Below are 288,358 nucleotides of genomic sequence, written 5' to 3' on the forward strand. Positions count from 1 at the left end.
CATCCGTGTTATAAGAGATATTAGTATTTTAACCGATAAGAGTTTAGAAAACTAATGTATTCTGTTTTGTTTTTAGATTGCATCTTGAGCACGGAGCAGTATTAAAATGAGAAAGAGATGAGACTTGAAGACAGGTGTTCTTTTTAGAAGAATAAAATAAATGTCATCCTACTACTCTGCAGGTATTGAAATTGAATTAATGACAGAAAGAAAAAAGAATAGTATTAGTAATAGAAATAGTAGGTTTCCTCAAACATGGCACTAATTGTTTCTTTAACATTGCTTTTATTAGATTCAGTTTTAAAATCAGCAGTGTGGTGTGTTATGAACAAAAAACATGAGGGAAAATAAGTAATTATGTCTATTTGCAAAAAACAGTTGCAAATTTCGAACAGCAAAGCATTTATAAATGCATTCTGGTTACCAGACTATGTTACAAACGCTGCTTCTTGTATCAGTAGCTTTGCCTGTAGATAGAAGTCTGGCACTTATGCTCTTACCAAAAAAAGTATTATTTACACATATGAACAGTCAATGTCAATACAAGAGTTAATGCATTAAACTAAAATAGCAAAAGTAGCTATGGGTTTTGTTTTGTTGGGGTGGGTATACCAGCATTTTGGTTTAGTTATTCTACAGTCTTTATCATTCTCAGCCTTCAGTCTCACATTAACCGTTTCTTTAGAGAGAGAGAAAACATAACTGAAACTGTCAAAGAGAGTTAAACTATGGGCTAATGAGTAGGGAAAACAAGAAAAAAATCCACCATTTAGAATATACAAGCCGCTTATCCAACTGCTGTTTTTATAGTTGTATGCAAAACATAGAAGTGAAACTACGTTTTCTAAGTGAAAATAAATATGCATCTTTTAGAGAAAACATACTTCGGCACATCTTAAAATACCAATAGTCTTTGTTAAAAATTACAGAGCCAAATGCAGTTTGTGCAGAATTTATGGCACAATTTGTATGTTATGACGAGTGTTTATTGTAAGTTATGCACTAAACAGAACTTTGCCATATTGTACCATGCAAAAGATGCCATATTTTCCACTTAGAAAATCAACAAAAAATGCGACCACGGGTGTCCAAGCTTTTGCATACATTTTTTGAAGTAATAACAAATAACATGAAGAACTCCTTGAGACACCTGTGATTTTTCAATGTAGTAGTACAGCACGTCAGTGAACTGCAGCAAAGCGTCACAAAATTCTAAATTCTAGAAGGGTAATTGTACTGACTTTCCATCATTTTTTGACTGATAAAACCCAACGCTTACAGCCTTACAGCCTTCTGAGCAAAATTGGAAATAAAGTGCTTTTTATACAGTACTATTAAAAATTACAATACAATCAATTCTTTGAATTAGAGACCTTCATAAATCACATTCATAAACTGTTAAAATAAAAATTATATGACAAAAAAAGTAGAAATATGGACCCAGAACAAAACCTGTTACTTTAAAATACAAATGACATATAATAATAAATATTAAAAGAAAGCCCTTACGCCTAAATAAATGCATTATTTTGGGAATAAACAAAAACATTTATTCTGTAAACTATCCAGTTATGTTTAAAGAGCATATCTTGGATGATTCTGTACATTTTAAACAGTTCGTTCAGCAAACAAAATAATTTACTGAGCATGACATTACGTGTATGTTGGTTTATTTGTTTCTATTTGGGGTGTCATTTATTTTTTTAACATCTGTCTGAGAAATTTCACATAAAATACGCCTTTGGAGTCATCCAAAACTAAAATATCTGATGATAAAATATGTCCTGCTTGTACTATCTTCACATTACACTTAAGTATTTTTTTGGTATGCATTATGACATGTCATGGATATGTTACTACTGGAAGCATAAAAACATGAAAGTTTAAATGAAACAATCTTGTCATATTCTTGCATAACGTTAATAATTATTCAGCCTTTCTATTCTCTTGCTAGTCTGGAAATGGAGAAAGGTTTGTGATGCTGATGATCTGAGCCTTGTGGCCAACCATTCTGTCTGTTAAACTATATTGCCAGAGTGGACAATAGGGAAAAACACAGCAGTAGAAACAACAAACAGGCTTTTCAGAAAACACATAAATATTGAAATTGCAGTAACAGGAGTAATCAGTAGAATACAAGAGCCTATGTCACCTTCTCTGTACAAAAGTCATAAATGCTGACGTTTCACAGAAAAGTTCCTGGATTTTTTAAGAGCACAGGAGTGTGCAGTTTGTCCTCTTGGTCACCACAAAGACCTCTAGACCTGGAACTCAAACATGTCAGCTTGCTTCTTTGCTAGTTTGGCCACTTCATCGCGAATGGCCTTGACTAGGGCAGAGGTGGAGAGGCTGCTGAGGGGGGTGTTGGGAATTATCACGTCCCCTGGATCCGTCAAGCTCTGCTGGGAAGTTGCAATGGACGCAGATGGAGGCTGCTCTGGTGCCCCCTGAGGAGACATGCCCTGGCTGTGCTTCCACAGGAGGGGACTGCCTTGTGGGTAACGTGGGTGCGGAAAGGCTTCTGCATAGCCAGGCAAGGGCACCTGTAAGAGGAAAAACTGGAATTAGTATTAGATACGTTTCATTAAATGACACAGGAGATGGCTATCTATTTTGCTAAATGCAGAATTTGCAGAATCTCACTCTTTGTAGCTGTATGCAAAATTTCTTAAGTGAATTAGTCAAAAAAAGAGAAATTATACACAAGCACACAAGGACAAAACACGCTCAATAAAAGAAAATAAAAGGAAGGATCAATACAGAAATGAACATCTGATTCAAACAGACAGTTTGAACCCTACTTGAATGGGTTAATTCTGTTACAGACCATGAGAAGTGAATTCACAAACAATGGTCAAACCATGATCGAAGAAAAAGAAAAGTGTTCATTTGAAGAAATGTGCTCAACTACCCCAGTATATTGTTGCATCCACTCAACGCCAGCGATAAATTCAGTTCAGCAAATGGTTTCTAAATGACACTGGTTCTGCAAAAAGACACTGTGTGAAGGCATTTTGGTTGAAACAGGCAGACACATAACAGGGATAAGAAGAACATTCCAAACTGACAAGGAGTCTTGTGCAAAATGGCAAGTCACATGGCAGGTAGTAACAGACCCAAGGGGATGTCTCCCACCCCAACCCACACCTCGTAAGTAGAGGACGACATGGAGAAATGCAGAGGGATGGGTGACTGGCCAATCATGATCCACAGAGCTGAAGTCCAGTTTTAATGACTCTAATATGCTAAATGAATTGATCTTACCAAATGTGTTAAAATTTAAGGAGGAACTGGAAGTCACAGGCTTTAATAATAGAACTGTGTTGGCTGTAGTGCTTTCCCACCTGGGATCATTCTTAAAAAGTCTGAAATTCTTGGTTATGTAACTATATGTTGCTTATTTACTGTAAAATGCTTTCTTAGCAATGGCTAAATAGAGTAATTTCAGTCTGGAACATAAGTGTGACTGCTGTGTGAAATATTCTTAAAGAAAACATAAAAATGTTTTTGATGTCACAAGGACCAGCTCGACAATGGGGAGCACTACAGTCACACAAGTGTGGAGTACGTTAAAAATCTTAAAACAGAGCACACCGTTAAAAGCTAACTCAAAGGCATCTTTCTGTGCTACTGTACAGTTTTGCTGGACCCTAAGGACTTGAGCCAGGTTGTGAAGCAGGATTGGGGGTCCTTGATGTGAGGCCATAAAGTGTGAGAGAGGGGCTTACAGAATCAGCCCACTGAGAGGGCACGTCCTCTGGCTCTGGTGGGTAAGACATCCAGGAGGGGCTGTGATAGGATGAAGGTGGTGTTGAGATAAAATAGCCGGTGTATCCGGGCCTGCTGGCTGGAATGGCATACACAGCAGTGATAGGGTTTCCTATGGAGATATGTAAGAAGTGCAATTCAGTGATACATTTACATTTTACAGGTAATAAACACCTGTCATAATATAAACAGACATAATATAATACACCACTGACTATACACTGGGTACAGAGAATTATAGTATAATGTTCATGTGTATGTATAAAATTAATTAATATTTTACAAACACTTTTTAAAACACGGTTCTTTAGGGAACCAAAAGAAGGTTTTATGGTATTGCTCATAGAGTCCTATGTAGCTGCCTTTTTTTGGGTGTGTGGTTGAGCAGAGTAGCTTAAAATATGTGAGGCAGGAGCAAGTTCATGCTAGAATTATATAAATTTAGCCATACTGCCATTTCTAAAACTCATTCATATGTATTACATTTTTGACATCACAAATACAAGTGGAAGACAAAGATAGTGAGTGGTTTCATAACCAACGCAAAGAAGTGAAGGGCCTGGTACTGAGTTTCCTATAAAACAGTAATGGAAGCCAATGCCAATCTACAAATATATACACTGCCTGGCCAAAGAAAAGTCACAGATGGATTTACCTAAGCAAGTAGGTAAGAGCCTCCCATTGGATAATTACTGCATGGGTGATGTTTCAGCTTATTCAGTTATTTAAACCTAACTGATGCAGTGAGTGGCTTCACAACCATGTTGAAAGATAAGATGTTAATCTGTTTCAGAAGGGTCAAATTATTGCCATGCACCATGCAGAGAAAACATCTACGGAAACCGCTGAAACTACTAAAATTGGGTTAAGAACTGTCCAGTGCATTATTAAAAAGTGGAAGGACAGTGGGGAAACATCTTCAAGGAAGAAATGTGGTCTGAAAAAAATCTTGAATGTTTGTGATCAGCGATCACTTAAATGTTTGGTAAAATCAAATTGCAGAAAAACAACAGTACAATTCAGGGGTATTTTTATGAGTAAAAGTAAGAACATTTCCACACACACAATGTGAAGAGAACTCAAGGAACTGGGACAAAACTAGCCTTAAGAAAACCACTTTATCAGTGAGGCTTACTGGCAAAAAATGGCTTCAATTTGCTAGGGAGTATAAATATCAGTGCTCTGGAGCAATGGAAGAAGGTCATGTGGTCTGATCACTGTACTGATCATGCCTAGTGCCTACCGTACAAGCCTGTGGGGGCAGTGCTATGATCTGTGGTTGCTGCACTTGGTCAGGTCTATGCTCAGCAATGTTATGTGCCCAAAGAATGAGGTCAGCTGACTGCCTGAATATACTGAACGACCAGGATATTCCATGAGTGGATTTTTTTCTTCCCTGATAGCACAGGCATATTCCAAGATGACAATGCCAGGATTCATTGGGCTCAAATTGTGAAAGAGTGGTTCAGGGAGCATGACACATCATTTTCACACATGGATTGGCCACCACAGAGTCCAGACCTGAACCCCATTGAGAATCTTTGTGATGTGCTTGAGAAGACTTTGCGCAGTGGTCCAAATCATCATCAATATAAGATTAATGCAACTCAGGACAGAAATAAATGTTGTGACATTGCAGAAGCTTGTGGAAATGATGCCACAACAAATGCATGCCATAATCAACGCTAAAGGTGGTCCAACAAAATATTAGAGTGTGTGACGTTTTTTTGGCAGTGTATTTCAAAAAGTGTCAATTAATATAGAACTGAATGCTTAAAAAAGTAAAAGAACCAAATGGCTTTGTTAAAGTAGTGTTGTAAATCCTCTCATATATGGATGACCAAACTTAGTCTTGAGGGGACAGATCCATTTTGGGCCAGGGACCAATAAGATAAAACATTATACAATTAAAGAGGATGTATCAAGTTAAATGCATATAAATATAAAGTTATTAATTGAATGGATAAAAGTAAAATGTAAAATGTAAATACAGTATAAAATAAAACAACCTAACAAATGATATATAATGTTTTCACTTTGGGTAAATGGAGCTTGATTAAACCCAAATTAAACATCATCATCAGTTGCCCACAAGCCACAATTTTAGCATCTCTGCTCTCAAAATAATGTATTTATTTATTTATTTATTTATTTAAACTTACACAATAATTCTGATGGAATGGCATAAATTGTTACACTTTCTGCTTCTTGTGATACTGTTTGGGTCTGAGCTCTAGGATTGTTACTCCATTATGAGAACAGCAGCAACATCTTTGGTGACGATGCAAGAGAATCACAGTTGTTTCCTGCAGAATTATAGAACAGCAGCATTCATTCCATATCTAACAGTACACACCTGAGTGGTTGGGTATAGGCTCTGTGGAAACAGGTGGGAGTGGTGTTCTGTTGAGGGGTGCATAAGGGGTGCTGCCATGCTGACTCTGCACGTCTGGTACAGATGATTCAGAGCTCTGAGCCTTTGGGCCAAGATCGGAGGAGGACCTAGAGAAATTGAAAACGTCATCAGGAATGCACCTTCTCAGGCTCACCACAAGATGGCCAACTTGAAGCATTTAATCTCAGGCTGAAGATAACTCATGTCATCTGGCTATTGCTCTCACCTTCTCAGTGAGGTTCCAGGTGGTGGTCCTGTTCTGGGGGGGATGGGCGGAGGGGAGCCTATTGCCATCTCTGGCAGCTGAGTGAATCTGAAGGTCTGCACAGTGAAATATTCATCAGAAGCAGGATAACTAATGGAGCAGGACGTATATAGACAAACATATCTGAAGTGTGTGCTGGGAAAAAAAGTCTGAAGATACACAGTATGGCATATGTATTGTGATAATTTATTCTGGCGGGGGAGGTGTGGTAATGTATTGGTATCACATACCTCATTTTACACATTGCTGTCACATTAAACAATTCATTATATGATTTAGTTTATTAGAACTGTAAAACTAGTTGTAAAATTTCATTTCTTAGTCAAAGTGTCATTCTATATCTTTGCTGTTGTAACCAATTTTGTGTCTAATTCTTGCCATTTAAATGGTTATATTTTACCATAAGATTCAATTAGAACATTTTAGAACAAAGTTAAGAACATTTTTCTTCAGCTGAAAAGATGAAAAACATTTTTTCAGCACCATTATATTCGGGGTCATACAATTGAGGCTACAAGAGAATACTTGTAAAAGTATTTCCTAGACTTTCCATATTTACAAAGCACACACAGCCTCAACCACAGAATCCATGGTTGCCAGCTGTCATTTGTATGCTGTGGTGTGCTGGTGAAAAATGAGATTAGATGTGCCAAACAAGCTGGTGAGGTAAGCGGGATCAGTGGTCCATGTGGAGCTTGATTCCGTAGTTAAGTTGATCGAGAGAAGGACACTGTGCAAGCTACTCTTAATCATGGATAATGATGGTTACCCACTGTACAACATCATGGAAAATAGGAGCATGTTCAGTGGCAGGTTACTGTCACAGAAGTGCACTTTTTTTGGTCCTTGCATCAGTCGTATGTTCCTAGCTTTGGTCTGTGAAGCAATTGTAGTCTATGTATATTTATGCATATAAATAAGTACTGCATTTATTTGTACTTTAATTAGTAGAATACACCTACTTTCAAGTCTGTTAAACAGTTCTATGCTGCATCCATTGCTATGGTGAGTACTGTTACTTTGTTGATGCTTGTACTGTCCTTGTAATGTGAAATTGAAATCTTTTATTATGTATGTCCATGTATCTGCAAAGGGCGGCATGGTGGCGCAGCATGTTGTGTCGCAGTCACACAGCTCCAGGGACCTGGAGGTTGTGGGTTCGATTCCCGCTCCTCACTGTCTGTGAGGAGTTGGTGTGTTCTCCCCGTGTCCGCGTGGGTTTCCTCCGGGTGCTCCCGTTTCCTCCCACAGTCCAAAAACACACGTTAGTAGGTGGACTGGCAACTCAAAAGTGTCCGTAGGTGTGAGTGAATGTGTGTGTGTGTCTGTATGTGTGTGTCTGTGTTGCCCTGTGGAGGAGTGGCGCCCCCTCCAGGGTGTATTCCTGCCTTGCGCCCAATGATTCCAGGTAGGCTCTGGACCACCGCGACCCTGAACTGGATAAGCGGTTACAGATAATGAATGAATGAATGAATGTATCTGTAAAATAAGATGCTGCAGACTCACCGGTTTTCTCAGACTACACTGATAGACGTCTTGACCATACGCTGGTACCCACTGCAGGCCTCCTCTGCTCTGGTTCATGGTGCCCGGAGCACTGGTCACCACCTCTGTGTAGGGGATGGGGGGTCCTGGGCTGTATGGGCCCAGATGCTGGTGCTGATGGTGAGGGTGGTGGTAGTGGCGCCTCCTGCTGGAAGTGGAGTGGCCAGCAGAGGCCAAGCTAAAGGCCTCTTCTAAAAGCAGGTGCATCTGCTGACGGACTTCATCTATAGAGGGCTGTGAGCTCAAAGTGGATGTCTCAGAGTGACCTTTGGCCTGCCGTCCATACACATAGTGACGGCGAGCAGCCAGTCTATCCACATCAGTCTCTTCAATGATCTCTGGTTCAGTCTAAAAAACAAACACAGAGTAAGGAATGAAATCACAGCTGCATCTCATGTTCGAAACATATGGAGAAGACCTGATGACAACTATTTTAACCCTTAGAAGTCTGCAGAACATTAATTTCTGTGATTAATATTTTTTAAAAATATGGAGAAAACGGCCATGTCCATCATGAAACCAGTTACACATACACAATTTTCATTCTGGTATGTGATTAGGTCAGTGTTGTGTCCTTTCTAGAATGAATGCAAAAGTAAGATGAGATTAGTGTACTGTTTACCCGACAGGACTGGAGGTGAGCATTGGTGAAACAATTGTTTTTTGTCCTCTAAACTTATTTAGGTATGCAGTAAACTATATTTAAGTCAATGTATTCTGATTAGCCTGACGTAGGTTAATAAAATAACCAAAATATGACAAGAATCTGCAAATTAACACAATCTGTTTGTTTCAGCTGAGCAGGACAATAATTAAAAAATCGAATAAATTTTCATACTTATAGCCGATTTACAATTACGTAATAGAGTTGATCACTGCCAGCTTAAGTGAGCATTCTCAGTCTCTCCACTATATAAACCATTAAAGCCAGCCAGTAATTGATCCTATTAAAGAAGTTCAGGGACAAACGTCAGTGTGAACATGACTGGACTAAAAATGTGTGCACTCTAAAGAAGTCAGGCACCTTGCCAAAGCAGAAGCAAGGTTATTTTAACTGTATTAATGGAGACAATACCATATTCAATATACAGTACTTGCATTACTTTATCTAGAGCACAGGGTTATGCTGCCAAATGCACTGAGAATTATTCCTGGAAATGGACGTGTGTGTATTTACTTATAAATCTCCATTTCCAGGAAAGTTGGGACACTGCCATAAAATCCCTAAAAAATAATTTGTGAAATCACTTGAATTTTATGTACCGTATTTTCCGCACTATAAGGCGCACCGGATTATAAGGCGCACCTTCATTGAATGACCTATTTTAAAACTTTGTCCATATATAAGGCGCACCGGATTATAAGGCGCATACAATAGACGCTACAGTAGAGGCCGGGGGTTACGTTATGCATCAATTAGATGGAGCTGCGCTAAAGGGAATGTCAACAAAACAGTCAGATAGGTCAGTTCAACTTTATTAATAGATTACAACCCAGCGTAGTTTAAGGTAAAGCATGTAGTGCAATGTTAATTTACCCCACATAGTGGGGGGAGGGGAACTTCTCCTCGATTCAATAATAATAACAATCACAATATAGTAACACTCGAAATAGTGCAAAGCGATAACAATATATCAATAACTCAACGTTGCTCAAACGTTAAAATCACACAACACACAAAATAAACACGTAAAGCTCACTTTACTAAGTTATTCCTCTATTCCCGTGTTCTTCTGCGTGACTGATCGCCTTGAGTTTAAACTCTGCGTCATATGCGTGTCTCTTAATAGGAGCCATTTTGGGGTCTTTACATAAAAAACAAATGGAAATGAAATATATATACAGGTATATATCCAGCATGCACCGCGCGCGGAAGAAAATGAAGTAGGCGGCTGCTTACCGTAGTTGCGAGACCTGGCTCAATATTGGTCCATATATAAGGCGCACCGGATTATAAGGCGCACTGTTGGCTTTTGAGATAATTTGAGTTATTTAGGTGCGCCTTATAGTGCGGAAAATACGGTAACTGTTAAAAGTACAAAGAAAACATTTTTAGTGTTTTCACTGACAGATTTAATTGTATTTTGTAAAGGCCTGCAACACACCAAAAAAAAAGCTGGTTTAGAGGCCAAACCGGACTTAAAATATATACAACTTAAAGTGTTCTGTATGGTTCGACAATGTGCAGTTTAACTGGTAACAGGCGAAGTCATCAACAACTATTGTTTTGCATACTGAGTATAAAAGTACACTCAGCAGAAGCTTGGTCAGTCTTTACACACAAGCAAGGGTCATGGTTCAACACTTTGTGCCGAATATGTATTTATAAATGCAAATGACTGATTTCTCCGTAACAGTATATTGGAGTAAAGGCATCCTGAGCAGAGAATGAAGTCACACATTCTGTGTGTGTGTGTGTGTGTGTGTGAGAGAGAGAGAGAGAGTGAGTGAGTGTGTTGTTCTCTGATCTGTTTTCATAGCCTCGCGGACTGCACAAGCACATTAACTCCATCGTGTGGAAACACTGGTCATACTCACATTTGGTTTTGTCCTACTCATGATACAAGTGAGTGACTACACACACAGCACTGTACATGCAAGATGGCAGAGTACAGTATTAAACTTTCAGGTGAAAGTGACTGTCAAAATATCACTCCAAAATATGTTTATTTACCAGTTTCTGATTCACATTTTGAGTTCCACCTTAAGAGGTTGGACACATTCCACTGGCCGATAAATGTTCTGTCCCAAACTTCACCCACCTTAAATATCTAGTCTACTAATGTGAAGCTTATGAAAAAGCAGAAATAACGCTGTGGGACACTAGCCATTGTTCAAATATTTTAAAACAAAGCCAATCAATGCATTAGAACATGTCCCAACTTTCTGGAAATGGGGAACACATTTATAATTGAAGGACCATGCCCAAACTCCTTCCCTCAGCCCTATATATATATATAATGTGTGTGTGTCAGACAAACTTGCTCCAACCTCCAACCTTTCTCCACTCCTTTTTCTTGCATTTTCATCTATCCAAAGAGGGTTTGGCTTTATACACATTTCAGAAGCCACCCTGAACTCCTGCCCAAAAATATATGAGTTCACCTCCCCGCTTCAGCTTTTAAGGGTGTGTACTCGTGTGTAATGTGCCATGTGCCTGGGAACAACAGTGTGTAATGTGCCATGTGCCTGGGATCAACAGTGTGTAATGTGCCATGTGCCTGGGATTGAGGATATGAGCTCACTAGGGCTTATAAATTAGGTCCCCCATAAAGCAGAGGCCAGCCATGAGGATCTGCAGTAATCTCACCAGTATCCATGAATTTTCACATGTATCAACAGAGCCATATCCATGTTCTTAACCGTAGTTTACTGAGAGAACTATGGCTTCTTGCAATGGTCAGCCAGCTTTTCCTTGTTATTCCATAGATAATAAAAAAAAATAAGCAAGTATGGCAGTATGTTTGTTTCCGCTCATAAAGAACACTTTTGTAGGACACTTGTATTCCACTAGCTGTTGAAATCAGTTTTTTTTCCAAATCCATTGAGTATAGAGTCATAAAATGCTTCATGCTTTTCTTTCACACATCAGTAATCCAGGAGGGTCTACAAGTGTGTGCTGTTTCCATAGTGACGGTCGAATTCAAACCTCCTTCTCAAAATCCAACCCTTCAGGTCTCTTCACACAAAAATATTAATTAGTTTTCAGTTATCTCTTATGGTATCCTTTGGTCCAGCCATGACATACTGTCAAAAGCCTCAAACAATGATTGTAAGCCAACTGTGTTGCTTCTCTCTGTGAAGACTCTGCTATAATGTCTTTACTTACACTCTGCTAATGGAACAAGCTTTTAGCACTGAATAGGCAAGTTGGAATTAAATCAAATGGTAATTATTCTATAACTGTTGTTAGAAATTTGCCATTCATTTATCCCATTCATATATACATCCCTCGATCTACTACTTCATTTGAAAGTCACATTTACACTTCATACTTTCATACTGTGAACCCTTTATACTGTATGATACATGGTCAGATATGAACTTATATGGAATTATATAAAGTATGTACATTGTGAACAAAAGACGTTTCCGAACAAAACTACATATTTAAACATGTGCTGTAAACATACCTACTTATTCATTCATTGTCGGTAACCACTCATCCAGTTCAGAGTCAGGGTTGCCTACTTATTATTATATATTTTTTTGATTACTTAAAAATCAAAAGCTGTTGTTGGTATTTTGGAGTGGACTGGGGTTGTATATATTTGCCTGATTTTGTCTTGCCCAGCACCCAGCACTGGCTGACACCACAGATATTCCCAATGGTTGGAGCACACAGTGTTAGCAAACACATAAAAACACAGATTTACGTAGTAAATTTGGTATTAAAGAATGATGTTACACAAACATAGTGTGTAAACAGAACAAAAACAAATGAAATGCTTTGTTTTAAGCCTAATATTTTCTTGCTTTGACAACTAAAGTTGGCACTGTCTTGCAACTACCACACAAATTGATTGTCATGTTAAGAGACACGAGTTCTGAATACTCACGTCGTAGCCACTGTTGCGTATACCCTTCCTGGGTCTTTCCCTCATGACCAACAAGTCCATCTCAGTGCCTCCAGGGCTCGGACTGTTGAGGGACTGCCTGCTGCGATATGGTGGATATCTCGTCTGAGACTCCCTGTAGATCCAGCACAGGAATACACACACACACACACACACACACACACAATTGCTAGGCTGGAAGGAGCACCATGGGACATAATTACCAGTCACATTACACATTTATAGCTTGTACTTGTGCGATATCTTGAGTGACCTGTCCAGGAGTAATAATATAAATGTATTCAAAAACACAAAACACACACTGCACATCGTGATTGTGTTCTACAGGGTGTAAAATACAGGCCAGCAACATGAGCTGATAAAAAATACTTTATTAAGAAGAAAATGATGACTGTGCAGCATAAGCAGACTTCATCAGTGGCCCGTGTCTGTGCAGTCAGCTAGGCAATGGGCAGATTACACAGCAGCACAGCTTTCTGCTGTCAATGTGGAAAAAAATAATCAAAAGCACTTCTCATCAAAAACACAAGGAGATGGTTCTCAGAAATTCTTGAAGAGTGTTGAATTAGAGCTGTGCAATTCTTGAAGTTGTCATGTAGCACAAGATTGTTGATATATTAAACTCCAGTAATTCTTAATCTTTATTGCTTCAAAGAAAAAATTGCTGTTATTGATCACAAGCTACACTTGCAAAAAGCCAGTCATTTGACCGCTGTGTGCACCTACTACAAATACTGTGCTGTACTGAATCATTTAGGCACTTAAAAAGAGAATAAAACCCATCTGTTCTCTATAGCTGATAATATTTTTTCTGTTTCATATATCATTAATTATAAGCGCAGTTAATTGTAATTTTTAACTACAGACTTTTCTCTCATGTGTTGCATGGTGGCTGAACAGGTAGTGTCACTTTCATGTAGCTCCAGGGTCTTAAGGTTGTGGTTTCAAACCATGCTCTGTGTGCCAATCTGTGAGGAGTTTCCTCCAGGTGCTCCGATTCCCTCTCAGAGTCCAAAAACAGCAGATTGGGAGGTGGATTGGCTACTATGCCTACTGACAGATTGGCGACTCAAAAGTGTCCATATGTGTGAATGAATGAGTGAGTGTGTGCTGCCTGGTTATAGACTGGTGCCTCATCCAGGGTGTGTTACTGCCTGGGTAGGCTCCAGGCCCACTGCAACCCTGAACTTAATACCCGTGAACTAGTCTTTCAAAGGGTGACATACACTCACACATACACTCTCCCATTCACTCACACACGCACACCTATGGACACTCTGGTGTAGCCAGACCACCTACCAACGTGTGTTTTTAGACCGTGGGAGGAAACTGGAGCACCTGAAGAAAACCCACACAGAAAGGGGAAATACACACTGAACTCCTCATAGACAGTCACCTAAAACAGGGCTCAAATCCACAGCCCCAGGACCCTAAAGCTGTGTGACAGAGATGCAAGCTGTTTACAATTACAATACAAAAAGGTAACTAAAGGTGCAGAAATGTACTTTTGAGGAGTACCACTACAGTGACAGTTTTTCTAACAGTGTATATGTTAAGCCTGTTGTGGGCAACAGGGAAATGTCCCAGACAACCCAATCCTGCTTGCTTTTTCATCATCTGGTTAAATGAATGGGAGTAAATTCTTAAACTGAACAGGCAAACAAAGCTGAGGCTTCATATAAGCAAGTGATTCAAAACAGGGTCCAAATTAGGCAAATCCTCTTATCAGGCGTCAGGGCTGAAGCAGAACACTAGAACCCCCTCACTGTGGAGCAAGGAGCCAATTACTGACGATTACACACACAGCCGATGAGTTAATCCACAGCTCAGAAAAATAAAATCAAATGATTAAACCCAGACAAAAGGCCAGCGTTCCACTTATTTTAACATTGCCAAAGCAAGGACAGCCAATGTCTTGGGTCAGCTAATGGCTATCAGTACAGTCAGCGACAGATATCTGATCTAACTGCAAATGTGATGGCATCTATTTTACCCAGCTTTGCCTACTTTCAGGCTTTTTCTGAGGAGAGTAATGGGCAGACGTAAGCTTAATGTCCTGAGCTGATGCTTCCGTCAGATATTTCCTAAAGGCACAGCGTAAATACAGTGCTGACTGTCTGAGCTGAAAAGAGTTAGGTTTTAGTTTTAAAAAATGCACAAATGACCGCACATACTTCAAAACAAACTGACCTCCTGCGAGATTTGACATAAGTGGAACTCCGCTCTTCTTCGTGTTCTGGAGCTCTGACCGGTGAGTGTGTCACAGGACTGTGAGGGTGGATGGCTCTCTCCTGACCATGCCTGTATCTCTGATTAACAGCCTTAGAGCTGCCACTGCCCTCCCCTGATGGAAAGTCATAATAACCCTTCCTCTTAGCCTTCAGCCTCAGCTTATTCCTGTAGTGCTCTATGTCTGACTTCTGCTTCAGAGCCAAGTTCACCTGAGAGAGACAGAGAGAGAGAGAGATAGACAGACAGAGAGAGAAAGAGAGACAGACAGAGAAAGAGAGTGCGAGAGAACTGTGGATTTCCCATTGGTCAACTAATTATACACACACAATAAAATATATTAGTATAAATATATGCTTTTACAACTTTTATGTACTAATTTAACTGAAAATTAACTGGGGCCAGAGGATGTAAGCATTTCATAGATTCCTCTCAATTCATGAGAAGCAGATTCAGGAATAACAGCACAAAACACTGAAGCCTTAAAAATCAAAAATATAATTCCCCCTTCCCCAAAGAATATTGTATAGACCATTTGCCTTTGTACAGTTGTAGCAGAATAAAACATATTTGTAAAATATCATAGAGTGTCAGCATTTGGGAAGCATGAGTTCATTAACTACAGTCATGCAATCTGATATTAAGTGACCTTACATAAAGATAATGATGTTTTATTTTGTGAATACTACTCAGCACTATGGCGTGTATAAGCGTAGGTACCTCTCCATTTAGGACAGTTGAGTCCTGGCTGCGGTCAGAAGATGGTGGTTGTGAGTAGGTGGGTGGAGCTGCCATTGGATTTATGGAGATGAGCTGCAGAGAACCTGAGGAGGAGTCATAAGGATCTGCCAAACCAAATGCACAAACACACACACTGAATTAACTACTGTTGTTTCAGCGACTATCTCAGCAGTTAAGCTGATGTTTTCTGAAGCACAGCTATGTTGTCTCAGTGCGTACAGTTGCACGGAAAATTATTTAACCCCTATGCAAATTAGGTATAGTTGCAAAATTTTGAAACTAGGGCTGCTGCAAACATAATGCATAGCCACCTTCTAGGTTCCAAGTAAACCAAGTAAATTATGAATACTTCTACTGTCCAAATTTGTACATTCATCATGAAATTTTGAAAAAATATAACACACAGCTGTTGTATTAACAGCAAATCTGGAGGTGAGGTTTGTTCCTGACAGCAACTATATCCATCGCTGTCTAAAAAGTCTTGAGGAAATAAATAAATAAATAAAAACCCTGATATTAGATCAAAAAGAAATAGCACCTAGGGATATTCTGTTTCTGAATGTGTTGGTTTAACCATTTCCAAATCTAACATTATGCTAGTGTAGTATTATCTGAGTGTATCATCAGTGGTGATATTAGACCTGTTATTTTTTATTTATTTATTTTACAGGAGCAATCCCGTAAAATCTGTAATTGTCCCATATATGGAGATCATAAGTCATGTTCCATACTGAACTGATAAGAGACATGATGTGTTTCGTATTTTTGAGGTTAGTCTATTAAAAAGTATGATTTGCTTGAGACAGAAACCATTGCAGCCAGCATGTGTTCAGTAAAATGACATAAAATATATTAAAAGTAATGTAACACAGGGCAGCAAGGTGGCGCAGCAGCTAGTGTTGCAGTCACACAACTCCACGGACCTGGAGTCTGTGAGGAGTTTGGTGTGTTCTCTCCGTGTCTGTGTCACACATTGGTGGATTGGCGACTCAAAAGTGTCTGTAGGTATGAGTGTGTGAGTGAATGGGTGTGTGTGTCACCCTGTGAAAGACTGGCACTCCCCTCCAGGGTGTGTTCCTGCCTTGCACCCAGTGATTCCGGGTAGACACCCTGACCCTGAATAAGCGGCTACAGACAATGAATGAATGAACGAATAATGTAACACAATAGAGTGTTTTGTTTGTTTACCCACTATGTATGCACACTATCAAGGGGATTTCTGGAAGCAAACTTTGTTCACTTGTTTACACAAGCTCACAACACATCTACTAATTTTTAGATTTTTTTTTCTGTATTCATGTTTCTGTCACTCTTTTTGCTGTTTACATGTAGTCACACTACTGTCATTCATATGCTGTTCAGTATTATTGTCCAGGGTTCGAGCCATGCTCCGGGTGACTGTCTGTGAGGGGTTTGGTGTGTTCTCCCTGTGTCTGTGTGGGTTTCCTCAAGGTGTTTTTGTTTACTCTAAAAACACATTGGTAGGTGGATTGGCTACTCAGAGGTGTGAGTGTGTGGTGCCCCAAGGGTGTGTCCTTACCTTGCAGCCAGTGATGTTTATTGAGCAGATAAACTATTTTAAAAAATAAGACATTAGTGCCTAAGACTTTTGAACAGTACTCTATATCTAGTAATGAAATTGCTTCCTTTGCAAAACTATGGCTGTGCACTTTTAAGGTCAAATGTAGCCGGCCTCAACAGGATGCGAGCATATGGCAGCAGCATACTGCCGTGATGATGTGTTGTACAAGCTCTCTGCAATAATAAAGCAGCATGAGTGAGAACTCTGCAAGAGAGCTAATTATGTGTGAGGGAGGCATCTGTGTTTGTTAGTGAGTGTGTGTTAGTGAGTGTGTATGTGTATTGGTGTGTATTTTATTGTTTGTTTGTGTTCCTTTGCACCTTTGTAATATGTTTGTCTGTTTACATCTGGGGCAACACGGTGGCGCAGCAGGTAGTGTCGCAGTCACGAAGCTCTAAAGACCTGGAGGTTGTGGGTTCAAGACCCATTCCATGTGACTGTCTGTGAGGAGTTTGGTGTGTTCTCCCCGTGTCTGCGTGGGTTTGCTCTAGATGCTACTGTTTCCTCCCGCGGTCCCAAAACACACACTGGTAGGTGGACTGGCAACTCATAAGTGTGTATGTGTCGCCCTGTGAAGGACTGGCGCCCCCTAAAGTGTGTGTTCCTGCCTTGATTCCGGATAGGATAGGCTCTGGACGACCGTGTGTATATGGTATTGTTTTCTATACCAATCCCTTAGCATTAGAGTGTCCCAACTGTAAGCAGTAGTCATATGTCCCCCTGTAACATTCCATGCAATTCCATTCAACACACACTGGAAAGAAGTATGGAAGTGGGAGTCATACATGCACAGCGTACTTTTAAGGTATTTTGCCATCATGGATCTTTTTTTTTTCATGTAAACCTCATGGATCAGAAAATGTGGGTCAAAACTTCAAATATCTCTTTATTGTGCCACCAACAGGTATGGTGTCCTCACTTGCCTAATTAGTAGGGCAATTCTAAATCTTACGCTCCAAATATGTTGCCTGGATGCATTACTTTATTTGCTCTACTTTCAAATTTAAGGAATAAAAAGGACAAAATATTGGACAAAAAAGAACAAAATGTCATGTGTTTGGATGTCTAACTTAAAAAAAAATAAACCAAAGCCCCTAGAAAGTGCAGACAGAGGGCGACAGTGAGGGCCTAGTGTGTGAAGTCTGCCTCTCACCACTCCTCTTCCTGCTCTCCTCCTTTGTGAGTTTTTGCTGCGCTGTCACTTTCTGCGGCACTGAGCCTCTGCCTGGAACGGCCTTCACTGATTCGCTGCTGATGACGGAACCGTCCTCACTCGGCAACCTGCTGCGAGTAACCATAGCAACAAGGAACAGCAGTTAGTCGGGGTCCATGTGCGAGGCGGTGAGGATGGTTATGTCACACACCCATTCACTCACTCTCTCACTCACTCTTTGTCTATTCTTCCTCTTGCACCTGCCCTGCTGTTTCTGCTGCAGTGTGTGTCCACTGCACTTGCCCCAGAGTCAATTTTGGCAGTATAAAAGCTTTATTATGTGTACAAGCACTAGTGAATGTAGTACAATATTGCCAATGTGCACAACATATCTGTCAATAAGATAAAAATTAAATAGATTACACTTTAAAAACAAACAAAAAAACAGTAAAACCCTTAGAAAAAAACTGTCTATGCGTTCTGCACAGGCCAAACTATAATCATATATTTGCTATGATATTTATATTAATAGCTAATTCTTTTTGCATTTATTGTTCTCATTTGCATATTTATGGGTATTTCTCTAGAGAAGGCCGCATCCTCATTTAAATTAATGCTACATGGAGATGAGTCTCACTTCAGTGGACCGAACAAACTACTTTCAAATAATGCACTGAAATGAACTTTAAAACACTAAGATTGTTTCTCAAAGCAATTGAAAATGTTTGATGCATGTGAAAGTAATAAGACTCATTTATTCTAAGCCGTTAGAACCTTTCGATGTGTGAAATGCAGATAAGGATTCCTTTAAGCCAATTCAAAGTGATTATGCTCTATATTACATTTGCTTACAGTCTCAGCCATGCTCAAGGACTGTAGAAGAAAGAAAGGCAGAGTAGATTGTGTTTCGTACCTAATGTATATTAGACAAGATAAAAACTATAGAAAATGTGCATTTTCACTTGTATTGGAAATGCAAATTTATAACACATGAAAATGACTTACGTTTGTAGAATTGAAGGAAGGTTACATAAGACTGGATGAATGTGTGTGCTCTAACAAGAGACTCAAATTGTTGTGAGTTACAGTTACTAATTGTTACAGTTTAAAAAGCAGTTTTACTATGATATGATATATGATATATGTTATACTGTGTATTAATGAAGTGACTATATCCAGCAACCCAAGAATCTACAGGCAAAACAAGCCTGTGGGTGTCGGTGTGGGAGGGTGGGTGGGTGAGTGTGTGTGTACTGGCTTCTGTATAGTGTGTATGCATTAACTGGCATTGTGTGCCATGTAACATTTCTCCTATTTTCCCTAAAAGCAGTGTGTTTCAGTGTGGGTGGACAGGTTATTCCACAATGCCCTACAGTGACATGAACAGTTAATGATTTTCTTCAGAATAAGGTGCACTGCAGAGAAAACTGAATGACATTGATTTACATGGCACCAATTTAGACAAAGCCTTGTTATTGTCTTTATGCCTCTCCTCCCTTCTGGGATATTATGCAACAGATAGCACGTAAAGACACATAAAACCTATTACAGAATTACCATATTCACTTGCTGAGTCCCAAACACTTGTAGAATCCAAGAGATATGAATAATAAAGCTGCAATATTAGGACCCAATACCTACTTCAAGTTATTGCCAAAAAAGGCAGGAGTAAGTTGATAACCCGTTACTGTCAGAACACAATCATGTGTCACAGGCAAACTTTACAGGGGAAGAATAATACATTCCTGACCTTCAATGTAAGTTAAGTATTTGTACCAATTCTATAGGTCCGCTCTCATGAATCGTTGACATGTGAATGACAGGTGGAAATTTTGAAAATCTGTTCAAAATCTAACAAATGGGAAAGATTAATATTCTGTAATTGAAGAAGTACCTCATGGATTTTGCTTACCTGTTGTTTTCTTTGTTACAACACTGAAACATAACCTTGCAGACAACCTCTGCTCAACAAGAACAACTCTCAGTAAATAACACAGTAGAGAGGCACAGACAAGATTAAAGTTTGAGATCAGAAAAAGATTTGGAGAAAGACCAAAAAGGAAGTTAGGCACGGAGATTACTCAAAACCCAAAAAAATATTTGTTTAAAATATACCATCAGTGAATTAGCAATGATTAAATAATGTATATACTTTATAAATGTAAACCTGAACATGCATTCATTGTATTCCACAAAAAGCAATTCAGCTGTGCCCATCATTTAGCCCATCACTGAATGTACACACACACACACACACACACACACACACACACACACACACACGCACATACGCACACACGCACACACGCACACACACAGTAGCATACTAGTGGACAACCAACATGGACAAAAAGCAAATATCTTTTAAAATAAAGTATGCTTGAATTGTCCAAACCTTTTCCTGATTTCATTGGTCAGAGTCTTTTTGGAGCTAGTCCCATCAGGGTGGATGATCTTGTCCAGTGAATGGGTGGTGTCTCTGATAGGTAGCATAATTTTCTCTTGAGAGACCGGCAGTGTCTCCTCATCGCCGCCCTGCTGGCCCAAGTGTTGCTTGGCATAATCAAATCCCTGAACAGGCTACAAACAAAAACACACCAAGACTTCAGTAAATCTATAATGTTGGGTCAATACCTTGGAACTTTACATGAAAAACAAACTTTGTTAACTTCCAAGGTAACTTCATGTAACAAGGTTTGATGTTAAGTATATTTAGACCATTCAGTTTGCTCTGTTTATTGTGATGTTTTAACACCATATAAATGACCAGTGATATTTTCAAATTATGTCAAAAGAATTAAAAACCTAAAAAGGGGAGATACAAAGTTTTCTTCCCAGAATGATGGTCCCCTATGTTCATGGCTATCAGAATATAAGAAAGCAATACAAACCTTAATGCACTTTATTTGTTATTTTTTGGTCATCATGACTGCACCTACTGCTCATTAATTGTATTTAACGTTTTATTCTCTAAACTGGAGATAATAACATGGATTTAATTCTATCTCTCTGCTTCACTTCTTTCCTTTGTCAAATATTCACCACATCAACTGGACTGTTCAATATTCCACAGATGCAGCCAATTTACATTCACAAACAAATGCTCGCAGTGGGGAACATGCTTCTATCAGCAGCACCTCTTTGAAGATGTCTAAAGACATAATTTTCACAAGTTCTCAAACCAAATGTGACACACATTCACTCTCTCAGCGTTTATATGATTCATGGGTGTCATACGCTGTCACTGACACTGCGCTGCTCAGCCGCATTTACACAGCGGAGAAAAATCAATATGCAATATTTCTCAGTGCTATAAAATACATCACACACCTACACACATGGAAATATTGCACAACGGGAGTCTGTAGCTGCACACACCCTGTCTGAGCCAATCAGAAACCCTCTGTTTAACATAGATATGGCCAGCACAGAATGCTGTCAGCCTGCATGATCTAAATCCTTGTAAAATTAAAAACACACCCGCAACCCAAGAGCCTGTGATGTTAACACACTGATAGGGTTTTACCTTCACTCTAAATGACAGCACTCAAACCAGATCATTATATCTGAACACAGTGGATTGTATTACACAACTCAGAATGTTTTTATGTTAAAGTGTTACTGAACTTCAGTTTCTTCAATTTCATACATTTAACATGCTGGATTTGTAACACCAGCCTTGTATCTACAATATATTCATTCTCCATTTTAGCAGCACAATTTAGCAGAATTTGTAGTTCGACAATTACAGACTGTAGTCCACATGTTTCTCTGCATGCTTTCTTTTCCTCATTTAACACTGCTCTTTAAGGTTTTTATTTTTTTGGATCAGGCAAACACTAATATTTGGATAAATGCAAATACCATTAAAACAACAACTAGATACTTTATGTATCATAAAATATTCCTTTTAAACATCCCTTACCATTCCATTAATGTTTAGTGTTATCACTAGAAAACTATTTGCATACATTTTTACATGGTACTTTATCTTTCGTAGTTTACACAAAGCAGTTATTTAGCAGTTTTCACAAAACATAGATAAATAAACACCTTGGAAAAGTTGTTAGAATTTTCTATTTAAATGGTTTGTGTTCTAAAATTATTCCCTTAATCTGCATTTATATAAAGGTATTTATAAACTGACCTTTGAGCAAGAAAATAATGCATGAATAACCGTATGCACCACTGCAATTAAAATGTCACATTCATAGCCATGTGCAATGACAGACCCAATGGGGCCTTAAGGTACATAATTATATATGTAGAATATTTATGATTTATAAGCCAGCTGTTCAGGAATAAAAAAGACACAGCTTAGCTTTTTTTGTAGGAATAGAGTTTTTGATCAGACTTATTTTCCATGGGACCCCTCTGGTCAGGTTTCCCTTTGCTTAAATCTTTCACAGATGCTGCAATTCCCACCAGGAACGCACAGACAAAATCTGTTTATAAGAGTGCCTCACTGTATAACCTGGTCATTTTTGTCTTTGCTACATTCATCCTGTACAGTGCTCTGCACATTAGCTATCTATATTCTGCATCAGAAAAGACTCAAGAGCTTAGTTGACTTTGAGTCTGTACAGGTAGGTCATTTATTTTTGTCAAAAACATGTTCTACAATTAAATTCAACCTCAAGTCACTGGCTCTCACAGGGAGTCTACATCAAACAAAATATATCACAGCTAATTCACCTAATTTATTCTCATTTAATAACTGTCATATTAAATCTTTACAGTGACACTTGATACAGAATTCGCACATTATCTCACAGTATAGAGCTCTAGCTCTCAATAAGGCAGGGACTGAATCGCAGAAGCAAAGTAATTTACTGAAATTCAGGAGGGGAATGTGGGTTGTAAGCTGCAGTGAATGATAAAATAGGTCAGAGGAGCGAGCGGAGAGGGAAAAGGAAACATGTCATTGCATCAGATAAAGAGGAGAGTATTTGTTCATGTTGAATGATGTGTAAGAAAAAAAAACAAGTACAGTTTGACATTACCAAAAGAAACGTGTGTGGCTTATGTATCGGTACTTCACTTTTACTTCTTACAATGCATAAAAGTCTCCATGGTGGTCTCCATGGTACTGCTAGCCTACTTTCAGTCAAATCTACAGAGAAAATCTGACCTTGTTCCCAATACATACTGCACTTATTTAGTCATATAAGCCTGTGAACACAACTCTCTCTCTCTCTCTCTCTCTCTCTCTCTCTCATAAAAACATCCTACATTTAAATAATCATAGTTCAACATTTTTAATAAATAATCCTGGTGTTTCTGTTATGTTGAAATATGATGTGTAAAAGACCTCTGTTCTAATTGGCTGTCTAATATTGGGCCACATTCAGCAAACAATCCAAGCTAAACGACTCCTTGAAGATTAACAGAAATCAATTAAGATTTCTCCCCGTGTAGCCTCAAATTCACGTTTCCCAAGAGTATTTTCCCAAGTAATATAATATATTATAAAGGTATAACTTCACTTATGTCATGCACATGTGATTTTACTTGCTCAAATATATACTGAATTGCCATATCAACAAGGCTACTGCCTGAAAACAGGACTACACATATTTCTGCAGTCGCTAAGACCCAAAAACTGGTACTTTCAGCACAATTTTGGAAGTCATGTGTTCTATCTATTGACCTGATACACTAAACCATAAGCACATTTTCTGCCTTGTACTCATTTACAGCCTCATTAGAGCCTGAGCTCTATAAAGGGGCCACAGGTTACATGTCTTGGTTTGCACAACATTCATTGATTCATTGCCTGTAACCGCTTATCCAGGGTCTGGAGCCTACCTGGAATCACTGGGCACAAGGCAGGAACATACACTGGAGGGGGCACCAGTCTTTCACAGGGTGACACACACTCACACATTCACTCACACCTGCGGATACTTTTGAGTCACCAATCCACCTACCAATGTGTGCTTTTGGATTGTGGGAGGAAACCAACGTGGACACGGGGAGAACACAACAAACTCTTCACAGTCAGTCACCCGGAGCAGGTCTTGAACCCGCTACCTCTAGGTCCCTGGAGCTGTGTGACTGGGACACTACCTGCTGTGTCACCGTGCTGCCCTGTTTGCACAACACTGGAGGCTAATACTGGACAGAGAGGAATAGGACAATAACAACCATCACATATGAGATCTGGGCCACTTTGGTAAATCATGTGGTCAACCATTAGATGAGTAATTAGGAGGGTGGGGAGATGGTCTCAACTAATCTGAGCTTCTATAGCAAACATGATCTGGACATTTCATAAGGTTAATGGATAAGAACAGCTGTCATTGTGTCCCTACAACACTGGCCACATCATCAATTTCAACACACTGTGCAACGTATGCATTCCTCAACAGTCCAGGTTTGTTGTCATCTGGGATATTGTACGTTTCCATCAGGATGCTAAGGTACAAAACTGGTTTAATGAACCAGTTGTGTTTCACCTATCACCATACTCTCCATACCTTGATCTTACTGAGGAGTTCTTTCGGCATAGAAGTGGAAGGTCTGTGATCACCAACCCCACCAAAGCATACTACTACTCCAGGTGATGGAGAAAGCTTACAGTGGGTGGCCTAGATTAGGGAGCATGCCAGGGGTGGAAACAGCACTCCAGATTGTACTTTCCCCAATGTGTGAAACATTGTTTCAGAAACTGGGTCTTAGCGACTGCAAAAAACCTATTATATGTGTGTTTTGGGTGTTCAGAAAGGTGTTCCATCATGATCTTCAACCAAAATAAAGTATCATATCACAAGTTTATTTAAAAACACTAAAGCTACCCAAACCTCAAAACAACTGATGAACTGAATAAAAAGCTGCATAGTTACCTGATGATAATAGCCCACGTCTCTCCGGTAGCAAGTCTAAATGGAAGAAAACAGCATGAAGAGTCATTATACATCACTCACTCATTCACTCACTGACTCTCACTCTCTCTGACTCACTCTCTCACACACATACACACACACATTATGTACACACATGCACACAAAGCAAGAGCATGAGCGGTAGACAGGTTTCAGTCAGAAATATAGAAATGTGCACCTTCCACAAATCTCACCTTGACCCGTGGATTCAAGTTTCCAATGGCATCTGTCTTGAAATCACTCTTATTTTTACGGCACAGAACAGCAGTGATGATGATGATGATGATGGTCACAACACCGATGGGAGCCAGAACAGCAGCGATGATCCAGAGGTTGTTGGAGGGGTACTTCACGACAGCTGCACAAGAAAAGTGACTGGAATTTACTCCAAAGAAATCTGGCAGCCTTGACATTTATAAGAAATCTTATAATCCGCTGTTGTTAATATTACCACAGTTCTTCTGAAATTAAGAATATCAACTGGTTTGGGTTTGTCACCCTTTGCCACAGTAACCATCTCTTTCTTCTGGGAAGGTTCTTTACTATGATTTCATTCAGCCACATAAACACAAGCGAAGTCAATTGTTGTGAATAATTCTGGATCACAAACACCACTCCAGCTCATCCCAAAAATATTGGATGGAACTTAATCACTCCAGAGAATACAATCCCACTGCTTCACAGCACGAAGCTGGAGGGTCTTTATATACCTAGCTCTAGCTCATGCTTGGTATTGGATAATGTCATCTGAGGTTCCTGTTTATTTCTTCCTTTTGGCAGTGCTTCTCTATGGTGATTGTACAACCTACACAGTACCAACAGGTTCACCTTAAAATGGCTCCAATCACACAATCAGAGGAGCTGTAAACAAACTCTTTTACTTGATTCAATGAGCATCACAATATATGTAATTAAATAAAATGTAACAAGGCATATACACCATATATGAAATGTGGCATACAGCAACAATACAGGAATATACATACACCTGATTCAGTTCTCCAAAAACGCTTAGAGGCAATTTGTAACACAATTATCTACAACTTGTCCTAGTGACCACCTGCTGGGAATCATTTGTGTACATTTCCATATATTTAATTTCATGAATTTTAAGATGTGCCTAATATTTTATTGAATGCAGAAATGTTTTCTCTACAGTGTTTACTCTAGTTACATGTCCAGATTTGTGTACTCAGATAAGCGTCTTGTTCCACCTGGAGCTGCAGGTATGTGTTAATGTTCAAGAGTGATAATTTTAGTCTTCTGCTTTCTGTTCAAAGTGTTCCTGTGTGTTCATAAGAGATTTATCTGTGCTCATCTCTTTCTGGCTGAGGCTCAGCATGAGTCCTCTCCTCCTGTGGAGAGCTGAAGGGGTGTCTATAGGCCCCAGACTTTCAGAGAACAAGAGTGTGAGTGTGTGTGTGTGTGTGTGTGTGTGTGTGTGTGTGTGCATGTTACTCCATTAAGCCCCTTTCTAGTTAAATGTAGGGTGAGGAATTAGTGGAGAGATGCCATTTATCATGCATCCTTACTGTGGATGAGCCACTGGGTTGGCAGCTTTCTGTGTGTCAGTGAAAAAGGTAGTTTCTTTTGATACTGATCTCACGCAGTGTTCCTCAAGCCTGATTTGTAGTTTTTTCCCCAATAAACCTGATTTACTTCCTAAATTCCCTGTGGTGAATTCCAAATCAGTGGAAATTATATATTATATGGTTGTGTGCATAAGTTTATGAACCCCTTGAAAATAGAAATGTATTAACTTAAGTGTGCAGTTGGTACATCTTTGCGGGTAACTGCTCTCCAAATTGCAGAGTAGGAATTGATTTCCCACCTACTATTTGGCAAACCAGAGCAACAAGAAATTTTACATATATTTCCAAAAAAGGCCAATGTAGTATTTTGAGTCTTGTCCAAGGATACTAAACGGTACAGAAGAGGCTTTGACCCCATGTCTCTGGAATGTAATAAAAATCTGTAGTTTCTCTAGCTTGCCATCTATAATAAATTGATCACCTGCACAAATATATAACATACTTATATTTATACTTTTATATATTGTAACATACGTTCAGCCTGTAGCTGGATGAAATAGCCCAGTGTGAGAGCCATGGTCTGAGAGTCCAGTGTGTTGAGAATCTTAGCAGCAGATGAGCCACGGAGTGGTATTCCATTTAGTTGGACGTAGTAGGTAAGTTCTGCTGGGTTTCTTGGTCCAGTCACTCGTCTCATAGCAACCATCTGAGCTCAGAAAAACAGAGGCCTTTTATCTAGATGTTGGAACATTTCAATGAGAATTTGAAATCATTCAGTCAGAAGTAAGTGAATTAGCTCTGAAACTTTCACAAAATCACTATTTTAATCAGGTAATTTTGTTAGAACGATTAGTTTTGGATTGTGAACTCCACTCTAACCTTTCTGAATTGGAAGGTAGTGGAAGGAGTTCCATCACTCCAGAGCATGCAGATCCACTAATTCAGAGCCTGGTGCTGGGAGGTTTATATTCCTTTAGTCCACATTTGGCACTGAACATGGAGTCTTTGTATTTAAACTTTTTTGTCACAGTGTATAGGAGGGTAAGTATATTTAAGAAAGATGATATTTGACAGATCCATGAGTATAAAGTTATTTTGGTAATTACCTGCACAGTGTAGCTGCCCACTGTTGTCGCGCGTCTAAAGCGGACACCCTGCTGATGAGCCGCCACAAAGAGCTCGGCCAAGTGCTGCTCCATCAGACTGGCAAAGCTCTGGTACTGACCCTCCAGAGAGGAGTTCTCCACATCCTGAATCACTGCACACATCCAGCAATGAGGAAAACACAGGGTCTTGAGTTATTCATCTTTTAAACTGTAGTTAATTCTTTCTAACTATAGTGACCTTTATGAGGAAATAACAACCATACTGACAGACCTAAGACTAAAACAACAGAAACACGCACACCCAAAAAAAAAAAAAAAAAAAATACATCATTGTACTGTTGAGATATTTTCTTAGTCTCATTTTGTTGTGAAAATTATAAGAATGAAATGTTGATGCTGGTAAAATAGTGACGAATCTGAAAATTGTATTTTCATTACATCACAAAACAGATTTATGTCCAATCCATGAACTAATTTTCTGTGAGGAAGATTTAAACCCTTAACAACTGAACACTGTAAATAAAATCACTCAGATTAGCTCGGCTTACACCTTTACAGGTTAATTTAGATTTTTTTTATCTCCTTAAATGGGAAGTAGGAATGCTATGTCTAAGTGATATTCTATGTCATGTAAAAAAAATTATGTCTGTCCTTGATTCTCTCCACTCATTTTATGTATTCTCTAAGAATACAGTTTTTACAGATAGAAAACAGGGAGTGGGCCAAGTCTTCTCTGTGACAGTCATCTGGCCATTCCAAATCAATATGGTGATTACCTGTGATTATCCAGAAATCTTTGGTTGCTGCAGAGGTGTTAAGATTGTGGTACTCCAAAGCTAAAAGAGAAGCAATAGAAGAAAAAAGAGGGGAGAGAGAGAGAGAGAGAGAGAGAGAGAAAGAGAGAGAGAGAGTAGATAAGAGGGCTTGCTTCTCATACCATTGCTTTGATCTGGTGTCCAGAGGCTCTTTGTAATATCTTAGCCTATGTGTAGTGGCCAGAAAATCCATACGTGTGGACTGATGTCTCGCAGCATTTTCCTAATGAAACCGAGGCTTAATTATATATTGCCAGTCTGATTAAAAGCTGTATGAGCCACATTCTCTCAGGGTACTGAGTAGCAGAGAGTGTGAAATAACCATTGAGCTCTGGTCTATTTCTCCTGTGAGAGAAATATCTGTGCAGCATTTCAGCAGAATATACACACCTGCAAAATCCTTGTGCATTGCAATAGATTGCTATATAACATATAAACATTTTGGATGAGGAAATTCTCTTGAGTTTCTCTAGAAATGTGTTATCATAAAAAAAAAGAATCAATGTTTTCAATAAAAACGGTATAAAATCAATTTTAGACATTAATGACAGAGCTGTACATTTATCTAAAATGTATACTAAATCTACTTAACTACACCATAACTGATTTATATCAAAATTAACATTAAAAACTAACATTTTCCCCTTCTTCCCTCTCTCTCTCACTCACTCTGTCTGTCTCTCTCTCTCAAACACACACACTCAAACACACACACACACACACACACAAAGCAAAATTGCCCTTTGTTAATTATTTACCCTCATTTACTCTGATAATTGTCTCTGATGTTTAAGCTTTGCCACTTCCAAAGAAGACAGGGAAGGCTCTGCCTGCAGTGAACACCCAAAAGTACAAATATCATTGTTCAAGGCAAACAGAACGAGCTTTCATCCCCCACCCGACCTGCCCAATGTCAACCCTGCCTAATTTTCCAATGTTTACATTTTGGAATATATTATTTAATAAGGTTATTGTAGACAGTCATCTTCAAATGTTGTGGATCGGCTGCATTGATAACTAGTTATGAAATCAGTTCACTTGTTGCTTATGTAAAATTAAGCAAAAGAGAACAAGAGGGAGTGAACAGTTGCATATCCTCACTTATTCCTCATAACACACAACTTTGTGAATTATATTGCTGTTATACCAACAGGTGTATTCTTTCCTTGCCCTCAATGATTCCGGGTAGGCTCCAGACCCACCGCGCCCCTGAACTGGATAAGCAGTTCAGATAATGAATGAAGAAAATGTAAAGCAACTAAGTCCTGAATATTATATGAAATGTTTATTATTACTTTTATCTTAAAAACAGTAGCCTATTATTTGTTGAGCTTGGTTTGTTATATCTGATTAGACTTTCTTTCTTGAAGACAAAGAATAGCAATAATAATGTACAATATACTACAATAAAATGCAGTGGTACCTCTATAATATATGCAGTATTAATTCAGAGTATATTATACCTTAATGCAGGTACTACACGGGGGACATATAGGATCCTGTAGTGCTGCAATGTAGTACAGCAGGAAATGATGGGATGTTGAGTATTACAGAATGTTTTAAACCAGTTTCTTCTAGTATTGATCTTTAATGGTAATAGAAAGGGTTCGGTCTCAGGTATGTGTCCCCTGTGTTGCTGTGAGTCATGAGAACTTGTTAGATAACAGTGTGTGACAGTCAAGTCCTGCTCTCATAGCCCTCATCCAGCAGACCTAGCCATGTCCATTCATATAACTGCTTAACTTTCTTATCTCAAATATCATTTCACATATATATACAGAGAGAGAGAGAGAGAGAGAGAGAGAGAGAGAGAGAGAGAAACACAGCCAAAAAAGTAAGGAGCAAAAGATTTATAAGGAGAGCTCATGCATGTTGTACAGCAAACAGAGGAGGCTGCATCATTAACATGAACAATAGAGAGGTCATGTAATCTCTAACAATGCAACAGTTCTTTTGTTCCATATTTCTCATGAGAAATCAAAATATTTTAGCTTTGTCCTACAAAGAAATGTCAAAACAGGTCTACTATTAAAATAATTCAACATGGGGCAAGCAACCCGAGTGCAGCACTGTACACTGCCCTGGGTGATGCCTCATTTCTTAGTCAAGAGTGTCCTGTAGAAAAATAAAAGTGTCTTTAGAAATATTGGCCAATGCAAATACATCACTAATAATAAAAAAAAACCCCTTCTGCAAAAAACATATAAAGGATTAAATATTTTTTCAACTACTTTCAGCCTTAACTTTAAATTCAAGAAATATTTCAATCCAGACTTCTTTACTGAATGAGCAACAACAGAGGACAGCCAATCAAAACAGAGGTCATTTGTATACATCTGTTTTAAAGGTATAGTAACTAAATAGTGTACAGTAACAAAATAGCATTTTTGAAAGAAGAAGTGAAAAAAATACAGCACTTACGCTCTGCAGTGATGAGGGGTGGGTAAAACAGGAAGTAGCCCACCAGCTCGGCTGTCAGTCGGCTCAGCAGGTTACTGGCCATGGTGCCGTTTAGAGCCACACTCCCATTCCACGCAACATATATTAGAGACACAGCAGGAGAACCAGCAGACTGAGAGACACTGAGAATCTGAGAGAGAGAGAGAGAGAGAGAGAGAGAGAGAGAGTAGCAAAAGATAGAGGAGGGAAAATAATTAATAAAGTTTACTGTAAAAACAGAAAATGTTAAGTATAAAAAATTCAGCAGTATTCTGTAAATTACCAAGCATCTAGTCTCCATTACTGCCCTGCTCAAAGCAGTTAGGCTAAATTACAAAACGGCAATAACTTGACATCATAAATATGCTAATGGTACATTTTATTAATCCTTAATAAGAACACAAATATTCTGTGGGAGATTCAGATATTCTTTGGAACACCAAAGCACACTGATGAGGAAAATAAATCTAATTATGCACCAGTAACTAGGGTAATTCATTTCTTCCTGAACACTGAATATTTAAGAGCCTTCAAAAGCAATTAGGCAACAAGATGAACAAATAAATCAACACCTTGTAAACAAACCTCATATCTGTATAACTGCAACTTTGAAGAATATGAAAGAAAAATCTTACTTCACATTTAATATTCAAGTAATATTTTCCAAGTTATTTTTAAAAATATAATGAAATATGATAAGTTCCAGTTCAGTTTTAGTAAGAGTGTGCAGTATGTAGAGCTAACACACTTGATTATTATTGGTACTGATTTGTACTGATTCAGTACATTAATATTTATTGTCTGTTAACAATGGCGGAAATACACCCTGGAGGGGGCGCCAGTCCTTTGCTGGGTGATTCACATTCACACATTCACTCACACCTATGGACACTTTTGAGTAGTCAATCCACCTGCCAATGTGTGTTTTTAGACTGTGAGTGGAAACCGGTGCACCCGGAGGAAACCCACGCAGACACATGGAGAACACATCAAACTACTCACAGACAGTCACCCGGAGCAGGACTTGAACCCACAACCTCCAGGTTCCTGGAGCTGTGTCACTGTGACACTACCTGCTGTGCCACCGTGCTGGCCCTAAATTAATATTGATTGATAATAATATAATAGTTGTTGAATCTTACAGTAAATCAATTAACATGTCCTCATTTTTGTCTTTTTTGTTGTCTTTTTTTTTTCATTAATTGCAAACACCAAATTTTATTTGCTTCCCTTCCTTCTGTGCAACAGTTTCATAAAGATTGGGCTTATAGAAAAAAAAATAAAATAAAAATTACTTGTACAAAATAACAACGTAAAAAAATATTGTATGCTACTAGATACTGATGCCATTCAACCATAAAAGTATTAATAAGGTCATGGGGTCTACTCCATCATCAGATGTTGAATGATTAATTTCAAATATCAAACACCACACTAACTCATTCCAGTAGTACAGCTTGAAGGCTTTATACCCTGCTAACCTGACACTAAACCTGGTGACTGCAGCTGTTTGCAAACTACTGAATATGTTTGTAGTATATATACAGATATATACTAAATCTGTCAGGGCCCGTCTACATGTGGGCTGGGATGGGCTTTTCCTACCCAGAGGAATCATCTGCCGACCCAGAGGAATCTACCGATCCAATGTAAATAAACAAACGTAACAAAACCAAAAAAAAACTTTAGTCACCATAATCCGTCTGTCTGCCTCCACCCCCATGATAAATATACTGAAATACTCATCCCCCTGATCTCAATTCCTTTAAATGTTCACACAAAATGACATTCTAGTAACACAACTGGCTTCTGTGCATTTTTCTATAATGCAAATTACCAAATATTGAGTTTGCTAAGCAATTAACTAAGTAATTAAAATCACAAAGGATTTAGTAGAATGTTGTGCTTGGACCTGTACAGCGAGTCCACTGTAGGAGTTCAGCACTTTGACCTCAGCCTCAGCAAATGCATTCTCCAGTCTCTGCTCCATCATCTGGGCAAAACTGCAGGACCTCAGATCATCTACAGGCCCTACAAATCTCAACACTACACATGCAAGTGCACACACACATACACACATACACAAATTATTTAGAGTGTTACAAAGTCACAAAGTATACAACCCATCAGCACACATAACCCACACACAGAAAAAATAGCACATTTAACAACTCTTCCAATTAATTCAATTAATTTCAATGCCATTTAATTTAAGTACATTTAGTGGTGTGAATATTTTGAGTACAATATTTTCTAAGCATACAGATTTTCAGATTTAATATATCTTGCATCAAACATAGAATTGATGATAGTAATAATGAAACAATATATACAAAAAAAGTTGTATATACTGTACAATGAGAAATATGATAGTAGTCAGTGGAGTGTGGGGGTGTCTAGTCTAATTGCATTGTTAGTGGACAGTCCCCCTTGTGTTTCCCAGCTGAGCGACTCACTTAATGGCACTAAATATAGTTGGCAGCAAGTACTAACTATATAAGACATGTAGTGTCTCTGACCTGTCTTTAACATCAGTGAAATGGCTGGGCTTGGTTTCCAGGGGGCTGCTGGGAGGGGTACTGCCTGCACCAGTGGCACAAACTGCCGGATATCTGCCATCATTCTCTCAATCCCGTAAGCAATCAGAGCCTCAACCACCACAGACGGCATGTAGACCAAATCCCCATGAGCCACGTAATATCCCACTGTCACATTGGGCACTGTGGTCAGACTTCCAATCTGTAGGAATAAAGATTGTCAGTGAGAAAGCTGAAACTCTATGACACTATATGAACAAAAGCACTGGGATGATCCTAATCCTTTAATTCAGGGGTTTTACTCAGTTCCATTGCTACAGGTGTATAAAATTGAGCACTTAACTTTGGAATCTTCCATGACAAATATTTATAAAAGAACAGGTCATTCTAAAGAGCTCAATGTATTCGAGTGTGGCATTGCCACCATTGAACAAATCATTTTATGAAATGTCTTTTATTTCAGATATTGAACAATCAACTGTGAGTGGTATTTTTGAACAATGGAAGCATTTAGGAACCACAGTAACTCAAACACAAAATAGACTATAAAGTTACAGTGCAGGGTGCTTAGGCACATACTGTGTAAAATTAGTTCCATCTTATGGCTTTAACATCAGCACAAAAACTCTCAACTGGGAGCTTCATGGCATGGGTTTCCATAGCTGAGTCGCTGAATGCAACTGTTACATCACCAAACACAATGCCAATCGTTAGATGGAGTGCCGTAGATCAAGCCCCCACTGGACCCTAGAGCAGTGGAAAAGTGTTCTGCGGAGTGACAGGTTATGGTTCTCCATCTGGCATTCTAATGTATGAGTCGTTGTTTTGGGGAATGCCAGGAAAATGTTACCTGCCTGACAACACTGTACCAACTTTAAAGTTTGGAGGAGAAGGGATAATGCTATTGAGGTAATTTTTCAGGTGTTGGCCTAGTCCCCTTAGCCCTTGTGAAGGGAAATCTTAATGCTTCAGTATACCAGGGCATTTTGGACAACTGTATTCTTCCAAATTGTTGGGAACAGTTTGTGGAAGGAGCTTATTTCTTCCAGCATGATTTCTTTGTGCTCCAGTGCACAAAGCAAGTGTTACTGAAGAGGAATGTCCAGATGTAAATTTTCATCAAACTTATTAGGCCCTTGTTTTGTTCTGGTAAATGTTATGTTATATATTTCCATTAATGTGTTTAATTAGATAGGACTACAGATTGTTCACAGGCACCATGCATTATTGTGAAAGCATATTATTAGTGGATTTAACAAATGAGGACCCACCAACATACACTGAATAGTGCTATATGGTAACTATCATTTTAACCTGTTATTAATCAGTTACGGCCCTTGGGGGATAGTCCATGATAATTGTTTCTTTGCTTATCCACACACTGTCTGCAACAATCTAACATATCTACATGCAAAACAGATAACAATACATTTTAAAATGTATATGGAGTGTATTACTGAAATAGATATTTTGGAACAAGGAAAGAGGGCATATTCTTTGTTAGGTGGAAATGGGACAGATTGTAAAAATTACACATGCAACAGCACCATACTTTCTTGCTCTGAGACAAATGAGAGTGAGAATAAATGTGTAAAAGACAAAAAAGGCGATAGACATGTGAACTGTTAAAAGAGACACGAGACTTGACAGTATTCTCACAGATACAGAAGGCATTCCCTGTGTGTATAAAAGCAAAGCCAGACACCTCTTTTTTTATCACTTGGAGTGAATGACAATATGACAGATGGCCTCATGGCTCACCACACATCAAGGCAGTGTGTGTGTGTGTGTGTGTGTGTGTGTGCATTTGCTAGTGTTGTAGGGTTTCCTTTATAACTGAGTTTTGTTGCGTGATGAAAGCTGGCTTTCTGCCTGTCTCCACTGTGTTTTTGTGGGCACCCCACGCTCTGTCCATATGAAGGTGTTACTGAGGAACTATTTTTCTTTCAGCCTTATAAATCACACTCATGTCTCAATTCAGAAGATTATTAAAGAATCCATCAGTGGCATTTCATTTTACTCTGCTAGTCACCGCATATAGTCTTTATGCCACACAGAAATGGAATCAGCTGCCATACACATCCCATTGTTATTATTTTTATTATTATTATTAATATATTTTCAGGTGTTTACACAGGCTGTGTGGACTTGAACAATCAATCCACTATATCTACTACATTTTCAGCACTTCAGCCTTAGTAAATGTTTTCCTGATTTAATTTAATTTAATTTAATTTAATTTCCTTTTAATGGATTTTTTTTTTTCATCCTTTTGATGATGAGAGAATGAGACTCTTACAAGACCAGTTAGACCACAAACATTCACCATCAGGTTTCTGTGTCGTGTTCTGTTTTTTTTTTTTTCATGTGAGACCTGATGGAAATTTTGACATAAATGAAGGGTAGTTTAAATCTACTGTGCAATGTAAAGCATGGTAATAACCATTCTGCATGTTGCTAAGCAAAGAAGAACTGTTATGCTATATTTTGCGCTTTCTGCAGACAGAACAGATTGGATGTATTCTTCAAGAGTTCATCTATCACTATAACAAAGACATTAAAAATGTAAATAAAGAAATAATTCTAAATGGCCTAAACACATCCTGTTTCTTTTCTGCTCCAAAACTGAGGCTGAGTAAGGTTTGATGTTGCTGTGCTGACCCTCAAGATGCTGCTTTCTGAACCCCTATATAGGGGCTTAAGCACTAAGCCTTGTTTTAAGGTTGCCAAATATCAGAAAACATGGGGTAAATGGTATATAAGAAGAGGATTATGTACAAACTGACCTGTGCCTGGACACCGCTGTCATTCAAAGCTTTTCTCAGAGCAATTGTTAGACCTCTGGGAAGATTCTGCTTCAGAATGCTGTCCAGTCTGCTCCTTCGTAAGTGGATGGACAAAACTGCCAGGAGAGATTTACCACAAGAAGAATCTTAATCCGAGCAAATATTTTACTAGATAGGCACTCCTTACTATGGCTCAAAACAGTGCCACTTTGTACGTAACAACAGATTTTTAACGACATAAAAGATGCCCTGTTCTACAACATGAGAGAGTATTTACTTGTCCCATACTTGTTACTTCTTATATCATATAGTCATATGAATAATATTCATATTGATTAGACTTAAGATTTAAAATAACAAAGATAAATGATAACATCCTGAGCTCACATCATACCTGTTTTAATCCACATTCTTTCAGTGATGTTGCAGCTGTGTGTAGGACTGTGAGTTGTAGTGATGGTAGTGCCTCGGGGAGTACTAGTCCTGGTGGGCTGGGTGGTGGTGGTAGTGGTTGTAGTAGTACTTGTAGGGACTACAACCCTCACTGGCTTAGCGGTAGTTGTGGGTGTGGTGGTTGTAGTAGTAGTAGTAGTAGTAGTAGTGGTTGTGGCCATGTGTCTGGTGCTGGTTAATTGAGTTGTGTTGCTTGGTTGTGTGGTTGTAGTCTGTGGAATTGGAGCAGTGGTTGAGGTGGTTTTCATGGCAACAGTGGTGGTGGTGACAGTGGTGAGTTGAGGGACACTGCTGGCCATGACCTCCTGGATTGTTTTCTCTATACGTGTGGAAGTGTTCAGAGGTTTGTCAGGATATGAAGGATTTTTCATTTGGGATTTTGTCCTAGTCGAGTCATTTCCTTTGGATAGAAGGCCTTTCTCTCTGGATGTACCCACGGGGGATACCAGCTCAGAAATCCACTCATCCAGCGCTGTCTCCCCTGTAACAACATAACCATATCCACTGTATGGAGTGCTAAGGGACCTGTGCTCATAAAGTAGATTGCGATATCAACAGCCACAGTAATGATATTAATGACAACGCAAGAAGTGATAATGCTGACAGTAGTGGTGCTGATGATATTGAAAATAATAAAAAGTTCTTCACTGCAATACCAATAAAGTTTTAATGAACACTCTAAAAACACGTGTTCACATTTCAAATGTAAAACCCATTTTGTTATATCTGCATCTGAACAACAAATTCAGTTAGATATCGAATGCGTATTCATGCACAACATCGGATGGATACATGAGTACACAATATGTCCAAATGTCTCTAGACACCCTTTAGAATAACTACACTCAGGTATTTCAAAATGCATTTATAGTGGACAAAGTTAATCTCTATAACAGCATTAAATAAATTGGGTCACTGGAGCAGCTGCACATAAGCTTAAGATGAGCTTGATCTTGTAAACATTTACCTAGAGAGGTATTAAACCCACAAGCACTTGGTTGTGGAGTAGTGAAACTGTGTTCTCTGAAGTAACTGAGCAACATCCAATACATCTGGGATGTGATAATATATGCCCGTTATATGTCCTCACCAATGCACTAATGGTACATTACAATCAGCAATCCTCCCAGCAGTGTTCACCAACGTGTGGCCATTCTGGGTTTATTATCAACAAGGGCATTCATTCTCAAGAAAAACAGCTGATATAATTTATATTCCTTTTACATTCAGTGATGCATTTGAAGAATCCCTCTTTTATAATTAAATCATATGAGATTTAGTCAAAGACTTGTAACATTTGAAGTCAGCATTGCTATTCCCCAAGGAACTGCTAAATGATTTCATAGAGAGATTGTGGCAGTTTTATTCCACCCATCCACTACAAAAACTATTTACTTGAGAATCAGAGGGTTCCTTAAGAAGATAACTTGCAATGCAGTTGAGAGCAGTGGCAATTTAGTCTGATAAAATCCTCCTGTCTGAATGATGTTAACTGTCTCTGAGCTAACTTCTGAAGTAATGGGATGTAAACTGCAAAAAAATAATTGTTAGTAAATGAAATAATTTAAACTATTTAAATTTTCTAATATATTTTTCATTATGAGATTGTTCTAAGATTATTATATGATTATTCTAATAATTTCTAGATATTTTACTTGCTTTAGGTTTATCTAGAGAAGAGAATGTCTTATTCTGGTAGACAATTTGATTGTCCACCATTGGAATTAGACACTCTCAAGAAAACAAGAAACGTGTTGAATAATATTTTACTAGTCTCACTTATTCTCAAGTTAAATAACATTAGATATATTGTCCAGATGTAAGATATTTTCACCTAATAATGTAATTTTTTTATGCAGTACTCTCTCTCGTTGGAGTCTTACTGGTGTAAAGCGTGACGGAGCTGTATCTTCTGAGAATGTTGGAGATGAGATGTGGTATCTTCAAAAAATAATGTTAAAATGTAAATACCCAAAATAAAAAAAAAAAAATCTGAATTCTCTTTTGCCTCACCATGATTTCCCCTTCTGATAATTTTGTTTTGGCTATTGCCAAATAAATAGCTTTTGATGAATACTGCAGGTGTAGCTGAGATTCCCATGTAAGTGTACTGCCATTTGACCCACAGTTGACATCATTCTGAGATTTGAGAGAAGAGATTTGTATACACCTATCAATGTTTTTCTGCCCAGAAAATCTTCCAATGTTCAGAGTCTACAACATCCATTTTGGCAATTTGTATCATGTCTAGAGACAAAGGCAAAGGAGAAGACATGCAGTAAAAACCTCTTGCTGATTGATGGAGAACCAAGAACATCAACATGAAGAAAGTCAGTCTCCAGGGGTGACCGCATCTGTGATGTAGAAATGTCTGAGAGCTGTTTTCCTTGATGGATGAAGACACAGCTGACTAAAATCAAAGGATTCTGAGATTGCATCAGCTGAACATGGGTGTGTGTGTGTGACGTGCATTTCGGGAATTGACTTAATCATAATTTTGCATTAGCTAAGTCTTTTTGCCCAAAATAATTAAATGTCAAGGCCTTATAACTAAATGACTAGATGAGGTGTGTACAGTTGAGCTGGATACAATGGCAGATATTGAAGAATCAGGATCAAAATAGACTGATGTGGGAATATTTTAAATCAAATATTAAAGTTTAAAAAAATCACAAAGGCAATATTTCAAATGTTGAAACTGAAGAATGTTAGTTAATTTGACTATGATTCAATGTTAAATTTTAAATTTGATGCCAGCAACATGTTCCAAAACAGTTGGAATGAGGCAATAAAAAACTGGTATTTGTTACTCACATTATTACACATTTGTGTAATGCTACAGAAAAAAGTTTAATTGTCAACAGGAAAGTGACAGTATTGTGTTAAAAAGGTCTCAGAAAGACTGAGATTTTCTGAAATATAGATGGGGAGGTTTTCCCCACTCTGTGAAACACTGAGCAGGTAAAAAGTGTAGCAGTTCAAGAATAACATTTCTCGGTTATTTCCATCCAGTACATAATATCATTAAAAGATTCAGAGAATCAGGGGGAATCTCTATATGCACGGGACAAAGCCCAAAACCAGAATTTTGGTGCTAAATATCTGACATAAATATTTGAATCTGTATTTTGAATATTTGAATTATATCAAGAACTAATCTGATCAGTGTGTATGACGTAAAAGCATCGCTAAATCTGAATGATTCTGTGAAAGACTTAACATCTAATAAGCCACACTTCATCCCGCCCAAATCAAATCCACACAAGAAAGCTGCAAAAAAAGAAACTTAACAAAGACAAAAGCCTATTTCATTCTCTCTGTTGCAATTCCAAGCATATTCTACATAAGATACACAGGGTACAGTTAGAAGACAATTATGAAAATGAGTGGACAGTGGCTTCAAAGACCAACACAAGTTCACTGTTCTTTGCACATTATCTGGAGAGCTGGTTACCAAGCTGTCAGTGTTAGATGGTGAAGAGATTTGGGCTTATATTTATTTGATTATTTTGAAGTGGACAGTACCAGTCAATACAATTTTGCTACTAGAGCTCCATAAGACACTACTAGAAGCTTAAAGAGATGAGGGAAAATGCTTGGGGAGTGCTAAAGCTGTTAACTGTGACAAAATCTTTTCAGGCTTCATAAATACTAAGGAGGAGATGTTTTGCATCTGAGAGCGCTCACTTGCTCTGGTCAGTCAGCTGAGATAGATAAAAGGATTACAGTACTGTAAATTTCAACTCAGTTCTGTCATGTTTGTCTCTAAACAGGAGTAAAAGCAACCTTCCCAAAACTGTGTGCATGTATATACATCTTATAATGTTTATATATATATAAATATTAAACATGTAAATAACATTAGCTGTACAGGATTAAAGACTATTAAACACAAACATAAACACAAAAGGTATTCAAAGAATTATCTGGTTTAAAAAAAAGAGCCCCCCAAGAGCTTAACCTATTTTTGACTTTAGCCAGAATGTTTCTTTCATCTCAAAAGTTACTATTCTGAAGCTACAATGTATTTGCAGGCAACAACAAGGTTAGACAACATCTTCTAATAAGACTTATGGACCTGCTTTTTAAGGTAAGATTGTGTACATGACTAGTATGGCTGGCTTTTCATGGATGGATAATGAAGTAGTTGAAGCAGTGTTGTTGTGGAATATGTGGGCCAGTGCTGCAGTGGACAGAGCTGCTGACTCTCAGTAAACCTGTAGTTTTGTAGCTCTACTTGTCAATGCCTGGGGAAATATACTACCACTGTGTAACTGCATTTGGCTTTGACTTGATATATGCTATGGGACATGAGCTGCAGATGCAGATGGAAGAAACTGGTAAAAGACTTGTGCACAAATATAATTCTGGTGGTTCTACAGCAAAACAAATCATTTGTGTCACTGAACAATGTACATAAATGTTTATGACAAGTGTCCTAACAGCTGTGTAGTTGAGAATGATGGGCTAGGTGCAGGTGTTTATGGCCGTGGCCTGTTGTATTTTGACAAAATGTTAAATGGTATGGTTGTAGACTGCAGTGCTTTCAGTATTACTTTTAAAATACATTGTTCATTTGAACTGAATATACAAATTCAATGAACTAGCTGCTGGTTTTGTTTTAAGGTATCTAACCAAACTGAAGTATACACATTAGGGAATCAATATGAAATAAGATATACTTTAGTTCTACATTTATTCAACGTTACATTTTCAGTAGGAAATATATTCAAAACACATGTTCTACCAGTGAAGCTATTTCAAATTATTAGATTTCACTGACTGTGATCTGTTTTTTCACTTCATTGTCATGACAATATGATATTTATGTTATGCCAACATGGCATTAAAGCTGACTTATGCTACTTTTGTGATAAATTGGAATAGGCGTTGGAATAATATGGAGAGAGATTATACAAAATAATTTACAAATATGTAAATGTTAATCCACAAATTAAACAAAAGTCTCTCTCACGGTCTGCAGTTTGTGCAAATACAGTTACATTCATGAATACGTGTGCTTGGGTTTCATAGATATATAATAATTTTGTACGAAAATAAATACATCTGTTCAAATTTACACTGCATATATTTGTAATGTCACTCTCTTGAGTTTAAAAAGTATTTATAAATTGTAGACTCTGCATTTGTGGCTCAAGTCACTCGGGTGTTTTCCATGTATTTCATTTCCTCTCGCTGGTTTTTGAATTTTGAGACTTTCGCATTTCACCCGATCCAAAAACAAATGCAGCCTGATCCACAAATGTGGCCACAGGCGAACAAGTCACCGCTAGGTGGTACTGTTGTTTTAGGACGTGGGGGCAACTTAAATGGAGACACATTTGTGCAGGAGTGGGTTATCATTGTGGAACACTTTTGAAGGTGCCATAAATTTAATGACGTTAAAGTCCTGCAGAGCGTCCCCAATTTCGCTGCAAATTATGGTTGTCAAAAAAAAATTAAATCTTGCTGTGGTATTTTTGAGGTGAGACTTTTAAAACGGGGCGGCAGCAGGAAGTGTCGCCGTCACTGTCTGTCATTTACTGCGGCAGCCAATGGAGTCACAGTCCCGCCTACAGAGCGTTGTTTTCCTGCGGCCCTGAGAGCAACAGGTGGGTCCTGACTGGGGGAAACAGCAGTGCCACCTAGCGGTAGTTTGTTCGCCTGCTGGTCACATTTGTGGATCAGGCTGCATTTGTATTTGGATCGTATGAAATGTGAAAGAAAAGTCTTAAAACCCAAAAACCCGCAAGAGGAAAATAACAAATACACGTCACGAAAAACGCAGATTCAACAATTTACAAATACATTTTAAATTTGAGACTTCGACTTATTGCAATGTAAATTTAAACAAATGTATTTATTTTCACATAAAAAATATAAGATATATATGAAACCCTAAAACATTTATGAATGTAACTGTATTTGTACAAAGTGCAGACCGTGAGACACAGATTGGGATGTATTTATTTGTGAATAGTGAAACATATTTGTGATTGTGTTTCATTTGTGGATTATTTATGCACCTGTAAAGTTGTTTTGAGACTAATCTCTGTCCAAAGAATAAAGTCTTACTAAAGTTAATGTAGTTCTATGTTTAAAAAAGAGCTGTTGTGGGTGTCATGTAGTTTTACGAACACTGTCCTATAGTATCAATGTTGGTGCTCTCAGGGGTGAACATCATAAAGACTATGGTGATGGAACCACTGATGATAATGGAAATAAAGATGATGATGATGACTTAGCTTAAAATAGTTGTCCTGTGCATATGGAATAACAAACCTGAGACAGAAGACTGGTTGTTAAGATTCAACACTACAGAAGAAGATGGTACTTTAAAGGATGGTTCTGCTCTCTGAATGGGGTCATCTGGAGGTGACAGGTTGGTTTCATTGTCAGTCCTTACGGGGGTCTCCAGAGTGGATTCTAAATGAAGAGGGCTCTGTGGTTGTGCAGCAGTGGCCTGAATGGTCAGTATTGAGGAGAATGCTGGCTCCTCTCTGATTCCCTTTGACAGATGTGTAGAATCTGACTGGATGACAGAGACAGGATCCTCATCAATCATAAGCAAACCAGCCAGTTGGTGAGGAGAAGTGGCTAGGGAGGCTTGGTCCTGAAAAGACACAGATGATCCAGATGCTTCATAGTTTGAGGCATCTGAAAAACAGGAGAAACATTATCTTAATTGTGGGATTATTTAGTCTTCACAATTCAGACTTGCAGTTCATGTTCTTCCCTGTTTCGAAGAATCTGTACTTTGCAAGTGTGATGCATGATGATATATGTATTATATCAGTATTGCTTTAAAAATATGATCAGCATCACCAGATGATTTTGCAGATATTTCAAAATGATCATTTGACACATATTTTATGCCAGAAAAAGACTGGTTAAGAGGAAACATTGACAGATGAATGTGTAGATAATAAAAATGACTGTGATTCTTACCATCGTGCCAGGGTGGTAAAGCACAAAGGCAGTGCTGAAGCCCTTATTTCTGTATTACTGTAATATAGAATAGTTACATTGCTATTGGTCTACTAGTATTTGTTTGTGCTTAATTTACTCTAAAGAGATATATAATTGAACTTATTATGCAAATAAGTGATATGTTTGTCAATAACGTTAATCCAAGGTACCTTATCTTCTTGTATTTTATATATGTGTATAGCAGCAATGGTAGATATGTGCGTGTATAATTTCGGATATCGACATCAGCCCTGTAACATTAAAATTACTGTCCTCTACGATATGGCTCATTCTAATGCCAATGCCAATGTTCGTCTATGGAAATTGCATAGCTGTGTGCTTGATTAGCCTGGGTGTCCAAATACTTTTGGCCATAGTTCTACTAAGTCAAAGTCACCTTCAAAGAGGGACAGGAATGCATAGTATCACATTTCTGAATCGGAGAATGTGAGATTGAATGCAGGATGTCTGGGTAGGAGCTGGCATCTGTCCATACTGCCTCCCATCTTACCAGCCTGCTCACGCCTCTACAACATCCTCAACAATATCTACAAACCTCTATGATTCATTTATAAGGATCTGCAAACCTGACTTATAATGCACAAGCTGCCATAGTTAAGGTTAAGCAAACTAATCATAGTTCAGCACAAATGCAAGGCAAAATGACTAAATAATTACATCTATACATGGATCAGGGGGACAAACTAACTAAGCACCATGACCCCACATTAAGAAACACATTACATGGCCCTCTTAATGCACAGTCCAGCATTAAAATGGGCATTGTCATGGTTGAAGGGAGGTGAGGAGATGAACATACACACAAGGAATACTTTAATAATACAAATAACAAAACCAAAACAAAACAAACCAAACCACAATCTGAAAATAAACACACATAGATCACAGACACACAAACAGGAACAAAAAAGGAACAGCCGTGAACCGGTGTAGACAATCAAACAGAACCAAAGAAATGTAGGTTTTTTTAGCATAAACCATGGCTTCGTCTGTGGCCGTGTCGAGGTTCTGTAACTCAAGAAAGAGTTCAGAGCCTCACACACAGTGTTATCGCCCAGTGGAGATGGACTAAGTCATTTACAAAGTTTCATATAAATTAATAATAGGAAATAAAACAGGAATATGCACCATTGTTTTGTGTTTCTGGGGCTGTGTTTGTCTCTGCGTTAGTTACGTTACTCCGCTGTTCACAAGCTCAGCAGGACGTCTTGGAATTCTATACAAGATTTATACACGTATTATATCTCTCAGAGAGAGGTGTGTGTGTCTTTGTGGTGGTGAGACATTTTGTGGGGTTAGTGTGTTTATAAAACTCCATATAGCTGCACACAGCCACATTAAACTTCATGTGTTTTACTCTAACCAGTTACATTGAATAAATGAGTAGAAACGGAAACAAACAAACAAAAAAAATCTATATACCCATGACTGATTGCAATTTGATAAAATCCATTCATTATCTGTAACCGCTTATCCAGTTCAGGGTCGCGGTGGGTCCAGAGCCTACCTGGAATCATTGGGCGCAAGGCGGGAATACACCCTGGAGGGGGCGCCAGTTCTTCACTGGGCAACACAGACAAACACACATTTACTCACACACTCACACCTACGGACACTTTTGAGTCGCCAATCCACCTACCAACATGTGTTTTTGGACTGTGGGAGGAAAACTGAGCACCTGGAGGAAACCCACGCAGACACGGGGAGATCACACCAACTCCTCACAGACAGTTGCCCGGAGCGGGAATCGAACCCACAACCTCCAGGTCCCTGGAGCAGCGTAACTGCGCCACTGTGCCGCTTTGATAAAATAAGTAATAGAAATTCACTTTTTATCTATAGCTTGATTGATTTTAAAACTTTCTTTCTGTTTGTGCTCAGGCAAGTTTGGAATCACATGAAAACTGAAAAAGATTTAGCATTTCAGATTTCACATATGGCAATTTATGAGTTGATTAATAACTTAATGTATAAACAAAAAAAATATTAAAAACATTTGTAGCACTCAGTTTAATATAAGAATTATGGAGGTGTTGATAGAAATCTCTGCTCATTAGGAATGGCTGTATGCACATTTTTCATACCGTCATACATCTCAAAATATTAACACAGTATTACTGTGGGGAGTGGGTAGGGCTGGGCAATGCACTGTCGGGCTGCATGAGCCTCAAATATGTAAGTATGCATATTTTTTGGCACTGTGCAGTTCAGCAACTGACTTGTTTTTCTGACAAACTTTTTCTGAGAGCAAATTTCAATGACTGTTGGAGGAACAGAAAAGTTTGAGAATAAATGAAATTACAGGCTCTTCAATGTTTAGAAACATAGCTGACCAGCTAACAAACACTTGTGACTTAGCACATCACAGCAGGTGATTTTTAATTGAGTCTCAAACCGCACATATTTAGAGGATAAAGCCTCATACATCGGAGCACAAGTATCGACTGGAGTGTCTTCTATTTTTTGTCTGTTTTCAGTTTTTCTCCTCTCTCTTTAAAACAAAATTCAGCACTAAACTCACAACTGCGGTGGGTTATTGGGTTATGCACCACCCACCCCAATCTTCATCATCAGTCAGTGTGCTAACATATATATAATCTCATGTAGCTCTCTTAAATGCACATTAATTAACTCTTTGGCTTTGTATGCAAAGACTTCAGAACATGCACACCACACCATTGTCATAAATACCACTCTCATTTAGAGATACCATCCATGTTTTTAAATACCATGGTATATGGTATTACCATTATACCACACAACTGTTTTGCCTTGGTGTAGGGGTGTCTTAATTCTTGTTGGGAAAGAGGGCTAGAGCTATATATCTTAAAATGGACCTTTAAAATAAAGAGCCACTGAATAAGCAGCTGAATTTAGCTTCATATCACAGAAAGTTAGGAGATGCCCTAAATAAAAAAAAAATGTTAAGGTCCAGAAACTTGTCTCTGAATCACTGCAGACTGAGAAGGGTTGTTCCATTTCGTAATGTACGATTTTATCCACTACACCAAAGAACTCCAAGTGGCAAGATAATACTTGGTAATGAGGGCTGGGGTAAAAATAAGAAATCCACCCATTTCTTGTTATATTGGTCATATTCTGCCACTGCCTGTGCTGTGTGTCTGTTTATTTCTGCCATATGCTTCTGTGTCATATGCTTAAAAGCCCTGTGTCTTAGTCTTGGTCTTCTTTGTGTTGTTCTCATGTTCACATTGTGTTTTCTTATTCGCACCTACATCCTGTCTCTTCGTCTTCACCACATTACAATATCAATGTTATGCCCATAATAAAACTTACACCATGTCAGATTTGCCCCATTTAATTGTAAATCAGTCAAAAAAAGCAACGAAAAGCCTAAAATGCATAGACCAAATTACTGGTACTGGACCACAGAGCCTACTTTTCTAACACATATGAACCCCATCCATCTGGCTGTGTGATCTCACAGGCTAAGTGTTTGCATTTGCATTTATGCTGTTATAACTTAAAAGTTTATTTGCCTCAGGCTGAAGGCTCTCAACAAGCACTGGTGCAGGACAGGCCATTTCCAAATTCACTTAATTTGAGGACCCATAAATCCAGTCCAGCAGTCAATATCAATCCAGAATTTAGTTAATAGGGCTCTGGCCTGACTCTCCAGTCTGAAGGGTCTATTTATATGAGGAGAGCAATCACAGATTACAGTGTAACTCCGTCTCATTTTCTGCCAAATTGAAAGAACAGCCAAAAAGCTGATATTGACTCAGATGCTAAAACCCATCACTGTCTATTACAGGCTACAGCCCCGCCATTTAAGAACACAAATTCTAAAGTCTAGCTGGCTATAAAGGATTCAGCAAATCTTCCATCTGACATGGTTTAGAATTAGTTCTGCTCATGTTCTACAATCCAGTGTAAATTATAGATCATATAAATGATGAATTAATTGTTTTTATATGTAGATTATACAATCATACAGAAGATAAGATGTAAAATATGCCAATTTTTTAGGCCAATCCTATGCCAATCCATTAGAGCTTCACATAAGACCCACCAAACTCTCTTACAACCTGCAGCCACCAAAATTCCTGTTGAATTATACACCTCAACACTAAGGCTGCTGTGGGCGTTTATGATCCAATCAGCAACCAGCTATCCTTAACAACCATGGTTACTCATTGAGCCCAGCCCATGAGTACCCAAAGCAGCCACTGTATCACTAGCTCTTCCATGTATACCGACCCTGTGACAAACTTTACAAGCTGATAGAATATGCATCAGGATATTGTTGGAAAGATGTCATAAGTTGCTCAGCAAAAACTTAATAAGACTTGCCTACATCGCCCACAACTCTTGCCAGGAAATCTCCCATTTCTCTAGATTGTCCCATTGAAGCTACTGGCCTTGTTTTGCCTGTGATGCTGCTGTTGCACACCATGCCTCCTCTTCCTGCTCGTGAATAAAACTAGTCATCTTTTGCCTTCTCTCTGGTGATGTGGCCTTACTAAAAGCTTTCCACGGATCACCTGACCCAAGGCCTGCTCTTCTGCATTGTACTTAGCCAATCACATCCCTTAGTTCTAATGAGCTCCTGGCTAAAGTCAAGTATGGTCATGCAACCTTTACCCGCCTACAGCATACTTAGAGGCCCTAATTACTACCTAGATTGCTACTGTAAAAGCTATTGGTGAAATCATACATCCAGACATTATACCCATTTCTAATCGCTTCCATATATAACAAATTCCCCTGTACTAAAGCAAAACTGAATATCCTCAAAGTATGCTTTAACCAGCCTAGTAACCCATCTGGCACCTGCAAGAATTCAAGAGCTTTTCACATAAGTTAATGTGGCACTGAGCCAAATGCATTAGCTAAATCTAGGAAAACCTAGAAAATAAATCCCTACCCTCTTTTTTAGCTGTCTGAATCTGATGCCAGATCATGCTGCTATGTTCCAAACATCCTGCAAAACCAGACACCCCTGCCTTTTGTACTGATGTATCAATTAATTTATTTTCTTTCAAATAAGCAGCAAGTTTCCATGTTTTTACACTAAAGAAAAACTTACCCTTCACATTAAGAACACTTATGTGCCGAAACTGTTCTATACTAACAGCATCTTTCTCATTAGGGATAAGAATACTGCTTGCTAGATAATAAATCCTTCCTTCTATTTTAGCAATGCTAATGAAGCAATAGGACGGCACGGTGGTGCAGTAGGTAGTGTTACACTCTCACAGATCTAGGGACCTGGGGGTTGTGGATTAAAGTCCTGCTCCAGGTGACTTTCTGTGAGGAGTTTGGTGTGTTCTCCCTGTGTCTGCGGGTGTTGCCTCTGGGTACTCCAGTTTCCTCCCACGGCCCAAATACACACATTGGTGGGTGGACTGATAATGAATGAATGAATGAATGAATGAATGAATGAATGAATGAAGCCATAAAACACAAAAACAAGCGTGTTACAGTGAAATAATTGCATTTCATGATGCACAACTTCAAGTAATGTATTTTTTTACACAACAGTTAGGAAAATCAATAAAGTAAAAAATAAATGAAGCAGTAAAATGACAATTAATATGTTTTAAAGTTGGCAACTTTTCTGCCAAATTACAATTACTCAGCAAGTAGCTTGTGGCAATGTTACAATAATAAACTCAATAGGGCTGGCCCTGAATATTCGTTCATTGGGAATTCAGATATATATATATATATGTGTGTGTGTGTGTGTGTGTGTGTGTGTGTGTGTGTGTGTGGCTATCGACCCTCCACTCCACATGTATTCAGCCTTGTCAACATCATTTGGTGCTGCAATTAGACCTTCCTCTATTAAACAGCCTAGCATGCTAAAACAACACCCTTAAAATGAAGTGAGGCGACGCCACAATTCATTTTGTCAGCTTTATACCTGAAATTAGAACACGTCCACTCAAACTGGTTAAACTGTGTATACTTTGTGACCTTAGTTAGCAGGTTATCGAGCATAGGTAGCGAGCGAAGAGCCCCAGCGCAGCCTGGAGAATGGGATATTAAAGCAGGGATCGGAAATGGATTTGGTTAATGACAACAATATACATCACCCCATTCCCTGAATATTCACAGAATATCCCAGCCAAAGCTCAGAAGCCCTGAAAATGGTATTCGGGACAGCCCTAGAACTCAACTCATTCTCACTGCACAAACTGGATCAGATTCAGCTCTCTGAACACTACACTACAATACTACAAACCCTGCTGTGTAAACTACACAGAGTACTAACCTGCTAAATAAACTACTTCAGATGAACTTGCTTTTGCTCAAAAGAGACCTCATCTGACCAGGTGTGCTCGGTTGGTCTGCAACTATCTCAAATTTTCGTATGTAATATATGTACTGTAGTTCATGATTTGAGTAGGGTAGCGGTCTCAAACAGCCAAACAGTGCATATTACTTCTAATATAACTCCCAACCACCACCGCATGACTCCATTTTAAATATTTTGAGTTTGGTTGTAAAAGCCATAGTTCTATTTACATGTAATATTAATACATTTGGAATGAGGAGTGATTTGAAACATGTCCTAAAGTTGCAGCTGAAACTTATTACAAACGTTTTTACCATTGGTTTGTATTCCCAGCCTGGTTTTGCTGTTTAGCCATTTATTTATGCTCATTCTTTTTAAGTAGGTTTTTTTTTTTCAAATTAATGATAATGCATTCATTAGTTATTCAGGTAAAAATTACTGATAATATCTCTTCTCTCTCTCTCTCGAATAAATTTATTCAATCATTTTTTCGAATCATTTATTTAATGCCAGTCACTGGTCTCAATCTCCATTTAGGTACAAATGTTATTTTTATAACCATAAAATCAATTAATTTGTTCATGTTATTTTTTTTCTGTATTCATATTAGTGTATACACTCAAATAAACTGAATTTACTGAAGCATGTGCTGAAGATTATTTAATGCTGAAAAATGGCTTAAGGAGAAGTGCAGCATAGACAGACAGATAAATAAATAGACAGATAGACAGATAGGTAGATTCATTCATTAGCTGAATATCCATACACATTCTGAAATACCTTTAGAAATTTGTTATTAAACATTGGCCTCGAAAGAAGTTAATTCAAGATTTACACAAAGAATCAGGCATGGTAAGTAGCAAAATTTCCAACTAAACATCTGTCCACTGTGGCACTCATTATTACACACCACTTCTATACATAAAGCTCATTATGCGCATCCACAGAGGAAAAACAAATGCAAGCTAAATGAACACACTGTCTGACAACTTGACTAATCACAGCTCCCTCAAAGATGAAAGCACATCATTAAACCTCTCTTAAACCCTCTTCTTTAATTAACCCCTGTTCATTCCAAAGACTTCAGTTAATTTGCACATACAGTGAATATAAGGATTTCAATGGCATTGTTGCTGAGAATTTCTCTAAGGCCACAGAAAGTAATAACTATACTGCCAGAAATAAAAAGATTAATAGTAAGAATAGTAATTAATAAATCTACTACTTCTAGCTGTATTCATTGTGCAGACAGACTTTCTGGAGTGATCAAGCTTAATACATTACCTTTGGGAGTACTTGGAGTACCTTTGGGAGTACATGGTGAATCTGATCCAGAACATCGCCCAACCTGTACCTGTACCTGAACCTGACCTCAATAATGCTCTCATGAACAAATGCATTCAAATCTTCATAGAAATTATCCAACAAATAGTAAAACCTGTCTAAAAGAACAGAAGCTAGTAACATTGAAAAAGGAGACACACCACCTATTAAAACCCTTAATTTCAGAAGAAATGTATTGTAATATACTCGCCGCTAATTACTTATCTTGTTTCATTCAGTGTTTGACACCGCATTATTACTTTTATAATAGCATATCTATCTTTAAAGTCAGTGTAGGTGGTTTTGTAGAAACCAATAGTTAAAAAAAAAAAAAAGAAAAATCATTTTGCTCCAGCGTTAATTGTGATTCTCAAGGAATAGTGTCTAGAATCCTGTTGTGTAGCATCCTTATAAAAAGACAAAGTTTCTTAAAAATTAAGGAAACAAATGCCAACAAACAAATAATATATTGCTCTATTTATATGAGCCAGCCTATGTGCCTGTGTAAAAATGTTCTGAAATGTTTTTAAAACTATTAAGCAAAACCAGAATGTTTTAGGTTATTCTTTAAAGGCAGAGACAAACACATGAACAAGCCCAGGTGATCTTTCAGTTAAAACGCTGTCTGCTGTGACACAAAGTAAAAAAGTATAGTAGGAAATATAAAGGTGTATCTCTAGTTGCTGAAAGTATGTGTTTTGTGTCTTCTGCATCAAAGGATGAGGAAGGTTACAGATGTTAGGAAGACAGGAGATAGAGAGAGCGTAGTGTGTTAAACAGTACACTCAGCCTCTGGTCATAGCTTTACAACAAAGACTTACTAGAAACACTGAAGGTCACTGTGTCCCTTTGTCCCATTCTTTGCTTAGTGGGGACTGACACACTTTTCCATTTCCCTAGTGTATGTATCTATTTGTGTGTGTGTGTGTGTGTGTGTGTGTGAGAGAGAGAGAGAGAGAGAGAGAGAGAGAGAGAGAAGAGAGAGCGAGACAGTTTTTATATGTTCACACAGCAATAGATATATTTCACCTGCATGTCCAAGCACCTGGTGATGGAGCACAGTTCAATAGCCTGGGAATTAGTTAGAGTGCTGTTTGTGATCCAGACCTATTCATTTAACATCATCGCTTGACCTGAACTTTTCATCACTGAATATCATCAAACCTTCACAAAAATGATCCAAATGCCTCACAAGAACAGAAACTATTACTATTACTTAACTAAAAAAGGGGAAAACAGTGTTTATTAATACCAACCATTAAGAAAGTTGAATGCTCAAGTGTGTACAAACTGGCCATATTAAGATCATTTCCCTTCCTTATATATGTATAATATTGCAACAGTAAGAAGCTTAAAACGGTACAATGCATGTGCTTTCACACTTCATTTATAGAAGGGGCTTCTAATAATGGCCAAAATAACAGGCAGTGGTTAAAAGACAGGCAGAGAACCTGTTGTCAAGAGAAAATACAAAAAGATAAAAAAAAACTTAACCTTAATCTTAACCATTTGGATTCTACTAGAACTAGTCAGAGATTTCAAAAGAGTTTGAATAGCACCTACACTGCATCCTGTTCCAATTACAAGCGTCTTTTTTCATGTGAAAGTTTGATAACGTGCTAAAATTAACAAGAAAATGTAGCTTTGAAATGGATAATGTTTTGTCATGGATTTTCAATGGATTTTCATGTTTTGTCAGATCCATTTCAGAAGGCATTTGACTGACTTGTACCACACTGTAAGCAAAACTTCACAAAATACAACACCAAAATGTTTATAAAGCTGTATAATATTCCCCCTGGTTCACAATTAAAATTACTGTTTTTTATTTTGGTTTTAGTGCCAAAAATAATTATATTAATATAAGTATACGTAATATAAGTAATATTTCACATGACAAATTTCCAACTTCTCTTCATCTTTTGTTAATCATTTATTGTGCATCACTCATGTGCATTGGCTGAGATAAATGACCGTAGGTGGAATGGAGGGTAGATTTGTAAATGTGATTTTTACACATGTAATCACAAAAACAGTGAAGTGAAAACTCTTTCTATGGGTTGCTTTTAATATATGGCCTAAGGAGTAAACAGTGTGCTCTACTACTGCTTTAATACTATAAACAACACCTACATTTTACAAAGTGAGGAAAATTGGGTTTTCCTTGCCTTCCAGGAGATTTTTTGTTAAGGGAGGAAAACTGTTGGCTTGAAAACAAAATTGATGAACAAAGTGAAGTTTAACTCCCCTGCATCATCACTCATTAAGTGCGTACAATAGTGCACACCAGAGCACATTCCCTTACACACACTCTCTCTCTCTCTCTCATGCTCCACATCTCCAGGCCTAAACTCCAGGTCCTGAGAGAAGAGGCCAGAGAACCAGTCTGTGGCCGATCAATAGTTTACTCAGAATGCTGAAGAGGTGAAATAAGAGGCTACCTCAGCTATTTATTAAAAGCGAACCAGTATGGTTCACTGGTGTGTGCCTATATGCCTGAATCTAGTCCCTTGGCTATATATTGTGTTGTGTATGTGTGTGTGTGTGTGTGTGTGTGCTCCCGCAGAGCCTCAGGACTCTGCTCTTTGACTTCAATAATTGAGCCCTCTGAAAGAACCCTGCTGAGAGTGAATCAGCCAGAGTAGCTGACCACGGCCTTCTAAATATGTCTGATATATCAATTTAATAAGGACGAGCTCATCACTCTAGCCCCTCTGAGGCTGACCTACTGAGTGTGACATGTTATTGGCTTAGCTACCACAATAAGATACTGCAGAATGAACAGCAAAAGGCCTTATTGCACTTTTAAACTTTTTTTTTCCCCCTCTCTTCTCTCTCTTTCCTACTAAATCAATGTGTGTATGTGTGTGTATATGACTTAATTTATTTTTATTACCCAACAATCTTGTTATGTTTATCATTAGGGTTAATCTTGATTTAATATTTTTGCTTAATTGTTTACATATATGTTTGCAGGTTAAAGAATTGGGGGGGGCGAGTAGACGGAAAAGAAGGGAGGGGGGAACAGCAATATATGCTATTGTAATAAATAAATACTGCAGACTCTAATAGATGAAGTTATGATGCAGTGAAGGACCCCAAACAGTCCCTAATAGTTTTAAACATCTTTCTACAATATTAATCATTTTTCTACAATATTAATCATTTTCCATGACTAATTATACCCTACAGTAATATAACAAGTAATTAATTACTGTTTGGGCTTTTAAAAGTATGGTCTAACAAAGGTGTACAACCATAGGTGCAATGACTTCCAAAAAATCATAAGGATATCATGTACATGTGCTAAGTTTATCATGCTAATTATCTTCTACATTAGTCACCAAATATATATATATATATATATATATATATATATATATATATATATATATATATATATATATATGTAGGTTGTTTTACACTTGTTTGGTTTGGACCCATGTACTTAGCTTCAAACTTTTAGGACTTTATAATACATTTACCCCAATCAACTGTAACATTATGACCTTGATTCTACACTCACTGTCCATTCTCTCAACTCAAATGACCATACAGTGGCACTTTGAAGTTCTACAGTTACAAAACTTTATGTCAGGACACCCACAAGACAACCAAAGAGGAGGTATGACTTGGGTGGTTCATTATTCTCTGAGCTGCAGTAACTCAGCGCTGGAGTTTTTTACTATGGTGCATCATGAACAGGAAATGCAGGGAAGAGCAACCATGGACCGTTAAGCAGCTAAAGTTTAATATTAAGCATGAATGCAATAAGTAAATAAATAGGTAAATAAATCCATTTGCAAATATTTAGCAGTTAGTATCCACAGTTCCCAAATGATTTTCATTTTCATTGTGATCTTCTCATTTAAATAAACCTTCAAGAGAATGTATAAATCACAGGTTCTTGTTTTTATTGCATTTTACATAATGTCACAATGTCTGGAAATTGGGTTATTGTTGCTATGCCAACACCAGAGACAAAGATATTTGGTAATTTATTTTAGAAGCCAGAGAGAGGGCTTATATATTTATCTGGAAAATCATGTCTTTTATGTAATTCATAATCAGTTACACTATTTGTTTTAGTTTATTTACTACCAGCTGATTAAACTGTATTAATAAAGTGCACTCATTTTGTGAATATCAGTATTTTATTTCATATAATGCATTACCAGAATATGTAATCATCCACCACAACAAAGTCATAAAAACAGCTACTACACAAATTTTAATCAGATTCTGAAGGGGCTTTCACCTAATTAGGGTGGTTAAATCTGTCAGTAAAATATCACTGAGCAACAAAGTTCAGGAACAAACTATGTCCTGATATGATAAAAAACAAAGCATCAAAACATCTGAAACTGATTATTGTGAATAGCAATTTCATTATTCTTTACATTCATTGGTATTGTATGCAACTATTATCATAAAGTAGGCTTTTTGCCTGGCTGATTAGAACTCTGATTTCTTGGCTTTTTATTTGCTCCAAACTGATAAAACACACAACTAATCAAATAAACAATGATAAATCACAGATACCCTCTAAAAGCGAGATCAGAGATTACACGTGTTTTCGATTTTCTTTTATTTTCAGTTATAAACCTCAACCCAGCTGGTTACAACTAACAAGCATCCCTGTCACTTCTGAAGGTCACCTGTGGTCAAAACTGTGATTCTGCATACATCCTTTTAGAGTGCAGTGAGTGGAATGTGAGAGGAGAGTATGCACTATTTTTTTATGCATTAAAAAAAATTACAAGCCAAATTTCACAGAGAATATATGTGTAATCTTTTATGATGCCATTGTGCACATGTTTAAATTATTTTCAGCTTTTTGATAGGTCTATACTAACTGATCAACTGCTCAACCGTGTGTGACTGTATGCCTCACACGAATAAAAGCCTTGTACATCTAATAGGATTATAGCAGTATGATAACATTGCAGTTCTACTGTTAATAACTTTCTCAGTTTAGTTAAGTCAGGGGTGCACATAAAGTCTCATGCACAGAATGAACTGGAATTTGAACAACTGTGTCATTAGTCCACACAATGCAGCTTACTAAAATCTACAAACCTATCTTGAGGGATTTCTCATTACTGAAAATCCTGGAAAGTACTAGCTTACGAAATCCAATGACACTAATGCGTTTCCAGGTGAAAACTCAGCCCCAGGGTATTTTGGGACTGACTGCAGAATTCTAAGGAAACTTTATCCTGAATGCTTTCATCCTTAGGGCTATACAGTAATATACCCAGAGAATAGCCTCACTGAACAACACAGAAAGGAAGAAATCTCAGCTGCATTTAAATTTGCATCACAGGTCTTGTACAGATATTACTTGACAACTCTATCTGTGTGTATATATATATATATATATATATATATATATATATATATATATATATACACAGGAATTAAAAAAACACTCATTCTATGTATTTTTTTCTCAACTTAAAGTAGTTAGTTTTTCATCCTATGCTGTAACAGCTTTCAAGAAAGCATTACAAAATATGTTGGAAAACTGCTGTGAGGTTTTGATTGAATTAAGCCTATTTACTCCAAGACAGAAAGTTTCACAGCTCCACATCCATTGCTGGGGATTTTAAACTCATATAGCCCAAGCTTGGCACTGGGCATGATGAAATTACGCACATGGTTAGCTGCTCCAGTGCATCCTATTCTGTCAGTGCTTTTCTATGGAGGTTATACAAACTGTGTGCAGAGGTAAATGACTATGTCAGCAGTAGTTGCATCTGAAAGTTGCTGAGCTTCACAGAGTGGGGTAAACGAAGTTTTGTATATAAATTGCCTCTTACGTAGCTGATACTGTAGCTTATGTGTGATTATAGGCATATTACAGACATGTTATTTCATTCACTCACTTTCACCAATTTTAAAATATATCACATTAATACATTTTACAACAATACAACGTTGTTGTCATTTTTCCTTGTTGAAATGATGGAAAGCATACATGACAATCTGTACTTCAGCCTTATCTGCTTTGTATTTTGAAATATGTGTCAGAGGATTGGTTGTTCATTCTGAATTCACAGAATGAACACATATCCTTTTGAAAAGGAAGCCACTTTGTCTTGAGTGGGTGATGATGTAGGAGCTGCTCGGCCCACTCACATCAAAATATAGATGCAGCACATGAAGCTGAAATACAAAGCTGTATATAGTAAATTGCCCACTGAAATTTCTGTATGGACAACAGAAACTGTGCTTGGACACTGTATAAAAACTTTATATTCTTATATACAGAGATACAGGGGTTGGACAATGAAACTGAAACACCTGGTTTTAGACCACAATAATTTATTAGTATGGTGTAGGGCCTCCTTTTGCGTCTTGGGAATGACATATACAAGTCCTGCACAGTGTTCAGAGGGATTTGAAGCCATTCTTCTTGCAGGATAGTGGCCAGGTCACTACGTGATGCTGGAGGAGGAAAATGTTTCCTGACTCGCTCCTCCAAAACACCCCAAAGTGGCTCAAAAATATTTAGATCTGGTGACTGTGCAGGCCATGGGAGATGTTCAACTTCATTTTCATGTTCATCAAACCAATCTTTCACCAGTCTTGCTGTGTGTATTGGTGCATTGTCGTCCTGATACACAGCACCGCCTTCAGGACACAATGTTTGAACCATTGGATGCACATGGTTCGGTAGTCCTTGGCAGTGACGCGCCCATCTAGCACAAGTATTGGGCCAAGGGAATGCCATGATATGGCAGCCCAAACCATCACTTATCCACCCCCATGCTACACTCTGGCATGCAACAGTCTTGGTGGTACGCTTCTTTGGGGCTTCTCCACACCGTAACTTTCCCGGATGTGGGGAAAACAGTAAAGGTGGACTCATCAGAGAACAATAAATGTTTCACATTGTCCACAGCCCAAGATTTGCGCTTCTTGAATCATTGAAACTGACGTTTGCCATTGTCATGAGTGACGAAAGGTGGAAACAGGAGAGTTTAGGTGCACATTTAATTCTGCCGTGATTTGGGCAGCCGTGGTTTTATGTTTTTTGGATACAATCCAGGTCGGCACCCAAACATCCCTTTCAGACAGCTTCCTCTTGCGTCCACAGTTAATCCTATTGGATGTGTTTCGTCCTTCTTGGTGATATGCTGACATTACCCTGGATACTGTGGCTCTTGATACATCACAAAGACTTGCTGTCTTTGTCACAGATGCACCAGCAAAACGTGCACCAACAATTTGTCCTCTTTTGAACTCATAATGTTGTGTGCATTGCAATATTTTACCCTCTGCTAACTGAACCTTCACACTCTGCTCTTACTGGTGCAATGTGCAATTAATGAAGACTGGCCACCACGCTGGTCCAATTTAGCCATGAAACCTCCCACACTAAAATGACAGGTGTTTCAGTTTCATTGTCCAACCCCTGTATATTCTGTGGTCCTCTATTTACACCTAAATTGTTTTCTGTCCCTTGATACCAAGTCATTCACTGCGCTGAATGAAAAAAAGGACTGTTGGAAAAGTTTTAAACTATAGAATGTAAAACTGAAAAACAATACACTATTACACCTGTGGAAAATGTTGTATTGGGAAGAAATAATAATCACTAGACAACCACTTTTAAGAGTACATACTTACAAACTCAATTCATCACAGCAGGAATTAATAATCAGACGTCCTGAATGCTGATAGGAAAGAACTATGAAATCTGAACACCCGAATTAGACAAAAATAGATCCTCCTGAAAAACACCTTGGGATTTTTTTTAACATAGTATTTTTCAGTGACTGATTTAGTGGTGGGTGGCACGGTAACGCAGCTGGTAGTGTTGCAGTCAAACAGCTCCATGGACCTGGAGGTTGTGGGTTTGATTCCCACTCCGGGTGACTGTCTGTGAAGAGTTGGTGTGTTCTCTCTGTGTCTGCAAGGGTTTCCTCCGGGTGCTCCGGTTTCCTCGCACAGTCCAAAAACACATGTTGGTAGGTGGATTGGCGACTCAAATGTGTCTGTAGGTGTGAGTGAGTGTGTGTGTGAGTGTGTTGCCCGGTGAAGGACTGGACCCACCACGACCTCTGAACCCACCACGTCCCTGACCTGGATAAGCAGTTACAGATAATGAATGAATGAATGATTCAGTGGCGTACCATGACTTTATTTTGAAAAGTGTTGTATATTGAAGTCATTGAAAAATTTCCTTTTTCTTTGACGTGACGCATTTCAGACATACAATATTTTATAACAGTGATAATAAATGTATAGAACCGCAATAACAGACAATAAAACAGACACTCACAAAGATAAATTTCTGAAGATCCCTTAACACCGGACCTCACTGCATGCACCAATAGCTACTGCTTTAGATGTAAGATGAATATTTTGGGGTTCCCTGCACACAACAAACTGGCTGCAATATACTTTATGTTAACACTGTTCTGCAGTGATGGATTTTGAGAAAGACTCCATGTCTGTCTCCTCCTCCCTCTTAAAATCACATTAGTCTGAATGGAGACAGGCTCTGCTGCAGGCTGCAAATGTCATATTATAAACGAGAAATAGAGATAGGGACCAGCTTCACTGTCCAAACCCATTTATTAAAATAATGGGCCATACTAAAATATGACATTTACTCTGGCAAAGGAAGAAATGAGGAACCATCTGCTCTCTCACACTCTTTCTCTCTTCCTCCCACTTTCCATCCCCTATTCACCCTCCTTCTTCTCTCTCGCTCTCTCTCATCCTTCTTCTTTACAAACTGTATAAAGTAAATTTAAAGGAGCAATCTGTAGTATATTTAATATACGCAATCATAAATGCCCAGGGTGTGTGATCATAGATTAAGGAAACAGACAAGCAGAGGCACTGGTGTCTCTTTGAGAAATGTCTGTATATTCTCTTTGTGAAGTGCCCATTCCCGAGCGGAGATTTGGCCTGTCCAATCACATTACAGTAAAAAACTATACAAAGAAAGTGAATAACAACATGACTGAAAAGTGTAAATACAATTGCTTGCAAATCAATGTGTTTCTTTGTGGTGTGTTTGTTTTAAACAACATGAGTAAAATTGTGTTTGAAAACCTCACATATTTGCCTATTTAAGGTGGAACAGAGACTACAAGCTGGCTAATAACACAGTATAGACATGTTACTAGGGTAGGTAGATGTTTTAGTGATATTATATACATCAGATATTATGATATTCTGGCGATATTTTTCTACAGGTAAAGATAGCTGTATATAACTGACCTATACTGATTGGGAGTTATAATTTTCTAAAGCTTTACCATTATAATTGTGCCCAATCCTGTATGGCAAAACATGAATTCATTCATTCATTTTCTGTAACCTCTTCATCCTGTTCAGGGTCACAGTGGGTCTGGAGTTTACATGAATTCATTCCCACACTCACAAACACACACTCACACCTGAGGACACTTTTGAATAGCCAATCTGCCGCCAGCATGGGGCACTGGATTGGGAGAAAACCAGAGAACTCGGAAGAAACCCACACAGACACAGGGAGTACATACCAAACTGCTCTGAGATAGAAACCTGGAGCTGTGTGACAGTGAAACTACCAGTTATGCCAGTGTGCCACCCCAATGCTGCCAAACAGATGTTTCAGATGTAGATGTCAAAAAATGTGTTTCTTGTAAGGTGTAATATATTTGGGTTCAAGGCCCATACAATAGCATAATATACATTATCATTTTGAGGTTCAGATTTTCTGTTGATGTTTATAAAGAATACGGATCCAGCACAAGCAAAGAGGTTTTCCCTTTTTTCTCAGGCTGTGATCAGAGGTCAGCACTGCTTTTATCTGGGTAGTCACAGAAGCGTTCAAATCTTTGAAGATCCGCTCCCTTTGTGCTTTGTACACTCTCTCGCTTCTCATCCATCTATCTGAGGGAGTCACCACACTTTAGAACATCTCCTTTATTCTCCTTTATTCCAGAGCGATCGAACATGGCTGCTAAAGGCTCAGAGAATATAGTGCTTAATAATCACCACCATAATCAAACACTTCCATAACACTTAGTCTGATTCTCCCTCACCTATTCTTTAAACGTGAACATGCAAACCTAAAGTAGACTGCATACTGTCTGATAAACCAGCTGGATCTGACATGATAGATGATGCCATGATTATGGTTAAGAACAGGTTACAGTTTTGCAGCTTAGTGCCTCCAGCTAAAGTAGAATGCTAAAGGTAGAGTTGTCTATATATATTTAAAAAAATACCAAAAAACAAACAAAAACAACATTTACATCCAATAAAATGCACTATTTTGTTAAATCATTGTTGAAACCATCTCATCCAACACTTCAGAAACCATGGTTAATTATGAGGATAATGTGCACTCTTCACTTTAAAAAACATAACCTTTATAGTGATGGCTTAAGAGTTCCTGCACTCCAGAGCTAGCAGATCCGTATCAGCTAAATTACCATGGCAGCAGAGTCTGAGAAACAAGCTGTGTGCAGATTTTAAAAGTCTATGGAGACTTCTAGCAGGTAGGAGGAGCACACAGCAGAAATGTGCACTGTGGAACACATCAATCTACTGCTGTAAAAGTCCAAAATTTCTGCCCTGAAGTACAGCTTAGAGACAGAGACGCTTTCTCATACCATAAACTTTTTTTAAAGCTCCCTGCTTTGACATTTGTCTCATCTCTTATTGACTGCAATAAATCAAGAGCAAAGTGACTCTAAAGATACTGAGAACAGGCCCAAAGACAGGGCTAATTTAACAGAAGGACATGACTGAAGGGGCAGCACTACATACAACCAAGGTGATACTGGCTTATTAAAAAAATAAAAAATCATGACACAACTAGGAACAGTTGTGTTTATTCAAGCATTGACCATACTGCAGTGCAGTAGATAGTTATGTAACTTAACTGGATCTTGGCCTATGACTTGAATATGAATATTGTATGTGTTAAGATCATTTTGACTTCACAAAGCTTTATATATATACTGCAGATATTGATTTTGCTAAAATAAATAACTAAACACGTGTTTCAATACCTACACTGCCATCCTAATAAAATATCCTTCCACAATCACAGCTCTTTGAACTAATAAGCATCTTTAGAAAAAATTAATCACCTGAGTATAGATGCGTTGCTTGGCACCGTTACACAATGGTTGCCCACAGTTTAAGCTATGTGCTAAAATTAGCACATTAATTTGGGGGTCTGTGAGTTCCACAAACTGTGAAATAAAACAACACGCCAGCTTTTTCTGATCTGTCTATGTCTGCCAAAATAAAATAAAATGAATAAAATCTTTCTGATTTTGTGATGTGCCTTAAGTAATAATAATAATAATAATAAATAGAATTTTAAAAGTGCTTTTCAGTAACCCAAAGACACTGTTTATAATCAGATGAACACAAAGACAATCACATTCACAATCAAACAAAACAAGAGGAACAAACAACGCTACATAAGACACAATACTACAAAACAGGAACAAGGATAAAAACAACAAAGGGCTAGTCAAGAGAGATCAAATGCAGTCACAAACAGGTGTGTTTTAAGATTGGATTTGAATAGCGATAGAGATGTTGACTGTTGAATTTCTGGAGGGAGGGAGCTCCAGAGGCGTGGGGCATATCTGGAGAAGGCTTGGTCTCCAAGACTACGCAGCTTAGAAGAGGTAATGGTGAGGAAGATCTGAGAATTTGATTAGGTGTGTATGGTTGAAGAAGGTCCAATAAGTAAGAGGGAGCTTGATTATTGAGAGCTTTGTAGGTGAGGAGGAGGATTTTGAACTGAATCCAATATTTAACAGGAAGCCAGTGGAGGTTGTGGAGAACTGGGGTGATGTGGTTGTGGGACCGGGTGTGGGTGAGGAGACGGGCAGCAGAGTTCTGGACCATTTGAAGTTTATGTAGTAGTGAGGGGGCGGCACGGTGGCGCAGCAGGTAGTGTCGCAGTCACACAGCTCCAGGGGCCTGGAGGTTGTGGGTTCGATTCCCGCTCCGGGTGACTGTCTGTGAGGAGTTGGTGTGTTCTCCCCGTGTCCGCGTGGGTTTCCTCCGGGTGCTCCGGTTTACTCCCACAGTCCAAAAACACACGTTGCAGGTGGATTGGCGACTCGAAAGTGTCCGTAGGTGTGTGTGTGTGTGTGTTGCCCTGTGAAGGACTGGCGTCCCCTCCAGGGTGTATTCCCGCCTTGCGCCCAATGATTCCAGGTAGGCTCTGGACCCCCCGCGACCCTAAAAAATTGGATAAGCGGTTACAGAGGATGGATGGATGGATGGTAGTAGTGAGGAGCTAATGCCAGAAAGAAGAGAGTTACAATAGTCAAGACGGCTGGAGATTAATGCATGGATGAGGCATTCAGCAACAGACTGAGAAAGATTTTAGAAACGTTGAGAAGGTGGAAGAATGAGGTTTTTATGATGGAACTAACATGGGAATGAAACGTGAGTGAAGAGTCAAGGGTGACACCAAGATTTCGGACCACAGTGGAGGGGGACAGGGTGACATCATCAATTGAGAGTGTGAGGGAGCCAGTTTTATTGAGGGTAGATTTGGCGCCAATGAGGATTAGGTCAGTTTTATTACTATTAAGCATCATTGAATTTTGTGTCATCCAGTGCCTGATTTTTAAGAGACATAGTTCAAATTTGGAGAGTGGTGGGTCGTTGAAAGAATTGGTCCGGAGGTAAATCTGTGTGTCATCAGCATAACAGTGAAAATCAAGATTGAAATAACAGATAATACGGCCAAGGGGAAGTATATAGACAATAAATAGTCGTGAGCTAAGCACAGAGCCTTGTGGGACCCTTTGTGAGATGGATGAAATGGTTGTACTATGTCCAGAAAGTGTGACAAATTGTTTTCGATCTGTTAGGTAATATATAAACCAGTCAAGGGCAGAACCAGTGACACCCATCTCATGCTGTCTTGAAAGGACGATGGCACGATTTACTGTGTCGAAGGCAGAACTTCAATCAAGGAGGACCAGAATACGTATCTGCAGCCACCAGCAGATCATTGATAACTTTGACCAAGGCAGTTTCGGTACTATGGTGAGGGCGAAAACCAGACTGAAATGAGTCGAGTAGGTTATTGAATTCGAGGTATGTTGTCAGCTGAGTGGCTACGACACGCTCAAGGATTTTAGAAAAAAAAAACAGAAGATTTGAAATCGGACGGAAATTATTTAGATTTGCTGGGTCAAGACCAGGTTTTAGATAGCCGACACTTTAGGGTTCTTCTTGCCCAAAGTCATTTTCACAGTTTGCTCAGGTCTGAATCAGTTAGGAAGTTCGTAAATGTGGAGCATTTTCCCATTGTTGGTTTTTCACGCTGAAAAAAATTCAAAACTCACCATAATGCATCACAGCAAACCACATGAGATCCATCTCACTGCCTATTGGTCAAACCTGACTGGGCAGGAGCAAGAAAGCAAACACAGGAAGATGGTCTTGTGTGCAGGACTACTGCATGTTTGTGTTGTGTTTCTCAGATTAAGATCCAAACTTTAACCAGTTCCCTGTTTATCTGCTCTGCTTTGTCCAATACACAAAGAACGTCCAGCTACGGGAGCTGCTTACTTTAGAGCTGCTGCATACACCTTACAGTTGGGTCAGAATGAGATCGGTTCACATTCTCAACAGAAACTAACCACACAAGCGTTCATTTGGGATCAGACCGAGGTCAGGTCTTCTTATAGGTCTCAGTTCTGTTGTTTTGGTCCCCATCAGAGTGTGATTATTTCTTCACACCTGCCCAAATGAACCACACCAAGAGTTCAATTTAAGCAGACTGAAAAGTGCAGCTGTGAAAATACTCCAAGTCTCTTCAGTCACACTGCCACTGCTGGACCCTTCTGAGTCTCTCACATCACAGCACTGGACACGCATTTATGTGACATGCAAAGACCAGGTTAAACAGATAGAAAAAGACAATGAGCATTGAACTGAAATAAAATTACTGTTTGAATAAGCTGAAATTCAGGGGGTGGACAATGAAACTGAAACACCTGCAATAATTTAATAATTTATTAGTATGGTGTAGGGCCTCCTTTTGCGGCCAATAAAGCGTCAATTCATCTTGGGAATGATATATACAAGTCCTGCACAGTGGTCAGAGGGATTTGAAGCCATTCTTCTTGCAGGATAGTGGCCACGTCACTACGTGATGCTGGTGGAGGAAAACGTTTCCTGACTCGCTAATCCAAAACACCCCAAAATGGCTCAATAATATTTAGATCTGGTGACTGTGCAGGCCATGGGAGATGTTCAACTTCACTTTCATGTTCATCAAACCAATCTTTCACCAGTCTTGCTGTGTGTATTGGTGCATTGTCGTCCTGATACATGGCACCGCCTTCAGGACACAATGTTTGAACCATTGGATGCACATGGTCTTACTGGTGCAATGTGCAATTAATGAAGATTGGCCACCAGGCTGCTCCAAATTAGCCATGAATCCTCCCACACTAAAATGACAGGTGTTTCAGTTTCACCGTCTAACCCCTGTATGTCCACTTTAATTAGATGCAAACATAAGGAAAATTTCTAATTTGACACTCAGGCAAAGTGTATTATTTTGGATTCTTCTGTATTCTTCTTCTGGATATTTTCTGAGAAGAGTGAGGCACATTGTAAGCCTACGCGAATCTAGATAAAACTATCTTCTATATGCCTTAATAATAGATGTAAATGTTGTGATAATGACACTAGATCACTTAGTAAATGGTTGTTATATGTGACCAGTGTAAGTATGTTATTATTCTGAATCTATGTAATTTGCTGATAGTCTGAACGAGATTTACTGATGGAAGTTAAGCGAAGGCATGAAGATAATTTGGGGAAGTGTAAGCGTTTACCAAGTCCTGTATATCCGAGCTGGCATTTTGTTCAGAATAAGACCTGCAGTTTCCACCACCCACTCTCTGCATGCTTTGCCACTGTTCTGTAGAGATGTTAAGAAAAGCAGTGGGAGGGTAATCCTGGGCAGATGGTAGAGGATGCTAATTAAGGTCCATGCTAACACTAGCAGCTTTTTTAGCCATTATGTTTATTACTTATGTGAAAGAGACAAAGAATGGACAGTGCACCATGGCAATACCTGACCCCGAACTCAACTATAACATACAAATAAAAGACATGGCTTTAACTGAGGAGACTTTTGTACCTTTAAATATACAGAAAAGGTTGCACTGAAAAAGATATGATCACTTCACAGTAATGTTATCTAGACCTGCTACTGCCAGCTATAATTAGAACTAAGCAAAACATCAGATTCAAATTTATTTCAGTAGATGTATATAACAATGGTCATCTATCCAGCTCATCATACATTTAGAATGTTTCACTTTTTCTGAGGTTTGGCAAGGTGTTAAAAAAAATACACTCAAACAATAAAATCACTGATTTTTGTGAACACATGGATACCTGGTTCCCTGCCAACCTTCATTCGAAAAGAGAACAGTCAGCTGTGCTTTCAGGGACCAGTGGCACTGAATGTCATCAGCAGGGCAGACTACTGCACTGCTGAGCCAGTACACTGGACTAGGACAAGACAAAGGCTTTTGTCAAAAAAGGACAGGAAAGTAATATAGGCAAATAACAACAACAAACACTTCATTTAAAAATAAGCAAAAAATAAACATGGATTTCAATTGTTCATGTTTCATTAGCAATTCTGTTCATTTAACATACTCCATATAATTCTTTCACAACTCCACTAAATGCTCCCTTCAACTCTTTTCCTTAAGAGAAACCCTTCAGTGAATTTAGCCCAACCAAAATGTAAAGCAGTCTTCTCCACAAAAAAGCCACTACACTTAAAACCCCTGGTGTGCATTTGTTCAAGGCAATAACTAACATGTACCATTTTAATTACTGAGCTGGTTTAGGATCAATTAATTTCCTGCAGCCCTTTGTAAAGATGTCTAGAACTAGTGACACAGAGGGCAAAAAGACTTTTAAAGATTTTGGCTGGCTATAATGAAGAAGCATGTTGCAGTGGCTAACTAGCTACAAATCAACCCGGTGTACACAGGATTTGTAACCACTTATCCAGTTCAGGGTCGTGGTGGGTCCAGAGCCTACCTGGAAACATTGGGCGAAAGGCGGGAATACACCCTGGAGGGGGCGCCAGTCCTTCACAGGGCAACACAGACACACACACATTCACTCACACACACACACCTACGGACACTTTTGAGTCGACAATTCACCTACCAACGTGTGTTTTTGGACTGTGGGAGGAAACCGGAGCACCCGGAGGAAACCCATGCGGACACGAGGAGAACACACCAACTCTTCACAGACAGTCACCCGGAGCGGGAATCAAACCCACAACCTACAGGTCCCTGGAGCTGTGTGACTACAACACTACCTGCTGCGCCACCGTGCCACCCATTTCAACAAATTAATAACACAATTTAAGAGCCATTACATGACATGTAAGAACTTTGAAAAGAAAGCAGTTATTCACTGAGTTTTGTCTAGAATCAGCCTATTTTTTAGATGATCTCCAGCAGACCTCGATATCATGACCCAGTTCTACTTCTGCTGTGGCCTGTATACAGCTCTGCTGTTCTGGAAACACACCAGCACCTCCCTCCAGATACAAACCCTTTAACACAAATTAAATCAGTGAGATAGTGAGTTAGTCCTGCAGAAATGTGGACTTTGTACCATGTGCCATAATATGAACCTTTCAATACTGAATTTCTATCAACTTTGGGTTACATCATGAACATTGGTAATTAGTGCTTCAGTATGGTAAACAAATATCAAAATTCAGGACATTTCTGATAGCAACAAAATTACTTCAGTGCCAGATTATCAAAATTCTACATCATGATATTCCATATTATTTTAGTGTCTGTATATAAATATTGCTATGTATTTCCTAAGTATATAAATGCATGCTTACTCCAAACCGTGAACTGCTGACTGTCAGTTACACTCCTTAAGCATGGTAGCGTTTCTTGACACATTTGCAGTTCATCAAAGTGAGTAATAGGGAGGTTGTCTACTTTTCTGTAGTAATCAATTCTTCTGTGAAGTCGTTCCACTAGATGTTGGAATATTTCCTTAAAGGCTTGATGACATTCAGTCATGTGAACCTTAGTGAGATCAGGTACTGATGTTGAATTATTAATTCCACATCACCAACTTTACTCCAACTCATCCCTAAGGTTAATTAAATTAACCTTTCCAGAGAACACAGTTCCACTTCTCCACAGCCCGATGCTTCCATTTTAAACTCGTATTTCCTAACTCACACTTACAGGATCATGAGGACGCCAACTCACCATACATAATGAACATTAATGCTGAAACAAATAATTATGAATAATGTTTATATTTGGTAAATATAGAAAATGGTCAAGTAAACAATTAGGGGGAGACAGGGTCACCCCAATCCTTTCCATTCATATTTTAAAGATACTAACACTGTCGTATTTTGACTGCATGTAAATCAGACAGTGCATGAATGACCTTTTATCATAGTATTAATTAGGTATCAGTATAATTTTCCACTTGATACTGTGACAATCGTAAAATCCCCTTACCATGGAATAACAAATGTTCCTCCCTTTTCTGATGTGGTCTGATTTACACTATCCAGCACCTCACTGGACACACACTGACATGCACACATATTAGCCCCACCCATTCGTAATGATGTTACAAGAAGAACTTCAGGCTGGACTACTTCTTGAATGAAGTGAAATACAGGGAAGCCAATGAAAATAGAGCTTGTTTATGTATGTACAGAAAGAACAGCAATAGAAAAATAGTGTTTTAATTTTAAAGAGGATAAATAGGGTTTTAAAAATTCATTCGTCCTGTTTAGGTACATGAACTTACATGAATGTTATAAAGGGACTCCTGAGGGGGGAAAAAAATACAAGAAAACAGAAGACTATATCTCTCATGATAATACTTTTAAGAATATCAACCACTAAGAGTTGCTTGTCCACACCTTTTTCTGTGGCTCTGATGCAAGATTTGGTGTTGCCCTTTCACACCTGACAAAACAGCCAAGCCCACTTTCCTTGAACTGAATCAGGGATCACATAAATATTGAAGTCTCTTCCCTCCAGTACTGAGACAGAGTAGTCTCACATCCTTGTGAGCAGCCTCTCCATTCTGCGGGACCAAGACAAAGCAGTGCTGCAGAGCCTTTCTCTGCTCTGCACACTCCTCACCAGCAGAGAACTCAAACAGACCCACTGCTGAAAACTCAATGCATATAGACACTGCAGTCTAACTTGGAGAAAATGATTCTTCAAGGTTTTGTGCGAATGCAGCTTTAATTGATCATCAGCACAATCTAATATTCTTTGTCTACCTACCAACTTGCAGGGAAAAGTAGCAGCCAATAACAGCTGTCAGTCAGCCAGTGGCACCTGCAACATAGTCAACCAGTGCAAACTGCCATTGTTAATACAAACTGCCTCCATTGCCTCTGAGCATTTAATGGCAGCTGATGGTCAGCCACTGGCATTAACCTCAGTAATTTGAGGTTGCTTCCACTGCTTTACCACAATATGCAGTGGCAGCTCCCACTGACCAACAGTGTCAGCTTATGCTCCATCATAGTAGCTCCCAATATGGCCAAAATGGGCAGTGGCTGGAAAGCCAATGGCAGCAGTTTTAAGACAGCCAGTGGCAGCTGCCACTCACCAGTTAGGATTGAGAAGATTGGCAGCGCCTTCTTGCTGCCAGCTGCCAACATCCATTTTCAGTGTTACTCTGCACATTAAACGCAAATTAGGCAAAATGTCCATATTAACATTGATTTTTTTTCCCCATCAGATGAGGATAGTCACTCCCACTAGAGGCGCGTGCGTCCATTCATTCACATTGTAAACAACTTGGCATAAATGAAGCTGACTGCCTTGGTGTAGCTCTTACCCGTTGTGGCCCTGCAGCCGTGTAGCAGCAGCAGTGTGAGAAGTGTGATGATTGGGTGAGCTCCTGAGCTCCAGCAGCCGCGGCTAAACCCGCCTGACTCTCGCCGCGTCCTCCTCACTCCGCCCGCCATGCGCGCTCCGCTTTCCGCGATCTCATACTCTGCAGCAGCAACAGCCGGAGGAAGAAAGAGGGGAAGAAAAAAGCGGAAAGAGGGTCCCAGAAACAACCTCACAAAGGGCAGGAGGCTTTAGCTCTTTTTCAGCTCTTCATCAGCTCTTCCTCCTCATCACTGCAGTTTGAGATGTGAGTCAGTTTAACGCAGAGCTGTTGAAGTGGAGGAATCACGCGCCTGCAGTATGAGCACAGGAGTGGACGAGTCCTCACACCTGTGCTCGCTGTTCGGAGAACTAGCGCCACCTGGTGGACCACTGCAGGTCAGCACCCTGGCTGAGAACGTTCCCACCATCTGGCTGAACGTTGGTTCTCTAAAAGTTTTTTTAATATAAAGTATGTAAATGATATACTCGATCTCCTTCATTCAACGTGCACGAGGTCACTGCCTTCCTTCAGCAAATTTTAGACACAGTGCAGTCTTCAGCCTTCTCTGTTGTCACCCATAATCGTCCCCTCAGTTGATACTACGCCCCACAAGTCAGATCTGGGCCAGAATTATTAAACTGAAAAAATAGAAGGCGAAAAAAATGGGGTTTGTAATTGTGAAGTATAAGATTGGAATATGAAAACATATAATGTGCTCCATATGAAACCAGCATGAGGTAATTAAAAAAATGCAGCAGCGTATTTTTCTTTGTATATCATACAAAGAAGTGGAAAATGTGAAATACTGAAACATTTACAATACTTTTACTTAAGAAGAGAGTTCCCACTCCAGTATAAGCCATATTATTAAAATCATCTTGTTGTTTTTACACTAATTGTACATTTTATCAATGCACCTTTACTTTACAAGAGTACTTTCTAGCTCAACAACTATAGACTGCAATCCATCTTCTGCTCAGCATGTTTTTAGCTCCACTTCACATGGTTCTTCAATGGGCAGGACACTTACAAAGCAGATATTATTCTAGGGTGGATCCTTCAAAGCACTGACATCGCACTGGTATGAGGGGATAAGACACAGCAGTGCTGCTGTAGTTTTTAAAATGGCTACTGTATTAAACACACTTAGCATGTTGGTCTACCTTGTAGTTGTAAAGTCAGAGACAGTAGCTCATCTGTCCCTGCAGAGAAAAGAATGTTAATCATACTCTAAGCCTTCATCAGTGCTCAAAGTACAGTATGCTACCCACAGAACTAGAAAAGGGTGTACATATGTACAAGTGCTGCTCATTGCATCTTTCTCTTCACAAGACCCAATAGATTTTCTATGGGGTTAAGGTCAGGTGAGTTTGCTGGCCAGTTAAGATCAGGGATACCATGGTCCTTAAAGCAGGTACTGGTAGCTTTAGCACTGTGTGCAGGTGCCAAGTCCTGTTGGAAAATGAAATCTACATCTCCATAAAAGTTGGTCAGCAGCCAGAAGCATGAAGTGCTCTAAAACTTCCTGGTAGACAGCTGCATTGACCTTGGACCTCAGCAAACACAGTGGACCAACACCAGCAGATGACACAGCACCCCAAACCTAACTGTGGAAACTTTCTACTGGACCTCAAGCAACGTGGATTCTGTGTCTCTCCTCTCTTCCTCCAGACTGTAGGACCTTGATTTCCAAAGGAAATGCAAAATTTACTTTCATCAGAGAACATAACTTTGGACACTCAGAAGCAGTCCAGTCCTTTTTGGAAGCGAGATGCTTCTGACGCTGGTGGTTCTTGAAGCACTGACTCCAGCTGCAGTCCAGTCTTTGTGAATCTCCTTCACATTTTTGAATGGGTTTTGTTTCACAATCCTCTCCAGGGTGTGGTTATCCCTATTGTTGGTATACTTTTTTCTACCACATCTTTTCCTTCCCTTCGCCTCTCTGTTAATGTGCTTGGACACAGAGCTCTGTGAACAGCCAACCTCTTGTCTTGCCCTGCTTGTGTCAATGGTCGTCTTTTGGACAACTGTCAAGTCAGCAGTCTTCCCCATGATTGTGTAGCCTACAGAACTGGACTGAGAGACCATTTAAAGGCCTTTGCAGGTGTTTTGAGTTAATTAGCTGATTAGAGTGTGGCACCAGGTGTCTTCAATATTGAACCTTTTAACAATATTATAATTTAGGGTTTTCATTAGTTGTCAGTTATAATCATCGAATTAAAAGAAATAAACACTTGAAATATATCAGTCTGTGTGTAATGAATGAGTATAATATACAAGTTCCACTTTTTTGAAAGGAATTACTGAAATGAATAAACTTTTTCATGGTATTCTAATTTAATGGGCAGCACCTGTATATATGCATGTTTGTGCATACACACACAAGGCTAGTTTAGTGTCCAAGTTTTGTACCATAGATACCATGCATGGAATTACTTTAGAAAACCATGTCAGTAATGTTGTCGTGTGGTCAATAAAACACAAGCTTATAAAGAGACTGCAGCAATAGATTTTTAATTCAAAGTGAATCTTGACAATACACCATAAATTCTTATTTTGACACACCAAAATATTCACCTGGAAAACCCGCTTAATGTGACAAAGTTTAGAAGGCTTGGTCACATCTAAATCACTGAGAACTAGAGAGGATACACTATCGCAAACTGTAAAGACATTACATCAGAGGGTTACATTTTCCCAGTCCTCATACTGTCAGATATTGCACAGTGCAATTGCTACATGGCAAAACTAGTGTAGCATCAAATCAAATAAGCATATGAAATGAAATCAAACTGAAACAAAAGCCACAAACTCTTACACACACTGAAACAGTGAGTAGCAGTTTAAATTTAATCACTGACTCTGTGATAGGTAATTTAAACAAGGAGACTATAACTTGCAGTATGGATTAACTTTAACAGATGGTTAAATCTGGAAAAAAAATGCATTAGAGCTGTATGACCTTCACAAGCCCATCACACAGAGGTGATTTCAGGATAAAACAGTAGCAATGTCAGATTAATACAAAGACCCTGAATTAACTTGCTAAGAATATATTTTAGTTTCCAAAAAAACATAAAAAAATAATAGCAATGTTTATATATAAATGAATAAAAACTGCAGTGTTCATGATTATTGTATGCTTTTATAAAAGAGTGTAGAACTGGGAAAAACTCAGTTTGTGGATTAGAAGAACAACAATAACAAAAAGAGGTGGATACAGTCATTTCTGCAGTAACACTGGACATGTGTAGGCATATTTGCTGGTGAATGCCATTTCACAGGGATCGAAATACGACTGCCCAAACTCGTTTTTTTTCAGAGCAACTATGGGGACATTTCAAATGAAGAAACTGCTTTGTCTTAGCTAAGATTTGTACCAAGAAGTGTGCACACAGAATATTAAACAGACGGCCAAAGGAACTGTTCGTCATAGCTATAGCAATTACAGTGAGCACTGGGATAAATGTCTTTCAGCAGAGAAACTATCGTTTTGAAAGTATTTTGATCCCTGGAATGGAAAGTTACATGACCATTTGTATTATTTGGCCTGGTCAACTGGTGTAATGGGTACACTGCTTCTTTTTGCGAAGTGGCTTGTTTCATTACGTCTCCTCAGTCAAGGCACACAAACAGTGTTGGGCACACTGTCCTCAAAAAACATTAAGTGACATATGAACATGGTGATGAAATTCAAAATGAGACACCAACTCTTATAAAGAATGTCTTTCTCTTTTACTTCCTAAGAATGTTATTTTCTCAATCTTTCTAGAATAGATCCATTGCAGTTTGATTGTTAGAGAAAACTTAAGGATTTAAAGTATTGTCTCAAAAAAAATGACTAAATTTTTTTTTAATTAAAACACTGAATATTCCATAAATCATGGTAAGTCATAGCAAGGGCAATCCTTCAATCTGGCCAAATAACGGCATGAGGTGACAAAAGGGGGAGTTATTATTTCCCTTGACATTGCTTTTTTAGTAGTAGTTATACAGAAACAAATTCTCAGCAATCATCTATGTTCATTTTGTCGTAAATGAAAAAGTTAAATCAATTCTGCAAGCTATTAACTTACAAGTCGACATGATGTGAATAAGTAAATACTGGGAAAATTAAGTTATACCGATACATCCATTACTTTGCAGTGATGAACGGGGACAATTAATGAAGCCAAATACTGATGCAAAACAACACCAACTCACAAAACATGAACAAATGCAACTAAATGTTCATTATCTCAGCAGATAGTACAGTAGTTACAATGACACTCCAAACATGAAAGCAAAACTGTTAAACCAAAACCACTTCTATTTCAGGTAATAGGAGAGAACTATACAAAAATACAAACGCAGATATGGACTAAGAAAAAACAATCACCTAATTTCACAGCTATTTGAAGTGGCAATCATTATATAGCAGCTTATCTATGATACATTCAAGATAGATGATACGCTTTATTACTTGCTCAAAAAGCTAAAAACATAACCTAAGCCATATTTCAAATACAATTTTGAAATTTACCCCATGACTATATTTACTACAGTATATGTGAGGTCTATGCAGGGAGAGTAGCTACCTTACTCAGAAAATGAATTACAGTCTTTGGTGCTGCACAAGCAACTTCATTTTAAAAGGAAAGACACAAGAAAAAAAAGAAAAAGTGTACACATGACTAGCAAAACGAACTAGGGGGAAAAAAGTAAAGAAAAAAAGTAAAGAAAAAGAAAATATGCACAAAGCGTATATATTTTCTCCCTGACGGAATGTATAAAATACGCAGTCAACACCAATAAGCACTGAACAAAGTACATAATACAGAAAAAATAATAACATTAAACTGTTTCACACATGCATAAATGAGAGGATTGCACACGATAAACTCACACCTTGTCAAGCTTCAGCACTAAATAGACTAGCTCTATTATGTATACTGTATATATATATTCATATATACCAAATACTGCATGGTCTGCTCAGGCTATGATGAACCCATACCATGAATCAAAGACCTATTTGCATTTTAGTTGTCATCTAGTCAAAGCCATGCCCACCACATTTCTACACATCTAGAATAATAAAAACAACCCAAATGATCAAACAATAAAATAAAAACAAAGACATTGGAAAAACAATTTAGATTGTATTGCAGTTTCTTTCAACAGTACAAATACTGTTAGTAGTAAGTTTATACTAAATAGAAATTGATTATCAAATATTAAGCATTATTCAACGCTTGCTCATTGTACACTAGTTCATTCCGGGAAGGAAAAACAAAAAAACAAAAAAAACAGCAAGCATTCGCTACAGCAGAAGCATGCTGTCCTCTGATTAAGGAACAAATGCGCACAAGGAAGGAAGTGAGGGAGGGAGGAAAATAAAATAAAAACTACTTCAATATACACTGGTTTCAAAAATAAGCACTGCCTTTTTGTGCAATGCATTACATCCATGCCAATTTATGCATGAAAAGCATACACATGTGCGTATACATAATACATACACGCATACATATGTATATATACATATATATATGTGTGTGTGTGTGTGTATATACACACACACACACACACACAAAGTATACATGGACCGATCTGAATTTCAAGTGCTGCAGTCCAATACATACATACATACACTCACATTATATATATATATATATATATATATATATATATATATATATATATATATATATATATATATATATATATATATATATATATATATATATATATAAACAAACACAAACACCCTCCAATATTTAAGGCACTATGGCTGGGGACATGTTTTAACAATGCAGCGAGAGTCATGACAGAAACATTAAGAGCAACACCTAGGCATCTCTCTGATCAACGTTTGCAGCTCATGCAAGAACACATGCAGCGTGAGTAACGATCACTTTTTAGAATCTGATTAAAAGTGACAGAACACTTAAAAACACATCAGTGACACCAGGAAAAATACAAACACTTCAAATGCGCAGAATCTCACAATTGGACACATGTTCATGTGTTGGCCATGACCAGGATACTGGGGTGGCTTTTACAAACGAAGATGTGTCTTGCACATGTTAGAAGGCAATATAGAAAAATAGATTGGGGAACAGGGCTGTGCCACATTTTTTGTGTTTTTTTGTTTTCTTTTTGTTTGTTTCTCTTGTCGGCACCTTCTGCTATTATTGACCTGTTCTGAGGAGCGCTTGTTTTTGAAAATCTTATGAGAAGGTGTACAAAATGTGCAAAACACACTCAAGTGTGTAATTTTTTTTTTATCCATCACATACTTGCTTTTAATCAATACGATCTTTTGCAGACATCCTGGATACCTTCAAACTTTCTTGTTTTTTTTTTTGTTTGTTGTTTTTTCTTTTTATTTTTAAAGCTCAAAGTTCAATTGCACCCAAGTTTACTTGATTCAGAAAAATAGCTTGCTTTCTCTCTTGTGCCATGGCTTTGGGCATGATAACCAGATGGTCCATGGTTCCTGTAAAGGGCACCGCTTTATGCCTAAAGGCCAAAGCTAGGAAACTGGCACAGGCTGGTTGCCCCCTCAGAGTGGGCTGAGAAGTATGCCTTAAATGTATGGGTACTGGCTGAGTTTGGTTGGGCTGAGGGGGAAGCCTGCGTATGCAGGGGAGGCGATGTAGGAGTGTGGGGGGAAGAGGGGCTTGAATTGGCCCTGGGGGTGGAGGGTAGGGGATGGGAGCAGACGGGGGTTGAGGCCCACAGTGACTTGGTGCACCATGTGGCCGGTGGGGTGGGACAGGCTGTAGGCTGGCTGCAGTATGTGACTCCGTGTGGCTCCAGGGGAGGCAAGGAGGTGGGCCATGGGGGCGGCAGTCACCAGAGGAGCGGTAGGCGGGTAGGAGAGCAGGGCCGGCTGCGCGTGGGCATATGGGTGTGGCGGAGGAGGGTGGGCCGTGTGGGTGGGGCTGCCGTGTGGTAACGTGAAAGTATGGCCATGCACCGTAGGGGGGATAAATGCCTGTGGCCGCCGGTGGCTGTAGTTGCCATTCCACTCCTGGTGGGAAGAGCTGTAATGCTGGACCTGCAGTAAGAGATAATAGATATAAATAAAGTTAAGAAATAAGAAAGAATAAGAGCAAAGTCTGAGGAACACATCAGTCCTATGTTACAGAGCAGCAGAAAATACCTATATATTAAAAAAAAGCTTTTTTGCATGTCACAATCACAAAATCCATTTTTATATTATTAATTTAATACATTATAAAAAAAATGTTTTAACACATCTAAAAATCATTTTTTCAGGTGAAGGGAGTTAAGAATTTACCTGTCCAAAAGCAGGTGGTGGTGGATGTGGAGGCTGGGATATAGGTGTAATCTTCTGTTGCCGGTTCAGAAGTGGCGTAGAGTGATGAGGCTGTCTGTTGTTGCCACTGCGGCCTTTGGACAGGCATGAAGAGTCTAGGACTAAAAAGACAGCAAAGAGTTACACACTGACAATTTTTTTTATTTAAACAAATGAATGAATAAAACTGACAAAAGATTTCCATGGCAGCGGATGAAAGATTCCTTAAAACAATATAAAGGCCATTTTAGGATTATGGTTTCCAATCTATGCTGTGAGCAACACATCAACCTAAACCCCACACTGAAGCCTGACATGCACCTCCCCAGAAATTTAACTACGTTAACACAACAATTCACATCAACTGTGACAGATCTGCAGTGTGAAAAACATGGTTCAAGTTGAACCAAGGAAGTCCAAAAATATGAACTTCTCTCCTCAACACTACAGAGAGAGCAGACACTAGCTAATTCATGGTGAGAAATTTCCTCAGAAATGACACTGAATGAATAAAAGATGGAATATTGGAAAAATACATATGTCTCATGAAAAAAACAACAACAATCCCTCACTATGAGAAGCACACATTTGGGGACAGAATTTTGTATTTGTTGCTTTTACCATATGTAAACTATGTTCTGTTCCAATTAGTGCCCTACTCTTTAAATAGTGCGCACAACTACATTGTGTACTACACAGAGATGAGTAATATGTGTGTACTTTAGCCCTAGTGTCGTGACAGTGTAATTGCAGCATGATACAGACACCAACACACGTGTATAAAAACGCACAATGGTGTAGAGCATTTGCATAGGCTACAGTGCAGGCTCTGCACTGAGTCAACTGGTGCAGAGCTGGTGCAGGGGGGCAAGGAAAATTTATGAGGCCAGTCAGCCGTAGCGAAATCCCTGAACGTTCATGGGCACGAACACACTCTCCTTTCTGTATGTTCCACACACATTTGCTAAGATTTTGAGTTAAGAATGGTGGTGTATATAAGGGATCCAGGGCATTACACGCTATATGAGTTTTCCTTTTGTATAAAGAATCAAAACATTTGTAGCATGTATTTAATACATGTGCCTTAATTGACACTGCATGTTTTAGCAGACATTAGCAGGTTCCATCTATCCATCCATCCAATAAATTTAATACATCAGGGTTGTCTCAGATTTTTTGGATTTATTTTTTTAAAATATCCAAGTCTAAGTTTAGAACTAAGATGGTACACAAAAAAGTACAGGGCCACCAAGTATGTTTACAAAGAAAGGAAATCACTGCACACAGAGTATACAGTCAAACAGAGTGCATGACTGGAGTTGCACCCATAATCACCTGTCCAAGCTGCTTTGACCTACTAAAGTTGCATAATTCCAGGGCATGAAACCTGAAAACAGACATGAGCAGTGATTGCAATGTTGACCCACAGCCACTCTTCAATTGTACTGCTGACCTGACAGAAATTACTCATCACCATTAAATAAATGAGGTCAGGAATGAACACATGTTTTCCTAGTTGGACCTGGGGGCATATAATAAGTACTGCATTAAAGCAAAGCTAACTTTAAGTGATTTAGCTACTGTAAAACCAAACTGGATTGTCTATCACATGCCTGGATGTTAATGACAGAGGGGTAAAATGTTAATGTTATCACTTTTTCATGTATCATTTTTATATAAAGAAAAACATGCATCTCCATTTTTTTTACATTTCCTTTACTACTTCATTAGAACACAACAGCTGTCCTTCAAACTATGTGAAAATGTCATGATGAATGGACAATATAGAAATTACCAGGAAGAATTTTTTTACACTTACTCATACTGACAATATATTAGTGTAGACAGTCTTACAGGAAACATTCTTTACAGTTTTTACCTGTCCTGGCTATGGGTTCGTTGTTGTTTTGGACCCTCATGGGTGGCACCACCATGGTCCTTATGGGTGGTTTGCCTGACTCTGTGGTAACATGAGGCTTGCAGTTCTTGTTCCGGTCAGCAATGTAGCGGCTCTCCAAAAAAGGACTGTCCACTTGGCCAGAGGAATCAGACGCAGGGGAGCCATCAACCGTGTCACAACCACTCTCTTGTTCATCATCAGATATGCTGAAAACAGAACAGGGCAATCACACACCGGTCAAAAACATTATTTGCACATAGTAGATGCTAAAACAATGTTTAAAGCATGAAAGAGACAACATTCATGTTAATTCCAAAAATACATAAAAAGAAAAATAAGAAGAATAAGAAGAGGAATAAAGTGAGGGTGTGGGCGGCTTACCTGTTGGGCCTCTTGCAGGGTGAAGCACTGGAGTGTGGTGAAGCAGAGGAGCTGGTACTCAGGCTGGAGTCAGGACTACTGAGAGAGCACACACGCTCCATATTCAGAGTGCTCTGACAAGCTTCGCAATCCGGACTACCTTTGCATCTGCCATATATTCAGACACAGGGCTAGTCAAACATTCAATCATAATGCCAAAGTACATTGAGTAGTTTCATTTATTGTCATTGTTGCAATCATCATCATTCATTCACTCATTCATTCATTTATCCAGTTCAGGGTTACAGTGGGTCCAGCGCCTACATGCAATCACTGGGTGCAAGACGGAAATATCCTGGATGGGGTGCCAGTCAATCACAGAGCAAAACACACTCACACATTCACTCTCACACTCATACCTATGGACACATATTGTGTAGCCAACTCATCTACCAACTTGTGTTTTTGGATTTAGGAGGAAACCAGAGCACCTTGAGGAAACCCATGAGGGAACGGGGAATACACAAACTCCCTACAGATAGTCACTCTGAGAGGGGGCTCAAACCCACAACCCCAGGACCCTGGAGCTGTGTGACAGTGGCACTACCTGTTAAGCCCACCCACATCATCATCATCAACGCCATTACCATCATTAGTATTAATTATAATATATATTTATTTAATGATTCAATCCAGTGTCAGCAAGTGAACCCAAACTTTGTCAAATGATGTGAAATTGCAATGGGTGGGGTGTGCAGAGTACCAAAGGAATAAAGTAAACACTAAGCTAATATAATTATTCAGAAATAGAATTTCTGTAAAAATATTTGATAAAAAGTGTACTTAATGAAGACAGCTCACCAACCCAGCTCTATCGTCCCATAAAGTTTTAGTTCATTAGATTCAATTGCTCCAACTAATCTACATTCTCAAGCTGGTTATGTTTTGAAGTTGTGTATTTCAGAGATTTTGTCTGAATTTAGAGATTATCCTGGTGGGAATAACGCTTTTCAGAAGAAGGATTTTTAACAAGTGATGCAGTCATTATTGTAATAAATTATTTACAGCAACATTACACAAGTCATTTGGCATTAAATGTACTAAAACGCTTACTCACTCTAAAGAGTGTTTCTGTGCTTGCTGCTCCTCTTCATCTGTATCACTGCTGATGCTGATGACACTACTAGTTGGGCTTGGTGTGTCTGCTATCATGATGGCCTGCCTCTGCTTTTGAGATTCACCAAGCTCATTTGGCTCTGACTCCACCTTACAGCAAACAGGCTCCTCTTCCTGCACCTCTTCTGACTCTGCCTCCACCACACACACTGCTTCTGGACAGTAATCTACCACTTCCTCCTCTTCTTCTGTATTCTTCTCATTGTTAGCTATCTTTGGGGACTGGCAAATGGAGTTCTGGGTGTTGGTGTTGTGTAAGAAGTTACTCCTAAAAGGAGGAGATAGCACACTTGCTTTGAGGACAAGGTACTTATGTGAACCCATAATAAAGAGAGACCTATGTGATTCCATTTTAACAATTTAAATATAGACTCATTCTTATCCCAGATATAACTACTACATTTTTAAATATTACAAAATATACCAATCAGACATAACATTTTGACCATCTGTCCATTCTCTCAGCTCCACTGGCCAGATAAATCTGTTGTTCTACAATTACAATTTGTCCCCTTTCACTCGGTCCTTCAGTGGTCAGAAACCCAAAAATAACTCCACAGCACAGGTACGATTTGGGTGGTGGATCATTCTCAGAGCTGCAGTTATACTGGCCTAGTGGTGGTGTGTTAGCGTGTGTAACGTTGATACCAGTGGATCAGACACAGCAGTGCTGTTGGAGTTTTTAAACACTTTTCACTCACTGTCCACTCTGTTAGACACACCTGCTTTCTTGGCCCACCTTGCAGATATAAATTCAGGGACAACAGCTCATGTGTTGCTGCACAGCTGTATTGGTCATACTCTAGTTCTTCCTCAAAATACAGTCCAGCAGTGACACTGAGGGGTTATAAAGACTAACACCATGGTGTGTCTGATCCACATGCACCAACTCAGCACACACTAACACCATGTCAGTGTCACTGCAACACTAAGAATGAGCTTCCACCTAAATAATACCTGCTCTGTAGCAATCATGACCATTGAGGAACAGGGTGAAAGTATGCAGAGCAACTGATGAACCACAATCAGTAATTGAAGAACTACAAAGTGCTCCTTTATGGAGCTGAGAGAATGCAAAGTGAGTGTAAAAACAAGGAGATGTTCATAATGTTATGGCTGATCAGTTTATGTACATAAAATCATCGAACAGGGCTGAAAAAGTATTTAAATTCTTAAATTTAAATAAATGTTGTACTGTGATGTAAAAACAAACCTGTTTCCACAGAGTTTATTTCTTTTATTAGCTGCTGGCTGTGGCCACACCACATGAGCGATGCCTATGCTAATTGGCTGATGTGCTGACATGGTCATTTGGTTGGTTAAGAGTGGCTGGGGGTGGGGAATAATGGAGCTGTAATGGTTACCATGGGGATGAACTTTCCTGTATGAAGAATGAAGAGAAAGGCAAGGTAAATGTACTGTAAAACTCTACAGTCTAATGTAAAAATAATAATAAAATCTTGTTTCAGAACACAAACATTCAAAACTGAAAAAAAAAAGGATTACACAATGACTCCACTCACCCCCACTCTGCCAATCTCTGTGGGCCTGCCACAGAATCAGAGGCCAGTGTTGTTGCTGGGGGGGCCACTGGGGTCACCTGTTGCCAGGCAGGTACCAAGATCTGCTGGGCCCGATTAGACCAGGCCTGCTGCAAAGATGGGGAAACAGGCTATTGATAAGTTTAAAGTAAACATTAATACAATAAAACGGCAGTATTGTCTTTTGTAATAGCTTTACTGGAGAAAGCATACTTGTGTAATCACTCCTGGCCTTATCTGTAGAGGCTGAATGGCAGGGGCCTGGGTCACGAGGGGCACAGGATTCTCCATTCGTACTGAATAGCCTGTTGGCTTATTTGGATTCGGGGGGAGGCCTATTAAACAAATGCAAAAATGAAATATATTACAGTACTTCAAAACATTGAGTAAAAAAAAAAAATAAATAAAAAATACAGGCTTTTTGAAGACTGTTTTGATTAAATATAATAATAATCATAATAATAATAATATTGAAACATTAAGATAAAATATAAACACTAAATAAAATATTTGCATTCAAAGTTTTAAAAACACTATTGCACTAAATTCAATAAAACAGGAATGCTTTTGGTCTGGGTTCAAGCACTGATAAAACTGACTTCAGAGAACAATATTGTGACGTGTGTGTGTGTGTGTGTGTGTGTGTGTAGACATACATGCACATGCGCCTCAATATACCTTGTATAGTGGGTGGACAGAGAATCAGGGCTTGTTGAAATGAGTCCCCAAACTGAGCACTTCCTGTTTGAAGTGGGATCACAGGATGCATAACAGACGGTGCAGATGGAGCTATAGGCTGTACAATACACATAAGGAAGAAGACATGTCACACAAAAAATACAATATCACTGGCATGTTTGTTCCTAGTTTCCAGCTGTTTAATATATGGACAAATCTATAATTAGACCTAGCATTATCACATACAATCATATATCACTACTATCAAATGACCCATAGGGGGCAAAAGTACTCTTCTGGATAACATTCATAAGGGAGAAACAAACACAAAGAGAAACAAAACATGGGTCTTTGGTTCAAAGTTCACTTTGACCTGTACCACGGCAGAATAACTTGAGTTATTTAATTATGGATATTTATGCTTTGGCTTGAATGTAATCAGAAGGGCATACACAGAACCAGGCCACTCTCAGTTATGCAAAGAACAAAGCTCCTTTTCACCTTTACGAACAACTGACCAGCCTTTTCCATTTACGTTTTAACTGGAACCAATTACAGTTTACAATCTACAAATGCAAAGGTAGTTCAGACAGCCCGTTCTGACGCACAAGAGACCTCATGTGACCAAAACATTTTCCCAATAAAAAAGAATAACTATACATTTCTAAAGAAACTGGAAGCTACATGAAATAGTAGATGAATTCAAATTTCCCCAAGGCACTCTCATGAAATATTAAAATTGTAATCAAAATGGCATAAAAGCAACCCCCATGTCTGTGGGAGGTCAGCTCCCTGAAGAGAGCTTTCTTTTTTTTTTTTCCCTTTCACCTTGGCAACCAAACACTCTCCTCATGTCGTGCTGACGTCAGCCAGCGTTGCCATGACTATGACGCTGCCGTGCTATAAGGTGACATTAGTGAGGTCTGTGAAAGAACAATGGCGTGGAGGTAAACAGAGTCATTTACATGAGAAGCAGGGACACAAACACTCCTCCCACTGACATCAGCTGAGTCCAAGCTGAGCCAGTGCAACATAGCAACTACACAGGGACACAGAATAAGCACAGCTAGCTCATTTCTCACAGCACTTCAGCACTAACACCACATTAGCTTTTACAGACAACCAAATGTTGCATAAAACTCAGACATAACGCAGAGCATGTGACATTTCAGCAGAAGCTGATCTATGTTTATAGCCATCACATTCGCTAACCAAACACAGACAATGAACCACAAGCTGAGACGAACTGCAATAGAAGGTAAGTGAAAATGCAGGCAAGTGCATGGCAAATGGAAACAACTATGATTGATTACACTTCACATGAGCCTCTACCACATAAATTAATTGTGCACAACAGTGCAGTACAGCTCTTCGTACTTGAGTGTGCATGGCAGCCATCTTGCTAAAGGGTACAGTCAGGTTGGGTGCTGAGGTGGTGACGGGCCTCACGAAAGAAGCCTTGTTCCTGTTGATGCTGTCATATATGCAAGGACGCGACCGGCACACATCCATGATGTGGAAACATGATTTCACACTGTAAGGGGGGGTACAACATACAAACACAATTTACTTAAGTTAAAAATTAACTACATTTTACATCAAAACATTTAATATTAAAAATATGAACATTGATTTTTAATGTATACATTTAAAATGTAAAATTTGGATGCCAGATCCAAATCCATTCCTTATAAATAAACAAAGTAACTGGGTTTTAGAAGCTCACTGGTTGCTTTGGGGAAAGTCCAGCAAGTGCTGCATTGTGACAAAGGGATGATTGAGAGCGTCGCTGGGCACTATTCTCTTCTCTGCATCTATTAACAACATTTTCTTCAGCAAGACAACAAACTCTGCACGGTCCACCTTCTCCGCCAACAAGTCACTGCCTTCCAGATTCATTACCAAGTTCACCTGGGAGACAAAAGGGAAGAGTGTTACTTCATAAAACTTTACATTGACTTTACGTGTGACTTAATTAAAAATTTAGAAGCACAATGCAAAAAGATTGACTGAGATAATAGAACACAACTTTAAAATTGTGACACATTTTTATCATAAAACCACTTTCCTGGCTAGCTTGCAAGACTATGGGTATACTTAGAATGGGACCTTCCACTTATGATGTTAAGACAGATTTGTGCTGGAGATGTGGTATGTATTGTCCATACGTACATGCGCTATATCCTCCAAACAGCTGAATATGTACTTTCTGGCTTCTTTTGATTTCATTCCTGTTTCTGCCTCATGTTCCTCTGTTGACTAAAAAACAGAATAAAACAGTCATAATTTGTAAAAAAAAATAAAATAAAAATAAAAATAAATAAATAAACAAACAAACAAAATAAAATAATAATCATTCTCAAACATAGCATATCACGGTTGTGTGATTTGATAAGCGTGTTGGCAGGTTTTGTAGAGTGTCTATGTCCTGGACTCACTTTCAGTCTCCATGTCGCATAAGGGGAATCAGACTCTCTGCAGAAGAAGCGCGACGTCTTTGTCCCCACGTTCAACAAGTTCTCTCCTGGCAGACCCTGTGTCTGTGAAATGTAGCGAATCTGAAGCAAGACACAAAGACATGCAAGAAGCATACATTTGATTTTGGATTCATACATTGGATTTTGGATGCTGAATCTTTTTAATTGGAAAGCTCATATGACTTCAAATGGCATTAAACATATGACTAATAAATATACACTGACCATTTTCTAACAATAAATATAGCCTTAAAGCTAACCTGAAACTAAAGTTAAAATGCAAGTTGTCTCTAAATTTTATTTTATATATATATATATATATTTTTTTTTTTTTTTTTTTGGACCATGTCAGGGTGTATCAGAGGATGCACAAAATATTAAACCATGTATCCACAATACCATATTAAACCATAATACCATGTATTCCTCCTCGTCCCACCCCTCAGTTATGATGTTACCTAGTTCTGAGTTCCTCCATTATGCCATTTTTCCATTCTCTCTGATATTACCCTGAATTCAGTTTTCTCCATTTACAGCTTTTTCATTAAATCCAATAAAATATTGTTATTTTTTGTGCCAAATCATTTTCAATATTAGTATTACAGGAACATGCAACCCAAGCAAAAGCAATTTGTAATTCTTATTCTAAGGTCTCAGAAAACAATCAAAAACATTAAAGGGTGTCTGCAGATGTAATAATCATAGAAAACATGTAAATAAGCATATACACTACCTAAAAGTGATAGGTAATAAAATATGTACTGAGGGCCATGGGTCTGCATGTGTATGTGCATATGACAGAGAGAAAGAGGGAGCGTTAAAAAAGAGCAAACGATAGAAGAGAGTGAGAGAGCGAGAGTGTATGCAAGCCTGCAAGAGAGTGAGTGAGACAGATCACCCTGACGTCAGCAGCACGGTGGTGTAAGGAAAAACATTTATTAGACACACAGTGTGACATAAGAGCTCCAACAGCAATGCATTCACTTGGCATTTCAGGCCCTCTGGTTAGATGACCCTATAACCTCTAACCTCCAACATCTACAACATTATTACTCATATTGATCAGTGGTCTTGGAAATATTTGATAAACCAAATTTCAAATTATCTGTTGTAGTGCCATTTTTAAATTTCACCCAACACAACAAAAAATATCACTGGTTTATAGTTGGTTTACTTTAACCAACTGTTAGCAACCTAAGGTCCATTCACGTCTAAGGGGGTCTTGGTAATGGTCAACAACAAAGTGTACCTGACTCCAAGTCTGGCTTGCTAGACTTAAATGCCCACCGCTCTATCAGGCAAACATTCAATGTTAGTTGTTTTTCAAAAAAAAAAAAACCCCAGAAAGAGAAGGTTACAAACTTTTTTACAGAGAAAAAAGGAAAGAACAGGATGAACATGAAATCATTCTCCAAAACATGCCCAAAAAGCTATCACAGACACTGATGAAACAAGAGTTAAAGAGCTAAAATTTAAGAGTAATATGTTCTCCAGAGATGTGGTGAAGAAATGGTCTGTTTATTTCAAGAAGACTACAATAGATTGCTAAATGCCTTCTAGAAATGTCTAGACAAAATGCCAATCTATAAACCCATTTCGTCTTGGAAGCACAGTTGTAATTCCAGGTTCAGAGAAGCAACAATGGCAATGTTCATTCTTTAGCAACAAAGCCAACAATTTAAGCACTTTCTTCTTAATATCAACTTTAAGAAGAGGAAAGGAACAAACATCCATGTCTGAAAATAGAGGGCCAGCCAGAGGGTGGGAAATGAGGAAGAGACAGGAAGTGAGCAGGGCTTCCCGAGCCGAATGTTTTGATCGGCACACTGAGTACATGTTCAACAATGAGGAGCAAGGCCGGACAAGGGAGTTGATTCATCAACATTCCAATCTCTTACATCACCACGCTGAGAGAAAACACTCTGCCTACAGGAGTCAACCATTCTAGTACACCGATCAGTTACAAGATTACAACCATTGACAGTTTGTGGGGGGCAACCAATGCTCCAAGGAAGGACAACCCATGAACCAATGACAGGGTCATGGGTGCCCAAAGCTCAGTGATGTATGAGGGGAGCGAAGGCTTATATGTTTTGTAAAATCCCAGAGATGAGTTACAAAGTGCTGAAAAAGTTAATGCTGGTTGTGACAGAAAGGTGTCAGAACAAACAGTACATCGCCAATTCTGTTTCAGTAGCTGTACTTAGATTGGACCAGATGTACTAGCCTTCACATCTCATGCTTCAGTAAGCCTTGGGTGACCATGACCCTGTCACTGGTTCACTGTTCATCCTTCTGTTTTTAAGATGCTCTGAAGAAAAATACATCATACCAATCATAATTTGGCATTTCTCAAAGTCACCTATCCACTTGAAGAACTGACTGTTCCCTCTCTATCTAATTTATGGCTTACCTTGACAGGAACCATTGTAACATGAGTAGGTTATGCACTTCATCTCTCAGTGGTTTTACTCTTGTGGCTGATCATTGTATAAATAAAATTGAGGCTTATGCCTGTTTTTCAGCCAAAACCACAAGCCTATCCGCACTTTCTGACTTCAAGCTCGAATGCTGAACAGTTCAATGAGTTTTTATGTACCCTGCATGAGTGCTTGTTTCCTTCCAATTAGTCTAACCCACTTACAAGGGACTTCCATGTTTCTATAGAAAGGTATCTCTAAGAAATTACTCATGTTTATAAGATGGTCTGCTTGCAAGTCCAAACCAAACAGCTAGACAGCAATGTCAAGCAGCACATGTCTACAAATTCTCTCTCACACACTAACCATATACAAAAATTAAACATCTCAAGAAGTTCATGCATACATAAAAACAATATATATAACCAAATGTTTGTTTTGTTCTGTCTTATTTGTCTACAATTCTACATTTTTGTGGCCAAATAGCTGCTTATTGCTTTACTAAAACATAGTTGTAACGGTGAGGGCAGGTTCCATGTGGCTTTGGGCTAATCTGCTGCTACTGATGGCATAGACTGGGGTTCAGGTCTGCTATAAATAAATTCTGCTGTGTGAGGTGGAACTGGACCCCCATGAAGGAGGAGCACGGCAGAGGGGCTGCTAAAGTGTATGGTGGGTAACAGCACGCCATCTTAAGCCAAGAGTCCTGACACTCCATAACTTCATAGGTCAGGGGCCCCAGGAGTAATATAAAACCTCACACATTTAAATCAACTTGTGATTACTAATGTATGCCAAGCGCTCTAGGAGACAACCAGCTGATGTTGTAATAATAATAATAATAATATTATGCATGCATTATGATATGATGCATTATTATTATAATATTATTGTGCATGACTCCAGCTCCACCCTATCGAGCACCTTTAGAAACTAAAAAGGAGATTGTGAGCCAGGCCCTGTCATCCAAACATAAGTTTCTAAACTTACAAATGCTCTTCTAGATGAATGATGTACAATTTCCCCATAGACACACTCCAACATCATCAAGCCTTCCTGGAAGCTGCAAAGGGGGAACCAACTCCATATTAATGTGTATGGATTAAGAATGAGATGTCAAACTTCCTGTATGTGTAACATGTAGGAGTGCCAATAATTTTGTCCATAAATTGTATATGAAGGCTGTTTAAATTGTAGATCATCATCCATATACTCGGCAGAAGGCATCATACAGCAGCATGTTCACACAAGCCCCTACACCTCACATGAGAGCAAAAGTTAACATGTAGTCTCCTTTATTAATGTACTCTATCTACTGCTACTTTAGCTGAAATGTTAAACGAATTTTGTGTTCTGTTGCTCCATTTTCTGACATGCTATAGATGTTCACTGTAAACTTCACTGTAAAGATGTAAAAAGTACTGGTGGAAAAAAAAGGAATTCTTTAATAGAATTTTAACACTCCATCTTAAACCATTTGCCTCAGTTCTCCTGCTCCAAAATGGTAATTTAGTACAAAGAAACAAACCTGCTTACATAATCTTTACAAGGCTTTATTAAAAGTAATTTTGGACCTCTATTTGGATCTTTATGACCCATGGCCTACCACTAATCTCGCAATTTGGATTCTCTGGACACAAAGTTTGGGCACCCTATCAGACATTCATGCAGTGGTATTAAAAGAGGCTTTAGGCAATAATGCAGCTTGACATGTGGGGAGGGAGCATGTGCTGTTCTGCACAGGCAGTGTTAACATCTGATGGCTCCCCCTGGCAGCCTTCAAAACCCCCACAACCGCACTGGTAAATATCCATCATCCTGTACCCCCTTTACTGCTCTTTCACATGAGCTACTCAGCCATTCCAAGACAGGAGCCTGCTGAAGCTAGTCTTTCCCAGCCTTGCCCGGAAACAGTGTTCTAATCTGGGCCTGTTGCTGCCCATCCCTCTTCTCCCTCACTGTCTCACACACACATAGCATAAAACACACACTGACACACAGAATGTCTCTCAAAGTCCCCAAAGACTCTCCCGGGGCCCAGTTCTCAGCAGGAAAGGAGGAGTCACCGCAAAATTCACAGCAGAGAGAAGGCATTGTGCTAACAGCAGACTCAGAAAAATGTATGTACCTCACACATACACTGTATGAAAAACACGTACACACAGATACACACACACATACAAACCAGTATACACATGCACCCAGAGTGAAACACTGGAAAGACGGCAGCGCAAATTCTTCTGCGGATTGTTTGGGCTCGAGAGCGCATACCACAGCTCAGTGCATAACAGATGACGTAGTGCAGAAAACACAGAGATGTGTGAGAAATCACATCTGAGAGCAGACTATCAGAAAGAGAGGCCAGCAGTTTGTATCTTACTCTGACATACAGCAAGGACGTGTTTGAATCCTGACGTACAAAATACTGCTGTCATTAAAGACTTGGTTAGTAATGTAGTTAATTTGATATTTGATAGAGGAACTGATCACCAAACAATACAAAAATGTGTGACTAAAGGATATCAAAATATGCTATGTGCTTCAAAGAGCCCAAATATGACTTTATAAAAAGACTTGTCTAAATAAACATTCTATAAGCAAACTATATTAATAGTGAATTAATGTTAGCAGAGTACTTCACCCTGTGCAGTTGTAGACTGTCTGAGCATGATAAACAACTATAAGATTCTGATCTTATATCAAATACTTTTTTTATATGCAATATCAGACTGATATTAAGAATAACTTTACAGAAAAAAACAAAAGTGGTATTGTGGTATCTCTTTCATCAGGCAGACAGGCAGAAGAACTTTGCTGTCTCATCATGGAGGTAAGCTATAATTAAATGTTATTATTTTTAGTTTCATTTAGATAGCTCTTCAGGTAATTATAAAAGGCCAAGTCCAAAGTTTACTTTGCATGTTGTTGTTCTTGCAGGAGCAGAGGGCCAGTGCCACTGAGAAGGCTAATCAGCCATAGTCAGATTAATTACCTGGTCATACTCCAGAGCACCAGGGTAGAGAGGCCAGCCCAGGAAGAGCTCAGCTATCACACAGCCCAGCGACCACATGTCTATGGCTTCACAAAACGGCAGGCCCAGAATGATCTCTGGAGCCCTGTGGAAGGAGACAGAAACAAGAACAAAGTTAGAATTTCAAACCTCATAAGCTACAAACCTCATAAGCACCACCAAAACAACCACAACAATGTTGGTGTACTCCAGCAAGTTTAATTGAAATTATTTCCATGGCACATGATGCCATGACACAGCAGGGCTAAGAAGCACAACATAGAACAACGTCACTGTTGTTTTCACAACAATGACTGATTTACTTTGGCACAAATATGACTCTGGGTCATATGAATGTAGGAGACATGTCAATGTAAAAATGATAGTTTAAGCTTAATTAAACTATGCTGGTTTAAATATAGATGTTTCAACTAAATTTGGGACTAGCTTTAATAATAATAACTATTATAACAATATGATGGGAGGATTATGTATATACATATATATAAATAAATAAAAGCATTTAAACATCCTGCAGTGTGTTCTCTGAAGAAGATCTTTTTAATATAGAGAATAGTAACATATTAATCTGAATTTAAGATACACTCAGAGACAAGTCATTTTAATGCAGTTTACATTTCTCATTCTGATATTTAACAACTTTTATTCATGATATTTGAAATTCATATCATAAAGCCTGAATTAACAGAGGTTAACATTAGCCAGTTGGGCCTAATGTGATGAATATGTGTAGTCAATGTAAAGCAGCAAGAGTGCTTTGCTTCAGATCACCGTGGTGACCCAGCTGAACAGCATTACGGGTGCGCCACGTGAGAACGAGGTGACGCAGCTCGATTCAGTGCTCATTTGAGCAAGTTGGCCTGACAGCTTGCTGTTACTCAGGTTACACTGGTGTCTTGTTACAGCTGTAACAGCGGCTCCATACAGGCCTCCTACACAGCTCCATTAGCTGAAGAGCACAGCACCCTGAATTAGACTGAGAACACGTGTGCAGGAACACAATGGACGAAACCCAATAAGAAACACCCTCCACTCTATGGAAGAGACAAATGAAAACGCAGGTAGGTTTTAAAACATCCACATAACGGAGACTACTGCTGCTTCTTTAACACGTGGTTAACATTCCAGCAGCAGAAGGTTAAGCTCCACAAAAATAACAAATCGTCCCTTACTACCTCTCTTTAAAAAAAAAAAAAAAAAAGAAATTACAACTTACAAATTTTTTATTTTTATTTATATTTCTGGTTGGCTAAAAAATGTCAACAGCCTGAAATCATTACCCCACAGTGGTGATTTCATGAGTGTCCATGTTTTTTTTTTTATGTATTTAGTTGTAGTTTTATGCATCCATCTTCTGTGGATGTTTATAAACTCCATGTTTATTAAAATAATTTTATAATAAACATCTAATGGAGTTTGAAGACATCCACAGAAGATGCCCAAATAAAAATGCAATTGAATGCATTAGAAAAGCACAAGTGAAACTAAACAAATACATACAAATACATGCATCATTCAAGAGCAGGATAGCAGATACAAACAATGTGAAAATGCAGCATGAGTATGTGTTTGTGAAGTCCACCAAAAAGTGTCACATTCCTATATGCTAGTACATACTGTACTGTCCCTCACATTCCCAACAACCCCCCCCCCCCCCCCCCCCAAACAGAAAAACAAACTAGGCAAAGTCCTTGGTTATAAAGAAGAGAAGAATAGTGCAGCGTACTTCAACATGAGATAAGCTCAAACTGAAGGACTAACTAAACCATGCTTGTGCCAATAAGGGATGGATATATACATAAATGCATTAGCACATTTTTTGTGCAGTCATAATTCAAGAAGAAAGAACACTTTAAGACATTCACCTGAACAGGGAAATGTTCCTATTGTTGTTAGATTCCTCTTCTCCTTATCATTTTTGTTAATGTTATTATAGTTATGGTCATTATCCATCCATCCATTATCTGTAACCGCTTATCCAATTAAGGGTCGCGGGGGGTCCAGAGCCTACCTGGAATCATCGGGGGGGAATCGAACCCACAACCTCCAGGCCCCTGGAGCTGCGACACTACCTGTTGCGCCACCGTGCCGCCCTATGGTCATTATTATTATTACTACATTTTTTTTCCAAACAGTAACATGGTGGTGAAAAACTTTGCCAAGAATTATTTCCCCAAAGAGCTTTATCACGATATTAAACCTGAGATCTTTAAAAACAGCGATCAGGATTTAAATTTGCTTAAAGCAGTTTTCATTCCTGAAACTCTCAATTTTGCACAGTTCCATTTTCTTTCAGAAGTAGCTCATTTAGCTCACTAGGATGACATTTCACAATGTGAAAATTTTTCTTGCAAAATTGATTAAATCCCCTATACCCTGCACTTCATTGGAAACAAGTTAACATATACATTTTCATCTTATTAACTTATTTTGTGTGTATACAATTTTTGTGCGTGTGAATACAATGTACTTTTGATACTTTTAAACAAGCAAACTGCATTCAGAATTCTCAACTGAGGTAATCAATTCTTACAGAAGTACATCCAATACCTGTCAAATGTTTGTACACATCCACTCAGGGAGCATTTCCTTTGTTTTGGGCCATTTTCCACATATAGTGAATGTACAGTACCAGTCACAAATTTGGACATCATGATTTTTGTTTGTTTTGTATTATTTTCTACATTGTAGAATGTGTTAAATAAACTAGAATACGTTTTATACTTAAGATCCTTCACAGTAGCCACCTTTTGCTTTGATGACAGCTTTGCACACTCTTGGCGTTCTCTCAATCAGCTTCATGAGGTCGACACCTGGAATGGTTTTCAGTGAACAGCTATGGCCTCATCAAGAGTTAATTTGTAGAACTCCTCGCCGCCTTAATGTGTTTGAGAACATAACTTGGGTTGTGCAGAGGTAGGGACTGGTGACACAGTGAATAGCCCATTCCACCAATGACTAATGTGATGGTGATGTGTCCAAACATTTGATGAGTACTGTACATTGATGTATAATATTGATTCAGATTTTTAACAGATTATCAGGCTGCATGTAAACTTGGCCACTAATATGAAAGAGAATACGCCTGAGAATCAAGAGATTTAACCAGTTCAAATTTCAAAGAAAATAACTTTCTGCCAGTAAATTTCTTAGATCTGGTTGAGATTTACAGTGCTGATAGCCTCCCAAAATCAGCTTAAACACACTGATGAGATTCCACTTTTGCCACACAGACATAACACAGTCTTTGAGACAATGATATGTTTATCCTGTCTTACAACCAATGCTGTTTGAAGTGTACTGCGTGTTGGTGCTGTATTACAGACAAGTTGGAACTGGATAAGGTTCAGGTGCTGCTAGGCACATAATCTTATAAAATGGGAATTTCCTCCATGCCTGATCGTTTTATCCAGATCAGAAAAAAAACTAAAGTAAGTAAACACTGTAGACACAAATATTATTTTGAAATAAGTACACACATTTTTACAATTACAGCTATAGGTTAGATTATTTAAAAATGTTCCCACATCAGATTAGAACAAAACAGCATTACAAAAATAAATAAAATTAAGTATTAAACAAGGTTTGGGAAGTTCAGCAGCACTGGTGTTAGCGTTAGTGGCAAAGTACACCCTTTATGCCACAAGCGTGAGGTTAAACAAGCATATAGAAGCAAAGTGCTGAGCATGGCACTGGCACAGTACAGTGCCCAAAATGAGCACAGGCAATTTGCCCAGACAGGGAATGGAAATGCCCTCTAAACAGAGTAGTACTCCGGTACTAAGCATGAATCCATGTGGACAAATGGAAATAATTGTGGTTTTGTGATTAGACACTTCACAGCAGTGTCTAATTCGTAATATTAAGAATATGACAGACAGGTTAAATATTACCAAACACTTTCTAACACAGTCCCCTTTGTCAAAGATAACAGATACTGGTGAAGCTGTCCTGGAAGGGGAATTGAAATAAAAAGAATCATTTAAATAACAGATGTGGGCTTTCAAAAACATTTCATTAGAATAGTTCTAATGAACTGAATGTTTCGCAGCAGAACATAGGGAAACTACCTCTACACTGTAATAAGTACACTGTAGGGGAGTTCTGACTTTTGAAAAATCCCCTCTGATTGATTCTCAACTACTAATACGGTTTTATCACACACAGAAACAGATTAATAATAATTAAAATAACAGAGTAATAATTATAATAAAAAGACAGTATTATCAAAACCACCGATTTTTTTTTTAAACATTTCACATATTGTCTACGTCTAGTCACAGTTGACATTATATATAGTGAGCATAGAAGGATGACTACTTTAAAGTGAATCGGAAACAAAAATATGTTCTTGAATATAAATATTTACATTTTTCCAAGTATTATTTATCCGTATATTACAATGAAAACCCAGGCAAGTATAATGTAATATCAAAGCTCTAACTACGATTGTATTACCTGCTGAAAAGCAAAAAATTTGAACATACTTCCTGCTAGTATCTTACAGTTCATAGTACACCAGTGTGTAGTTTTGTTTTTTTCCCTCTCTATTGTTTTACCAATTACTCAAGATTGCTCTGAAATGCACAGCAGGAAGTATAACAAGGCAAAAAACAATTAAAAAAAGAACTCTGCAGACCAAGTGAACAAGAGCTTCCTTCACTGACTTGTGGGAAGGAATCTAACAACACCACGAAAGGAAGGGGTTCATCACCCTCTGTTCACATCTGTTTTGCTGATATCAAACAGTGGAGAAAACAAGTTTAAGGCAGTTAACTTGAGGCACAGTGCCACCTTCCATTCTGAGCTGATTAAAGCAAATTTTCAACTACCTATTGAGTCTAAGACATCTTTGGGATTAAAACTAACAACTAATAATGTGAATACTAAAAGGTTAAACAAATTTTTGAGATCAGGCTTGTGCACTTTTCCTTGTCTCTACCTAAAATATTCAAAAATATCTGGCAACTGCAAGTGTTTAACCATCTTAACAGTATTTCAATATGAGCAAAAGCAAGTTATTCAATAATAATTGTGGGATAACTGTGTGAGGAATAAAACACTCTAAAGTATCAGCACACAGCTGAAAAGCCCATCCTGAGATATTAAAACATCCAAAAGGTTAAATCAAGAACAGTTTAACGTTACACCCATGTAGTAAAACACATGGATACCTGTAACTGTAAGCTCAGATTATCCAAATAAGAGTTCAAATTAAATTAAATCATGTTGTGGACAATAAAAATCAGATAATTAAATAGAATGTTATTCTAGATTTTTTGGGGGGGTAAAAATATCCTTAAGTATAACATATCATAAATAAAATACTAGTAATATGGTCAAAAAAAAATCCTTCACCTATTTGGTCCAGGTAATTTACCTGTAGTAGATCATTTACGGATCATAACCATACAGTTGTCTCTTTTGTTGCAACTAATCTACAGGAAAATGATGCTATTTCTGAACGCAAAGCAAAAACTAAGGATGTTGAAACCTCAAAGGAGAAACTACCACTTCCGTTTTTCTTCTGAAAGCCAGCACAGTGAGAAGAGACAGCGTCATAATGAATACTGTCTGAAATCACAGGCTGTTCATCAAAACTGTGACATCAGCTGTTCAAAAAAGCCCCATGACATTCTGTTCCAGCTCCACAGAGAGCAGGAGCCCAAGCTCACTCATGCACACGTGTACACGATGATCAGAGCAGTGGACTTTAAGTCTTTCCTTTCTCCTCCCTCATTTTTCCACACCACATCCCCAAACTTTCATCACCCTCTTAAACAACAGCATAAAAGTAACTCGGGATATTCCTTTTCGGGGTGGACATGAAAGCACAGTTCTCTGACAAAAAACTAAAATTATAAGTTCCATCCACATTAAAGCATCTGGCACATGACTGGCTAAATATTGGGTAAAATGTCATTTCATTTACATTACAGGTTTAACCCTATATATTTAATGTGAATCAATTTAGTCTAGGTTTCTACATTTAGTAATTTTTGTTTTGTCCCTAGTATCATCAGATATGGCTAGCTGCCAGAAACATATTAGGCAGCATTCTTTGGCCTGCCAGACAGCTCAACGCATGCGTTTGGTCCAATAATATGTCAATTTACATTTCAAAAGTTTATGGTAGAATGCTGTTTTGTTTGTTTGTGTTTTTTTTTATAAATACAGTAATTTTGTAAGCTTTTGTGCGTTTTGTGTTTCGGCCATGATGCAGCATCTCAACTGAAAACTTATCGCAAACGTGTCCTCTGCTGTAACTGTAAGAGGAAAAAAAAAACACAGTGAAAATATTTCCATTGTTCAGCATAGAATTGTACACACTTGCTTAAATGCGTGTGAAAAAACATGGAATCAAATTACTGATTGTAATTACTGCCTAATTATTTTCTAATACATTGTAAAAATCCATATTTGTATGATATGGTATGAACTTTCTCAAAAAAAAAACACAACAAAACAGTATTTTATATTCACCTGTGACATTTGGAATTTGAATGAGTCCAAGGCCACAATTCTATTAACTGCATATAAAGGTTATACAGGTTCATGCTATGGATATCACCACTGGCTCTGATGCTGACCACATTTAACCATGCATTATTGATGTTCATGAACACAGTAATGTGATGCTTAACAGGAAGTGATGTTAAAGACTGGGCTTTGAACCAATCCTCTTGACTAGAACATTTGTAAAAAGGTCAAAATGCAAAGACTGAGACAATATGAATCATCAAAACTCATTTGTCAACTTTGACAAATAACATAAATATGACCGTATATTTTAATAAAGTAGTTTTTTTTTAACATCTCATATTCAGCAAAGGATTAGTTGCAAAGAAGTGAAAAGAAAAACAAAAAAAACTGAACCAATGACAAAATGTTTAATATTCATTCCAAAACTAATGTGCTTTTGTACCATTTTAAGAAAATTTGATAAGCCACGGTGCCAACAAAAGCAATTTAAGCATAGACTGATACATGACTGATGAGGCTAGCTTCAAATCAAACAGCATGAGTAACAGAAACATATCATTTGGTCATATCACAAGCAACTGATAAAAGGACATCCACAACAATGACTTGTTTTCAATAAAAATGTTTTTCTCAAGCACAGTAACACTGCTGTTTTTCTTAGCTATCTAACTAACAAACAGCAACGGCAATTAACTTTTTAGCAACCACAGGACAGCTTTAAGCTCTTGCACTTGTTATGTAGAAGAGCTCAACAATATACATAATTCCTGCCACGGACACAATGAATAAGATCAAAGTTGCACTAATACAAACTAGTCTAGCACCCATAAGAGATAAAAAACTATTCTGAGACCCTGTATGTTAAAGGCATAGCCTTCTACACATTAGAGTATACTCATATGGGTAATATGGGACAAAGCCAACATCCAAGAATGTATGTATGTCTGTAACTGCCAACAAACAAACATTCACAAAAACTTGAATTTGGCACTAGATGTGTAGAGATAATTGCAGTAAAACATAGGCAGAGATGTTTACACAATCCCAGTGTAACCTACACATATTTGCAGAGTAAAATAACCATTTAATTAAAATAATTCTGTATGAAATATCTGTACATCTGTCCATTGGATATTGCCAAATATGCTAAGAAGAGCAACACTGCTCTTATGGGATGTTTGTAGAGTTGAAGTTTATATGTAATAAAATCAAAATGAAACAAATGTAAACAGGACTGCTGTTCCACTTGACAGAATTCAAGTGGTTTGGGGGTGGGGGATGATACAGTACCCCCTTGCTGCAGGCTATCTATATTCCATCTTCTAAAAGCAACAAAACAGCTGACTATGTAAGACAGTGACCTTGAACAAGTGCTAGTGCAATCTCTCTAGCATTTCATCCTGCCTTATTTCACTCCAACTGCCAGTGCACTTCACCATCTATAGAAGTCAATCTGTGCTGGCTATCCTCCCATCAGCTAATTTTAGGCAGCGTGCTCCAGCCCTTCTCCCCCTTCCTTCACCCCAGTGTGTTTGGGTTCTACTCTCACTAGAGAAGCTGCAACAGCAGCAGGCATAGATCACTATCATGTCACATGATGAGAGTACAGGGAGAAGAACCCTTCTACAAAAGTTGCAGGATACAATGAATTTCAGCTTTAGAAACCTCTATATTGTCCAGGTACGGTATTGGTTGTGAAGCATGGCATGTTTTATCTTGGGTCATAAAAAATGTCAAAACTTTAGAGACCCATGAGAACCTCATCACAAAATCAGTATTAAACTAGTTTATTGATGAACTTCAGGCAAAAGTCAAAAAGATTTTGTAACAAATCTCATGTAAGGCTTCAATTATGGTTCCTTCTTGTTTTGGGAAAAGACCACAATTTATTTTATGTAAGGTGTGTAATTAAATGACAAAGCAGATTGAAGGAAGTCATGTCAGTTTTCTGCAAACAGCTTCACAAGCAGCTGTACAAATGTACAACTTTCCTGTAAACCATATTATTTAGAGCAATGTTTAAGGGAATTGTGAGCTAGCACACTAAAGTTCCACACATTCACTTTTTACATTTTTATAACTCTTTAAAAAATTCATGCCATAACTGACTGAAGTATTTCACAGATGTAGGAAACAAAAGGACCTCACTTTATGACACTGAACATCATTATTTACCCTACATCCAGAGAATATTGGTTTAAAATAGGTAAATTATTCATTCATGGCCTGTAACCATTTATAATGTTCAGGGATCACGGTGGCTCCAGTGCCTGCCAAAAATCACTGGACTACTTGTTGCACTACCATACCACCTAATAAACACATTTGTTAATAAATAGGTTTTGTAGTCATTTCTTGTTTTCACATAAAAATTCACATACAGGCATTTTCTATTAAAAAATATGTTAAATATGTCATTAATTTTACAAATGTAAAGACTGCTTTGACATTTAGTTTAAGACAGCAGAATCAAATTAGAATACACTTACAACTGCACTGTATGCACTAAGAGACTAATGTGTTGAATAAGGATAAAAGAAATGTACTAGAAAAAAAAATAAAATTATGTGGCAACTGAAACTTTGGGCCAGTCATCTGGAAAACCCACATTAGATCCTCAGTGATTAACCTTGCCCATTCCCCCTTCTCTGGTCTTGGTGCTATGAGCATCGGTCAGCTGATGTGACAAATCTGGGCAGTTTGCATTCTCCTCCAGAGAGTTTAAACTGTTCAGTGGCACAGCTATAATAGATGTTAAAAAAGAAATGGTGGGTTACGTGACTCAAGGGAAGTATATGTTTGTCCCCACCCTTCAGAGGCGTGTGCCACTGTGTGCAACTGGAGGAAACCCACTGCCACGTGGCATTGGCAGCGACTAGCAGAAAATTAGTAGAATAACTGTGAAATACTTGAAATAAACAAAAAACTGCTACTTAAAATAAAAGTATAACCAAGCATTGCTCTTAAATGAATTTAATTAAAACTGAATGAATTGAATGAAGAAGTATCTGTAGTAATTAAAAAATTATATATATAAAATGTATTAATATTATTATTTTTATTTTTTTTTTGGAAACCAGTTTGTGTTTCTCAAAGACAGGTCTCAGTAAGGATATCCGCTCTGGAGCTCTGGGGACGGTGTAAACATTCTCACAAGGCTGAGACACTCATCAAGATGGAACGATAAACAATAAAATGGGCCAGTCCTAACAATTATGTAACAGATGTATTTCAGGTCCATTTTTCTGAACTAATACACAGAGCAGCCACCCATGCCCAGTTGCCAAATTCATTTCTTTGCATCTTTTCCATTTGCCAATACATTAGTTACATCCACTAATAAGCAGTTACCCACACTGGCATTTACAACATATATCATAATGCTGAATAAAAAGGGGAAACACAATGGTAGAGAATTTTTTTTTTTAATTCTGCTGAATTTTTTCAATCTGAAATTTTAAAGTGATTTGAAATTTGCTTATTTGTGCCTCCTGAAAAACATTGGCATATATTCTGACAAACCTATTGTGCTCTGCTGTTTTCAGAAGACTGTTTCCTTTCCCATACTAAAGGTCCATGAATGGCTTACCCTCTGCCAGAGGCATAGTTTTACTGGGCTGGTATGTAGAGGCAGGATGTTTGCCATAGGTGAAATTTCCTTGCCAGCAATTCCACAAGGACCTAATACATTATTATAATAATAATAAATATTTGACACGATTAAAAAGAGGAAAAAACATTCAGTCTGTGCTATGCTCAATTTACTAGAATAGTAACAAAGACATCAAAATGTATGCAGTTGGGAGAGAAGGGGAAGGAAAAGAAAAAACAAAACAAAAAACATCATGTATTAGTAGCCACCATTTTTATTTGGTGCCATTTTGAATGCGTATTGCATCTCTATAAACTTTTACTTTTATGCATTTGAAATTTTAATTTGATAACTCAAACAAATCTAAACACTATCAACATTATCTTCATGCCATCATCAACATGCGCATAATGCTGTGAGGCAAAATCTGCAGGACTACAAAACTGGTACACTGCAAATTCTGTCAGTATATTGTGGGCAAGTAAACCCACAGTAAGATTATATCTTGCCTTAACCAGCATAAAACATTAGTTACATGACAAGTCCAAACATAGGCAGAGTTTCTTATATAAGAACGATTTACTGGAGAGTTCTGTCATATTACAGAGGGGAGGAAAAAATGATCATTTATTCTCCCTAAAACATTTGTTAAGCCAAAACATAGAGGAGTTAGGTGATCTGTAACAAAGTCTGCCACATTTTTTTTCTGGTTGAATTTGGATGTAGAGGTCATGTGTTAAGGACAGGCATAAAAGATTGCTGTTAAATGATAGGTCTGTAAAGCCACACCTCACTGTTGAGCTTCTGGATATATCATGAGCTTAATTCTCCAATACACAGTAAAAGGGACATGCCTACCCGTTGAACTCAGTGAAAAGCTTGTGAGGTAGAGGGTGCTTAAATTTGTGAGAAGATAATAGGTTGGGCCCTATGTGTAACTCCAATGATTAAGAGCAGGATTTCATAATTGCATCTGGCAAAATGTTAGCTGTTATAATTACACCAAATTCAATAAAGATGGCTGCCATCTGTATCAGGCGGATATTAGAAGAAAACTCTGGATCAAATATCAGGGGGAAGAAAAAAAAAATCTAATCAGGTAACAAATCTCATGAAATCTGAAACAGCACTCACTGCCACTGTTTGATGTGATGTTAGCTGTGTATTCCTTCTTGTGAGTTAGTAACGTTTGGTAATATAAGCCTTCTAAAGTGAAGCACTTCAGCTAAAAAAAAAAACTCACTGTAAAATTTTGCATCTTTTAAAGCAGAAATACTAGCTCTGTAATCACTACAGGTTTCAACACCTGCAAAAAAGAGCTATTTAACAAAGAAAACTTGTAAATAAAACATATGACTTGCTGTATATAACCAGTAAACAACAGACTAGTTGACAGCTTAAGTGTTTGGCATTTAAATGAACTCCTATGTAAATTTTTAAAACACTGAAATTCTAAGAAAATACACTACTTTAGAATTATACAAAAATGCTACTATTTTAGCAATGAAAAATATTTGGTGCTTAATCAGTTAACTAGAATATACACAAGTTACATAAAGCTGACAACAATGGACATTATACTGAACATATTAAAATAAACACCAATGTAATGTTTCTCAGGACAGACCATTTTTAAATTTAAGGAATTTGGGTGGGAGTGGGAAACTCTGGTCCTACTGAGTAGAAGTCCCACTAAACATGATGAGTTACCTGTGCAAACAACTGTAAAAAAACAGTAACTATTCAAAATTGATAGAAGCCAGGAAATCACAAAATCTACTTCAAACTTATAATAAAAACACCAAAATTTCATCCCTTCTGTTGGCGTATCACACATACCTGTAGTACCGTGACTGGAGGTACGTGGAGCAAACTGCTTTGGAGACATGGCTGGCTGAGCCAAAATCTATGACTTTCACCCGGTACGGCTGTCGCACAGGGTCCACCAGCATTATGTTTTCAGGTTTCAGGTCAGCATGGATCAGACCCATGTCTTTCAACTTCTTCAGTGCTGTAGCCACCTGTTGAAGAATGGGCCGAATTACCTTTAGAGGCAACGGGCTGAATTTGTTTTGCTTGAGGAAGTCATACAGGTTCTGCTCAAGCATCTCAAACACAAGGCAGGTATGGTTACGGTGCTGGAAGCACTCGAAAGCCCGCACCAGGTTATGCTCGTCTGCATTCTCTCCGCTGAGACGGGCTAGAATGCCCACCTCTATTTGGCCCTGCCGCGCATATGATGGGTGATTTTTCAGAATCTTTACAGCCACCACATCGTTGGTGCCTCGCTTCCAGCATTTGACAACCTGGCCAAAGGTACCACGTCCAAGAAAGTCCAGCACCTCATAGGTATTCTTCACTGAACAGAGAACCTCATGCTGTACCAACTGGTAGTCGCCATCCCCGCTACCGGCTCCACCTCCCTGTTTCACAGGCCCACCTCCTACTGCTGCTGGGACTGCCACTGGCGGGTTCCCCACACTTGCTTGCAACATTGCAGGTAACATGGACAGGTCTTCCACTATCTGCATGGCGCTTCCCACGTTCTCCAACTCCTCGCTTTTACGTTTCAGCCCACATCGCTGGGAACTGTCTGTAGAGTTAAAATCACAGGTGTCTTCTTCCTTACCCTTCTCAGCCCCACCACCACCCTTTCCTTCTCCCTCTCTGGTTCCACTGTCCTCACCCCTGACCCCTCCAGCTGCCCCTGGAACTCCACTGCTGCACTTTCTGCCTTTTTCTGGGTTTTCTGGCTCTTTTCCCTGCGACAGGACACCTCTTTCTTTACGAGGTGCTGCTGCACTTGTCGTTTGTCGCTGTACACCTTGTACAACAACAGTCTGCACTGGAAAGTCCTGCCAGCGATGTCTGCCAGCTGCAAAGTCTCGTGTCTTGTACGTCGGTGCAAGTTTAGTCGGCTGTGCAATGCCAAGGGTTCTACCATTCAAAAAAGTCAGTGGAAAGGCCCTGTCATGGTAAACACAGTTGATGGGTTCGACTTTTAGTTTCTTCACACTGCAAAAGGCACTTGTCTGTGTTTGATAAACATGTGGTGGGTAGACCAAAACTTGTGAGGCCATACCTGTAAAAAACAGAAGTGAGAGAAGTGCAGTTTAGTTTAATTATCAAAAGAAGCATTCCCTTTATGTTTATAAATATAAATCAGACCACAGCTGGTAAACAAGACAGTTGTCTTATACAGAGTAAAATTCAATGAAATACTAGTTTGCAATGAGGGACCTCATCCTCCTCCTCAACTAAATTCAATTCCCTGCTAACAGTCAATACTTAAGCATTACTGGGAAAGGGGAGAGCACTGAAAATCAGCACCACATGCTACATTTCTTTGGAAACTTAGGAATTAGAAAAACTTTCCACAGACCTTTATCATCACCTTTTTTTATCATATTATGTGACAAAATGCACAGAGACTCATCTTCTATGTAGAGCATTTCTACATATTAAATCCCAAATAGTGAATCTCCTTAGAACACCTCAGAGAATAGGTTACTTCCCCATTTCTAAGTAAACTTACAAAGTGCATATAGGCAAGGCAAGATTATTTATAGAGCACCTTCCATACAAGAGCAATTCAAAGCGCTTTACATAAAAAAAAAACAGGTAAATTAAAAGAATACAAATCCTAATAGTGCATTAAAACAATGCAATAAAAGGAAATACACAAAAGAAAACATGATAAAAATGATTATAACAATTTAAATGATACAATAAAAGAAAATAACTAAAGTGCCGTCACTGAATAAAAAAGTGCAGAGTATTTTAAACTGAGCTGTAGTTGCTCAAACAGGAATGTTTTAAGTCTTGATTTAAAAGTGTCTAAAGTCAGGGCTCTTCTAATATTCTCAGTCAGCTGGTTCCATTTATGGGCAGCATAGGAGCTAAACGCTGCTTCTCCATGTTTAGTTTTCAGAGGCAATACTAACTGACTAGTTCCTAAAGATCTGAGATCTCTGCTCGGCTCATATCTCCGTAGCAGATCTGATAAATCCACCTTTAAGATATTTATAGACCAGTAATAACACTGCCTATTCTGTAACAGACTGGTATCCAGTGTAAGGAACTGAGAATGGGCGTGATCTCTTCTTTTGCTCCGAGTGAGAACTCTGGCAGCTGCATTAAGAATCAGCTGAAGCTGTTTAATGGTCTTTTTTGGAATTCCAGTTAAGAGACCATTACAGTAATCAATCCTGCTAGAAAAAAAGACATGGTTAAGTTTCTCCAGGTCTGGTTTAGACAGAAAATCTCTAATCTTGCTTATGTTCTTAAGATGGTAAAATGCTGATCTAGTAACTGCTTTAACATGACTACTAAAATGGAGATCTGAGTCCATTAAGACAACAAGGTTGCGAAAAAGGTCTTTAGTTTTGAGGGCTCTCGAGTCCAGATCTGTCTCTCATTGCTGTTCCCAAACAGAAAATTCTCTGTTTTATCTTTATTCAACTGCAGAAAGTTGTGTCCCATCCAGTTAGTGATGTGTTCAAGGCAATTGCATAATGAGTCAACTGGACCAGAGTCATGTGGGCCATGTAAATCTAAATATACATTAATATTCAGCACCAAGTTATTATTATAAATTAATATTTGTGCATTCAATAAATGTACATCTGTCCCCCAATGTCAGAGATTTCAAAAGAGCATTTTTCAATGCTAAGCATTAATGTCTTTCACCATCTACTGTACATAATGTGAAAAGCCCATGGAATCCACAACTAGGCCAGACAAAATTGGTTGAACGAGCATGAACTTTGAGCTCTCAGATGGCACTGCATGAGAAACTGTCATGCTACACCTGGAAATGGGGTTGAAGGAAAATTTCCTTATTAAAAAAAGCGTACTGTAATCATTTAACATTGTTCTGTCACATCTTCAAGATGCAGTATTATGGAATTTTGAATAAAACAGTACATCTACTTGAAACAACAAAGGTTGCATTGCTGAATGTTTGCAAAGCCTGGGTTCTCTCAGTCTTTCCAGAGTGAAACTGATAAAAAGTGGTCTGATAACTTGTCTCTGTTATTCCTAACAAACCTGAAAAGGAAATTGTGAACTTAAAACTGAAGATATATTCATAGTGAGACAGAATCTAACAAACATTTATAGAACTCAAATACAGGCCTTCACTTTCATATCAGAAAATTATTTCCTGCTGAAAAAGGGACTTCTGGTTCTCCATCTGATCGCTTTATTTGCCTTTTCTTGGAAAAAGGCATCTGCTAAGAACTTTCAACTGTAATTCAGTACATCAGGTTAATTGCCATTTAAAAGCCATTGCAAATAAGTTGTTTATACATTTCAGATGTACTGAACAATGTTACCATGTACTGTTCATATAATATTAACTGTTTAGAACAACACATTCCTTATAAAACACCCCCCCCCCAGAGAATAGCTACGTACTCTGGATCTCCATGCTCAGAGACAAAGCTTCATAAGGTTTTTTCTCTTTCATTTAGCTAAGCTTACTAAGGGGCAGCTGCAGAGGTCTGCTATTATTGCTGCATGACATGTAACCTGATATTCTGATATTCTAAGAGAGCTACTACATCAGTGTGAACAAACTGATGACCCATATTTATTTTACTTGTTATAAAAAATCTGCTTGTGGATGACCTTTCGTCTAAGCTAATGCTCAATATATGAGGAAAAACAAACACCACCTGTCAAGCAATCAGATATTTTCATGAAAAAACAAAGCCATTCAGGCAGACAAAAGGCCAACTTCGGTAGGCATGTAAGTGGTAAAATAAATACCCCAAATTATAAAATACAGAGAGCCAGATATGACTGGCTAAGTGTTTACTGCATTGAAAGGATCTAAGCTGGCCCAAGGCTGGTGAGGAAATCCTCTTGAAATAGATTTAGTCTAGTACATTTTTTCCCTCCTCCCACTTATTGAACTAACAACTATAAAAATTTTCCAATATTCCATTTATCAGTAGAGAACAAGGTGACCTAGGTCAAGGTAGTTTTAAGGAAAAATTAACAACCAGCACTTAGACTCAAACCATGCATGAAAATGCCCAGGTTTCTAGCAATCAGTAACATGAGCCTACCAGTATACAGGTTCACATTTTTTCCAAAGTAAATACTCTATTGCACTACAAAATACAAAAACACAACACAGGGTAATTATTCATGTGACCAAGCAGGATGGCCACTGTACCTGCTGTAATTTTTCAGTCATATGTTAAAGTTAAAGTAGACAAACTGGGTGTATTATGTATTGTTTATATGAATATGAATTCAGAAAAGAAAAGCCAGACGTCATGAAGATAAAGACGCTGTGTCATTTAAAGTAAGTGCTCTTAAATGAGGACATTTCTATTGATTTTATACAAAATTTATTAAAAAGGAATGCTCCACCCATTTCACATACAAATGATACTCAGCCTGAATGGGTCAATCATTTAATATCAAGGCATTTCTTTATGCCATTTTAAAATGTGTTATCACATTCCTGTAACTTTAATTCCAAATGTAGTTAATTATTAAAAGGATAATGAAAAACAACACCACCTATACAGACGAAGAAAAACTTTGACTATATATATATATATATATATATATATATATTAAGGTTTAGTAATCCATTTATATTTATTTACTATTTTGTATTTATTTATTTAGTTGTTTTGAGAATAAAAAGTATTTAATGTGCCAGGCCGCATCTCACTTTTTCCCCTGCAGGTTAAATAAATGTGCAGTTTGTTCCCTCTAGAAGCTATTTATTGTCCCTTAGAAAATCAATGAGATAACTTGTGTAGGGGTGTCCAAACTTTGCAAAAGCCTGACAAATAAAAATATTTAGAGGAAATCTGGATTATGGTTAGAATTGCATGTGATATATTGAGCCTAATTCAGAAAGTCATAAGTATCTTTGTTGAAATCTCAGCTTTCAAGTACCTGACACGGAGAGTTGTAAATTGTGCCAATGCGATGTACCAACTACCTTGCCAGTACTTTTCTGCTTTTCTTATCTACATTTAGCTAGCATATGGATGTTTAGGCACACTATGTTTAGCTAGGTGCCTAAACATCCAAGTGGAAGTTAAACGTAGGCTACTGGCAGATCTTCCACAATGGAAAATGTGCCAATGTCACAAAAACAAATGTCAATGACATCGACATACGCCAATGTCACAAAAGGGGGGAAAAATTCAATATGCCACTGTCACCCATACATTGATGTCGATGCCACTGGCATATGGCACCGTAACCCGTACCAAAGATGTTGATGCCACTGGCACCCAAACGTAAGATGTTGATGCCATTTCATGTTATTAGTGCCTCTCTATCTATTGCCTACATTCTATGAAGAAACTTTACATGTTAAAGCTAAACAAAGTATATAGACTTATAATATTGTTATGAAATGTCAAATCATTGATTTAAAGCAACAGCAAATCTGAAATATTTTTTTAATTTCAAGCAAGCCATGATACAGAAAACCCAAGGTATTTCATTCTGTTAAGCATGCATAAAGGCTGAGGGAGCAGCCCTTATATTTTCTAGCCAAGCATAGCAGGGGTGAACATCACATGCCAATAGAGTTTTTCTTGTGAGTTTTGGGCATAAGTGAGTAGGTCTAAAGCAAATCAGTCTTAATTGTAACGAGAATGTTCAGGGTCACTGGCCTGAAAAACAGAGAAGCCTCTATATCAAGAGAACAGTGGATCGTGTTCACGAGACACCAGTAAAACAGCATGTGAGTGTGTTTAGAACACTTAATTAGAGAAGCACTGCAGTATCTGCAGAGAATTTGAAGAACCTGTAAACAGAACCTAGCAAATCTGGCAGCTTCAAGTCTATGTATCCTACCAATGATACAAAAACAAAGTGCAAACCATCTTGACTGTTCAACTTGCATGTTGTCTTCAGACAACAGTAAAAGTGTTCAACTACAAAAAAGGACATGCCTCTCACATAAATGACCAAGTGTTCTGAAGCACCAAGAGATATTAACACTAACAGCAACAATGCAAAAATGCAGTTAATGAGTCTTTCTGAACTCTCAGAGCCAAAAAAAGAGATTAAATAACAGTAAAGCCACCCGCAGTATAGAGCCTACTTTGTTTTAGCAACATGTGTTTCTGTTTCGGTACAGGGGCGGGACTGAACTTCAGCCTGTGAGGCAACCATTGTAAACCACCACAGCCAACAAACTGATCAGTAACTTAGCAAAGAATGCCTGGCATAAAGCAAGAACAGTCTTGAAACTGGCAGGTTTAGATATGTGTGAGAATGCAGAAGCACCCAGCTACTGGATCTTTTCTTGGAAACAAGCCATTTAATACTTTAATATTTTTCACATACAAAGTCTAGGCCATTTTTGGATACATGGGTGTGGACACACTGCACATTTGCCCTTACACACATGTAGAGTATAGCAGGAGATTCTCACCTACTTGAAATACTTAGTTCAGTTTAGTCTGGGGAAGCTGCTGGGTAAAGAATGCAGGAGCTCAGTGAGCATGGACAGACCAGAGATGTTCAAATACATTCATTACTGGGCCAGACTGAAATTAGCCCCTAAAAGACATTGCATTTGGTCCAGTTTCCATATAAATCTAGTAATATTTCCAATGTCCATCAAAAATCTATTTTCTCCAACTATAAACAGGGATTTCCATGTGCAATAAAGGCCCATTTCATATAGCCATCAAAGTAGTCATCAAAATGTGTATTAAAAATTTGAATCTGACTGACGTTTTCATGTAATGGACAAAATTCATCCATTTCAGAATTTTTTTAACATCTGTTCCCACACAAAGATTCATGATTGTGAAGATTTATGAATTCACTGTGAACTCCAGACAATGACCTGCTCTATTCACACATGGGCTCAATTAGACATTACCCAGACTTGCACTAGAGAGCTGGCAGTATAAATCCATTTAAATATCCAGTACAACTGATTCAGACATCTGCATTCTGAAATACAGCTCTTGCAGGTAAGGTCTACCAAAAAGTTTGCAAGGCAGGGAATTTGCTGAAACAGTTAAGAGATGAGGCCAACATTATTGTACTGCCTATGATAGAAATGTTGGACACTGCCTATTGACTGTGGGCACAAAATGTCACATTTCGCCATGCAACTTGTAAATATTTTATGCATTATTAGTCCCTTTTTAAGAAACCTGCTTGTTTAAAATTGGACCAGTGAGATATTTCATTTTATGATTATTTTACTGTAAGGAATATGATAGCTAACATGATACTGTTGTCTGAATGTTGATAAAACTGCACAACAAAACCAGGTTTACATCAAACTACGTGATGAACAAGTACAAAATGTCAGTACCATGAAGCTATCTTCAGTTAAACATGCCCTGTAGTCACAGCCACAACTATTTTGATCTGTACACCAGTGCACTTGGTTCTGCTAAAATAGCAGACATGCTATCGTGTGACTCCTGCTGAACTTCCCCTCCCAGTGAATGAGCCCATTCTTCAGAACAAACAGAGCTCTACAATGCTGTATGTGTATGTGTGTGGGGGGTTAACTGTGCTTTGACTTGGTGTTAGAAATGTAAACACAAAGTTCCATAAACATAATATCTGTAGGAAGTTAAAAGATAATCCATACTTCCTTTTTAATTTTATGACATGTTTTCCCTTGTCAATTTAATGATATAATAGGTCTGTTATCAAATCAGGAATGAAAAGATAACCATGGACATTAAACTTCCAGACACAAAACCATTGGTTTAGTTCAAGCTGTTCTACATTACTTTCATATTAGACGTCTTACCCACAATTTTCAAAAATCCAAAATGTCCACACATATCTGAATGACTTATCATTTGTCAGCAGTTAATGTCCTCTAGCTTTCCAATGTATGAACTATGCTCTAGTACCAAGCAGTTCAGTGTCTGTAACAGTCACACAACAGTACTGATAAGTATTTTCTTCAATATTAAGACAATAGCAAAACATTAGTACATGAAATGTATCTCATTTATTGGTTCAGACTGCTGGAAGAAATGTTCAACATTCCAATGCTAAATAAATAAAGTTTCTTTTACTAAATGTGGTTTTGTTACTGTTTAATCTGTTGAACTGTGCAAGGGACCTTTTGATGCAAACAGTCCTATCACCACAGACTACACAAGGGCTGTAAAACACTTTTTTCCACAGAGCAGCAACATTCAGGAAGATATGGTTCATTAATTTTATTAACTTAATAATATATTTTACTGCAATACTAATGTATACTATGATGCTCAATTACATTATTTCTTCTATTTTGTCCTGCATTAATCCTGTAGGGGTATTTTGTCCAAAATTAGCATTTGATAATTTATATGTCACGGCATACAACATTATATAGCCGAAACGTGCCCCCTTTATAGGACATAATTTGTATCTATCAGGACTGTGTTTATATGTTTTTCTCTCAATGTAGTACCGGACATCATACAGCTGTACGGGGACTGCCTGCTAGCACCACTGCTAAAGCTATTCAGAAAAGATAAGATATACATCATGAAAAAGGGATTTTTCTAATTTTAAAAACAGAAAATTTGGTTACATTTTTCTGGAGTGCCCCTTTAACTGAAATATTCAACTTAACTAAGAGGAATGGTTCTCTTTTTGAGTCTTTTTTCCACAGAGCAATGTTCCTCAGCTCACTCATGAAGGGCCAGAGCTGGGTTTCTGAAAAGTACAATGTTTGTAAGATAAAGGTGTACAAAGAAAATTAAACTGTACTTAGTAAAAGCAGTGTGTTTTTCATTGGGATGTCATTTTACTGAAAGTCTGTGGCAGTTTTTGGTTTTTTTTTTTAATTCAATAAATAAAAACATGTTAGCCAAAAAAGATTGAAGAGTTGTATCTAAGCCAGTTTTAAGACTTTAGATGACTTTCTCTTTGAAATAACAGAGTTTAGAGTTTAGGAGTTTAGTCCATGTCACGAGAGGGAATTTAAAGTTAGCAGAACACATCATGTAAAAGACCTCCTCAGTCTGTAAACATTGCCCTGGTGAGCTCAGCTAGTGTTAGCTCATGTGAAGTGGGTAACAGCTGTTGATAAAACCTGATTAGATATGACATCACTTAAATGTTGAGGGAATAAACGATTTCACTGCTTTGACTCATGTAAACATGGTTTTCCAGAATCACATTTGTTCACTTGGAATGGCAAATATGTGTATTCAGGTCTTAATGATGTCAGAATTTAATATTTTAAAGACAAAATTATATGTCCAATAATAATAATAATAATAATAATAATCATCATCATCATCATTATTATCATTATTAATAGTAACTGAAATGAGTCCTTTATCACAAAGGCTTTTCAAGTAAGGTGTGCTGTGGATATTAAAGCACCTCGGATATCTGTAAATGTATCGCCTGCTAGTAGCATTTGGTGCTGGTAAATAAATAAACTCAATAAATCCATTTTAATCTAAACACATTTAATGTATTCTGTGTACATGTTGTAGTCTGAGATCATACAGATGCTGTCACGTTATAATGTGCTTACAACCCTTGGGAAGGCATGTTATCATATCATAAATGGCATTAGTGAGCATCGCCCACCCCTTTAACCAACAAAAACTCAAATTCCCCGTGTGAAGTTGTCGCTCGATAACAACTGTCTGTTGCTGCAGCGCTCAAGGGACAGCGTTTAAACGCTTAATTTGATAAATAATTTCGTACTAGTGCGTGTTATACATGTAACTGAGCTAGCAGGTGTTCATAATAAAAGCAAAACTACAGCGTTGTGTTAACATTAGCTAAAAATAAATCGAGCTACTCCCTCACTTGTTTTCGTGCTGACAGCTCCCACACCAAGATTAACACGGCTTACTAAACTAAAACGACCTAAAACCCCACGCAGTTCTAGCACATTAGTAATCAGAGCCATCTATTTACCAAAACCGAGGAACCGGCATTCTAAAAATAAAGAACTAATTTGGTTAAATACGCATTCTCATCTAATTTAACATCGTTTTAGAGCAAAGCTTAGCGTGGTTTCGTGTAACCGTTAACATGAAGTTATTTGTAAACACTCTAAACTTAAACACCAAATTTTCTTCACCTATAACTGGAATAACCCCTCTTCTATTCCGAATGGAAACCTCTTTATTTACAGTAGCTCAATATTTCAACGCGTTAAGTTGTATTAAGCCACATTAAGCGTTTTAGACTGTCCGTGCTAGCCAGCTAACGTGCTAAAATATAAGTTTTACTCGCTTTAAGCGCAGCAAATGGGGACAACACAGAGAGCCTAGACTTCTCACCTTCACATAGAGTCAGATTTGACAGGATCCGTTTCTTCTCCGAACATCTTACACACTTTATAACGTGCTCATCACGGCATGGACATCTGTGTGCACTGCTGCTGCCATCTTGTCCTGGACAACAACACCATCTCCTTCTCTTCACACTTCACAAACTTCACAGTAACTCAAACATACAGTACTCCAAACACTGTCCTCCACATCCAAACACGCCCGTACTGTTGTTTAACACGGCTCTCTGGGCGCTGGAGCCCATTTCTCACACACGAGCCGCTCTCAGGTCTTCCTCCCCCGATCTTTCTCTTTCGCCCTCTCTCTCTCTCTCTCGCTCGCTCACTCTCTATCTCTATCTCTCTTCCTCCCTCCCTCACTCACTCTCTTTCCACGCTCTCAGCTGGGGAAAATGTTTTGGGCTTATGACATGGAGCCAGACATAAACAAACTAGCTATGAAAGGCCGATTTGGGTCGCGTCCCAATAAGCGCAATCCTGCCATTACTAGGATGCCTATGACTAGTGGGCACTATTCAGGCCGTTGTGAACACATCCTGCATGCATTCTTGAGTACTTACACATATTCATTTATCTATCCATCCATCCATTATCTGTAACCGCTTATCCAATTTAGGGTCGCGGGGGGTCCAGCGCCTACCTGGAATCATTGGGCGCAAGGCGGGAATACACCCTGGAGGGGACGCCAGTCCTTCACAGGGCAACACAGACACACACACTCACTCACTCACACACTCACACCTACGGACACTTTGGAGTCGCCAATCCACCTGCAACTTGTGTTTTTGGACTGTGGGAGGAAACCGGAGCACCCGGAGGAAACCCACGCGGACACGGGGAGAACACACCAACTCCTCACAGACAGTCACCCGGAGCTGGAATCGAACCCACAACCTCCAGGCCCCTGGAGCTGTGTGACTGCGACACTGCCTGCTGCACCACCGTGCCGCCCTTTCATTTATCTAGTTATTAGAAATATTAAAACTGCCAAACGTAAGGCGTTGTTTAACGTCTGCATGTTTATAACAAGACTAATGTTGTGTGATTTTTTTCTAAACATGTTTGAGTAATCATTAATGAAATATATATTTTAAATATTTCTCTCAACTCCAAGACCAGTGTTTAATGAGTGGCCTGACGTTTTGTAAATGTGTTTTGTCTGTGCCCAAACAAACACAAAATGATGAGTCAAATTCAGCATAAAGGCATCCAATCAAAAGCTATATTATACAAAATATCCTTTAGTGATGTGCAAATACAATATAGGATGTGCAATACCAAGTTAGGCAAATTAAACTGCTCTAAATTTAAATTAAATGTAATTAAAATGCTATAGTCACACAGCTCCAGGGGCCTGGAGGTTGTGGGTTCGATTCCCGCTCCGGGTGACTGTCTGTGAGGTGTGTTCTCCCCGTGTCCGCGTGGGTTTCCTCCGGGTGCTCCGGTTTCCTCCCACAGTCCAAAAACACAAGTTGGTAAGTGGATTGGTGACTCAAATGTGTCCGTATGTGTGAGTGTGTGTGTGTCTGTGTTGCCCTGTGAAGGACCAGAGCCCCCTCCAGGGTGTATTCCTGCCTTGTGCCCAATGATTCCAGGTAGGCTCTGGACCCACTGCGACCCTGAACTGAATAAGAGTTACAGATAATGAATGAATGAATAAAATGCTATAACTTTTTGCTTTAAAACTCAAGAAGTTCTATTCTTCCACAATCTTCAAGAGAAGTATTTTAAACACAAATTTATCACAAATGTAGCTTGTTGATAGTGATAGGCTCTGCATACACTAGGGTGACAAGAAGTCCTCTTTTTTAGACTTCCGGGCGGAATTTCACAAACGTCCGGGATTTTGTTTTTCTAGAGCTTACATAGAATTTCGAGAAGCGTTTCACTAACTAGTCCCGCCCTCCCCTACTCCGATTGGTTCGCTTGAGTAAGAAGGGGGCGTGGTGAAGTAGCCTAAAACTTCTGATTGGACGGTCTGACTGTAGAGCTACCGTTATTGGTCGATAACCTTCTCTGTGAACATTTAATTGGTCAGTCTGCACGTCAGTAATAGCACGTCAAAAGTTCAAGAATGGAGGGTTAATGTTCAGAAACTTAAATAAAAACTTTTTTTATTATTTATTATAATAATATACAGAACTGTCTAGTTATTCTAGAATGATTCATTCATTCCAAATTTTGCAAATCTGTACAATCTATACACCTCAGAAAAGTGCCTGATATTTTGTCTTGAGCATATATCAATGATAGGTTCTGGGCTCGTTTATTTCGGTCTGTTTCTTCTGTGGGACCCACCTTCACAGTCTACAGCCCTCTGCTGTTAGAAAAAAGAACTACTCTCAGCCCAGAAAAAAACATTCTCCACTTCACAGCACTTCACTCATAGGCCGAATATCAGGTAAAGCAACATTGAAAGGATTTTCAGATTAGCTTATCAATTTTATTATCTAGTTATTAAGCTAAACACATAATTTAATAACTCCTACAAATTATTTAAAGTAATAAGGCAGAGTATTTGGAGTGTGAACTTATATGGACATTTGAAAATAAAAAATAAATCCAAGGGTTCAATACACAAGATGTATGACTGATTATCTGTTTTCCCAAGGGTAGTAATAGGTCATTTGTCTCCTATGTTCCTGCAGTAAAAGCCTATAATCTTCTGGGAAGCTGCTGGAACATTGCTGTGAAGATTTGGTTGCATCCAGGCACAAGAACATTACAAAGCCATAAGCACCACTTCATCTCATCCCAGAGAAATTTGACTGGAGCTCCATCACACCAGAGTGTGCAGTTCTGCTGATCCATAGCCAAAAGCCCTCTAGCCCTATGGTTACAAATCAGGCTTGGTTTATCTCAGCTGTTCCCAAGGTTTCCCAACTTTTCAAATGAAACCTAGATCTCTAAGTAAAGCTGGGAATTACTTCTTGAAACAAGGTTTTAATCTTTTAACAAGCGCTAACAAATCGACCAAATTCAGTGAACATGGAACAAACACAAAAATAAAAAATGTTTCAATATAAGAGCCATTGAGCATACCAGTATTCATACTATTGCTCAAAATATGCCCTTATTTTCATTTAAAAAAAAAACTGATTAAAAATAGTACTGTGACAGCAAAAGCGAAGCAACTAACTTTTTTTTCTTTTTTAAATGACGAGCAAAACTAATAGGACAAGCTTATTTCGTCTCAGAATCAGACGCTCTATCTAAATGACCGATGTGAAAAATTCACATATACACTTGAGGAATCATTTCAAAATACCTTGAAAATGTAAAAGTTCCGCTTCCCTGGCAGCCCAAATGTTTTGCAGTGTTGAGAGTTTTATGTTTTTAAACTGAGGTTGTCAAAATAATAATAACAATAAAACAACACAATATAAATAAATAAATTACAATTAAAAATCCCTGAATAATGACTTGGCGGCACAGTGGCGCAGCAGGGACCTGGAGGTTGTGGGTCCGATTCCCGCTCCGGGTGACTGTCTGTGAGGAGTTGGTGTGTTCTCCCCGTGTCCGCGTGGGTTTCCTCCCACAGTCCAAAAACACGTTGGTAGGTGGATTGGCGACTCGAAAGTATACGTAGATGTGAATGTGTGTGTGTGTGTGTGTGTGTGTGTGTGTGTGTGTGTTGTCCTGTGAAGGACTGGCGCCCCCTCGGGTGTTTTCCCGCATTGCGGCCGGTGATTCCAGGTAGGCTCTGGACCCACCGCGACCCTGAACTGGATAAGGGTTACAGATAATGAATGAATGAATGACGACTTTTCACAAGACTGATGATGTACATCAACATAAGGATTTATTTTTTTGAAATGTACACTGACAAAACTGTATATATTAAATAGCTAGAAACGAATCGAAATAATAATCACGTATGAAACTGTGAAGTAAAAATGTAAAAAAAAAACAAGTCATCATTTTACTCGCAATAAAACTGCAAAATATAAGTCCACAATGCAGTTTTTTTTAAATAAAGTCTTTGACTCCTATACCTCTGCCAACATCATTTTAAGCAATACAGAGGGAATATCACTTTAAGTTTCGTGGGAACATACAAAATCACTTGTGTGAGACATGGATGACTGTTCCTTTAACGGCTCCGTTGTGTTTGCGTAGCGCGTGGAGCGTTGCCGTGGTAACGGTGTTTTTTTTTTGTCGGTTTGAGTGTTATATACACTGCTGTAGGGCTCTATATCGTAGCTAAATCTTAGAAATGTCTTCCCCGCTGTCAGATGTAAAGATACTGCGCGTGTCTGCGGTTCTCCAGGCCTGTGCTGACCAGCTGGCGGTGTTAGGAAACATCATACCAAACACATCCACGGGCAAGACGGTTAGTATGAGGCTACATTTACAGGAATGGTTAAGTACTTAGAGCACAAATATAAGAAGGAAATAAGAAAAGATTAATGCTACGCACTACAAGCAGAAAGGATTTGATATTGGTCCTGGGAGATGCAAACATTTGGATCAATTTAATAATCTCCGAAACTATTCCGCGGAAGTCTGTGTTTTTTGTCAGTTCGCGCACACTGGTCTCAAATGATATAGCGTTAAAGACACAGCATAGATACCTGCTTCTCTTCAGTGGATTACTGCTAATGTATGCACCCAAAATTTCTCTAGGTTTTGTTTTATGAAATTCTCCTTCTGGCGCGACTAGATAGATTTATGTATCATCTCCCAATTTCATTTGTAGTGTTTACCTTAAAGATAATATCAATTACTTAGGCTAATTTTGTACTAGTGTATGAAGCAAAGGTCACAGCACACCCTTTTATTTTGATGTGCTACATGACCACCTTCCCATTAGAAAAACTTGACCTTGATCCCATATGGCGAATTTTAGTGGTCACCACGTCACAGACTTAGCCTAAAATATAGCCCCCCCCCCTGCCCATTAGATAAAATAGTATATAAAATAATATCCAGATAAAAGTGTGTCCTGTGACCTTTGACTCCTCCTGTATTTATATCAGCACCCCCCTCATTTACCTGTTCTTTGTGTAGGTCATGGAAGATGATGTTGGATTGGTCATGGAATCACAGAGGGCCGCTGAGCATCACCCAAAGGCTCATGAAGCCATGCAAGAGTTGCACATTTCACACAGAGAACTAAACCGTACTCTGGTGGAAAGCCCACTTTTCCATGAAAACATGGCCAAAGTGCAGAGAGACAGGTTAATTTATCCTTTTAGCAACAATTTGAGGAACGCCTGAATAGGAGCATGATATATATATATTCAGTTTTTACAGTGCACTGCTGTTATATTTTTAGTTTTGAAAACTTAGGGAAGAAGGTGGTAGATTGTTGATATTTTGTGTGTTAAAAATTTTCCATTGCTGAATGTACAAAAAAAAGGAACCACTTCTGACAAAAGGAACCATCATTATGTTCCTTAAAGAACCCCATGAAAAAATATATTCCTTTATTGAGAAAACCATAAAAACATTCAAATTGTTGTCTCCGTGTCTAGCTTAATATATTATCAATGTCATTACTAAAGAACACAAATTTTCTTAATGGTGTACACTACTTGGTTCAGCTAAAACAAATCTATTTTATTTAAAAAATGATTGCAAGAAGGGCATGCCCAAATGCAAAATGGTAATCTAGTAACATATGGCTCATATATAAATGGCACCAACACAAACAGGAATCGCTTACACGCTTAGACTGATAAATGACATTTCCATCATATAGCAATTGAGAGAAAAACTGAGGTTGCAAACAAGTGTCAAAATCCTTACAATTCTGTACTGTGAAGCCTTATTATTTACATAACTCATTGAAATGGTTACACTTTTGAACGATTACATTTAAAAAGTGGTGTTATTTATTCTTTTAAAGCACTGCAATCCAAAAATCTTGTGATATAATGAAATGAACTTGCTTACAGGCAATTTGTGGCTGAAGTGATCAAAGATATTTTGGCTGAGCTGCAGGAGAAGGGCACTTTTCACAGCCTACTAAAGGCAGCAGAAGAGGAGAAGAAAAGGAGGGCTCACCTGCAGGAAATAATCGCCAGGTCTCATACTAAACACCAAAAAATATGTACAGTACAACACAGTAATAAGCTGTGCTCTAATGCAATACACACACATAAAACAAGAGTTTTTGTGTTGTAGGGAAGAGGAAGGTCGTCTGAGGACCAAAGCTCTACAGAAACAGTTGGTTGACATCCGCAAAGAAAAAACCGTGGAGCTCCAGGTAATAACAGGTTTGGTGAATATGCTAGAGATGGGTCTATTATAGCACCTTTTAGAAAAGGGTTCTATATGGCACAATGTCTATCTTATAACAATAGAGGAACCCATTTCTAGCTTATAACAAGAGGAACCAATTGTGCCATATAGAATCCTTTTCTAAATCCTTTTCTAGTAAATGACCTGTTTTCTGTTCATCTCACTTGTACAGCAGTTTATTCAAAAAGCAAAAGCATGTTTTATCAGTTCATGTTTAAACAGGATAGGGCTAAAGTGGCTAAGAAAATTGATTCTTCTAAACGCAGTTGATAAAACTGACCTCCATCTCAAACTAGAGCAGAGAGGAATTGACGGCACACTTGAAAGACCAGCTGCAGGAAATTAAAGTGAAGACAAGCCTCGAAAAGAAGTACGTGAAGAGCAGCACTGACCTGCTGGTTTACCAGGGAGAGAAACTCAACACTCAGAAGGAGAAGGAACTAGAGGAAGAGATAAGGGTATGTCTGAATCAGGAGTTCCCTTTTCTATCTCCCTCAAATTACACACTACCTCCTCTGATTATTTATTTACCTGTCCTATATGGTTTGATTGCCCTGATAATTTCATAGTGTACTTGTCCTATTAGTTGTTACAGGAACAGCTTGAAGAAGAGAAGAGGGTTCACACGGAGATGAAATCGTTCCTTAAAGAGCATCAAACGGTGAGTGGTATTAGTTAAAAAATTACTACAGGCGAAGCATTAACCCTTTTTGGAGCTCCATGGCCATGTTTTAATCAATGTTGTGATGTCAAAATATGCATATTAAAGATATTTCTATTAATAGCAAAAAATGCTTAAAAATGTAAATATACAAATACCATAGAAATACAATACCAAAATAAAAACAAATGCTAAGCATCTATTGTTCTGTTATTGTCTGTGCTCTAAGAGGTTGGGGGAAAAACTGGAGTACTGGATGGAGCGCTATGAAAAAGATATGGAGGACAAGCAGCAAGAACTTAATACTTTAAATATCAACAAGGCCAACAATGTGACAATGTTACAGAACCTAGCTAGGAAGGTGAGTTGGTCTTTTTTGGACCTCATTCACTTTCCAATACCCCTGTGCTAAATGGGGAATTTAACTTTTCTTTACGAATTTCAGTACAGAGCGTGTGAACAGGTCATTATTGAAGATCGACTGGAGAAGGAGAATCTGTGCAAACAGTTGGCAAAAGAGCAAATGGAGAGAGATGCTGCAACTAAGGTAACCTGTGGATGGCCGTTTTTTGTCCAAATGACAGATTTTCAACAAACAAGGATAGCCTAAGCTATCTAAGCCTAAGCTAACAGACATCTTGCTTCAAATTGTTTGCCATTGTATTTGGAATGTGCTAATATTCATTCTTTCTCTCCACTGCAGATTCAGTCATGGTGGAGAGGAACTCTGGTTAGGAAATGCCTCGGCCCCTACAAGAAGGGAAAAAAAGCCAAGTCTAAAGGGAGTAAAAAAGGAAAAGGAAAAGGAAAAAAGAAGTGATGTATAATCTATAGCAAGTTGTAACAAAATAAAAATCACACCATTGCCAAAATGGGAGCTTTATTAATCCACTTTATAATAAACCCAATGTTCATACCAGAAAATATTTAATATTTACCCAACTTTATAACATAACAGTAAACCTTTTGATGGGACAATCAAATGGGGAGAGAAAGGGAAAAAAAAAAGATAAACGTTTGAACGTTAAATAAATCCACACTGTGTGAATGTGAAGTACGTAGTGGGTCCTCTTATGTGGGCAGCAGTACATACTTGTAAACGTATGGAATGTATTAATTTACTGTACAGACACGCAGGAGAAAATCCTGCAGAAGGGTCAAGATAATTTCTGCTGGGGAATACCCTAGTCAAAATAAAAATAAAAAATTTAAAAATGCAAAAACATTTATGATATATTTAAAATCACCTTTAACTTCCCTTTTTAAAACAAAAGTCTCTAAAAAAGCAAGTTAAATTTAAAATAAAAAAAAGTTTCTCTAGGCATATTTTCTTAAATTCTTTTCTTTTTTTATCAAAAGAAACATGGGCAAGCTTTGGTGCACTGACCTAGATGCTACGTTATTCACTGGGTAGTGAAAACAACAGTGCCTCCTCCCCCCACCTATAAGAATATTCTCTAACACCAGCCAAAATAACCATCACCAAGTAAATTTTTACAACCTATATGTTTTAAAGCATCAAAACACCCCAGTTAGCCTGCTAAGGTGTAGTGATCATCTATACTCATGCTGTTGAATCAGTCTTTCGCTCAGCAGTGATGACAGCCTTTAGAAAACATACAGCCAGGTGCAAGAATGTGCACGTCTGGCACAAGCATATAGCTCCAGATGAGGGACGAAATATGGGGACTGATGAGAGAAAAGCAAGCCATGCAAAGGTGGTTAAATCACCACAGTCCTGTTGATAAGCAACAGGAGAGCATTTGTGCACTCCTACTCTACATCCCCAATTCACATAGTATCTTATTCATGCATGACCTTTTACACAAAAAGAATAACCACAACAAAGTTACATTTGCAAGCTTTTTTAAGAACAATTCCGAGTTAAAATTTGTTACTATGAGCACTGGTCAGTGCTCAGAAAGATACAGACAGCACCTACAAAACAAGGCTGTAAATAAGTGTTTCAATCTTTAACAGTGTTCATGTCGCTAGCCCCCTATAAGTTCATACCACACATAGTGCTTTGCTGTATCACTTAAGCATACTATATTAAACAGTTTTACAAAATCTGAATTTTGAGACCAAGTTAGTCTTAACCAGCTGTGTTTCTACTCGTGTCCATACAGCTTTGAGAAACAGCATCACCCTGTGGCTACACATGTACAGTTCTGATCAATGTCCTGTGCAACATACATGTGTTTGCCTTGAATTGAGCATCCCTGTCCCACTATTGTGGAATAGCTTTTAACTGCACCCACAAGTTATTCTAACGCATATAATTAGTGTCATTTATTTCAACCGTCTTTTTTTTTTTTTAACCCAATGCAACACTATCTTTTAAGTCGAGATAGTGTCAACCTGCGTCACCATCACAACCACAAATCCAATACTCACCCTGATAAATATAAGACATGCCCTGTCAGTCATGATCAATAATAATAGTAGGAATAATAGTAATAATAATAATAATAATAATATGGTGCAAAAAATAAAAATAATCCTAAAGAGAAAATGTGACAGATGACATTATATATGTTTGCTGGTCGTGTGTGCAGCGATCATACTTATAAACTTTCCACTCCTCTTTTCTCACTGCAACCTTTTCATCTTTCTTTTAGCTGTGAAGTGTCAGCCAGTGCTGTGGTCTCTCTATAGTGTGGGTGGAAAGTGATCAGTGGTGGAGGGTGGAGTGTTTATTAACAACAAAATCAAGAAACCTCCGAGTCTCTCTGTGGCCTGTACAGAACAGGAGGAACACAGAGTCTGAGTGTGCAAAAGTGGGAGGAGACTCCTCGCCCGTTCCATACCCTGGGTTGTGTGTTTAAGGCAGTCCTACATGGCAAGTGTGGAAGGAAAGCTGGGGTTGGCTGGGGCTGTGCTGGGTGAGGGGGAGCTTTTTGGGGGGGCCAAATCCAGGAGAGCACGCACTGTTCCGGCCACCTGAGGCAAACCTTTCTCCTCCAAGATGTGGAGGGGCAGACACAGCTGGGACTGAGGCCACATATGCACAAACAGACATAACATGGGGACAGACAAACACAAACACAGATGGGGATGGGGTACAAACAAAATTGGAGAGAGGAAAAGGGCATGTCAATGATGAAGTAAACAATAAAAAACACCAGAACTTAAAAAAAATAATGGCATTATCAAGATGGTATATTAAAAGAAATGTCAAACTGAAGAATATAACTTAAAGCTGGAATGAAACTTAAAGGAAATCAAACCTATGGCCTTGAGTAAAAATGAGAAAATAGGGATGAAAGAGGAGTAGTTATTTTAGATGTTATATTCCTCTGTCATTCACAAACAGACCCTGATGACTGGCTGAACATTGTTCAATTATTATTAGTATTGTTTATATATATATATATATAAAATTTGAACCTTGGATTTCAACATAAACGACGGCGCAGGGCAGAATGTGTGCTGGAGGTGCATTGTTTAAAGTTTAAGTAATTTAATATGCGTTTTGAAAATGTTGAATTTTGATATCCATGTTTATCACTGAAATTGAGCTGAATCAGTCAAGACTGGAGAATAGCTACAGCACAAGTCTAGTGTAAGCAGTACAGAAAACAAGACGTGTGCAGTAGTGGGAGAAAAGGTAGGAAAAAGTCATAAAGAACAGAGTGAAGAAGAGAAATCAGATTAAATTTTCACTTCAGTGATTTATTGTAAAAGTTGTGGGAGAGACTTGTCAGGTAAAAAGATTATAGGAAAGTTAGGCAACAGGGTAAATACAAACAAACAAATACTGACAGTAGGTTCAACCATTCTACTAATATCATACTTTAATCATCAGCACATACATACCACACCATTCAGCTTCTCTCATGCACTTCAACTGCATTCCTAAAGCATTCTTTTAACCAGTTAATTAATTCTGCAGCATCTTTAAGAAATATTATACTTACTGGACCTTCCTAAAAACAATACAAACCCCCCTAAAATGTATCAACTCTGAGTACGTCCATGGCATTTACATTGATTTGGAGACCCTGCTAGGCGAAATAACGGGACAAAGATCTCTAGCTATGGCCCATGATTCAATATTTGCCAGCTGAGGTTACACAGAAACATACAATATTTAAATTGGCACATACCAAGCCAGTACAGAAATAAACCATAAAACCATTATTGCAGATACTATGTTTAACTTAATGGGTAACAGAGCTACTTGGTTTAGCCTTGAGATTGCCATTATCTGGTTTGTAAGCATATGCCTGTGTTGTATATATGGTGAAATGTTCTCTATATACATATTGAGATGTTCAGAAGGGAAAAAGCCCCAGAAAAACAGATGCAGTAAGGCACAAAAAGGACAGACAAGGGAAGTCTGAGATTTGGTGACCAAAAACAAGCTAAAACCAACATCAAAAACAACTGCTAATAGTACTACTGACTATAATAATTAATAATCAGGGTCTTGCCTTGTCCTACTCTCAGTGTTAATTGCCTTATTTATGACACACCAATATAAAAACCCCTCTTTCAAACACAGGGGCAACAAATACATAAGCACAGCTGGTGACACATATTAAGCTAGCAGGGAGCTTCCAAAAGCAGGCTTGTTCCTCATTCTTAAGGCTGAGAGGTAGCATTCTTTTTTGTGCTTTGTCATTGAGATCTGCAACCTGCAATTCAGAGTACTGAACACCACACTTTGTGCGACTCCGTAAGTGTATCCAGATATCAATATGCATAAGCTGACTAGGTCAGTTGTGCTGTACAAACTGTTTGCAATAATAATCACTCACACATTTGTCCACATTAAGTGCAGTTTAGATACGTGGCACCAGGTGGCAGTAGAGGACACAAAGCAGGGACATAACTGATAGGTAGAAGAGGGCAAACCCAGCCAACTGAGTGGGAGGAGAGGGCCGCAGAGGAGGTGCCAGAGAAAGCAAGGCTTCCAGCAGCCTGTACAAGTGCAGCATCTCACCCTCCAATACATCAGCAACTGAGCACAGGCATCCCTTCCCATTTCCAAACAAGCAGCAGAACACAAACACAACATGTACATACAGACAGGGAAGTGTTGGTGAAGGAAAGGTGAGTTTAGGGGAAAATATAAGAGCAAATGAATGAATGGGTTTAAAATGCAGTGTGGTTTGAGACAGGGGATAAAGGGGGGGAAGAGAAAAAGAGTTACTGGTATTAGCTGTGTAAAACTGAAGTGTTTAAATGAGAAGCATAGGGCAACAAGGTTATTTAGGTTTGTTAGAAAAATGAATAACTTTTATAATAGATTAGGGCCTTCATGATTAATCCATTAAAATGTAATGTCATTAAAAATGTCTCAGACAATGAACGGTAGTGAGCAAATATAGAGAATCTCTCAACTGCTACTTGATTTTATATATTTAGTAGTTATATTTTCTATCCCTACACATTTAAGCTAAACACCTATTTACACAACATATTAGATGTGGAATTGAGCCTACCTGAGGGACCCCAATTCTGCGACAAGCCTCCAAAAAATTTTCCACATTCCGCCGACACTTTGCCATTGTCAGCTTGGGCTGAATGTAAAGGAGAACTATAAAACACTCACCACCACAAACACAAACAAATTATTAAAAATACACAGCAAGATATTCACTCACCACGGCAGGTGAGGGCACATGGATGCTGGGTACTGATCGAGGCCGGACATGATTGGCCAGATGACACAGCACAACCCCATCCGTCAGGGCTGCCCCCAGGTCACTGGGTAAGGACACTTTCAGCCTAGACTCAATGTTCTGTAGAAAAATCACAAGAATTAAGAAAAGTGACAAGAGCTGACATCAAGCCACCTGTGTTTCCAAATATCTTGGACTTGAAGGGAACGTTATGTAAGCAAATCTGTCTCATCAGAAATGTAATCACCTTTATCAGAAATATTACCACCTTTGAATTTGTAGCACTGAATTTTTTTGCACTGAAATTATGCACCTGAATTTTGTTGCTTTCGAGTTTAAGTCTTCAGATTTCCACCTCTGAATATTTTTGCTTCGCTATTATGCATCTGAATATAATTGCTCTTGAATTGAACTCGTGAATTTTCAAGAACACGTTTTCACTGTCTTTATTCAAGGTTAATAAATTCAGATTTAAAAAAATTAAAGCAATATATTTTGAAGGTGCTCAAATTCGAAAGGCCAAATTCAGATGCCAATATACAAGTTAAATTCAGAGTACACATCCGGGACACAAAGGATAAGCATTCGATTAATCCTTTCAGATTTTTGAGACACTTTGAAAATAGAGATAATATCCGCAGAAGGAAGCTAAACGTAGTTTTTTCCACGGTATGGAAGTTGTGTTCGTATTTTGCCATCTAGCGGCGACAGAATGCAACTATTGCACCATTTAAGGCCAAAGAGAAAATCCTAACGAATTGATTGCTTATCCTTTGTATCCCGGATACGTATTCTGAATTTTTTAACTTGTATTTTGGTATCTGAATTTGGCCTATCGAATTTGAGCAAATTTGAAATATATTGTTTGAATTTTTTTTACCTGGATTTATTAACCTTGAATAATAACAATGAAAGTGTGTTCCTGAAAATTCACGAGTTCAATTCAAGAGCTATTATATTCAGATGCATAATTACGAAGCAAAATATTCAGAGGTGAAAATCTGAAGACTTAAATTCAAAAGCAACAAAATTCAGATGCACAATTTCAGTGCAAAAAAATTAAGTGCTACAAATTCAAAAGGTGGTAATATTTCAGTCTGATGAGACAGATTTGCTTTCATAGAACATCTACAATTGTGCAGTTCTCTCTGGATTCATTATGTTCAAAAGCTCAGCGTCTTAAGGTGGAACGATACGTTTGAGGAGAGGTTTGTATAGGGCCTAAGTTTAACATGTCTGTAAGCTTTTATTCACTGTTTGAATTATGTTTGTAACGCAAGTTGTTTAATTTTGTAGCACTTTCTGTATTTAGTTTCTTGTAGTTTGTCCCCTGGATTGAGTGGGTGGGTTCCTATCCAAGTAATCTGAAACAGCAAATGTAAGTCAATATTACCCACCTATTTGGCGAATAAAGCAATATCCTCATCACTTTTCATGATTTCCAATGGTTGGAGGACTTGTTGACATGAGCAGAGATAGAGGAGGCCTAGCATATCTGACCTAGCCACTTTGTTTCTTTTAGTCGTTTGCTGACACCAGGGCTTCGTAAACATATTAGACAGGTTTCCAATACACAAACAGACTGAAGAGATTGCAAATAATATGTATGAAATATACTGTATGACAAAAGACCTTTCTCAGCTGTTCCACTAGTTCAGCTTCCTCTCCTGCAGGACCTGCAGCTGGAGATGATTTAGAAGTCCCGTCTTCAGGGTCTGACCTTCCAGCCCTTGATTCTCCTACACAGTCATACACATATACTTTAAAAATGGAGATATATATATATATATATAAACATGCTTTATTTCCCAGCACAAATGGTTGAAGTACAGCTGAGGTTCCACAAGTTTTTTAAAGTGTTCCCTAACATTGTGTGCCAGCATACAGGTATATGTATACCTCTTTTTTTCTCTTCCCTTTGGCTGAGGCGGAAAAGGAAACTCTCAGGGCGCTGACTGGCCCCGCGGCAGGAGGGTGGGGGAGCAGGGCTGGGGTAAGTAGGTGACTGGATGGCTGTGTGTGATATGGGATATAGAATGAGTAGTCATATTGGTATATGGAGGACTGTGCTGTTAGTCTGTCAAATTGATAAAGCAAAAAAAAACCCTGACCTGTTTGAGAGACTGATGCGCGATCTTCCCCTTGCTGTGGTTTACAGGAGCAGGCCAGAATAGAGGGAGAAAAGATGACAAGGTCAAGCAGAATTACATTTAATTTTAGCCAACTATATTACAAATGTTTGCTCAGTGGTAACAAATCAGCTCTACAATTGTGTGCTAGGCTCAGTAACAAACAAGATTCTAGAACTGACATTAGAAGTACAGAGTCAAATTGGAAGAAAATTTTGGCATCAATTTGATCTGCAAAGTTCAGACAGTGTACCTGCAGTGAACAGGAGGGAATAGTGTCTACAGTGGGAGAGACACACCCGTTCGTTGCTTTACCAGACACAGACTGTTCGTATGCACATAGAGAGACAAGAATATAAGAAACAAGTGAAAACAAGAGACGTGAGAAGAAAAAGCTAAAGAAAACAGCATGCAGGTTTGAAAAACATTAGCAAGCATAAGCTGGAGTTTTCTACTTGTAGTAGAAAAATAATTAAAATTGAAAAAACAGCCCCTTTGTAATTTTTTTAAATATTGGCAGCATTACAAACAATTAAAATCAACCTTAATCAGGAACTACAACAAATTGAATTAAAAATACACAAATTTCAAAATAATAATAAGTATCGGGGGAGGTTCTAGGCTAGCTAAATATATTGCACACTGAGCTGGGGGTATTGGTAAAAGAGTGAGAAATAAAGGAGAATGACTGGATATAGGTGATACATTTGCACACACCTGAGCTATAAAGCTAGAACGAGTTATCTGACTGAATGATATACAATCACTTATTTTCCTTAATGAAAATCCAGTTTAGGTAGCATCTGTAACGGCTTTGGAGAATACCTTACTGGCCGAAGCATAATACAGGCAACAAGCATGCAACACATGCTGACAAAAATAAGAGCAGTCACATGCACAATAACAATGGCTAATCTCTGTTTGTGAAGTGGCTGGTGTTTATTCAGTTGCATGTGTACAAAATAAAGTGATTCAGAACAAACTGCATGTAGTCAGATTTTGACAGTAACACCCATGAAAAAATGTGCATATATGATGTCCATAAAAATCTTTCACCTGCTTAGGAGGGCTTGGCCTCTTCTTTATAGTGTTGGTGTCTATGTCTATTTCAAAGACCATTAATGGCTCGAACTCACTCTGACACAGACCAGCAAAGCCAGGCCATATAAGAGAGACAGCAACAGAGACAGATTCCAAAAGAAGGCACAGGAAGAGGTAAGAAGGAAAAGAAAGAAAGAAAAGAAAAAGCACAGCAGAAGAGAAGCATTGAGGCGGGAATGCAAGAGGAAGCACGTCTATTTTACAAGAAAGTTAGCATGTTAGCACAAAAGAGCAGGAAAGACAGAAAAGACAGGCAGCATAATAAAGCTGAGGTACAATCAGTGTAGATCATTCAACATTCACTGATTAATCATATTGATAGCCCTATAATGTAGTTAAACACATTAACCACCTGAACATTGTCAAACTTTACAAATGTTTTTTACTGAATGGAATGTAATTTTTGTTACACAGAACAGAAATACAGAAAAGAAAGTGTTTGAAAAATTGAAATATTAAAAGGGAAGGGGGTGTCTTTCTGAAACAATAATGAACTATGAAGACTGCTGAATATGTTGCTTAGAGGAGAATTACTGCAATGTTTAAAATGAATGACATTTACACATTAATAAAAATACTTTTATAAAGCATGGCACAAATGTTCAAATAATTGTTGGGGCTGCTTGTGATTATATTAGCAAAAGCATTTTTAAGAGTAGGAATAGGTACTGAATTTGAAAAATGTATAGCTACAAGAAAAGCTTACAGGTAACATGGTGCCAGAATGTACCATGATACTGGAAATAGCTGGTACTTTAAAATGATAACATATAAAATTTCATTACACCATTTCCATGTATACTGCACTGATGAACAGAAACAATGCAACATTTGGTTGATGCCAAATGATGTCAATACATATGACCATATAAATATACTGACATCTTTTTAAATACCAGTAAAATATTGGCTCTGTCTGGTTTGTTTTGGAGAGCGAGAGAAAGAGCGATAAAGTGGCTCTAAATGAGAATAATTTTTTTCATTGCTTTATAGTAATAAATTCAGACACTGAATGACTCATACGCTTTATGCAAGAGCTCCTGCACTTTAGTGGCTGAGAGTATTTTTCTGTCGTTTAACCTGGTCTGTGCGCGCACCTGTGCTGGTTACACCACTATCTGTGTGTGCACGCACTGAGCATGATTATATTTTACATTCGTTTTTATCTTCAAATCTGACAATTAAACAAAATAGTAACAGATGACTATATAGACTGTTCTCTGCAGAAACTGTGGAAAAATATTTTCTGTGGAAAGATGTCCACGCAGCTAACATAGTTGTGTAGTTAAAGGCCTCAGGGAATATGCACAACAAAAAAAGTTATAGGTTATAATACTGGCTAAAATTCTAATAGCAGACTGATAACAAAAAAAAAATTGGCCAAGAATATATCGTCCATCGCTGATTTAGATAAAGAGTTAAATACACCAATACTATAGTAAGTTTGTGACCGAGTGAGAGGGAATAGGCTAGTTCACGACATGCTGACAGGTTCTTACCATAAAAAGGGCGGAGTCATCTGTATGAGTGGAGCGTCTGGAGGGGTACAGGGTCTGAGGGGAGGGGGAAGGCAGGGTAAGACTACAAACACACACACAGACACACTAGGGAGGAGTAATGTATGGGTTGTTGGAGAGTGTTCTGCATGAAGATGTGAGATGATAGGGAAAAAAAAAAAAAAAACCTCACTCACCTCACTGTCAGTAGGGCTGAGTTTATTGGGACTCTGATTTGATTTCTGCTGAAAAAAAGAAAGAAAGTTGAGAAAACCCCTTCTGAATTATTTCTTAATATTTATTTAGTGGAATATTTCATTAAAGTTATAGCCAGTGTGTATTCAAGAGCATCCTAATATATCTGCCATGTACCTGACAGTGTATTAGTGTTTGTGTACCTTTACAAAACTTCTAACAGCATCTCTCTGTGCGGTTCTTGCTCTCTGTCTCTCCTCCTCGTACCGCTGTGCTGCGAGCTGGGCTTCTTTTCTCATGCGCTCCAATCCTATCCCAGACCCTGATACTGCCCGCTAAAATACATAAGAACAAACATGGTTCAGGGTTTTAATACAAGTGGGAAATTTTAACATAACCCCATCGGCCATAACATTATGACAACCTATTTGTTTCTACACTCGCTGGAGCACTTTGTAACTCAAATTATAGACTAGTTCTCATCAGTTGTTCTGAAAACTTCCTTATCTTCATTTCACGCTACTCTTCAAAATGGTCAGGACCACCTCAGAGCATGTAAGAATTGTGTGGTGGATCATTCTCAGCTTTGCTGTGCCACTGATGCCGTAGTGGTGTTTAATGTGTGCTGTGCAGGTACAAGTGGATCAGGAAATCAGACATCAGGGCATTGTTGATGGAGTTTTCAAAACACAGTGTCCACTCTGTTAGACACACCTACACCGTTGGTCCACCTTGTAGATGTAAAAATCAGACAGTTGCTCATCTGCTGCTGATAAAGTTTGTGCTGTTCATCCTCTAGTTCTTCACAGTAGTGGGAAAATGTTTGTTTGGCAGACTTTACTCAGTCCAGCAGTGACACTGAAGGATTTAAAACCTCAGCACTCACATAGCAGCACTGCTGTCTGATCCACATATATCAGCACAATACACTAATACACCACAACTGTCAGTGTCACTGTAACCCTGCCCTGATCCACTATTCAGATCTTTCCTGCCCTGTAACGGTCCTATGCCCTGACCATTGAAGTATAGGGTGATGGTGTAATATAATGAATGTACAGCAACAGATGGACTATAGTGTGCAACTGTAGAACCACAATGTACTCCTGTACAATCAGTGGAGCCAAGATAATGAACAGGGTAGGATTAAGGAGGTGGTCATAATATTATGGTTGCTCAGTATACATTAACACCCTGGGAACACCACTGACAATTTGATTATTTTCAAATAATAATCAATTGGGTGTTGTGAAGCAATCTTTAAATAGAAAACACAAACAAATATATGATAAACCTCTCCTCAAAACTCACCAAAATGGTTTTATCAGACATCTCTGAGAATTGCCTGGGCTGGACTAATGAATGTGCTTGACTGACAGCCCTCTAACACTGGCGAACAAAACTATCATTACATTACCATAGCAATGCAGAGTCTTGAGACAGAGAAGTTTTTTTAGCTTCTTACTTTGACCTGCAACAGTACATATTTCTGCAAAGTCTGCTGAGTAATATTTGTCAGATGCCTCTCCCCAGAAGAGTGTGTGTCTAGAATTAAATGTGAGAGTTTGTCTTTCCTTTCTCTGGAAGTCATGTCCCTCAAGTATGAAGCTTTAGAACTCTGTCAGCATTTCTAACACCCCCCCCCCCCCCCCCCCCCAAAAAAAAAAAAAAATAAATAAATAAAACTTTGGGAACATTAGTTTGTCAACTTGTTCAGATTAGCACAGTCATTCAGTTTGCCTTGTGATTGATCAAGGTAAAGTTGATCAAACAATACCCATTTTAGGACTGCCCATTCTACATCAAGAGGACAGCAATGCTGATGTAATTCAGCAGACAATTATTAGACTTTGGGAAGATAGTCATACGAATTCATTTGGGGCCCCAAGGAGCCTGATTATATGCTCCCAGTGGCTTTAATTCTGGATTGAAAAGTTACATGGAAAATTACCTGGCTATGAGTAGGTGATGACAATGTGCCAGCTGTATCTGGTACACCCCTATGGAGAAAACAGTCTAATTAGTAAACGTATCTAAGACAAATTTGGTGTGTTTCTTTTACCAGAGTCCATTCAACAATAGATCATCCTTACATAGCTGGCCTTCTCTCTTAACATATTTCATAAGATTTAAATTGACTTACATAATGCATAAATATAATACATAATAAACAGCATAGTTTTATATTTGTATGAGTGTTCATTTCAACTTGTATCTACCGAGTGTGTGAAGAACCATAGCGTCTTGAATCATCATTTCTTATTTCTCTCATGTAACTGGCCTTGCCTGGCGAACCCTATAAATCAGAGGAAAAAATATAGTTACTCCACAATAGGACCAGCACGCCAGAAAAAGTGGAAGGTTAAGCAGTTTTAAAAATATCTGAGAAATTGTACCCCTTGTGGAGCTATTCCTAAATGTGATTGAGTGGAAAAGTGAGTGAATTAAAAAAAAGAATCCCATGAGGGGCTTCACATATTAAAAAAATAAATAAAATGTAAAAAATATATAGATCACACACCTCTCTGGTGATACGTCTTTCAATGTATGCCATAAACTGTGAGCTGAGGCTGACTGTCTCCCCTCTGCTTCGTCCATCCTCCTCATCCTCCTCTCCTGTGCAGCTGTCAATAAAGTCTATCTGTTCAAGCTCTGACTCCACTAAGACAAGAAAACATTCCAAAATTATCACTGGAAAATTACACCAAGAAATGAGAGGTGCCTTTCTCTTATTCTTTTCTCACATGTTCCATTGGCCAAGATTGACCCTGTTCTGTGCTCATCCCGTTCCCTGTCTCGTTCTCTCCTTTGTCTTTGCTCTTTGGTTATTTCTGCCACTCTCAGTGGTAGGTCTGACAACTCATCAGAGGGCTATGTGAAGAGATATAAAGAAAATTGACAAGCTGATGAAGGGGAAGACAGTTGCTCAAAATCAGCCATCTAACAATAAGGGAATATATCATTTAGACAAAATGAATGAAAGCTGCTTAGCGTGTGTTTCTTCAAGAGAACTTTTGTGCTGCACATGTAGTGGGCTGAAATTATACACGTGGTATACCGTGCCGAAATAAACTCATTCTACAGCCTAAGAAAAGCTGTTAATGTTATTAATTTAAGATAGCTTCAAATACAAATAATGGGTGAAGATGTTTTAAACTGTTGAATAACTTGTTTTCCCACAACAGAAATAATGCCACTGCTATAGAATACAGGAACAGAACAGAAAATACCTGCTTATGTTATCATTACTCACTACTGCCAGTGAACAAATGGCCATACTGTTCTGGAAAATAAATGTGTACACTCAATATTAAATTTCAGGGAAAATCTGGGACTTACTTCATTGCCTGACCATCTCTTGTCTCCGCTGTCAACACTATTAAACCCAGAGTCCAGAGCCCCATATGGTCGGCCTGGATACAACTCATCCACACTGAGAGAAACACATTGTGAAAAAATGAAATCAAATTAGACATAGAAGATGTTTTAAAAAAAAAAAAGATTACGCTAGTGAGTAAGAAATTTACAGGAAACTATAACCCAGGCATTAAAATATGTTTAGACATTTGGACACATACCACATTTACATTAACACCAGTCTGGAAGAGAATACACTCTGAGAAAAACATTAACCGTAATCACAATGAGCTTTACTGAAATTTGGCATGCACAAAAAACGGCCACCATCTCCAACTTCATCGCACTTACACACATCTGTGAAACCTACTCAAGCCAGGACATGATTTCTTGCGTCAGTGTCTGCTACCAGAAGCAGATTATGTAACACGGGGAAGGGGGAAAGAAAGAAAGAAAAAAAAAAAAAAAGAAAAAAGTTGTCTGCTGCTTTCCAGTGGTGTGGGGAAATTATTTAAAGACAACATTCACAAGGGTAATCAAAAAACATTTATTCTTTATAAAATTCAGAATTCCCCACCATTTGCTAGCTCTCCAGTCTGTTTGTGTCCTGGAAACTGGTCTATTGTGTTTGTGAAGCCCTAGTGTCAATAAACCTATCGTTACACTTATATAGGGCCTTTCTAGATAACCACACTGCTCAGAACACTCAATCCACACATTGGCAAGTAGCGGGAGCCAAACACGCACAGTGTACTCTTGACCAGGAACGACCGTCAACCTGGAGGACTGCATCGGGTACTAGGATTTCACCCAGGACAAAGCCATCCATATCTGGGTGCACACACATTCACTCACACAGCAGGACAGTTATTAGACAGAAGCCAATTCACCTACCCTCCATGTTTTTGGACTGTGGGAGGAAACCGGAGACCCACGCAGACACGGGGAGAACATGGAAACTCCACCCAGATGGGACTTAAACCCAAGATCCCAGCGCTGGGAGGCGAACGTGCTAACCACTAAGCCACCGTGAGTTCAAAACGAGTTCAAAAAACAAAGTCTCTCTCTCTCTCTCTAAAACAGGAGAGAGAGAGAGAGAGAGAGAGAAAGAGAGAGAGAGAGAGAGAGAGAGAACAAGAACGAGCCATCCAATTGTTGAAAACCATAAAAAGAGATGGGCTTATTGCATAATTCCTGCTCCAAAGGTGGGTAATATTAACCTGCTTTTGTTGTTTCACATTATTACGCATGAAAATAAAGACTGAAATGCTACAAAATTAACAACTCAAGTGACAAAAAAGTTTCTGTGGTAATGCAGTTAATATAAATATACAGACAATTTAAATTCCACCCACATACAAACCACAGTTTTTCTCCTCAAATATACTGTTCCACCTTAAATAACAGAGCTTTTGAATGTAAACAAACCAGAGAGAACTGCAGTTGTAGGTTGTAAATCTTACCTTTAATATGAGGACCCTGGATTCTTCTGATTTACATTAAATATTAAAAGACTGATATCTAGACCACCCAAGAAGAAAAAATGGTGTTTTGTTTTCATTAAGCATGTTAATGAGTGCATTTCTTACCAAGAACCAAAGCCAAGTGGTCTCCTTTCATAGTCAGGAAGGTCTGGAGCTATTTTACATGCCTCCATGTTCAGATATTTGAATATGTGGATCTTCCCCTTGATACAGATCTAGAAGTGTTCATACAGATAAATCATGATTTTTAATAATGGACCATTATGTTGTGGAACAATTACAGAGAATAAAGACCTTACAAAGAACTAAAATAATGCTGCCTTTCATACGTCATACATAAAATGAACTAAATGTAAAAAAATCTCAAATATTTATTGCTAAAATTGTAAATTCATTTTATACATTTGCATCTCAGCAGAAATAATGTGCAGTATGGGTTAATGACCTGTGCAGGGGGACTTTGAAGGGGATTGTTGTCCAGCACAATGCTTTGGAGGTGACGGAGGTTGCGGTAACATACTGGAATCGCAGTCACCTTGTTGCATGAGAAATCTAACCTCACTAATGGCAGCTCAGCCAGTTCTGCAATGTCACCAAAAAACAGAACATTAAAAAAAACACCACACCATAGCAATAATGCAATATTTAAATTTAATGAGCAGTTCACAGAGGGCCCACTGTCTGTGTGTACAGTGACAATAATTTAATGAATACATTTCATTAATATATAAAAGGGGGATCATGCGGTTTAAAAACGGGACATAAAGTGAACAGGTTGGCATATGTAGAGGACAACTAGTGTTGCTTCTTTATGGATACTCTTGAGCTGAACTCAAGAAATATGAAGGCATGTAAGGGCTGGGTGTGTTGGGCAAATGCTGAGATGATTATCTGTGCATGTGTAAGAAAGAAGTGGGCCTTCAAGATGCTTTAAGTGTATGACAACAAATGAGAGCGATATAGACTCTAACCAGGAGGCAAGCGAACAAGGTGGTTTCGTCGAATGTTCAGATCTCGCAGAGCTTCAAGCTGGCCAACCTGGGAAGGCAGAGTCTGGATCTCATTACAGCTCACATCCTAGAGAGAAAAGACGAAGAATGTGAGAGTGAAAGAACAAATACAACAAAAAGTAAACAGACAACAAAAGAAAGCTAAGATTTACAATTAGAGGAAAAAAAGTACCACATTTTATCGTCCAATATACTATATCAATGACAGAATTTCCAACAATGATCCTCATTCCTGGCCCCGTGCATCTACAAATGTTAATTTATGTTTTTTCTGCTGACCCCAGAAAAGCATGAGGATTATATTTAGAATTATTTTAAGCTATTTTAGGCCAGTTTGCAAGTTGTTAGCATACATAATGCATTGTTAATTGCTTATTTAGCCTTGGCATATTATGTAGCTTGCTTAGAGAGATCATACAAGTAGATAGTGTCTCCATACTTGCATATTGGTGAAAATAAACATTACATTTGTCGTATTTTAAACAAAAAATATACTAAATGAGATAAGGGTACAATTTACTCCAACGCTCAAATAGTTCTAGGATATTCAAAATCATAATATTTTCTCTACCATGGAACAGTTTCTCTGTGCATACTGCAAGCAGTTAAGTGAGCCATTTACCCAGAGTGAGAATAACCCTAACAGATCAATATATAAACACCATATCAGATCAATATATAAACATGACCCCAACCTCCCCAACCCACACACACAAGTACTCACCAACTCAGTGAGTTGTCGGAGTTGGCCAAGCTCTTCAGGCAAGGACACTAATTTGTTGTTGCAGGCAATCAGCACTTTCAGAGGCAGACTGCACACATGAGCAGGCAGGGTGGACAGCTGGTTCCGACTGAGGAAAGCATGATAAAGGGAGAAGGAAGTAACACAATTTAGTGGAAAGTTGATCTCAACCCTCTTTCACATGTAGAACATGCCACACTCTGGTTTTAACACCGGTGGCTCAATGATTCATGATTACAAAGTAGGTAAATTAATATTTTGGCTGATATATAGAGTTATGTAGATTAAAAAATGAAAAACTATTTCAGTATTTCCTATATTGGCATCATTTTAAAAATACAGGGTGTGTTTTTGGGGAAAGCATTAAATCAAGTCTTGGTCTAAACTGTACTCTAAAAGGAGGATCACCATCAGAAATGAAGAATAATTTTAGATTGGATGTCTAAAACACTTTCACTCACAACCACGATAAATAAAACTTTGAATGATTTATCAACAATATATCATAGTAATAACGAGAAAGTTATTGTTTAATATGCCACTGACCCATCAGCTTGTTCATTTGGAGCTAGGATTTCTGTATCTCTTTGCAATAAGAGCAATTTTAAAAGGCACTATGCAAATCAAATTTGATCAAGCATATACCATCATTCGTGCTTGTGTAAGTGCATGTGCTTTTTTTTTTTTTTTACCTGATGTTCAGGTATGTTAGGGCCTGAAGATTGATCAGACTTTCTGGTACTGAGCGTAGGCAATTCTGGTACAAGTTCAGATTCTCCAGTGACACAAACATGCACACCTCCACTGGTAGCTCTGACAATCTGTTCCTTGACAAATCTACAGTGGAAAAGAGCACAGAAATTAAGAGCACAAAGAGAGAGCATGTGAAAGAATAGGGGGTGGGGGGAGACATCAGAAAGGAAAATGAGATACAAGGAGTATGAAATGGGAAACTCCGATTTAAGACATTATCCCACCTGTCTTGTTTTCTGCATGCTAAAATGTGTTTGCAGAGTTAATCATTTGTTCCATGACTGTTTTACTGGTTACAATCTACAGACTTATGGAGAACAGCACCGAATTAATTTTCTTTTCAGGTTATTTCAGTGGAAATCTCATATCCTCCTCTAATGCTCAGGTTAGTGGGTTGATAGCACACACATGCCCTGCAGATGTTCTTTTTTTGGCAGTGATGAAAAGCCTATGAGTCAGAGCCAGAGAGCAGTGAGGTGTCAGGCCACAGGGCTAATTAAAGTGCACTGGACTGAACACCGGACAGCAAGAGAACATGGCAGACTCATTTATTTTCAGAAATGTCCTGAGAGATTCAGCAACTATTAAGCTCTTAGACTTTAGAAACAAATACCCAAATGAAATATGCAGATGGAGCCTCTAAAAATCTTTAGTGAAAAGGTAAATGAACTGACTAAAATGTTATTTTAAAAAAGGTACCCACAATATAAAATTATCTCATGTTGGTTTAATGTCATGGTAGATCTTATCATTGAACATAAGCATGTCTAAATAGTTTGTGAACTTCAAACAGTAAACATAACACAAATGATATCACATGGTATCCATAGGTTGTAGTAGTGGTGGGTGATATCATGACTAATTGTACAATTTATCATCATGATTACGATTAATGAACGATTATTTTGTTTTTGTATTTTTGACCCTCATAGTACAGTGACGAGGCTTGTACTGTAAATATGCTTCAGTATTAAAGCTGGGATATTTTTTCTAATGTTGCTGGGAGCTTGTTCTGCTAATTTTTTGAGCACCATTTATATTTGGTTTGGTGTCATCTTTTTGTTAGGTGTCATCTAAATTAAAGTCAAAGCACAACATGTCCAAACCACAGATACTGTGTTTTTCTTTGATATGAACTGCTCAAGACGCTTGGTCGGCCTCTGCGTTTAGGTTCTCCACCATGTTGCAGATAGGGGCAATACAGCTTGATGGCGTGGTTTTAAAGGGACAGTACGTGAACAGACATTGGGGACATAACAGGATAAAAATTAATCAATATAATCGATAAAGACAAGATTATGTAACTCAAACTGTAAACTTCACATTTCTAAACGGAGCTTGGTTCGTCAGTGCCTGTCATTAGGAGCTCAGACTTCATCCCAAATAGCACCATACTCCCTACATACACATCGTACATAACTAATAATACTGCACTCAGGCAGTAATTACAAACCAATGCCGACAGGAAAACGTGAATCTTATTAAAAAAAAAATATAATAAATTTTGACATTAATTGCACTGTGTGACTGCAAATACTGTTTTTTTTAACCTACACCTATCACTCACATTTTCAGACAAGGAGAAACAAACAAAACAAAAGGAAATCTCCTGCTTGGCAATCCATAAGATAATTGAATGATTCATTACAACAAGTTGTTGTACACAAATTTCTGAATGAAGAGAAAAAAAAAAAAGAATTCAAAGTAATATGTTACACATGTAGTCTGTTATACCAAGTAGCAAAAATATGACAGCATTCCAGCAATATACAACAAATAATAAAGGTGGGTTCTTGGTATTCTGGCATTTCAGTAACTGATGTAAAATGATTATCTAAAATCAGTTCTCTAGAAAATTATATTTCAAAAATGAACTTCAAAGAAATAAACATCAGTCCACAGAAAATAATCAAGAATGGTAGACAGCCTTCCTTTTGCTGCCGTGAGCCTCAGTTTAGGAATTGTCTAATCCATACCTTGTAAACACGTAGGGGGAGGAAAGGGGGGGGGGGCACAATACAGAAACATAATACACCCAACACAAATGAATTAGTGTCCTTGCTGATATATATATATATATATATATATATATATATAAAGAAAGAGTCTCTCTATTCAGCCGCTCCTCTTAACTACAGACTTTGCCTGGTCCTAATAATAGCACAACACTACATAGCTACATAATCACGCCCCTAAAAAAGGACAGTGGAAAAACAAAACTTTTAGAAACAAGGTCCACAGGCTGCTATGAGTGGCTGTGTTTCCATGTGTTTTAAAGTTCAGCGGCTGATGATATGCAGCAGTGCAGTCATTTATTTTATTAGTGTTTCGACTCAAGACCAGATTTGACAGAGAGCCTAATTGTGGTCTAAGCTCAGTTTTGTTCACTGATGCTCTCCAAGTTAATAAACTGTCAACATTTAATACTCAAAAGATTTCTAGAATGCTGAACAAATGCAAGAACCTATAAATGCAATAAGTGTGCTCATTAAGCCCACCAAGTCTGGAAAACAAAAGTATACAGAGTAACAAATGGACAATATTCTGTAATCATAAAACTACAAAGTTCTCTTGTATGGTCAGAGGAATTCAGAGAATGGACAGTGAGTGTTGAGACAAAGAGCTGGTCATAATGTTATGGTTGATCTGTGTACATACGGTGTCAACGTCAATACATGGATTGACGGACTAGAGCCTATGCCCTTGCTACTCCATGCTCAGCACTGCAGAAATTGCATTATGTAAAAAAAGCTTACCTAGTTTTCTAGTATATATAGCACATTCATCTTCTTATAGCACCCCCATGCACAAGTAAAAGCATTCGTCTACTTGAACATTCAGGACTATTTCACTTTGTATTTTCACAAATATTAAAATTGTGCATTTTTAGAAATGTTATGTCAATGCATTATAGCCTACCCTTAATTATGAGACCATGTCTTTACTCTCTGAGGACTGCAAAAAACTGCACCAATGTACTCAATACAAGCTTCAACTGGAATCTAAACTCCATTGTGGAATTTATGCAGTGAAGGTTTTAAGAGATAACACATTGGATCTAAACTTGCATTGTCATTATAATGTTTGTTTGTACAGTGAACAGGTTGCATGATGCTTTTTTGGCTTTTGTTTGATGATATGGTAGCAAAGGAAGATTTGTGTTTGCTATTATAGCTTTTCCAGCATGCCTGGACTTATATTTATAGCTGTGCAGCTGTGTGGAGATCCGGGAGGACAGGAAGCTGTGCAATGTCTGCTCCGAACTTTACCTCAAACCAATTCAAGCAAAGTCACACTACACCAACACTGTCAGATCAACAGCTTGAGCAAAACATTACTAAGGGACACAAAAGTACATAAAATCAAGCTTATTTAGAACTTAAAATGCCATAAAGCTCAGGTTTTTACCAACTGATTGAATTTCATTTAGAAAATGTAAATTTTCTAAGCCAGGACAAAGCCTCATACCTTTGAGCAAAAAGTCGAGTGAAAGGTCTTCTGAGTGTTGTGTCTGTATTCAGCTTCATTCCTCTCTCTTTTAACCTAAATTCAACTACATTCCCAACTGCAGTGGGTTACTGAGCTTATGTTTTTTTCCTCATTTTACCCGCTTTCAGACTTTGACATCACCAGTCAGCGAGCAACCACAGCACCCCATCCCTGTGGCTCTCTTAAACGCACATGAATGAATTTTATGGCCTTGTACTTAAAGACACAGAACGGATATTTGTCACACCACACACACGTCATAAGTACCGCCCTCATTTTTGAGATGCTGTCTACATTTTTTAATTATCTTTGCAAAGCCCAACTGAGATGTTCACTTTGGTTTGCCCTCTGGTTTCATCCAGGTCTTTTGTCTAAAAGCCTTCGCCCTTCTTGTAGTGCAAGTGGTAATACTGCTCTCCCAGAATACTTAAGCCTTCAGACACGTCTATCTTCAGGCACAATCTCTGTGCATGCATGTAGTGCACATACATGAGGCAGAGGGTGAGAAAAGAGTGAGAGTCAGAGAGAAGAGGGGTTGTGCATGTGTGCTCTGTCTGTGAAACAGTGGCCTATTGTGACATCATTCAGGGCAGTTGGAATTTAAAATTCTGAATGTTTTGCCCTTTTCTCCATTTAAAAAGGTAAATGTACCAATTTCAAAAAATCTGATTCACTCCTCTCGCTGCTGAGACCTTAAAATAATAATGATAAAGATACTGCTGATTTTATTAGAAGAACAGACTTGCCAACTCAGGTTTAAAGCTCATTTAATTTATTTGTGATTATTTGTAGGGACATGATGAAAATGCTAGGAACTCCTAATTTTTATTTTTTTTAATGTTCAGATCACTATAATGAATAACAGCTTAAAGAAATGTGTCAGAACAGTATAGACCAGTTGTGCTGCACAGATACTGATACCATATCTGATACCAATACTGGCACTTAAACACAGTATCAGTATCAGCTACAGAGAGCACTGAAACCATAGGTGCGTTGGAAATGGCCCACTACTCACTATTTCCTACATGTAATAATACACAGGGTACTTTTCAGGACACACCCCATGAAGCAGATACTGACGTGCATGCGCACTGCTAGATGCTGCTCAAATTTTAAGTTCGGGCACATTATAAACAGGCTGGGTATTTCACACTACATGATTGTTTTTGTCAATTTTTACAGAGACTGGAAAAAATGTCACACACACACACTACATGACTCCCCAAGCAAACACGTTTCCTTGGAGACACAAATATGGACATACAACTTGCTACAATTACTGTTTGCGCTACTATTTATGTAGATACACAAAGAAAAAAAATACCGTAAAAGGTCTTGAATGGGAAAACATTCAGAGCAATCTTTACACACTGCAGCAGGAGCTGGAGATTAGTAGAATAGCACATAGTTGTGGCTACATTCCACCTTAAACGATTCAGAAACAGAGCTAACCGTAGCGCACACCACAGTGTTGTATCCTTTAAGGCGAAACGGAAAATTAGAATAAAGTTGGAATAAAGGCTGTAATAGCATGTTGTGTGACACAGCATGTTCTCCTACAGGTAATAATTGTTATTTGGGGACGTGCATCTGGCAGTATGTAATATATTGTAGTTTTTCCATTTAATCTGTCCTCCACTGTTGAGCTCCATTGTATGTGCCCGTGTTAACTTTCTGTGCTCTGTTCTTATTGGCCATTGAAGGGACTCGTTTAGCCTCGAGTTGGTGGAGAGTTTACACTACGCGATTACGTCCAAATTCGGGTTGAAAAAAAAAAAAAAAAAACGCTTGATATGCTGCGACTAGTCTGAAATGCAATTTTGAGGCAAAAGTATTTAAAATTGGGCTAAAAGTCATGTAGTGTAACCCCAGCATAAGGCATGCCAAAGAACATTGAATTCATTCAAGCAACCACAAGGAAGTAGGCTAACACAGGTCAGCAGCAGTCCTTAGTGCATTTTACAGTCGTGAAAAATATCCTCATGACAGTGTAAAAAGCTGTCAGGCTAAACCATCTCCTCCTACTTATACTAGCTACTGCATTGTGGAAATATTAATTTTTTTCATGGCTCTGAAACTTTACATTTTTTACTGTGTTTATTATGAATTGAATGTTGTTCTTATTATAGCTTATTACCGATACAGAACACTGCTTTAGCAAAAAATCTGTAAGTATAGCAATATAAATATCTGGATGTTTACACACCTATCTAGTAGTTAAGATAGAGTTGGTATCAGTACTCTGTACCGGCAGATACTTGAACATGAAATATTGGTATCGGAAGGAAAAAAGTGATATTGGTGCATCGCTATAGACTAGAATTGATATTGATCAGCTTCAATCATCTTCTTCTACTTACTTTGGCTGCTCAATTCAGAAGTCGCCACAGCAGATCAACCAATTTCGCATTATCGATTTGGCACAGTTTTTTATGCCGGATGCCCTTCCTGACACAGCCCTCCCTATATATCCAGGGTTTGGGACCAGCACTGCAACGCATTGATCTGCTTCAATACTACAGGGTGGGCCATTTATATGCATACACCCTATTAAAATGGGAATGGTTGGTGATATTAAGTTCCTGTTTATGGCACATTAGTAAACAGAATGGGAATTGGGGGGGGGGGGGTCTTCAAGATGGGTGGTGACCATGGCAGCTATTTTGAAGTCGGCCATTTTGGATCCAACTTTTTTTTTTTTTTTTTTCACCCCAATGGGAAGAGGGTCATGTGACACAAACTTATTGGGAATTTCACAAGAAAAACAATGGTTTTTAACGTAACTTGATTCTTTCATGAGTGATTTACAAGTTTCTGCCCACTTATAAAATGTGTTCAAAGTGCTGCCCATTGTGTTGGATTGTCAATGCAACCCTCTTCTCCCAATCATCACATACTGATAGCAACTCCGCAGGAGAAATTCTAGCACAGGCATCCAGTGTCCGTAGTTTTCCTATTCTGTGTGGAACTTCAGGAAACAGTTTCGGTTTTTGGTGGTTGTGAAGCATAATTGGTTAAAAACATACTAAAGACTAATCTTGGCTAAAATAATTTGATATACCAAAACAGTTAAATATCAAAGCTGCTCCTCAATCCCAGGCACATTACACACTGAAGGGCCATTGAGACCACACCCCCTACACTGTTCATTTTTCCATCACATGTACAGCATATGTCCAGATAATTTCTAGTTTATCTAGTTTATTCACCACTACTGAATGCAAACACTTGGACCAAATGACTACCTAAAGGTATATTTTGACAAGCTTCTTATTTTTATGGATAGTAATAGCATTGAAGCATTTAAGCAACTACTAAATCAAGTGTAATCTCTATCTGGTAAATCAGAAAAGCTTAATAAGCAAATTTAATTTAAGGGACTAATTTAGCAGGCTAGCAAGAGGTTAGCTTAGCAAGACCAGCTACCTATATTTTTTGCTTCAACTGGTTTCTGTAAACAAGAATTACTATTTATTATTTATGTATTTAACTTTTTAAAAACCATTAGCTTTAGTGTTTTTACACCTTGTCATTGTATTTAACAGAAGAATGCCACATGTATCAACTATGAAATCACAGGTGTCAATTATATGCATTATTGGGCCTTCATGTCTGCTGATGACCAAAGGAGGGGAAAAATGATGTACAGGGTACAGTGATGATAGTGTGTGATATAATTCCTATTAATTCAAATAAATTCCAATAAATGCCCAAAATTTCCATGGAAAGTTTACATTTTGGAAAAGTTCCCATGGAAAGTTACTGGTAATTTACTGGAAATTTTCCACCCTTTGCAACCCTAATCACAAATTAAAAAATAAAACATATGAGTACTTAGCTGACCGTTAGTTGAGTTAAATCAATGACTGAGTCCTAGATCTGCAGGATATTTGATCTTTACAGCTTTTCCTCAATCAATACACCTTTCTCTATGAATCTACTAATCTATTAAGCACAACACATGTTGAAAAAAAAACTGGTCTAGTCTTCCCTTCAGTAATGCCTGTATCTAACATTTTACATAATCTTAGGCCCACATATTCTCAAATATGAAGAAATGTTTCATACTGATTAAAGTACATACATTTATAGCTTTCAATATCACAATATAACACTGAATTTCTAGCATTGTGTGACATGGAACTGATCTTTTATCAGGACAATGGAATATCTTTATTCCATTGCCAGACATAAGTGAAATAAAAGAAAGGACAAACTGACACTTCAGTCAGCATATCACCATGCCCAACGGTCAGCCACATGGTAAAGACAGTACTGGGATGTTGTTTTTCAGGTAATTTAAATACTCACTATTAATAATTACATACAGTATTTCACCAGCTTCTCCCCTTCAGGGTTTTACTTCCTACTTTAGACCTGTATTTTATGCATTTAAAAAAAAAAAAAAAACCCACACACTATATTAATATGTCCCCTCATGTGACAAGTAACAGGCATTAAAACAAAGCAAACCTTCTATGCAAGAGGAACAATACTACCTGGCTTTTTCCATCTCGCCATGTTTACTGATCTCCCCTTCTCTCAACACTACAAATAAAAGTAATACACAATGACGTGTCTTGTGTTCAATTATATGATTTCACTATGAAATTCACAGCCATGTGTGTTTAAACATTGATTATAAAAGGGAAATAGGCCTACATCACTGGGTTTGTTTCATCTGTGTAATTAACTTCAAAACACTACATAATTTTGTTTAAAAAATGATATAGCCACAAGATATTGATTCCCAACATGTTTGAATATAGCAAGGTTACCACTGACTCCAATACATACATACATACACATACACATACACACACACACACACATATATATATCTATCAGTCAAACAAACACTACTGTTTACGTGCAGGCCAACAGTCTGACTTGATGAAACTCCCCTTTTGTAATTCGCCTAAATGCACTTCCTAGTTTTTAATCATTTTAATCTTTTGCTATTTTTTCTTTAAATATTTACTGAAGTTTATTTCTGACCAAAAGAAAAATTAAATACAAATGATTTTTTTCCAAATCTTCAGCATTTGCCCTCATGTCACCTTCTCCAAATGCTATTACACATGACTCTACAAAAATGGAAAACCATTCATAAACCACTGTATGAGCATTAATGGCCCAATTTAAGATTTCACGTATTCCGATTTATCTCATATCCAGCCAATATCATAAAGTGATAAGTGATAAACTTGGGATTAATTAGATGTTTACAGTCAAATCCAGCTATTAACATGTAATATCAATATCTTTTTAAATGTAACATGTAATTATTGATGTGCATACAAACAGTCATTGCAAGGCTTGCAAGTTTTTTCCTTTCTTCAGTCTCCTGTATCTTTCACTAACCAGACTTCACTAAAAGGCACAATTCACACAGACCAGTCTAGCAGAAAAGTAGAAATACAAAATCTAAGCTGTAATTTGCTAACCATAACAAATGCAATGCAGGAAGAATTCTAACTATTTTAAGGCACTGAACACCACAAGAGCTTTCAGACTCTTGACCTACACATTTCCATGACAATGTTTGCAGTCTACCCCTCCACAACCCTTAAACAACCAGTATTGACCCAGGAAGTCTAATGCCAGGATACAATGTGTACATTGGCTGCAAGCTGATTCAGTAAAAGTGAATTGTAAACAAATCCATCAATATTACCCTTTGTCAACAACACAATAAAAACAAAAATAAAATTAGCGTCATTCATTGCAAGCCAAGGCAAGTGGCTTGAAATTTGTGCCTGACAGAAAGAAAAACAAATCAAATTCTGCATTGCAAAACACCGGTTTAGTGTGGCTGATCAACGCAAAACTTACCCAACTGCACATGCCAATTTTGGTAACAGGATAAAGAAAACTATGACTACAAAAACAGACACCCTACTGTAGAATGTTACGTTTTTTTTTAAAAGAATAATAAAAAAAATGTCTATGCAGTATTTACATTAATGATTTGAATTTCCACTGCAAACACACAAAGCATTAGCAATTATAAATAAATTCAGACAAAATTAATTTTATTTACATGTTACTGATGCTATAAATAACAGTATACCTGCCCATCTATTCAGTAGTGGTAATAACATGGAATGGCATTGGCACCTTACGTTCAAATGATGCTGGCACATGCCAATCGCATTGGCATCATACCTTCGGGTGACACTGGCACATACCAATGGCATCTGCATTTTACTTTTGGGTGACAGTGTCATTGACATCTTACGTATCTAAACATTAGGGTAAGAGTCTGTGGGTGAACTGATTTCAAAAGAAAAACCACAAGTCATGAAGATATGAATACATTGTGTCATTTCATGCTCTTAAATAATAACATTTCTATCGATTTTATTAAAAAGGAATGCTCCACCAATTTCAAGTACAAATGTTAGTATACCACCTGAATGTATCAAGTCTTTTTAATTATTCTTGTATGTCATTTTAAAATAAAGGCCCATTCTGTTAAGTCATATTTATTTATATAGCCCATTTAAAAGACAACAAGTGTCAGCCAAATGGCTGCACAATAAAATCAACTAACAAACAAAACCAGGTAATTTTCAGAGCAAAAATAAAATAAATAAAACAAATAAAGAGGATTTAACTATAAAACAAATGTGGAAAAGCTACTGATGGCAAGACAACATAAACCAAGGCAGAACAGATGACTGAAATAATCTAAAAAGACTCAAATGCCAGAGAAAATAGATAGGTTTTCAAATTGGACTTAAAAGTCATTATTGTAGGAGACTGCTTTATGAAAAGTGGGAGACACTTCCAGAGTCTTAGGGCGGCTACATCAAATGCCCGATCTCCTTTGAACATCAACTGAGAGCGAGGGGTGTTTAAAAGCAGTTGGTTAGAGGGAACCTGCATAGGGAACCTGTGGTAGGATCAAAAACAATTAAAATCTGAATTATATTTCGGAGCCAGACCATGGAGAGCTTTAAAAACGAACAGTAATACTTTGACTTCAACTCTGTATTTCACTGGTACCCAATGCAACGGCGCCATACATTTTTGAAACTTTAATTCCAAATGTAATTAATTATTAAAAGGACAATTAAAAAAAAAAAAAAAAAAAACGATGAAAAACACCACCACCTATACAGAGAAGTCTTTATATTATTTATATTTTATACATTTTTTAAATATTATATAAAAATATATGATTTTTTTATGTTGAGTAACCTATTTATACTTATTTACAATTATTTATTTATTTATTTTTGAAAAAATTTAAAATAATATTTAATGTGACTGGCCAGGTTTTATTTTTTTTTTCCTGCAAGTTAAATGAATTAAAATGAGCAGTTAAAATTGTTCCTTCTAGAGGCTATTAATTTATTGTCACTTAGAAAATAAGTGACAACTTATTCAGGGGTGTCCAAACTTTGCATGAGAGGAAATCTGGATTATGCATAATTAGAATTGCATGTGATATGTCATGAGCCTAATTCAGAAACTTAATTATCTTTGTTGAAATGTCAGCTTTCAAGTACCTGGGACACAGAGTTATCCATGAACACATGTCCATAAACACAGTTACATTGGGCTATGTGCTAATATGGGATGCTATGTTTGTAACATGCCACTTGTTTGGCATTAAGGTCTGTTTACTAGCATGTAAAGAACCTACGTTTAGCTAGGTGCTTAAACATCCAAGTGCTAGTTAAACCTAGGCCACTGGCAGATGTTCCACAATGTCACAAAAATGTCAATAATATCGACATTGGAAATTTCAACGACATTGGCATATGCCTCTGTCACCTGTATGTAAGATGCCGCTGCCATTTCATGTTATTACTGCCATCCATTTCTAAAGAATTTTGTGGTAAACCATTTTTACTTTCAGTTTAAAAATACCACTTCTCGGATTACGTCAAGCCTGAACTAATCTAAACACAGAGCAGTGATGACTTAAGCACACTTTGACATCACCAGTAGCTAAAAAAACAAAAATGTGAAACTCTGTGACACCCAGCAGCTTTCTACTCATTAAGATAAATGATAACAGCTGTGTTGTGTCTCTCTGTGCCTCAGGAAAAATAATTTTATCATGAAACTAGGTAGCTTTTTCCCCCTTTAATTAAATAAAACATTCAAATCCAGAACCGTCTAATCCCTTAAAAACAACTTAAACAACTTAAAAAGTTAAGTTAACAACTTAAAAAGCTTACATTTATAAAATAGGTCAGAAAGTAAGAACAAGTGTCAGTAATCAAGTCCTATATCCTTAGAGCTTAGCGTAGCACCGCTGCTTATTTAGTTATTGCCTTATTTTATTACCTTATTGGCTCAAGACCCCAAATCGGCATTCCTATTCTGAATAGCCTTGTGAAAACAGGCCCAGATCTGACAAGGACACACACTTCAATTCAGTGCTGCAATAATTCACAGACTGATCCCAGATCAGCCTTCTAACTCAGCTGTTTCAGTATATCTGATCATGACACTTCATGTTTCAAGTGATTTTTCTTTGGGAAACTAAAAAGTTCAAGGAGAGTGTATCAAAAACTGCTATCTTGCAAACACTCAGCTTTCTTTTTCTCTAATATGCAGATCAACAGGATTGTGGTCAATTATGTTCCTTACAGAAAATACAGTAACCAAGAAAGTAACGTAACTTGATTCTCAAATTGATCCTCGGGCAACTTAATGATAATGTGAAAGTAGTCCATATGCATTGTCTGTTTCCTTGTGGAATCCTATAACCTGACACTGTCCTACTTTTCTGCCTTTTAGTGACACTAAAGGCATATATATAAATTGGTGTAGAATGTATTAGGAATAGATGGTTCCTGACTGGAATAGGGAGAAAATCATCAAGGCTAGGGACGTTAGCTAAGGCAAGCAAACTACACACAATTAAGCCTTGCTAAAAATTTTATTATTTCTGCCATTTTAAACATTAATTATCTACTGGCAGGATGTCACACACAGCTTCTTTAAACCTCATGAGTGATTAATTACACCTTTTCAACAAGTTTACACAGGTCCCTGGGGTCTTAGTGAAACTTATGTGACTTGGTTTAGTCAAAGTATTACTAGATTCCAGCACCATAGCACCCTTTATAAGCAGCTCTGTTCTGGACCGTCTATTTGATTGCCTGTTCCTTTAAATGATACTGAGCCACTGTTTAACCCAACGCAGGTGAACAGCAATGAGAAGTGAATGGGTTGGTCTCGATTTTCTTGTCATTTTTGCAGTTTTCAGAAAGTATACTGAATACTTAGCCACTGCAGGTGCTCTTGCATAATTAAAAATACCAACTAGGCAGAACTGTTTCACCATTTGTGGGATGGGAGGTTCTCTGGGTACTAAAATGTTTGTTCACATGCACTAAAAACTGGTGGCTTTATCATAATATGATCTCTTTACACAAACCCAATCCTGTAAGCTCTCGCTGGCCAAATTCATATATACCCCTCATGCACGGTACAAACAACAAAGCCGCTCTCCAATCCAGAAAGCAGAGACAAGATAAACACACCGCAGAGCTTTAGTTTGACAGACCCCGACAGGAGTTACCATACACGTCTGGGCAGCCTTAGCTTTAGCTTCTCTAGTTTTCTACTTTGTGCTCCACCTTTATAAAACATAGCTGACGTTACGTTCAGCGATAAAACCAAGTAAACTTAGTCCTTTAACGGATTTCAGAACACCTGAACTAGATATCACAACAGATAGTCAAATCATTTAGCTGGAGCTCACAGCCTAAGGAGTCACGCCTCCGTCTCCAGCTGTTATAAAGGATGAACTATTAATTTCATAAGAATTCTTATTTAAAACTTCAAAACACTTATTAACCAACAATTGGTACAATTCACCAATAGGTCATACTTTGGCAGCAATTTAAAATGGCAGGTGGTCTAAAATATATGGTCATCATTTTTGTGAAGCGGTTGCTGTTAGCACCACTAAAACAGATTTACTTAATAACGGAGCTTAACGTCCTTATAGTCTGTTATCGAGTAACAGTAACCTATCAGAACACTTTATAAATCATTTCACGAGCAAGAAATATCGCACCATCCAACGTTCAAATGTGTATTTTAAGAAGAGTGGCATTAACTTTTCCTGCCATTAGCTCGGCCAGCTAACGTGAGATCTGGGAGTCGATCCCAAAATGAGTCGAATCTCTAATTCCAGGCATTTGCAAATCGACTCCAATATTGAGAGTCGATTCCAGAGCTTCCGACTCCAAGCCCCTTACAGTCGGATAGTCCACTACTCTAGACCAAATTACCCGAATAATACATCCTTGCGCAACACATACATCAGCTCACTAGCTGTATTTTACAATAACATAAAAAGCAAAATAACAAAAATTGTAAAAAAAAAAAAATTCAGTAAAAGCTGAAGTTTGAAACCTAAAAGTTACATTAAATCCACTTAATGGCAAAACAGCTGCACAGTTGGCGATGACAAGCCAGTCCCTTAATTGGGCAGTTTGATTATTTCCACTGATATTATACAAGCATCAAAATCTTCAATGTTTGACACTTTGACGTTGTATTGTTATATTTTGATTACCTAACATAACGCGAGAATTATGCAAAAATTATGTTAAGACATTAGGGCTATTCTAATCACAATTAAAATGTGTATTTGTCTATACGCTGTGTTTACACTAGTTCTCTTACATTTCTATGGAATTCAAACAGTCGAACGGACCATTGAATCATTTCAATCGACTCCAAAATTTTAGGATTCGAACAGTCCAACCTAATGTCCACTTCAGACTCGCGTAAACAAAACATCAGAGTCTTAATGAGGCTGGTTTTGAGTCTTATTCGAATTTAAGGGTCCACCCTAAATGGGGACTGTGTATGTTTATACTCTACACCACTTAAGGTATAATGGCAAATCTGATAAAGAACTTGCTAAGGAACCAACTTCAGCCTCTTCCTCCAATGTTCACTACTGAGGGAAACTCAGAAGGTACCTGCTGTCCCGTTTAAGGCGATTGGATAATTCGAAATAGAACTTGGAGGATCAGAAGCAAACTTCACCTTAGTCTACTACTTTTTAAGGATCTAACGGTGCCCAAAATGAATGAGTTTAACGGCCGCAGGCGCTCTTACCGGCCCGGGTGGTGTCGGTCAGGTCGTGGTTAGCGGCGCTCCGCGGAAACTCCTTCAGTTTCCTGCCGCTCAGGTTGAGGCTCCCTGTGGCCGCGGCCTCCTCGAGGGCCCGCTCCAGGGAGCGGCTCCAGGCCGCAGGGCCAGGGATCAATAGGCCGTTAGCGGCGGGGCCTGCAGCGCTTGGATTACGGACCGAGAACGCGGGAACAGTGTTTTCCGCAGAGAGCAACACCGAGGCCGCCATTACATAGCATTACAACTCCCACTAACGATAATCTCCACCGCTCACTAAAGCGCCAGTGCGCAGGCGCGTCTGGTCAGATCACAAAGGTCCAACCACTTTTCCCGCATAGGGGATTACTAGGAAAATTGTTCTGTTTACGGATTTTGACATAATATTATATACTGAACAAATAAGATGACACAGATGAACACACCTGCATATTTTAACCAACATTCCTGTTATGATGCTGATTTTATCATGAAAATGAGGTATAATAAATTATAATAATGGAACATAAAATGTAATAAGTGCAAATCATAAATATTTCCACCTCTTAATCTCAGAAAATACATAGAAACTAAAATAGCAAAATAAGGCACTATTTAAACTTGCTTCCCAAAGAAAATATTTAAATGTATTTTTTTTTTCAAATGAACAAATATGAACTTGTCCAAGGATGCCCAAACTGCAGGACAGGACCCAGTTCTAAGATTTAAACGTATTTAATTGCACTACATTTTTAAAAGACTGTAGATTTACTGAACACTCTGAATCAAAACAGGAAACACAAATCACAATGGTATTAATGATATTCATACTTTTTAACTATAGGCCTATGATAACTCACTCCAGTGTTGATTTAACTTCCCTTATCTTTTTGTTTCCTTTTACACAGTGCTCTGAAGCCACTCATCCAGTTCAGGGTCATGATGGACATCATAATTTCCAGATTTGAGTTGATCCTTAATTCTGGCCTTTCTGAATTTTAGTAGCTCATTCTCACTCACTGGATATTTGTTAAAGTTTCCAAGGTTCAATGGTATAAAAAAACAACCAGCAAAAAAAATAAATAAATAAATAAAATAAAAATGCAATTTAAATAAGCATCAATATTTTAGAAAAGAGAAACATTTTAATTCAGAAGGTTTAATAAATTTTATTAATGTTCTTATCTAGCTATTTTGTCACTAGACTAAAATTATTCTTAAATAAACAAACCTAATTTTCAGAAAGGTTGGGACAAATTTAAATAAAAATTGCAAAAAAAAAAAAAGAGTTTTAAGCACACAGTTCAGAGTCCCATTAGTGCACATGACAAGAGTTACTTTCACAACTAAACAATACATATATGAGTGTTGGAACAACATGCTGCCATCCAAACAATGCATTTTTTCAAAGGGCACCTCATCATCCAAGACCTGATATCACCAAAAAATGCTCTCTGAATTTCACTGTAGTGTACAGTAATGCGGAACAGGTTACCTGGATATAATTAAACATTGCTGAATTTTGTACGTCTACATTAGTTACAGTTCAATTCAACAGGTAATCTGCTGATTAGCTAGGCCTGCTTAAGTGAGTTATGCTTACTGACATTAACCCCAGGTTCTTCATTCACACCTTACCCTGTTTATATTCATGGGATAATTACACAGTGCCAGAGGCAAAGGACCAGTGTAATACATATCTTTATATTCCAATTACTGGATATTTTCTGATCCAGATTTACGCTCTCACTGAACTCAGAAAGGCAATGTGTGCTGCTAGTAAAATGAAAATTCTCTATTGTATTTAAAAGGGGATGTTTTGTGATTTATTTTTATTTGTATAAAATATAATTAGCATAATTATAGTATTATAAAAATGTAATCAAATCATTCATAATCTTTCTAGAAACACTTGCTGAATCAGATGTATAATGCTAGGAAGAGTCTGGTACATGGGTAGCATTTCAGAAGATGTGTACATTGAAATGTGACTAAACATAGACATTTATAAGCTCAATTGCTTAAAAATCAATTTCTGCATTCAAATTCAATTGTTCAGGACTGATTTTACTCCTGTTTAATGCAAAGGTTTTAAAAACAATATAAACATAAGCAGATTTATCCTGTACGTGGGTTCCAAGGAAATGCTTGTAAACCTCTCCTGTACAGATTTCTCCAGTGTAATTGAGTGAGCTGTCACTCTGTAATTGTCCTAATAGTGGTTTAAAGTAAGCTTTTCTAAGCAAATACACAACAGAAGGAAATGTCCTCAGGACATAGTTTTAGTGTTTATACAATGATGGAAAAATCTTTACCACAGGAACTGAAGTCAGAGCGCCAGGGACTAGTATTAGCTGAAATTCCCTCAGCAGAGGGCGCTACAACACCGTCCATTTAGCAATATATATATTTTTAAAAATGCTCTACATACTGTAGGGGTCACTAGTGTTACTTCTCTCTCTCTCTCTCTCTCTCTCTCTCTCTCTGTGTGTGTGTGTGTGTGTGTTTGTGTGTGGAAGTGAGCGCATATAGATGTGATCAAAATGATCAAAATGGGGTGTTGTCCGAATATATATATATATATTTCCATAAAACATATATCTCCAAAATACTGTTTTTAAAACTATTTGCTTTGCTTCATATATTCTTTGAAACCATTTTTCATGTACATGCAGTGATTGGCCTTAAAATGATGACCACCATAATTTCTACACTCCACTGACCACACAGGAGAACTTTCTAGTTCTCCAACCACATACTTTAGTCCACATGTTGCTGTGCATACTTTGTTTGACTCTTTGACCCTGTTCTTCAACAGTCAGACCCCCTGGAATTTACTGGATAATTCTCAGTGCTGCACTGAGGTGAGCTGGTGATGGTGTGTTAGTGTGTTGTGCTGGTACGAGTGGATCAGACACAGCAGTGCTGGAGTTTTGAAGCACTGTGTCCACTCACTGTCCACTCTATTAGACACATCTACCTTGTTGGTCCACTTTGTATATGTAGAATGAGAGAGACTAGCTAATTTGTTGCTGCACAGTTTGTGATAGTAATACTCGAGTCATTCATCAGTGGACACAGGACACTGCCCACAGGACACAGTTGGATATTTGTGGCTGGTGGACTATAGTCATTCCAGCAGTGACATTGAGGTTTTAAAATATACCTGGAGAACTGCTGTATCTGATTCATTTTTACATCACACCCTAACACACCACCACCACCACCACAATGTCACAGAAACACTGAGAATGCCGCACTTCCTAAATAATACTTTGTCTGTGGTGGACCTGTGAAAGGGGGTAAAAAATTAAATGTACAAAGCAAAAGCTAGACTATAGTGTGTAATTCTAACTACACTGTGCACCTAAGTGGTAAATGGAGCTGATTAAATAGACAATACATTTATAAGTGAGGTAATTTTAATGTATAGTCGGTATGTAAAGAAGTGAAGGTGGTGACACTTTTTAGTTAAATTCTCTTCATTGAACAAACACTCACACAGCTCATGTGCTATTCTATGAATAGTGAATGTCCTAGATAAAATAACATGTGCCTTTACCCTTCCCACTGAACACTTACTGATGCTCATAGGCACCAGTGCAGATATGGATAGATGTAGGAACAGATAAATAGATAGATAGATTTCAGCTTAATTTGTGACATCATTTACCAATTTGTGACCAATTTGAGAATTTGTGCACCTGTATTTTTTTTTAATGCCCATCCAGGTTTATAGGTTTTCAAATCTTAAGAATCTCCTATCCCAACAAGAGGTTTGCCTGTATATTGTTATTTTAGGGGTTTTGGATACGCTAATATTTCTGCTTTAATATAAAATACTGACCAGGGCTCCATGACCTTGGAATGACTAGCCCTACTACAAAATGTAGTGTATGAAATTATAATATATGTAAGTCTGAGCCTTAGGCATTTGACTGAAAGAGGCACTTTCCAGAGAGCATTGCCATTATAGCCATGTACAGTAGAGACCGAAATAAATAAATAAATATATGAATAAAAAATAAATAAATAAATAAATATATAAATAAAACAAGACAGAGTAGCACAGGGCATATCCAGAATCACAAAATAGAAGCCAGCAGCTAAGGTCAGACAGAACACTGTAATCCTAGCAATGAGAACAATTCTTTAAAAAAAAAAAAAAAAAAAAAGAAAAAAACACATCCAGGCATCTCTGTAATTCTGTGTAATACAAGCAGGACTTCACTGCTAAATAAGTGCAAATAGGGGCCATTTATACAGACACTGATTACTACCTGACAGGAAACAGGTGCAGGTGATGATTAGCCACTACAGACAGTTGTGAGTGGGTGGTGACAGGTGTTTGGAGTCGGAGCCAGAATGGAACAGTCCAGAATAGTGTGGAACAATCTTGGAGAGTATGGAGAGTCATTGGATGGACCGGGGTTAGAAATGAAACATAAAACCATCCAACATATTGGCTGAAACTTTGCAATTCTCTTCAAAGGCTACACTTTGTTAGCACTCTAATTATAAGTCTTTAATTTAACCAGGCAGACCATTAAGGACACATTCTATAGGGGCCTTGCAAGTGCCAAAACGAAACATAAAAAGTAAAGAAAGTAAAATAAAAAAAAGACAGAAATACAATTACAAACATGATATCAACAGCATGCAGACCTATAGGCAGAGGGGGTATAGTAAAGTAAAAGTAATTCATTCATTCATTGTCTGAAACCACTTACCTAGTTCAGGGTCGCAGTGGGTCCAGAGCCTATCATCATTGGGTGCAAGGCAGGAACACACCCTGGAGGGGGTGCCAGTCCTTCACAGGGCCCCCCACACACACACATACACACAGTCACTCACATACTCAGTCACTCACATGCTCACACCTATGGACAATTTTCAGTGCAATTTTAGACTGAGAGGAAATCAGAGCACCCGGAGGAAACCAAGGTGGACACCGGGAGAACACACCAAACTCCTCACCTAAAAAATTATGTGACTCTGTGTATGCTACTACAGACCTTCCTTCACTGACATTAAGGTCCTCTTCCACTGAGCCAGGTTCACTGGCTCCAGCCTCAGCCCCAGATCTCCTCTGTCATATGGCACCTTATATGGATTATTCTCGCGTCCATTCTAGTGCCCTCTAACTGCATTGATAGGTGTGAGGGCTTTTTCCCTTTCTGACCTCTAGGATATTGGTTCTTTATTCCTTTCTTGGAATTAAATAAACAGAACTGAACCAAATTAAACTAAAATAAAGTACAATGAGATAAAATAAATGCCTAAATAAATAAATAAATATTCTTATTGTCTAAAACCAGGCAAATCTGGGATTTGTTTTATTTAAACCAGCAAAACATTAAATATATTTAAATGAGTAATAGTCTAAGTAATAAAATGCTCTAAGATTTGTCAGTATACCACCATACACCCCATTCACCCCCACAGTGCTAGCTAGCATGGGCACCATATATATATATGATAGATCTAGGCAATTAGCTTTTCCCTGACACATTCAACATTTCAGTGGTGCCACATCAGCAGCAGTTTGAAAAAAGATCGGTGGGCTGGCTTTGCTTGCTTTGGAGGGAGTTTGTGTTTGCCTCCGCTTTCCTGAGGCAGAGACTCATTGAGAAGGTAGAATTGGAAAAAAACTAATAATTAGGGAGAACATTCAGGAAAAACTGAAGTCATGTTAAAACATAAAATGAAATTACTCAGGTAAAGTACAAATTTTACTTTGAGCAACAGGAAATTGAGAAATTGTGTGATTGCACAGAGCATGTGGAAGAGTAATTTTAAAACATGAGTGTGGAGACTTCACAGCAAGCTCGGTCAGTAAAGGATATATCTTCTGAGGATGTAAGAGAGCTGCATACATTTGTCATTTTATTCAGCATAATAATCGTATTTAGTTTATGAACCATTAAATGCAGATACACAATTTCAATGTCTACAGTATACATTAATATATATATATATATAAAAGGTAACTTTATGCAGGTTTGTGTAAACATACTGCAGTGTGAAACTGTACTTTGAGAATATTTTTTGTTAATTCATGATGAAATACTGTCACAATGCAAAGAGCAATTACATCAAACAAACACAGAAAACTAAAAAATCCACAATATGGAGTCTCAAGGCAGTCTTTGAAGTGCAGAGATATAAAAATAATCAGTCAGGTTAACTGAGAAAACTGTAAATCACTGGTTATAAAAGTAAATTTATAGACTGTAACAATTTAGCCTGTGAATATTGAAGTTAATAACTGAACTGTAGGTTTAGAAATCAATGATTTAACATGGTTTTATCTAGAACACTACACCTCCATAAAGTTCCTTATTTTTTTTCAGGTTGGCATCCAGTTAGAGATTTCCTCTTCCATGTTTGCACTTCCTTAAGCTGGCAATTGTCATTTTAATGAGGGCAAGGAGAGTCAGTATTGGTGTTACATTCATCATTCATTGGTTGTACGAGGTGAGAGCAAAGTTCATAGCCAGATGTTTGACAGGATTATTGTCCTCCACAGCAGCAGGATCATGACTTGAAGGAAGTGCGATGACATTGACAGCTTGTGTGAACTCATTCACACTCTCTAAATAATGGACTAGTCTAGATTCTCTTTCTTGCTGGAAATAAGTCCGCTTGCCATGGACTGCAGTGGTTCTGTGTTGACCAATTCTCTGCCCCCATTCTTTATTCACTAAGGTCATGCTTGCAATTGGGGATTTGGAATCACTGTGGGACTTGAGGGGGAGGGGGAGGAAGAATGAAAAAAGTTTGTCAGTAAGAATTCAGGAAATGTATTCTTGTAAAACAACAATAGACCTGTCAGAATGGCTTTGGTGCTCAAAATAGCAGAGACGTGAGTGCTTCAGACTGTGCTATGAGTCATGCAATTAAGACCCTTAAGACTCTTATTTTAATGTAACTTCAAGGCAATTGTGAGGTCAGATTAGATCATGACTAAGACATGTAACTAAATCATAGCAGATGAAGAAAAAATGCATGTTCTAATGCATCTGTTAAAACCGTTGTCACGATGTAGGCTGTGGTGTTATGGCATCATTTCATAGTTAACAAATTTTTCATATGACTCACTTTAGTGCATGGCCATTTTACTTAATCACTACAACTCTGTGCTTTTTCACATTACTTCTTTCTTTAGTGCCTTCTTGCTGCTGTGGGCAATGCAGCAGAAAATGCAATGGCATGCTGTGATCAGATTATGTGCACAAAAGTAAATGACCACCAGCTACTCCTGTGTAATTGTTCATATCAGGCTTGTGTTACTAATGCTAAAGACAGGCCTGTTTACTAGCTGTTGCCCTCAGAGTACCCCTGAGACCATGGCACTGCCATAACTAGCGTATCAGCAGCACTGTGATATCAGCAGCAATGCTGGAGAGCGTTTAAAGTGCAACGGCTGGCATATTGGCATGGACCTGACTGTATCGATTTTGAGGTCTCCCTGTTGGATTTGTTGTTTCTGTGGACTTTCTGGCTGTGACACCACACTGAGAGAGAGAGAGAGAGAGAGAGAGAGAGAGAGAGAGAGAGAGAGAGAGAGAGAGAGAGAGAGAGTGAGAAAGAGAGAAAGAGAGAGAGAGAGAGAGAGAGAGAGAAAGTGAGAAAGAGAGTGAGAGAGAGAGAGAGTGAAAGTGAGAGAGTGAGAGAGAGAGGTTATAGAGAAATTCAGAGACATATCATTGTATATAATCTCCTGTCTAATGTTTTTGTTTTGTTTTGTTTTGTTTTGCTTATAGTCTGCCAGTATTCAGAGAAAGATTTAAAGTTCTTAGGGAAAAAAGTTATCTTTTTTGTAATAAATAATAATTATAAACAAATAGTTGATGTATGAACTGGAACATTCATTCATTCATTCATTCATTCATTATCTGCAACCGCTTATCCAATTCAGGGTCGCGGTGGGTCCAGAGCCTACCTGTAATCAATGGGCGCAAGGCGGGAATACAGCCTGGAGGGGGCGAACTGGAACATACTAAGGGAAAATCATTCATTCATTCATTCATTCATTCATTCATTATCTGTAACCGCTTTTCCAATTCAGGGTCACGGTGGGTCCAGAGCCTATCGGGAATCACAAGGTGCAGGGAAGGAACACACCCTGGAGGGTATGAAGTAAAGTTTTGTGCTAGCCCTACCTGATTACAAATTAAATAAATGAACAAAAAATAAGAATATTACAGGAAGACGAAACCCAGATGCAGGAAGTCAGAACAGCGTATTACATAAGATAATTAAATGATTATGAGTGGCACAACAGTTTTGTTGCTGTTACGCTGCTCCATAGCCCTGGGGACGTGGGCTCAACCCCTGCCTTGGATTGCTGTCTGTGAGGACTTTGGTGTCCAGTAATTTCTGATGATTTCTCCCTGAACAGGAGAATGTAAAAGAAAATAAATGAATGAATCACTAAAAGTAAGAAACTAACAGTAAAGCCCGTTTTAATGTATAGAATATTTACCTGAACATGCTTTGCAAATTCTCCAGCATTTCAAATGTTTGCCACCCATAACTAATCTCATGTCACATTCTTTTTTGTTTCCATAGCAACAAGAGCCCATGGGTACATGATGCTCACAACTTTGGTGCAACAAGCCATGACAATTTTAGAATGCTTAAACTGGTGTATATGGTTCAGACTATGAAACTTCTGTTATTAGACTATTCATAACCTTCCTTCAGTAACTATACATCTTGTTCCATAATCTCAATTTGATTGCTTGTGTCCTTTTAATGTTTACATTATATTGAGGTACACATTGGGAGGGGGAAAAATCGACTCTAATAAAAAGAAAATAAAAGAGAAAGAGCACACAGACTGTCATAATTTCATAATTTAGAAATCTTGCACTTAGAGATGTTTTTTTTTTTACACAATTTGGAAACACCAGCTTCCTTTTTTTTACTCTGTGAACATTTCATGATAGAACGACATACGCCAGTCCAGTATTCTGAAAAAATCAGCCGCTGCTTTGTATGAGCTGCCCATGCACTTTTATATTTCCTTTTCTTAGTAACAGTTCTTGATGGCTATACATCTGCCCCATAGCACTAAGCTGTCATCTCATTCAGGAAAGATGCACAGAAGCTCCTTTGGATTGTTCAAATTTGATGTAAAAATTAATTAATTAATTCATTCATTATTTGTAACTGCTTATCCAATTCAGGGTTGCGTGGGTCCAGAGCCTACCTGGAATCACTGGGCGCAAGGCGGGAATACACCCTGGAGGGGGCGCCAATCCTTCACAGGGCAACACACACACACACACACACACACACACACACACTCATTCACACACTCACACTTACGGACAATTTTGAGTCGCCAATCCACCTACCAACGTGTGTTTTTGGACTGTGGGAGGAAACCGGAGCACCTGGAGGAAACCCACGCGGACACGGGGAGAACACACCAACTCCTCACAGACAGTCACCCGGAGCGGGAATCGAACCCACAACCTCCAGGTCCCTGGAGTAATGCAAAAATGAAATGATGAAATGTATTGTTCATCTGATGTGGTTTTTGTATACCAGGTCTTGCATGCTTGTCAGGACTCCCTTTTTCTGTATACTTTGTAATATCTGCTTCACCACCACATCCCTTGTGTTATGTGAACCAGTATAAACTTTCATCCATTTCTGTCTGATCAGTTCACCTCTGCAAGGCACCCCTCCCTCATCCCATATTTCTTTTCAAATTAACTTTCAAAGCATGTATCATAAACTGGTACAGCATGGAGAACTCTCTGAGGCTGTAAATCTTGGCAAAAAAACAAGTGCACAAAATTGTGTATCTAAAATATGGTGCAGAACCAGGCAGCTTAAGTTATCATACTATTCATGACTTTCCTCCAAGGGATACACAACCTGTTCCGTTACTGTAGCAGTTTCAGTGGTAGAGTGGGGGTTGTGTTTTCTTTGCATTTGGATTAAGGCCAGTTTGTTTATACTTTAATGTAAAGTGCCTTTAATATATATATATATATATATATATATATATATATATATATATATATATATATATATATATATATATATATATATATATATTACAGTAAGCAAAAATATTATATACATTTATACTTTCATGCATTATTATGAATGAATTACATTAGTACATTATTACCCTATACATAGAACACTGAGTTTCAATTTTCAGCTAAGCTAAACCAGTATGTCTCTTTTGGCTGTAATAGGAATTAAAATGGCAAGTAGCTCTGGATAAGTGCATCTGCCAAACGTCTAGGCTGAGGGGATGGTACTTTGGTTTCTTGGCCTGGATAAATTTAGGTCATCCATGTAATGTGCTTCTAGCAATTCTCAACATTGGCAACTGGACCATTAATGAGAGAAAGTAATGAAGGCTCCAGTGATGCACACTATATCCTAAAATTTGTAGACATCCCTTTTAATTAGTACATTTTGACTCTCTTCAGCTAAATTCAGTTGTGCAAGCAAGGTTCTACAGCAATTACACCAAGTTTTATGATCACCACGCTCAATGTCATGCAGTGAAACTGTATTCTCTGGAAAAGTGAAGCAATGCCTAATACATATAGGGGAAGTTAGAGTGGTGATTCTGATCCAAACAAGCTCCTTGTTAATTAATTTAATTTCAGAAATATAAATGGGATGAGCCGTTGTTCTTAGCCTTTTGGCTATATTGGTCAAAGGCCTCTCCCCCAGTGTGCTCTTATCTAATCAAACTTTCCATGAGCTTGCTGTCTCTCATCAGTTACAAACCTGCATGAACATAGCATTGGCCTCCCTTCTAGATCCAGGAATTGCTGAAGCCTTATATAAAGATTAATAATATATTGTAAATATTGATTCATTTGAAGGGTGAAGTGTTTAAAGAAATGTACAATAAATTGGCTAGGCTTGGTATAAAAGTAAATTTAATTTTAAAAGAATAATAATAATAATTTTAAAAAATTGTCACACTGGCAGGTGGAGGCTCAGGAGACCGGGGAGACAGATGTAAATGCAGAGATGTATTGTATCATGAAAACAAAGAAATACACAAAGCAGTAAGGTATGAACACAAGCTGAAAGCACAAGGCAAAAAGAACCCAGGCCAATTAGAAATTATACAGAAAAGAACCTAAAACTAAGACCGCGAACAGTAACTGAGAACAAACTAGGAACTCAAACAATAACAAATTTTGAAAGAATGACAGGAGACAGATGAAGGGCTAGACATGGCAGGCATAGATCTTTGAACAAAGACAAGTAAAAGATAGAAAACTAGAAATGATCTAAGAAAGAAAAGAGTCAAGAGAATAATAACACTACAAAGAAGACTCCAAAGCTGAAGACTAAAACAATGAAAGACGAATGACTAAGCCTCAAGGCTAATGACTCAAGAGACAGAAAAATTAAGAAAGGCTAAAGCACTACCATTCTAAAGAGACAGACTGAGACAGAGCTAGATTAGGAGAGACTGAGGACTAACAGACAAGAGTAAACTCTAAAGGGACTGCAGACAAAGACACCAGTCAAGACACTAAAGACAAATAAAGTAAAAAGAAGACAGAAACAGACACAGTGCAGAACACTAAGGAAACTCAAGGTAAACTTACAGGATGGTAGACAAAGTAAAACACAGGACTAAGCTAAGCTAAGAAAGATATAAAGACTTTATAGAGAAAGGAAAACACAGATTCAAGAAAAACAAAAGAAACCTGAAACAAGAAAAATTTATGAAAAGGAAAGAAAGACAGATTTGAATAGAGCAAACTTGACACAACACTCAAGACAAACACAAATGGCAGACAACCAGAAAACTTGGGCATGAGCAATAAAATGACACACAGAACGAGAAACACCTGGAACATGATAAGGACACACGTGCAAAAGTACTATTCAAAAACAGTTCTGGAGGCAGCGCTGCATTGGATGCAAAAGGAATGTAATTGATTACTAGCCAACAGGCATGGATTGAAATAATTGGTTGAAACGGATTGGTCAGAGATAAATACTGCATGAAAAATCAGTAATGCTCCACCTAGACCCTTGTGGTTTTCTTGCTCTGACTGCCAGAAATTGGACAGTAAAAATGGGCAGTATACTCTACTTATAGTTGTTTCATAATTTGTTAGAAGGGTTGCAAAAAAATCTCAGTATTTTGTTTTGCTTGAATGGAGGATGTAACACATTCTGAAGCTTCTTCTGAGTCAGCGAGTTACACTATCCTCCATTCAAGGAAAACTAAATACTGAGATTTTTGCAGCACTTCTAAATTATGAAACATAACTACGTCAACAGTAACAAAAATTAATATCACATTGCACATTGATTCTTCAAGAGTAAATTCTGTCAGAGAGCAACACGCACAAGGGGCTAGATGGAGCTTTATTGGTTTATGTCACTGTTTCTGAAAATCTCTGCGGAATCTGTTTTAACCAAATCACATTCAGCTGGTAACTAATTATGTTCCTTCTGCCTCCAAGGCAGCGCTGTGTCCGGAACCATTTTGAGTCATACATTTGCACACGTGCAATCAAGGCACTTAACACAAAGAACAAAAGGGCAGGATGATCACATGACAAGGGGAAACTGGGAACAACACCAGGGACAAAAACAAAACAACACAGGGAGAAGAACCTATCACACATTACATTAGGTCTATTTCCGTTGCAGCTGCAGTGTTCATTTGCACAGATCATGATTATATCATGCCAAGAAATGAGTCAGTGAGCGCAGGCTATAACCTATAATCAACCTACACTAACAATATTGAGCTATTTGGGGTTATTTTGAGACTGTAATGCTGGTATAAATTTGAATAGTTTGGTTAATCATGTTAAAAAAAAAAAGCTACTGTGCCAGCAACCAGACATTCTGAGTCTTATCCACGCCTATCAAGTCAAAATAGGTGAGGCAGATAAAGAAATGTGCCTCATTTGACAGTGGGAAAGTGGCTTGAAGGGATTATGGCTTATTGCCTTGCATGGGGTCTTCCAGTCATAAGAGAGCTGTGTAGCTCTGCTGAACTAAGATGGTGGTTTTTCATATAATCCCCTCTGCTCCGACTCTGCTCTCTGGAGGCAACTACATCCACTGAATGCATTATTGGTCCTTGCTTTCAACATCAGTTCTCAAATCTCTGATTAAACCACTACATGCCATGCAACTGGCTTTCATCTCATGCTCTTCTTCACTTACTCTGAGAAGTAGTCCAAGCGTCCCAAAATGCTGCTGGTATTCAGGCAGCAGCAGTATTAAATGCAGACCTTTTTATGCAAGTAGTTAAGTGATATATGTGTCAGGCTATGAAAGAAAAAATTGGACGTTCAGATTAAACCTGAATCTAAACTTTGCTTCGATCAAGGGGAGTCCAGTTGAAAACATTCATTCATTCATTATATGTAACCGCTTATCCAATTCAGGGTCGCAGTGGGTCCAGAGCCTACCTGGAATCATTGGGCACAAGGCGGGAATACACCCTGGAGGGGGCGCCAGTCCTTCACAGGGCAACACAGACACACACATTCATTCACACACTCACACCTACGGACACTTTTGAGTCGCCAATCCACCTGCAACGTGTGTTTTTGGACTGTGGGAGGAAACCGGAGCACCCGGAGGAAACCCATGCGGACACGGGGAGAACACACCAACTCCTCACAGACAGTCACCTGGAGCGGGAATCGAACCCACAACCTCCAGGCCCCTGGAGCTGTGTGACACTACTTGCTGCGCCACCATGCCGCCCTCAGTTGAAAACAGCATACAAAAACAAGTCCAAAGACAATCAACCAGTAAGGATAATATTAAAAACACAACATAGTTGGGCTTATATATAAAACTAAATGGACAAAAATGGAAAATGCATGTGAGTTTCAGAATTCAGGTGATGTGGAACATGGACGTCTCTACTGATCGATACAAATGACAGGAATGTCATGTGACACATTTACGGCTCCTGCGCATAGGATTGGCAACCATCGTGTAAAATATGGAGTTGTCCCATATTTACACGCTAAAATACATGTTCTATATTTATACGGGATGTGGTTTATTCCATAGTGTTAGACTGTTAAGATGGATGAATTGTTTGAGACAAACAGAAGCACTGCTGTGTTCCCTTAGCTGGAGGGAGGAGCAGATACTCCATGACTGCTAAAAAGAGAATGCCCCTCTAATTGGTCATCACTTTTATTAAGCCAATCAGCAGCCAGAGTTTGCCATCCATCATTTAGTGCTGCAGTCATTGTCGTCACACTCCTTCATGGAGTTGTTTTCCGTTGGTGCTGAGAGCAATAGGTCAGTGCTGAAACACTGGAAACTTACAATTCTTCTTTTAGCACCATGTCTTGAAGAAACTACATTTAATTTCAAAACATCTGGGATGACAATAAAGCTGACTGACCTTTATAATCAAAATAATTCTTTATGCATAAAAATCTCAGTAGATAATTATAAGATTAACAATAACATTGACAACTACTCTTAGAGCCCTGTGAAGGACTGGCGCCCCCTTCAGGGTGTGTTCCTCGCTTGCCAACAGTGATTCTGGGTAGGCTCCGGACCCACTGCGACCCTGAACTGGATAACTGGTTACAGACAATGAATGAATGAATTAATTAATTAAGTGTAAGACAAGTACAGGGGTCCTAAAAAGTCTGTATATTAAATATAGGACATCACAGTAAAACAATGGTGGCCAATGTGCTTTGACATAATTAATTATATGACATTTTAACTGGACATATGTTAAATATGGTAATGTAATGAGGATAAGTCTGCCTTTTAGACCCAAGTCTCATAACATGCTTTCACTTCAGATTTCATTGTAATTAATGAACAAATAAAAATAGTTCAGCTGTTTTTTTTTCCAAACCAGTAATACAGTATGCAAAATGCAAATGCAATATTCCTGGACAGATTCTGTTTGCCGCCGCCTAAAAAGCTTATTGACATTTTTTTCTTGGAAAATGACAAACAAGTCCTGAAAACCAAAATGTTGTATCTGATTGATCAAAAAGTCAAAAAAGTATTTCCAAGTACATGCTTGTCAACACAAAACCCCGCTTTGATTTCAGAATGTTGGCAACCCTACCTGGGCAACAGACTCCATAATAACATTCAGAGAACCTCCTGAGCCGTTGGTTCAAACCAATGTAATGGGCTGGAAGCATCACAACGTAAAATTGTAATAAGAAGTCTTACAAATAAAACCATGAGTTATGAACTTTAGAACATTTTTATATACTTATCCTTTCACATCTTTGGGTATGTAAATGTACTGCACTCTCAGATTTCAGGCTTGTATAACTGTGACTGCTGTAACTTTCAGAATTCAAGACATATTTTTCCATGCACAGAGACACATTTATATTGCACTGTGAAACTCTTACCAGCACATCTTACAAGGCTACATTCATTCATTCATTATCTGTAACCACTTATCCAGTTCAGGGTCATGGTGGGTCCAGAGACTACCTGGAATCATTGAGCGCAAGGCGACAATACACCCTAGAGGGGGCACCAGTCCTTCACAGGGCAACACAGACACTCACACCTACGGACACTTCTGAGTCACCAATCCACCTACCAATGTGTGTTTTTGGACCGTGAGAGGAAACCGAAGCACCCGGAGGAAACCCACGCAGACACGGGGAGAACACACCAAACTCCTCACAGATAGTCACGCAGAGCAGGACACGAACCCATAACCTCCAAGTCCCTGGAGCTGTGTGACTGCGACACTACCTGCTGCCGTGCCGCCCTACAAGGCTACAATTTGGCAAAAAACACGCTAAATGTAAAACATGCTAAATATAAAAAACATGGCTTTAAAAATATTGTACGGTCATTATAACATTGATATTTCTTCATTTTCAGTGGTTTATGCACTTATACACTACTCTTTATTTGCTTTCCTCTTTTATTAAGCAGAGAGTTCCTCTTCGGCTGTCAGGATCGCAGGGACTGAGCTCTAAACAGAGAGAGCTTAAACAGACTAAACCGAGACATAGAGATAGAAAAACAAACCTAGACAGAGAGAACTGAACAGAGACCTAAACAGAGAAAGAGCTAAAGCAGACTAAACTTGAACACAGAAATAAACAGAGTAAAGACACAGACATGAGACAAGAGAGATACAAAGACTGACTTGGAGGGTATGAGTAACAGACAAACCAGAGAGCACAAAACAAAAGTGGAATGTCCAATAAACAGGAAGTGACACAAAGGAACTTAAATACTCAACACAGACAAGGGACACCTGAAACAGACAACGAGGAGGCAGGATTACAAATGAGATAACGAGGAGGAGGAACAAAGACGGGACAAGGGCGGAGACATGAACAATAACAAACAGAGCCATCTGCTTAGTGAGCACATGGCGGGGAAAACCGACGAGAGGACAAGGGCGTGACATCGGCCTTGTCCATATGGATCCAGATATATTTAAAAACTGAGATTTTCCTCCCTCCATTTTTGAAAATATCAATGTCCAGGCATATACAAAAAAGGTTGCATTATCATGCCAGTCCAGAGGGGGGCCACAGCACCTCTTAAAGCGAGACTTCAAAATAACACAAAGCATAAGTATGGAAGCAAATCTGTCTCATAAGACTTTGAAATATTACCACCTTTGAATTTGTAGCACTGATTTTTTGCACTAAACTATGCATCTGAATTTTGTTGCTTTTGAATTTAAGTCTTCAGATTATCTCTTTATCTGAATTTATTAACCTTGAATAATAACGGCGTCCACGGCGACCCTGAAATGGAGAAGCGGAGAAGAAAATGATGATGATGATGAATAACAGTGAAAACATGTTCTTGAAAATTCATGAGTTCAATTCAAGAGCAATTATATTCAAATGCATAATAGCGAAGCAAAATATTCAGAGGTGGAAATCTGAAGACTTAAATTCAAAAGCAACAAAATTCAAATGCATATTTTCAGTGCAAAATATTTGGTGCTACCAATTCAAAGGTGGTAATATTTCAAAATCTGATGAGACAGATTTGCTTCCATACATAAGAGAAACACTCCATACTCCAATGAAACCACTCCATATCATTTATATTTATTAATAGGTGAGAATCTGAATTCTAGTGCTACATTTTAGTTTTATGACTTATGTTGTTAATTATGGGAAGTGGGCGCTCTTTGAAATTCAGCCAGAGACAGGCACTCTGCCTTTGTGACGTCATTAGTTCAATAAAGCTTATTTTCCTTATCCACATGAGAACAGTGACAACGGCATTTTCAAAAGTCTCCATCTTGGAGAGCATTTTCAGTGATGTAGATGGGAGGCAAAATGCAGGCATAATCCTTTACTATAAAAAAAGCATCTGTACTTGTGTGGACAGGGTCTGAGTTTTAGTCTGTTTCTTTGTCCCTTCCTCATGATCTGAGGGAGTATCTCCTTGCCACTCTCACCTTGGAGATGTTCACGTGGGTCTAGGATCTTCTGTAAAACTGCTTTGTGACCACAGTTGTCAAAAGCACTCTGTAAATCAAACTTAATTAAATATCATTCAAACTAGTGAAGACCTTGATGTGTTTTTGTTTTTAATTTAATTTACATTTCCAAAACCTGAAGTACAGTTTATTAATGCATTTCATTACAGCGAGGCAAATTGCTTCCCAGCAGTTTTGAGAACGTGTCCAGATTAAAAGCACATGTTGAGCTAAGTTCTGAGCAATAAAGCAGCTGAATATTGTTATTTAAGCAAACAACAACAAAAAAATGTCCCATGACCTGAACACAGCTGCTATAATTATATATGCTCTTAATCTTTTTGCAAATACCAAGCAATATATTCATTATTAAACAAGCTACACATATAACAGTAAGTAAGCTTCAATCTACCTGGTCATTGTGAAAAAGCATGTCCAATTGTTTCAGCTCAGAAAACATACCACAATCCCATTTGTTATCAGGGTGCATCTTTATATCTGTAGTTTCTAAAATGTTATTAGAGAAAGCAATATTTATGTGATTATAACCAAATATTCCAAAAATATCTGAAGTGCTAAATGTTAGCTAACCCAAATATATGAGTATATACTACATATACTAAAGTTTGCTGACTCATTGTCCAAAGCCAATGGAATTAAGCCCCTGGGTTGTGGACCAGTACAGCTGCATTCTCTGGAGGGATGGAGCTTCTTTCAGTACATTTTGGCTGAGCTGGAGTGCCAGGACTAATCATCAGTAGCAGACTTCACTTACGTTCCCATGGCTGAATGTCACAAATACAAAAAATAGTAAGTACAAAAAATACAAAGTAGTATTCCAAGTCAGGGTCTAAGAGCTTCCCCAAAAAGTTGAAACCGTTCCTGCTAATATCTTTAATTACAGATGAGATGTTGAACCACCTTGTTTACTACATATTTAATGAGTAGTCTAGGGTCCCTGATAAACATATGGAATGTCTAATTGTCTGGTAAATACATACAACTGCCTTGTAAGTAATTATTTATTATTATGACTAGTGTTTCTCCAGAACATCCTGTCTTCTGTTTGGGAATTCAGGCTTCTCCATGTCTCATTCATTATTTCTTTGTTTGTAATCCATCTATCTTGTTGCTGGCCATCCTTTATCTCATTTAATTTTAACTCTTCCTAGCATAGCCTTTCCAGTGAATTCGTTCTTTTCATAATGTGTCCAAAATAAGAGAGCTTCAGTTTGTTTATCTAGACTTCTAGTGAAAGGCGAAGCTTGATTTGGTCCTTGATACACTTATTTGTCTTCTTTGCAGTCCAAGATACTCTCAGAAGTCTTCTTCAACGCCAAAGTTCATTATCACATATGTTCTTCCTATTCCACTTTATTTTCCAGGTTTCATATCCATAAAGTACCACAGAAAATATTACGGTCTGGACAATACTGATTTTGGTTCGGAGAGACACGTTTGAAAATCTTTTCCAGTTCCTTGCTTCATCCTTGCTCTGCCATGTGCTAGCCTGTGTTGTATTTCCTGACTGCTGGATTGTTGTTAATAATAGATTCAAGTAGGCAAAAGGTGTCCACAACCTCAACATCTTCTCCATCAATGGCAGAGTTAGTGTTCTTGCCTGTCATCATGGTTTTTTCTTCTTTATATTGAGCTGAAGTCCCATCTTTCCACTCTGGTCTTTAACTCCCTTAGAAAGGTCACCAGGTCTTCCAGATTTACTGCAGTGAGTGTTGTGACATTCACACATCCAAGGTTATTGATGTTTCTTCTACCAATCTTCAGTCGTGGTCTTCCAGTCCTGCTACTCTCAATGTTTTGCAATGTTCAGGGTATACGTTGATTGACAGAACTCAGCGTTTTCTTACTCCTTTGGCAACTTAAATGTCTCTTAAATGTTTACATTAAATCATTTATGAATTTCTTTTTCATTACTGCTTCTTTCAGATCAGGTTCTGGAGCCTACCCAAAAATCACTGGGTACAAAGCATGAATACACCCTGGACCAGGTGCCAGGCTATCACAAGTCATCACCCAGTGACTCACATACTCACAGCTGTGGACAATTTTGTACCTGAAAGAAACCAATACATACAATGGGAAAATAGACCTCACAAACAGTGAATCAAAGCAAGGTTCATATCAAAGACCCAAAGACCCTGGCGCTGTGTGGCAGTGTATGTGTCTGTGTGTGTGTGTGTGTGTGTTTGTGTGTTTGTGTGATTTATTTAGCTTCACTGATCATACAGGAACTTGCAGATCTAAAATTACAGACTCTAGTCCACCTGTTTCTCTGCATACTTTCTGATTGCCATTTCACCTTGCATTTCAACGGTCAGGATCCTAACAGGACCACCAGAGAGCATTTATGATTTGAGTGGTTGGATCCTTCTCAGCAGTGTGTTGCGCTGGTATGTGTATTGAGTGTATCAGTGTCAGTGTCACTGTAGCGCTGAGAAGGAGACACCACCCAACTCATATAGGCCCTGTGGGGGGTCTTGACCACTGAAGAGTTAGGTGAAATGGTGAAACAGGTTGACTATAGCTTGTCATTTTAGAAATACAGAGTGCTCCTGTATGGTCAGTTGAGCTACCAAAATGGACAATGTGTGGGTGCTCCTAATGTAGCCATTGTACAGTGGGTGTGTATATAAATTAGTAAAATAAATAATAATATCTCCTCATATGAATATATAATAAAGAATGACACAACACTGGATTAGCTTCTTGTTGGCATCCAAAAAGACTTCTCTGTGTCAGGGTGCCTCCAAGAGTTGTTCTTTCAGCATTTGAAACAGACACCCACAGACCTGCTCTTATCATGGATGCTCTTTCAAAGTGAACATGCTTATCTCTGTCTTAGTCATCATTTAAACATACCCTTTATGATTCTCTCTCGCTCTCTCTCTCTCTCTCTCTCTCTGTATGTGTGTGTGTATGTGTGTGAAATACAGTGTTGAAAGCCCATCATTGTTTTGTGCTGAACCTCTTTAATGGAACCCTGCAGTGGCTTCAAAAGGGAATGCAAACCTTCGTATCCCCTCTAATCCCTTCACCAGGGGTTTCAGAAGCCTAGGGTGTATTGGAAAGGCATCAGTAAACTCTACTCAGCACCCAGGCATCTATCTCTGGGAAAATCTCTCTTAAAAGGCATAGCATGGTTTAATTTCCTTCCCAGAATGGGGTAACAATGCTGAAGAGTAATGCTAACTTCTCCACTGTCTTGAATTCATAGAATCTTTTTTATTGCCAGCTATCACTAATAGACTCCTTTGTCAGCTTTCAAGCTTGAGGCACAGACTGTTCCATCGATTGCTGCTTTACCTGCTCGCTGCTCACACACTGGTTGAGTGCAATCAATCACACTCTGTATGATCTAGTAAGAAACACTTAACACTGACACAGAAAATGCTAGGTGTTGGGTAGACCTTTGGCATAAGCTGTTAAAAATATATCGGCTGTTTAATTTTAAATATGTAATAAAGCATTCATGACATTTTGTGGACATCACAATAACTAATATATCCATTATAACTGCAGGACATCATGGTCAGAACACAGTGATGTATCTTCAATGGTAGTTTTTTTTTTTTTAATGAGCTTCATATCCAATGTCAAAACACAGTCACATATACCTACTTCACATAGCCACTTACACACTCACACTTTTAAACATCCTTGCCTGGCCAACCATCCTACCAACACGTTTGGCAAGTTTAATGACTGTGGGAGGAAACCCACACCAGCACCCAGAGGAAACCCACACAGACACACACATAGACAGAGGACATATCAAAATCCTCACAGATAGTCACCGAGTTGGGGATTGAACCCACAACCCCAGGACCTTGGAGCTGTCTCATTAGACCCCAATATACACTGATCAACCATATCATCCATTTTTTCACACATTTTTCTTCCAGCAGCGCTGCTGTGTCTGATCCACTCATACCAGCAAAACACACATTAATATATACACCACGGCAGTTTCACTGCAGTGCTGAGAATGCACCCATATCGTACTTGCTCTGTGGTGGTCCTGACCATTGAAGAACAGGATGAAGGGGGAAATAAAGTATACAGATTAACAAATGGACTATCGTCTGTAATTATAAAATTACGGGAACTACACTACATACTGTGGAAATGTGTAGATGTATGCATCATGGAAATAATAATATGTTTAATCATTCATTCATTCATTCATTCATTCATTCATTGTTTTTAAGCGCTAGGGTTATCCAGTCGATTAATGTTTAAATGTTTCATGTGTAGAGAACAATTTGGGGTTGAGCACATGGTTTTCAGATGAATTACATCAATCCAGGCAAATTGTGCTACTGAAAAATGAAAATGGATATATGGATATATGGTCCTTTGTTTCAAGGGATCAAATGCTGGAGGATATATAATTCATATATATTTTCATTCTGCTGCTGTGTCAACTCAGTGATTTGTTTCAGGCTACTAGCCGCTGAAACTGCTGCAATCTACAATGACTGCTAACTGATATAACCCTCTGGCCCTGTGCTGTTCATTTGCCATTCATTGTTGCGTTGTCTTGTATCTGTTGTATTGTTGTATGTTATATTTTTTGTTTTTGCTATTTTGTAAGCGTTTTGAAAGGAAAATGTATTATTTTAAATAAATTTATGTGTCAGACATAAATGCTTTATGACCTTCAACCATGAACATTAATGAAGATAATGAGTAGGATGTTTTTGTGTGTTTATTTCCTACGTAGATTTTACTATGTTCACTAACATCACACTTGTGTCACACATCAGTTAACTTTAGTTACGGTAAAGCACAACCAAAACTATTTTATTTTTATGTTAATATTCCCTGAAGAACATCGCCTCCACCATCACACCTCTTGAAATATGCCCTTGGTTACCATGGTAACCGCTGTCTGAGCGGGCTAATGGTTTTTTCGGACTTGTGTCATAGTGGTTGCTCTCTCCAGTAATCCCACAGATCTTACTGGAGCTGTGCTATTGATCGCTGTCAGACTTACACTCCAACTCAAGCCAACGGTAAATCTATAGGCAAAGCCTTTGTCTGCCAGATGGCACAAAGTCTGTGAAGGAAATGGCTGACAATAAATCATTACGATTAACAAATTAAATAATTAATGAGCAGATAAAGCATAAACATTTAAAAATGGAAGTGTGGCATCCTGTCTATTGGATTTTATGCACGTCAAAACCTGCTGAAATTTCTAATGTCTGCTCTGTCTTGGCTTTATTTGCTTCTATTTTTAATGTTTGTTTTACTGCTTCCTCATTTCTTGAAGTTAAACTTATTTCCAGGTGACACTTGGAAATATTCCCAAATTAACTATTGTCATTATGTGCTGCCTTGTGTTTGCAGCTGAAAAATAAATAGAAGATGGGGAATGGATTTCATTAAAATGTGTAAAAAGTTAGTTTTCCACTTCATCTGTTGTACTGTTGTTCTGTTCACCATTGTGTTTCTGCCATCTTAGACTAAAGTAGGGAACCATCACGCTACAATTGGTATGTTATTGTGCTATGCTTTGGTTACGGAAGTCAAGCATTCATTACACCTTCTAATCAGTTATACGTTTGCTGTTTTGCTGTATGACACACTCACCATAACAATAGGGATTGATGACAGCTACATGCTGCAATCCTCCCCTTCAGCAGTACTCTAGGTTAAGTTTGCTCTTCCCCCATTCCTGGAGGCTGACACTCTGTTGTGACCCACAGCATGGCCCTCTAAGTACAGCTGATGATGGTGTTTTGCCTGCAGCGTCTGAGGAGCTGTGAGCTTTTAACCTCACTCCAACACTAGCAAATACATCCTTCTGTCTGAGGGAGAGTACTGAGGAAAAAAACAGCTTCATCAGTTTAATTACAGTCCTCCAAGGCCTGTCGTTGATCCTGAGAACTGGCTTCCCACATAAATTAATGAAAACTCTCCCCTGAATGTGTCTACATGGAGGTGATGGAGGACTGTGTGTGGAGGTGCGCTATGCTCCCTCACTTGTCAAATCATAAAGCAACATGTTGTGACAGATGGGTTTGGAATACTGAAAGCTTTTATCAAATTTCCTGACATCAATTCACTCTGGGTCATCGTATGTGTACATATGTCTGTCAACAGCTGCCCTGTGTATTTCATTGAAATTTCATGATGAATGGATTATTAGATATGGAAAAAATAACTTTTAATAAATACCTTCTGCAATAACTTCCGTTATATCATAAAAATTTTTTTTCCTTCTTCTTTAGATGGACGATTTTGTAGATACAAGGTGAGGTAACTGTATAATTACAGCTAAATATATGAAGGAAGTAACTATTGCTCGTAAAACTTTGTTTGTTACACATTATTCTTACAGTATATCACTATGGGAACTGTTTGTATGTACATTTGCATGAATGTGCATATATATTTTAATTAATTTTATTTGGATTTCACAACAATGGGAGTACAGTTATCAGTTTCTAAAGTGTAGTTATCAGTATGCATAGCTGAGTAGTGAAGGTACAGTATGTAAATGCATTTTTTAACAAAACATGTAAACACATTGGGCACCAAAACACCATAGTACTAGTTATTGGCCTCCATTACTTTAAACTAAATTACAAACAGAGCTCCAGCTCAAACCTAAAAAAAGCATATTTTAGATATGTCTCAGCTAATTGATGACGTCCAGAGTAAGAGATAATGGGAGTAATTTTTTTTTATTTTATCAAATTCAAAGTAATAACTCTGTCACTATCTAAGAAATGGGTGGTTCATATTCACACACTTCTTGTGTTCTTCTAAAATTTTGAGAGTCAAAATTTGACAGTAAATGTCAAAGCTTTAATTATGAGAACCCAGGGTAAAACATTTCCTACTCCGTTCACACATCTGTGTTATGACATTATTAGCATCCACATCACCGCTGTTATATGCTGCAATTATATTATTAGAAACAAAGGCATATAAAAAGCAACAGTGGCAGTAGATCTACTTTCAGTTTCTCTCTGAGCAAATAATGTGATTTGAAACCTTTTATGGATATCTTCACTCTCAGACCAAGACCTTCTATTTCCAAAAGTGTAACTTTTCAATAGATGGAATGAAGTTTATTAACCATGAATGGAAGTTAATGGAGTATTTTTCCCTAATTGTGGATAATTTCTGTTGATCCATTAATCTTAAGATTTTCAGACAATGTAAAGACCAACTGGTGTTTTCTAATAAAGAAAAGATTGCAAATCATTCAAACAAACAAACAAGCAAAACACATGGAGATTTGTAACAGAATTGCTCCTTATATTGATGAAACAAATCAATAATAACTTTTTTAGACTAATTTTCCTCTGCAAGGTATGTGGGTGAGGTGTTTTGATGAGTGTGTTCTTCACAGGAAGCTTTGCATAAAATGGCAACAAATATGGTTCCTGAATGTGGATACATTTTTATGGTACATTTGCCCTAAACATTTTGACTTAAAACTCTAAAACAATTAATTTACCTAGAATTATACACAAATAGTTCCTGAGGAAAGCTTATTTTTAATAAATGCTCCACTAATAATTCTTTATCAAAATCTCAGAAAAAATGCAGATTTTTATTGATAAAATGCAGATTGTTTTAACAATAAATATAATAAATTTGCTTGATTTGTATAAATTGTAACATTTGTTTCCCATCACATCCATTTTAAAGAAATCCGTGTCCCTGAAATTCCTCTTTAAAGGAAAATGCACGTTTTATATATTTGATATTTCTGCCAAGCATAGCCAGATTTTCTTACAGAAACATGTGAAAGTGTTTATAATGATTATGAATGAAAGAATTATATTTATGCTTAAACAGCATTGTTTAGCATTTTTCTAGACACACAAATTATTTTACTTTCTTGGGGAAAATTAGGGAGTTGCCTTAGCTGCCATCAATATGCAACATCCCCTTGGATAATGCAACAACAGGCAGTCTGTGCCAAAATGCTGACCACACATCAGCTTTTAGGTAGAGTGTTAAACGGACTAAATTATCATTATAAACATGTGCCACTGCTGTATTGCAGACACTCAGTAAAGCTCTAGAGGGCAAAAAAAGAGATTCCCCATCTCCTTCAAAGAAGGTTATATTATCATAATGCCATGATATCTGGATTGCCATAGGGTAATATGTTCAAAATGGAAAATGGCAGCTTGCATTGATTTTACACTGCACCTTACTGCATACTTCAAATTGACTGTATAGTCTGGTGGGCTTGGAGACTATTAGGTGTTGTTTTATTTCAGTATGGCTTAACCTTTTTTGTAATATTATTTATCAAAGAATCTTATGCAGGACATCTGAAGTTAAGCAGTGTTTCTTAAAGTGAATATTTCACACTGCAATCTAGAGAAACAACATACATCAGTTTCATCCCCAGGTGAACTGGGATTTAATGTCAGTGTTAAGAAAGTTGCCCATGCGGCAGAATGCAGGGAGAGAAGAATTACACAAAATGGAAAATGGTCTATTTATTTTGAGAAGCCATCAATACACTGTCCTTGAACCTCAGCTTATTGCCCGGTATCCGCACTGGCACTGTAGAGATCAGGAACTTGCGAATGAATACCCCAAAGTCAACTGTCATTTGCTCTTAATCTAAGCTCTATTGCCCATGCCCTTGATAAGCAGTTTAATTACCCATACATATTCACTCCTTATTAAGAGTCATATGCATCATTAATACACTTTTTATGAAATACCTCAAACCATGACCAATCTCAACATTTAGGGGCATTCTTTGTCTAATAATTGCTGTGCAGTCCTCATGAGATACACAATACTATATCTTTTGTTCCTGTTTCAGGCATAACCTGTGTAGATTGCTGCATTCTCACAAACAAAGCTACCCAAACTACAAAAATGCAGATATTAGATGGGCTATGCAAATTTTCTTTAATATGCTACCTTATTAAAAAAATGTATACATTTTTTGTTAAATTCAGATGTAGGAGCAAATTATGGTAAGATTAAGACATGTTTTACACTGAATCTGCCCTTATACTGGGCCCAGATATGTCTCACAGGACAACAATATTGCCTAGATTTTCAGCAACACCCACAAACAATAAACAGTGTGAAACTGGCATAAGATATTGCAGCAGTATTGTTTGTTTCAAAGTCTAACTAGGACAGACATTTTTAGTTCCATATCATATGAGAAATCAAACACAGCTTAAAAAAAAGAAAAGAAAAGAAAAAAAGAAAAATTAAAAAGAAGGTTGAAAACTTGTACAGTAAAAAAAAGTAACTCCCATTGCACCACGCTTATAAGGTACTTGAAGGAATTCACAAAGGCTGAGCTGCTTCTTTAGATGTGGATCCTAAAAGCCTTTCACTTTCAGCTCCTCTTGACTCCTGCTTGAAATTCTGCCATATCGTATCACCTTTAATCCCACACAGAAGTGACACCAAAAGAATATTATTACAACTTTAAGGTGAAATTTCAGAAATTGCTTTTTTAAGTGTGTTTTTTTTTCTTACTGGTGAATGTGCACAGTGCATTTACAATTTGCTGGGAAGTCACGAACGGAGGAGAGGAGCAAAAATGAACAGAAATATAAACAGCAACTTAAAAAAACGGACAGAAAATTCTTAAGAAGCGAAGCTATAGAAACTCAGAACCTGTCAACGGAGGTAAATAATTCATATGACTCAGTTTGAGGAAGGAGGGAATTTGAAGAATGAGTGGGTTCTGGGTTTATTCCGAAAGCATACAGATAGTGCTGTGACAGAGCATTCAGAAACTTCTTTCTGAGGTGGGGAAAAAAAAAAATCAAAGATCTCAGACGACAGGCATGGATCAATTATTATCACTTTGCACAGAGGGATGAGAATTGTTCTTCTATGCACGTCACTGTGGAAACAGCATTGGAATTTCAATTGTTGAGCTTATTAAAATGGTTTCGTTAGAGGTCTAACCATGAGGAATAACAAGAGCTAGAAAATGTGTGTGTTTTTTTTGTTTTTTTTGGGGGGGTGTGAAGTGCACCATGCACCAAATAAAATGTATTGATTAGCCAATTTAGTACATTTTCTTTGCTTTGCTATCCATTTTCTTTCATTGTTACTCATCAATTTCCATTGTTGTAGGTCTCTTAAATCTCATCATGGTGCTGCTAATCATGCTAATCTGTGAGGCTACAGGCTCACACACACATTTCCTTCAAGCACATAAAAGCAGCCACCAGATATTTCTGGCCATGCTGCATTCTACAGAGCTGCTCAGCAGAAAAGAACAGTAACTGCCTGATTCTGTCTGTGACTTAGACACTAACATCCACAAGCATTTCATATATATCAAAAAGAAAAGAGGAACACTGTCATCCTTCCCATCATATAACAGCACGGACTGTTATATGTTATGTGGACCGGTGAAGTGAAGCTATACAAGGGAAAGAAACAAAACTGAGATTCTAACTCATCCTAGATCTAGTCTCAGTATGCCTCGAGTACTGAGAACACAAGAAAAGTTATCTTTGGAAGTATATGGAGTCGAATCTTATTGCTTTTTTAATGGCTTTGTCCACAGAGCTCCAAAAGGTAGAGTAGGGTTTATGTCCATCATTCAAACGATCTCCTGCGGTAACCAGCCTTAGCTTTAGTTCATTCATTCATTCATTATCTGTAACTGCTTATCCAGTTGAGGGTCGCGGTGGGTCCAGAGTCTACCTGGAATCATAGGGCACAAGGCAGGAGCACACCCTTAGGAATCCTGCCTTAGATTTAGTTTTAGACATAATTATAGTATGCTCTAAATAAGATAAAATATAGAGAGCAAATCTGAAATTCTTTCAAAGTCATCAGTGTTAGATGGTATTACCCTAGAAGGAACTTCGGGTTTATGGTCGCTCAGACAAGGTCCTGGATGGTGAGGTGGCACTTGAAACGAGGCGACTTAGGAGGTGAAGTGCAAAACAGTGATTTATTGTGTGATGGACAAAACATAAAGGGAACACTATACAAAACGAAGATGAAAAGGTATATACACAATGTACAGAGATGAGGGTCTGTCTCGGCGTGAGCAGTCACAAAGCTGGAACCTCTCAGCATTCTTACTCTCACTCTGACACACTTCGTCAATGGCAACTAGCAGAGTGTCCAGATGACCCCCACCCCCACCCCCACCCCCACCATGGCCTCATGGGGCATTTAAACCATAAGCCCTACCCCTGGATGAACCATTATCCTCTCTCTCTCTTCCACATCACAGTCAGAGTCATTCAGTATTTTCATTCAAACAATTTAAACTGAACCCTGAATGCCTAAATCATGTTGGAATTTCTGATTTGTTGTTGGAATTTGATGTATATCCTTCTAGATGGAGCAGCAAGTCTTCATTGCCATTCTTGATTTCACAGAACATGTGGCTTTTAAAAGAATAAAAAATCACATGTAATGAAAAACCCGCGACCCTGAATTGGATAAGCGGTTACAGATAATGAATGAATGAATGAATGTAATGAAAAAAAAGTGTGTAAGTGACATTTACATGCATCTCTCCTTCACTTCATCGATGGAGGACCAAGCAGTGTAGTGCCTGCGCTATAGAAGAAAGACAAAATGATTCAGATGGCTTACATACTTCAGAGTTCCGCAATCTTAACTTGAATTCTGTAAGCGGATTTAGTGATTCAGTCCTGTGACCTACTGTTCTACAGTTTCATGTTTTTCTGCCCTAGGGCTCACCTGGTTTACTCAGGAAGAGCCTAATACTCGTCAGTTTCTTCAGTAAGATGTGTGAAAGCAGATACTACACATAACTCCACATATTAGTTGTTCTCTAAATCTCAGATTCAAAACTTTGCTGGAGTGGTATAACACTATAGAATGGAGACACTATTTTTATTTCTGTTATCCAAAATATTCTTATCAAATACAAGAAATATGTGCATTGAGAGAGCTTAATAATGCTTAATTAATTGTTTTTGAATAATAATACACATACAAAAAGTGTTTAGATAAGTTTTGTTTCTTCTGATTCTAAGATATTAATAAAAACTTAGCTCCCCCTTTGCTACAGTGACAGCTTCAAGAAAGCCTTTGGACTAGATACTGGTACATTTCTGTCAGAATTTGATTGCTTTCAGCTAAACACTAGGGTTTTCAGTTGAATGATTAGTTCTGGATAAAAACCGCCACTCCATGTGATCCAAAACCTATTTGATGGAGCTCCATTACAGAGAACACTATTCCACTGCTCCAGAGCCCAGTGCTCATATTAGACTTATATATAAAGCTGCGCCTGGTTGTCTATTATGTATTGATTATGCACAGTTATGGGTGCATCAAAGCTGAAATTAAAGTTGTTTACAAAGATTTTAACATTAGGTGTATAACCCAATTCATTTAAAAATGAATGAAGAATGAATCAATAAAAAAGATCTTTTCTGTATTATTTCAGTTTTTTTCTGACAGCGACACGTATAAAGATACATTTCTCCTAGTAGTATACTAAGGATGGCACTTAGATCATCTACCAGAGAGAACCAATATGGTAGAATGAACACAAAAAGCCCCGTATTGTGGCATTTATCAGGCCTCCACAGGCCCGAAAGACCTGATACCCTACTTTTGTGAGCAAAAGAAACCTTGATTTTCATTCAAAGATCTGTCATGGTCACTTTAGGATCTCATCCACTCCTTCTCCATTCTGCTGCACTACAGGCGCTCACCACCTCCTGTTCAGTAATGCACCCTGACAAATAGAGAGCACTGGAAAACAGGAAGATTTTCCTCCTAAAACTTCTCGGATATCAAAATTCAGGAAGAGCTTGTTTTATAAATCATTTATTGATGCAAACACACTGTGACAGATTTATTATAGACAAGAGAGTTAAAAATGGGAAAACCCTATCAATATTTCAGAGTAGCGTATTCAAGACAGACTTGAATCTGAACATAAATAGTATTTTTTCAAAAACATGCCTTAAATAATTCAGTAGATAAGATGTAAACAATATCATTTTAAGTGCAATAGCCCAATGTAGAAAAAATTAGATTCTGCTTTTTCCAAGTGTTGGATATAAAAATCAGGATGCTTTCAACTAAAATATTCATAATAAAACAAATATTTTCAGTCCTATAATCTGATTGGCTGAGCCATGTTCAGATTCGTTGTAATATATTCTTCTTAGAGTAAAAGTCCCTTCAGAAAAAGCTGTTCTACTCAACATATACCCCTTAAATACATACGAGGTGATTTTCTTTCATGGAGTGGCTATGCCTACATTACTACATTAAGCAACAGTGAATGGACTACATTGTGTGCTGGAAGAATAGCTGATTGCAAATATTTTTTAGATAAATTCATAATTTTTTTGCATTTTGAAAAAAAAACCTTCCCTGTAATTAAATTGCTGTAACACAGAGCTCATTGTGGCTTATTGCTTTATTTATTCATATTTATTGTTTATAACCACCTATCAAGTTCAGGGTCACCGCGGGTATGGAGCCTGCTCAGAATCATTGGGTGCAAGGCAGAAACAAAATCACATGATCAGTCAAAGCTATGGAAACAGTTGCATGGTCAATCCACCTACATAATACATAGCTTTGGGAACTTGATTTGGGGACTGGATTAAAAATAATTAATAAAAAAGGCAATCCAAACAGGAAATATTAAATTAACATTGATATATATGGAATGAAACCTGACATATATTGAATGAACATATGTGTGTGTGTGTGTGTGTGTGTGTGTGTGTGTGTTGGTCATAAAATTAGAATATCATGAAAAAGTTAATTTATTTCAGCAATTCCATTCAAAAAGTGAAACTCATTCTTTACACACACACAGAGAGATATTTTAAGTGTTTATTTCTTTTAATTTGATCATTATAACTTACAACTAATGGAAACCCCAAATTCAGTATCTCAGAAAATTTGATTATTGTGAAAAGGTTAAATATTGAAGACACCTGGTGCCACACTCTGATCAGTTAATTAACTCAAAACACCTGCAAATGCCATTAAATGCTCTCTCTGTCTAGTTCTGTAGGCTACACAATCATGGGGAAGACTGCTGACTTGATAGTTGTCCAAAAGACGACCATCGACACCTTACACAAGCAGGGTAAGACACAAAAGGACATTGTAAAGAGACTGGCTGTTCACAGAGCTCTGTGTCCAATCACAGTAATAGAGAGGTGATGGGAAAGAAAAAATGCGGTACAAAAAAGTTTACAAGCAATAGGGATAGCTGCACCCTGGAGAAGATTGTGAAACAAAATCCAAAAACTGGAGGAGATTCAAAAAGGCTGGACTGCAGCTGGAACCACCACGCACAGACGTAAGTAAGACATGGGTTTCAGCTGTTGCATTCCTTGTGTGAAGCCACTCTTGAACAAGAGACAGTGTCAGAAGCATCTTGCTTCCAAACAGGACTGGACTGCTGCTGAGTGAATGTTCTCTGAAGAAAGTTAATTCCTTTGGAAATCAAGGTCCCAGAGTCTGGAGGAAGAGAGGAGAGGCACAGAATCCATGTTGCTTGAGGTCCAGTGTAAGGTTTCCACAGTCAGTGATGGTTTGGGTGCCATGCCATCTGCTGTTGTTGGTCAGCTGTGTTTTCTGAGGTCTAAGGTCAAAGCAGCCATGTACCAGGACGTTTTAGAGCACTTCAAGTTTCCTGCTGCTGACCAGCTTTATGGAGGTGCAGATTTCATTTTCCAACAGGACTTGGCACCTGCACACAGTGACAAAGCTACCAGTATCTGGTTTAAGGACTCCTTTAAGGCAAAAGGAGCCCCAACTATGTACTGAGTGCTGTACATGCTCATACTTTTCATGTTCATGCTCAGCTGGCCAGCATTTCTAAAAATCCTTTTTTGTATTGGTCTTAAGTAATATTCTAATTTTCTGGGAGTTTTCATTAGTTGTCAGTTATAATCATCAGATTAAAAGAAATAAACACTTGAAATATATCAGTCTGTGTGTAATGAATGAGTATAATATACAGGTTTTACTTTTTGAATGGAATTATTGAAATAATCAACTTTTTCATGATATTCTAATTTTCTGACTAGCACCTGCATATGTATATATGTGCCTGTATATATATATATATATATATATATATATATGTCTTCCCCATTGAGTTGTTTTGGTTTTCTCTCTCCCTCATGTTACCTTTAGTCATGCCCCTCCACCTGTGGCCGGGTAAAGTCATATGACTCGGTTCATAGGTCATCCTTATCCTGCCTGTCTATTTAAAGTTTGTCTAGGTGTCTGTTTGGTGGTTCATTTTAGTTCTTGAGTATTCAGTCATGCCCTGTGTTTTTGTACCTTCACGTTCACTGTTTTTTTTTTATTAAAACATTTATTCACCTCAGCATTTGCTTCCGATTCTGTTTTCCCACACTTGCTATGATAGAATGAACTGTTGCCTTAAGGAAGCAGCAAGATGGGTGAAAGACCGCCTAGGCTTTGAGTCAGAGAAATCAGTGAAGCCCGTGGCAGCCTGGATGGAGGAAGCTGCAGACTGCCAGGCTTTTTAGGAGAGGGACGCCAGGCGAGAGGCCCAGAGTAGGGTTTCCCTCTCCATGGGCTATCCAAGGGTCCGAGCCGGAAGGTGTCGGAGGAGGTCTGGGAGAAGACGAGAGGCTCTCGACTCGGCATCTTGGAATTTGACACAAGGTAAAATGCCACTAGAGAGTGCTGCGGGTTCCAAGGGTCTTCATGTTCTTTCCAAACCCCTTTGTCCGTCCTAGGTTTGCGCTGCTACAGTCAACAAAAAATACCTGGCAATAGGGCCCCTAGGCATAGGAGGGAGAATGTTGGAGAGTTCACCATCTACCAGAGCTTTGGAGAGTTAGTTGATTTGATTCAGGAGTTAACTCATCGGATTCTAGTTGGCCCCGGCATGTGGCAAAGAAAGAGAGGAAAGCTTGGGAAGGTTTCTTCATCTTTTCCAGAAGCATCTCTAGCTTCTGCAGCTCACCTTAATTCAGCAAATAAGGGTCACTTTAAAGACCCTGAGAGGACTGTCTCTCCACCACATAACCCAGAGAGGAATGTGCCAAAGCAGCATGCACCCATGGGATCTAAGCCCACTTCACGGATAGGGACAATTAAGGAAGGGGCATCCCACACTTTTGCCCAGTATTTGCCAATGCCGTATGTTGTGGTTCCCCCATTTGGCAATGTATTATTTCAGAACTGGTTGTCCACAGTTCTTATTCCTGGGTTTTTGTATTTAGTGTCTGTTTGGTGTAATTCATTGTTGTTGTTTTCAAGAGTTTTGATTTCTTGTATGTAGATTTTTTTATTAGTGTTGTTCCTGGTAGTGCCCCAGCTTGTTTGGTGGGGTTTTAATGCCCCCATGGGACATCTTTTGGGGGGGAGGGGGGGGGGTAATATCAGGGTCTTCCCCATTGTGTTGTTTTGGTTTTCTCCCTCCTTCATGTTACCCTTAGTCATGCCCCTCTACCTGTCATCCTTATCCTGCCTGTCTATTTAAGGTTTGTGTAGGTGTCTGTTTGTTTCAGTCATTCCCTGTGTCTTCGTACCTTTATGTTCACTGGATTTGTTAATTAAAATGTCTATTCACCTCAGCATATTGTCTGTTTGTCCCACAATTGTCGTGACAATAATGGACATTGACTTATATAGAATGAACATTGATTTATATAGAACGAACATCGATATATAGAATGAACCCTGATATATAATCATACACAAGATAAGATGGAAAATATCCTATGCCAATCCAGCTTCACATAGGGCCCACCACACTCTCTTCCTACCTGCAGCCTGTAGCTGCATCACCAGCCACCACAACAGCACCTAGCTAACCTTAACATCTATGGTTACTCATTGAGCCCATCATATGAGTACCCAAACCACCCACTGCATCACTAGCTCTGCACAGGGGAATTATATTAATTAATTCATTCAATATCTGTAACCGCTTATCCAGTTCAGGGTCATGGTGAGTCCAGATCCTACCTGGAATCATTGGGCGCAAGGGGGAATACACCCTGGTGGGGGCGCCAGTCCTTCGCAGGGCAGGAATTATACTAACTTTGATATATTTTGGATGAATTTTGATATATATTGAAGGAAGATGAATATATATGGGATCAACATTGATATATGATGAATGAGTATCAATTTATATGGAACTGACATTGACTTGAATATATATCAATGTTCATTCAAAATATATCGATGCTTATTTCATATGTATTAATGTTCATTCCATATATACCTGCGTTCATTTTATATAGATCATTGTTCATTTCATATATATCAACATTCATTCCATATATATCAAAGTTCATTAAAAATTTCCTGTTTGGCATATGTATTAGCCACAGTTTGTGTACCATAGACATAGACAATGAATGAATGATAGCAGAACAATATATTTGATCTAATTACCTTTTGCAATGTGGCTTTTAAAGGTCTTAAATATTTCCTATCACCAAGTCTGCACAATTAACTTTAAGACAGAATGCCATGCCAGCATGCCAGAGCCGTCTGACTGACCTTGTTTACATCTCAGAAATAAGTAGCATGCCTAAGAATGTATAATAATAAAATAGATGCACTTATCATGTAGACTTTAAAATTGAGCCAGAATAAAGACATTTACATGGATACAGTTTAAAAATGTCAAATTGGCACCTTTGAATAAGAAGACACTCATAAATATGCTATTTTGGCCTGTCTTATCAGCTAGTCTTAGGGGAGTATGACCAAGAGTGACAAAACCTGCTTCAAAGGGGTTTCTGGAAACTGCTTTTTAACAGTTACCAAAATAGCTGAAGTCTGTTCGGCATACAGCCTCCACATGTCAGTGAAATACCAGGCGATGGCTTCGCTAACCAGATCTCATGAGACTCAAGGGGTGCATGCAGGTCACCTCAAAGCAAGTGGCACAATGCTGTGTGCACCGGCCTTAAGAGAACTGTGCAGTACTTGATTGAATTCCAGGCAATGGGCTCCAGCCTGCTACGTTAATATCAGGGCTTTGAGCACGAACTGGAACCTTATTGTTTTTGCTTCAAGCAAAATTATTCTGTTTCACTAGCAGCCCTTTTTTGCAGTTCTAGAGACAGTGGTTGAGTTTTAACATCTGCTTTCAGCTTTTCAGTTCCATAATCTACAATAATTATTTTGCATGCTTTTAGGCAATGTAACATTTAACAGTAGTTATATAGCTTATTCACAATATGCAGACATGGTCAAAATACGTGTAAATTGAAACTCAATTTCCTTACACTATGCACTGCTAATTCCACATTAAACTAGGACACCTCTAGTCACACAGTGCTATCATCCACGCTGGTAGCAAATTGCTGGTAACACAATATAATTGGACAACAGAACAAGCTTGGAGAAGACTGCTAACTGCCTAGTTAGGTTAGCTATCCTACATGCTAGTATCATGTATGTTGATACTGTGAATAAGGAAGGCCATCCTATCTAGGGACAGGGGCCATTTGTACTTCCGACAGTCTGCAATCTCCCAATGGTTGGACAGATGCTAGACAGCACCAGTCTGAAGAAATTCCAGAACATTTTAAATGATAATTAATTTATATTATATTTTCCCTAATATGTAAAACACAATCATAATAAAATTCTGTACTACCTTTTGCAAAGCAATGGCATATGTGTCATGTGAACAGGCATGCCCAAACTTTTTATTCAAAAGTGTACTCTTTTTAGAAAATTGCACAACTGTGCAACATTTAGCAGTTACTTCCACTGGGAATAAATGTTTGGACCTTGACTGCATTCCTACTGTCAGTAAATCAGGTCAAGGCTCAGTTGGCAGCAATTTGCACTGGTTAGATGTAATAAGCATTCAATGAATTAAGATTCAGGGGTGCAGCTCTTGAAACTGAGATGTGGACATATTCTGACCTCTCTGTAATCAGTCTCTATTCTCCCTGTCAGAAGGAGGCAGTCTTAGGCCAAGAGTGAGGTGGCAATTTTTCAAATTTGTAAAGAAATAACACATTAGCTGCAAAGCTATAATTAATCAAAATTACAGTAGAGGAGAGTTCTGGAAAATGACAGCAGTTCAGAACTGTTACACGGCTGACTGAATTTATTATTAAGAAAACACAAGGAGATCAGTTACATTAAGATGAACAAATAATTATGTTTACACACGATAATATGAAAATTAGAATATAATAAATAAATAAACAGAGGCTGTAATTTATAACAGCATGCTTTTTTGCTCATTTTTACAAACTGCAAGAATCAGGGGCAGCTTGTATAAATGATATAAATGCATTGATAGGGCTAATCCCTCCTTCTCTTTCAAAAAAACTCAGGTCTACTTGGTTATTTTTGCATGCTGTTGATCTGAGAGCAGGAGTCCCACCAAAGGTTGTAAGAAAAGCATTTATGAAGAAAGAGCTTATTTACATCTAGCTCAAGCTGTAAATCTACACAGCCAATTTGCTACAGTGACATGTAACCTACACAATACTTCTTAAAGTTTTGCACCCACATTTCCAATATGAAATCAAGACTACCATCAAGAGTTTCTCCCACTTTTCTCACTCTCCACTGCTTGATAGACTTTAACTGGTTATTAGAATATTGCTGTGAAAATTTACTTCTGCCATGAGACCATAAGTGTATATATGGGTTTTTTCAGAGGCGGAATAAAATAATAAGTGGTGCATTTGTGACCAAGAGTGGATAAGGTAATATTATTGACAATTAATAATGTCAATTAAGTAATGGTTCTAGACAATGCTGTGTAATTTTGCTAGAAATAGAAAAACAAACAAACAAACAAATGAACCCACAAACAACTACAAATAAAAGATTATCCTCACTCTGGTAGATTCTATGCATCCACATTTATCAGAATAAACATGTCCTGCTGTGTCTCTAAAACATTTTAAGCATTTTCTTGAACATTTGCAAATTTTAATGAGCAGTTTTACAGTTGTCATCTGTCCTTTTGAAACTTATTTGAGTTATTATGTCTTATCTTTGCTTATTCTGAGAAATCATCAGCAATGTTTTCCAGGGCATTTCACTGACGGGTACCAGCCTAAAGACTGTGGCCACATCGCTGTTGCCACAAATGAAATATGAAAACTAATTGCGTCCTGTGTCCTGTAATTAAACAGTTTGCTGTTTATATATATATATAATATATATATAAACTTATTTTAAAATCATCACTGTTCTGTTTACAGCCCTGAGGGAGAGGAATCCAACACCAATCAAAGCATGTTTGCTAGCAGCACTTCTTGTATTGACTTCACCCTCCTCGGCCTGAAATGTCAAACAGCTTCAGCTCTCGACATGCCTCCTTGCTTCCAGCAATGTCTTTATCCATGAGAAGCATGCATCTAATTACCAACTGCTGACAAGTTTTGTTTTTTTATCCCAGGGAAATGCATAAACATGTGCTGTGGCTGATGATAAGCCGTGGATCTCACATTTGATTTTCAAAATGCATAATAATCACTGTTTACACACCAGCTATTATTGTTTGGAGGGGTCAGCAATGGCAATACTCTGAGAGTGTCCAGCCCTCTTTCTGAGAATCTTTCTGGCCCTTGCATGAACTCATTCTGGTTGTTGGGTTGGAACTGGAGCCCCTTGGGTCTTGGGTACTCCAGCAGTCTAAAGAATATCAAGTCTACTCAAAGAATTCATCAGAGTGAGAGGTTAAATTCCCTGCTGCCCACACACACACACACACAAACACACACACACACACACACACACACACAAACACTTGAACTTGGAGTGTGATCAAATTGGATGAGAGTTATGTTCTTGATGCTGTTTCTTACAGAAACATGCTCTGCAGCTGACTAATCTTCACTAGTGGCTTAGCAATATAAACAAAATATCAAATGTGAATTGATACCTAATATATACTGATCGGGCATATAATTATGTCCAGATTCTTGTTTCTAAAATTACAGGCAGTAGTCCATCCGTTACTTGACATACTTTGTTTATTCCCTTTCAGTGCTGCAGTGAAACTGACTTGGTTGGTGGTGTTTTAGTTTCGTTTGCCTTGGTATGCCTGAATCAGACACAGCAGTGCTGCTGGAGTTTTTTAAATACTGTGTCCACTCACTGTCCACCCTGCAAGACACACCAACGTATCTGATCCACCTTGTACATACAATGTCAGAGACAGTAGCTCATCTATTGCTTCACAGATTGTGTTGGTCGTCCTCTAGTCCATCAGTGGACATAGGATGCTGCCCACAGGATGATGTTGGCAAGGATATTTTGGTTTGATGGACTATTCTCACTCTAACAGTGAAACTGCTGGGTTTAAAAATTGTAGTAGCACTGCTGTGTCTGATCCACTTCTTCCAGCAGTGCACACACATACACAGGGGTACATCTACAATACACAATTTCATTAAAATATTTAGAGAATTCAGAGAAATCTATAAACCCAAGGAACAAGGTCCAAAACCACTTTTGGCTGACTGTGATGTTCGGGTCCTTCAATGTCACTACAGTAAACACAGGTGCAATTCTGTAGTGGAAGTCAATTCATGGGCTCCAGAACACTAAGGAAAACCATTGTGTGTGAACACAATGTCAATTCCTCTGTGTAAATTCCTCATGACGAATGTAAAAATGTCATGCAAAGAAGAAACATTATAATAACAGGCTAATAAACAGGAAACTAATTACAATCATACATAAGATAAGATATAAAATATTCTATGCCAATCCATTAGAGCTTTACATAGGGCCCGCCACATTCTCTTCCTACATGCAGCCACCAAAATTCCAATTGAATCCTACACCTCAACACTACGGTTGCTGTGGTCATTTATGATCTAATCAGCAACCGGCTATCCTTATCAAGTACGGTGACTCATTGAGCCCAGCCCATGGCTACCCAAACCAGCCACTGTATCATTGGTGTTTCACTGAATTAAGCCCACAATGCCTCCAGAAGGCTCAACAGTGAAGTCTGGCATGCCAGACCCACACCCCTCCAAGCTAGCTTTACAGTCATACCTTACACTTATGTATCAACAACCGTAAATCCACACTGGTGACTAACGATGTACCTAGCCCCACTGGCACTGTTAAAGCATGTTCAGTGCCACCAGTTCTATGTGATCTTTACGTGCTACATCACCAACCACCACAACAGCACCTAGCTACCCTTAACATCTACAGTTACTCATTGAGCCCATCTCATGAGTACCCAAACCATCCACTGCATCACTAGCTCTTCAAAGGGGTCATCAGGCAGGCACATCCACATCCCACAACACATCCAGAAGGCTCAACAGTGATGTCTGGTGTTCCAGACCCACTCCCTAACAATCCCAATAGCACATCTACAGTGCATTTCCCCAAGTAATCTGTGCTCTCCTTTTCCACAACCACTGACTAGACCTTTCTGCTGTTTCTGATAACTCCTTCACAGCTGCCCTTAGTTTCCGGCCCTTTAGGCTGAACTGCACAAGCAGGGATGTGGCTGATTTGGCTACAAATCCTCTAACACCTATCTCCACCGGTCTTACATGTTCTTGCCACCCGCATTCCCTCACCTCAGCAGCCAAGTCTGCATACTTCACCTTCTTCCTTTCGAATGCTTCATTTACTGCGTTAACTCTATGAAATACACTATCCATTTACTTTCAGAGTAGAGCACCATGTTTGGCCTCAGTGTAGTTAACACAATGCACTCTGGGACCTGCAGCTTTTTTCCTATGTCCACCAGCAACTTCCAATCCAATCTTCACCCCATCTTCCAATATTTGTAGCCTGCACACTTTCTTAAAAACATTCCCCCTCACACAAAAAGCTATAAACTATATTATTACTACAGCTACTCATCAATGCATTAACCTCTAGCCATTTGCTTTCCAACAAACATGCTAAAACCCTCATCTGATTATGTCTCCATGTATACCCACCCTGAGACAAACTACACTTACAAGCTGACAGAATATGCTTCAGCATGCCAACCCCTGTACATAATCGACAATTAGGTTCTTCACCTACGCACTGTTCAAGATTTTGCGGTGTTGGAAGGACATCATAAGTTGCTCCCAGCAAAAATTTAATACGACTTCCCTTTATCACCCACAGCTCTTGCCAGGAAATCTTCCGCTTCTCTAAATTCTCCTATCAAAGCCACTGGACTTGTTTTGCCTGTGACGAACAGCCTGTGGCTGTTGCACACCATGCCTCCTCCTCCTCGTGAATAAAACTAGTTATCAATTGCCTTCTCTTTTTGGTGTGACCTTACTAAAAGCTTTCCATGAATCACCTGACCCAAGGCCTGCTCTTCTCTATTGTATTTGGCCAATCACATCTCTAAGTTCTAATGAGCTCCTGGCTACCTGCATGGCCACTTTCAGATTCCTCTTCCTTTCTGTTTTTGTGATTGGTGCTGCTGCTTTCACCACTGCATCTTTTGATCATGACAAAATTGTCTCATGACTCACCTTTGCACATTTAATTTCCTCAACTAAACTTGTGAGTGGTAACTCCAGTACTCCTCTCCCATACCATGCCACGCTACTTAAACAATGCAGCACCCCTAGCCACTTCCTTTTGGCCTTGTTAATAACCCTCTCCATCCTCTCTACTTCTGAGATTGAAACATCATAAATTGTCAATGGCCGCAGTAAGCCAAACTGCAGACACCACAATCTAACTTCCCTAGCAAGCACAATCTATCAATTCTAAAAGCCTCCACCAATTCAGTTTTAGTCCCACAGATTGTTCTGTATCATTTAGCGCTGCACTATACTATCTACCAAAATCTTCACTGGTTTCTCCAGTACTGTACGGATCATTTCTCCTTCCATCCATCAAAAAAAATTCCTTTGTTCCAAAGTTTTTCTTTGATAATCAACAGACTTCTAGACTTGTTGGTTTAACTTTCAGCCTAGCCAACCTTAGATTATTATTTAACTTCTCCAGCAACCACTTTGTGCAAGGCATAGTAGTCGTTAGTGTCGTCATTTCATCCCTGTAAGCCCTAATTGGGGGGAGCTGAGTAGTTTCATGCAATTTTCCCCGCCTACAACCCACTTAGAGGCCTTAATTATTACCTTCATTGCCATTGTAAATGCTAATGGTGAAATTGTACATCCAACCATTATACCTATTTCTAATCGCTGCCATTATGTAACAAATTCCCCTGTACTAAAGAAAAACTGAATATCCTCAAAGTATGCTTTAAACAGCCTAGTAAACTTATCTGGCACCTGGAAGAATTCAAAATCTTACCACATAAGTATATGTGGCACTGAGCCAAATGCATTAGCTAAATCTAAGAAACAACATGTAAATCCCTACCCTCTTTCTTTCAGAAACTTACACGGAGACCAGAAGTACTCAGCAGCTGAAATCATATATCAAGAAAAATGAGAAAATATTTCACTCTGAAATCTACAGCAGTTGGTCTCCACAGTTCACAAACAAGTGTCTTTAAAAATAGAGGTAATTCAACTCCATGGAAAACATGCCCCTGTGCCAACTTTTCTGAAAATACTTTTTGACATGAAATTAAAAATGGGAATGCATTATATTACAAAAATCTAATCAAATCAGGTTTAATTTATTGGTATAGCACTTTTTACTGAGGTTGTCACAAAGTAGCTTTACAGAATTCCAGTAAAGACAGAAGTTTTAACATGATAGGTAAAACCTCTAGGTGAGAAAGCCAGGGGTGACAGTGGCAAGGAAAAACTCCCTAAGAGCTGAGGAAGAAACCTTTTGGAGAACCAAGGCTCACAAGGGGGGACCTATCCTCCTCTACATACAAATTTTTAGCAAGAATAAAAGGACACTATACCTCACATAGGTCTGCTGTTATGCTCGTGTGAACTGATATACTCAAAGAATATTTAATGTAAACAATGATTATTCTTATTAACAGTAGTAGTAGTAGTAGTAATATTTGGGAGCCTTTGAAAACTTCATTGCAGGGAGGGCAGCTGGTCCAAGGCAAGTGGTGTTAGCTAGAGCATAAAGGGAATGCATTTTTCAAAAAGCTATAAAATTGAGTTTCCATATTTAAAATGTTGTCTTTTTACTATTTTCTACTAAATAGATTTGCACATAGGGCAGCACGGTGGCACAGCATGTGGTGTCACAGTCACACATCTCCAGGGTCCTGTTGTTTTTGGGTTTGAACCTCGTTTCAGGGGCTGTGAGGAGGCTGTCTGTGAGGAGTTTGGTGTGTTCTCCTCATGTTCATGTGGGTTTGCTCTGGGGGCTCAGGTCTCCTCCCACAGTCCAAAAACACATTTTGGTAGATGAATTGGCTTTAACAAAAAGTGTCCATATGTGTGAGTGTGTGTCTGGACTCCCAGTACTCAATATCAGCAGCTGATCTTTTCTAGCTATACACTATTACGTACTGGAGCATTATGTACTGTGCAGGTACAACACAGTGATTTTCCATCAGAGGATATATATAATCCCTATGGCTCTGAGAGCCTCTCTAGAGGCACTATATCTGGTGAATGTATTACTGTGCTGTGCTTTCAACATCAAACAACAAATCTTTGGTTAAGCCACCATATGCCACTCAGCTGCCTTTCATCCTAGTTATCTAAAGCTGTAAGGAGGCATGTGATAGCTGTTGAACAGACAAAAAAGACTTGTACACATGCACATACAGACAGACACACACAAACACACACACACAGAGGAATTCAGTACCCAACACATACATAGTACTCTGCACAAGATATTTTATAGAAAGAAAAAGTCTACAAACTTAACATTATCAAAGGAAAACCAGGGAATCACAACAACCATGACCTGCTAGAACACCACAATAGTTACCATCAAATAAAAAGTACATCTTTGAGGGATATTAGAAAATTAAACTTAGGATCTAAAAAAAGTGTGAGACCACTTCACACTCCAAAAATCTGAAAGCAGTTGATGTTCTCAAAACCAGTGACTGGTCACCCCAGAGCTCAGATTTGAGATTGCACAGTTTTGGAGAAGCAGGAAATGTTACAGACGTGCAAAACAGAACTTTGTAGGTGTGGAAAAAGACATTTTTATTAAAAATTGAAGTCTCTCAAAGAAACCTGGGCTGTTGAAAAGGCAATAGGTGAACACATTAAATACTCCTCCACAATTTTTTTATATATGCTTTCTACATTTTCCCCAATACTGAAAAATGACATCCTTTAGCTTTTTTTGAATGGGATCTCTGCACAGTAACCACAAAATCAGAGACATGAATGATAAATAACATTTTTTGGATGATTGTTGTTAAGTTGTTGACTGATTGATAGGCAGTTAGTGCATTAGACAACTGACATTTCCATTTAAGTTTTAATATTTCTTTGCTCTTGTCAGACTGTGCTATTTCTGAACTCACAAAACACAGCACTAGGGAGCAGAGGCTGCAAGAAGAAAACGTCCTTCATGTAATTTTAAAAATATCCAGTTATTTTAGACACTGCTAGTAATACAAATGCTGCATTAGTCTTCTGTGTCAGCTTTCCTATTGATTGACTATATGACTCAATCAGAATCAGAAGAGTGCTGCTGCAGTAGTAGTCAAATCTACTTTTGAGACAAATGGTAGACTTAGGGTTTTTACACAACCTTAATATCCAAAATTCTGTCGTGGTATGACATGCCATTTTACATGAAAGGCCATCAACAATGTATTAGTATTTATATAAAATACCCGTTCACGTCTCATAATAGTAATATTCATTCATTCATTCATTCATTCATTCATTCATTATCTGCAACCACCCATCCAGCTCAGGGTCACGGTGGGTGTATATAAGGAGGTAGAAGCATGAAGTGAGCACCAAGAATTCCTTTGAAGTACAACACTTATGACTTGAGTAGCAACATTCCTAACAATGAACCTTAACATGGAACTACATGGACAGAGCCTTTATAGCAAGACATTCATTCTTTTGGCAATTCCATCTTCAGTTACCTGTAACAAACAACAAATGTTTTGAAATTTCTGTGTTGATAACTTTTGAACCACAAGAGATATTGCAAATCCAATTGCGGTAACCGATTTCTGAGAAAAGTTAGGTCTTCTTTGTTATGCTACATGACCACCAAGATGGCGGCCATGTTCTGGATAGAGCCTAACAGATAGGCCCCCTCACTCATTACTTGCTGGAGTATTCAGATTTCCCTTTTGTTTCTGAAATAAAAGAGCGTCCTGGGACCTTTGACTCAACACATGTTAAATATATGATTAGATCTAGGAGGAGTTATTTAATTATATTTTACCTTGGCTCTCTTAATAATGCAATTTTTTTTGCATTATTAAACAATTGACCTGACAATACAAGCTGAACCAACATACTCTTAGCTCATTACTGTCAACAGAAAAAGGGTTTTAGCCAATACAAACATAATGGTCTGAACTCCTCAACTCATTGTTTCATTAAAATTCAATGTCAGATTTGCTGTGATGCTGTTAAAAGAATATGGTAAAGAGAGGGAAAGTTATATTCAGTGTGTTGTGATAAAAAACCACTCTCAGCACCTTAACTGGAAGGGTGTACACGAGAAAAATGGAGAAGAGATTAAAGAGTCCCTTAGGCTACAACGAGAGATGCTCCAAATGGAGTGTGATTGAACAATACTGCTCGAGATCTTATAATGTGTTCTTCAAACTTTAATGTCACACACAAAATGTATAAGGTGCTTGGGCGTGTCATGGAAAGGGCCAGCAAGATCCAGTATATATACTTATTTAACACATTCTTAAAAAGGATGCCAATTGAGACTTACATTAGCCCCCCCACAAAAAAGAGCAATTTTTGTAACCTTATTTTTGTATTGAAAAGTGATTGCATTTGTTTTGCTTCATAATCATACTGAGTATTGTCTTTATGTGATTTCTGTTTTTTTCCTTCTCGACAACCACACATTTTTTACCCCCATAGACTTGTGTTGTCTTTTGTTAGTAGAAGGATGGGTAGTAACACTTTGAAGAGTGAGTGAAGTATGTTTTATTTCATTTATTTATTTTTTTCTCTCAATGACAACACCTTTAAATGACAACTATATATATAGTTATTCAAGTTAAAAATACTATATTCTATATTATATTTTATTTGATGGTGACAGCTTTACTGTTTTACTTGATTTTACATTGTTGTTTTATATCCAAAATTGTCCCATATATTTATTTCTTTTTTATAATTTTGAAATCCAGTTCTGGAATTATAGTCATTTTTCTATTAAAACTAACAGGAAATGAGTTTTCTCGGCTCAACCTATTTAGGTTTAACATTAGATGCTGGAACACTGTGATGACAGCTTGATTGCATTCAGCCACTGGAGCATTACAGGTGTCGACACATGGCACTGGGAGTTGGGCTTTATATTTTTTTAGTCAGTGCTTTTCCTTGGAGATGTCTGTGTGCAAAATAAAAAGTAGCTAAATTCTCTATTTAGAGAGGACATTTTGAATATCTCTATAGACAAGTGAGAGCTACTACCTTCATGCTTAAGTCTGTGCAAAGCAGACACATAATTATTATTCTGAGATAAGTGAATCTGTAGAGAGCTGCATGAAATCAGCATTTCTCCTCTGCACTCTGCATTTATTTAATAGCAAAGCACAAGGACAAGCAAAACACTTGATTGTAATGCTTTAGTTTCCTGACCATTTTAATGCTGCCAGAACTAACAGTATCAGAGCTGAAGGTATGGCAGTGAGAAGAGCTGAAGAAAAGCTCTGACGTTAGTTGTTAGAAGTAGATTTTTTGTTCCACTGGATGAGCATTCACAGAGGAAACTGTCTCTAGGACTGTGGCTTTGACACCACTTTTTATCTTGCTTTATAATGGCACTCTCCTGCTGAGTTGTCCCCACTAGCTATCATTGTCAACAAGGACCTCTAGTTTTATTACACTGGATAGATATATAAAAAAAACATGTAATTAACTTTTCTCCAAGCCATTCATTTTAAGTCAGTGCTTGATACATGTAACATTAATCTAACACTAATGAGTATTCACATCACTAGCACTGTGTCTCACACTTGCTGTTTTTCTGCTTGAATGATGATGACAATATTATAACATACATTTCAAACAGGAGAAGAAGGGAGTAAGTATGTGCTGTGGTAAAGCTCTTCAAATGTGCCCACCATTATTTGATCATTATTTAGAACTAGGCCTACATAAGCATTAGGCAACACCTACCTTTACAAAATATGGCTCTTTTTCTTGTGAACAACTTTGAAAATGAGAAAAGCATGCTGAATAATATCAGTAAATTTTCATTCATTATCTGTAACCGCTTATCCAGTTCAGGGTCCAGAGCCTACCTGGAATCATTGGGTGCAAGGCGGGAATACACCCTGGAGGGGGCGCCAGTCCTTCACAGGGCAACACACACACACTCACACATTCACTCAACCATTCACACCTAAGGACACTTTTTGAGTCACCAATCCACCTACCAACATGTGTTTTTGGACTGTGGGAGGAAACCGGAGCACCCGTAGGAAACCCACGCAGACACGGGGAGAACACACCAAACTCCTCACAGACAATCACCCAGAGCAGGAATCGAACCCATAACCTCCAGGTCCCTGGAGCTGTGTGACGCTACCTGCTGCGCCACCGTGCAGCCCAGTAAATTGTCTATTTGTGTATTTTTGTTGACTACCATTGGCTTTTTCATGCCACAATTCAATAAAACTGCTATAATGTGGAATTGTTCTAACAAATGATCACTGCTCTTAACAACAAAGTCTAAACTACATGCAGATACAAAGTATAAGGTTTGTACTCTGCATCAAAACCTGGTGTGGTAAGTAGAAAATAATGTTTTTTTTTTCAAATGAAGCTTTTTCTTTAAAGATTCTCTAATTCTCTAGTCATAAACCATGTGCTTATGACTCCTGCCACACCTCTATCTGTGTCCTGTGACTGATGTTTAGAGATGTCTCTCCTTCTCCTGTATGTATATAAGCCTTGTTCCTCTCACAATATTTCATATAAATGTAAATAAGAATTTAGCTTGAGCCTGTACTAAAAAAGAAAAAAAGCATATTTCCATAAAATTAAAATACTATTATTGTTTTGGCAGTGTGCATTAGTGCACACTGTCCCTTAGAAACTCTGATTTCTTTTAATTTTGAGTAATTTGAGCCATGCATACTGGAAATGCCTCCCTTTAGCCACATTAGATCACACTATCTACTGTCCACATCTGTGGAGTTTTCTAGCTGATGTTTTGTGAACTCTAGACAGACAAGGCCATGCTCCCATAAAGGCACTTTTTGTAGATTGCCTTTGAGATTGATGATCCATGAACACTTCAATTGCAGCTGCTGAGCTCTGTAACTCATTTAAAGTCGTACACAGTTGGCCTCACATAGCTTTTCAAAGAACTGTTATTTTAGGTGGATACCAAAGTTCAGAGTGATGTCCTGGTCGATGGACTTCACTGAATGTCTTTGAAATATACTTTTCCCCAGATATTCTCTCACAGCCTCTCAGATTCAAATGATCTCAGTCTGAGTGGGTCAGCCAAATTCAAAGCTATTAAAAACTCTAAATGGCTGTGTGAAACATAATTTTCGGGAAAAAAATAAACCGTGAATAGTCTTTAAGTTTTAAAATGCTTTTGCAGTCAGATGTATTTTTTACAAATATGTAAAAAATATGTAAAAAATCTCCAGGGACCTGGAGATTGCAGTATTGAGTCCCGCTCCAGATGACTGTCAGTGAGGAGTTTGGTGTGTTCTCCCTGTGTCCGCGTGGGTTTCTTCCGAGTGCTCCGGTTTCCTCCCATGGTCCAAAAACACACATTGGAAGGTGGATTGGCAACTCAAAAGTGTCTGTAGAGTGTGTGAGTGAGTGTGTTTGTGTATGAGTGTGTGTGTTACCCTGTGAAGGACCTGTGTGCGCCCCCTCTAGGGTGTATTCCTGCCTTGCGCCAAATGATAGGCTCCTGACCCACAATGACCCTGAACTGGATAAGCGGAATGCATGAATGAATTCTATTAATAACACATTATGGGACTTTACACATTTACAGTGGTAAAATCACTGTATTGGGCAGCCTCTGAAGAATTACTGGTTTACAGGATTGAGCTAGCTCTTGAGAGAGGTGGAAGTTGCTGTAGTAATTCATTTGACTAGAACCTGTGCCACAGTAGTGATACGAATAATGTGTTGAACTCAGAATTAGTAATTGAACCAAACGGCATTTAAAAAGCCCACTTGTTCCACTGAATGGTCAAGTATGAGTTTAAGTTCAAGAGTGCAGTCTGCCTGGTGGAATCTCTCAACATCTATCATATCAACTGGAGCGAGGGCATGTTTCGGTCCCCCCCCCACACACACCCACTCACACTGAAGTGATTTGACTCAGGGTCATAAGGAAGAGACAGCCAAGCTTTCTGGTGATGAATGTAGTGATTTTACCTGGGTGGTAAATGAGAGGCAGCTTTTTGTACTTGGCAAAAGCCTCTGGGATGGGGCTAATGAGGCTCCATTCTGAAACATACGCACCCTGTTCAAGAGTGTGAGTCAGGGGCTTCAGAGAGAACAGAAGTCCTTGATTTTCAAATTCACTGAATACATTTTTGGCCCTGTATGTGAATGACAGCCTGTTCATTTCTGATAATGACACACTGTGTTAAAAGCAATAGGATGCGAGGGTCTATAAGAGTGATGAGCACAGAAAAGGTCATTTTTATATAATGGCTTGATGGAAACATTTACAGCCAGTATATTTAAACAAAGCTCAGGACTGAAATGATATTTTATGTTATATAAAATATTATATGTTGTATAAAATGTAGGGTTCATCCTGAGGGACAGAAGTAGGTTTGGCTTTAGCTCAGGAATCAAGTTGTATATAGGAAGCTGTAGATAAATGCTGCATTCCTACCCACACTCTGATTTTGTATAGACTTGGTTAAAAAAATAAACATGCATGCATGCACTCATACACAAAGTTTGCTTCAGCATTTAAGGGTGGCTTAATACCATCTCTGTGTCATGTCTTCTTCCTATCCTGTGCTGTATTCCGTCCCCGTCATGTTTGTCTCTGTCATGTGTGCACTAATTTGGTTGTTTGTTCATTAGCCACGCCTCCACACCTGTGAGCCTCTCTTATTATGTGACTGATGCTCACTGGTGTGCCTTGTTAGCAGTAGGCACATAAGCCATTTTCCCTAGCCTAGACTTATTGGTCATTACATGCCTGTATGTGTTTGCTAACTCTCATTCCTCACCTGTTTCTTGTACCTCATCTCCCATTGTTCTATAGAGTCTATTTATATCCAGTTTGTGTTTATTTTATTATTAAATAAAACATTTTTTGTACTTTTGTGAGCCCCCCACCCTACGACTTCTATTTGTTACTCTCTGCTCTGGTTTAAATCCATGTTATTGCTGCCAGACAAAAACCTTGTATCTGTAAATTTTAATGGTGAAAGAAAAACATCTATATATTTTTTTCTTCCATTTGGTAGGAATATCACAAAATAAAACAAACCTTTTTTGAATGGATGCAATATTAAGATAAATTACCTTAATAAAAATAATAACAAAATGTCTTTTTTTGTACCTAGATGCCATGAAAAATCCAATGAATGACTGAAGAGATTAACTATTCTATCCTGTGAATAAAAGACTTGAGACATTTCAATGTTTGTAATAATTTGTATTTTGGTTAGCTTAGTTTTGAGCACTGGGAATAAAATGATATCCAGAGCTTCTTCCAGAGTACATCCACTGTCATGTAATTAGAATTGGTGTAATTCATTTTCAACACCAAGCCCTGTGTGCTCTATTTTATAAGCATTTCCTGATACGTTGGCACAGAACTCCTGTATTTTATAATTCAGCCCACATGTGTTTTTTCTCACAAACACTTCTGAAGTCAGTGTTGCCCTGTACGTGACTATGACAGTTGCTCATACTTGGATGGTCAACAGAAAACAACAGAAGTTAAGATGTCTCACTAAAAAGTGTGAAGACAACACCAGTTATTACATAAAAATGAAATATTATGTAAACACTTGAAACTTTGTAAAGTAACAGCTTACTGAGTTATGCCAATTTATGAGCCTTATTTTCACTCAACTACATTACAAAGTAAAAGCCCTGTAACATTTTTATATCCATACATCACCTATAATTGAGCAAAAAGTCAAAAGTTTCTAAAATAATCTGTGTTATTAGGAAGCTGTTCCCTCCTTTGCTGCAATAAGAGCCTCTATTCTTCTTGGGAGCTAGGTCACCATGCTCAGTGCCAAGGGCAGTATAGTGCTGCATAATGCCCACAGCACTGCACTCTGGAGGGGAGAAAATGCATTATCCGGAGTGATAGAACACCATCTAATACCTTAGGGAAGAACTAAAGTGTGTTTTGTGATCCAGAAGTAATCATCCAACATCAGTATCTGACCTCACTAATGTTTATAGGGCTGAATGCCACCAAATCTATATAGAAATTCTCCATAATCTAGTCTGAAGACTTCAGAGAAGAGCAGAAGCTGATGAAGTGGGATGAACAAATTTAAATACTCTTTATTTCAGAAGAAATGTTAGATGGTCAGGTGTCCACATGTTTATAAGGTGCTGTAGTCTACACATATAACTCTGGATTTGATTCTGTGAGTGTTTGTTAACTCTGACCACGCCCTTTTGCAGTGAGAATATTATGTAAAGCGTTGAAACCCAGGGCAGTGCCTGAACACACTCGAAATAAATGGAGCATTTTATTTCCTTTCCAAGCAGTTCCTCTCTTTGTAGTGTGCTGTATAAGCACTTTTGTGACAGCGCATATCTAGCGTGTGCCTGGGGATGTGACAAATGTTTGTCTTTGCCTCGAGGACCCATAGCCTTTCAGAGTACTTCACATTCACTTTTTGACTTTACAGCATTAGGCTTCCCTCATCCGCAAAAATGCATCAAAATATGGCCAAATTGAAATGTCCCTCCATAGGCAACCTTTTAAATCTTTGTGTCTGAGCTCCTCCCACCTTTTAACATATAACATATCACCTCACCATTAACGGTGTCATGTGTTGTTTCCAGCTGTCTCAGCATCGCTGTGCATTGTTCACATCCACCCCAGAGCCTTTATGCGAAACAAAAGATGGTGTTTAATGACACCGTAACAGTTTAATGGGTCTTAATAGAAATATATTATATTAACTGCCTAATAAAAGTTATTCATTAACAGCAAGTGAGGGATATTAAGCCTTGGTTATTGAATTATTTTTTTGATTGGGGATTGATGGGAAATTCAAATGAAGTAGGATTCATTTTTATGCTTTCGAAAAAAAGGGAAAAAAATCAATTAGGGTGAATTCAGACGGAAAATTAAAGGATATTACCAGACTTCAATGAAAGTTTTTTAAGATGAAGTTTATAAGGCATAAGACAGTATAAAGAATAAAGGACATAGGTGTTCTCATGCTATAAATTCTACAAACCTAAATTCCAAAAAGCTGTGACATTATGTTATATATAAGGTTGTTGACTGTAAGGGCAGAGCCTTCCAAACAAACACAGGACCATATTTACAACTGTGTTATATTTTATTAATTAATTAATTTATATTTATTGTCATATTAATTAAAATAAATCTTCAGATGTGCCACCATAGGGACATTTCATGTTATATTTTGAGTTTTCTAATGTTTTGCATTTTTTATAAGAACATTAGCTACCATTTTAGCACCTATGCTTGTTGAAAATATGGCCAGAGTGTGCAGAGCATGGCTAGGTGATGAGGTGTTTAAACATTTTACGCATGGACATCCCTAAAAAATATTTTCATGCAAACAGCATATGTTACTCTTGAATGTGGAGTTGTACTCCAGCCTTAATGGTGCCTTCACAGGTGTTCAGTTTATTCATGACATGGACACTAAACTCCCCCATACTGGAATAAACCCTGACTTTGGAGGTTTGATAAAAAATCTGGTTTCTTTTTTGTTCTTTGGCCCAGTGCACATGATACATAAACACTCTAAAAGCTTGGCTGATCAGACCATAATGCAGGTCTTACTGTGCTATGGTTCATTCCAGAGCAGACTGCTGCGTTTTCAGCTGCTCTTGATATATGTCTTCTGCTATGGACAGTACATGAATATTGTTTTTAAACTGTTGCTTTGTTTGACAGTTTTTAGTAGTGTTCACAAGTGCTTCTAGCCTATAAGTGCTCAATCCTGGCTTTTTTTTTACTTTCAAAAATGTGTTTTTATTTAGAAAGATGCTGATAAGAAAACACATTTTGATGCTGTTTGTCTAAATAATAGTTTAAAGTTGATTTACATATGACCATGTTTTTATTTGCAATTGACATACTGTTTCAGTTTTAGTTTGGTTTAGAAACTGTGTAGTGTAGTTTGAGGCAGTAAAGGTGCAGAAAAGACACAGTTCAGTGAGGTCAGGCCAAAGCACCCTCATTTTCTCATTTTCCAACTGAATTCTCCCAAATTGATTTCATTATACCTCAGATGGTTAACATCGGTGAAAAATTTCTAAGCTCCGTAAAAAAATTTGAATTCTATAATTGTCTATAATACACCAGGAATAAACAATGACTAAACAATGAATTGTATTATGCAGAGTGCAATTACAAAGGTGAGATGAGGACCCTGGGTTATTAAAAGGTGGCAAATACTGTCTCACTTGACTTGTTTTTGTTGTGAAGGTATCGTCTCTTTGGTAAAAAGAAACAAAAAGGTAAACCTTGAACCGATGTACTTTTGAACTTCATCTCTGTATTTATTCAGAGTCTATTCACCCACTTCTCAGACTCCTGAGCTATTTCACATGTAGCTATCATAATTAGAGTGAGAGAGAGAGAGAGAGAGAGAGAGAGACATTACAAGAGAGAAAACATTAAAGTGTGAGAGAGAGAGAGAGAGAGAGAGAGAGAGAGATTACAAGAGAGAAAACAGAGTGTGTGAGAGAGAGAGAAACATTACAAGAGAGAAAACATTAAAGTGTGTGTGTGTGTGTGAGAGAGAGAGAGAGAGAGAGAGAGACTACAAGAGAGAAAACATTAGAGTGTGAGAGAGACAGACAGAAAGAGAGAGAGAGAGAGAGAGAGAGAGATTACAAGAGAGAAAACATTAGAGTGAGAGAGAGAGAGAGAGAGAGAGAGATAGACATTACAAGAGAAAAAACATGAAAGAGTATCACAAGCATTCATTTGTGATTTTTGGCTTTGCCCCTTACACGCTGAGATTCCTCCAAATTCTCTGAATAGTTGGATGATATTATGCACTGCGGAATGTTCTACATTTATTTTCCTGATGATCATTTGTTGGCCATATCATAGTGATGTTTGAGAGTTTTCTTTTTATTACTTGGCTGGTAATAGTATCATATAGGACTGGCAGGTAAATAAAGTCTCAAATTGGGGTTGAGTTTGAGTGTAGAAAATGCCAATTCCATCTGCTAGTTAGGACTCCCCCATCAACATGTTAAGAGGCTGGGAGAGTGAGGGCACTCCAAGTGAGGGACTTCCTCCAAGATGTACTTTTCACAGTTGCTCTGGTGGGCCTCTGCACTGCATGTTCTAGATTTCTAGATTTTCCCCCACTCCATTACACACACTTAAATTTTGAAAGTTGTTGTTATTAGCTCATTAGTTGCATCAGGGTTATTGGAAGCAGAGGACTCTTGTAATCATGCAGGGCCTGTGGCCCAGCAGGATGGAGAACCACTATGCAAATCAATATCATTGGACAGCTCAACAGATTTGAAAGAGGACACTAACTGTCTAATACTGTTATACTAGCTAACAAAGCCTAGCTTTGTGCTGTTTATTGTGAAAGAGTCAAATTTATTCTCTTGATTTTGAATGACAGAGGCATCACTAACAATCAAACTTGTGATATTCCGATGATGGGTCCTTTTAGCCATCATTTGCATTGTTCATTGTATTAGCCTCCATTTTCTGAATCTGGAGTCTTATCCATCAAGAAATGTTGTAGCTGTAGGGTTCCCATCAGTCCAAGAAAAAAAAAATCTCATATAACTAACCTCTTGTTTGGAGACTGAGACTAAGTGATTAAACAAGTACAATCAGGTCTGCTTCTGCTTGATTGGAATGAAAACCTGAAACTTTTGAAATAAAGGCTGATATGCTCTAATCTCAATAAATTCAAATCTAATCTAATTCAAATTTTTAATTCTAACTTTTTGCTTTTTTGCTTTTCATAAATACAAACTAGGGCTTTTAAAAAACAAACAATTAACAAAAGGCATCTCCAATAATGTAGAACATTTGCATATAGCATATGTACAGTGTACAAAGTCATGGCTAACAAAAATAATGATGTGTTGGAGGGAGTCACTAATAAAATATGCACTGTAGCAATTAAGGTTTGTCTGCCAATTAAGTTTGTGAGTGTTACAAGAGTTATTAAATGCTTCATTAAAAATTTTATAAAAAATTGCTGACATTTATGTGATAATATTTACAGTTGGCCACATGGTATAGTGTAGTAGTTAACACCACTGCACTCCACAGAGCAGATTGAGTTTTTCTTTGCTCTGGCAGGAATATCATTTTACACCAATATGAGTCCTAGGGCATGATTCTCAACCCTGCATTTGCCTAAATCATTAGGATGAGTAAAACTGTAAGTTGCTTTAGATAAACTGTGCCAAATGTCAAAAATGTTATGTACATCATTGATTATCCCATAATTATTTCTGATGCAAAACCTAATTTGGATGCATATTTCAGTTGTGTTGTAAAAAATATTTCTAAAGTTTCTGAGTCTCTGCAAAGCCTGTTTTATGGGGTTGTGATGGTTCTCTTTTTACTATTGGTTTCAGACTACCATGATACATGGAATTTGCTATTTCTTGTGAAATGGATGTGACGTACATAAAAGCTGCTGGTGAGCATCTATTTGAGATGATTTGGACCTGGCTGAGAGTGGCTGACATCACTAAAATGTGCATTAGAGTGCCATATCTCTGGTCTAAACTTATCCAATAATGCCATGCCTGATCTCATTCACCCTAATATGTGAAGCTTATGTAACTATAAATGAGATTTTAAAACATGTAATATTTATTAATTTATTTTTATTAATAACTGTTAACTATATAGACATTTTAATCCTTATAACTCCTTTCTTCTTGGTGTTTTGACAATACACAAATGAATTATTAGTGCAACCCACTGTTAATTTTCTTTGTTTCTATATAGTAAATTCTATATATATGTTTCTATATAGTATATTCTATATAGTAATAAATTTTGTTTGAAATGTTGAAGATATTTGTAAGTTAACAACTCCTACTTAGGAAATCTGTCTCCTGGTTGCTTTAGGTTCTAATGGATTCCAGCTTTCTGGAGGTGAATCATTTTATAAACAACAGAATAAAGAAACATTTAAACTAAGCAAATTATTTTGTTACTCGTCAGCTTAAACAATTTAGATTTTTGTATATAAATGAGGAATAAATGTTCTGTTGTGAAAGTGACAATATTTATTTGATAATTTTATGTTCTTTTTCTGAGACGAGACTTTCTATAATTGTCGGCTGTGCTGTACAGTTTTCATTGAAATTCAATAAACTATAGTTGGTATGTGGCTTCACTTCACCAAGAAAAGATGTCAAGAGCACCATAAATGAATCAACATTTAATCTTGAAACATGAGACTGTATTGACAGCAGAGTTAAGCGATCAGCTTATCAATATTTGTACTTTGATTAGACACTGGTCAAAGCTGCTTTGGCTGAAATTCGTAGAACCAGCTGTAGGTTAAAGTCCACACAGGGAAACACATTGATTTTGGAGTGAATCAGGAGAGCAAGGCTATTGACTGCTGTGACCTAAAGTCAGTCCATTAGCTCTGTGAGTTAAAGTCTTGCCTCTTCACACAATTAATCTATAATATGCAGCTAATGGAAGTCTTAACAGGATGAGTGTTACTGTAAAATTGCTTGAGAAAACTGGGAGAGGTGTTGCGGCTGCAGCAAGTTGGTAACAGTCTATGCAAATTATTGCAGCATTGTCTGCAGTGCTATGATCTCTATTCTCTCAGGCCTGGGTAAAAAAGAGAAAAAACTGTGCAAGAGTGCAGAATATTCATGAGAGCTACACGGGACAGTCAATGGAACAGCAGTACTCGGAGGACTTGTTGGGAAGCCTGGAGGCAATGGAACTACTTCGGAGAAAGTCATCACTGTTCTGCATGCGCTCCACGCTCCATCTTGACTCAGGTTTGCTCTCCGAGCTCCATAAGAGCTTTACTCATCTGCCATTTTCAATATCATGCCCTAAGGCACTCCCGATACTGTGAAATGTGCAGTGAAAGAGATGGAGAATCCCTCAGCTCCTTTATTCAATAGACTTTCCCCTTTAGATGTCTAAACTGAGCACAGGCAATTCTCAGAGAATGAATCCTGACAAACATGCAATTGAATGACCGCAAACATAAAGCACAGACATTAGTCATGACATTTTCTTTTAATCTATTTGTCAGTCATGCACTTTTGACTGTATATAATGAGACACTATTATTATGAGACAGCTGCATACAGTCCCATTCTTAGTCCTCTCTCTCATCAGCCAGTAGCAGCCATGCCCTACATTAAAACCCCAAAATGATGAAACATACCAAACAGCAAACATCAAAATCTTTGTAATGTTTTATATTATGTATTTGCTCTTTTCATTCTGAGCTGATCTGGGATGTAGGACTGAGGCTCTGACATAATCATTCATATATATATATATATATATAAACTAACTTACCAACAACAGTTATTTGATAGAGGCACAAAAGAGTGTATAATACATCAATTACAAAAACTACTACTGGCTAGAGATTAACTAAAGTTTTATTCCGAACTACTGTTCCTTTATTCAAACCCATTTACCCCCCAGTGCCATAAACTAATAACCACAAGGTCAAGCTGTGTTTTATTGATGAGTGACACAAGCTCACCCACTCTAAAGAGAATGTAATTAAACCCAGAGTTGTTTTTCTTCCTTACATTGCTCTCTCCATTTGAAAAAAAAGTGTTTTAGATATTGATTTCCATATTTAGCCTTTAATATTTTCTTGCTTTGCCAATGAAGATGCAGCTATAAATAATACCAAAGCATAATTTGGATTGACTCTGGGCCATTTATCTTGTTACAGTAGTTCAGTCATTGTGTTTCTTAGCCCCTGTTGGGCTGTGCGAACACAAAGAAAAACAAATGTGACATGTCAAAGTATGCTAAATGAAGGTCATAAGGCTCACTCTGATATGATAAGATAAATTCAGTCAGAATAATATCATTATTATTAAAAGAGAAAAAGAAAATCTATATTCTGGGATTAGACACATAGATCCATCTTCATTTATATCCCTTTTCATGTTCTTTGCAGTTTGCTCATGTCATCAATGAATTTTTCTGCATGGAAACATGGTTCAGCATTGGTGAGTTTATTATGAACACCAAGAATCTTTAGGGTTGATGTTGTAAAAGAAATATTAATTAGCCCATATTTAATCACAGAATAAATAAAGACAAATGATATGCTTTTTTGCATGTTTTACACAAGCATGAGGTTTCAAGCATACATCGTCATGCTTCATGCACCTCAAGATGTTACTATTTGCATGCCTTTCTTTTTCATAAGTAAAAAAAAACTGTAGCCTGTGCTAAATAAGTCACACCTTTAAATAGAAGATGTGGCTGCACCTTAAATAATTTGATAATGTGGAAAAGCACACAGTGCAAAATTTACAGGACAGTTGTACTCTACATGGGCATTTAATTCTGATAAATCATCTCAGATATGCAAATATAGTGATAATCATCACACTAGTCTTTGTTGAGAATTTACCACAAGCCTCTTGTGATGGTGATGCTAAAATCAGGGAGCTCAGAGCCTCAATCCTGATGATTATCGTAAACCGAGACCAGGCTGAGTTTATGGAAGCAAAATAGGACAAAAACACTAATGCTCCTGCTGGACATTCTGTTGTTGGTTCCATGATGATCCTACTTGCATTCAGATAAGTCTGCAGTCCTGAAAGCTACTCAATCTTCTGCTCAACTTAACTTGTGTTTCACATTCACTGCTGCTTTATTCATGCAAACAAAAATAAAATAAAATAAAAAGCAAATTAGCTAACATGAATAGAACTAAACAACTAAATCCTTCACTGTGGTTCCTACTCGATGAACTACCTACTTGACTATCCACATTATAAGCACACCCTTCTCACACTGCACATACAATTGACATACAATTTCTTGCATTCTAAACACATAAAGAGAAGAAGCCAGATGTAGAAAAGACTTCCAAAAAAAAAAAAAAAAAAGGCTGGACAAAGGACAAAGCCAGAGGGCAAAGCAGAGTAAACATCACTGTAGCTTTCCAGAATTGGAGGAACCTGAGCACATAGAAAGGCCTGGAACCATTTGCAAAGGCTGCTGTTTTTGTATTAGACAAGCAGTGATCTCATTTGTTTTGCATATGGGAAGATAATGTGTATTTTTACATGAAACTGGGGGATGAGGTAGGGTTAGTGTTTGAAAACGACACCTTGGGCATGTCACTCCTCACAGCTTGGACACTCTCTATGACAGACAAACAAAACCATGCCGTTCATGTGTTTTAGTGGAGTGGCTTTAGAAAGAGGACTGAAAGAATGGGTTGGGACTGGTTTCAACAAAATCACTTTGTCCAGCTTTAACTTCTATTGGGCTGGAACCCTCAATCGTATGTCTTAGCATATAAGCACTCATATTAGCACAACTCACACTAACACAGCGAGTATGTGTCTCTGCTACAGCCAATGTCCACCATTTTAATGCTGTTTAGATCCTGCTTTGTCGGTATACTTTTTTTTGTGCGGTGCACCTTGTATAAATGTAGTATTAATTTCCGAGACATGCAAACCAATGCACCAAATGGATACAGAATAGGTAAGATAGCCTTCATTTAGTGTATGAGGCAACATGAGTAAAGATAATTGTATTATTTTCCTCAGCAATACACCAGATGTCCTCCTCCCCGGAGTTGCCCCAGCAATGGCTCTTCATTCCACATACCTGTCTTATGTTGTCTTTCATTACCTTCCCTACTAAGCTGTTTCACTCATACTGCTCTGTGCAAATCATTGTTGGTTTTCTCACTGCTGTTCTGAGCAGATGTTCAAATGTTGGCAATTTTGTGTTAATATATATATAACGTTTTAAGCACCACAGATTATGATATTTAAAAGCTATTTATCTGAGCAGTAAGTGTTTATTTGCTAAAAAACAAATGAACAAACAAACAACAAATAACGCCCATCATTAAAATAAAACCAAATAACATTATTCCAGTGAGAGTGATATTCTGTGTGTGAATGTATTTGTTTAACTTTTTCCAAATCTCTCCTCATGGCAGTCCGTGTTTTATTTGAGGTAATATTCCAATACCTAGTTTTAGCGGTTAATAAATAATGATATTAAATAATGTGTGCTGTTGATTTAACAAATTCATACAATCAAGCAGAATCTGAACAAAATATTGTTCTTCAAATTCACTCACACCTACTACTTTATAGAAAAAAATATTATATTTCTTATTTATTTTATATTATTATATTTTTGTATTTACTGTGATTATATCTAACTTTATACAAGCACCATGCTTACTGAGATGAGAAGGCATTAGTTTAAATATATATAATTATCTTAGGTGCCTAAGACTTCTGCACAGTACTGTATGTCACAGCATTTATAATATTTAAAGCAAAATTGTTGATTGTGAACAAAAAAATACCAGTCTGTTTGCTTGCTGAAAACAGGCCTAATCTGTTTATGAAACCCTAATGTCAGTTAACAATTTAGAAACAAAGTGGCTCAGTCAGACATGTGTTTTAAATTTAATTAGGTTTCATAATCATTGCGGTACATTTAAAAAAATTATTTACTTTTTTATACTTGGATAAAAAGCACCCATACAGTTCAGTTTAGTAGTTTGAGTTACTTGGACTTTGACTCTTCTGTAAAGTAGTGGTCAGGGATATAATCACTGTGCCTATCCTGAGGGATGCTACCTTTCTTCCAACAAAGATGCATGAGATGAAGGAGATGAGAGTGCAGGTAGTGTTTACATATCCAGACAGCTTGGCAAACACCCAGGTAACTTATGGGTTGTGAGGCTTAATAGCTTTGTTCTAAGAGAACTGGATCTTAGGGTTTGCATAATGGGCAATTCTGAGGTTTGCTGACTATGGGGATAGCCAATTTGATGCTTGTAAAGTTGCAATTTGATGAAAGAGTTTACGTGGCAAATATTCAGATTATTTGAACATTGTGCTTATTCATCATCATGTGTTGCCAAAGTTAGCATTGCTACACTTTTCCCCATGCATAAATTAATTGTTAATAATATTGTGCAGGCAGCAGTGGTAAATCTAAAATGATATCCCTGAAATTATATACTTTTAGACCTGCACATTCATTTATATTTTATATTTCAAAAATGTTTTAATAGATTTCAGAAGAGTATATTTGTGCTTCAGCTGATGTCAAAGTTCAGAGTAGCCACCATATTGGGCACTACCCCATTACTTAAATTAAAACTGGATCAACATTTAGACATGTCAGCCAGTGGAGAGAAGCTTGGGTGATATCCCAAAGCAGCACTATACTACCTGCACAGTACACATCACAGATTATAAAACTAATAATACTGCACACAGATAGTAATTAGACAAATTAGTTTACTGAACTTTTAAATGTCTAAGTGTTCTTATTTCAGTGTTTTACCTTGAAAGCACAATAAAAATGTTCTAATTCTTATTTGGCTTTCTGTTATTTAAAATCAACACCAACACATGATAACAGCTATTTTCTGGGACACCCTTTGTGTATCTCCCCCTCTGTCTGCTGTTCAATTGCAATGTGCTCAACATGCTCAGCCAACCATCATCACACTGTTGGGTTTGGCAGGGCTCAGATACTGGAGAAATCTTGTGTTTGGAGACATGAAAAAAAGAATAATTGTCTCTCTGTGTGGGAAAAAGTGCCCTATGTCATAGAAATGTAGGCAATATATTCAGTGTTAGCTTGTTTTAAAATGTTTATATGACTGTTCAGGGTGTTTGTTGTGTGAAATCCACTTACTGCAGCAAAGTGATGCTTGAAATATGTGACATAATGCATTTCACATAAGTATAATTGGTTACTGGCTGAATAATTTTTGCAATATTCCTTGTCTCAATGCAAATATATAGTATATGGAAATCTATATAGATATAAAATAAAATGGCATAATAGCTTAAAAATATATATTTAAACATTCCAGGAGATTCAGGAGCTTTAATGAGGTCAGGTTCCAATGCTGGAATATTACTTGGGGATCACAGGGACCAATCCAACTGATGCAGAAAGTATTATATGTTGCTTCATTACTACAAAGAATGAGCTCCACTGCTCCACAGCCCTGAGCACATGAGTTATAAGGGTGCCTACAAACTTTTGGACATAGAGTGTATCAATTGTACTGGTTTCATTACTTGTGCTGAGATAGTTAGGTGAGTGATACTAAATGAATTAAGAAGCACTTAGGATTAAGATCCATTATAAATAAGTGTTTTTAAAACCCAAACCTTGTTACTTTCTCCAGGGTGTTTCTAATGGAAAGTCATTTATAAAATAAAGCTAACAGTGAATGGATTTTTAAACTGTCTTTATTTCAGACAAAAACCCTTTGAGGGACAAGGTTAGTCTGCTGAAGAGTATATATTATGAGATATTAGAATGCTCTCTGTATAAACCTTACTATAAGCCTGTTGGCAGAGGATACATCAGACACAAAGAGATGAATAGTCTCTACTAACCTGAAACCAAGCCGCACTTCATTATAAAACCAGTCCAAGAAAAGAAGTGGGACAGACTCGTCTACTGAAAATAATATGGGATATGTCATTCAGGGATATGTCGCATTCACACAGCTCCAGGGACCTTGAGGTTGTGGGTTCAAGTCCCGCTCTGGGTGACCGTCTGTAAGGAGTTTGGTGTGTTCTCCCTGTGTCTGCGTTCCAAAAATGCATGTTGTTAGGTGGATTGGATACTCAAAATTTTCCATAGGTGTGAGTGTGTGTTGCCCTGTGAAGGACTGGTGCCCCCTCCAGGGTGTGTTCCTGCCTTGCGCCCAATGACTCTGGGTAGGCTCCAGACCCACTGCGACCCTGAACTGGATAAGTGGTTACAGACAAGGAACAAATTAATTTATTTTTTATATAAGAATGGATTTAGGCCACCTCTGATCATAGAACATAATCAGCATAAATACTTTAAGTTTTTTTAATAGGAATTGTCATGTTTCAGTCATTGTCAATTTACATGTATTTGTTGAAATACAAATTGTCATTAAATAATTGTACAGCAGCAAAATTACACATAGCTTATGAATATATACAGGTAATTTGAGAAGTTAACTATTCCAGGTGCCACAAACCATATATATATATATATATATATATATATATATATATATATATATATTCAGGTATTAGTTATGTTCATCCCAAGAAGGTAGAAATACCAATATAATGAATTTAATTAGTTAGATCTTACACTGTAATACCACAAATCGTGACCTTTCTGCTCATTTGTGAGCCGGAATATATTATTATTATTATTATTACATTTTGCTACTATAATCATTATGAGTGATTTAACATGAGCTTATTGACAAGAACATACAGAAGGATGAGACTGAGGTAGATGCACTGGTAGTTGGGCTCCTTTCAATAACTAGGCTGAAATCTCTAAATCAAAACAGAAAAAAGAAGATGATTTGTCCTCATCAGTGTCCAATATGTACCAGTGAGATCTAGTGATAGTGTACCTGAAGAGCTTTAGTGTTTATCTTACATGAAAAAACAACTCATTCCTCTGGGTATTTTTGAATTGTAGATGTTTTCTAACATATTCCTTATGTGTAGTGCCAATTCATTTTTAGCCCCTGAACACTAGTGCATCTGAAAAAGTAAACATCAGCAGCTCACAGTGCATGTTTCTTCTCCCTTCACTGTGCTTCAATACAATTGTACTCACTGATTTAAAACCCCTAACAATAACTGATTAAATTTCAAAAAACTCATCTCTGTTTATCAAACTGATAACTTGATGGGACTGATTCACTGGCTTTATGATGTAAGAAACCAAGCATGTCTGAATTTGCCTGTTTGGAACCTTGCAGTATCAAAGTAGAAAACAGTATAAAAAAGGTAGCTGCTAGTGCTGATGGAAAGAAAAGCTGCTTTAAGCCCAGCCAATGCCTGGATACTTTGAAGGGAGAAGGTCAGCTACTCTGAATGATCACTGGATTACCTTGTATTTACACTCATTGTTCATTTAATCTTCTCCACTGACCATACAGGCACTTTGTAGTTCTACAATTACAGAATGAAGTCCACATATTTTTCTGTGCACTGGTATGAGTGGAACTAAAACATGAGAATGGGAAAGGCAGAGATGCAAAACTCAGAGCTACAGAGCTTAAACATACAATATTACAAAGAAAACATTACAAATTTAAAAATTCCAAGAATAAGTCACAAAGCGTGGCTTGAGAAATTGACTCTGTGCCTCTGCTCACCATTCCTGACTGAGCAACACAGGTGAAAATGAGCTGTGGACTATGTAATGAGACAAGTGTGCAGTCAGTGTTTTGGATGAGTTGACCTTTGAAAAAGCTGACATTTCAGAAGCTCCGTCGATTAGAGTGAGAGACCTGTAGACAATGCTGAAAGGTGAGACTGGTCTCCTTTCTTTAGCAAAGCAGTCAAATTTGACACCATTCTGCAAACTATTTGGTTGTGGGTTTTCCCTAAAATGTAGAGTTGTAGTGAAAATAGTATGCACAAGTTGCGGTGGCATTAGCACTACATAGTGGAGTCAATGATAATTAATTATTATTTTATTAATAATTAATTATTTAATTCATTGTGCTAAGCTCCATGTTTGGGAGCCATTAACTAATATGTAGTGTCCTTACCTGTCTTAATTTTAGCTTAGACAAGTAGGTCATCTTCACATATTATACAGCAGAATTACCTAGAATTAACTATTATTAATGAATTATGCTCATTGGAATCGTCGTAAGTTCTTGACTCTGAAATGGAATCTGAACTAGAAGTTATAATTCCATACAAGAAAGGTGCACACACAGACAAATAACCAAGGATTGGTTTTTATCACACAACTGGTTTATTAATTGTAATATCAAATAATGAATATTGATTAGACATTCATATAATAAAATGGATTACAGCGATATATGAGGGAACAGGGAGATTAATATATATCAGGGAATTTCTCCATGATAATTATTGCCCTAAGTTCTAAGAAAGGCTATTGTTTATCCCAGCAAACTTTCAGTACCAACCCATGAGCCATGAGAGACATGAGACCATGTGACCTTACGTGTCCGGAGATGGACAGGGAGCATGTCGCTGACGGTGCCTTCCGGCACGACTTCCTGGAGAATTGCAGACGCGGGCCTTGTTGGTTGCAACCGCGGGCGTTCATTTTATACCGAGTCTTTCATACGCAGCCGTCGGAGCTGGTGGTGTTCTGAAGGTCTCTGTGGGGATTCTTCGTCGTCGCTGATCTGCCGCCTTGTGAGAGAGAAACACAGCGGAGAAAAAGGGGAGGAAGCCAGAACAGCCTGTGTCATTTGGCGCCACAGGTTTTTAACCAGAGTTTAGAAAACCCGTCCCGAATACCTGATTCATCATCAATGAGGGAGAATTGGAGCTTTTCTTGCTCCTGATTGGCTGTTTCCTGTACCTTGGGAGTGGCATCACATAGAATTTATGACACTTGACAAGACAAAAACTTGACCATCCCTGGTGAGTTAATATCCCAGGATTCTGAATCATACTTTGCAATATAAAAGATTAAATATTAACACAAAGTAATATCATTAAGAAAAAGACAGCCATGTTCTATATAATTATTAACCAAGTAAACACATAGTTTTAGATTAGATTAGATTAGATTAGATTCAACTTTATTGTCATTTTGCAGAGTACAAGTACAGGGCCAAAGAAATGTAGTTAGCATCTAACCAGAAGTGCAATATATAACATTATTTACATAATTTACATAAAGTGCAGTTGTGATTATTTACATAAAGTGCAGTTGTGAAATGACATTATGATTATGGATTGTGATTAAAGTGCAGTTGTGATATGACATTGTGATTATGGATTGTGATTAAAGTGCAGTTGTGATATGACATTGTGATTATGGAAGTTAAGTAACCATATATACATACTGAAATATAAAAAAAATGTAAACAAAGTAACATTGTGTAGGTGATGCATTAAGTACTGAGGGATAAATTAAATACAACTTTACAGAAGGTGCAATGTAATGATTGTGCAATGTTTGTTTAAAGTGCCTGAATAGTGTTCTGTAGTATGTGGCTACCTTGGTTCTACATAAATTCATATAAAACAAAAATGACTTTAAACAGATGTAAATTAGTTCCACTTATTTTGATTGTCAAAGTGGGATTAATTTCAAACAGTTGTGCACATATGTAACTTCAAATTGTTTTAAACCAATGGGAATTAAGGTTTGTGATTGTTTTGTTTAACGATCTTTCAAAATGTGAGAGAGAACAGTTTTAATCAAGTTTGAGTCTGTTTGTCTCTCTGCACTTTGCAGAGATTCTCCTCTTGACCCTGGGACCTTGGGTCGTAAACGTCCTGGAGTGAGGTTTTATGAGCCTGCTCTGGATGCTAATCTCAAATTCCGATCTTTTTGCTCTGAAGTGAGCTAAAGTTTGGGTATATCAAATCACATCTTCAGAAAGTCACAGTTTCTTATTAGAAATTAATACACATTCATCATATCCACTACAGAGTCCTATACTACACTGCAATAAAAGCAATCTGTACAATTGAAAATGGCTTATTGGCAGTTCGGCTATCACTAAGATACTGTTAATATACAGTGTTGTACTATACCATATTTTGTAATAAATACTGTAATTCTATAACATTAAAATCACTGGTTCAGTAGTTATTCTGTCAGAGACTGAGACCAATTTCACCACAAAAACACTGACCCAACTTATGTTCCCATTCAACTTCAGATTCTACAGCTATAACTCAACCCACAAAACAAACACACTGATTTGCTGACTCACCACATCTTATATAAACACCATCAGAGACATATTAATCTACTTCGCGGTTACTATCCATTTCTGAAGCAGTTATGTTTTCATTATCTGTAACCGCTTATCCAGTTCAGTTTCCACACATGCTTGTCCTGGCCATGCTCCATACCTAGTGTTACATGTGGCTATCCTAGGTGTTCTTTATTTGTTATAGCTTATAAGCCCTGTTCCTGGTCTCAGTGTTTGTAGGTCATGGACTTTGGTGTCTGTGTTTTTAATTTTGTGTTCCTAGTCTTTTATGTTTCAAAATGTCTCCTGGCTAAATCTCCTTGATTAATCTTGTATTCTTCCTTAGACTCTGTTCTGTTCTTCTGCTTTCATCTAAACTTGTTTAGATCTTGTGTGTGTATCTAGTGGTTTGTCATTTCTTGGTGTTATTTCTTTTCAGTTTCTGGGATTCTGGGTTCTGTAATTGGTGTTTCACATATCAGTTCTCATCATTGTCTTTGCTGCAGTGACACTAACAAGGTAGTAGTATGTTAGTGGGTGTTAGGTGTTTAGTATAAGTAGAACTGACACAGCAATGATATACTTTGCATATGTAATGTCACAGACAGTAGCTCATCTGTTGCTTGTATTGGTTGTCCTTTAGTCCTTCATCAGTGGTCATTGGATGCTGCCCACAGGATTCTCTTGGCTGGATATTTTGGTTGCTGGACTATTCTAAGTCCAGCAGTGACATTGAGGAGTTTAAAAACGAAAGCAGCAGTGCTGTATCTGATCCTCTCATACCAGCACAACACACATTAACACACACCACATCAGTGTCCCTGCAGCACACTACCACATTGTTAGAGTCACTGCAGTGCTGAGAATAATTCACCACCCAAATCGTCATTAAAACTTCCTTCTACTGTACTGCTTTCCTTTTGGAGACACAAAATTTGTTTTTAAAAGCAACTACCATATATTTAGTTTCATGGAAGCTAAAATGTGCCTAATGGAGAAAGGTACTGCACCATTCTAGAAGCTAGGACTGAGAAAATCACTTCCTAGTTTCCACCATTTTCTTACTGAGCTGTAACATTATGCAGATTCAGCAGTTTTCAAAGGGGAAGAAGGTAGAAAAGTGCAGCCTCTAATAATTAATGAGCACTTTGACGGCTACCTGAACTTATATGATTTAATTCGACTAACGGGCCAATCTACTATGAGTAACTTTTAAAAAATGCTAACTAAGTGCAAACTAAGGCAAAATGAAAATGACCCACAATTCCAACTTTATATATGGAAAGTTGTGCAGTTACCTGCTGGTGACCTGCTTCAAGCATCCGGCATTTGCTAATGACATTTTCCTCTTTTTTCATTACATTATGTATGTTTCTAAAAACACTAATTATATCTGCATTTAAGATGTTTATAATATGTATAATACTGATTTATAATATACAAATATATAATAAACCACTTATAATAATACACCAGTATAATGCTAGAATAACAAAAACGGACTTTGAATTAACTTCCAAGTGTGACATGGAGATGCGGGCATATGAGCATGAGCATGAGCACACACACACACACACACACACACACACACAAACGCACAGGCACACTTGTACCCATGCGTGCTCACCCACTAATACAGGCTACACAAATGCATACACGCACATCTACATACACACAAGAGTCTTACTGACTGTCTACATTCTCCGGCATTTCTGCAGCACAGTAATGCACAATTCCTGTGGTGTCCATGTGATTGGTTGGTTTGCAAATATTTACATCTGTTCACTTTCCACCAAACAGACACACTCAAATCAATGGCAGCAAGTCTAGAGTTTTACCGTTAACGTTATAATCCCTGACGATAATTTTAACGTTAAATTATCATGGTCCACCTATCTCCAAAATGCCAGCTTTGCAGGAGAAAGCTTTCTTTGCTTTTAATGTATGTCTATGTAACTGAGATTACCAAACTTTCTTGACTTTCAGTGTAAGTTAATGTATTGACATTAGGTCTTTTTGGAGAATTTTTTGGGCCTTTTGTCAAGAAAGTTTAACACTGTGTAAACTGAAGATATATATATATATAAAGGGAAACAATGACATGGAGATGCATGAAAACAAACATGAAATACTATTGCTATATGTAACCAGTCTAGAGATCATTTTAGCTTGATGTGAATTTTAAGTTGATTAATTGTTTTTTTGCTGCAAGGAAATGAGACTGCAACAAAGATTTATGGATGGAAGGTAATTGGCACAATTTATGAAATCGCCTGTAAGACGTTTTTGAATTATTCATCCACTGAATATGTTTTCTTTTTGTATCTCAATCAAAATCTAGTTATTATACAGGCCCAGTGGTTTTACACTTTCCTTTAAGTATCTAGCCCATATTTTTCCCATCTTATCATTATAATAATGAGAAAACAAATCACTGTCTTGCACTGTCATGTATGCTGTTGGTAAAATATATAATGGAAATATATAAGAGAAGATCTAAAATTTTGCTCAGACTTAGACTACTGCACTGTTAAAGAGTGAATGTGATTTGCTGTAGAGGCGCAACCGGAGTTTAGCACTCATAATGAGATCAAAGGATTGATCCTTCTTGTTTTCTTTTATTGTATATGCATTCATGGGTTTTCCTCTCAAAGCCCAAAACAATGGAAGAAGATTATTATAATGAACCAGAAACACCAAGTAAGCAAGACTGATAGTGAATACTGACTTTACTTAACATTACTGAACACCATTGAAAACTTGTTTTTAGTTTGTAATACGGGCCATGCTCAAAGACCCTCATCTAACAAAAATACAATAAATAAATAAATAAAAACATTATACATTAAAGATGAAATTGAAAAAAAAGTACATACTGCTGCCAGAAACAGACAAGAAGTGAAAAAGCACAAAAGACATAAGCACAACAGGGGGCTTTGCTGCTCTGTTGTACCTGTGTTTATTGCTTAAAATGTGTTGTGTATAATGCTAAATGACCACACGTGGCAGCTTAAATGATCTCTATAATATATAAAATTAATGCCTAATTTAGAAGACTTGCTCTGTAGTTTCTTAAACTAAAACTCCATCAGATCTTTTAGTGTTATTACTTTAACCTTAAGAATGCAATATTTCCTGAATATATGATGATCTTGAGTAGCTAAAGCAAGATTTCAATTACTTCACATTGCTAATCTTGACCAGCCACAGAAAGAATGTAACATACAAATGGTTTGCTCTGTAGGAAATTCCTTATTAGGTTGCAGGGACTAGACCCATTGGTGTAAGTGAAATGGTAGGTGAAGAGTTTAAGGGATAAACTTTTTTACTTGTAATAAACTTTTTAAAATAAGTACACATATTTATTTATTTAGGCCAAGTGGGAGTGCCTTGTGTTAAATATTTGGTCGAGTCACAGAATCAAAGTTAATCCCATGCCATGCCCTGCTAACAACCCCAATTTGCACCTTCCAAATTCCAATAAATACACTACAAATCAAATGCAAATCCCATTGACAGATTGACCCCTTGAGAATAAGCAATGATTACTTAGTTTATTAGATGAAAAATTGTGCTTACCAAGTGTTATTATCTCTGTCTGCCTGGCCCTTCAATCCAACTTTCATGCCCCCCCCCCCCCCCTTTAGAACCAGGCATCAGCCTTGGGGGCATCAGAGAGATATTAGAATTGTCTGTTATTACTACCTCACCAGCCAATTGTGAAAGAGTAGATGAGGTCTCTCCTGTAGAGAGACCACAGAAGGAAGGCCATGCTTATCAGCACATTCCCTAATAATTGGCTGAGGGGAAAGGGGAGTTTTACACAGACAAATGGGGTGGAGAATACAGGCTGTGCTTTATGTGTGTATGTTGGGCTGCAAATGGATTTGTCTCTATTACCAGTTTAAAGGTCCTTGATGGTTTTATTGCCATTTTGAAACATAGCCTGTTCAGAATTGTCTTCGGGGTGAGAATTTATACAACACATGTGTTCTGGCAATTATACGGTCATTTGTTTCACCACAGTCCTGCATTAAAGCAACTGGAATAAATGAAGTGCCAACACAATGACAATGGGCTAGTATCTGTATTCAGTGATGTGTTGATTGTTCATTGCTGTAAATTTACAAAAAGAATGGGAAAACTGTAATAACAAGCAGTCCACTGCTTTTACAGTAATTTTATTTCTTCATCTATAAGAAACAAACAGATCGTAATTCAAACCCCGCTGCTCAAATTACATGTTTACAGTCATTTTTGGGACTAGAACAAAACCTCACCATGCTAAACTAATCTGAGGGATGTGGTCATGCTCCACTAGAGGAATAGTTATATTGCTCATCTGGCTGGAGGCCAAGCCACTACTGAAGCTCTTTATTTGCCTCTGCTTAACGATGTTATTAATTCTGATGTAAATCAGGGGAACTATATATACTCCAGTCTGTCTATAACTTGTGCATCTGAATGTCACCTCTGTGGTTTACGTTTGTGGCATTAAAAAAAGGCAGAGGATAACACAATCTTTTATGAGAGAATTTTTCCCTGTGTTTGTTGTAATAAATGATTATTCCTCTTTCCTGCAGACAGCTTTGTGCTTACATAATTGACGCATAAACAGAATGAGTCCCATATCAGACCCATCTCTGGAAGTTTGTCAAATTTAAGCCAGTTCATGAATTCCCTAAAAAAAATAATATTACACCATCTTCAGACCTAAAGGTCAATGATGGTATACACAAGGCATTAAAAACTAATTCTGTCATTAAGTCAGAGTTTAGAGGAAATGTAGATTTTTTTTTAGCAACAAGCCAAGGACTGGGCTTTCAATGGTTGCTGAAAAAGTATTCAATCATCTTGAGTGGATTTTCTTTTCAGCTTCTTTTGTTTTACATCATAATAAATCATGTGAAAGTGGACCGCCATATACTACATGTACTTCAGTATACTTGACTATGATTATTTGCTTGGGGCTGACAGAGCCCATAGAGAGATTGCTTTGATGGATGCACAACACATGAGGCCAACTATGGCTGTAATTCATGTTGAAACTCTGTGGTAGCATAGTAAATGACAAGATTTATTAATTTTTTTATTTTATTTATTTATTTTTTGTCACCAGGGCTTGAATGAACTTTAAACATTAACTGGTCATAGTGCACATTTCCAAAAATGCCAACTGCATAAGAGAGGGCAAAAACATTTTTTACTTTTAATGTATGTCAGTGTAATTTTAATTCCATTATGTTCTATTTAAGAAATAGAACGTGTGTTATCATGAAATACCAGAATGGCTGTGATACGGTGCAAGCACAAGCAGAAAGCAAGAGAACCTAAATCAATGGTACACTTGAGTTTGTGCTGTTATTTCATGATAAAACACAACCTTGACTGTTCTATTGCTTTTATAAAACAGTTCTAGTAATAAGGTATGAAATAAATAAACAGAGCTGTGAAAGTGCCATCAAATATGTTCATAAATTTGGAAAATCCTTCCACCAAATTTTGATTCCTCAAGAAGTAGCTTTTTGCTACGTCACAGTAACGAACTCCATTGCACTTCGCTCACCACACAGACTTGATCAGCCTCAGCTTACAAACACCTCACTACAATATTACTAAAGTAAAGAGTAGCAGAATCTGCTGAATAATTTATTCCAGATAAACTTACTTCTGCCCAAAATATTATCTAGCCTGGTGTGCTTGGTTGAGCTGCTATTGTCAAAAATTTCTTTATGTTCCTTTCTTGTGCACTTTAATTAGGGAGGTAAGTTAGTGTTTTTAACCAGACACACAGTACATAATCTACTAATATAACACTATCCATAATGAACCACGGTTGCATGACTTCATTTTTAACATTTTATGCTTGGTTTTAAACCCACAGTTATGCCTTACATGTAAAGTTAGTGCACTATGTAGGGAATGGGATGATTTGAGACATGCATTGAATGTGCAGCGATAAGCTCTTCACGAACACTAAAGGAAGGACTGTTACAGCAGCTGCATATCCGATGGGTTTGCTCTCCACTGGTATCACTTTTCTCTCTTTGCTGTTCTTATTGTTTGCTTTGTATTCTTAAATTGACTTTGCTCTTCAATCATTTAGTTTTGTTTTAGTTTGTTAGATCATAGTTTCTTGTTTCATGCACTTTAAGATTAAAAATAATATTTGATTCATAATATTTTTTTTGTTTAAAACTACATTGATTAATGTATTTTGTATTTTTGCTGACTATAACTTTCTTTAGTGTCCCCAGTTTCCATTTATTACAAGAAATCTTGCATGTTTATAACAATACAAACGAGTATAATTGGTACATGTTTTTAAAAAAAATCTGTATCCTGTAGTATCGGGGGTTCGTGCCATGCTTCAGGTGTCTGTCTGTTAGGAGTATGTTGTGTTCTCCCCTATTCATGTGAGTTTCCTCCAAAAACATACGTTGTTATGTGGATTGGCTGCTCAAAAGGTTCCATAGGTGTGAATGTGTGAGTGAACCCTCCAGGGTATGTGTTCCCATCTTGTGTCCAGTGATACCGGGTAGGCTCTGGACCCACTGTGACCACGAACTGAATAAGATAAGCAGGTACATTAGATTATAGTATAAGTATCAGTGTACATGAGCTGAATTTTAAGTTTATTTACTGGTGAAAAGTGTAATAAGGACAGCTGCAGTGTAAAGAGAAATATACATAATTATATATATATATATATATATATATATATATATATATATATATATATATATATATATATATATATATATATATACACCCACTCACAAATAGACCCCTAGTGGTGTTCAAGCACCTGCCCATTTGCCCTGCATGAGAGAAGTGCCCTTTCTGTTGGAGCCCAATTTTTATTTCATTCATCAATATTTAAAAACAAAAATTACCCTTAAATGACCCCAAAAGTGTTTTGATATCTGACAGGCATTTATTTGTGTTCTTGTGAGAATTCTGGTACAAGCTCCTGCCTTGCTCCTCCATCCTCCTCCTCTGCTGTGCTGAGCGCCAAGCCAAACCGCTGCTACACACTTCTCCTCTGACTTGCAGCGTCAGACAGACAGGTAATGACAGTGTTTGTGCAATCCCTGACGTTGTTTGGTGCAAAATTAACCACACTCAACATTATAGCACCACTGAAAACATCACATGGTTTTGGCCTGACCTTTCCTTTTTAAAAAAAATGTATGCATTTAGGCGTTACACCCGCTGAAAACACTTGTCTTTAATACAAAGAGCATCCATATTTAAAGTATAGCCTACACATCATTTACTCATGGGTCATGAAAAATGTGATTTCAAAAATCCAATCAAGAAAGGAAGAGGAAATATTTGGAAATATAATTCCGGAGCTCTGTGACATCAAAATATAAAATTGTAACCACACAGTATCTACTGGTTTATTTAAACTTATCCAAAGAACCTCATAAAGCATCTGTGTTTTATAGATTGACAACAAAAGTGAGAAGTAGTAATGAAAACAGTTTAAAAATACTTTGGCAGAGAGATTTGGGGTGTGAAATTGAAAGTGAAACCTGGTCAAAAATTTATCAAGTTCAAGAAGATATATTAGGGAGGCCAGAAGTAAATTTACCCAATATAAAATATTGCATAGATATTACTGGACACCCTACCGATTGTATAAAATGGATCTTATAAATAATGATGTCAAAAAGAAAGGGGCATGTTTTTTCACTCCATTTGGGAATGTTTTGTTACAATCACTTTGGAAGATTCTGGGTAATTGTATGGGAACAATCCTACAGGTATGTCCACAATTATGCTTGTTAGGTTATAGAGAAGTGGTAAAAGACATAAATAAGGTTGAATATGAGATCTTGATTACAGGTTTAGTTACAGCATCAAGAATAATACTCAAACACTGGAAATCAAATAAATTACCAGAGCTAAAGGAATGGTTAAATTTAATGACAGAAACTGCTGCTCATGAAAATATGTTAGCTAGAATATCAGGAAAGGGTATAACAAGAAATGAGGCTTGGCAAAACTTATGGGAGCAAATAAAACTTGAGGGGTAGTGCAATTGGCAATACCCTCATCCATGCCCAGCATCTCCATTCCTTGTGACATTTAACTAAATGTCTGTAATGGATGAATATATTCAAAAATATGCATCTTGTTCTTTCACTCATTTATAAATATGTACGTCTCCTTATATCTTATTTTTATTTTTAATTTGTGTATATATATTTTCTCTATTCTTCATGTTATTTATAGCCTGATGAATTGTGTAATAAAAACTTTAATTACAAAAAGAAACATGATTTCAAAGCCTTGTCCATCTTTTTACTGATGTATAGAGTATATTGATGTATAGAGTACATTATATATGCTTTACTTTTATTTAATTTATTCAGAGCAAAGTTTTGTTAAGTTTTCAGTTTCAGAATTTTTAATGATTATTTAATATACAGTTTTGTTTGGTTATTAAAAAGCATGCACAATATGACCTTGTTTTTGCCTGTTTTTCATTTATTTATGCAATTTGATCAGTTGAGTTATTTGATTAGATGTGTACTGTTAGTGTAAACATAATTAATTATATAAGCTCAATATCCTAGTGTGTGTATTTTTTTTTAAATAATTTTATAAATAATTTTGGCAAGGGGTGCCTATTTTTTGGCTTGAACACCTGTCCCCAAAAATGTTTGTGCACATGCCTGCACGAGCACTTTGCATGTATTGTTTCTTTCACATATGTTTCTAGAGAAACTCTGGAGTATTGGTCCAGAGATGTCCTGGAGTGGTCGTTCACATGTGCAGCTCACAGTGGGAGATTTCATGCATCAGACTCGCAGCAGGAAATGAAACACATGCTTTAGGCGTGGAGCAGAAGAAACTGTGGAACATTTCCTATGCCTTTCTCACATGCGCTGACTCGGATTTCATCTGGAGTCTTCACTAGGGCGCTAAAAGAATACAGCCCGGGTACAGGTCCGGGACTACTGTTGTGGGGTCGCATTAACACATAGAGCTCCTCTGGGTAAACTCTGGAACATTTCTGGATTACCTTGCAGGGGCTTATATATATATATATATATATATATATATATATATATATATATATATATATGTATGTTGGCTGTATGTTGTCACTGTTGGAATAAAACCTTGACTTGTAATTTAATGTATCCACATTTTTTTAAGTTTTGTCATGAATTTAAATACAGTGTAACCTGAAGGTAGCTTTATAAACTATGTCAAAAAACAATGAAATTGAGATGCAAGGTTTGTTTGGACAGCAATCACATACAGATCTTACTGCAATGCCCTAAAAATACTTCACATATATCAACTATGAAATACTATTGTTATCTGTAACCAATGTTGAGATTATTTGTGCTTGATGTGAGTTTGAAATTGATGAACTGTTATTCGCTACAAGGAAAATGAGATTTGTGCAAAATATTTTGTTTTTCCCCCTTACACTACCAAGTTCTGAGATGTTTTGAAAGCATTTACTACTTATTCAACAATTTCAACTTATTATGCATTGCAGTGTTTGATTTCATTTAGAATATTCTCTTTATCCAGCTTGAGTTTTGTAACTGGAAGGTCACTGGTTCAATCCCCATGACCTGCAGGAAACTTGGGGGCAGGGCGAGTGAAGAAACAGTGCTGTCCTTCTCTATCAAAACACGGCATGGCATGTAACCCCCAACTCTTTCCCAGGTGATGGGGATGGCTGCCAACTGCCAGGTATGTGTGCTAAATGCTGTGTGTTTGTGTGTGTGTGTGTGTATTCAATACAATATGCATTTCATCATATAATAACAAATAAATGAAAATGTATTTTTTTATAAATATTTTAGTGAGTGTGATGTTGTACACTGAATATCAAAAGTATATAATAGTTGACTTTCAAATTTGTATTTACATTTGAAAATATGAACAACATTTTGTTTTGTGTTTTCTTGTAGCTTGTCATCTTGCTTATTCTGTATTGGCTTGATGGAAATCTGGTTGGAGAATCTCAATCCCCTCACCAGTGTGTATTTTTTTAACGGCATGCTGTGGACAGCAGGATATGACTCTGAGCCTGTTTGTCTGACAGAGATTCTCATTAAATCATATATCAGTCATTCAGCTCCTGTGTGAGCTGCCAGAAGAGGTATGTCAGAAAAGTCATGGGACATTTGTGAATTTAGTGTACTGACAACCTGTTCAATACTGTTCATTAGTTCTAAGTAGACTATGTATACATCTACACATCAATTTTTAACAAGTAGCCCATATAAGTTTTATTTCGAAAATATATATTTAATTTAAGTTTAAAGAATTGTTCTCAATACAATTTTTAGTTTTCAACCCATTCTCCAGATCACCACACCTATACATACCCATTTCTGAAAAAGATGGGATATTGTGCAAAATGTAAAAATAGCAACATTGTCACACTCTGGCCCTGTCTTGTGTTTTCCAGCTGTCTGTTGCCCTTGTTTGTCTGTTTTTGTTTTGTCCCTGGTCTCCGCCTTAGCTCCGCCCTCTCATCAATGTCCACCTGTGTCTCCTCTGTAATGCTGCCCCCTCATTATCTCAGGTGTCCCTGTGTGTGTGGATGTGTGTTACCATCGCTAAGCCATGTCTACCCTGGTTCACTGCTGTCTGTCCAAGTCTTCCTGTATCTCCTTGTCCTAGTCTGTCCTTGTCTAGTCCTGTTTAGTTTACTATAGTTTGTATTCAGTCCCAGTTTGCTTGTGTTTGTGTTGTTATAATTTTGTTTGGTTCGTTTTAAATAAATTCCTTGCATGTATGTCCACCTTCTCATCTTCCCTGCCCAGCCATGAAAACATGCAATGAATTATTTAGACCCTATATTTAATTTTCCATAATTTCTAAAAATAATTAAAACATTTGATTTGTCAGAGCACAGGACAGCTTTCCACTTCACCTCAGTCCATATTATTGAGCTTGGGTCCAAAAAATGCTGCAGCATTTCTGATTCCAGTTTATTTATGCTTTACTATTGGCATTTTTGAGAACTAACTTTCATTTGTGAATGAAGTGACAAACTACGTTCACAGAGAGTGTTTTTGAAATTTGTTTCTGAGCTCATGCAGTAATTTCCACTTAGGGATGGTGGTATCCACATTTTTCATACTTCATACCATCTCAAAATATTAGTTTAATATATTACTTTGGGGAGGGGTTGGGGTGTTGAATGAAGGGCTTTTGGTGCTGTGCAGTTCAGCTCAGTACAGTCCAGCAGTGCACACAGACACAAGTATTGATGATAAAAAAAACCTGTGTACATGTTTTAAATGATGTGAGATAAGAGAGGCTCTACATTGTTAAAATCAGTGATGGCCAGCTAACAGGCATTTGTGGTTTAGAACAATGCAACAGATTTTCCAGCGAATGGAGGCTTGAAACACCCATATTTAGAGGCAAAGCCTCATACCTGTGACCACAAAGTCAAGTGAAGGGTCCTCTGAATATTCTGTTTGTTTTCAGCTTCATTCCTATTTCTTTTAGCACAAACTCAGAGCTAAACTCACAAATGTAGTGGGATAACAGGCTTATGTTTTTCCTCCACCCGTTTTCAGACTGTGACATCAGCAGTCAGCGAGCTCTTGGGGCACTCCCTCCCTGTGGCTCTCTTAAATGAACTTTATGGCCTTATACATAAAGTGGAACAACAGAAATATGACACACTAACCTCACATTTGACACGCTACACACACATTAAAAAAAAAAACGTGGTATACAGTATTATCGTTACTTTACTCTATTTCCACCAGAGAATTGTGTCTGTTTTTAAAAGAGTGCTGTCTGTGGGCCCAAAGAGCCACAGGATTCTGGATTCTTTGAAACTTAATGGTATTATGAGCCATGCCTTATGAAATCCCCAAATCTTTACTAGTTGAGAAATATACTTGACTTATAACACTGTTTGCCCACAGAGACTTTCAGAGTGGTGAACACCTCCCCATACATCTTAAATACCCAGTCTCTCTAAGGTGCTCTTTTTAATTGTCACCAACCTATTGCCAGTTAACCTAATTTGTTTTAACATTAGATTTTCTGCTGACTTAAAGCTAGATTTTATAGATGATGTTCCCATTTTTAATTAAAAAGCACATTTTATAAAATTAAAAATATAAATATTGTATAATTGATATTATAAAACCTTTATAGCTCTCAGGTCTGTTTGCATGCTCAAAACTGGTCAAATGTTATTACAAAACCCCAGTGTCAGTAAATGGTTAAAAATCAAAGTGTCTCAGGCTGGTATGCTAGGCTTTCTCTTCCCGCTCACAGAAAGAGGGGGCAGGAAGTCTATTACCAAGAGTAGTCTACTTATCATTGCAGGGAAAACTAGTGAAAAATCACACTAACCTGGGAGAATTCCTACTCCCAAAATTCCCCAGAGGATCACAATGGTTAAGACTGACAGACCACCATCCAATCAAAAACTGTTTAGTGTTCTTCTGTTTCTGCAGATTACTAATCCCTTTAACACACATATTTGGAGATTTTTTTTATAAACTTCATAAACTGCTTGTTTTCATCTGTGATTTGTAAAATATTGCGTGTCTCTCAATGCATACTGGGTTGCTATTGCTGTTGTCCTTCTCTCATGTACAGACCTGCTTTATCTCTCTGTGTCTTTTGGATTTGCCCGTTCTACTTGTTGGTGTATTTGTCTCATGCTTCGACCTTGGACTGTTTTAGTTACCGTATTTTCCGCACTATAAGGCGCACCTAAAAAACTCAAATTATCTCAAATGTCGACAGTGCGCCTTATATATGGACCAATATTGAGCCAGGTCTCGCAACTACGGTAAGCAGCCGCCTACTTCATTTTCTTCCGCGCGCGGTGCATGCTGGATATATACCGGTATATATATTTCATTTCCATTTGTTTTTTATGTAAAGACCCCAAAATGGCTCCTATTAAGAGACACGCATATGACGCAGAGTTTAAACTCAAGGCGATCAGTCACGCAGAAGAACACGGGAATAGAGGAATAACTTAGTAAAGTGAGCTTTACGTGTTTATTTTGTGTGCTGTGTGATTTTAACGTTTGAGCAACGTTGAGTTATTGATATATTGTTATCGCTTTGCACTATTTCGAGTGTTACTATATTGTGATTATTATTATTATTGAATCGAGGAAAAGTCCCCCCCCCACTATGTGGGGTATATTAACATTGCACTACATGCTTTACCTTAAACTACGCTGGGTTGTAATCTATTAATAAAGTTGAACTGACCTATCTGACTGTTTTGTTGACATTCCCTTTAGCGCAGCTCCATCTAATTGATGCATAACGTAACCCCCGGCCTCTACTGTAGCGTCTATTGTATGCGCCTTATAATCCGGTGCGCCTTATATATGGACAAAGTTTTAAAATAGGTCATTCAATGAAGGTGCGCCTTATAATCCGGTGCGCCTTATAGTGCGGAAAATATGGTACTCATTTTTGCTCAATGAATTCCATGAACATTAAAGCCTCAATTTTTTGTCTGGATAATTATGCAGTCTTACACAGCACCGTGGCCACAATCACATTGTTGACCTGTCTACCACTAGAGGCAGTAAGAAAGTGATGACATTTGATAACCTGTTTGAATGCTATGTTAATTTAAGCGATTCACCAATCTACAAAAGTGCATGGAGCGACTGACTGGTTGGGTGATTGTGGCATTAGACATCTTGGTACAGAGTTTGCCCTTTAGATTTCATCTGATCACAAGTATGAACATGACTCTACATTTTACTGCAGTGCTTAGGGAAAGTAGCAAAGATGATAAAGGTTATTTTAGAGCATGAGGAGTTTGATTCATATGCAAAAATGTATATGCAAAATCCCAGAGGGTTAAAATCCCACTCCAATGAATATCAAGTTTTAAACCATGTTATCATGTCAGTGTTTTATCTTTTATGTGCTAAATTAGTGGTCAATGCCATGCCTATGCATTTTCACTTTGAAGCTTGTACCAATGACAGTCTCAAAACACTGTCATAAAAACGGTGGTGGTACGGTTTTGCTGTCACCATGGTAGTATCCTCAAAGTTACATATTTTGTACCTTTTAGTTAGGAAACACAATTGTACCTTATTCTATTATAATTGTGTTGATTTAACCCTTGTACCTTGTACTTACCTTAAGTACTTGTATTATAATATATTTGTCATGTATAGCCCGGTCTAGTGTATTCCTGCTGTCTGTCTCATTTGTCTCTGCCTTTGCTCCTCCCACCTTGTGCCTCCTTTGTGTTCCTGCCCCCTCGTTATCTGTCCCAGGTGTTTCTTGTTTGTGTAGTCTTTTTATAGTCCATGTCAGTGTTTCCTGGTTGTGGGACTTTGTGATTGCATGTATGTTTGTGGGTCATGTCTGTGTGCAAGATTCTAGGATGCTAAGTTTTAGTGTTTTGTTTAGTTTGTGTTCTGCTGTTTAGCCTTCTTGTTTAGCCTTCTTGTTTAGCCTTGTTTGATGTTTATCTTATGGTTTAGTGTCTTGCCCCTTTAGATCTGTTCTTGTTTAGTGTCTAGCCCAGTGTTCAGTGTTTAGCTCTTGTGTTTAGCTCTTGTGTTTAGCCCTTGTGTTTAGCCCTTGTGTTTAGCCATTGTGTTTAATGTCCTAGTGTTTAATGTCCTAGCCTTTGTGTTTAGCCTTGTTGTTTATAGTTTAGCCTGTTTTGTGTTCATCATCTGTGTTCATCATCAAGTGTTTAGCCTGTTCTGTTTTGTTCTTGTTTACTTTCTCTGTTTTTAGTCTTGTTTAGTATTAGTCCCTTTTTGTGTTTAGTGTCTAGCCTTGTTTAGTGTTCTTTGTTTTTGTTTCAAGATTTTTGTTCTATAAGTTAAATTAGTCTTGCTAAGTGAGTTTAGTAGTCTTTGTTTAGTTCCCTTTTTGTGTTAATTAAGTCTCCTGCGATCACCTCCTCCCTGTTCATTGCTCTTTGACCTCCCCTACATACCACCACGTGACAATATTGCCCACATGTTTTATATCAAAATGTTCAGAACAATCTCAGCATTTTATGAAGAGATAATCTGTCTCTAACCCTGAAAAACTTAAATCCGATTTTAGAAAATCTTTATAATTCTTATGAAAACATCCCTTTACTCATGTGGCTGAATAGTTTTGGTGATTGAAATAATTTGATCAAAGTCTTAGAAATAAGCAAATCCACCAGTTATATACAGCGAGAGGCAGAGGAGGCATATCTCAAGCTTATTCATAGACTCGTAACTTGGGATGTACAGTAACGAACTGTATTTCTGCACTGTGCTATCGCTAAGATGTTAATAGAAACATCGCAAATGGTCATACTTGATGTGCCATTCTTCGACACCAGAGGGTTAATACATGAGCGGCACGGTGGCACAGCAGGTAGTGTCACAGTCACACAGCTCCAAGGACTTGGAGGTTGAAGGTAAGTCTGAGGAATTTGGTGTGTTCTCCCTTTGTCTGCGTGGGTTTCCTCCGGGTGCTCCGGTTTCCTCCCATGGTCCCAAAACACATGTTGGTAGGTGGATTGGCGACTCAAAGGTGTCCATAGGTGTGAGTGAATGTGTGTGTGTGTGTCACCCTGTGAAGGACTGGCCCCCACTCCAGGGTGTGTTCCTGCCTTGCGTCCAATTATTCTGGGTAGGCTCCGGACCCACCACAACCCTGAACTGAATAAGCGGTTACAGACAATGAATGAATATGCCCCATTGCATCTCCAGGACATCTGGAGGAGAGAATGTAATGTACCTGTAGGGAATACAACTGGACTTTAAAACCGCCTTGTATCTCTTTTCTTTGAAAGTGAAGCATGGATTATGAAGGCCAGGGTTCTGACAAGTCTCGTCAATTTTTGAGGCTTGAGCTGTAGGTGAGCGGTGGAAGGGCAAGTAGAGCTAGATACAGGGACTACATGACTGCATGTACTAAAAGATGGCAATGGTGTAAAATGATATCCAATCCATATTAGTGGTTTTTTTAAATCTGTCATTTTGACTGAAAGAGATGGGTTTTAAGAGGTTTAATCAGTAACTGGAGAGGGATGCCAAATACAAATGTACTTTTAATACAAAGTAAACAGCAGTTAATATTTTTAAAATATGTGAGGAAAAAAAGTTAAATTACTGTAGTGAAATTTTTATAAAAGGGCTGCACTCAAAATGAGACATATTTATGAAGACCAGACCAGGCTTAGCCAAAAATGTATTTGAAAAGCTTTTCATCAAAAGCATATTTATTTGTTTTGCACACTACAGTAATATACAGCAGTAAACTCAAGGGTATGAAAAACATTGTGCAGGTTATTGCTGTTCCAGCTTACCTCACACTCCTGATAATTAATTGTTTCTTAAGTCTTTTATGAGTAAAATCAGGTGTATTGGAGTAGGAAAAAACAAAACATTACCCTGCTGTGCTATGCCATGTTTGCATATAGATACTCATGGTTAAGTCCTGACTCTGCTGTTAAAAAAACAAAAAATCACCATAGTCATAAATATAATTTTTTTCAATCGATTTCTGCATATTCATACTTTATTAATGGAATAGATTTCAGTGTAAATGTAACTTATATACCAGTTGGTGAGAGAGTCAGTTAAGGTAAGTGTTTGATTGTTGCTAATTCTTTTTTTATTGTGGTCCCTGATATTATGGCTGATATTTAAAATGTAGAGTTGTGGTGTGACCTTTAAGTAATTTTAAGTTTTATTTTTACAGAAGGGGATTCAATTGATAGATCAATAAGAAACCTTTCAGTGGGTGTTCCTTTAAAATATGAAATGTGAGTATGAGCAACATGTTTAAGAGAGATGTGAGAGTAAAATATGTAAAGATTGGCCACATAATGAAAATAACCAATTAAAAGTTATTTCCTCAAATAATATATAGCCAAAATAATTCAGGAGATGTTATTTATAATGCACCTTCATGTTACTAAATTATAAACTAGTCTCATTAAATGCTTCATGTCTAAAAATTTTATTGTGAATTGCATAATTTGATAAAATTATCCATCAGTACAACACATTATTACACAATAACAAAACTTGCAAAAGCTTACAATTTGCTCCATGAAGTCTGGGTTATTTTTCAGCCAAATAATAATAATAATATAAAATTAAAAATAAAAAACAAAACCCACCTTGGCATATTTCATAATCATACACAGGACAAGATGTAAAATACCTTATGTCAGTCCATTGGAGTTTCACATAGGGCCCACAACACTCTCTTATTTAAAGGCTGAGGCATTTTATGATCGAATCAGCAATCAGCAACCAGCAACAGCTAGCAACATTTAGATGAAACAGTATCCTACACCCACCCACTAAGGTTGCTGTAGCCATTTTATGATCAGATCAGCAACCGCTACCCTTAACAACTAAGGTTATTCATTGTGCCCAGCCAATGAGCACCCAAAACACCCACTGCATTACTTGCTCTTCACAGGGGTCATCATGTAGGCACCTATGACACCCAATGAAACCTCTAGAAGGCTCAACAGCTGCCCTTGTTTCTGGCCCCTGATGCTGAACTGCACAAGATGGGATGTTGTAGGCTTGGCTACAAATCCCCTAACACCTACAGTCATGTGAAAAAGTTAGGACACCCCATGATATTCTTTGTCTTTTTGAACATATTTAAACGTATAAACATTTGAGCTTCATTAGTAAGGAATGGAGTTTATATAACTAAAGGAATGGACCCGAAGAAATTATTTATAAACATAAGTTGCAAAATGTAATGAACAAAAATGTACATTTCTTATGAGGAAATAGTTAGGACACCCTATGCCCTAATAGCTGGTATTTCCCCACTTGGCTGAAATAACCTCAATTAGAAGTTTCCCGTAACCAGCTACCAGGCTTCGACATCGACTGTGAGGTGTTTTTTTTTCCATTCCTCCATGCTGATATTTGAGGGGTTTCTTGATTGCACAGATCACCCCACTGCATCTCAGTAGGATTAAGATCCGGGCTCTGATTTGGCCATTCCAGAACTCTCCCTTTCTTACTTTTGAGCCATTGCTTGAGGATTTACTGGAATATTCTGGCTCATGGTTATGTTGCATGGTCCACATCCACTTCAGCTTCAGTTTTAGGAAAGATGGAGATTGAGAGCCTACCAGGCCCTGCTGCAGCAAAGTAGCCCCAAACCATGACATTTCCCCCTCCTTGCTTCACGGTTGGTAAGGGGTTCTTGTGCTCAAATGCTGTGCTGGTCGTCTTCTGTTACTGTGCCCACATAATTCAGCTTTGGATTCATCTGTCCAAGGCACATTGTTCCAGAAGTCCTGGTCTTTGTTTATGTGCTTTCTGGCAAACTTTAGTCTTGCCCTGATGTATTTTTGACAGCAGTTGTTTCCTGATGGTAGACGCATGTACCTTGACGTCAACTGTGGCAAGAGCCACTTGTAGGTCCTGTGATGACATTTTAGGTTTGTTGGAGACTTCTTTATGGACTGAACTTGTGAACTTGGCAATAAAAAAGAACATGGTAAACATGCCCCTTTCCCAAACATTTTGGAAAGTTTGGTGGGCCTAAAATTAAAAGTAAATATTTAAAATATCTTTGTATTTAAAATTAAATATAGGGTTTAAATTATTTGTACAAATTTGCATTTTGTTTTTATTTACATTTTGTATAATGTCACAAATGTTTTTGGAAATGGGGTTGTATAATTATATATAATTCTAGTATGAGAACTCCTTATGAGAAGAACATTACATTATTGCTACAGATGAATCTGTATGGGGTGATGTGTCCATGGTCTTTTGGTTTACGACTGATCCCTATACCAACATGTCCAACCTCACTGATGAATCGTTTGTGAAATTATAGTCCATTGTAACTATCTAACATGATTAAAAATTAGATTCAAATTACACCTGTACGGTACATCTTGGGCTTATTTCTTTGTAGATATTGGCAGAATACAGCGTAAATTAACAGTAAAATGCTTCCTGATAGTGCGCCAAAGCTTGGCAGATGGATGTAGAATTTGCAAAGGTTAATTCCAGTTTTGGATTCTGGCTATGTTACCTTGACCATTTTCATATAGCCATCATAATACACATCAAGAGACAATTTAAATGTACCCTCCGCAATGAGAATGAATGTATAATTGGGAAGAACAACAGCACTGCAATTAGAGACAACTTGTTTGTGTGCTAAAAATGTCATTTCAGCTGGCATTTCATAAACTTAAAAGAAATAAATGAAGTGACAGTGCCATAGCAAAAAATCATATCATTTAAAGGCAAGTCTGCTGTCTTCTGTGAACTGAAAATAAAAGCAAGTGAAACCAGCAGTAGCTTCTATTTCTCCTGCCAATCAACAGTGAAAAGATAGGGTGTCCTTGCCAGAGACTTTGAGACTCATTCTTAAGCTCTCAGAACTGAAAACCCAAGTATATGTATGAGAACTATAATTCCAGCGAGAACTTAATGGAGACTAGAACAATGTTTTCTTTGATGTGAAGTTGCAAACTGATTAACCTGAACTTGTGTGTACTTACATAGTGGTAAACCTACACTGAGTTGATGCACTATTCTTTTTGAATGACTGAAGACTCAATATAATTTGATCTTTATAAAATGTTCTTTTTTCTTTCTTCTTCCACATGAAACCCACAGGCCTTCACGTCTGGGAATTCGACTTGAGACCTGAGGCTTCTTTACATGTACATTGAAGGCTAATTGAAAGTCTTCCAGAGCTTTGTGGGGATGTGCTCAGTAAGATTGACGTAGGCCCGATGTAAGGCAGTCCACTAATAGAGCGAGGTTATTGCATCCAGTGAGCTAATTATAAGGAATCAACACAAGGAGCCTCATTAGTGTCAACACAGAAGCCAAAAAGTATCCCTTGTATCTGGAGCATTCATATATGGGCAGATTTTATAGAAGATAAATTTGCATACTATAACTTCTTTTCTGATCTTAGTTCTTTATATACACTGCGAAGGAAGTCTCGGACTGACGTGTGTAGTATGTGGATGTCTCAAGTCACTTGCTTTATACTGTTACTTTTCTTGCGCTATTAATGATTACAGAACAGTAATCATTGCTACCTTTCTACTTTTTTATATACTCCTGTAAAATTATATTATTTTGGTCTAGCCAAATTGTAGATCATTTCATTGACTTCTGCTTATTGCCAAATTGAAGTTTACCATGGATGTTGAATGTTGTTTAACCTCACTTATAGTAAAGTCACAACAGCAAATTGTTTTTTGAGCAGTTAATGTCTGCCTTGTACTAATAGTGGAGATTTTATTTCCATTAACAAACACTCATGTGCTATAAACATGTGAACCTACAAACAAATAAACATTGCCTTTTACCTGCTGCCAGCAGAGCAAAGCAGTTGCCTCATTGTGGCAATCTTCAGCTTTTTAGTCTGATATGATTTATGCAAATTTCTTGAAAAAAAAAAAAAAAAAACCCACAAGTTTCTGTAACCTCTTGAGCTCAACTTTTCAAGGAGGTGTCACAGCAGATACATTATGCTAGACCCAGTCTTTGAATGTCTTTCATCTCTGTGGTTATATTTCTCACTTCACTGAACTGGCTTGTCGCTTCTCCAAATAAAGGCTGTTTGATTACTGCTGACTTTGCCATATGCCTTTCCTTCTGTAGCCCACAGAGTAAAGACACTGATGAAAACTGTTATTCACCTTACCAAAACATAAAAGCAAACTGACATCTTTACAGAAAGATGTTGCATTAATGAACTCTTGTATAACTTTTCTTGAAAGGATCCAGAAGTAACCATTTAAGAGTTTTGCTTACACAATTCCTTAAAAATGTTATCCTGTGTTTAATTTATGCTTTACAAGCTTTATAGAGAAACTAGAAAATCTGGTGCTACCATCATGACTGCATGCCAATGCTGTTCGAGTGCATTTTTGTTTACTCTAATTCACTTATGCTTTTGAAAGAAATTTTCAACAGGAACATACAGACACTGAACTAGTATTAGTGCGTTCATAATTTACAACTCCAACAGCTTGGTGAGGTGTTGCAGATTTCAGGGTTTAGTGGAGAACTTTCTGCAATTGCATGAAAGCCTATTCTTGAAAAATCTCATATAAGGGTACAGCAGAAAAAAGATTTTTTGTGTTTGCTTGTGTTTTTTGGGTAGATGTGCTCTGGTATTTTGTCTGAGGCATACATCCAGTAGCTCAAGGAGGAAAACAATATAAGAATTCTTAAAGATGTGCCAAAAGTAGTGGGAGTTTGAGCACTATCTAGGACATAAAAGCTGGGAGGAACATTGAACTGACTTTCCATAGCCACTACATGGAAGGGGACCTGAAGAGACCTAGATTTAAAAGCTTGTTGTGGGTCCACAGAAACTGCATATGCACACCTGAAAATTCTGTCATGTTAAAATGAAGGATTTAAATAAAATCAGTGACCTACAGGCTTTAACTTGCACTTGAGGTATATAATAATAGTTTTGAATGGAATACATCAATATTGCTTTTGCATGAGTTAAACCTTGAAGGTTCTCTTCACAAACTATAAGACAATTCTCTACCTAGTGGCAAAAAACAATGTGTCCCCTACAGGGACAAGCTGTGGAAACCCCAAAAGACTCCTACTGTGAGTTTTTATTTTAAATGGTCCTATGCCAGAATGAAGGAAACAAATGATAAAGGCTATGGAAACTGTCACTGCTTCATACTGTCACTCTGTAGACGAGGTTCAGGTCTCCTCAGACTGCCATAAAAAGAAAATCAGATTAAGAAAGGAATCTTTAGTTGTTTAGGGTGCTGCTGCTGCTTCTGTTATTGCATCTGGAAATTTGTATGAGTTTTAAGCACCAAAATGACTCACTGGTATAGCAATAAGTGCTTGAAATCAGTTATTATAAATATTTAGGATGTAATACCACTGTATGTAGCATTTTAAAGAAAGAGAGTCCTAATGGCCTGTTGCTTGTTGTCTTTTTAGAACTCCTATATATAGTCTCTTGTTTTGTTCATATGTTAGAGAGGTTGCAAAAATTCTGTCCTCACTTCAAAGTAGTTTTTGTTGCTTCAAAGGTTTTTGTTTTCTAGTCATGCTAGACATTCTAGACCTACTGTCCATGTCTGTCATTTGTAACAGGCATTTTCAACATATCCAGAATTTTTTTTTGTGCAGTAAAACAAAAGGGCCATATAGACAGAGAAAATTTAGTGGTGGTAATCACAATTTTCACAATGCGTGCATCTTTAAGTAGCTAGTTTCACTACTTAAAAAAAAATGTTCAAAAATTTTAGGTACCTAAGATTTTTATTATTAGTGTTTAAAATAATTTGTCTTCTAAATAGATGTGGTGCTTGTATAAAATGTTATATAATCACAATAAATACAAAATCATAAACAGTGAAAATAATACATTTGTTTTTCTCTAAAAAGTAGTAGATGTGTTTTGCGATATTATGAAGAACAAAGATATTGTTTCCAGATATTCTCCTTGAACATATGGATTTGTTAAATCAACAGCACACTTGATAACGAAATAGTTACTAACCTAGAGAAAACAAGTTATTTGATGATAACCTCAAAAGAAATTGCCCTGCCAAAAGGAGTGATTTGGAAAAGGTTAAAAGAACAAAATCACCAACAGAATTGTGATTTTGAACTGTAATAATGTTATTTTTAAACACAAATAACCTGCTCAGATAGCTTTTTAAATCTATTTTTATTTTTTAAACTTTGTGCACAGTGGAGTTATATGTTTTATATATATATATATATATATATATATATATATATATATATATATATATACAGAATATATATATATATAATGTGTGTGTGTGTGTGTGTGTGTGAAATGGTTCTCCTTGATGCACAATTGGAGGTGCTGATATAAGTTGATATAAGGTGTTTGGAAGAACTCTGAGATTACTATGTTTATAAAAGTTGTTCAATATATCCATGCCTCAGGCAAAGCACTCTGACTGTCCAGTAGTAATTTCAGTCAAAACCACATGGGAGATGATGACGTGAATGCAAAGAGTTTATATATATATATATATATATATATATATATATATATATACAGGGGTTGGACAATGAAACTGAAACACCTATTCACCATATTCAGTCATTTTAGTGTGGGAGGTTTCATGGCTAAATTGGACCAGTCTGGTGGCCAATCTTCATTAATTGCACATTGCACCAGTAAGAGTAGAGTATGAAGGTTCAGTTAGCAGAGGGTAAGAGCACAGTTTTGCTCAAAATATTGCAATGCACACAACATTAGGGGTGACATACCAGAGTTCAAAAGAGGACAAATTGTTGGTGCATGTCTTTCTGGCGCATCTGTCACCAAGACAAGTCTATGTGATGTATCAAGAGCCACGGTATCCAGGGTAATATCAGTATACCACCAAGAAGGACAAAACACATCCAACAGGATTAACTGTGGATGCAAGAGGAAGCTGTCTGAAAGGGATGTTCGGGTGCTGACCCGGATTGCATCCAAAAAACATAAAACCACGGCTGCCCAAATCACGGTATAATTAAATGTGCACCTCAACTATCCTGTTTCCACAAGAACTGTCTGTTGGGAGCTCCACAGGGTCAATATACACGGCCGGGCTGCTATAGTCAAACCTTTGGTCACTCATGCCAATGCCAAACGTCGGTTTCAATGGTGCAAGGAGCTCAAATCTTGGGCTGTGGACAATGTGAAACATGTATTATTCTCTGATGAGTCCACCTTTACAGTTTTCCCCACATCCGGGAGAGTTACGGTGTGGAGAAGCCCCAAAAAAGCGTACCACCCAGACTGTTGCATGCCCAGAGTGTAGCATGGGGGTAGATCAGTGATGGTTTGGGCTGCCATATCATGGCATTCCCTTGGCCCAATACTTGTGCTAGATGCGCCCGTCACTGCCAAGGACTACCGAACCAGTCTGGAGGACCATGTGCATCTAATGGTTCAAACATTGTATCCTGAAGGCGGTGCTGTGTATCAGGATGACAATGCACCAATACACACAGCAAGACTGGTGAGAGATTGGTTTGATGAACATGAAAGTGAAGTTGAACATCTCCAGTCACCAGATCTAAATATTACTGAGCCACTTTGGGGTGTTTTGGAGGAGCGAGTCAGGAAACATTTTCCTCCACCAGCATTACGTAGGAGTGACTTTGTTAGCACCACAGTAGTTTGAACCATGTTGGTTTAAACCACCGTAGTCCGAACTACAATGGTTCCAGACATGTTAATATAATATATATAATCAGCAGCAAAAAGAATAACATCACTTGAATAAAAAAAAATGCATATTTTAAAATAAAATAAAAGAAATAACAGTGATAATAGACAAAAATTGTTTTGTAACAAAAAAAATCAGTGTATTTATTATTATAATTCAAGCTAAAAATGGATATTAATATTAGAAAAGTTTATAAATATAACGGCGAGGAGTTATTTCTGTAGCGCACAGAGGTGGCTTTCAAAACCGAGAGAGTTTACTGTTTTGTTTTTATAACAGCAATTGAAGCTCCCAGTGATGAAACATTGATTCACTAAAGTACTGTAAAGTATTCTATGTTTCCAGTTCTGATACATATTTGTAGTAAATACCAACTTGATAACATCTTTTCACATACACACACACACACAAATGGTACAGTTAAAGGGCCAGTTGTACTCTGCCTTTTTTCATGCTTTGTTTGAACTTTTTTACCTCTGAGTGAGTCCTGTAGTAGTCTGTACGAAAACAATTGCTATATGTTTATGCCCAAATCTCACACTTAAAAATGATGGTTCTACACTGGGTTCTTTAGTAAGGAAAATATAGAACCCTGAACACTTGAAGAACCTTTGTAAGATTAAAGGTTCCTTTGCATCATGAAGGTGTTCTTCAGATTGATGGAGAATTTGCTATAGATTGTGCTATAGAGACAATTGTTAAAGAGAAGATGGTTCCTTGTAGAAAACATTTCTGTATGGCACCATAAACGATCCCTTTATTGTAACAAACTTGAAATCATAGTAATAGAAAAACACTTTTCTGTGCCGTATAGAACCCTTTTCTAAATGTTGCTATATAGAGCCATCTATAGCATATTCTCCATCAACCTGAGGAACACTTTCATGATACAAAGAAACCTTTAATCTAAGTATAAAATAGTGGTTCTTCAAGTGTTCAGGGTTCTATGTAGAACCATTCTCCCCACCAGGGCTAGGCTGTCCCCTAGACCCCCAGAAACCCCTCAGTCTGGGAACTCATCTGCCCATCCTGCTGCCTCAACACAGTGGCCCTCACACCAAGACCCACTGGCTTTGAAGCATCTGCTGCCAGTGCAGTGTATAGCTCCTCAGATCCCCAGTGTCAGTGACCCACCAGAGAGTAAGTATATTGCTCTTTATTTGTATTAATGTACTGGTTGTATTATGAGTAACATTTTCCACATTTACAAATCCTGATTGATCCTTACTGCATCCTTCTACCCATTCCCTACTTCAAAAAAGGCCTGTAAATAAGGCCTACATGTGGCCCCCAACTCCTCATCCTAGAGGTGGGGAGTAGTAAATAGATGTATTTTGTCCAACAGTTCTGCAGGAAAAGTGATGTGTGGTGCACTTATGTCAGTTATGAATGACCGAATAAATCTGTACCTGTTTAAAAGACATGTTGACATTCCTTCAGTGAACTGAAGATAAAATAATATTAAATCCATCTTGAACAACTATATTGAAGGTATTATATCCCCAACATATAACTAAAACATGTAATGTCTTTATTGTTTCAAGTGGGACAAGATGAGACAGACTATTGCTGGAACACTATGTCGAGGGAATGAAAGCTCTAAGCTCACACAATGTATTTCATAATGGTTATTCATAGTTCATCAGATATAGAAATAAATTAAGATGAGGAATTGAAAATCAGCATTTAAATGACAACTGTGTATTAATAACATAGGGTTTTCTTTATATACATTTTACAAACATTGTTATTATATAACACATTATTATTAAATAAAATGTCACCATTAAAAATAATAATAATAATAACATTTCATTTATGTATAGGCTATATTGTTTTTATTTAAAGGTTTACAATGGTCCTAATTTTTGTATTAAATCTTAGGTAAACATTATGTATATATAGAAACACCTGTGGCATTTAACAATGGTTTGGACTATGCAAGTTTCCAACGTAGTTACCTCAATAGTTCCAATGACGGTTTTGAGAATCACTTGCATCGCAGCTGCATAATTCAAATTGTTTAAGCTGCTAACATAGTTAAAAACTATGCTTTTGGGAAACACACCCCAGGACCACCACAGAGGAGGTATTATGTAGGTGATAGATCACTACAATCTTTTGCTGGTGTTGTGTGTGTTGCACTGGCAAGAGTGGATCAAATAGCAGAGTCCTGGTGGAGTTTTTAAATACTGCATCTGCTGTGTAGTTACTTTGTAGATGCAAAGTCATAGAGCGTAGCTCCTCACCTGCTTCACTGTTGAGTTCATATGTGCTTCCTATTTCCAAAGAGCACCAATATGTTAAGATGTGATAGTTTCAAAGACAAAAAAGAGCGAAAAAAGAGATGATCAATTTGCATTGCACATTACAACTCTTTGATATCAGAACAGAATTATTTCCTGTTAATCCCTTTATAAATATTATTTACAGACCCAAGGGTTAGAGGCTCAAAAAGTCTGAAGTTTTATCCACCCAGCACTAGGTGTTTTAGTTCTACACATGAACTTACTCCTTCAGCCAGAGAAATCTATTGACCAAGAGATGTGCTTAAGATAGAAGCTCATCTTCGAGGTGAGGGGTGTTCACAGGTTAGCTGTTAGTAGCAGCATTTCTTTTCGAGTCCCTCAGGGATCTGCAGCAAGAGGGTGAAGGGAAATGGAGAACTATATACCCATGCTGCTTAGAAATTACAAGCATGGATGCACTCTAAGGAAAATGGGATTCCACTACACCCTCAGGAAAAAGGTTCTCTACAAAGTACAAGCAATATAAACGCATCCACAAAGGTATAAAAATTATAGTAATATCAAGTTAATAACCGTTATCCATTGTACTATAGGTGAAGTTTGTGAATTTTTTTTTATAATGTTGGTTACAGCTTTAATACATAGGTATAAACACCAGACATCACACGTCATATGTTTTTACTTACAAAGAGTGTAGACTGTGTAGATATGTCATAAATTTGTATGTAAAGCAACATATTTTATATATTTATGAATGAAAAAGTTATACTGGTTGTGTACAGTCCTTTGGGAATTTTTGCTTATTCAGGCTATCAGAAATGTTGACAGCACCCCAGTAAGAGAAGGGGTACCAACCCAATAACAGTTCAGTACAGTCTTTTATTTTTTTTTCTGAGCGTGTATGAGAGCGGTGTGCCTTGTGCCTGCATGTACACCAGTCAAACAGAAAGGCAGTGAAGTGGGCAGTGACAGGATTAATCTGAATGACTGTACGTGTTAAATGTCTGCATCATTTTGTCGGCTCGTAGTTGACTGGAAAACGAAGGAGATTTGTGAATTTCCTCCCATCCTGAAGGTCCCACTTTCTGTTGGAGCTGTGCCTAGCATTTATCCACAAAGGAGTCTGCCGCCATGGCTCAGAAAACCCTGCTACGTGATCTAAAACCAATTTCACTGTTTGAATAAGCGAACACACGTTTCCTTATCTTCATTTTGCAGTCCAAAAATCCAGGCCTAACTGGGAGAAGGAGGTGCGGTAAAAGCAGGATTAAATTTTGAAGGTAAGCAGTATCAGACAAAAGAGCAGGCTTCACGATTGTTCATGAACCGGGATAAGCAAGTGTTTGGCCCACCTTGAAAAGGTGATTTCACTTGAGCCCTGAGTTTAATTGGGTCTCAAAGCACTGACCTGCTGTTGCTTTGTGTGCTGTTGGACTACATTTACTTCTTACTGCTGTGGGTCCTTCAGCTAAAGCTTTTCCTTGGTCAACTTTGTATATTTACATTTTTCCAAGAAATTTTAAGTTACTTTAGGTTTTATAGTTTTTTTTTTAGTCCTTTAACATCTATATGTGTGTTGAAATTGTTAGTTCATAAATGGTGCCATTTTCTAAATTATTAATTACTGCTTAAAACCAAAGCACAATCTTCCACTGGGGTTTTAATTTTATGATTTTATTTGTGTATTTTTTTTTTAAGTTAATTTAATAAAATGTTATTTCTTGTTTTGAAAACTCTGATCTCCTTCAAAGCTAAGGCAGTGATATTAGTGGGACCCTGCAGTGATTTATTTACCATGGCCAGTGTGATAGAGGCAGCAAGAGGCTTTTCAGCAGCAGATTGAATTCCCTTTCTCACTGAGATATCTCACAAGAGCCTGATGTGGAGAACATTGCCATTCTCCACGAATATGTTCAAAGAGCCCTGACCATAACTGAGCTTTCTCTATTGGAATGATAAAGGATAGAGAATATGGCAACATGGAATGCTTAAGTCATTTCAGATATGACCGTGTAGCCACATTGAAACGAAGCAGAAATTACACACCCTATCACAAGTAATACACTGTAGATGTATAGAGGAGGGTAAAAGGCCACCACTAGAAGATGACATTGAAAAGCCATTATCCAGAAGCATGTGAAATTATTCACATGGCATTTCTGTTTATGCCCTTAGTATTTGTGCCGGTGATGGACACAAGAGGCGGTGTTGGTGGCCACTGATCTGTTGACATTGATCTCAGCTTTGTACTCTGCATTGTTTTGGCAGAATCTCGGTTAGAAATATGTCAGTCCCAGAGAAACAGTGTACAAAATTCCACAGCAAGCACAGCTTATATTTACCTCCACTTAGGAGGTCTTAGTGGCTGCTTCCTACAAGGACATAATTTAAGATCTAACAAAATTTCACATGAACAAATGTGAGTTTAGATTGTACTGACTTATATACAAGGTATGTCACAATTGTTCATACTACTTATAATTAGTGAATTAACATGCTTTAAGTATCACCCATTGTGGACACAATACTGCTTATATAATCTATATATTAATGCACAAAATGGAACAGGATGTTCTGTATCAAGCAAGATCTCAGACAAAGGGACCAGCCACATTTTTGTAGTACTTGCATAAAGTGTTTGACTTGTACTTATTTTACGATAAACAGTATTCTCCTGGGACTCTTCTAATATCCAAAGCAACTCTTGCTCTTGCACCCAAACAAGAAAGGGAGAAGTTGTATCTGATCTGATTTTGTTATACATTTGAAAATATCACATTGTGTTAGCTTCATTATTAACTATTTAAATCTCTGTTCGAAGTAGTATAGAACATGTAAAACGGGACACTTCTGAGTTCATTTAAAATAGGGATAAGGAATCCTTTAAGTTTGGTCTATTAATTATTATCATAGGTGTGTTTTTTTCCAAGAGTGACAATAATAAGGTAAGAATAATTTACTTTATTTAATGTACAATAAGCATGTACAAAGGAGAAGTGTGGAGGGTTGGAGCTCAATTCAGTACATTTTGGCATGAGTTGGATAGATGTTTGTAATCCAGAGTGAATCAACTAACATCAGTGCCTCATCTCATTAATACACTTGTGGCTGAGTACACACATACCCTCACAGAAACATTAAACATTTTAACAATATGCTGTCTCAGACAAACAGAGGGTGTGACTGCAGCAAAGAGGGGACGGATTCCCTGTTAATACCCATGAACATAGAAGAAATGTCAGATGAGCAGCTGTTTACAAATGTCTATTTAACTATGTATGTAGCATATAACAACATATTTTACATTCCCATTAATGACCATCACAGCATGACTTTTCCCAAAAAAAAAATATAATAAAAAAAATAAAAAGGGAAATGTCAAATGTCCCTGGACTCTGGACAAATTCAAGTGAACACCTGGCTAATGGGCAGATTTAAGAGTCAAGCATTGCCAGATGGTAAAGGTACATTTTTACTGCAATTACGTTCTAATGCGTGGTTCCTGACCCCCTGGCCCAAATGGAGCAGTTAATATGTTCACTGAGTTTTATTGAATTGCACTGCTAGCAGAAATATGGACAATATTCCCTCTAATAATACATACAAATAGTCAGGCTTGGTCAGAGATTAAATGATATTGTTCAATATTTTAGGAAGAATAAGTGTTTCATTTCTTGTTTTGCCTTTCATGGAGGTAGGGGCAGTGTTAAGTGTAGTTTAATGAATTCCCTCCACATACACAAGCAGTTAAACTTTTCAAGTAACAAATGTCAATAAACAAAAGCATCCAGGTCTACAGTTTTGACATGATTTGAATAACTTAGAATTTGAACCTCTGGAAATCTGGCTCATGGTTGAACTGCCCCCTTTAACTCAGTCAAGACAGGAGACTGGGTGCAGATTATGAAGTTGTTGATTAATGAGGTTAGTGATCTAGTAATAATTAATAAATTGTTGCTGATACAGTCTTAGTGGGAATTGTAAAGAGTTGGAAAAATACAAGCCTATTAAAAGTTTACAATTCAGTGTAAGAATGCTTGGCGAGCTTCTCAGGGAGAATCCACTTATTCTGAGAATACAAGAAAGCAAAAGCAAATGAAAGAGAATGAGTTAAAGAAAAGAGGGATAGATACCCTTTATGAGAAACATGCCACAGATGCTGTCTGTTCCTGCTGAAAGTCGTGTAGTCCTACTGTAGTTGATGATAACTTTGTGACAGTGAGGTGTTCCATGGAGATTGAGGCTTTGAGCCTTGATCACATGAGACAGATTGGAAAGATATTCAAACTGGCAACACTTTATCATTTATGAACACCTCTGAATTTTGCATCTCATTCAGCATGTGGGTCTGAGAAATGAGAGGAAGAAAAATGGATTTTACAGCCACCATTGTGTTGCTGTTATGAATGGGTGTTAAATAACCAGTGATTTGTCTGAGAATCTTGGCCTTGTCAAAGGCATTCGACTAAATCCCACAAAAGAATGATTGGACCACAGCAGCACAGAAAATAAGATGCGCTTGATGGTGTTGAATTCACATTAAACTAAGAAGCAGTGTGTTAGGCTTCATAGCTTTCTGCTGTAACTCATAATAATTCAGCAACCTTTTGTTACATAATGGTTGAATTATTATTTCATTTTAAAACTAAAAAGATAAAGTATTTCCAAAAAACAGACATAAAATTTGTGTAGCATAAAGATACAGTATTGTGCAAAAGTCTTAGGCACTGAACAAAAAGAGATGTAAAAATCTAAAAGTGATTTCTTCTATACCCTTTAAAAAACAATATATATATATATATATATATTTTTTTTTTTTTCTTTTGAAGGGTATCGAAGAAATCACTTTCAGATTTTTTTTTCTACATATGAGGGTTCAAAGTGGCATGGTGAGTGTTGCAGTCACATAGCTCCAAGTGAGGACACTGATAAGTTAATTTGAATGAAAAATGTTTTTTCATAGTGTTTTTCTAGAACGATGTGGCCATGCTGATAGTCACTGATTATGAAAACAGCTCATCTGAGTTTATAAAGAAATGTTCACCAACTGTTCATGTTCAATTTGACAATTATGCAGTGCTTCTCTGATTGGAACCAAAGTGCAGCAACTCAGATTTGTTTATCAAAAGCTATTATTGCAGTCATGCTCTTTTTCATGATCATTCACGCAAATGCACAATTAATCCTTCACCATATACTTTAACATCAAGAAGTAGAAATAATAAACATAATTAAAACCATGATAATGGTCCTTAATGGGTCAATCAAAAGCATGAGCCTTTATGGACACTTGCAGTTCAATATAAGTTTAGGCTTTGGTTACTTTTCATGATTTAAGTAATAATAAACAAATAGACTGATAATGCAGTCTTGGCTCTGAAGCTACCAGCCTATTGTTCTGAGAACACCTTTTTGTCTGTAGCGCCTTCTTGAGAGCTATACTGTACATCTTTTGAAAAATACTGTACATAAAAACACACCAACTAGATTCAGTTCAAGTCTCTCTCTTTATTTGGTTATCATTATGAAATGCAGAATGTGAGAGAGAAAAAAAATGAGAGAGAGAAAGCAAAAACTTCTATACATGTACCTTCTCTTTGTGATATATATATTTTTTTTTTTTTTTTCATTCCCGTGTATGTATACATTTAGTAATTAATCTTTCATTTGTTATACTTTGTATGTTTTATATGTCTATACATTATATCTGCATTGTATGTATATACGTATATATAATATATTTATCTATTTATACTATACCATATAAGAATGTTTTGAAAATACAAATGTGTGAATTTGTCATGTCAATAAAGCAAATTGAACTGAACAGAGAGAGAAAGAGAGAGTGAGTGAGAGAGCGAGCGCACAAAGGAACAAATGTGTAACAGATGATGGCGATGTTGACAGTAATAATAAGGACATGCAGTGTAGTCTACACTCTGTGGAATAATGATGTTTTGTCAGGAAATGTCCTCCAGAAGCCTCTCTGCAAAAAACCTGTACTCCTCTCATTATGTCCTATCATGTCGTCCTCTATCAGAGTACAAACACATATGATCCTTCTCTCTCTCTCTCTCTCTCTCTCACACACAGACTATTATGATCATAATCTCTCCTCTTCACTCTTACAGCTGAAACTTAAAAACCATCAAAAGCTAAGTATATGTGTGAATATCTCCCGAAACACAGCAGTACCTTAAATTATTTGATATCAATAGATATTACAAATCATATGCTATTCATATATACATAGTTAATTACAAAAACAATTACATTAAAATGTTCGCATCTGTATAAATTATAAATATTAGAAAATTAAAAAGAATGATTTTACCTGCTCAAGAGTTTTGGAGTTTTTAGAAATTATTTTTAGGTTTGTGGTGACAGCAATTATAAAACCAATTTTGATGTATGTTCACGTGTAACATTATCACAAGGAGATGATACTGCTTTACTCCAAAGGTTTAAGTTCATTTGTTCAGAGAAATCTTTGATGTGTCAAGAATGACAATTTTTACATTATTTAATAATACTCGAGAAACCTCTAAAATGTTTGAATTAGTATAGTAATAATAAAAAAATATGTCTGTCCTCAAGATGTTCTCTGGTATAGCTTTTAGTTTTAAAATCTTCACTTTTAAATGTATGATTTTATCATAAATAGTAATTATTAACAACAGATTCCAAGAGACTTATTGCTCTACATTGGTCATCACACTGTCCATAGGTCAGTTTCACCAGCGTTAAACAAGCACTTGCACAATGGAGCATGTACATGGTTACTATGGAGACAGAATTAACACTTGTAGTAGATGTTAATTTACTTCTGGTACTTACCAGTATTTACTGTCATTTCCAGTCACATAAATTACATCAGCTCAAGCAGCCCTATTTTGTTTGGATCACATTAGGTTTGTTTGTTTGTTTGTTTATGTGTGTGTGTGTGTGTGTGTGTGTGTATACTGTCATGGGTTTATGAAATGTTTTCATGGTGTCTCTGTTGTCTTTTTTCCACCCGCAGGCAGCAGGAGGTTTAAAATGGGTTCATCATTCATTTCACATTATACAGCAATAATACATCAATGAATATTAATGAGGTTTGAAAATAGTTATTTCTGACAGCCAAACTTGGACAAAGTGCCCAGAAGCTGATCATTAGGAGTGGTGCAATGAAATAGCCCAACAATATACACAGTAATTATTTATTGACTTAGGTATTGCATGGGGAGCCTTTGCGATGAGCGGATAATAATAACATCTATAGAGCACTGAAGTTGAACAGCCTCCTTTTTGCCCTATATGAAACAAAAACAGCATGGACAGTTTGGTGCTTATAAATGAGTTCTATTGTGTCTAAAGAACCAATACAAGGTTGAAAGGTTTATCTGGAAAAAGATAGACATCTACAGATGACACTGTTAATATTGCCAGTGCCTGTATTTCAGTTTCCCTATAAGAGGAGAGAACAGGAAAGGAGAATGGGGCAATGGTCTTTACAGCAGAGAGGCAAGAAGTCAAAAGAGAGATAAATTACAGGCTCTCACAAAACAACTTTCCACTAACAAAAAAGACTTTCCTCTGTGCTGTTGTAATAAGACAGTGCCATCCAAACCGAGACGGTTGGTGTAAGTGGTTTTTATAGTGGCTTAGCCTGGATGATAGTGTAAATAGATGTGAGTGTTAGTGTTAACGTGGTAAATCTAAGAGTTAGTGTGTAAGTGTGACTTTTATTCAATTATTTCACACATTACTAGACTGGTCAATGAGTACAAAGAATATTTGTTCTTTGTTGTAGAAGGGATTCAGCCTCTGAGAGATCATCCAATCATCATGCAGAAGCTGAGCATCCGGGCCAGCCGAGGCCAGCCGACTGCCTCATAGACCCCCAGAGACACTGAGCGTCCGATGGGCGGGACAAAGCCCAGCATTTATCCAATGACTCGTCTCGTTTCGCTGCACTTCGCTGCTTCGCTATTGAACTCTGTGGACGCTCAGCGTCCTCACTGTTTAAATCACTGTGAATCTGCGGGAATGATTGAGAGGAAAGCCACATCTTTACCAGTGATAAGAAGCTGATTCTGAACAAAAGTTGAACACGTTGTAGTGCATATTTATTCAACATGTACACACAACAGTATATCTTTGATCACTTATTTTTTGACATTTTAGGGAAAGCTGAGCTTCCCTTGCAGTCTTAGAGCAATCACCACTGATATATACTGATATTGATATTTGTGTACAGTCATTTTAAGTTCTCTTTTTAGTTATTTTCACGTTAGCCTATCCACCTACCATCGTGTTTTTGGAATGTGGGAGGAAACCGGAGCACCCGGAGGAAACCCACGCGGACACGGGGAGAACACACCAACTCCTCTCAGACAGTCACCCAGAGCGGGAATCGAACCCACAACCTCCAGGTCCCTGGAGCTGTGTGACTGCGACACTACCTGCTGCGCCACCGTGCCGCCCTACTGTAAACAAGTTAAAGCAAATTTGCTTTAAGTTAAATACTTTCACATCATGCGTTTAAATGAGATGGGGCACAAGATATTCTGCACATATTTGCGTCATGCCCAACTGTCAGCTGTTTAGAATTTAAACATCTAAGGTGTAACCTTAGTTAGTGTTAGAAAGAAGCCAGAGGTTTTGTAGTGGTGGTGATTAGCAAAGTTGCATACAGTGAAGTTGGCAAATGTCAACAACCGTTTATGTTTAATTCTCTCCATCAGTTTGAAGAGTTTGGGAGCTGCTGAGTGACAGGATGATCCTTGTAGCTGCATGAGGACCACTGGGCATCCACACCACCCTCTAGTCACTGTCACTAGTCACACAGCACAAGTCCATTATATTAATGACTGCCCAATGTCCTGCTTTCTATACTCAACTGACCATGCATTACTTGTTTACAAAGTCTGTTTTTGACTGTGTTATATCATCAAGGACATAGGTGGGCCACATACATTTCCACTGATGCTGTCTCGCTCTGCCACATAAATGTCACACATCAGCTCAGAACAGATACTGCTCACTAAATAACTCCATAGGGACATGGAAACATCCAGTAAATACATGGATTTCACCAGACACCAGACATGAGTCACTTTTAATTTTTAAAGTGCCTTTTACGTTGTCCATATAAAATCATTTTGAACGTTTCTGATTAAGGGTAATGGTTAAATAATGAAACTCATCTTTAATATTCAAGTTCAAATGCATTTCATAAATACAGTCATGGACAAAACTATGGAAGTGTTTTGTTCATTTTATAAACAAGGCAAGGCAAGTTTATTTATAGAGCACCTTTTATACAAAAGCAATTCAAAGTGCTTTACAGAAAAAAACAATTAAATTAAAAGCAAGAATAAAAAATCATTGTTCAAATCAAGTCCAGTAAAACAATTATAAGCAAAAATAATTTACAAATTCTAATAGATAAACATTTTGTCCATTTTAAACCATAATTATTATTTATTTGCTATTTTTAACATATAAACGTCAATATCTGTGAATATTTCATGATTACTGGACCAAGGTTGATGACTGGACCAACAGGAAAGTTTTATATCCCTCTAGACCGTGTTCAGCTGTTCCAAAGCATCCTATTTTATTGAAGGCTTTTGTACAAGCTGTGTGGGTGCTACGGAACATCCGTGTCCACAGTGGGCACAACTTAAAAAGGCTGAATTCATTAATTATAAAGGGGAGTCCAGGGTTAAATGCATTCAGTTTTAGTAGGACCTATAATAGTTTCTTGCAGTGGATTGAAAGAATTCCTCTGTATGATTAGACAGTGTGTTTGCCTAAGGCCTGTGTCAGTAATGATACTGTTTGACATTTTATGAACCTCATTACAGTTGAAATTCAGGTAGTTTGTTATTGAAAGCCTCTTTGCAATTGCAGAATCCTGTACTTTTGGAGGCAAAGTAAATCAGTAGCTCCTCCTTGAGTTTGACTTAATAACCTGAATCTCTTCTGCTAAAGAATATTTGAAGAATATTCTGAGACTGTCTGCAGGCCTGACAGTTACTATCTGTACTTAATTTTAAAAGGATTGGGTTATTGAGCTTAGTAGTCCCTCGGGTACAACTTGCTTTACTTCAGCTAAGCAGTATAACTTATTTCAAAATATGAACAAACAGCAACATAAATATCAGTGTCTAAATCAATAGACCTTTTTAGTCCAGGCACTGAAATATTATTTTTAAATACAATGACACACAATAAGACAGAAATGGCCATTTAATTTAGGGATTTCCAAACATGCAGCATTTAAAACTGTTCCTGCTTATGAATAAACCAATGTGATTATTGCTACACTGTCTTTGTTCAAATGTTTGTAGACATTTTTTATATTTATTTATTTCAGCTCATATATGATGCTCCCATTAAGACATGTAGTTTCAACAACTTGCAATCATGAAATGAAGTGGGATACACTACAGCAGCTGCACACATGCCTAAGGTCACCATGCACAATTCCAAGTGAGATAGAAGGGTATTAATTGAACTGCAGTCTATGGAGTGATGGAGCTCTGTCTAAAAGTGTTTGGACTGGCTGAAGTGGTGTATGTGATCTAATTAAACTAATTTAAACATTCCCAGAAGAGTTTAAGCTGTTACTTTAGTGGACAAATACCCTTTTAATTCCTTTACTTCAGAATATATGTTGTCAGAGCAGGTGTCCAGAAATGTTTGACAATATAATGTACACTGATTAACCATAACATTAACGTACTGAAAGGATCAGACTTTCTGTCAATTTGTGGGCGGAGCATCTGTGACTGAGACTAGTTTGAACCAAATCAAAAAGTCTAAAAATCCAAACCACACAAGGTATGTGTGACAGCACACTGTGACATGATGATGAATCGTCCCCTGCTTATTTTACGTTAGCATCCATCTTCAGAACTCTCATTAATTCATATTCTGCCATTAAAGTAATTGTTCTTTTTCAATCAAAACAATTTGTTAGGACCAGAGGCCAAACCAAAACACAAATAAATATATATTTCAAATAAAACTAAAAAATATGCAGATAATTTGGACTGAAACATGAAATTTAGTGGAAAAATCATCAGCTAAAAGATACCTACTCACCACTTCCTGCCAAAAACAAACAAACGAAAAAAAAGCCCACCCTTGTGCAACACGTTTCAGTACAGTTTGCAGTCTCTATTTTCCTCTACAATATGGAGACATGCCAGGCCAAAATGAGCACTTTGCAATCAATGTAACAGTGGGGGCTGATGCAAAAATGCAGAGAGGATAAGTAGAGGCTGGAAAGGGACAGATACAGCAGATGGTTCCATCCTTCTCATTAAAGGAGCTGGAATTTATTTTCCAGGTAATTGAGGGTAAAATGAATAACTGACAGTCAGAAGGCCCATATTCATCAGAAAGAAAGATAGAGCATCCAACACTGCAGTACTGCTATACAGAAGAATCATTTCTCAGTCCAGAGAATTTTTTCATATATCTCAAGAACTCATAACTCCAGAACACAAGCTCACAAACCCAGATATATCAGTAAGATTCCTGGAAATAAAGTTTTAAGCCTTTCTATTTAAACAGTAGACATATTTAAGATTATTTTTCTCTGTTTTTCCAGGTTTTTTGAGCATATCACCTGGCAGACGAAATTATATTAATAAAAACATTATAAACTCAACCGCATCAGGGAAATATATAGGAACCAAACATTAAGGTTTTTAGCATCTAATAGAAACTTTAAACTAAGAAAGTTTCAGATGAGTTCACACCATTGCTATTTTTTGAGCTAGTACTGCAATTAGCAAAAAAAAAAATGCAATGGAAAGACCCTTCATGTTGTACACAGGAACTTATAGCTAACTTCCTGAAGCTTTTAATTTAGTAGGAAAAATCCCTATCATAATTAATATCCTTGTTTTTAGAATCAATGCTGAATTAACCAGTGTATGTTTTGCATTTGCTGATATTAACATTTCAGGTATTTTCACAGACTTCCTTCATTGTGATTCATAAACTCCATTTATTCCGGAAATTGTAGATGGAACTGTGAGGGTTCCACTCAGTTTCTTAGTCTAAAGCAACTGACAGAAGTGGTACTTTTGCAGCACATCAAATAACGTGATTATTTAACTGTGTGACATTCTTCACAAAGTAAAGAATGCTGGGTAAAGAACTGCAGTGGCTGAAAGGTTTGAAATGTGATGACAGCACATGGCTACACTTCAGCTGTGTTTAAGGTCTTTGCTCAAGGACCTGAAAAAAGCAGACCATTCCTTTAGAGTCTCAGTAAATCCCACTTGTCATTTCTTTCACTTCAGTATTGCTTCAGGAGTGAATGTGTATTCATTTCAGCATTCACCATTCTGATAAAATTGTCTCATATAATGAGTCTACTGTGGCAACAGCAACATAAACCAGGAAGAAAATGACAATATTAAAAGCAGATTAAGATCAGAAGGTCAGTAATTACTTTGCTATAATAGGATCATCCTTATCGCCCAGTTCATCTACTATCTGAGCTTTTAACAAATGGCATGGCTCTCGTTAGTAATGTACTAACTGAAACCACCCTGGGAGATTGCTGGGTTAATTTGAAACAAGTGTGAATAGCTAACTGTAACCTAGTGTTAAATAAAGGTCCTCAAAGGTTAGAAGTAAATGAATTAATTGACATTGGGCAGCTTCTCTCCTGACATGCACCCAGAGTAATATGTAGATGGCACTGCACATACAGTAGGTCTCAGTGGCTGGAACAGATTTGAATCTGGCAGAGTTGCAGCAGCACTGTGCTCTTTTGTTGGCATTCTCCTCTGAAGAAATAAATCAGTGTACTTCTGTGTTCCCATTCTGGGACTCGGTTCTGTTTTAGGAATGAGATTTTTCACTGGATAAATCTGCCAGAAGCACCATCTTTGCTCATCCTCAACACACTGTGGAAAAGTCATCACTAATCCTATTGCTATGGTTATTATTAATTACAGATCAAAATCACACTAAAATCTGCTGTTATTTTCTACCAAAACATTGGGCTAAGGCTGCTGGGTTATGGTTTTTCCAATGTGCAGGGTAATGCTTAAAATTCTTATTTAGACATTGGGGAGCCCACAAATTAGCATCAGAATAATAAGGTTTTATGTCAAATTTCAAACAATAACAGGTTTGTTTATTATAAAGACATTAATGCAGCTTCAAATCAAACCAATAAATATATGTAAACATAACCCATAACCCAAACATGTGTAAACATAATACCAATAACCAACAAAAAATTAGACAAATGTATCTTAACTAAACATATTAAGTATTTAACTGGTTTTAGCCCATTTTTTTATTTGGCAAAAAATATAATTGGATATTAGTTAATAAATGTGTAATTATTTTATATTACTTATGTACATTTGTTAAACAAAAAAACTTAGCTGAACTACATATCATCAAGATGTTTTTGAACAGATAAATGGGAAAGCTGGGAATTTTTAATTAATTTCATTATAACACTGTCATAACTGTACTTCTACTGTTAGACTAGCATGTTGTATTAGACTAAAACCTGGGTCATATTAGACTAATTACTACTTATATTTATTAAAAAGGAAACAGAGGGCCTCTGAAAGGGTGGGGTTTTTCGCACCATATATTATTTATGCAATCAAATATTAGCTGAATAACACTAATGATTTTGGAAAATATTATTCTGTTTTTGTATTTTTGCAAAATTTTTAGTATCTACTGCCATTCAAAGGGGCAAAAGAGCAGAATTTGGGGGCTAAACCCAAATCAAAGACAGTAAATCAATGTATATATAGTGTAATTAAAATGTCACTTAATATGTAAAAATTAAATGACGTTTTAATACCATTTAAATTAAATGTAACATTTGGCTCTTTTAAAATAATCCAAATTACACTTTTAATTTAAGAAAATTGACATCTGTTCTATAGCTGCAGTACGAGGTAAAAAGAACTACCCCTGTTTTCCTATTGCTCTGCTAGAGCACTCCACAGAATGAAGGGTCCAGGAGCCCCTCCACTCTCCTAACAACCATTAATCAAGTACATGCTGTGGTTCAGTGCAACTGAAAGTAAGGTGTGAGCTCACCACTTTGACATTGATTCCACTTTGACATTGGTTCCACTCTTGATTCTTACTTCACCTGTCCTTCATCACCAAATGGAGATATTGTTTGAATGAAGACAAAAAAAAAAAACTGGAAAAATGGAATGGAAAACAAAAGGTTCTCCCACTTTGCTTTAAATTTTTTTGCTTGCAAACTCTGACTTCATTAATAAAATCACAGCTGGCAGAAACAGGAAATAATTGCACATGTTAGCAGCCTTGCCTTTGACAAAGTAACATTACTTTGTTAACATTTTTACATTTTGAATATAACATTATTATATTCAAAAACATTCAACCTGGTCTTAGAACCCAAACCAAATGTGAAGTATTTGTATTTATCAGTGAGATTTTGTACAGAAATATAAGATTAACTCAGAATCATAGCACTTGTTATTAGGTTTTTCATTGCACTTCAGCAGAGATCACTTTGTTCCTTTTAAGCCTTCAATGAGTGCCTAATGTTTTCCTGGAATATAAACATTTGTCTGGAAGTATAGTTAATTTTCATTTGACAGAATCATTATGGATATTGTTCCTCTAGTAAAAACTCTAGTTTGATGTATGGTTACTGTAGTAAATGTAGTCAATTAGTTAAGTCTTCAAGGACTGAAGGCCTTAAAAATTAGATTAGTTCCCAAATACATTCAAAATAGACAAACAAAGACTAATTATAATGGCTGGGACAAATTTTGAAGGAAAAATACATTTTATCCTTAAATGTGGTATTTCCATCAGTTGTAACAAAAAACATAATTTTAGAATGAAAACTGACTCCAACCTGCTTTGGAAAATATTTCTACGATGCTAAAATATTCAGACACATAAATATTTTGATAATTTTGATTAGATTTTGTATATGATAGCAAAGCAAACAAAACAAAAAGAAAACAGTATTTACCATCAAGTTCTTCGTCATTTTTATCAAGAACATTAAATATATTAAGGATTAAGGATGTGAATGTTGTCATATGATGGATTGAAATTTGCTTAAAATAAAAAAAACAACCTGACAAACATTAATACTTCAAGATTGTTTTTACAATTTGTTTGTGACATTTTATGTGATGTCCTGCTGTGAAAAGAAAGAAATATGTAATATATATAAACAAATATTAATTAATTAATTCATTATCTGTAACCGCTTATCTAGTTCAGGGTCGCAGTGGGTATGGAGCCTACCCGGAATCATTCTTGCACACACACACGACCTACAGACATTTTTGAGCCGCCAGTCCACCTACCAATGTGTGTTTTTGGACAGTGGGTGGAAATGAGAGCACCCTGAGGAAGCCCACGCAGACACTGGGAGAACACACCAATCTCCTCACAGACAGTCACCCAGAGCGGGACTTGAACCCACAACTCCAGTTCCCTGGAGCTGTGTGACTGTGACACTACCTGCTTACTATGCTGATACAGGATGTAATCACCCCTGACAGGATTGCTAAAAGTGAACTACAGCAGTGTCATAGTCAAATCTTGTGTCATTTTAGACTAACAGGAAAAGACAGTGATGTGACGGTTACATATTTTGCTTTTTACATGAAATGCTAATAATTAATTATATAAAAACATTCAATAATAACTCATTTTCTGATGCCAATATATTAATATGGTTATGCTTCATGCATTTATCTCAGACTAGCAACCTGACAGTTGCCTTCTCTGTGATAAGGGTTTTTAGTGACTAAACAAAAACGATATATAAACTATTACACCTCCAATCAGAGTACATTTGAAGATACACAAATTAATCATAATATTATGACTTCCTTTTTGTTTCTACACTCACAGCCCCTCCTCTCAGCTCCACAGACCATACTGGAGCATTACTTCATTTACAGAGTCTAGTCCATCTCTTGCTCTGCATACATTGTTTGCCTCCTTTCACCCTGCTCTTCAATGGTCAAGACCACCACAGGGCAGGTATGATTTGGGTGGTGGATCATTCTCAGTGCTGCAACACTGATGTGGTAGTGTTACGTTTAAATACTCAAATACGCTTGAGTATTTAAACCCTTGGTCCACTCACTGTCCACTCTGTCACATTGTTGGACCTCCTTGTACATGTAAAGTGAGAGACAGTACCTCATCTGTTGCTCCACAGTTTGTGTTGATTGTCTTGCTTTTGCAGGATATTTTTGAGTGGTGAACTATTCTCAGTCCAGTAGTGACACTGACACTGGTTTAAAAACTTGAGCAGCACTGCTGTGTGTAATCTACTCATATCATTGCATATCATATAAATGTGTATACATTAACACATTAACTCAATACCACCACGTTAGTGTTACTGCAGTGCTGAGAATGATCCACCACCCAAAAACATACCTGCTCTGTGGTGGTCCAGTGGGGGTCTCGACCATTGAATTATAGGGTGAAAGGTTATAAACAAAGTATGCCGAGCAAAAGATGACCTCCAATCTGCAATTGTAGAATTGCAAAGTGCTCCTTTCTGTTAAGTGGTGCTGAGAGAATGGACATTGAGTGTAGAAAAAAAGGTGTTTTTTAAGTTGGCCTCAATGTCAGGATTCTACCAGTTGCATTTTGTTGGCTATTTGCCTCCTTTTAGTGGTACTTGGTCACCTTAAGTGGTGAAAGGTAAAAGACTCTCCTTAGAATGTCTGCCATTAAAGATTAGGTACAAGCCAAATTAGCAGATGTAAAAAGTGCCTCGGATAACAGTCTGGACCAGAGGAAATTTGTAAAAATATGTAGAAAACTTAAAAAATTCCTTAATTCATTCATTCATTATCTGTAACCGCTTATCCAGTTCAGGGTCGCGGTGGGTCCAGAGCCTACCTGGAATCATTGGGCGCAAGGCGGGAATACACCCTGGAGGGGGCACCAGTCCTTCACAGGGCACAGGGCACACCTGAACTGGATAAGCATTTACAGACAATGAAAGAATTATGAAAATGTGAATGAGGAGGTTACGGCTAAGCATTGTATATGTAAACAATGTAGGTGTCTGTGCCTTAACATATAAGCTTGATCTGAGGCAAAATATAATTATAATATAATTAGTAGTAGTATGAATCTGTTCATTTTTTACAGCTACCCTCTGAATTGACTGGATCGTCAGACCCACGCCCACCTATAAGCCAATCAGTGTTAAACATGGGGAGATGCAGCCCATGTAGGTAATGATGACAGGGCGTTGGTACAGCATAAAAAAGTCATTTCGTCCACTCACTAAATTAGCAACTTAGGTTTGGATCTTGGCCCAGATAATTTATTTGTGAAAATGCCCTTATTTACTTTCTGCATTTAATTTTGCAGTGGTGCCAAACCCTGCTTTTATTTCATTGTTTAATGTGAAATATTCTCTTTTAAGTGGCTCTGTTATGAACATTTTAAAGCTAAGATACTAAAACAGCATATTCTTCACACATTTTCTGTTCCTAAGCTAGAGAGTTTATTGTTTTATACAATGAGATCTAGAGCAAATTCTCACTGGAGACAAGAGGTAATGTTGTGCCTTAGTTAGATCTAATCCCTCCTATTTAAATTGGTTTGTATGTGTCTGGAATTTTCAGCCCACACCCAAATGCATCACGTTTAAGTGCCACTGATAGTTACTGGGGCTTTAAAAATATGACTAATCTAATCAGATTTTACACTGAAGTAGAACATATGGTATATTCAAATTTCATATATAAAAGACCTCATTCTGTGACTGATTTTCATCCATATTATATTCCATCATTCAACAAAACATTTATTCAGATGTGAAAAAATGAAAATCAATCATTCTTACTTCAGCAGAATCCCTTTATGCTAACTATTATTTCCCCTGAAAAGCTGCAGGTATCTCAATCAAGCTGGCATTCATATGCAGTGCATGAATGAGTTCAAATGAGAATCATTTTGAATGATGCCAATGCTTTTTGACATGGTGTGAAGTGAGTGGAAGCCCAGCCCCACTCCTCAGTAAGCTCCAGTGTGAAAAATGATGGGTCAGGGCATCTGAGAGCCACAGGGGGAAAATGTACGGCTGTGGTGATCAATTATCACACTGTCTGACATGACACAATTACTGGCCTCCTTAATTATGTAAGTGAATTAGCTATTGATCAGAGGTGAATCAGCAATGCTGCCACCATCCAGGCCACTGTGCAGTGTCCACTTTTTCAGATTCTCTACATAAACTCTTCCAGTCCAATGACACTGTGCCTGTGAAGATGATGGCTTCAACTATACGTAATGTAGGTGTATTAAATCAAATATTCTTGCTGTTTATTTAAGCAACGCAGTGTTCACAATGATCAGAGTTTGGTAAGGCATCCAGTGAAAGCTGCATTCATAATGATTTATAAATACAGGTAAATGTATGTTCTATATGGCACCAAATAACTGTAGAAAACATGGTCAGCTCAACCAGGTCTAGTGCCTCTGCTGGCTGGTGACAGTATGGTGTATAGCTCCACCTACACCTGTATATTTTCTATGGGAAGCATCCCATTTTATTCTAGTTTCTCTAGTTTTAAATGTGTTTCCATCTCAAGTTTTTACTCCAACAGCTAATTTCCCTCATGTTAATATTGACCCATTTTTATTTACACCCTAGAAATTAGTGTTTTAAATGTATTCTGCTCTAAGAAGGTGTAGCTTTGGCTGGTCTGAGACCATGCCGAACCTGCCCCCTTTTCCCAGACCTTTCTGATCATTCCATGGAGTACCTTATTTGTACTGGAGCTGTTAATCCTATTATTACTTAAATCATTTTTATTACTACACTGTTATTAATTAAGTAATAGATGCTAAATTTAGACATTTTTACAGTAATGTCATGTTCTAATGTTGATTAAACTACTAGAAACTGTGTGATGCTCATGCACATCTTGGCTTTGAACACTGAAAATAAGGTTAAGGTTTATTAGAAATGTCCTTTCCACCTTAAAAGGTTCAGCAATTACTGGCAATTATCTATTTTTTATTCCAAATTAAAAAGGGCATTCTGGCATCGGCAGAACTTTCAACTCCACATTAAATGGCGCAACAGTTATGTTCTGTTGCTTGCAGATTGTTCAATTCTACCTTAAATGGTGCTATAATTACGTTCTGGTACCTATCAAGCTTTAAACATTGACCTTAAATGGAATAAAAATTAGAATATGACCACAGTAAAATTATTCATTCCACCATAAATGCTGCAATAATTGTTTTCTGTTGAATGAAAAACTTTCCATCACATTTTATATAGAGCACAAATTAGTACGTAGCCACAGTAGAATTTACCATTTCATCTTAAATAATGCAACAGTAGTTTTCTGTCTGCAGAACTTTTCATTCCACCTCAAAAGGTTCAAAGATTATAATGCAGTCCTGATTGAATTGTCCATTTCACATTACCTGCTGCATTGTTTATGCTGGAATGGAAAATTCTCACACACAGAGCAGATGTGGTTTGAGAAAATGAAAATACTAAGAAATTAATCTTGTTTGCAACCTATTAAAAATCCATTTAGCTCCTGAGCTGCCAATATGCCAGTGTAAGATCCTCTGAGCTCTGTGTGGAGGTGTGTCTAGTCACATGAGGAGGCGTGTATGTCTCTGACTCTGCTGGTATCAAATTTGATAACATTCAATACAATTTTGAGTCCACTTCTATAGAAGTTCCAGTTCTATAGAAGATTTTATCATTGTCTAACACATATAACCTCTTATAATAAAGGAGTACTTGCAAGACATTCTCAAAGAACAGTCTAGGACTTTTTATAAAGTCAGATTGATAAGAACAATATAAATATTATTAACACTTCAGCAAGGTTCTGGTGTAATATATGAACACACTACGCTTTTATGTGTGGTAATAAAAATATATGTGTCATAATTATGCTTTATGAATACAGGCAAAATGTAATGGAAACATGTATGAAATATGGCAGTACAACACATTGTTTCCAGGATTTTGACAGAGTGTGATGAGCTACATGTCTTGCTGTTAAGAGATGTAAGAATGACAATGACAGAGTACTTTCATCTCTTCATAATGTCCATTTGGCGCTTTGATCTCACATCAGAAACGACCAATACCACCCTCCTTCAGAAATCAGTCACAGTGATGCATTAGACACCTGTGCTAATAGAACAGGCCCCAGTGCACTGTGATGTACACTTAAAGATTTTACCATTCGAAGAAGCATTCGTGAAGATAATGTCACCAAAACAAAGACTGAAACTCTTGTCTGAGATATGATACTGAGAATTATTTTAGAGCTAGGTGTCAAATTAAAAATTCTTACACTGTGTTTGGCTTGAATTAAAAAAAATGAAGGCATCAACTTTGTCATTTTCCAAGGGAACCAAAAAGGCTTCTGCTGTCAAGTCTCTACAAAGATCTTTTAGTGAGATTTTATTTTTAAAACTACATAATTTTGGACCACAACAGCACAGGACAAACTATATATATATATCTGTTTAGAGAATATTACTGAAGATTGCTCTGAGAAACTGAAAGCAAGTTATTGATAGATAGGTAGATAGACCATGAATTCTTTCTCTTATGCAACAGATATTTATTCAGTAGAAATATATATATTTGTATATTCTGGTATAAATTAGTTTATTAATTTACTAAATAATGAATTGGCTGGGCATGTTTATAAAGTGGAAATGAATACAATAATAATTGAAAATAATTTAGTTTTTCTGAATAGTCATGTCTGTCATCTGATGTTTATCCATTTAAATGACAGCATTATATTTTAGCTGCTGTAATCCAAATTTGAAGGGGTCATTTATTACGAATGTTTTTATTAGAAAATTATTATAAAAAATATTTATTTATTAGAAACTTTGGCTGCATCATGTTGGATAGCTTCAACTAAAGTTAATGAAGCAAGTAAATAATTGTGATAAAAGACAGAAAGCTATTTACAATGAGATTATCATATAAATGTTTAGGTTAAGAAGGTTAAGAAAAGTAACATTAAATATTTCAAAAGATGTACTTTTTGTATCAGTAGAGTTCAAAACCACTATTTCACTGTAAAGTTTAATATACACAATACACTACGTCACTACAATTTAGTTCCACTTTTCTAAGATTACTTTTGAGGTGAAGGGTACTAACAGGTAGACTGTTGCCTCTACAGTCCCATAAGAGGATCAGATGCTCTAGGAAATGTTTACATATTGTACAATCAATACAAGCTCCAGTAAACAAGTAGCAATGTTTTGATAAATATACACAACCTGTCTGTTATGTCCTTGAATGAGTTAACTGTAAACTGCTGTGAGGGAATATTATATTGCTCTGTTTGGGAGATAAAATCCTGCCTCTTCTAGCCTTTTGGAGTTATTCTCAGAGTTGTTTTTTTATATAATGATTTAAGGTTAAGAGTTATTTTTCATATTGGTTAAAGCTGGAGTATGGAATGTATGTATTTAACAAAAAATAGGAATGGCCATTTTGTTTATATCTTCAGATGAATGGATGCATGGATCTGCAGGGGGTTAAGGAATCAATTAATTGATGTGTCAGGTGCCTTATACTCTAAATGGTGATCTCCAGAAATAATGCGTTAATGACTAGTTTAACGCTGAATCAGGAGAACTTTCCTTATAAACATTAAAAAACAGAAAACTGAACTTTTGGATTAAATAATGGGTACAAGAACTTACCAGCCCTGTCCACTCAGAGGAAAAAAGCAATCAAGTTCATTGTGCCACAGCAGATGTGTTCATGCCTTGACCTTGTCTTCTCCCGCTCTCTCTTTCCCTCTCACTTTCTCTCTCTCTGTCTCTCTCTCTCTCTCTCTCTCTCTCTCTCTCTCTTTTATAGATTCCAGCTCATATGTCCCCTGATGACAGCAGTCTTTTATTATTAAGAAAACTGGTGTGTGTTTCAGAGAAAGACCTCAAAATCAACCCCAGAATCGTGGAATGGTGAAATTGTCTGCATGACTCAATATATATATATATATATATGTGGACATTAAACACTTCCACTGATTAAGCAGCTCATGCCTTTAGCTCCGGTTGCTCTACTGCAATGAAGTATGCTATAAAAACCTTAGCTTCGGATTCACTACCTCTCTTAATTTTTCTCAGTTATAAGGCAGTCAGTGCAAAAGAACACTTGACATTTCCATTATTTATTATGCATGGATTTTGTGTTTTTAATTTATTGCGCTGTTTGTGGGCTCGTTTTAAGGTTTGCATCATTCTTAGCACATTCACTGCTAATACAAATGAAGAATTTATGTTTCTGCTCAGCTACACAACATCATTAACTTTTGCTGTAATAACTACATCCATTAAAAGAGCGTTGGCTTCTAAATATGCAATTTAATATGTGACGAAATATCACAAAGATGCAGAAAATCTGCAAAGCATTCACCAGACACTTTGAGACTGGAAAACTATTTTGCAAGTGTTAAATACAGGTTGTGAACAATATAACTGAAAGTTGGACTTGGACAATGGCAAATTCACAGTTTAGTATTGGAAGAAGTATTGTATAAAACACAGTTATCAATGTGATATCATTTAAACAAATTGAGGCCCCTAGGAGACCACAAAAAAGCATGAAATGAAAGTGCACCAGTCAAAAAACTGCAAAATGCCTCAAAAGCATTATGAAAAAAAATATGAACATTTCTGTACCACTATAGAAGAAGACTACACTTATAGTGGTTTATAAAATGTTGCTCATAAAATGTTTTTAGTTTCTTTAATTTTTTCCAATCTTATCATGTTTTATGAGAACTGTTTTATTTAAAAATAAAATCAATTCTTACATGACCGCTCCAATTCATTCATTGTTGAATTGTAGTAGTTTTTAAATTCAAAATATACTTAGAAAACAGAACTCTAGGACCTGGGGCAGACTGCTGCTGCTGCTTTAATCCAGATAACAGAGAGTCTATAAATTCTCAGAGATTATGTAGAGATAGTGGGATAGACGTAATTATAACTAGCTGATGAGACACTAATTGTCAGGATAAGCACTTGGGGAGACAAAAGTAAACACATGGAAGGTATCTATTACAAGAAAAGGACATAAAAGAAACAAAACAAAGAATAAACCAACTACAAACAACTAATCAACAGAATGTGAAACTTCATGACAAAACACTAGACACAGACCTGAACAAATACTCTGAAATTACCTGACAAAACCTAAACAGAGATACATATACAGAGAGACCTGGATTGTCAATGGTGAACAAACCAATTCAGGACAGGGCTTATAAACTATAGCACAGACAAGGAACACCTGGGAGTGGAGACAAGAGGGCAGAACCACAAAACAGATACAGGTGGAGATACTGGCGAGAAGGCGGAGCTAAGAAAAGAGAGAAAAAATACAACAAAATTGATTGTATGAATTATATTATTGTGTGGTAGAAAACCAAGAACCATTTACACATTTACACCACATCACAGTCATTTCACAAAAAACAAGGAATAAAAAACAAAAATCCTGGTCGCATTAACTTTTTAACTTTTTTCCCCATTTCCTTCAAAGGTGCTTCTGGATAAATCAGGTTTTGTTTTGACCGCAGGTGTGTTTCTTGTTTTCAAATATATCATTATATATATCTTCAGTATTTCAAAGTAATAACATCAGCAGGAGCCATAGATTGTTAAAGTATTTTAATGGCAGAGAAAAGGTCACATAGTGTTGCTCATAACTCAACTTTACATCCCTCAGCTCCTGTACTTGAAGATGAATATATGAAAGTTATTTTAGAAAGAAGACATTGCCAGTTCAAAGACTTGCTTCTGGTAAATGTAAGATTAATTAAAATAACTTTATTAAACGTAGGTAAGAGAAAGAGACTGACTAAAATTAGAACCTAATACAAACTAAAGTGATAGATCACTGAGAGCACACCCATTTTTTCATTAATTTTGCAACTGTACAAATCTCATTATGAACTGAGACTTTGATTTTTAAAAGATAAAAGAGAAATTATTAAGGCCCTGCTGGTGAAGGCCATAAATCTCCAGTGATGCACTTGCTCACAGTTATGGAAGTTCAGAAATTCTAAACAAAAACAAAGCTCAGAAACAATACACAGTATAAGACTCCAAGATAAAGATGCACTGGTTGCACGTTTAGAATAAACTCTTTTTTTTTTCTTTTTTTTTATTGCAGGTGATAACTGACCATTCTAAAAGCAATTGTATTTTTGATGGTTGATAGTAGGTATATATTTATCTGTAAAATGTATTTAGCTCAAATGTCAGTTAATTGCTGCTAATAAATATCTGTTTTACAATAAAAAATAATTAAGTATCTCATAAAGATATTAACCAACCCTGATTATGTCCTGTCTAAAAGCACTGACCAGTGTCAAATAGCTCCCTGGTGCATTAATGCAGTTCTAGTTTTGGGACAGAAAACCTTCATTTGATGAACGGCTCAAAACCCTGAAGGCTTTGGTTTGGAAAGTGACTTGTGAGCCCCAGGATGGACTGGAAGTCGGACCTGGAGCTGGGAGGCGATGTGGTGAGTTTTATTGATTTCCTGAGGCAGGGTCATGTTACCTTCACCTGCCCGTTGAACACCAGATAGAATGGTAGTTGTGTCATGACCAGGGCTTTATCTGTCAATCAGAGACAGAATCTCTTCAGTTCACTGTTATAGGTATATTGTTTTCACCAGGGTTGTCATGGTTATGGTTTATGTCACATAATAAATTGATCATTTATTACATTTTTAATGATTCTGCAATGAATATGGTATTTATATTAAAATATTTAAATTAGATTATTAAAATATTTTATATAGATATTTATAAGCATTTCTTCTTATTTATAAGTCTTTGTAATTAGTACTTAATTAGCCATTGCTCTAATTGTTCTGTTTCAATAAGTGTTTTCAATATATTGTTTTCTGATATGATCTACTGTATTTATTGTAGGCATATGTATTTATTCCACTTTTTGTACAATAAAGTGGTTCATTTTATGTATTTTAGCATGTATACACATTGCACTGTTCTTGTCTGCAGTGTGTATATTGTATCGTTTATGCTCATGTTCTGTGTTGCACCATTGTCCTGGAGGAACATTGTTTCTTTTCACTGTGTACATTTTTATAGCTGAAATCACAATAAAGCCTCTTGACCTTGAATATACTCAGGACAGTCTCATGTCCCTCTGAGGATAAATTAAGCCTTAAATCAGAAACTGGTTGCTCATAACTACATTATTAAGCCTTAAGAAAGGTGAATCAAACATTCTCCATATCACTTTTATTTGTGTATTAAATAATAATAGATTTTGCACAACATTTTACATGTCTGTCTTTCTTAAGCATTGCAAACCAATAACTGGAATCTTATTAAGCCAATGATTAGGCAAAAACAGGTTGCTCATAACTTAATTATTAAACAATCACAGAAAAAAAATTCTTGTCCTGAAAATATCAGGGCAACAGGAATTGTCCATGACATATTATGCTATGGGAGCATCGTGGTGCAACAGTAGTGGTACATTTTACATTTACATTTATGCATTTGGCAGACGCTTTTATCCAAAGCGACTTACAAAAGAGGATCTAACATTCGAACTAAAGCACAATTTATACAAAATACCTTACATTAAGTGCAATATGCCAGGAAGTAATAAGTGCATTAAAGAAAGACATTCAGTGCAAAAGATACTCTCGGAAGAGCTGGGTTTTCAATGATTTCTTGAATGCAGAGAGGGTTTCTGTTGCTCTGATAGTGCTTGGAGGCTCGTTCCACCAGCGTGGTACCAGAGATGAGAATAGCCTCTGGTACCACGCTGGTGGAACGAGCTTCCAAGCACTATGCTGTGGTACTCTCACACAGCTCAAGGTTCCTGCAGTTGTGAGATTGAGCCCTGCCTTGGGTCATTTTCAGTTGGGAGTTTGGGATGTTCTACCTGTGTCTGTATAGGTGTCTTCTGTTTTCCTCACATAGTCCAAAAACCCATGTGCAAAAGTTTTAAGCACATGCAAAAAATGCTGGAAAGTAAAGATGACATAAAAAATAATGGAATTAATTCTTTATTACAAGAAAGTAAAATACAACAATGTGCAGTAAACATTAATAAATGAAAGAAAGTCAGTATTATATGTGATGACCATTTGCTTTTTGTCTTAAATATTAGTCATAGGTACAGTTTATATTTTTATAAAGAAATTAGATGGTATTACTGATTGTCTTGGAGAATCTGCCACAGTTCTTTTAAGAAGTTGGATTGTCACACTTCTTTTTCCATGCAAAACTCAGGAGCCTTCATTATGTTTTTTTTAATAAGTTGCTTTCTTTACAGACATAAATGATTTATTTAATTTCTTGTAACATTATTATTAGTATTATTGGTAAAGTAAATCCAAAATTTTTTTGTACTGACTCAATAATGCAGAATTTATAAAATAAATATCTGTAACTGAATTTGTACTCAAAAAATAGGGTGCCTAAAACTTTTGCAGAGTACTGTATATGATATGAGTATTATGATGCCCCTGTTCTGAAATGTTATTCTTTTTTTTTTTCCTGAGGCTGGTGTATAATTGGTCACACTGAATTTTTTCCTAGACTCCAGGATTTTATCATTACTTATTAATTGGATAGAATTGCCTTTCCTCTTTCCGGTCTTACCTAAGAATGAGCTGTTAAAAAAAAATCTGTTTCCTCTTGGAGGAAAGCTGACACACTCACCGGCAGCCTGGAGTGCAATTTTCATTCCAATTCAGCAGCTGCTCGATATTCCAATCATGAAAGCTGCTGTGTTTTGCCATATTGGAATGCAGTGTGTGACCCTTTTAATCTACAATGGGATTAAGTGCTCGCTTTGCATAACTAAACAGCAGGGTCCCTTGAAACTGACACTTGTTAAGGACTGCTGGCTTGACAAATCAATAGCAACATCAAAGGTGACAGCTATCCATTCAGCAAGTTGAAAGAGAAAGTTCAGCACTCCTGACTTACTGTGGCAGGGTTTATAAGCAGATATTGACAATCAGCAGCTATTACTTTCTCTGCCAAACCTGTGCTACTACTTTAGCTCTAATCAGCACTTGGATGATAATAATGTAGTTTTACAAGCCCCAAAATGTTTTGGATAAGTTTGACCTAAGGAAATTTGTTCCGGATGGCAGACCACTGACTGCTGATGGATTTCCAGGCTGTCTGACTATATTCACCCTGTTATACTACTGTAAGCCACAGCCTGAAAACTATAATGTCTGATTGGCTGAACCATATATGAAGCTATAGTAATATATTGAACATATACATATATGACTGTACACATCTAGCATACATGTGTATATTGACAACATTATTAGAACATTAAGTTGTTTAATGGTCTTTGACTGTTTATTCCCCTTTTTTACTATGAATTTGTAAAAATTAAAATACATTATAGGAATATCACTTAAGGACACAGTGTCACTGCTGCAAAACCTCATAACTCTAGTAAAATTTCACATACTGCTTTGGAGATGGGGGTTGTATGAAAACCCATTTTTAAAATAGAGAAATGCATTAACAGTTGCCTTGCCCTATTGCACTGGAACATATGTTTTGTTTTGAGCACTGAGATTGTGTGAGCCAGGGTTATTGGCATCTGAAAGAGGAACATACAGCTTATAGACTGCTGAACTGTGTCCTCCTGCTGAATACTAATGTCCTCCAAAATGGGGCTTCCACAAAGAAACACGATGTCACTTGATTTCCCTGCACAGGTGTTATACAACATGACAGCAGAGTTTATGAATGCAGATATGTAGATATGAGCTCTTTTACAACATTACTTTTTTCCCCCTTCGTTTTTCAAGGGAAATGGCTTTACTGTGCCAAAAGTACTTTTTTCTGTAGTGCAGGAGCAAAAGGTTTAGATGCTTTTCTGCCTCTTTCCCAGCTGTCAGTATAAAGGCTGCTCAAACTCTTTAATGAGGAAGGGAGTAGAACCCTCTCCCAATTTTTTTTATTTTATTTTATAAGGTCAAACCAATTGCTACTGATTTGAAACAACTTTTTAATTTTCTTATTCGTGAAGTATTATTTCAAATGTTTAATGGCATATTTCTGATTATTAATATTTTAAATATATTTGTATATGTTTTATGTTGGGCGGCACGGTGGCACAGCAGGTAGTGTCGCAGTCACACAGCGCCAGGGACCTGGAGGTTGTGGGTTCGATTCCCGCTCCAGGTGACTGTCTGTGAGAAGTTGGTGTGTTGTCCGCGTGGGTTTCCTCCCACGGTCCAAAAACACACGTTGGTAGGTGGACTGGTGAATGTGTGTCTGTGTTGCCCTGTGAAGGACTGGCGCCCCCTCCAGGGTGTATTCCCCGTCTTGCACCCAATGATTCCAGGTAGGCTCTGGACCCACCGCGACCCTGAACTGGATAAGGGTTACAGATAATGAATGAATGAATGTTTTATGTTAGAAACATCTGTTTATATTTAGTTTTGAAATTCTTTTGATATGCCAATAGTAATCAATAAAGCAAATGATCTTATAATAATTAGTACACACTGTAGATATCTGTGTCAGATGCAGTACAGAAAAAGAAAGAAAAAAAATCCAGAAATTTCTATCATTTTCGAATTTAGATGATTGGATTGTCTACCTGCGTGTCTATTTACCTTCCCTATGACCTGCCCACATGCATACTTAGCTAAGGCTAACAGTGGATGTAGCTGGATCAACTGGGAGATGCTTAACAGCTGCTCAGTGCTTTTCAGTTCTCCCTGTCTAATTATTTGGACTGTTTTATTGCTGCTGATGCTTGCACTGCAGATTTGTTCTGAGGAGATCCGTCAGGGGTTTCCTTTACTTTTTGGAGGAAGAAATGATTAGGGGTTGCTGTGATTGGCTCGCATTTTATTCAAATGAAAAGGTACAAAAAAGTAACAGTTTGTTACTTTATACACTGAGATCTGTGGCTCAGTAATCTGGATAGATCTATTCAATTATAATCATTCACTTCTTGCCTGTAACTGCTTACCCGGTTCAGGGTCGTGGTGAGCCAGGGCTGCATCAAGAACACACCCTGGAGAGTGCCCCAGTCCATCACAAGGCAACACACACCCACAGCTATGGACACTTCCGAATAGCCAGTTAATTTATGTGTTTTTTGACTGTGGGAGCACACAGGAGCATCCATAGGAAACCATGCAGATACAAGTAGAAGACAACTCACAGACAGTCACCTGAGCTGTGGCTGGTACCCACAACCCCAGGGCCTGGGATTTATTATGGGAATTAATATAATCTTATAGTATAATAATCATTAATTCATTGTCAAGCGTTTATCCAATTCAGGTTCGCGGTGGGTACAGAGCCTACACGGAATCATTGGGCGCAAGGTGTGAACACAAACTGGAGGGGGTGCCAGTCCTTCGCATGGCAACACATACTCACAAATTCTATGTTATAATAAACAAAAACTATTAATAAAGATCTGAAACAAATATTGATAAAAGAACATTACAAAATGACCTGGCATTTTCTAAAAAAAAACTGTTTTAAATATGATCTGCGTTGGAGTCTGTGTAGGCCTATCGCAATGCATTCAGATGTTCTTTCTTGAAATATCCACTAAATTACGTTACCACTAGCCGTCATTGGTTAAGGTCAGGGTTAAGATCAAATATATTTTAGATAATGAGGTGTAACAACCTGGCAGTGTTTCTGCACAGCATAAGTCATGTTTCTTGCAGTAAACTGTGTGGTCAGGCCTGACTGTGTCTTCATGCTATCTTACCGGATAATTAGCGGTTCAAAAGACATGCTCTCTGGCATCGAAAGATAACACCAATCTATAGTTTCAGGCATATTTTGGCTCATTTCACAGCACCCCATTAAAATGAATGTGTCTTCAGGAGAACGGAAATGTGTTAGATGAGATTACAGTTGCTCTACCACTGAGACATTGAAATGCAAATCCACCAGTGCTCTGTGTAAACAACAGGCTGTTGAACGAAAGACACCAAGGGTACTCATTGCTTTAGTAAGGCCCTGCTAGTATTGTGCCTTTATGTTTAATTACATCTGGCAAACGTTAGACCTTCTTAAGAGAAACTGATATTGACTTATCTATTATTGGCTATGGTATAAAGATGCTAGGACAGATAATGTGCTTAGTGGTCACCCTTAACATAAATGTCTTTATTCAATTCCAAGGCTGCAATTCACCGGCACGCATAAAAAACTGATGCTGACATTGCATGTACAAGTCTGCACTTCCTTGGCATATCATTAACTAATGAAATATTAGCCTTCTGCAGAGCAAATAGCCTCGTGAGCTATTCTAAATGATAACTATCATAAATCACGAGAGTCCTACAGTCTGTACTTGTTATGTTGTCGATTAACAAAATAGCATGCGTTTCATTTTTCCCTATTTTTACAAATATAAATGGGCTCAAATTTCAGCTGAGTAGTTCAGCTCCTTCAGCGCCAGCTCTGTTCAAGTTATAATCCTAGAATTTGGGTTATAAGTCATGATCCATCCATCCCTCCATTCATCTCTCTTTCCATCTATCCCTCCACCCGTACAAATCAATTTTTCCTTCATCAATCCATCCTCTGTATAGTCCTCCAAACCTCCACCCATATATCCAGCTGCTTTTCCTCCATCTATCTCTCCATATATCCATCATATTCTGTCACTTTACCAATACAATCAATAATTTCCTTCATCCATCATGTATCAATGTCCCTTCCCATACAATCTTAAAGCTCTGTCTAGCATCCATCTGCCCTACATTATGCAGTTGCTCCATCCATCCTAGCCTCCATTGATAATTTTTTTACCATTTACAACATATTAATAATAATAATAATAATAATAATAATTGTAATTATTATTATTATAACACACTGCTAAAACCCTGAGCATAATTTAGAACTGTCTGCTATCATGCTATGCTATCATGACACATCTGTTACCATGGAAACATGTCCAACAGGTGAAAAAGGCTCTATCAGTGTGTTTTTGCTGCACGGCTCAGAGCACTCTTCATTAGTGAAGGTGTTTATCCTGATGTATTTGCTTCCACAGCATCAGGTGCAGAAGCTCACACCTTCTCCCCATCTGCGCGCTCTGAATTCACCATGCGATATATTGTGCAATGCTATTTTTACTGTTTCAGACTTTGGCTGGACTGCTGTTATTATGCTCATGTTTCTCTGTGATTTAACTATAGCAATCGTACTCTTTCACCCTGAATGGCATTGTTTAGTTGTTTGCACAATAAGCTGCAATGGAGCTTGGAGGGGAATTTACAATACTGTTTGGGAGATATAGCTGATGGATTTACATTACAGGTCACATTATATGCCTGTGTCCACTCCTCAGTGCAAGCACATGCATGTTCAAACTAATCAAATCTGTTATTTAACACAGTGGATGCTGAAAAATTACTTTTGCTGCCAGTGAAAATAGCTCGTTGTCTATGAAAGATTCCAAAGGCTCCATTACAATTTGAAATTGAGGCAATGTAATCCTATATTTTTCTCATAATCACCACTTCAGATGATCACTTCTGGAAATATTTTTACTGTCACTGAAACCAACAGGCAAATATAGGCAATAAAGGCAATAATGAGAATCAAGAAACAAAAAACAACAGGACGGCTACATTCCCACAGGAGTGCAGTATTTTATAAAAATCTCACAGGCTGCTTGACTTCTGCATATATTAGATGAAATTGTTTTGTGTGGTAAACATCTAGCTGAATCCAATAATGTTCAATTATTGAATCTTCTCTATGACTTATTAATTGTTTGCTCAATATAACGCATATATAAATAATGCATGACAATTGACATGTCAGTAGACTCAAAGACACCTGAGAGAAAAATCTCACCTTGAATATCCCACCGACCATGACATATGCATGTTATTTTGAGTGAGCATATGTCTCAGTCTGGGTAGAAAGTGATATGACTAACTTTAAGTCAAAAAATGAGGGGGGTGGGGTGGTGGGGGGAATCTTTGGCAGAGCTCAGCCTTCAGCGAAAGTGACATATTAAAAAGCATCTGTCTTCACAGAAGCCTTCCTCATTTCACATCACATATTCCTTTTCATATTCATACTTATTCAAAGCAGCCCTTCAGAGCCAATGTCGTCTTGGAGTGTGTGCACGGCGAGATTGTCCTGACGTGCTGGAAGGTGGGAGATGAGTTTCCTTTGCTGCAGTATGTGTGTAGCCATATCTGTGTCATTGTGTTTGCATCATTGATTCTTCTGGATTTGGCTGAGTCAGGACCTGCTGATATAATGCTGTTATGGATGCTTCTTATATTTTATGTCAAACAGAAAACCTGTAGCTCAGTATGCAAGGTATTCTATTATTTAACGTATGATCTTAAATGGGTCCTTTAGTAAAGGTGCTGTACTACCATGCCACTGCAAGGACCCTTCAAATATTTATTGGGGATGTCCATTTCTGGTCCCTGTGAATGAGGACCTTTCTAACTCTAACCCAACACTTGATCTAGCTAGGCAAGACCTTCAGAAAAATCTGAATATTAGAGGCAGGTCAGTTAGAAGTGCACTGGGTTGTAAGCTGGTTTGTGTGTCAAACTGGGCATTGAGGTGTTGTAGGGGGGTGGGGTGATGCGGTCAGTTGTAGGGCTGTGTCCTATTGTATAATTTGCGATAATATAACCATAGTTTTTAAAACAATATAAAAAAAATCAATATTGTAATAATTGTAATATTCTGACTTGTTTATGTAATGACTCAGCACAGCAACTATTCTGTGTTTGTTTTGTTATTTAATGTGAAGTTTTACAGTTACTTTTTGTATAATTGTTTACGTTTGCTGTTTACATGCACACACAATTTTCTATACTTTGGTTGTGTGGTAAATTTCACAAAATCAGAATCTTGGTAAATTACAGTTTACAAAATAAGCAAATGTTTACAGTTTTTTTTGAATGTTTGTTATATCTGTAGTAAAATAAAACTTTTTAATAAATATAACCATGTAATACTATTGATATATATTCAATATATGTAATATAATTAATATTAGTATAACATTGATTTTGTTTCAATAGTGTGTTCTTTAAATAATACAATTCATTTTCAGTGTTTTTCTTATCGCCAATAATATCGTTATCGCCAAAATACCCTGAAATAACATAATATTATTTTTGGGCCATATCGCCCACCCCTAGTCAGTAGGATGCTGGATTATTATTATTATTATTATTATTATTATTATTATTTTTAATGAAGCAAGTTTCATATTAGAAGCATGAACCACTCTGTATATGCGCTGCTGCCACAGCAGTGTTGTGTGTAATTTACCATTAAGCCTATTTTTAATGCATTCTGCAAGATTCATAAACCTAGACATCTGCACAAAATACTTCCCATCATAATTTGTACTTAAGAACATTTTGATAAGATTATATGTGATGTTATAAACAGATATTTTAAAATAACCATACATAGGAATTTATGGGAAGAAATTTTGTTGAAAATGAACAAAACTAAGTCTGGGCACCACTTTAATGCTTCTTCTCTAAAATGTAAAAACCTGTTGCTTGTGGTTCTTTAAAGAACCATTTTAAAGTAACTCTACATTTCCTCAGAGAGAGCTACTAGTGTTACAAGTCATAAAACATATTATTAATACCATGTAGGATCCCCTTTGCTAGGAGTATATGATTAGGGATGGTTGACCAATAAAACTAATTTCTTGCTTTCCTCCAGAGACTCATATAAGCCATAATAAATTGATTAATAGACTTGGTTTAATAAAGTCCACGTAATGGAGTTTTGGAGCGTAATTTCAGTTCCTCACGCCAGTGAGAAAGGAAATCCTCTTATACATGAAAGAGAGACACCAAAGCAACAGGTAATTAGAGATAATGCTGTGCACTTGCAACTGAAATGAGCAAAGCATCATTAGTTTATTATTACAGTCTCCCTTTGATGACCACGTAAATGTCCGCAGCTTTATTTTAATGGGCATTAAAACAGAAAAGCTGCTTTCTTATAGAACTGTTGCATTGCATCTCGTGAATTCTGCCTCAACAGCAGAAAGAAAAGTGAGAAAAAATGTTCTCATTGAATCCTTTATCAAAACATCAGTTCCCAGTGTCAATTATATGGTAACATTTTATTAACTGGCTGGCAGTGCCTTTGCCAGTGTGTTGTACTTCTGATAAAAAAGAAGGTAGAAATGACTTTGTAGGTATAAATGAATGTTGCCCTTCCTCATAGTGTATCAATAAAAGTCAGATTCTTAAACACTCTTTAACACATGCATCTAATCAGTCACATTTTAGATATGTAAACATGTTTTAGATGTTTGATGATTTGATTTTTATTATTATTTTAAATGTTAAGGATGTTAGTGATGTCAGGCACTGATCACTAGTGATGTGAAGTTCAGACAGTGCTCCGTTATTATACAGGGGTTAGACATTGAAACTGAAACACCTGTCATTTTAGTGTGGGAGGTTTCATGGAGCAGCCTGGTGGCCAATCTTCATTAATTGCACATTGCACCAGTAAGACCATGTGCATCCACTGGTTCAAACATTGTGTCCTGAAGGCGGTGCCGTGTATCAGGATGACAATGCACCAATACACACAGCAAGACTGGTGAAAGATTGGCTTGATGAACATGAAAGTGAAGTTGAACATCTCCCATGGCCTGCACAGTCACCAGATCTAAATATTATTGAGACACTTTGGGGTGTTTTGGAGGAGTGAGTCAGGAAACGCTTTCCTCCACCAGCATCACGTAGTGACCTGGCCACTATCCTGCAAGAAGAATGGCTTAAAATCCCTCTGACCACTGTGCAGGACTTGTATATATCATTCTCAAGACGCTGTATTGGCCGCAAAAGGAGGTCCTACACCATACTAATAAAATCATTGTGGTCCAAAACCAGGTGTTTCAGTTTCATTGTCCAACCCCTGTATATGTCACTGTATAGTGACAATAAAAGGCATTCATTCTATAGAATATTCAGTTCCACTGCTCCAGAGGACAGACTATTTTTAAGAATCGCACTGGCTGATTTTCTAGACCTAAGTAATGTTATGAAACATATTAGTCCCGTCAACATATCATTCTAATGTACACAACTGAATATTAAGATCATTGTTGAATTTGACATTACATATATGTTATTATGGTGAACTTACAGTATTTCCTCTGACCTGGCAGTCCAGTATGAATGGTCACCAATTCTAGTTTAATTTTGAAAGAATGAAAGTATTAAAAAATCTAGGCTAGGTTTCCTCAAATTATCTTAGCACAGATGATGCTTACATGGTAGAGTGAATATTACACTGAACACACTCTCTCTGGCAGTTAAGATGATCTTAACACTAAGAAGCTATTCTGTGTATGTTGTTGTTCTTGTTGTTGTTAAATATGTTTGACTGGAATGTTTTGAATGTGCAAACTGTTTTTGACTATAACAGTTAATCATTTCCCTCTCTACACCAAATGCAACATTTGTTTGGAACCTGGGGATGTTTTCTCAGGCAGTGTTTATTTGAGATCAAACTACAAACTAAGACTTCTTGAGAGTTTGTGCATTGCAAATAATCAAAAGTAGTGTTTTTCATAGCTTGAGGGTAAAACATCATCTTTGAAGAGTGCTTGCCGGCAACAATTCCCACTAGAAAGGAAGGCAGGTGGATAAATAATTGAACAAGTTAATGAATTAATTAATTAATTAGTGCAGAAAATGGTAGAAAATGCCTCAAGTGCCAATCTGTCCTTTACTTTCCAAAGCCAGAATATACTGAGAAAAAAAGACTCTATAAGACTCTTTACTGTGTTTATATCAGCTGGACCATTTATGCATTGCTTGACCCTGTGGCCTTTAGCCAGTACCATAAGAATATCTCAAATATTCATGAGAAACTGTAATAAATTCCTCTTACACTCTTTACAAATACACTGCTGATATATGCACTAAAACCTCATGTTAATGCACATAACAGTGAACACAAACTGTGGTTAACAAGGAGACATATCAGACATGTGAAATGGAGGATATTAATTGGGAGCTTGCCTACCCTGCCCCCACCCCAGTACAGTGACAGCCTCCAGCCTTATAGGAAGGTTTTACACTGCTGGGACACTGCTGTGAGGATTTGACTGCACTTAAAAATGGGAGCATTAGGATGATTATTTCAACACTCCAACTCAACCCAAAGAAATCTGGACACTTTTGAGTCGCCAATCCACCTACCAGCATGTTTTTTTGGACCGTGGGAGGAAACCAGAGCACCCGGAGGAAACCCACGCGGAGACGGGGAGAACACACCAAACTCCTCATAGACAGTCACCCAGAGCATGACTTGAACCCACAACCTCCAGGTCCCTGGAGCTGTGTGACTGCGACCCTACCTGCCGCACCACCATGCCACCCCATAATGCATTTCCACTGTACCAAATCCCAATTCTGGGAGGTGCACAATTCTCAGGCTGACTCTTGGCATCAGGCATAGTAAACACAGGTTCATATGCAGCTACTACAGCATTTCTCATCTCCTTTCATTCTTTACAAAAGTAATTATTATTTAATTGGTCAATTATACATAAAAGCTTCATACAAGATCTTTACACATATACTGCTAGTAATACACAGATTAATTTAGATAGTGAACAGAAATCTTGTTAACCTAGGAGATGTGTATCAGGAAAATAAATATAATTCAATGTGTTTTGTGCTTGATCACTAAAAAACTGATAAAAGATGTGAGGTAAAATATGAGACTCTGTATTAAAAGCTGTTACACTGTAGACACCAGAATAGGGCAGAACACCTGCACAAACAAGCTCACCTGTCACCTGTGCAAAACTAATCACACCCTTCCCCAGAGTCTGCCAAAGGGCCCTGACAGTGGATTACTTCAGCAAACACACAAACCTAGGAGGAGACCTGTCCAGGTGTAGGTTCATCAAGAAACTAGACTAATAATTGATTCCAAATTCTTAATTATTATTTATTTCCTAAAGGCATTTTATACAGGTAATATATTGTCTCTCTTTCTGCCTCTCATTTTTTTGTCCATTTGTTAGTTTTTTTTTATTTCTTTCAACCTTTCCGAAGAACACCGTATGTAGATAAAATCATACCATTCACCCACAACTCATTGTTTCTTTCAAACTATCTCTCTCTCTTAAAGCACTACATACAGATGAAACAGACACAGATAAAGTACTTTAGTCACAGGTAAAGAGGCAGGTTTTGATCCACACTCTACACTTATCTGAATCTGAGCCATGTCTGATTCACTACTCACAGCTCTCTCAATTAAGAGTATGCATGGGGTAGTGAAGGAAAAGAGCCTCAGAACAGGAAGAAAAGAAGGAACAGCACTGTCCTCCTCTCTTAATCCATGGTTGAGGTTCCCTTGTATGGATTCTCAAAATACTTGACAAATGCATAACAGTTAATCCACAAATTAAACACAAGTTACAAATATGTTTCACTATTCACAAATAAATATATCCCAATCTGTGTCTCACGGTCTGCACTTTGTATAAATACCATAAAATTCGTAAATGCATGCTTTTGTTTTTCAGATATATCATAATTTTAAACATTAAACAATGCATTTATTTGTAACGTCACAGTCTTGAATTTAAAATATATTTATAATATGTTGAATCTGCATTTGTGGATCAAGTCACTCGTCTGTTTTCCGTGACGTATTTTTGTTAATTTGCTCTCGCATCCACACACAAATGACGCCTCAGCCAGAAGGCGAACAAGCTACCGCTAGGGGGCACTGTTGTTTCCCCCAGTGTTTCAGGACTAACAAGTTGCTCTCATAGCCGCCGCAGAACAACCCACTGTAGGCGGGATTGTGACTCAATTGGCTGCCGCAGTAAATTATGGACAGCTGACTCTGACTCTACTGATTGGCTAAATAAATGTGATGACCAATGAGAAGTGCATTTTCTGTTTACGTGGGGTATCTGCCCCCTCCCTCCGGCTGAGGGAGAGCAACGTGTCTGAAACAAATATCAGTCCAATACGCAACGTCGTTAAATTTAGGGCACATTCAAATGCATTCTACAATGATCACCCACTCCTTAACCGTCTGTGATATGAAGCTGAATTCGGCGGCATTTTGTTCGAACCTTAAAATTAAAATTGTCCCCACACCCCCTAAAACATCAGTGCCACCTAGCGGCAGTTTTGTTCGCCTTCTGGCCACATTTGTGGATGAGGCTGCATTTGGATCGAGTGAAATGCAACAGGAAAGTCTCAAAATCCAAATATATGATATGTAAATTTAAACAAATAGATCATAATTTTATGCCAAAAAAATAAATAAAAATCTATGAAACACAAAAACATATATTTATGAATTTACCCGTATTTTACAAATTGCAGACCGTGAGGCACAGATTGGGATATATTTATTTGTTAATATTGAAACATATTTGTGACTTGTGTTTAATTTGTGGATGACCATTTATGTATTTGTCAAGTATTTTGAGACCAGTCTCTCTCCATATCCTTGAGCAAGGCACAGAACCCACACCTGCTTCCCGGGCACAGGGATTGCTGGGTGTGTGTTCACAGCCCTTAGACACATTTTGTTGTATGTTGTACAATGAAAAATGATTACACATTTACATTTATTTACACTTTTTTCATTGTGATATATGTGAAGCATCAATTCTCATAACATTATTATGATATTATTATTATTATTATTATTATTATTATTATTATTATTATGGCTCACCCCTCCCCCTTATTACCTAACCATTAATAGTAATAACACACAATAAATGTTGTGTAAAGGCCTTATGCATTATTCTAAATTTAAATCTTATTACTGTACGTAGTGTTGTAGTTAAGATAATTTGAGCTGACATTGAATCAAGACCGAGGCCAGGACACATATTGAGACTACTGAGACCAGTTTAACCATTTTCAGAATAGAAAAAAATTAAAAGACAATGAAAGTAACCTCACTGGTAGGTTATTGTAGATGTTATTTATTTCTGCCCTGAGTTAATTTTTCCCCATGATCTTATATTAATGATGGGAGATTTGGATCACTGCGCAAAAGTCTTCTCAACCACATTAAAAAGATTCTCAATGGGGTTCAGGTCTGGACTCTGTGGTGGCCAATCCATGTGTGAAAATGATGTGTCATGCTCCCTGAACCACTCTTTCACAATTTGAGCCCGATGAATCCTGGCATTGTCATCTTGGAATATGCCTGTGCTATCAGGGAAGAAAAAAAATCCATTGATGGAATATCCTGGTTGTTAAGTATATTCAGGTAGTCATCTGAACTCATTCTTTGGGCACATAACATTGCTGAACCTAGACCTGACCAAGTGGAGCAACCCCCAGATCATAGCACTGCCCCCACAGGCTTGTACGGTAAGCACTAGGCATGATAGGTGCATCACTTCAGCTGCCTCTCTTCTTACCCTGATGTGCCCATCACTCTGGAACAGGGTAAATCTGGACTCATCAGACCACATGACCTTCTTCCATCTTCCTCTAATCTTTATGCTCCTAGCAAACTGAATCTGGTTAGCCTCACTGATAAGTGTTTTTCTTAAGGCTCTACAGCTATTTAGTCCAAATCCCTTGAATTCCCTTCGCATTATGTGTGTGGAAATGTTATTACTTTCCCTATTAAACAAGTCCCTGAATTTTACTGCCATTTTTCTACGATTTGATTTTACTAAATATTTAAAGGATCGCAGATCACAATCATTCAAGATTTTCTCTGACCACATTCCTTCCTCCAAGATGATGTTTCCCCACTGTCCTTCCACTTTTTAATAATGCATTGGACAGTTCGTAACCTGATTTTAGTAGTTTCAGCAATTTCCATAGATTTTTTCTCTGCTTGGTGCATGCCAATAATTTGACCCTTCTGAAACAGAAAATATCTTTTTCCACGACCACAGGATGTGTCTTTCAACATGTTTTTTTTTAACAAATGCTACTCACTGCATCAGTGGTTCTCAAACTTTTTCTATCATTCCCCACCTCAGATGAAAGAATGGTAATAAAATACACATGCAAGTTTACAGTTTTCTAATTTATTTAAATAACATCAATTTCTATCTCTAAATCAGTAGCTTTACATTAAACCACCAGATACATTAACATTAATGTTCAAAATACAGAAAATGTACCTAGTTAAACTGTGCTTCAGTAACTCACTATTCATTCTGTGCAAAAATGAGTAAAGGCAGGTGCAAGGGCATAGGAGTGAGTTTGGTAATGTTGGGGGACATATTTGCTGAGTCAAAGCCCACCCCCTACCCAAAATATTAGATAGCTATAAGCTGATTCCTGTAGATAAGGCAGTAAAATACTGCATTTATAATGATGTGGAACATCATTTGATTAACATTAACATTAGAGCGTGAGGCTGTGTCCCAAACAACACTTTACATACTGCACTAACACACAATAACACACTATGTACACTACACTGATATATATATGTGTGTTTGTGTGTGTGTGTGTGTGTGTGTGTTACCATGGATTAACTCTCAGATCCTCCTCTGTTTCCCTAACAGTTATATACAAGCCACTTTTATAACTGTAATTAGCCGTTATTGTTATTTGTTGTGCTCTTGTTACTGACCTCAAGCCCAGAGCTGGTAAAAACTAACTCTATAACCAGACTCTGATGGTGAAGCGGAGGCTAGTGAAGCTGATGATTGGACCAGCTTTATGTTTGAACAAGCACCTTAATGGAGGCTGAAAGAAGACCCACAGTGTCTGACTTGCAGCCAAAACGTCTTAATCTAAGTGGCACATTTCCAAAACAAAAGTTTGCGAATAAAACATTTTTGGTCCCAAACAAGCTACGATTTTCTGGGGTCCTAGCTAATGATCTTTTAGCATGCTCGTTTAAGGGCTATTAATGAATCCATTGTGAGTGGGTGCTTTTTACTGAGTAAGCTTTATAGGCAAAACAGAAAGGCATAAATAAATGCAGTCACAAACAATCATGGATGCTGGCTTTTGGACTGTGCAACAAGATGTCTGTCTATGTAACAAGATAGATGGTCCCTCTTCTTTTTAGCCCAGGGGCAGTGACTTTCATGATCTTCAAAAATAATTTCAAATTCCCATATGTCAGACAACAGGAAATGTTTCCACTTCACCTCAGTGCATCTTAAATGAGCTCAGACCCAAAGAGGTTGGTGGTATTTCTGGATTCTGTTTATGTTTTTTTCTGTGCATGACAGTTTTATTTGTATTTGTGTTCACAGGCAAATATTTTCTGAGTGCAAGCTGTGATTTCCTCTACAGAAATGTATCAGTTTGTGATTAATTTCCATTTGAGGGTCTAAAGATCAAAGCCAGCCCATATTGGTTTTGGGCCTTGTCTCTTGCATTTAAGGATATTATATAATGATGATATTATGTAAGATAGATAAAGGCATCCACAAATTCTTTGTAAATGTTTGTAAATTCTTTGTCAAATTCCTGATAAATGTTTTTCTTGAAATTTTGAAATATTTGTCCATGTACTCTTTCACAGAATGATTAACACATCTAAATCAAAACAAGTCAATTATTGTTGGCACATACTTTTAAAATTAACTCTTTTAACATTGCCAAGAGTTTCTATATTACTTCAAATGTGAATTAAGTTATTCATGCTGTTAGTTTTTATTTATTTTTTATATGAATATATGTTGTGATGGATGTGAATTACTTTACCTTAACATCTAGTTTTATGCTCTTTGATTTGTGTATTTGTATATTCAGTACCTTTGCTTAGGGAGCATAATTGTACCATATTTTATCAGAATTGTAGATTTTAATGTGTTGATATAATACGCCCCTGTCATCTCCAAGTGTTATTTTCATTTATTTTACACAGTTATATAATGAAATCTTACAAATATTCACCTCTCTTTCTGGAGAAGAGAATATAATGTTTTTTAAGGAACACAACTGGACTTTAACACCACTGTTGTATCTTTGAAAGTACATTTACACTGTTTGAACCCTTAGCGACAAGAATGTCCCTCTACCGTACCTTTTTTTTCTGAGAGCTGCAGTTCCATGCAAATGTATGTCTCCTTTAAAGATGGACCCAACCGTACTAACTACACTCTACCGTTACACTAACTTCCACATGGTTTAAGGGCAGAGGCTATTAGTTTCCTATGTAAACATGCTAATCTGGGATCTGTGTTTGTGAAGCATCAGCAGAAAGACAGGCTCAGATTTGACCATCCTATAAAGTGAAGGGAGCACCGCAAGATCTTAGCGCAACTATCCCAATAAACACCCTATTTAGTGGAGGGAGATTATCTTAACGTGA

At 37.6% G+C, this 288,358-nt stretch overlaps 4 protein-coding genes across 23 annotated transcripts; 1 reads left to right on the top strand and 3 right to left on the bottom strand.

The window, feature by feature from the left end:
• Positions 1-300: 300 nt before the first annotated feature.
• kiaa1549lb (KIAA1549-like b) lies at positions 301-70,607 on the bottom strand. Of its 6 annotated transcripts, none has more exons than XM_066684944.1 (23): positions 70,277-70,607; positions 43,090-43,464; positions 36,749-37,288; positions 36,355-36,470; positions 33,551-33,770; positions 32,944-33,077; positions 31,014-31,182; positions 28,554-28,613; positions 27,778-27,929; positions 27,206-27,377; positions 25,334-25,497; positions 25,101-25,136; positions 20,651-20,835; positions 18,256-18,386; positions 15,500-15,624; positions 14,741-14,991; positions 12,533-12,665; positions 7,935-8,321; positions 6,390-6,484; positions 6,125-6,270; positions 3,729-3,880; positions 2,912-2,986; positions 2,417-2,543 (listed from the first exon to the last, which is right to left on the bottom strand). In XM_066684944.1, exons 1-22 carry the CDS (start codon positions 70,404-70,406, stop codon positions 2,957-2,959), a joined length of 3,903 nt encoding a protein of 1,300 aa, XP_066541041.1. In that variant the 5' UTR covers positions 70,407-70,607; the 3' UTR covers positions 2,417-2,543; positions 2,912-2,956. The 6 variants fall into 6 exon arrangements, with proteins under 6 accessions (XP_066541037.1, XP_066541036.1, XP_066541040.1 ...); XM_066684942.1 differs by having other exon boundaries at positions 2,912-2,999; XM_066684940.1 differs by lacking the exon at positions 2,912-2,986 and having other exon boundaries at positions 301-2,543; positions 18,256-18,383.
• Positions 70,608-76,068: 5,461 nt separating this feature from the next.
• On the bottom strand, positions 76,069-113,865 carry hipk3b (homeodomain interacting protein kinase 3b). 2 transcript variants are annotated; one of them, XM_066685440.1, is made up of 17 exons: positions 113,549-113,865; positions 103,119-104,361; positions 91,166-91,289; positions 85,715-85,834; positions 85,449-85,535; positions 85,003-85,187; positions 84,654-84,810; positions 83,277-83,394; positions 82,812-82,933; positions 82,581-82,708; positions 82,271-82,438; positions 80,999-81,325; positions 79,903-80,049; positions 79,501-79,727; positions 78,957-79,008; positions 77,604-77,743; positions 76,069-77,360 (listed from the first exon to the last, which is right to left on the bottom strand). In XM_066685440.1, the coding sequence occupies exons 2-17, from the start codon at positions 104,357-104,359 to the stop codon at positions 76,696-76,698; spliced, it is 4,008 nt and encodes a 1,335-aa protein (XP_066541537.1). In that variant the 5' UTR covers positions 104,360-104,361; positions 113,549-113,865; the 3' UTR covers positions 76,069-76,695. The 2 variants fall into 2 exon arrangements, with proteins under 2 accessions (XP_066541537.1, XP_066541538.1); XM_066685441.1 differs by lacking the exon at positions 78,957-79,008 and having other exon boundaries at positions 76,743-77,360.
• Positions 113,866-117,704: 3,839 nt separating this feature from the next.
• iqcg (IQ motif containing G) lies at positions 117,705-121,402 on the top strand. The gene is made up of 9 exons (XM_066684664.1): positions 117,705-117,892; positions 118,570-118,739; positions 119,460-119,588; positions 119,689-119,770; positions 120,102-120,263; positions 120,392-120,466; positions 120,696-120,827; positions 120,912-121,013; positions 121,170-121,402. The coding sequence occupies exons 1-9, from the start codon at positions 117,776-117,778 to the stop codon at positions 121,284-121,286; spliced, it is 1,086 nt and encodes a 361-aa protein (XP_066540761.1). The 5' UTR covers positions 117,705-117,775; the 3' UTR covers positions 121,287-121,402.
• Positions 121,345-153,274, bottom strand: lrch3 (leucine-rich repeats and calponin homology (CH) domain containing 3). Of its 14 annotated transcripts, none has more exons than XM_066684651.1 (22): positions 152,959-153,274; positions 138,303-138,447; positions 137,593-137,719; positions 136,830-136,935; positions 136,304-136,440; positions 135,964-136,073; positions 134,357-134,450; positions 133,762-133,888; positions 133,539-133,678; positions 133,237-133,313; positions 132,969-133,017; positions 131,221-131,352; positions 131,020-131,067; positions 130,826-130,879; positions 129,282-129,362; positions 128,479-128,550; positions 128,208-128,241; positions 127,996-128,109; positions 127,729-127,835; positions 126,079-126,216; positions 125,917-125,994; positions 121,345-123,460 (listed from the first exon to the last, which is right to left on the bottom strand). In XM_066684651.1, the coding sequence occupies exons 1-22, from the start codon at positions 153,200-153,202 to the stop codon at positions 123,302-123,304; spliced, it is 2,373 nt and encodes a 790-aa protein (XP_066540748.1). In that variant the 5' UTR covers positions 153,203-153,274; the 3' UTR covers positions 121,345-123,301. The 14 variants fall into 14 exon arrangements, with proteins under 14 accessions (XP_066540748.1, XP_066540759.1, XP_066540747.1 ...); XM_066684650.1 differs by lacking the exon at positions 121,345-123,460 and adding an exon at positions 123,762-125,448 and having other exon boundaries at positions 131,020-131,064; XM_066684649.1 differs by lacking the exon at positions 121,345-123,460 and adding an exon at positions 123,762-125,448.
• Between the last annotated feature and the right edge of the window lie 135,084 nt (positions 153,275-288,358).

Source organism: Hoplias malabaricus, chromosome 11, assembly GCF_029633855.1.
Source record: "Hoplias malabaricus isolate fHopMal1 chromosome 11, fHopMal1.hap1, whole genome shotgun sequence".
NCBI classification, from domain to species: domain Eukaryota; kingdom Metazoa; phylum Chordata; class Actinopteri; order Characiformes; family Erythrinidae; genus Hoplias; species Hoplias malabaricus.

Excerpts from the sequence above, each read along its gene's own strand:
- kiaa1549lb (XM_066684939.1), bottom strand. The coding sequence starts at position 70,406 with ATGGCGGGCGGAGTGAGGAGGACGCGGCGAGAGTCAGGCGGGTTTAGC. Across the intron at positions 31,183-32,943 it reads ACAGTGGACTCGCTGTACAG|ATTCTCAGTGTCTCTCAGTC; the intron begins GTCCAAGCACAA and ends TCTCTCTCTCAG. Across the intron at positions 12,666-14,740 it reads TATGTCAAATCTCGCAGGAG|GGAGTCTCAGACGAGATATC; the intron begins GTCAGTTTGTTT and ends CTGGATCTACAG.
- hipk3b (XM_066685440.1), bottom strand. The coding sequence starts at position 104,359 with ATGGCCTCACAAGTTTTGGTCTACCCACCACATGTTTATCAAACACAG. Across the intron at positions 82,709-82,811 it reads GGCCAGGAGTGATTACACAA|CAGGCCTGGTCTAATCGGGC; the intron begins GTATGCTTTCTC and ends CCATCTTTGCAG. Across the intron at positions 79,009-79,500 it reads CGAACCCATAGCCAGGACAG|GTTTCATGCCCTGGAATTAT; the intron begins GTAAAAACTGTA and ends GTCTGTTTTCAG.
- iqcg (XM_066684664.1), top strand. The coding sequence starts at position 117,776 with ATGTCTTCCCCGCTGTCAGATGTAAAGATACTGCGCGTGTCTGCGGTT. Across the intron at positions 117,893-118,569 it reads ACACATCCACGGGCAAGACG|GTCATGGAAGATGATGTTGG; the intron begins GTTAGTATGAGG and ends TTCTTTGTGTAG. Across the intron at positions 120,828-120,911 it reads TACAGAACCTAGCTAGGAAG|TACAGAGCGTGTGAACAGGT; the intron begins GTGAGTTGGTCT and ends TACGAATTTCAG.
- lrch3 (XM_066684649.1), bottom strand. The coding sequence starts at position 153,202 with ATGGCGGCCTCGGTGTTGCTCTCTGCGGAAAACACTGTTCCCGCGTTC. Across the intron at positions 131,353-132,968 it reads CATCACCTACTCATAGCCAG|CGGGCAGTATCAGGGTCTGG; the intron begins GTAATTTTCCAT and ends TATGTATTTTAG. Across the intron at positions 131,068-131,220 it reads CTGTTAGAAGTTTTGTAAAG|CAGAAATCAAATCAGAGTCC; the intron begins GTACACAAACAC and ends TCTTTTTTTCAG.